Source organism: Sus scrofa, chromosome 6 (assembly GCF_000003025.6).
Source record: "Sus scrofa isolate TJ Tabasco breed Duroc chromosome 6, Sscrofa11.1, whole genome shotgun sequence".
Taxonomy (NCBI): Eukaryota; Metazoa; Chordata; class Mammalia; order Artiodactyla; family Suidae; genus Sus; species Sus scrofa.
Window position 1 is genome coordinate 129,319,541 of NC_010448.4, and position 288,358 is coordinate 129,607,898.

Genomic DNA, 288,358 nt, shown 5'->3' on the forward strand with positions numbered 1-288,358 from the left:
ATGGACAGCTCTTCTGACAAACCACTGGAACCATTCTGAAACTACAGGAAATGAAGAAACTGGTGAATAAAATAGATAGGATCTTGGGATTAAGTTAGGATGCCGCAGACCTAGGAAGCTGGTGGCTTCTTTACCTACAAAGGTTATGAGTGATCCTAGTTTAGGTGTCAGGTACACAAAGTACTTCCCTTAAAGCCAAAACAAATTATTAAATATTTATTGAACACCTGCCTGCCTAATATGCAGATGCAAAGTCCTGCTTTGTACCAAAGCACCACGTTCGCTTCAAGCAATGCAGCCTAGTAACCCTGATCAGAACACTTTTATTTAGCTAACACTGCCCTAAGAGATACAATAAATACTGAGGCTTACATTGTGTAAGAACTTTATGTATATTATTTTTCTTAATTTTCTCCATTTCACAGATGAGGCAGTCAAGACTTTGAAGGCTTAAATAAATTGCCTGAGGCTGCATGGAAAGCAGCAGAACTGGAATTTAAACCTCCAAACCTTGCTCTCATGAACACCTATTTGCTCTGCAAATAATGGCAGCAGCACCCTTTAGCCTACTTATTAATCTTTCTTTTTTATATTGTTATTTCCCCAATATGATTTTTTTCTACTGTACAGCATGGTGACCCATTTACACATATATACATACATTCTATTTTCTCACACTGTCATGCTCTATCATAAGTGGCTAGACATAGTTCCCAGTGCTACACAGCAGGATCTCATTGCTAATCCATTCCAAAAGCAATAGTTTGCATCTATTAATCCCAAGCTCCCAATCCACCCCACTCCCTCCCCCTCCCCCTTGGCAACCACAAGTCTGTTCTCCAAGTCCATGATTTTCTTTTCTGTGGAAAGGTTCCTTTGTGCTGTATATTAGATTCCAGGTATAAGTGATATCATATGGTATTTGTCTTTCTCTTTCTGACTTACTTCACTCAGTACGAGAGTCTCTAGTTCCATCCATGTTGCTGCAAATGGCATTATTTGGTTCTTTTTAATGGCTGAGTAGGATTCCATTGTGTATATATACCACATCTTCCTAATCCAATCATCTGTCAATGGACATTTGGGTTGTTTCCGTATCTTGGCTCTTGCAAAGTGTGCTGCAGTGAACATGCAGGTGCATGTGTCCTTTTTAAGGAAAGTTTTGTCCAGATATATGCCCAAGAGTGGGGTTGCTGGGTCATATGGTAGTTCTATGTATAGTTTTCTAAGGTACCTCCATACTGTTCTCCATAGTGGTTGTACCAGCTTACATTCCCATCAACAGTGCAGGAGGGTTCCCTTTTCTCCACCACCCGCTCCAGCACTTGCTATTTGTGGACTTATGAATGATGGCTATTCTGACTGGTGTGAGGTGGTATCTCACAGTAGTTTTGATTTGCATTTCTCTAATAATCAGGGATGTTAAGCGTTTTTTCATGTGCTTGTTGGCCATCTGTGTATCTTCCTTGGAGAAATGTCTCCTCAGGTCTTTTGCCCATCTTTCCATTGGGTTGTTGGCCTTTTTGCTGTTGAGTTGTATAAGTTGCTTGGATATTTTAGAGATTAAGCCCCTGTCAGTTGCATCATTTGAAACTATTTTCTCCCATTCTGTTAGTTGTCTTTTCCTTTTCTTTTTGGTTTCCTTTGCTGTGCAAAAGCTTGTCAGTTTGATTAGGTCCCATTGGTTTATTAATCTTGAATTGAAAGCATTTGCAAAGAATTCTCATGAATATTTGTAAGGCTTTTGCCTGCACCTTCTCTTCTCAGAGAATGTTTCTTTCACTCATTTCCTCTTGATTCCTCAAGTGTGAGATAAAGTAAAAAATGACTGGCTTTAATTTATTTATCTGTTTGTTACTGAGAAAACACTATCGCCATGGAGAAAGGGAACAATTGAAATAAATGACATTCTCAGTTCTTTTCCTCTGTTTACACCAATCTGTTAGATTGATTTCTTCACAGAATGCAATAGTTGTTAGAATGTGGTACAGACAGAAATTGCTTTTCTCTCAATCTCTGAATTAAGATTAACTAATACAGTTAATATTTATTGTTGTTCTGATAGTTTTAAATGGAAGGTGGGGAAATTATGTGTACTAAGCACTAAGTGTTTTATAGAAATTATCTTACTCCTGCTATTAGCATGCTTGTTTTTCATTTTAGAAAGCTGAAGGTCACACAGCTGGTAATTGCTCAAGATCAACAGAGCAAGCTTTCAAATTCCAACTGTGTGATTCTAGAACTGTTGCATTGTACTATGCCTCTTCGCAAACTCAAGTGGGCTCTCATACAGAATTCATTCAAGTAATTCTAATATGTTTGACAATTTCCTTCACAGAGGTTTGAAAAAATGGGGGAGGGGAGACAACAAAAACTAAGCTACATTAGAAATAAGTGAATCAAATGGAAAGAGAAGAAAAGAGACCAGTTATCAAGGAAGAAGAGTTCGGGGCATGAGGGAATCTTGATCTCTAAGCAGCACTGCCTAAGGCAGGGAGTTGTGTTGATGTTTTAAAGAAGATTTGGCAGAGAGTTATATGGCATGAGCTACTGCCTGTTGAGTGATGAAACACTTTAATTGTTTGGCTGGTGTATGGCTTCTAAAAGTCTTTTGTAAATAGATGTGTCAGAAAGAGTGGGAGGAATGAGACTGAAGGGATGGGTTTTTAAAGTGATTAATCAGAAAGGACTATATTCATTTGAATGTATAAGTGTTGGCAAGACGGTTAAGAAATCACTTTAATTCCTTTATCGTTCTGCCTCACAGAGGCCTGATCACATAAGGTTATAACAAGTGGTCTGAATGGAGCATGATTCTAATAAGGTCACAGTCATATAAGTCAGAGGTACTGTTTACAATAGAGGGCATATTTTCCACCTAACCATGCTTATCCAGCCACCTGAAGGATACTGGTGACAAAGGATTCTGGGTGAGAGAATATGTGAAATTCATTGCCATTCTTATATAAAGGCTTCTTGATATCTTGCCAGTGTTCAATAATAAGATCTGTTTATGATATTTAAACAAATATTTACTGAGCATCTGCTATATGTTGGTTTTCATTATGGAAATAACTATAGTTATTATTAATCTAGGCATGAAATCCTGGCAACTTTTTAAAGAACATGTCTCTCACATTGATATTTTCCTGTTTCACTTGTTACTCTCTTAGGTTAAGACCTTATATCTCACACCTGGATTATTATTAGAGCCTCCTAAAGTGGAATAGAATAGCAAAGAATAAACTGTGTTATACTTAAAGGGACATTGTTTAATTAAAATCAATTGCAAGGCCCATATTCTTATTTCTTTTAAAAATTTTTTACATTATAGTTGATTTACACTGTTCTGTCAATTTCTGCTGTACAGCAGAGTGACCCAGTCATACATCTATATACATTATCTTTCTCATGTATCTTTCATCATGTTCCATTGCAAGTTATTGGACACAGTTCCCTGTGCTATACACCAGGACCTCATTGTATATCCATTCTAAATATAACAGTTTGCATCTATTAACCCTGAACTCCCAGTCCCTCCCAGTCCTTCCCCCCTCCCCCTTGGCAAGCACAAGTCTACTGTCCATGTCTGTGAATCTGTTTATGTTCTGTAGAAAGGTTCATCTGTGCCATATTTTAGATTTCCACATGTAAGTTATATCATATGATATTTATATTTCTCTTTCTGACTTACCTCACTTAGTATGAGAATCTCTATGTGCTGCACATGGTATTATTTTGTTCTTTTTCATGGCTGAGTAGTATTCCATTGCATATATGTACCATACCTTAATCCATTCATCTGTTGATGGACATTTATTCCATGCCTTGGCTATTGTGAATAGTGCTGCAATGAACATAGGGGTTTGTGTATCTTTTTGAATGTAAGTTTTGTCTGGATATAAGCCCTGAAGTGGGATTGTTGGACCATGTGGTTAACTCCAGAGACTAACTTCTCTTAAATTATTGCCTTCATCCTGGTGCTCATCTATCTTTTCAAGACTACCCAGGGTTTCCTCATTGGGTTTAATTCATAGTTTGGCTTTAAGGTCCCATCTTACACTGTGGCCCTACTCTGCTGGTCCAGTTTCATTTCTCCCAAGTTCCCAAATCACATCCTCTCCTTTAGATGAGACTAACTCCTTACAGTTGTTTCCTCCTCATATGGTACTCAGGTCTGCATCCAAGACTGTGCTCATGCTATTCTTTTCTCCTAGAATATCTGTCCTTCCATTCCAGCTGTCTAAATTCCACCTATCGGAGTTCCCGTCATGGCGCAGTGGTTAACGAATCCGACTAGGAACTATGAGGTTGCGGGTTCGATCCCTGCCCTTGCTCAGTGGGTCAAGGTTCCGGCGTTGCCGTGAGCTGTGGTGTAGGTCGCAGATGCGAATCGGATCCTGCGTTGCTATGGCTCTGGAGTAGGCTGGCGGCTACAGCTCTGATTTGACCCCTTGCCCGGGAACCTCCATATGCCGTGGGAGCGGCCCAAGAAATGCCAAAAAGACAAAAAAAATAAAAAATAAAATAAAATAAAATATTAATAAATAAATAAATAAATAAATAAATTCCACCTATCTCTACCTCTTCAATGAAGATTTCTTGGCTGTTCCAGTCTTCATTTATCATCCCTCTCTGAACTGATAGTGAAATGATAATGCATCCCATAAATTCATACTTAATTATAATCCTTGAAAAGGACTTTCAGATCATCTAGTTATACTTCTCAATCTACATGTGAATCACCTCTATCACAGCCTTCCCAATGGGCTTTTGCTCTTTACTCAAACACATATCTCGTTACATCTTGCCATCTTTATGTTCATTGATTTATTCAACTGATATTCACTGAGCACCCAATGTTGAGGGATTGCACAAGGAACTTGTTTGACAGTTGAACAAGATGCAAAAATCCATGTACCATCATGAAGATAATATTGTAAAGTGATAAATGCTAAAATAAAATAGAGTGTTGCATTAGAGAGTGACTGGAAATGCTAACTTAGATAGGGTGACCAGAAAATTCCTTTTCCCTTAATGCTGAGGGCCATGGGGATGAGAAGAGACCAGCCATGTGTATATCTGGAGAAAAGATAGCAGAACCAGCACCTGCATGACTTTGAGGTGGGGTTGAATTTGGTGATTTTGAGGAATAGGAAGAATGGCAATATGTGAAGTGTATTGAGTAGGTGGGAGAGCAGTTGAACAGAGGCTGGAAAGGAAGCACTGGGTAGATTATGTAGAGCTCACTGGTATGGCAAAGATTTAGACAACATAGTTTGTACTTTTTTTTTTTTTTTTTTTTTGGGCTGCAAACACAACCTGTGAAAGTTCCTGGGCCAGGGATCAAACCTACACCACAGCAGAGACCCAAGCCACTGCAGTAACAACAACAGCTCCTTAACTCACTATAACACAAGAGAACTCCAATTTGTACTCAATTTGAGCTGAGTGTGTTCACTCTATTTTCCTTCTTTTCTTTTCTTTTTAGGGCTGTACCTGCAGCATATGGAGGTTCCCAGGCTAGGGGTCAAATTGGAGCTGTAGCTGCTGGCCCACACCACAACCATAGCAACGGGATCTGAGCCACATCTGTGACCTACATCACAGCTCACAGCAACGCCAGATCCTTAACCTACTGAGTGAGGCCAGGGTTCGAACCTGCATCCTCATGGATGCTGGTCAGATTAGTTAACCTCTGAGCCATGACAGGAACTCCTGTTCACTCTATTTTCTATTCCTTTATTCTACCTCTGCCTCTGGATGTCATGTAGAACAAGGAGGGTCTTGTGGACCCTCCTCCTTAGAATAGTCTTTTATATATTTGAAGATATGTATCCTGTCCCCAGTGAACCTTTTTTGTAATAGATGTTTCCATTTCTTTCTACTGTTCCCTATTCTCTCTCAGAAGCGATCTTTATTCTGGCCAATTTCTTCCATATATCCTCCACTCTAAAGATGTTACCTAGGCCACTAACATAAGATAGAGTATGCTTATTTCCTTACTCTTTCATATTAGAACATATATGTTCTATCCATAGATCTCAGTATTTTATCTTCTTTTTTTCTCTTTTTTTTCCAGCTGGTCACACTGTTTAGTCATACCGAGTTTTCTGCCAAAATCCCTGAATCATTTTCTACATCATCTACTATTAAATTATATTTCCCTTCAACCTATACTTCTATGATGGCCATTGGCAGGTTTTGTTGTTGTTGATTTTGGATTCAAGGGAAGATCCTTATGTTTATCTTTATTATATTTAGTATTTTTTAATTTTAATATATTATACCAGCCTTTCAAGATTCCTTGGGAAGAAATTTCATCATCTGCTAGGTCTACTTTATTTTATCTGCTTGTCATATACAAATTTAATAAATGTATTTTCTGGATACTCACCAAAGTAATCTAAAAATGTTTATGGAATAAGGCTAAGGACAGACTCAAGTATAAGATCTTTAAGGGCAGAGACTATCTGTCTTGTTCATTGAGTTCCTTTTGCCCATCACAGTGTCCAGTACAGAGTACATTTGATGGATTAAATTAGAAAAAGTGCTCAGGCTCTTTGGTATGATACCAAGAACCTCCTTTTACATTGGCACAAATCCACCTTGACCATCCTTTGAATAATGTATAAATTCTTTGGACTGTATTCACATTCACCCAATATTATCATCTTGACCATGGGGTATCAAGAGAGACCTTTGTTGTTACTGCCCAAAGATTCTCTACCTACTAGAATTTTATGACCCATCAGATCATAAAACTCTTGTTCTACTTGAACAAGAGTTATGATCTCATAACTCTTGTCCAAGTAGAACTAAGGCAGTCAGGGATGCTTGACTCATAGGAAACCTGGTTTGCCTCTGACACTCATGGTCATTTTCTAAGTGTTTACAGTTTGGGCCTTTAAAGGGTCATTCTAAGAGATTACATTTGAGATCATACCTTCCTTTCAGTTTTGGAAATGAAGATGATCCTGGTCTGTCTTCCATGTTTCCTCAAAGATCTCTGGTCTTGCAGTAATTTTTGCTGTCGTTTATTGGGCCTGGAAACATAAACTCATTGTAGAGAGCTGTGTTCTCTCTTAAAATTGCTTTGTAGAAGACTTGATTTAGTTATCCCTGACCATTTTACCCCTACCTTCTCAGTTTGAATACCATTTGTCTTCACTGAAAAGACAAATAAAATAGACAAAGGGGTTTTTTTTTGCATTTATTAACTTTTATGTTCTAATGTAATACTGATGCAATATAAGTATAAAACATTTTTTTGTTAAATTTAGCTTTTTCTTTTTCTTCTTTTTTTTTTTTTTTTTTGGCCACACATTGTGGCCACAAGGGAACTTCCAGTCTTAACCTCTTTTGCAACAAGTAGCCATTACTGTTTCATGTAAATCTGCATATGGATTGGTGCAATTCTTTTTTTTCTTCCTTGTTCATTGCCCTTTTTCTCCTATGTTTTGTATGAACCTGTTGAGAAAGCTAATTGTATAATTACACTGCTTTCTCTCTTTCTTCCTGATAGAGAAATCACATAGTCAGAGTATAGGTCTTTTGTCTCTTTAGGTAGGTTTATTCCTAGGTATTTTATTCTTTTGAAGCAGTGGTAAATGGGACTATTTCCCTAATTTCTTTTTCTGATCTTTCATTGTTGGTATATAGAAATGCAGTCATTTTCTGTGTATTAATTTTGTATCCTGTGTGCACCTTTCAAGAGTGGAATCTCTGTTTCCCCAGTCCTGTGGTGAGCCTGTGCACAAGCTCTGCTGGCCCTCAATGCTCTGGGGACTCCTCCTCCAATGCCAGATTCCCAGGCATGGGGACCTGATGTGGGGCTCAGAACTCTCATTACCATGGGTGAGTCTTTGTGATATAGTTACTTTCCAGTCTGTGGGCCGCCAACCTGGCAAGAATGGGGTAGCTTATAGTGAGATCACCCCTCCTACTGTCTCAATGTGTCTTCTCTGTCTTTTGGAGTAGAATATCTTTTTTGGTAGTTTCCAGCCTATTTCGTTGAAGGTTGTTCAGCAGTTGGTTGTAATTTTGTTGTTTTCATGAGAGAAGTTAAGCTCCAGTCCTTCCACTCCACCATCCTAATCTCCCTGATCTTCTTCATTTTTACAGTCAGAATTTCTTACTTTTATTTATTTATTTATTTATTTAGTCTTTTGTCTTTTTAGGGGTGCACCTGTGGCATATGGAGGTTCCCAGGCTCAGGGTCCAATCGGAGCTGTTGCTACTGGCCTATGTCAGAGCCACAGCAATGCCAGATCCGAGCTGCGTCTGTGACGTACACCACAGCTCACAATGACGCCAGATCCTTAACCCACTGAGCAAGGCCAGGGATCGAACCTGCCACCTCATGGTTCCTAGTTGGATTCATTTCCACTGCGCCGCAACAGGAACTCCAGAATTTCTTACTTTTAAATTTGTGTTATCTGATTTATTGGAATTATTTATTCTTAGATGCTCTCTGCAAGGCTAAAATGTATTTTTTCAAAACTGTATTTTCAAGCATGTAAGCTACTTTGTCTTGCTCCTGATAGGAAGACAAACAGCTTTTTCTCTATTTCCACTGAACCAGTGCCATTATGTCTCATGAATTTTGGTTGATTAAGACATCAAGATATGTATTATCCCATATCAGATAATTTTTAAAAACTTTTCTCTTGAAAAAGAAGTTAAGAGAATAGTCTTAGTTCTTACTGTTGTGCAATGGGTTAAGACTCTGACTGCAGTGGCTCAGGTTGCTCTGGAGGCTGGGTTCAATCTCAGGCGTGGGTTTGGTCTCCAGCCCATTACAGTGGGTAGAGGATTCAGCTTTGCTGCAGCTGCGGTCTAGTTCACTGCTGGAGCTCGGATTCAACCCCTGTCCCAGCAACTTCCATATGCCATGGGTGCAGCCATTAAAAAAATAAGAGAGCAAGCATAGACTTAGAGGTCAGATAGACCTCTGTAACACTGGACAGGTTATTGAAACTCTGTAGACCTAAGTCTCCTTGTCAGTAAAATAAGGATTATAACAGTTCCTGCTGTATAGCACTGTTGTGAAGATCAAGTAAGAAAATGTGGGTTGACTTTTCACTATGTAGTAAATGCTCAGTAGGTGCTAGCTTTAGTTATTTTTGTGATTACTTTTATTAGATTGTAAACTTCTTCAAATTAGGAGCCATAGTTCAAATTTTATGAAGCAATTAGTACTTACTACAAAGTTATTATTATTCATTTTATAGTAGTTATATTTGGTGATAAGAATTCCAGGAAGTGAAATGTACTGGAATTTAGACTATTGAGAGTTGATTCCTGTTCCTTTATGTTACACTTCTTTATTTTCCCCAAGTTGGTGTGTTATTTCTTTCTCCTAATCTGACTTAATTTCTCCTTTTTGAAAAATATTACTCACTTATAAAATTTCTTTTGTCTTTTCTCACTATGAATGGTGGGATTCAGATTCACAGTCCACCAGTATCTTTAAGTGTTACCTATATCAGGCTCTGTGCTAGGTGCTTGAATATACCTAGATTATATCTCCATTTCAAGTGAATGGCCCAAGATCATACAATCAGTAAGTAGTAGCTGCAAAAATGACCATTAGACTTAACCATAAACCACTGAAAACAACTCTAAGAGAAATATGACTAAGTAGTTTGATATACAGACAGAAATGGTTTTTTTCGGAGTTCCCGTCATGGCTCAGTGATTAACGAACCTGGTTAGTATTCATGAGAATGTGATTTTGATCCCTGGCCTTGCTCAGTGGGTTAAGGATATGGCGTTGCCATGAGCTGTGGTGTACGTCACAGACGAGGCTCAGATCCCGCGATGCTGTGGCTGTGGCGTAGGCCAGCAGCTACAGGTCTGATTCAACCCCTAGCTTGGGAACCTCCATATGCCATAGGTGCGGCCCTAAAAAGACAAAAGACAAATGGAAAAAAAGAAGGAAAGAAAGAAAGAAAGGAAGGAAGGAAGGAAGGAAGGAAGGAAGAAAGTAAGTTTTTTCTTCAAAAAGAGCTTAGGGATTCTTTGAGAAGATGAAATTAATCTAGGAGATGGCTAGTCAATCCATAAACAATTGAGAACTGACTAATCTGGAATAAAGTTTTTTCTCATTTAAGTTATATGTAATTGTTTATGTTTATGGCTCATAAATGCAAAGTAGGTAAATTGTCACTAACTTAAAGATAAAATAGCAAGCATGGGAGAAAAAGCATTTTATTTGATGATATGTGGACTATAAGTAAACTCACAGACTTTTAATGTGTAAGGAGTGGATCTAGTAGAAGAAGACCCATTATCAATGTTGAAAATGATAGCACATATGTCCTTTCACCAACCCGAGCTACAATTCTCATAATACAAAACTAATCCTTGAAATGCATGGTAAATATGCCGATTCTGGGTACAAATGAATCCTCCACTTCTGAAGGCTTGGTATGGGCTCCTATTTAGGTCTCCAATACATGTCCAGTGATTTTTGGTGCCCTTTTGGGAAATACACCATTTGGCATGATCCTGATAAGAACTGAAATAAGATTGTCTGGATATCTTAATTGCTTTGATATTGTAGACATGGTAAGGAAGGGAGCAGTTTGAAGGAAGCTCTTGTCTCTTTCGCTGCCAGGTTTCTGTTAGTAAGTGTGTCTTCAACCGTTGAGCCATCCAGGCTGCAAAGATGTCTAGAGTTTATAAAAGAGAAAAATAGTGAGGTTAGTATTTATTCTTAGATAAATCCCTGATAATGTTCCCAGGAATAGAATCATCATTCATCCCTGATATGTGAGTGTCACAAGCACAGTAATAACAACATGATGAGAGAGTGGATGGGAGAACATTCTGAAATGCAAAAAAAGTATCATTTTTACTAATATGATATTGGTATCTGAAAACCAAATTTGTCTTCTGTTCCACACAAACAAGCGAGCAATATATGTTTCTGTCTTAAAAAGACTTTTGGAAAGAATAAGGCTAGAGAAGTAACCAGAGACCTGCTTCTAGAGATCTTTATAAACCATGAAAAAGTGTTTGAATTTTCCTGAATTCGTGGGGGATTTTTAAAAGAGTGCTTGTTAGTGGGGAATTAACAGAAACTGATGTACGATCATAATATCAGTTGAGAGAAGCAATGTGCAGGATAAATTGGAGAGAGGGAAAACACAAGGTTGTCACAACAACTGTGATAAGAAACACGAGTGTAGACTACGGCCATGGCAGAAGGTTTAGAGAGGGTTAGATAAGGTAAGATGAATGTGAGAGTTATTAAGGACCTGGAACTGATTGTATTTGATGATTTGATAAGGGGGGTGATAAAAAAGAGGGATTGAGAATTCATAGGTGACTATGCAGAATATGAGAAATAGAGTAGACAAGTTAGGGGATAATGATGAGATGAGTGTGGCATGTTGAATTTTGTGTAGCTGTGCAAGTGTGAAATGCTCCACTTGCTGCTGAGTGCATCTGTTAGTACAGAGGTCTTGGGTAGAGATCTAGACTTGAGAAGCCCCTGAGGGCTTGCTGGAATTGCCAAGCATGAATATGTAAATGAGATAAGGATGAAGAGAGGACCACATGGTAACTTGGTCACATAAGGAGTATGCAGAGGAGAAGGACCTGGCGGAAGAGACTTATAGGAAATGGGAGGAAGACCAAAAGTCTGAATATACCCCCAAATCAGAGAGGGAATGTTTCAGAAAGGAAAGGGTTCTAACCATGCCAAATTCTGCAGAAGCTATTTCTGTTCTGTTAATTTTGGATCTCTAGTGCCTAACACAGAGCTTGGCAAGTAGTAGGCATTCAGTGAAATTTATTTAGTATTAAAGGAAGGAAGGAAGCAAGCAAGCAAGGAAGGAAAACGGCAAGGTCAATTAAGACAGGCATTGGTAACTGGGGTGAGATTGTAGTGTTTACAGACAGAGAAGCAAGACTAGTCAAGAAGCAGTGAGTAAGTAAAGACCCTGAAGAGTTTTCTAAAAATATCTTGAGAAGAAAAGCAAAAACAGAGATATAGGGAATCTAGAATTAAGGAGAGTTTTAAAGAATGTTTGTATTCTAAGGGGCTTGTATAGCTGAAGTAGAAGAGGGAGAACCGGTCTATTGAGTGACTGAATCAAAGTATTGAGGCGAGGATGTGCTCCAGGACACAGGGTGCACTGCTTCTGTTGGAATGAGAGGGCACTGGTAAAAAGGAATGAAAATAGATAAAGACTATTGAGGGTGGGTATGCTCTTGAAGTGGTTTCTTCCGGTGATCTCTATTCTCTCTGTGAAGGAAAATGTCAAAATCAGAGTGAGGAGGCAAGGTAATGTAAAGGACTTGAGAGTAAGGAAGGCTTAAGATAACAGCTTAGGGAATGAAAGAAAATGGAGATTGTTGTGGTTCTGTGCCCAATACGGGCTGCAGACTGTGAGTTTCACTGACTCCTGGCTGGATGGGTTTGAGATACTTTTGTGGTTGAATCAGCAACCCTTCCATTCAAGTGGAGCTGGTGAAAGTTTGAAGGGAGACCTCCCTTCTCCCTTTTCTTTCTTTGTCTTTCCTTCGTTTCTGCTTTGGTTCCCATGAATAATCAGAAGTTTTTCTCTTTGCAACCCAAAGGAGTCCAATAGCAGTGTTATAGCATATTGTTTGATGATGTTGCTCATACCATCAAGAAAAAAATCAGACTTTGCAAATGGAGGAAGTTTTGTCCCTGGGCTGACTGAAGTGTGGTAAAGTGCCGGCTGGGGATCTCTGATGATCTGACCTGGCACACAGCTGGGCATGTGAACCAGCTCCTGGTGAAAGGTGACTGGATGGAACAGCCATAAACGTTTGGGTTGCAGACCAAGAGCTGAGAACCTGAATCAAGAAACACGAAAGAAAAGTTGAGAATTAAAACACAAATGGAAATACTTATTGATATTTAGATCTTGTGAATTAAAAACCAAACCAAACAAAAAATAAAAATAAAAGTATTCCCTCTTTAAGCCAATAGCCTTCAAATAACTTCTGGTTAAAATAGTTGACACCTATTAAGCACGCCTTAACTTTCCAGACATTGTTACTTGGATTTACAATTTAATCCTAAGAATAACCTTACTATTAGATAAGTTCTTTATCTTGATCTTCATTTTATAGATGAAATTAATGGAGAATTTATGTCACATGCCCAGGTATAAAGTTTATAACTGATGGAGTTGGGATTCAAACCCAGCAGTCAGGCCTTGGAGGCCATGTACTTTTTCTCTCCTGTGTGTACATATACAAAGTAAAGTTCTCCCATGTACTGATCATCCAGTTCTAAGAATGATCAATCATCAGCATGCATACCTAATCTCTATGCTGTTAAGCCCTCTAGCATTACAGGGACTCAACTAGTTAGACCAGGGCTAATTGTGTGAGAGTCTCAGTAAGCCTTTCCTTAAGATGGACATTTGATGAAAAACATATGTGAAACCTCCTATATCCAGAGGTAAATCATTCTTCACTATTTAATAGCTTTCTCAGTAAAAGCAATTGGTAAAACAATCACTACTTCTCCACCCCCACCATAGTTTTCCAAATCCAAGTATTGTTGCCATTTGAGCTTGAGATCTTAAGGAAGATTATTTGGCTTATGCCTGAAAGTCATGCTGGAGGCCTATAGCATTGTGGTCTGCACAATTAAAAAAAATAAATAATATTGAGACCATATTTTAAAATTGGAAGTTATCTCTCTTTCTCCCTCCTTTTCTTCTCTAACATCTTCCCCTAGATTCTGCTTCTTCTAAAAAATATGGAGATGTAGGTCCGCATTCCCACAGAGGCACATGGGATGGAGCTGAAACTTTGAGGGAAACTAGGGGAAAGTAAACACGTCGGTTTCCAACTGTTCCCACTGCCCATGCGGTGTCCATCTGCTTCACCCGTTTCTGTTACCTGCCTGGTCCTTGGAGACATTTGAAAACTACTGCCTTGACCAAGTTCAAAGACTTCATTGGTTGATCAGAAACCAAGTCCAGTAGGTGAGTCTGCTCAAGACCTCACCATGGCAAGGCCAATATTAGAATCTAGGTATCAGGAGTTCCCGTCGTGGCGCAGTGTTAACGAATCCGACTAGGAACCATGAGGTTCGGGGTTCAGTCCCTGCCCTTGCTCAGTGGGTTAAGGATCCGGCGTTGCCGTGAGCTGTGGTGTAGGTTGCAGACGCGGCTCGGATCCCGCGTTGCTGTGGCTCTGTGTAGGCCAGTGGCTACAGCTCCGATTCAACCCCTAGCCTGGGAACTCCATATGCCGTGGGAGCGGCCCAAAGAAATAGCAAAAAAAAAAAGACAAAAAAAGAATCTAGGTATCGGATGGTTTATGAATAGGGAAGCAAATGAATGATAAATCATTAATACATTTCCCAAATCCCTCCTTCAATACCGCTCTCTCTCTCTCTTTTGTTTTTTTTAAACACACTCTGAAGTTACCTATTGCTTCATACTGGTTATACTTGAAAGTTATACAGATGCCAGTTTGTCCATTTCGTTTCCCTGTGGGTGGATAATCATAGCCTTCTTCAGGAATTGGAGGAAACTGGGGAATGGAATGAATCAGCCAGAATCCTGGACTCTATTCACAGCAGTAAACCTACCAAAGATATAGTTAAAACCAGTAAATTAGAAAAACTCCTTTAAAAAAAAGAGCTCAAAGCTATAACATTTAAGCCCTTTATACTCAGGCTAATGTTTATCAGGCTAATACCACGAGATCCTGCTTGTTTTTTCAAAGATTCAAAACCAGTGCAGTACACACCACATGCCCCATTACTGATATAGCCACACAGCAAAAGGGAGCCAGGGCAGCCACCCTGTGAAAATCAAGAGAAATTCATGTTGAAACTACAAGGAAAATTGTTTTGCAGAATCAATTGCTAATGGAATTTGACCCGTTAAATTATATAGTACCTGCAAGCTTCATAATGTCTTACTGCTAAGCAACTAAGCTATTTAAAAGGCAGCTGGAAAAAAGTTGAAAGAAAAATATCAAATGAAGATATGTACTTGCAGTATTGTGAAAACTGATGCTATTATGGCAAAAGTCACCCAATTCCAAAGCAGGAGAAAGAAGAAAGCCATGTTCTAAAGCATCCCAGTTAACTGTGTTTTGTAAAAATCTCTAGAGCAAAATAACATGAAAGCCAGAAAGGAAGAAAAAAGATTTTTCATCGTCTTGTGACATGGCACAAAGAACCCCACCCAACAGGCATCTATGACTATTTTCTGTGTTTATAATTATATCAGGATGGATTTTTGGTATGCTAACAACTTTCCCAGTTTGCATGTGACCATGCAGACATAAAGTTCAGTCATGTTTGCCTTAGTGTTAGAGTAGAAACCAAATGCGTGCCAGCTATTTCTTTTTTAAAGAACACACTTTAGAAAGCACACTATTGCTTCCTCAGTGGATATAGAATCAATATCTGTGATAAGATGGAAATATTCAAAGTTTCAGTTGCCTGACAGACTGGATATCTTCAGGGCTGTCTTCTACCCAGATGAGTATGCTGTTTGTCTGAAATCCTAACTTCCTGGTACAAATGCCAGAGAATGTCAGGCACCTGTTGGCAACCTCCCCATACTTCTGGTCCACTCCTTTCCAGTCTTTTTCCAAACCTTATATCAGCTAAACAGAGTGGAGTAGAATAGTGGGGAATTGGTGAAGGAGAGTTAGAGAATGTGGCATATTTAAATGTTGGGTTCCATGTAAATAGGACCATCAGGAAGGAGGGCAACTTAGCTAAACGAAAAGCTTTCTATGCTGATGACATTGGCAGCCATTACAAATATATTCTTAATCAGAGATGCAACTGACGGCAAATCTAGCCTGTAGATACATAACATGATGCTTGCAAGCATTTTAAAACTTTGAGGATTTCCATCATGGCTCAGTGGTTAATGAATCCAAATAGGAACTGTGAGGTTTCAGGTTCGATCCTGGCCTCGCTCAGTGGGTTAAGAATTCAGCATTGGCTGTGAACTGTGGTGTAGGCGCAGACGAGGTTACATCTGGCGTTGTGTGGCTCTGGTATAGGTGGCGGCATAGCTGATTAGACTCTAGTCGGGAACCTCCATAGCGCAGGTGCGGCCCTAGAAAAACAAAACAAAATAAATAAATAATAAAAACTTTGGATTCATTGCCAACACTTTAAATTGGGGAGATTTCCACAAACACTAGTTTTCAACATCTCCAAAAAATTGTATTCCATAGCAAGCTGATGGTGACTACTGCTCCTTTAGATCAAGGATACACTCCAGTTCTCTAGTTACTTCCAGTTCAGCCTCCTGGGCTTGCTGACATCACTTGCATGCCCCTGAAGGCATTGGGTTTGGAACATTCTGAAGAGACTAGTTGCCATGGAAATTATTCATGTATTAGTTGAAAAAAGTTTAAAATAGTCATTACAATATTTATAAAAAATTTCAAATATATATTACAGAAAAGTAGAGGATTCCCTGGGCCTAGCAGTTAAGGACTGGTATTGTCATTGCTGTTGCTGTTTGATCCCTGGCCCAGGAACTCCAATGCCACAGGTGTGGCAAAAAAAAAAAAGAAAAGAAAAGTAGAAGGTATAAGTGTGATTATTCATGAATATTAGGATTACAGATTTTTGAAATCATTGTGAATTTTTCAATGATACATGTACATGTATGTAGTTATAAATAGGAAAATACAAAATTACTGATAAAAAGTATATATTAATTAATAACAAAAATATTAGTATAAAATTTAAAATACTTTTTCAATGTTTATTTCAATGGAACTTTATACAAAAGAGAGTGAATTTTACTCTATGCAAAAAATCTCTATAAACTGACTAAAATGGGTGTACAAACACAACACACATACACACAATGCTGGCTGCTATTCCCAGTAATTAGACTTGGATTTCTGCTTTTTTTTTTTTCTTAGGGCTGCACCTGCAGCATATGAGCTCCAGGCTAGGGGTCAAATCAGAGCTGTAGCTCCCGGCCACAGCAACACAGGAATCTGAGCCGCATCTGTGACCTAATCATAGCTCACAGCATGCCAGATCCTTAACCCACTGAGCAAGGGTAAGGGATCTAACCTGCTCTCATGAATGCTAGTCAGATTTTAACCACCAAGCCATTGAGGGAACTCCTTGGATTCTGCTTTAAATATAAATTAAAAAAAACATTAAGAGATAAATAGAATTTGTGAAAGATATTGTGATTCATATTTATCATCATAACCTGTGATACAGAAATCACTCATCTGATAACTCAAACCATTAAAAGAAAATCTTAGTGTGGAATATTAAGACTATCAAGATGGAATGTTTAAGAAATCTTGATTCCAGTAGGAAGAATAAGAGCCTTTGTCATACCTTTGGTGTGTCCAACTTTCTGCTGTAATTCTTAGATTTAGGACTCCATAGTGATATTAGATAGGCTGTCGTTATTCTGCAAGAACACATTTTAGGTTATAATGGCAATAAATCTTTCCTCCTAATGGTCACAACATTTCTACCGCTCCAGCCTGCAATACAGAACTTTCATTTATACACATGAGAAGTCATTCATTTCCCTAATAGCAGCTTTCCCATTGAGATATATCTATGACATGCAAGACAGGGACAGGTAGTCCATTCTCAACTGCAATGGTTTTGTCTTATGTGACAGGAGCCCTATGATGTGATGTGATTGAGGGCAGTATTCCTATTCTCTCCATTGTTTTGGACCTGTGTTGTTGATTGGCAACTAGTGTATAATAAAGCAAGTACTTAAATATTTTGTTCAGAAATGAAGTAGGACAACCAGCCAAGGATTATACCTAGGTTTTTTTCCATTGATATTATAGGCACAATGTGGACCTGGCTGTCAGGGTCTGATTTCCTCTGCTACTCTGTGCTTGAACACTTGGTCACAGCTTCCTGTTAATCAGGATTCCTCATTCTTGCTTCTCTACCTCCCTAACGGGGAAGATTTATTCAATATATTCTCAGGGTCACTTCACCTTTCCAACTGGACATTTCCTACTTAGAAAAGGGTGGAAATTGAATGCGTGATATGGATTCCTTTGTAAGGCAAAATACCAGTAAATTCTCCAAACAGTTGGCCAAATCTCTGAGACAAATGAAGCTATTATTTGGATAGATCTCTTTGTCAGGTTTTGGAAACTTGCTTATATTTGTTCTCTGTCATTCCATTTCATTTGTCATATGATGCAGTGACTTTTATTGGAGCCAATAATGCGATATCAAAAAGTCTCAGTGACATAATTAAAAGCAGGATGGGAAACCCTATCTCCTTCAAAAGGGTTCTTGTTTTTCTCTCAGAAAAAAAGTATAACTGACTCTCTTATAGTTACTTCATTATTGATATAATCTAAAAATTTTTTTAAGGCAAATGTAGTCTGGTAGCTTTGGCTACAATGTTTCAGAATATTCAAGAAAGTAAGCTATTTCTTACCTGCATTTTCCACAATTGATCATGCTACATTGCCATTCCATATTTACTAGAGAAGTGACAGTTATTCTGTGAACCTGCAAGGAATGCAGTAACGAGGCCACTGTGTGCTTTGGGGTAAGTATAGGGCTCAGGGAAGATTTGGTAAGGAATTTTACTTTCTAATAGATAGTTTATCATTCTAACCAGAGGCTTGTAATGGCCAGCCAAGGTTAAATGGGATGAAGCTCTAGTGAAGAGCAGCTCTCTGGTAAAGGGGCAAGATCATGAACTTAAGAAGGCAGATGGGAGTTCCTGTAGCTGGCTCAGTAGTAATGAACCCAACTAGGATCCATGAGCAAGGGTTCAATCCCTGATCCCGCTCAGTGGGTTAAGGATCTGGCGTTGCCGTGAGCTGTGGTTGGTTGCAGATGTGGCTGGATCCGTGTTGCTGTGTCTGTGGTGTAGGCCTGCAACTACAGCTCTGATTCAACCTAGCCTGAGAACCTCCATATGCCACAGGTGCGCCCTAAAAATAATAATAATAATATATAATAAATAAATAAATAAAGAACAGGCAGATCTAAAGTTGTGCCTCTGGACATCTTTATTCCTTTAACACATATGCTTTATTATTTTAACTACTGGATGTTGACAAGAAGGGTACGGTCTCTCCCCCCTGTCCAGCAGGAATATAGTCAGGCAAGTATAGGCAACTGCAATAGTTTTAAAAGTGTTATTATGAAGCACATGGAGGTTCTTATTTACAAAGGCAAAGGAAGACAAATATTCCCAACATAATCCAGATATTGGCTTAACTTGAATCTGAGATTTAATCCAGTTGGTCTGATCTTGCATTCTACTCTTTGTTAGAAGTTCAATTCCAGGTAGAGATGAGGAGGTTATGTTCTCATGGCCACTTCTGGCACATAGTTCCAGCTTTCAAAGAACCTCTATTATTTGGATATCTATCACCCACTATTATTGTTCTTCTTTTGGCTCCAAGCCAGTCAGATGGAAAGCCACCCTTTTATTGTCATTTTCTTCCCAGAATCCATAACTCAAGGCATTGTGTGTGGCAGGTTTTACTTGAAGGTATGAAACATTGATGGTTTATATACCAGCTGAGCTGCCTCCAGTCTCCCTCTGTTTTGTACACTTTTTAACTCCTAGGTCCCATCTACACCTTTTTTATTTTTCAGGGCAGTTTAGCTCTCTTGCTCTCCTAGGCCCTGTGGCTACTTTGCACTTCCCAAAAATTGCTGTTATTATAGTCTGCCACGCTAAGACCCATCTTCTCCAACCAAGGGAAATGGCAGAGACTTTGCAGTGTTGCTCTTTCCTTTCTCTTCCTGGGCAGTCTGTAATGGGAAAGGAACAGTGTGTTATTTTCTCACTGATGGGTTATACCCCAGCTTTCCATCCCCAGCTTCAGAAAGCAGAAACAGCTGCAGGTACTTTTGATTTTACATAATAATCTATTAAATCAAAACAGGGCTGTTGCTGAGATTGAAGAATTTTTAAAAAGCCCTTAGGACAGTGTTCTGAACGTCACATGTAATCAAACAGCCTACAAATAAATTTTGACTTTGTAATGTGGCTCTGAAGGCCAGTCTTAATGGCAGGTGAAGAAAGTTAATATTAGCACACATGTGACCATGGTAAATACTCCATAGACATTTGCAGCAGTGCTAGAGTCTGAATCAGAATTTCTTGTGGATTAAGTTAGTTGACATGTAAGGCCCGGCACACTGTAAGTGCTGAGTTATTTTATATGTTTACTTCTCTACAAATTATTGTTAGGAAATACATACATGAGTATAACTGGATGTCAGTATTGTTCGACTTTATTTGTTACCCATGGTTAAAAAGCTGTATCTTGTCACTGAAAGCAGGTGGTGCCTGGAATGTTGGAAGACTGCCCACATTGAGCCCCAGGCCTACTATCTATGTTTCTTTGGCTGGTCAGCTCATCACCTGATAAAGTCCCAATAGTAGGTTAATCTCCATTCAGGCAGGTTAGTTCCAGGGCTTTGAGCTAGAACCTAGCTCTCAATCTACTGTTTTGAAAATGATTAATTAAAAGGAAGACAAAATGGAACCCTTACTTTTCCCCACTAAACTCATTACTACTATGCCATAATTATGGCACGTTGATCACACATATATATTGCATTATAGTAGGAGAGGTTCATCTCGTTATTTCATTAAAGGGTTAAGATAGCAAGTACTGACCAATTGGCAGAGTTTGGCAACCAAAAGACTTCCATACATATTAGTTCACACCTTGCATAGTGATGCTGGACATGGTGCCAATATATCAGTAATTTGGCATTTCTGTAGAATCTGTTGACATATTCCCTAAGGTCTGGGTTGGATTGTTTCAGATTATGAGCTAGCTTAGTTCTAGTTGCTAGGATTAGGGGTTGGGTAGGTGCACAGTCAAAATTTTTGGAAGCGTTGAGTCTGTTTTATGCATTTTATATGATTCAAATCAGTGGTTTATATGATTCAAATCAGTAACATACCTCCGAGGCACATGCTTCATATAGCTGTTGTAATGTCCTTCCCAAAACACTGCTGGTGGTATTCATTAGTTTCTTACTCCTCTTCCAGCCTCTAGTTGTAGAGTCTAGGTATAGGTACTCTAAGCCAGTCTCTCTACCTTCCTTGTCTTGCCTTTTAGTAACTTTAAAAGGTAAACCTAACAAAGAATAATTTGATTACCAACATTTATTGACTGTTTCCCTGATGGCAGCCACTGTGTTAGCACTTAAATAATTATTTCACTTATGTTTCCAGTCTCAAGTCTAAGGAAAGGATTTGTCAGCTCTCTGCCTCTTTTTCTCATTTAGGTTGCTCTTTCCAGGACGGAAATGTAAACGCTGGACATGTTTCAAAGGCTGCTCAGCTCAGCTTCTTTCTGACTGATATTGATATAATATGTTCATTTATTTGTGAAATAATTTTATTTATCACCTTTGGGCTACCAGTGAAAGTTTTGTGAACTATCATTAAACTAATGCTATTAAACATTTTTTTCTGGGGCCATCTCCATTATATTGAATTCTGAATCTATTTCTAGCCAGACTCTATGCGAGTCTCGATAAACCTAAATGCAAAGATATGTCAGATTCCACTCTGGTTTTCTGAACTAAGTTTGTAAATTTTGCTTCAGATCTACTCATCTCCTGCTACTGGGACACACCCACCAGAAACAAAGCCGCACCTGAGTCTTTTTAAATGCTCCTCTCCCTATACCCTCAGCCCATCTATCACAATCTTTAGGGTGTTATTCTCATATTTCCATATCTTTATCTTGTCCTTCTTTTGTCACCTAACTGTGCAGAGTCCTCCTGGTCTCCATACTCTAACTGGTCCCATCCAGCTGGCTTACATCATGCAGTGGCTTGCTAATAGCAAATATCTTTACCAAGCCCCCGCTTGAAGTCCTTCAGTAGCTCCCTTTCCAGTCAGCTGAGACTGCAGCTCAGCACATGACCCTTCATGAGCGGTTCCTCTGTCTCTCTAGTCAGCCCTGCATTCCTACTTCTTCGAAGCACCAACATGCTGCTTGCTTCCAACTCTCTCCATTGCTTCTTGCCTCTGGACCTCTGATTGCTTCCTCCTCTTCCACCACCTCCTCCTCCTCTTTCTTCCTTCTCCTTCTTCTTGATGTGTCTGTGGCATGCAGAAGTTCCAGGCTAGGATCGAATTTGTGTACAGCAGCAATTGAGCTGCAGGAGTGATAATGAGATCCTTAACCACTGCACCACAAGAGACTCCCTATTACTTTTTTTTGGCTGAGATGCCTTGCATCTACTCTTTTCTTTTTTTTTTTTTTTTTTTGTTTTTAGGGCCGCACCTGCAGCATATGGAATTCCCAGCTAGGGGTCCAATCGAGCTATGGCTGCTGGCCTAGCCAGCCACAGCAACAACAGATCTTATCACTGAGCGAGGCCAGGATTGACCCGCACCTCACATTTCCTAGTTGGATTTGTTATCGCTGAGCCATGACGGGAACTCCTAACTCATTCTTGTTCTCAGAACTACTTCCCAGGAAATCTTGGCTATGTCTTCCTATGCTCCAATACCTTCCATACACCTGACCTGAGGATAGAAACATTTTGTTCATATCTGTATTTTCAAATCAACAAGTCTGGTGAGCAGTAACTGCTGAGAAGATGTATCTGTGTTCTACTGAAGTTTATGCAAAGCTTGATGCCAACCATGAAACAACCTAAACAACCTAATAAAGAGTAAAAATTGATCAAAGCTTTAGGAGAATCCACGAGATAGTGCAAGTCGTGTTTCATCTTTTTGACACGTAGAATACCATGACCTTCACCCACTCCAAGAGCCACCTCGCTGCCTAGTAACAAGGTAACCAACAGTGCTGATACCATCAAGCTCTCTTTCTCTTTCTCGTAAAGATAAGCTTAGGGTCAGGAAAAGTAATTTACTTCTCTCCTTTGTCAGTCTCTGAAAGGATCTTGGATGGGTTCTGTTAGGAAAGCCATATGCAATTACAGGAAATTGCACTAAGAGAAGCCTACCAACCTCTGTGCCACTGGCCTGCTTTGTGGAGAGCGGACTCAGACCCATGAAAGGGCTGCTCAGCTCTCTCAGAGAAAAGAAGCCTACCCTATCTGATATGTGCCCCATTTATACACTTTAACTTCCTTTTTTAAAGGGGAAAAGTGGGGTGGAATTCTCCACAGAACTTCATGGTGACCCAGTTAGCTACCAGTACTCACTTTCTATTTGCATTCACAAGCTTTCCATTTCATTTACCTACCAATCCACAGCTTCACCTTCTTCATTTCTGCATGATATTTTTGCCGCCTCCAGGACCCAAAGAGGCCAAGAAGAGCAAAGCCACGGTTTTTTAGAAGTCTTGCTGTCATTTTCTGTCACTTTATTCCATGCACAGCAGGAACTTTCCATGGATTGTGGAGTCTGAGTTTCAGATCTCTCTCAGACCATGCTGGTTCTGACGTTTGATTCCATTTGCCTCCGCTGTTCGCTGTTCAGGGATTTTCAGAATGGGATGATCCATGTAATTGTGTGATTCTGTCACAACAGGCCAGCGTGACTCTGAATGCCTTTGTGCCAAATTGTTGACTGGCTTGCAAAATCATGAAAAATTCTGGAAAGAAAAAGGGTATATAGTTAACTCTTTGGGGTGAACATATGTAGTATGAGATTGAGAGGACAGGAGAACTCTGTATTGATAAATAGATGTTGAAATAAATCTATTTCATGTGTTTTCCCTTATAATTGTCTTGCTCTGAGTGAGAGCAAGTGTTTGTAGTTCACACATGAAACAGAAATGACAAAGCCTTCTGTTAGTAATAATTAGGATCTATCACTTACAATATTCTCTATCTTATATCACTTACTGTTTTCCTTAGGAAGCATTTCCTAAAGGGTACTTCAAAGCTTGCTTCAAAAAAATGAGCAAATTCAGTTGTATTTTACCAAAGATGTTTATATACCCTCTCCACCTCCTGGGTTTACCACTCAACGTGATGCTTTATTCACAGAGGCCTTGGTGTCCAATGGTTGCAATGCAATCAGGTAAACATATTGACCGCTCATGCCTCTGATCAAATAAAAAATGTTAAAAGCATCTGTTTTGCCCAAATTATCCTTTCTCATTCTTGAAACTGAATCTGAAGTTGAAGGCAAAGGGAAATGGCTCATTACCGTAATGACTACAAAAAGGTGAGACCATTCTCTTTTTGGAGGAGGGAAGGGGTAGATAGGTATATGAAAAACATTTCTTGGAGTTCCTGTCATGGTGCAGCAGAAACAAATCCAACTAGGAACCGTGAGGTTGCAGGTTTGATCCCTGGCCTCGCTCAGTGGGTTAAGGATCTGGCGTTGCCGTGAGCTGTGGTATAGGTCGCAGAAGCAGATCTGGTGCTGGTATGGCTGTGGTGTAGGCTGGACAGCTGCAGCTCTGATTCGACCCCTAGCCTGGGAACTTCCATATGCCACAGATGCAGCCCTAAAAGGCAAAAAAATATAAATAAATAAAATAAATAAATGTTAGCTAAGATTGTTTTTACTATGATGTTTTTACTACCTGAGCCTTTCCTGTGGGATATCTGTGTTAGGATGGTTTTGCTAAAGCCAACTTTATTTCAAGGTCTGGGAAAATGCAGTTAGGTTACATTTTCCTAGATGTCACTTTCAATAAGCTTTTCTATCTCCAGTTGTTGCTGACCTGATCATGCCAATTTTCAGTCAGCCACCTTCCTTATGCAATCACTAGGTGTCAAAGACGTACTGGACATTGAGGGGCTCCAGGGATTTCAGCATCACCCTAAATCCTAGATTCCAGTGTGTCTAGGGTTTTTACTAAAAACAGAGAGTAATGTAGAAAGAAGTACAATGAATTTGGTGGATGGAGAATATGCAAACTGGGCAGAATGTTTTTTACAATATTACCCACCTTTGAAGCCCAAGTAAGTAGTACAATATTATGAAAATATGACACTGCCTTTACATATGATTACCTCTAAAAGTAACAGAAATCTCCTCATTGTAACTTGGCCAAGCATAGTATACAAAGATAAGTTCTCTTGTAATAAGCTTTCTTATTTTATGGTTGAAGGTTTGCTTTCATTCATCTAGTAATTCTAGAAAATCTGTCTTGATTTCTTTGAATTTTACCTCTTCCACATTCTTGGTCATAGCTTTCTAGTATATGTCTCCTTTATATATTCTCTTTCCTGTGTGTCTCATTAGTCTCCGATTCTTTATTTGGATTGGTCTTCCAGTTCTCTAATTCTCTCTTTGGCAATGTTAATCTGTTACTTAATATCTCTTACAAATGACAAATTATTCTTAAATGTATTCAATCTGTTTCTTAATCCATTCATTGGGTTTGTAGAAGTTCTTTTGGTTCTTTTTCAAATTTTCGTGGTCTTTTTTATGGGTTCTTATTTCTTGCTCAAGAGAAGATACACTGTATCTCAAGAAGAAGCTACCTCAATCTTCTCTTTTATTTCTGTAAAAATATTAAACATATGATTTATATTTTATCCAATAATTCCAGCATCTGAAGTCTTTACAAGTCAGACTGTTAGACTTTATTTCAGTGACTCTCTCTTGTGATATCATGTGTACTTTTGATTTTTTGCTATGAGTTCATGTTCCCTGAAGCTTTATGTGTGAGAACTTGAGGTTGAGATAAAATGGAGTTTCTCCAGGCTGTGTCTATGCTGTTCATCAAAGTTAGTCATCCTGCAGGGGCTCCTGAGAGTTAGGCTACTGGTTTTGTTTGTTTATCTTTAAGAGCTCTTTGAGGTTTAAATGCCATGCAATTTTTACATTTAAGTTCAACTTTATTTTTGTTCAAACTGTTTCCAAACTGTTAATACTGACTAAAATCTAGAATGTGACAGAGAGAAAAAGCTGATGTGCTTGTCCTGTCATTATTTTGATGAAAAGGGATGAAACAAGCAAAATGACTCAGATATTTGTAAAATAAGGAATTGTTGGAGTTCCTGTTGTGGATCAGCAGGTTAAGAACCTAACTAGTATCCATGAGGATGCAGGTCCGATCCCTGGCCTTGCTTAGTGGGTTAAAAACTCAGTGTTGCTGCAAGCTGTAGTGTAGGCCACAGATGCAGCTTAGATTCAGTGTTGCTGTGGCTGTGGTGTAGGCCAGCAGCTGCAGCTCTGATTTGACCCCTAGCCACGAACTTCCATATGCCACAGGTACGGCTCTGAAAGGAAAGAGGGAGAAGGAAGAAGATAGAAAGGAAGGAAGGAAGGAAAAAGAGAAAGAAAGAAAAGAAAGAAAGAAAGAAAGAAAGAAAGAAAAAAAAGAAAAAAGAAAAGAAAGAAGAGAGAAGAGAAAAGAAAAGAAAAGAAAAAAGAAAAGAAAGAAAAGAAAAAAAAAAAAGAGAAGAAAAAAAATTTTTGATCCCAGGAGAACCAGGAGATCCAAAGGAAGCCTCTTCTTGGAGATGCTTCTCCAAGCTCACTGGATCTTATGCATTGCTCTTCTCTCTCCTCAGCTAGTGTTGTTATTCTGAAATTCCCATGTGCTGGCTCCCTACCATCCTACCCACAGCTCTCTGTCAGAGCCTGTGGCCCTGAAGAGAAAAAAAAATTGTTCATGTGAATAAATAGAACAAGTGAAAATGAGCGGAAGAGGGCCAGGCAATTTTATTTGTTTAGTCGCTACTTGTCACTCAAGGGACTTTGTGGATGCCAGTTCCTTCTGGAAGTCATCCTCCATCTCTCTCAATTTGGCTAAGTGTCCCTGAAATAGAGTCCCCAAACCACTGTATTTTTCAATTAGAGAGTAATTATCACAGTGTGTTCTAATTAATTTGTTGCTTTCTGAGGCTTCTAAATTTCAGAGGTCAGCAAACTCCTGTGGGTCAAATCTGGCCCACTGTTTGTTTCTGTAAATAAAGTTTATTGGAACACAGACACACCAATTACTTATGTTTTATGTATAGCTACTTTGTCTATAATAGCAGAACTAAGTAGTTGTAACAGAGACCATACAGCCTGAAAAACCCAAGATACTTTTTTGATTCTTTACAGAAAAGCTTGTTCTACTGTATAATCTCTACCAGGCAGAACAGAATCTGCCTTGTTTGCTGTTGTATCTCCAGCACTTCTATGTATTTGTCACCTAGAAGGAGCCAAATAAATAGAGGTGAATGTATGGGTTGAATGAAAAAGGTTTCAGAGACTTCTCTCTGGGGATTATGCAGATTTTAGAATGAATTAAATATAATCAAAGAAATAAATAGAACTGGGTATGTAGGTAAATCCCAATATAAAGAACTTCACTATAAGGTTATATCAGGGATGTAGCTGAGGATCATAAAAATAATCAGGCAGACCTGGGTTCCTCCCCTGGCCCTGCTCTCAGTAGCCATATAGTTTTGACCAAACTGTTTAACCTCATGAGTGTCAGCTTCCTTTTCTAAAGGTGGACTCATGATCAGTACCTTCATAGAAGGCTATCAGAATTCAATGAGAGGCTGTGTACATAGCCTCTGGCATATAACTTGTGCTCATTAAATGCTGATTCCTTCTCACTTTGTTTCCTTTCTATTATGATACGGTCATGTCTCTGTCTTTGCAAATGGACTATGAACAGTCCTTTGTGAGATGGTTCTAATGACCACAAATAAGCTCTATCACTCATATTTTCAATGGTCCTGATCCATATAAGTCAATGTCCAATTCAAACGTAGTGCCCTGTTGTTGAAGGCATGAAGCTGAATTTTCATCCTGCCTCAGAGGCCAGTCACCCTTCCCCCCCTTACAGTTGAAATATCACTACAATAAACACAGAATCCATCTGAGTTTAGAATTCCTTTGTAACTTAGAAAAATGACTGAAGTGCTAGAAAAAGTGATGGTTTGGGCCCAGGACACCTCTCAGTAGTAGTAGTGTACTGTAGGTAGAATAAGACTCTTCAGGAGTTCCCATTGTGGCTCCACAGGTTACAAACCTGACTAGTATCCATGAGGACATGGGTTCAATCCCTGGTGTCACTCAGTGGGTTAAGGATCTGGCGTTGCTGTTAGCTGTGGTATAGGTCACAGACGCGGCTTGGATCCTGTGTAGGCTGGCAGCTGCAGCTCCAATTCGACCCCTAGTGTGGGAACTTCCATATGCCATGGCTGCAGCCCTAAAAGGCAAAAAAAAAAAAAAAAAAAAAAAAAGACTCTTCAGTCTCAGCAGGGCCCTTTCCTCTATACCAGTCTGCTTGTCAGCTGTGTGACTTTGAAAACATCACTGATCTAGTTTGTTTTAAAATTCTTTCCACCAAATCACAGGGATTTTTGTGAGGAATAGAAAATGTTGGTCTTTAATGGATAGAATTTTTTTTTTTTTTTTTGTCTTTTCTAGGGCCGCTCCCATGGCATAAGGAGATTCCCAGGCTAGGGGTCTAATCGGAGCTATAGCTGCTGGCCTACACCAGAGCCACAGCAATGCTGGATCCGAGCCGCGTCTGCAACCTACACCACAGCTCAAGCAACGCTAGGTCCTTAACCCACTGAGCAAGGCCAGGGATCAAACCCACAACCTCATGGTTCCTAGTCGGATTCCTTAACCACTGAGCCATGACAGGAACTCCTGGATAGAAAAATTTTAAATGACATAACAATACAAGTTTTTGCAGTAACATGCTCATTTCCCTCCTTTTGTTGGGATGAGAATATTTCCTTTCTCTCCCTAATGAGTGAGGGGCTGCCATCAGGGAGGTGTAAGGAGTCCGATGTAGGGGGAAAGAACATGTCATTTGGGGCAAATGGGCTGTGTTATCCTCCTGCCTCTGTCACCCAGTAACTGTGTGACCCTCATAGTTTCCTAATCCTAGTGTCTTCCTTTGTCAGACTTGGATATGAATACCTACTTCATAGCGTTCTTTTAAAGATTAGAGGAAATTATATAATAAGCAGATTTTCCCTCACCAAATGGTTGCTACTATTATTTAATTTTTAATTTTTGTCTTTTTATGGCTGCACTTGCAGCAATGTGGAAGTTCCTCGGCTAGGGGTTGAATCAGAGCTGTAGCTGCCATCCTGCACCACAGCCACAGCAATGCCAGATCAAGCCACGTCTGAGACCACCGCTCATGGCACACCAGATCTTAACCCACTGATCAAGGCCAGGGATCAAGCCTCATCCTCATGGATACTAGTTGGGTTCACTGCTGCTGAGCTACAATGGGAACTCTGCTACTATTCTTTTTCTTTTCAAGACTTATACATTAGAAAAGAGAAATCTTTCAGTGCATGCATTTCAGTCAAATTTCCTTCCATCTGCATGTCTGGAGGTCTCCTTATATTCTTTGTTGTGCCCTCAATCCCAGAGACTCCTGTGGCCTTGTTCCAGTTGCCCACCCTCAGGCTGTTGGTGCTATGGAGAGTCTGGAAAGAAAATTAGCATTTCTCTTGGCATTTAGTGCAGAGTCTCTTTTCCTTTATAATAGGCAGAGATAACAAAAATAACCGAGCACCTGTAAATGGAGTCTTCATTAGGCAACAGGTCACCCTTTCTACCCTAATTATGCATGAGGCATTTTATTGTGCTTTAACAGCTGCGTGACAAATCCCTTCAGAGCCAGACTCTGAACATAACTCAAGGCATAACCCTCTGTGATAGTAAAAATAAGCCACTCTACAGCCTGAAGCATCATGACATTTTCTATCAGATATCAATATTTTTCCATCTGACATTTAGTAGATCTAGGCAGCCAAATATATATATATATATGTATATATATATATATACATATATATATATACACACTAGCTGCCTCTAAGGTCATTATTCATCATTATTGTGCTCATGGTTATGTATTATTAAATCCACCCAGCGATAGTTTAAGATTGTTCACAGGAGTGCTCCTTTTTCTCATGTGAATGCAGCATTCTTCTTGGAAGTCTTTTTGTTCACAGGTGCCCAAGAAAATAGCCTGGCAAAGGAGAACCCTAAGCAGAGAATTAGAAGAATCTCTAGCACGTTCCAAAGACACATCTCCTTGTGGAACTCTTCCATCTATCACTGCACTTTTCAACCGAGTCGATATTTATACATGTCCGATAGTCCTAAATAGCCAGCGCTTTTGTATTTCCCTCTGCTATGGAGGGTAGGCATATGCTTACTAAAGCTCTTCTAACACTTGAGAGAAAATTCTAGTCATTTTAAAATTCAAATTTATAAAAATTTTCCTTATCTTTCCCAGTGTTTTTCCACCTCACATCCATCCACTGGGTCTTATAGAGGTTAACAAGTCTCCACACTAGGAACACCTAGACCTGCAGTGATGGCCTACGTCACTTTCAGTATGATTTGGAAATAAGAGAACACTTATCTCTCATTGCAGAAGTGAGCATGCCTAGGATTCATTTAAAATCTCTGAGAGTTCTCTCCAATATTACTTGTAGGCGAGCAATGATTCTCTATTTCTTTATATTTCAAGACACGTCTAAGGAAAGGGAATTTTTCTTGTATAGAGCCAAGTATAGATTTATTCCTACTGATACTGTCCAGAGTATCATGCTAGGAAATTAAGTTTCCTTTTATAACTTTGTTCCCTCAAGCCATACAAGCCTGAGGAAAGACAACCAAGATATGAAGGCAGAAGTAGGCCTTAGCATTGGCAGTAGTCTGATTTTAGCCATCCTGGCTCTGAATTGGCGTGCAGTCTGACAGTCTCTAACAGTAAATGCAAGGACACTTTGGTGCAAAATATGACATGTAATTATTACTTATCAATGATAATTATAGCTAACATTTACTGAACACTTACTATCTGTTAGGTACTTTTCTAAGTGCTTTATGTTTTTGTCACGTAGTCCTCCCAGCACTACTTAGAGATGGGCACCACTATTATTCATTTTATAGGTGAAGAAATTTGCCTCCATTCACAGAGCTAATAGGCGGCAGAACAGAGATTCACACTTGGCCTGTCTCAGCTCTCTGTCCACCCTCCAGATGAGAGCAGCCCTCATGCTATACTTCACACTTACTGTTGGACATGGATCTCTGTCCCACACTGTGCATTATAACAATAGGGTTCTGGCACCTACCTCTGATTTCTCTGACTGCAGAACTGGAGAGACCTTACTGAGGAGAACAGCCTCAGGTGGCCGGGGCCATTAGCTATTCTGTCAGGTCCTGCTGAGAGACTCTTGGGTGTCTCACACCTTTCTTGTTCTATCTTGCTCCAGCCTCAGCTGGCCATGTTCTCTTTATCCTGACTCATTGCTCTATAAACATGATTACTCACACTTTGCTGGCTTACCAGGTCCTAGGTGGGAGCTTGCTAAGGAGTGCTGACTTATCTTGTGTGTGTCACCATGATCCCTGGGGTGGCTGTGTGGAGCTGGAGTACTCTGTCTTATTAGCAATGTGAACATTTGGTGCTGTGTCACTGACTCTGTTTGCCCTCAATTCTGCCCTTCCTGGTCCTCTCTTCTCCAGACAGCTGTTCCTGTGATCTCCAGGCTGTGCTCGTCGGAGGGCAAAAGTTGCCTTCCCCACTTTCCTAGGAAGAGGAACTTCCTGATTGAGGTCTCAGCTGAAGTAGCAATTCCCGTATTGAAATTTTTAGGGTATTTTCATGAACTATTCCATGTCATTACACAAGTGTACAGGTGGTAGTGCAGCATTCAGTCATTCACAATGCATTTATTAGGCTCCTATTTAGGTTCCAAGCACTCTGCTGAGCACAGGGGTTGCCATGGCAACCAAGATAGACATTGTTTCCGCTTTCATAGTTTACTGTTTTTAAACAAATCAGACACATGAAGAGGCAATTGTAATTTGATTTGATAAAGACTCAGATAAGACAGGAACAGAGTGTTTTGAGAGCACATAGAAGGGGTACCCACTCCAGATTTGAAGGGCTGGGCAGATTATCTAGTGACATCTGAGACATGAAGGAGTCTAGTCAGGAGATGTTAGGCAGATGAAGAGATTGGTGGTTGGATAGCGAAGAACAGAAGGAATACTCAAGAAAGAAGTAATAGCAAATTCAAAGGCCTAAAGGCAGAGAAAGCATGCAGAGCCAAGGCCAGCATGGTTAGCTCAGGATAGCTGGAGCAGAGTTTGAAATAGGGTGTGGCAAGATATGAAGCTGGAGAGGTGAGCAGGGTGGGGATATGAAGGGTAGCCGTCATTTAATCTTTCGCTGATTCTTCTAATAGGTACCTCTTGTTTTCAATAGACTAACCTACTTGGTATTTAGTGGCAGGGGATGGGACTGAGGAGTGACATTGTTGAGTCCTGCTATGCACTGAGGATGATGGAAGATCTCAGAGACCTTTGGTCCTGAACCCTAGCCTATACCATCCGGGGGCTTCAAGCCAGCCAACTGCCTCCCTCCCCCAGGTAGAATCCCTTGTGGTTCAAGACAGAGCAGAATCTTCTTTCTGCTGTTGCTAGCAGTGCTCCCCCCTCCAAAAACTAGAGCCCTTACTCAAGGTCCCCTCTGCTGTCTCTGCTGCTACTACGTCCACAGTTGGGCCTGACACAGGCACTCTTGCTGGGGTTGACCTCACTGCACCACCACCAGGCTGAGCCAGGCCTTGCACGTTCACCAGCAACTCTACTTTTAAGGACATTTATCTCCATTTATACAAAGAGGAAAACTGAGGCTCAGAGACATCAAATTATCTGTCACAAGCCACAAAGCTATAAGTGGCAAAGCAGAACTTAGACCTGGTCAGATTTCAAAGCCACTACAACCACACAAAAGTGCCTCTTTCCCTGTCAGAATTATAGTTCTTATTAGGATCCTTTAAGTCTGCTCTTTCTCTTTTCTTACTGATACTTTTCTGGAAGATGAGTCCCCTAAAGATTGAGTCAGAAGCTCCTGAGGGGCCTAAGAGTTGTCCCTAAATATGCCCCTCCTGTGGAGGAAGCAGTGAATTTCAGACACCACAGACTCTCAGGGAATGTTCAGTAACCCACAGCAGCATGCCCTAGCTCTATGCTCAAGATTCAAGATAGCCTTCCCTACCCCACCTCCATTAAGACTATGATGATTTCTAATGTTGGCTCCCAGGGGGTCCCAGGGTGATTTTTTTATGCAGGCAGGTATTTAGTAAGCCCTTGGCCTATCTGAGTGTATTGCCTACATGCGATTAGCAGGTGAGGTTTCTTCTTTGTGACCCTCCCCGGACTCCCACTGCATGTTGTTTTTGATTTACTTTTATTTTTGCTATTTTCTTTCATTACCATTTTAATGTTAATTTTCAAACTAAATAAAATAGATTTTTTTGTCACCCTGTTCCCTTTTGCCTCTTCTCTCAAATATCAATAAATCCCAAAGACGAGTCTTATAAGAGCCTAGCAGTGGAGACGTATGTATTTGTTAGTGACTGCTCCAGCTTCAGACAGAGGTACTAATGAATCAATCACCACGCTTTTATTAAGTGTCTCTTCACTAAAAGCATAGCTTTTCTTGCAGCCAGATGGCCCTGGCTCTGCACTGCTGAAGATAGTCTGGACCCTGTCACTAATTACTCTTCTTCCTGGCAGCAAGTACAAAAAGCAATTTTCAAATTGTTTTTATTGATCACAGGGCAGTTTTTCCAGAATACTACTCTATAAAAAAAGGGGATATAGTTGTTTCCAGTTAACATGATCAAAACATTTTTATAGAGGCATGCAGTTTACATGGTAGTCAGAAGTACACAGTTTGGAGACAATAGACCTGAGGGTGAATTCTTGGCTCTCTCCTAACTAGGGAAACTCACTTAAACTCTTTGAACCTCAGTTTCTCCCTCTGCAAGATGGGAATAATATTCCCAGAGCTTATATAAGAATTAACTTAGTAGAGATTAAATAAGACAGAGTAAATAGTTTGGCTCAGGAGCCACTGTTATTATTATTGTTGCTTATCATTATCAAGAAAGCCATCTGTTTGTCCAATATATTTTCAGGTCAATCTGCTACATTTTCCTCTGTTTCTTGTGATTCCCTTTTCTCCATACAAATTCTCATTCTTCTTCAAAAGTAGGGTATAATCTTGCTTTCATGAATACTGACTCTTACCTTTCATAATTATATGATAAAATTAAGGCTTGAAGAAATTGCAGTTGACTTCTTGTTTTCATTTAGCCTTCTTCAATAAGATGACTATGTTTTCATTGCAGAATGATGAGGTAGAGTTTGTCCGAACTGGCTATGGAAAGGATATGATAAAAGTTCTCCATATTCAGCGAGATGGAAAATATCACAGCATTAAAGAGGTGGCAACTTCAGTGCAACTGACTTTGAGCTCCAAAAAAGATTACCTGCATGGAGACAATTCAGATGTCATCCCTACAGACACCATCAAGAACACAGTTAATGTCCTGGCGAAGTTCAACGGCGTAAGTGTCGTTCTTCTTCTTGGATGCTGCCTGTCTGGATGCAGATTTCACTGTACTATAGTATGAGGATATTATTTGCTTATATTAAGTTCCTGTACTTTTTAATCCTATTTTTACATTTATGCCATTAAAAGAATTTCCTTTTCTACTCTAAAATTCTCAGCTTTACTGAAAATCTTTTTTTCTTTTCTTTTTTTTTTTTTAAAGAAAGCTCATTTCTTTGTTCTTTTTTTCCCCCCTTTATCCCTTTTCTTGTTTCTCAACTCATTACAATATCTTTTAGGTAGAGAATCCTATTTGACAAATTTATATTTTAGCTCTTAATTAGAATTGTTAATAAATTAAGACCCTGAGATGATTTCAGAATAGAATCTTATACATTTTTATCATGCATTTATTTGAGTTGTTATTTTTTTCTTTTAGAGCGGTGCACATATATAAAAGAAATTACCATTTCTCTTGCTATTACTATAGAAGAAAGTTGAATATAGGATACATTTTGAAATCTATTTGTCCAACTTTTAGTGCCCTCCTTATTTTCCCAATTCCATGACCACTCAGTGTCTATATGTGACCCAAAAGGGTCTTGGAACTGATAGAATCTGATTTTTAAAAGCATTTCTGGAGTTCCCGTCGTGGCGCAGTGGTTAACGAATCCGACTAGGAACCATGAGGTTGCGGGTTCGGTCCCTGCCCTTGCTCAGTGGGTTAACGATCCTGCGTTGCCGTGAGCTGTGGTGTAGGTTGCAGACGCGGCTCGGATCCTGAGTTGCTGTGGCTCTGGCGTAGGCCGGTGGCTACAGCTCCGATTCAACCCCTAGCCTGGGAACCTCCATATGCCGCGGGAGCGGCCCAAGAAATAGCAGCAATAACCACCACCACAACAACAACAAAAAAGACAAAAAGACAAAAAATAAAAATAAAAAAATAAAAGCATTTCTACCTCAGGTTTCTTCAAGTGTGATTGAAGCTGTGCTAGATGATGACCCGCAAATTTCTGGGCAATTCAAGATAATTTCTTTATTTGCTAAGAAGTCTAGAAAGGCAAGAAATGTAGACTGGAAAGCTTCTTTTCTCATACTTTTACATGAAATTTTTAGCCATAATGCATGAAATGAACAAACTAATTGAAATATTATTTCTGCAAGGCCTGTCTCCACCCTGAACCTTTCTATTCCTAGTCTGAATTGCCCAGCAAGCATAGGAGAAACGCATTGCTTTCTTTAAAAAAAAAAAAAATTGAAAATATGCTCCTACACTGTGCTATAGGTGAAGGCCAGGTAACATAAATTCTTATACTTTTGTACTCTGTGAGAAGTGCCAAAAAGTGAAGGAACAGACCTGAATGTTAAAAACAATTTAAATTCATTCATTGTAGATAGAGTGACCATGTAATTTCTTACCCAAACCAGGATACTTTTGAGAGTGAAAAAGGATGCTCATTAATAATTACTCTCATACAACTACAGATGTGATAAATTCATTTGAGTAATAAAAAAAAATTGCTCTCAGACAAGAGGTATAAAACAAAACTATCCTGGGGAAGCCTGTACAAATATTCTCCCTTAATTACAGGCAAAGCCATAAAGTCTGTCGACTGTACTCAGACCATAAAACATTGCCTAGAGATTAATATGAAGAATTTGTGTGAAAGCAGGGAGCTGCTTGATGAGGGTGGAGAGCTGGGGATGGTCAATAGAAGGCCTGTTTGCAAGGCAAGGAAGCTGAAGAGATCCTTCAGTAACATTTTTCCATGGGAAACTGGGAGGTCTCTTTGCCAGCCTCATAAAGGGAGCAGAGTGTTTTGGAGTATACTGCAGTACTTTAGCTGGCACAGGTGATGGCTGAGCTCACGGTGAGGAGGATCTGAAGGTTGTTACTTTCTGCTCATCCATCAATAGACACATCTTTTCCTGCAAACAGGTTTATTTATTTATTTATTTAGGGCCACACCTGCAGCACATGGAAGTTCCCGGGTTAGAGGCTGAATCAGAGCTGTCGCTGCCAGCCTATGACACAGCCACGGCAACGCTGGATCCAAGCTATCTGCGACCTATGCAGCAGCTTGGGGCAACGCTGGATCCTTAACCTACTGAATGAGGCCATGGATTGAACCCACATCCTCATGGATACTAATCGGGTTCTTACCCTCCTGAGCCACAGGGAAGTCCATATTTTAAAGGAGAATAGGGAGTTCCCGTCGTGGCGCAGTGGTTAACGAATCCGACTAGGAACCATGAGGTTGCGGGTTCGGTCCCTGCCCTTGCTCAGTGGGTTAACAATCCGGCGTTGCCGTGAGCTGTGGTGTAGGTTGCAGACTCGGCTCGGATCCTGAGTTGCTGTGGCTCTGACGTAGGCCGGTGGCTACAGCTCCGATTCAACCCCTAGCCTGGGAACTTCCATATGCCGCGGGAGCGGCCCAAGAAATAGCAACAACAACAGCAACAACAACAACAAAAAAAAGACAAAAATAAATAAATAAATAAAAATAAAAGAGAATAGTTGCACCTGGTGATGGTAGTCTGTCACACTTAAGATTCCTTGTGAAAAAAATGGAATAAGGACCAATTCATCTCAAAGATTCTTTCTAATTCTTTGTTTCTCTGATTCTAAAATACACTTGATCAGGAAGGAGAGCCCTATGGGTATTTGAAAATGATTTTTAAGTGGGTCAAGTATTTCTGGCCACTAGCATTTGTTTCTTTTTACAGATCAAAAGCATAGAAACTTTTGCTGTGACTATCTGTGAGCATTTCCTTTCTTCCTTCAAGCATGTCATCAGAGCTCAAGTCTATGTGGAAGAAGTTCCTTGGAAGCGTTTTGAAAAGGTTACCTCACTTATTTGTGCTTTCAGATTAATTAAAGAAATTGGCTTTGTGACATATGCTGAAATTTTACTGGGAATAATTTTTTTTTCTAATTTTCAGAATGGAGTTAAGCATGTCCATGCATTTATTTATACTCCTACTGGAACGCACTTCTGTGAGGTTGAACAGATAAGGAATGGTGAGAAAATGTTTTTCAAGTTTTGATTCTGCAATAGCAATTTCAGGCTTTTTTTTTTCCCCATCTAAACAATTCTGTTTATTAACACTGAGGAAGACTATAGAGAATTTTGATGTCTTTTAAATATGAGTTTGGAATGAGCATTGTGACCTTGGATTACATTAAAGAACTATTTACTTTTTATCTCAAAGATAAAAAATTGAAATAATGCCCTTTGCAACAAATTTGGAATTTGAGGGGGATAGATCGTTTTTATTGCCTGATGTTGAGGAGGCAATAGCTGGTCAGGAGGGGAGACCCTACTGACAAAAGATCAAATCTCTGAGTTTTCTGACCAGTACTTTTTGTATCATACCATGCTATGATTATAATAACCTTTATAGGAAAACCTAATAAATAACAATCACATTTCCTTGAAACTTTGTCATAATAAAAAACCACTGATATTATTATAATTATGATAAAATTAACCTCATTTACAAAAGCAGTGACAATTATATAATTCTTTGTATTTACCAGGAAATCTAAAAATTAACTATGGGAGTTCCCATTGTGGCTCAGTGGAAACAAATCTGACTAGTATCCATGAGAATGCAGGTTCAGTCCCTGGCCCTGCTCAGTGGATTAAGGATCCAGCTTTGCTGAGAGCTGTGGTGTAGGTCACAGACATGGCTCAGATCCTGCGTTGTTGTGGCTGTGGTGTAGACTTGTGGCTGTAGCTCTGATTTGATCCCTAGCCTGGGAACTTCCATATGCTGTAGATGCAGCCTTAAAAAGCAAAAATAAATAAATAATATAAAATTAACAAAAATTAAAATTAACTATGGAACATAATTACAGTAAAGACCTTATTAGTACTGATGATTGAACTTAGCAAATTTAAAACTCCTGAAGCTTGTCTTCCATTGATTTGTTGAGGTTGGCAGAGCTCAGTAATTAGCTAAGAATGAGATAAAAAGACCTCTAAGAACCATGGCTCCAGCAAGGTGGAAATGTCTCTATCCTAATAAAAAATAAACTTCACTAATCATCATAAATTGAGAGTGTGGGGAGTTCCCTTCATGGCTCAGTGGTTAATGAACCCAGCTAGGATCAATGAGGATTTGGGTTTGATCCCTGGCCCTGCTCAGTGGGTTAAGGATCAGGCATTGCCGTGAGCTGTGGTGCAGATTGCAGATGCAGGTCAGATCCTGCGTTGCTTTGGCGTAGGGCGGCAGCTGTAGCTCCGATTCGACCCCTAGCCTGGGAACTTATATATGCCGCAGGTACAACCCTAAAAAGCAAGGGAAAAAAAAAAGAAAGAAAGAAAGAGAGAAAAATAAATAAATTGAGAGTGTGGACTCTGAACTTTTCACTTTCTGTTTTTCTTTCCTTTTTTTCTTTTTTCTTCTCCTCTCCTTCCTTTTCCTGCTTGTTTCTTTCATTTCATTTCATTTCATTTCTATATATATCTCCTTCTTTCTTCTCTAGCCTCCCTTCGGTAAGAGTTGGAGGTGGCATCTCATAAACACCAGAAATATTAAAGAGTTAATAAAGTATAAGTCCCTTTCATGCCTATAGGCTAAAGCCTTCTTTTAGAAAGTCCCAGTGTTTCAGCAATCATTTAATATTTTTTCACTATCTGTATTAACTTCTATATATAGCCAGGGCCTTATCAGTGTTTGATTAACAGTTATGAAATTATTATTATATAAAGGAGACTGAATAACTAGTTAAGTTGGAAAGATAATGATTTTTGCAATCCCCCAAATGTGTAGTCATATGGTATATTAACTTGTTGACTGAGCTGTTAATTAAAATGTAACTTCCTTTCTTTCCTGCCTTCTTTCTTGTCTTATGTTATGTGACTGCAGAGGAGAGAGAGAAGGAAAGGGTTCCTGATTCCCCAGGCCAGTGCTTTCCTACCCAAACCACACTGACTATTCCCATAAAATTATAAGCACTGTTCACTGGCACTTCCCAGCAAAATATAATTCAAGCTACATGCGTAATTTTAAAATTTTCTAGTAATCACGTTAGAAAAGTAAAAAGAAATGAATTTTAATAATATATTTTATTTACCCAATTATATCTAAAATACCACTTAGGTACATGATACATATACAAATTATTAATGAAATATTTAACATTATTTTTTAAAAATTAAGTATTTGATGTTCTGTGTGGTTTTTTTTTTTGGTTTTGTTTTGTTTTTGTTTTTTTGTCTTTTCTAGGGCCACACCACGGCATGTGGAGGTTCCCAGGCTAGGGGTCTAATCGGAGCTGTAGCTGCCGGCCTACACCACAGCCACAGCCACACAGGATCTGAGCCACATCTTTGACTTACACCATAGCTCATGGCAACACTGGATCCTTAATCCATTGAGTGAGGCCAGGGATCAAACCTGAAACCTCATGGTTCCTAGTCGGATTCGTTAACCACTGAGCCACAACGGGAACTTCTCCATGTGTATTTTATATCTACAGGACATATAAATTTTTTTTTTGTTTCTTTGTTTGTTTTTTCCTCTTTATAGGGCCACACCTGAGGCATATGGAAGTTCCCAGGCTATGGGTTGAATCAGAGCTGCAGCTGCTGGCCTATGCCACAGCCACAGCTATGCAAGATCCAAGCTGCATCTGCAGTCTGCACCACAGCTCATGGCAATGCCAGATCCTTAACCCACTGAACGAGGCCAGGGATCAACCCTCATCCTCATGGATACTAGTCTGGTTCTTCACCCCTGAACCATGACAGGAACTCCAGGACATCTAAATTCTCATTTATCATATTCCAAGGGCTTAATAGCCACATGTGGCTAGTGGCCATCATATTGGCTAGCACAGTTCTAAACCATTTTGAGTGATTTTTACAATACTTAGCATGTTCCTCATTCATTCCACTTTTAATTATGTAAAATAACAGCAGGGGCTAGAACTAGATTTGAAGAGAATTAACTAAAAAATGAGACCCCGTATGAAATATATGTATGTCCATTATTGAAATATTATTTATTCAACAATGATTTTGAGGACTTGTTATGTATAAAGGGGGGGTCAATTCAGAGGTAAATAAGACATTCCTTGGCCCTAGTGAGTTCACAGTAGGTATATAATAGGAGATAGATGTAAATAGATTTATTGTAATATTAGGGGCTAAAGACCACTATGAAGGAATTAAAGTTATGTCATGGGGGCAAAGAGGTACAGGAAACTAATTCTTCCTTCGGCAGCCTGAAAAGCTTGATGGGGAGGAGGGAATATTTCAAGTGACTCGAAAAGTGATTCAGAATGTTCTGGGCAGAGAAAGGGGAAAGAGCATTATAGACAGAAGAAACAATGCATATCATTAGGAGTCATGAAGGAGTGGAAGAGGTGAAGCTAAAATATTCTGAACACCTGCATTCTGCCTTCCTAGGCAAGTAATTTTAGTGTTGCAAGGGAAAGTAATTGAGGACTTGTTGAAGGCTCCAGTTTTTAGAATATAAGGCATGAAGGTGAAGAGATTGGTTTGGGCCTCATGTACCATACTAACAAAATTGGTGGATCTTGAGGCAGTTGTGCATGGTAGTTAAGCCCATAGGTCTTGGAATTAGACTAAACTGTTTTTTAATTTGAACTCCACTACTTAATAACTTTGTGACTAATCAAGTTACATACACCATTTCATTTGTAGATGAGGATACCATTGTCTACCTCAACAGTTATGCAGAGAATTAAAGGAGAAAAATGTTAATGGAAAGCATTTAGCACATTACCTGGTACATAAGGTGCAGTCCTTGAGAAGTAGCTTAGATTCAGGGAAGGTCTTCATGTGTATATGTGGACTGTTTAGCAGTCTTGACCAAGGTTATGGTGAACTGGCTGGAAAAACAAGCAGTAGTAAGACATTTGAAGACATGCTGCAGAGATGAAGAAATGATGGGAGTCTAAACTAAGGCAGTAAAATAGAAATGGAGACACAGCAGAGTTGGGGGAGGGGCATTACATGCGGCATTTCTTACTTAATAGGTCCAAGTGGTTGTGTAGGGCAGTTAGAAGGAGGGGTTAAATTTACCCTAAAGTTGAGGGCCTGCTGGTGTAGACTAAGAATAATATACACAGAGAGGAAGTTTCCAGGGAAAGCTGGTGAGTTTGGGAATAAGGGATAGATTTGGAGGTTGATGGTTGGTAAAACTATGGGGAAGAAGGAACAACCCAGAAAAACATATAAAGTGAGACGAAGAAAGATGAGAGAGCCCCAGGGAAAATCCTCAATTTAAGACAGAAGACTGGTCAGAGAGACAGGAGAATTGGAGACAGTGGTGTCAAGGATGCAAAAGAAAAATCATTTCAAGAAATGAGGGATAGCTGGAGTTCCCGTCGTGGCTCAGCAGAAACAAATCTGACTAGCATCCATGAGGATGTAGGTTCGATCCCTGGCCTTGCTCAGTGGATTAAGGATCTGGCCTTGCCGTGAGCTGTGGTGCAGGTCGCAGACGTGGCTCGGATCCTGAGTTGCTGTGGCTGTGGTGTAGGCCGGCAGCTGAAGCAATCCCTAGCCTGGGAACCTCCATGTACTGAGGGTGCGGCCCTAAAAAGACAAAAAAAAAAAAAAATGAGGGCAACAGAATGCATAATAAGTAGACATATATAGTGGCTCCACACAGGAGGTTTATTGATTTTTGTAAAACTCCAGTTCAGTGTTTGTGTTGGGAGAAGGCTCTGGTCCATGAAGTTACTCAGGAATTAGGTTGATGCAACCAGACATTCTTAAAAAACCTACTTTTGGGATCACCTTCAGAGTAGATGCCCACACCAGATAACCAGGGAAGAAAGAGGTTGGAGGAGAAAAAGGAAGAGGCAAAATCCTTTAACCATAACTCGAGGTCTGAGAGTAGCACAGAGCACACCCCTGAAGAGGACCCAATCACACAGCCACACCTAACTGCAAGGGAGGCCAGGAAGTGGAGTCCAGCCAGGGATCCAGGAGAAAGAGGAGCTGCCAGCGCTCTCTGCCGCAGGAGGGTTAAGGAGTTTGGTTTAAAACAAGACTGAAGGGAGTGTGCGGTTTGGCAAATCATCATCATTGATGACCTCCCTCCACAAGCATATTTAGCAGAGCTCTGGAGGTGGAAGCAGAGTGGCCAAATATAGGGCTCAGCTGATCACAGGAAGAAGACAAGCAGGCTCTTCACACCCTTGTTCTTTCCAGGAATTACCAGGAGCTGTCAGCAGCCTGAATTCCAGTCACCTGGCTGCTGCAGGGTGGGAAAACTCATCATGAGAATCAGGCCAAAGCTGCTGCTTTCTGCAGAAAGCTTCGGGGTGTTGCAGTTACTGTGGCGGTGTTCCCAGAGCTCCAGTTTGACTCGTCTAGAGTCCAGCACCACCACCACCCCCTACTCCCATAGCATGCAGGGCTGGCAAGAATCTAGCATGGAGGCATCTGCTGCCTTGGGTGTGTGCGCTGCGTGTGCACATGTTCTTGAGCATATCTTCCTGTGGTGTCTATGTGAAGATGACATTCATACTCTAGCCCTCTGTGGAAAGTAGGGATCTATGCTTTTTTTTTTTTTTGTAACAACACTTAATTCTTAACATGCTTATTATCTAAGAGCTAAAATTGTAGATATTGTGAGGTGAGTCCGTATACAATCATTGTCATAAGAAATGCCCTTGCATAGGCTTAACTGAAGAAAATAATCATTATCTTATACACACACACACCCCCAATTCACATGCTGAAGGCAGTTGTTACAAACCTCTAAGTAGGTAAATAGGGCTTTTGGTGGGGGCTGGCTAGAACAATGAGAATTCTATCCTCTCAAATACATGTACTTAATCACACATTCAGCTTGCAACTTCCCCCAGCGGGATATGTAACTAGGTTTCTCCTGTGGACTGGATTCATTCTTATCAATTGAACAAACATTTATAGAAGAAATTCTACTGAATCTCAAGCACCCATTTTAGGCCGTGAGAATTACTGTAAAACTCCCATTACGCTATTTTTTTCCTAGTATATCTTTTAAAGCTATACCATTAAGTATCCTTGTAGCTGTTTCCAGGTCTGCTTGTTCCATGAGAGAATCTGGGAGAGAGGGAGAAATTTTTTCACCAAAGAGATGAGGGCTGTTGTTATGTTTTGATTTCCCCAGCTCTAGGAGGAGAACTTGGCCCTGCATGTGTGGTACAGGCTGCTGGTGTAGGTGTTATAGGGAACCTTGATCTTCCAAACTTTTTCGGTCATGTGTCTTTGTGACCTACAAGCTTAGTCAAGCCTAGAAGTCATTGGGATGGTTGAGTCAGTAATTTAAAGGAATTGGACTTAAGCAGAACATTCCCCCAACACACACACACACACACACACACACACACACACACACACACACACACATAATTTGAATTATAATTCACAGTTCTTTAAGCATTAAATTTATTCCAATCTGACACTCATTATAAAAATTCAATTGAAGCATAGCCAAATAGAGAAATGGAAGAGAGAGATTTTGAAGAAGAGATACTATCTTCTAGTGGTGAAAAAAAAGTCTGTTGACATGGAGACTAGTAGGGGTAGGAGGATGGTTGTAAGGAAGGGGTTGATGATGCTGAAATCCTGGAGGAGAAGAGATTTAAGAGGTGTCAAGCAGGGCAGACAGATAAATGAGAAGGGAAAGGGAAAGACTCAGGACGGAGATAGCCACTGCCAAAATAGCTGCTTATGAGCTTTTGATATCAACACTAAAGCCCTCTTCAGTTATTCCAAAAGAAAAGCTCCTGGCAAGCCCAAGATCTTTTAAAATCATCTTGAGCATCACCTAGTTGTACAAAAGCCCAGTTAACTCCCTGCCATATGGATGACATCATCTCTTCCCAGCCAGAATTGCACAGAGGGAGATTTCACTAGGACTCTCAAAAGCAAATGATATTTAATTGATCTTCACTTTTTTCTAGCGCTTTACAAGTGAGGTTTTCTACTAGAATGATTTAATATAGTTTTAAAATATCCTTTTAGCTATTTGTGTCCTTGTTGGAGGTGCTAAATGTGGAAGCAATTAGCCTCTTTGTGACAGGATTTTTTTCTTGGCTCAGTAAAGCTTTGTGCTTTGTGACACCTGATGCGTAGGTAAGGAATCAGGCTTATTTTCTGTTAATTCGCAGTGCATTTCTTTCCCTGAGAGAGCTAAAGGGGTAGGATGTATGCTTCTCTGAGAGATAAACCACAATCTGTTAAGTGTGTAGGAGGACCCAAAAAGCTAGAAAAGATTATGTTCTAGCAAACGTAAAATCTTCCTTTTGGATTACTCAATAACCATGTCATAAAGGCAAAAAAGAGCTAGCTGATTAGATGGTTTCCTGGGAAGTAACCTAGAAAAGGACAGTCTTTTTGGTTGAATTACTTCTTGTTAGTCTAAAGTAGATTTTTTTTAGAGCGTGTGAGGTATCGTATATTCAGTTGATGGGTCCATGAATTTGAAAGCCTCACGTTCCTACCACTGTTCAGGAAGTTGGGGCACTGCCAATGGAGAAGATAAAATAGGCTCCCAGATTTCATCCAGAGTGTCCAATGTGTGCCAAGAAAATTTATTTTTTCACATTCAGAGAGAATAGATTTTTGTTGTTGTTGTGCATAGAATGATGAACACAGTGGAGGAGACAGTTTGTGTTTTGCCTAAACTGTGGCAGTAGTGAATTGTCTTTGAGAACGTGAGATGTTTAATTCTGTGTGAAACTGAGGCCAGACGACATTAGAAAATTCAGCTGTTTTCTCCATTTCCAGATTTCAGCAAGAAAGTAGATTTGTCTAGGAGACTGACAGTCCCTGAAGGTCAGTAAATCTCATTCGGTCTGGAGGTGGATAGGGATGGCATGTCCAAAGTAGTTTTCCAAACCCAATGAGCCTTTGTGAAACATGGGAAATATTTACAAGTGGTTGAAGTCAGTAAGAAAAAGTCAATTATGCAAAAATCATAATTTTATTAAGTCCTTTTTATTGTGGGTTTTGTTTGTTTTGTTTTGTTTTTTCTTTTTAGGAACCCCGGCATATGGAGGTTCCCAGGATGGGGTCAAATCGGAGGTGTAGCCGCTGGCCTACACCACAGCCACAGCAACACTAGATCTGAGCTGTGTCTGTGACCCATACCACGGTTCATGGCAATGCCAGATCCATATCCCACTGAGGGAGCCCAGGGATTGAACCTACATCCTCATGGATGCCAATCAGATTTGTTTCCTCTGAGCCACAATGGGAATTCCTTTATTATGTATTATCTTAGATATCTATCCACTCTAGGAAATAGTTACAATTTTCATCTCCTAGCACATCAGGGTAGAGAGAGGTTAAGTAACTTTCTCAGGGAAATTTTCTCTCATAAATAGGGGAGGAGAGACATGGGGAACACTGAGATTGAATTCAAGGAATCTGAGTCCCAAGACTGTGGACTCAACCATATGCAATACTGCGTCCAGAAATCCTTTTATGGTTGAGACCATTGGAGGAGCCAAAGTCTGGTTGGCTTACATGGATGCTGGTGATCAAGGCCAGCTATTTAGGAAAAGTAGAAATAAAGTTTGCCTTTAGTTTCCTTCTTCCTCTCTTTATCCCCCTTCAAATGTTCCCACTATTTGTTCTAACTGCATCTTACTGCAAATCCAAGTTTTTTATCTGTAGGATTTTTTTTCCTGGAAGGTATTACTATTGGAAATAAATTATGATAGCAGTTTATAAAGTCTTAAGGAGTCACTCCTTTAAGGGGTCTTTGTATTTCAATAGGAAATTTTTTTTTTTTTTGTCTTTTTGTCTTTTCTAGGGCCACACCAGCAGCATATGAAGGTTCCCAGGCTAGGGGTCTAATCGGAGCTGTAGCTGCCAGCCTACCCCATAGCCATAGCAATGCAGGATCTGAGCTGCATCTGTGACCTACACCACAGCTCGTGGCAATGATGGATCCTTAACCCACTGAGCGAGGCCAGGGATCGAACCCGAAACCTCATGGTTCCTCGTCGGATTCGTTAACCACTGAGCCACGACAGGAACTCCAATAGGGAATTTTTAAATAATAAAATGTTTTCACATCGCGTGGGGCCATTTGTAAAAGTGATGCTTCAGTCATCATTTTGAGCCAGTGGAGATGTTATTTTTCCTGCTGGATGCTCTAAAACCCTTAAAGTAACATTGTGGAATGGAGGTGACAACTTCCTTATCTTTTGAAAAGTCCTAATCTAGTACAGAAATGAAGAGAGAGAGTAAAAGCAAGAACAAAACATGAGGATGGGGAGTGATCTAAAAAGGGGGGAGACAAGCATGAAATCTCATAATGGGTGATGAGTTCAAACTCCACATCTGCCAGAGTCTAGCCCAGTACAGAACCTGTGCTGACAGTCAGGACGCTCTCAGCCAGCGCTGATGCCCTCCCCCTTCCCCCTGCCACTGCGAGAGTTAAGGGGAGGAGGCTGATCAGGAAGGGACATGATAAAGATTGATGGAGGGGAAGTGTCTAGAAGGAAGAGACTAAGTTGTGAGGCTAAGTTGTTAGCGTGAATTAATTGTGTTGCACCCACTCGTTTAGCATACATTTATCGATTGCTCTGCAGTTCTCCTGTGTCTGAGACTTAAACTCACTCGGACGAGCTCTGCACTGTAGCAGAAATGCCGATTTTGCAGAATCATGTCTTTATATACTTAGAAGCTAATAAACCCAGCCAACTTAAGGCATTAAGTCATTGCTGGTACTTTCTCTTGATCCTTCTTTGGATAGAGCTGCCAAAGAGAACTTCAGAATGTTAAACAAATACCTATTCTTTCTTACCACATTACCCTAGAACACTCTGACCAGAACACCTTATTTAATCAGTACATATTTAATCAGCAGATCTACCACAACCATGGCCATTGCTGTCTCTGGTAGGTACACACATGTGGCTGGGAAAATATCAAGGCATAGTCATTATTTACCTACTTCTGAAACTCCACAGCTCTTAAATTAACCACAGCAATTGAAACCACACCAGTGATGTAAACCATTGGATTATTAAGATCTGCCTTGGATTTTAGTTGAGGATTGTGGGTTACATTCTTTTTTTAAATTTTATTATAGTTGATTTACAATGTTCTGTCAGTTTCTGCTGTATAGCAAGTTGACCCAGTTACACATATATATGTGTACACACACACACACACATATATATAAACATTCTTTTTTTTTCACATTATCTTCCATCATGTTCCATCACAGGTGATTAGATATAGTTCCTTGGGCTACACAGCAGAATCTCATTGCTTATCCATTCCAAATACAATAGTTTGCCTCTACTATCTGTGGGTTACATTCGTGTTCTCCAACTAAGATTGTGTACAACATAGTGAAGCCTGATGCCTTCAATCTGCCTTTTGAAGATTAAGCAGGTTAAAAAGGATATATATTAGTCTGGTCTAATTTCAGGACTGAAAAGAGGTGGCCTTAATCATCCTGTCTTGACTATACTATTGGGGGTTTGTACCAATTCCCCTTGAGTATCCTGTTCTTACCAGCCTCTACATAAAACTAAGGCTATGGTGATGTTAATTCCCAAATTTCCCTGGCCTTGTAGCTCTCTCATTACAAAGCTACTGTGACTCCCCAGCCAAACTCTTCCATTTTCTCCCAGCCTGGAGGGCTGTTTCACAGAGGCTCAAGGATAAGTTTGCACCCATTGGTACAGTTGCTGCCTTATTGGCTCTGCCCAGAATTTGCTCTGCCAGTCACCACTGCTCCTTGGAAAGAAGGCTGCTCTCCACAGACCTTGTGTCCTAGGCTTCCCAGTGTGTTACCTGGCGCCATGTCCTAGAGCTACAGTGTGTTCCACATAAAAAAAGAAAGTGCTGGAGCTACAGTGTGTTCCACATAAAAAAAGAAAGAGAGAATCTTGCCCTCCCATACTCTGTACTCCACCTGTCACCTGGGCCCTGAGCCAGAACCACCTGGCACAAGGAAGCAACTCTTTCAGGTTACACCCATCTCCCCTCCACCTCCCCAGTGCACCTCATGGGGGGATGTCAGAGACTGCAGGGGAGCCGTGTCCTCTCCTCCATTGTTTTCAGAACAACTCTCTCTCCCCAAGGCCCTCATGATCCAATGTGCCCCTTCTTAGTTCAACCAAAACACGGATCCTTTTCGGGTATCCACGTAGGCAATCTATACCTCATGGGTCACTGGCCTCATCTTCCCAGTCTCCATTTAGGCACATCCAGGCCTCCGCTGTTACCCATCTATGAAACTGTCTGGTTTTGCTGAGTTCACAAACATAAGAGAACTGAGGGTCTGGTGGTGATCGAAGCCATCAGCAGTGTAGACAATCCACACGAGGACTACCCCTAGTAAAGGGCATCACAGCGGTGGACATAGGAACTGTTTTTGAGGAGTGCATTATTAACTCATTCCAGTGTGATTGCCTGCCGAATGAGATGGAGCTCAAAATGTGGAAGGTAGTTTGGCTTAGAAGACACTCCTACACATAATTGAGAAAAGGCATTTGTTCCAGTGGACTTCAACACAGCATGGAGGTTTCATTTCTGACCCTCAGTTTTCCTAGGGTAGGAGAAAGGCAGGGAGTTGTGGAATTAGGTAGAGGGGAAATGCACACCATCTTCACCACTTGGACTTCAGAGAAGACGGGGAAACAGAAAACATGAGCAGTGATGGAGCTTTTTGAGCAAACAGTGTGCCGTGTTTTAATGACCAGCATGCTCAGGGCTAGGCAGGAAGAAGCCACTGTTTCCTTTATGACCTCCTTCCCTCTTACCTTTTGACTGAAAACAGGACCTCCAGTTATTCATTCTGGAATCAAAGACCTAAAAGTCTTGAAAACAACCCAGTCTGGCTTTGAAGGATTCATCAAGGACCAGTTCACCACCCTCCCTGAGGTGAAGGACCGGTGCTTTGCCACCCAAGTGTACTGCAAATGGCGCTACCACCAGGGCAGAGATGTGGACTTTGAGGCCACCTGGTATGGTATGAATGAGTGCTAGGGCCTGGCTCTGGTGCCAGTAGTGTCTGCCCTTTTTCCCAGGAGCCCAGAGCTCATGGGGTCTTCCAGCCTTCCCAGAATAAGTCCTTTCTGATGGATAACAGAAAGAACACTGCTTGCTCTTTGAATTGGTAAATCTGCACTTGTATCTCAGATGCTACAATGACCTTGATTGGATTACCTGAATTCCCTGACCCTCTGCTTTTTAATTGACTGAAACAGTAATACTCAAACATGCTTGTATATCAGAGTCACCTGGAAGGTTTGTTCTACTGCAGTTCCCTTAGCTCACCCCCAGAGGCTCTGACTCTGTGGCTTGGAATGGGGCATGAGAACTTGGATTTCTAACAAACTCCCAGGTGATACTCATGCTGCTGGACCGGGGACCACCCCTTAAGAACCAGTGGATCAAATGAGGATAATGGTATTTGGCTTTGCTACTTCACAGCAGATGCAGAGAGAGCTAAACCAGGCAAACCGACTCATCCCAGTCTGCCAAGGGCTTTCCCAGTTTAAACATTGCAAGGCCCATGTTCCAGGAACCCCCCTGGTCCCAGGCAAACTGGGACAGTTGGCCACCCTAGGCTAAACTCAACAAGAGATGACAGTTAGAGAAGTACTTAATAAATGATAAATGCTTTAAAACTATGACTCTTACTTTAACATCCTTGACAAGCAGTGATTACTTTTAACATCCTTGACAAGCTTTGAATTCCCAGAGTTTGCTTTTTGACCAACTATTTCATTCCTTTGCTGAAGCTCTAATTGTTAGAAATTTCTACCCTGTGATGAGCTGGAATCTCCCCCCTGGTAGCTTCTTCCACTGGTAGAGTTTTTCTCTGCTTCTTTTATTATGTGATAGGTTGGAAATGCTTGAAGAGAAACTCATCTCGATCTTTTTTCCACCCATTTTCAAGTGTTCCCTATGGGCAGCAGTCTGGTGTATTCATGTTGAAAAGAGCATGAAATTGAGCCATTCAGGGTACCAGTTAGGCCTCCCACTAAAGAGAGGGACTTGGAGTGGATCATTTAACTTTTAAGCTGAGAATCCTCGTCTCTAACTTGGGGATAAATAATAGCACCTGTGGCAGGTACATTGAGAGAATTTAATGAAGTAATCACATAAAATACTGAGCACAGAGCCTGGCACAGTAAAACCCCTGGAATTGCAGCAATTTATGGAACTGGCCCAGCTGAGCAGTAGGGAGGTTAGAGTACTAGGTGGTCCTCTTCATGTATTCTTCAAACATGGGGGAAACTTACCTTGTAACGCCCACTGGGCCCTGGTGCCAGATTATGGTGCCTAGTTATGCTCCATATGTCTGTTGAATGGGGTGGGGGGGGGCAGGGGGGTGATGGATAGTGAGGATTTTTTTTCCTTTTTGGTGTTACAAGATATTAATACCCTCTAAAACTAGCAATCAAATTGTTTTCTGGGGGGCAGACAGGTCACTGCTTCCTGACTTCATACTGCATTCCCAGAACACTGCCCTGTGAGAGCCCTCAGTTCTCCTTTTTTGTGTTTTAGGGACACTGTTAGGAGCATTGTCCTGCAGAAATTTGCTGGGCCCTATGACAAAGGCGAGTACTCGCCCTCTGTCCAGAAGACACTCTATGACATCCAGGTGCTCACCCTGGGCCAGGTTCCTGAGGTATGTTTGTTACTTGTCATTCCAGGCACAGAGAGAACTTGTGCCTCCCCTCAGCTCTGAGAAAGGGTTGAGAGTTAAAATCAGAAAGCGGAAGACACAAGAAAAATGACATCCGTCATTGCTCAAAAGCTTGTTATAGCAAGTGAGAAGGGGAAAAAATGGAAAAATCTGTCCAACCGGAAAACACAGGCCACTGCTATAGTTCTTTAGTTTTGTTGAAAATTCTGAGTCTCTTTAACTTGCCACAATTTCAGTCTCATATTTAGGATACTTGAATGCCTTGAAAGAGAGGTCTTCATCTCAAGGGTCTGTGTTTCAGGAGAGTCAGAGAATGAAAGATAGACACAGAAAGATTTCATCCTTCCATCCATTTGATATTACTGAATGGTTAATATGAGGAAATAAGAAATAAATTAGATATGGCCTCTACCCTCAAAGTGTTCATCATTCAGTGAAAGAAGGAAATAAGTAAACTAACAATTTAGTAGAGAAGAGAATATTATGGAAACTCAGAGGAAGGCACCTACCTCCAGTATAGGGGTTAGGACCAGCCAGGCTTTCTGGAGGGAAAGGTATTTGAGTTGAGTCTTAAGGGACAAGTAGGGGTTATCTGAATTCATACTCAAGGGTGAGGGAGGGGGTAGGTATGGAGATAGGGAGTCAGCATGGAAATTTTATTGTCGTAGGTCTGCCATGTATGAAGTTCTAGGAGTGAAAGTCTTTCCATGTGCCCAGAGATGAGGGGGGAAACAGATCAGGAGGACATTTGTGGCCTTCTTTATAGGGTCTGTATTTTATCATGAAGACTCATAGGAGCCACCGAAAGGTCTAAGCAATGTGTGGCATTTTCAGATTTGCACTCTAAAAAGATGACTCTGAAAGGTGTATGGGCCATGGACGAGGAGACCTGTCAGCAGGCTGTTGCCGAAAACTGGCAAAGAGGGCCTGGATTAAGGCCATGATGGGGTGGAAAAGAAGTGTGCCATCCAGAGACCTGGGCAAGAGGGCTCCTCTTACGGCCCAGAGGCCCGCTTCAGGCCTTCCTCTAGCTATGCTTCTCTCCACTGGAGGAGGGGTCAGTGGGCCCAAGGCAACAAACACTTCAGGAGCTCAAGATTCCCCTTCTAGACCATTCTCTGGATATTTGCATCCCAGAATTTCCTGCCCAAATAACCCTGAGATTACTTCCAGAACCTATGCAAGCCTCTTCCCCAGATTGATTCCCTGAAGGGCAGATCATGCCATCAGTGTACCCCTAAGCCTGAGAGAGAGCAGAGGGGCAGATGTTTGCTGGAGGTATGAATTGGACTTGATGCGAAAGCTGGAGTGTCCACCCATGTGAGTTCAAGAGAGGAGATGGGATTGGCAGGGTCTGGGGCCTGGCTCTTCCTATGCTGCCATGCCCTGGCATAACGCTACAAGGAGTCAGAGAATTTTAAATTAGATCCTGGCCTTGTTGTGAAGAAATGTTTGTCAAGTTAGAGAGATAGAACATATTTCACTTGAAAGTATTTTTGCTTGATTCATAACTTTTAAATGTTTAAATATCTGGTATAGGGCACTCCAATTATGTTTGGTTTGCAAATCATAGGGACAGGCCTGGCGAGGAGGGAATGGACTGAGGGGGAATTTGGAGAGGTTGACGAGCCAGCACCAGGAGGCCAGTTGGATGCTAAAGGTCGCCTAGGTTTCTGACCCAAGGTGTTGGGTCCATCATTTAACAGCAGTACTAGCAGGAGATAACAGTGTCAAGCAGTAGGGAAATCCCAGGGTACATCTCAGAGACAGAAGTGGGGTGACAGACAGATTTATTTGCCCAATGTGATACATGTTGTTGTGGATTCCAGATAGAAGATATGGAAATCAGCCTGCCAAATATTCACTACTTAAACATAGACATGTCCAAAATGGGACTGATCAACAAGGAAGAGGTAAGAGACCTTTAGAAGTATTTAAAGCACATCTCCCTCCGCCTCCCTTACCCTCTTTAAAAATAAACTTGGGATGATAATGTCACCTACCACAACTCTTAACAGCTGTGACTTTTGGAATATTTAGAGCTGCCACTGTTGAGAGCCCTCTTAGACTCTGGCCTTTCGATATCTGAGGCTGGAGAGTCCTAGAAGTGCATGAATACTTAGAGAGGAGGGTTGGATGTTGCGGAGAACACAAGACAAAGAAAGAACAGAATGTGCCCAAAGAAACAGCTCTGAGTTCTGCTTCTCTGAAAAATGCTACAAAAGGTTACAGCTTCATTATTCCTCCATCATGAGGTGATGAAGAGAAAAAAGGTTCTATTTTCATTTTCTTCTAGCATCCCTAACTTTTAAGTAGTCATTTTAAGGAGCACACAGTATACACACAAAAATGAAGATATTTGTGTTTCCAGTTGCAATTACAGAAGGCAAGATGAGGAAGTTCATTTTTTGAAAGGAAACTTTGCCTTGGAAAAATCACTTACCCTGACTTGTTTTTAGCCAAGGCAGAAGGTTAAAGAAACTCAATATGTCTTACTAGACAGCCTGAAGGCCCAACAGCTAGCCTGTTGTGGTCAATCCTGGGGGATCAGAACTGTCCTGCCCACAATGGCAGGATTCCTCTACTTGATCCATCCTCCCACAAGCTTCTAGAATGGTTAAAAAAAAAATCACCACCATTTTTTGGCTGCTTTTAGTGTGTAGGGGAGTGAGATAGGAAGGGGCCATCTATTACTATGGCTCTGCCATCATAGAATCATATCCTTTGGTGGACAAAGGCCAGTGAAGGGTGTCCAGATGGTCCTGCCTTCTGGGCTTGCTAACACAGGAGCCTTTTGAGTCACACACCTCTGGCCAGGTACCTTGTTTCTGTTCTGCAAATTTGTTGATGGCTCCATCAGACTCTATACAGCTGTGTGTGGAGGCTGAGGAGCAGCACTGGCTAACTAAGGTTATGCTTTAATGCCTGTTGTAGCTAGTCCAGGGCCCTGTGCTACAGAGGAAGGCAATCTTTTTTTTTTTTTTTTCCCCGCTTTTTAGGGCCACATCTGCAGCATATGGAAGTTCCCAGGCTAGGGGTCCAGTAGGAGCTCTAGCTGCCAACCTACACCACAGCCACAGCAATGCAGGATCTAGGATCTGAGCCATGTCTGTGACCTACACCACAGCTCACAGCAGTGCTGGATCCTTAACCCACTGCATGAGGCCAGGGATTGAACCTGCATCTTCGTGGATACTTGTCGGATTTGTTTCTGCTGCACTACAATGGGAACTCTGAGGAGGGCAATCTTAAGCCCACTCACTGTCCATTTATCTGAAAGGAGGGCAGCACTGCTTACTTCAGAGGAAGGAAGGATTTTTGATTCCCAGTAGACCATTAATTATAATATAAAGACTTTTTTGAATGATCCCTTCCCAAAGGGCAGTAAAAGGACCTGGCCATGTTCAACAGAGGTGAAACAAATGGGCCCCAAACAGACAAAGGGTCAAGTGTCCTGACTAGAGCAGTGCCTATTAGCTCAGGACCCCTGATAGAGAGAGGAGGGTCTCCCGATGCCCCTGATACCTTAGGCCTGCTCTTGTCCTAGATCAAAGATGTACCAGTAGACTGAGGTCATGGTGTTTTTTGCTCTAAGCAATCATACTTGAAACTTCCTTCTAGAGCCCAGCAGAGACCTGGAGACAAGAAGGCCTGAGTTCCTTTGGGCCAGGGCTCCACACAAATGGCACCTCAGTGGCTGAACAGGCTGTCCCCATGTCTGTGTCTGCACTTTGGGGATGGCTGGAGCCACTCTCAGGCCCTCACTCAGCAGGTGTGTACAGAGTGAGGGCAACAGATGAGAAGTAGGGAATCAGGGCACACTGAAACATCAGAGAAGTGACAAATGACAAGGGGGGGGACAGAAGAATGGTAAATGCACAGCTCTCTGGAGCCATTTTGCATTGGGCTAAGAGCCTTGAGGACCTCAAGTGTTCCTGAGGGCAGGGCAGTATTGCAGCACTGGACAGAGATTGATGTTCAAAGAGAATCATCAAGAAAAGGTCAAATTATGTTCACTACTGTCTGTTTAATACATAATGCATTTGAGAAACATAACCCAATGATTAAATTTTTTCAAAAAAAGTTAATTTGCTGGAAAATCACTTCATCTCTCAACTATTGCCAAAGATATAAAGTTATTACCTTGCTCGAAATAACTACTGTAGGGCCTATACATTTTTTTTTCTTTAGCAAGTTGATTTTGTTGTTGATTTAATGTTGGTTTGTAGCAAAAAGGAGAGGTTCATTTCAATGCCTCTGAAGTTACTGTGTGGTTTTTCTACAGGTCTTGCTACCTTTAGACAATCCATATGGCAGGATTACTGGTACAGTCAAGAGGAAGCTGACTTCAAGGCTGTGATGTTATGGCCCCCAGTGGAAGTCCGTGCTCAGTTGAGGCATTCCTTAAGCCACTTGTGATGCTGGGAATCAGTGTGTAGCCATGCAAATTGTCAACCTAGTATGTTGATTTGTAGTGTTCATTTTCCTCCCACATGAAAGAATTCTCCTATACCTAGCTCAGCAAAGTGTCTGTGATGAGTAATTATAACCTGCTTTGTGAGTACAGTTTACCTCACAAATGCTGAGCAGTATTAGAATAATCATAAACCAGTACTTCATTTTAGTGGTCCTGTACCATCCTATCTTAGAGAAGCTTTATAATCCATTCATTAAGAAGATACTCATAAATCAGTGGAGGTATGATATCAGTTAATTTGTGCACAAGTTGAAGAAAGCAGCATTGTTTTCATCCTACTGCTACTAAAACTTGCTCCTTGGTAATGCAGAAAAATGTAATGATAAAATCACATTTTGAGAAATACCATAGTTATGACTTAAATTAGATTGAATGCTTGAGTTCTTGAGAATGCTCTAGCATATGTAGCATTGGGAGTTTATTTCTACTCTAAAAGTACTTTTTATAATGGTAACGTATTTGTTTTATGACTTTTACAACCCTTAAAGAATATTGAGTACACATTGAGGCACTGAAAATAAAGTGTAAATTGTTTTTCTTTGAATAATGCATCATTTTGGCACAAAGAGCCACATTTAATAAATGGTAAGTCAATGCTCAGATGGATAAATACACATATAGGAGGAAAACCAGAGACTCTATCTATGAAAATGTCAGCAATGATGATTTCTGAATGGTGGTATGTTGAGTAATTTTTATTTTTTGTCATTTGATTTTCTGTATCTTCCAGGTACGAGCATTTATTACTTTTATTATCAGAGAAATAAATATGATTGATGATTTAAAGATGTATGCAGATTTGAGTGGTGACTATATCAGCACTATTGTTAAATATAAACCATAAAGCTTCAAAAATCATAGTTTTAGAAACCCATGATGAAAACTTGTCTACATGAACATTCTAGATAACATTCTGCCCCTTAAAAACTCTATTTGATTGATTGATTGATTGTCTTTTTAGGGCTCCACCTGCAGGCATAAGGAGTTTCCCAGACTAGTGGTCAAATCGGAGCTGCAGCCACTGGCTTACTCCAGAGCCACAGCAACACAGGATTCAAGCCATGCCTGTGACCTACACCACAGCTCTTGGCAATGCTGGATCCTTAACCCACTGATCTAGGCCAGGGATTGAACCTGTGTCCTCATGGATGCTAGTCAGATTCATTTCCTGAGCCACTATTCCACTGAACTCCCCCTCCATTTATTTAAATTTTTCTCTCCATCTTTTATAAATGCTTACCTATGAGTGCTTAGTATTATTTGATAATTCTGCATTCACCTTTATAATACTGCTACTTAAGGTGGCATGGTGCTATGTTTGCAGAGAGTCATTAAATCCTGGCCCCATCTCTTACTAGCTCTGTAAAGTGGAGGTGAAAATAGAACCTACCTCATAGGATTTTTTCAGGATTAAATGGATTAATGTTTGTAAAGAGCTATGGTGGTATTTATGCCTAACACACAGAAATTTCTGTATGTGGGGGGAGGGAGGTTAATGACTGCACCCACAACATATGGAGGTTCCCAGGGCTGGGGGATTGAATCTAAGCTGCAACTGTGGCAACGCCAGATCCTTTAACTCACTGCACCCGACTGGGGACCAAACCCGAGTCTCCACAGCAACCTGAGCTGCTGCAGTCAAGTTCTTAACCCACTGTGCCACAGCAGAGACTCCTGTATGTGTTTGTTTAGTGAAATACCCTGCCTTCTTTTTATTTATTATTAGACCTAAGTGAAAGGTCATCATTGTATTTTGTGGGTGAGATGTGAGTTTTGAGGGCAGCAAAGCCAGGAAGGTACTACAGGCTATTCACCAGCTGCTGCCTGCTTGCAGAGAACATGAGATAAGAAGGATGAAGGACAGTGATAAGGATAGTTTTGTGCTATATTAGATACTCGTGTTCCAGAATGTGCTTCTACATCATGTAACTTGCATGGCCAAATGGCTGGCACATTTTATTCCTCTGCTGATTTGATAATTCTGTACAAAGAGAAATTTAGCTTTTAACATGATTTTTCCTTAAAAAAAAAAGCAAACAAGAAAAACAAAAAACTTAATTAGGTCCTTTTTACTTGATATTCTTTTGGTGATGTAAATCTTAGAAACACTATTTGTTTCAGAGAAGAAGAGCAGAATTTAGAAATTGTGGTTTATCTTATATGCATTTTGCTTTTCCTGAGCTCTTAAAACATTTATTGTAACAAGTTGTAAATGAGCTATTGGATGTTATATCCCAAGTGTATGGCAGGAAAGTCTGTAGCCTGTGAAAATTTCAAGGACCATATTCCTGTCTGTGAAGAATGTTGTAGGGTCAGGCCACTCAAGATGGCTATTCTCTTGGTCTCTGTTCATCTGCTTGAGCAGGCCCTGCCTTACTCATATGACTATCCAATCCTCTTAATTATAGGGCTTAATCAATAATTGCCTATGTACTTGCCCCCTGCCCCAGCTGCTGGTTTCCCTGGTAACTGATAAGCCAACCTGATGTTAATTCCCCCTATAAATGGGAGCAAACTTTCTCCCCCAGTAGCAAAGTTTGTTGCTATGTCTTGCCTGCTGTCTGTTGGGCACAGTGGGGGTGCAGCTCAAGGACCCTTTATTTTAGATGTGTGAGATCCCCTATCCAGTAAGCCATCAATGTCTTGCATCACTGTCTCCAGGCTGGGCAACAACAAGACTTACAAGCCTGCAGGGTGCAGCCCAACAATTGGTGAGCCAGCCAGGAGGCCAAGGAAACTCCTGTGAGCTCTGAGATATCAGGAAATAAGGACAGGGGATGGAGAGTTGAGGGGTAGCCCCAAGGTGGCTGTCCACTAGCAATGTGGAGCCCTGTGTCAGCTGACTACCTTGAGAGAAGCCTGTCTCTTCCATTATATTGACGGTATTCCACTAACCTCAGAGTCTCTTTCCAGTTTAAAAGTAGTGCCCGTGTGCTCATGCCTCATCTGACCACATGGGGATGGCCGGGGAATACAAGACAAAATGCAAGGACCTATATTATCAACTACTTGGGTGTTACCTGGTTGGGTAAGCCAAGCACACCCCCAACCCACCACCCTTAAACAATGAACTATTGATACAGGCTTTAGGGATATGAACTCAGGGACAGGCTTGTGACTTGAACATGGCCAATTACCTGAAGTGTTGGTTGGGGCCTTTGGTAACAGCAAGATACCAGAGTACTCTTGGGCTTCTGGTCCCAGTTATGGAAGAAGCAGAGCAATAATGTAGTGTGAGAGAACACCAGCTATCTGTGGCCTACAGTGCCTCATAACAAGTAGAAGACATTAAGAAGGCTATCCAAGTCGTCTGGTAATGCAGAAGACCACAGCTCAGGGTCAGGACAGCCCAGCACAACATACAGGATGCCTATGGGTATCAACAGTGATCAAGGAACCTACTTTACTAGCCATAGAGTTCAGGGACAGGCCAGTAAAAATGACATACACTGGCACCTCCACCTGACTTACAGTCCCACTGCTGATGGGCTAATCGAAGAATGAATGGGATACTTCAATAGCTGAGATTCTCAACATGCGGACACATCCCAGGAGCAATCGTCCTGGTGCCTACACCATCGTAACCCAGAGGTACCCAGTCCACACCATCTGAGTTCAACTGTCCGCCACTAAGGAAGGACTGTTGCCAACTACCAGTCAGGACAATAACCCGCTTTTGCCTGGGTCGCGGGATCTACCCCCAGGGGAACACGTTATCAAATGGTCCTGGGACTGGCAGGTGAGTTCTCCGTGCTTTGGGTTTGCCTCCTTGAGGGGAATAGGATTAGAAAGTGACTTGGAGATTTCACCTGTCTTCTACCAACCCCACCCAAGCCTACTAAGGTAATTAATTAACCCTGTGGTCTGTTGTTACACTGCCCTTCTAGTATTCAGCACAGGCTGTGGGCACTGAGGGTAGACAGGTGGTGTGGTCCTGCAGGCCAGGACACAAATCATAGGCAGGGGTGGTATTACCTCTGAAAGCCATTACTTCCCATCTTTTACTTAACCGTCACGATCTTCCATGCGTTGTGCCTGTTAAACATCTTACATCACCTCCCTAGTCTGAATGGAGGATCCGTGTGTTCCAACTGGACAAAACAAGTAAGCGCCCTCACTGCAAAACAAGTCTGATTGCTGGGTGGGTAGTGAGGTGCCTTTGTTGTCCTCTGGATGTCCATGGAAAACTGGCACGATAAGTGCCTGGCTTCCTTTTGTTACTCTTTAGCTGTTGGTGTCTAGATTGCATTTGTTGTATGTGGTTGCAGTGCTCCTCTGCACATCTGCTCCAGGGATGCCACAGAAGAGGGGTGGACTAAGATTGTCAGGGTCATGCAGGGTATATAGGCGTGGTCGGTCGGGTCAGGCCACTCAAGATGGCCGTTCTCGTGTTCTCTGTTCATCTCCTGCTCAACCAAGCCCTGCCCCCCTCACATGACTATCCATTCCTCTTAATCGTAGGGCTTAATCAGTAACTGCTTACATGCTTGCCCCCTGCCCCAGCTGCTGGTTTCCCTGGTAACTAAGGAGCCAACCTGATGTCATTTCCCCCATAAATGGGAGTGAAGATTATTGCCATGTCCTGCCTGCCGTCTGCCGGACCCAGTGGGGTGTCGCTCCAGGACTCTTTCCTTTGGCCATGCAATGATCTCCTAGCCAATAAGCCATTGATGTTTCTGTCACTGTCTCTTTACTCTCGAGCCTGGGCAACTACAAGGCTTGCAGGCCTGTGGGGTGCAGCCCAAGAGATGTTTTCTTGTGTTTGGAACTGTAAACTATATGCTGAAAACCAGACTTCCTGTTTCACCTGCACCTTTCTGCACTGGCAGAGGAGCAGGCTGGCCTGAACTGTAAACACCTGTGCAGTAATTAGTATCAAGACACTGTAATTTTGTTATGGAAGGTCACATGGACAGTATTCCAAATAATTTTCTCAGGAGCAAAGCTGCTTTCATGGCATCTTTCCCTCTTTATCTCCCTGTTTTTACCCCAACCCCTCGAATACTTGCATAGGGAGTACGAAAGGGATTCTGGCCCATTTGCTACCTGGGAGGCACTCTACATGGTACCCAGTCCATGTAGCAGCTGTCATGTGGGGCTTGTGGTCTTGGCAGCCAAGATTCTGGCGAAGACTTGTTCCAAATCCTCTCACTCTTGATAACTTTTCATAGAGACAGGCTCAGAAAATGTCCTGTTCCTTTCATTTTTGCAGTCAGACTTAAGTTCTTTACTTTTCGTAACCTGCTTTTTGTCCCTTTTTGCTCCTCAGTATAATAGAAATAACTCTTGAGACACCATTTTACTTTGTCACCAAAACGGAATATTTCTTTTTCGATCACCTACAAGATGTAACTACAGAAACCTAAACTTCTCTCTCATCTCCAGCTCTCTCTCCAGAAAAAGCATTCATTCCCTTTCCTTCAGACTTGGGGCTGTCTGGGCTTGGCATTTTTAGAGTCTCCTTTGTAAAACTTTTAACTTCTTCTTCCTCACTTTCCTACTTCCTGCATGAGGAAACCAAAGCTTATTTCTAAACACGTGAATTTCCAGTCTCCTAACCAGACACACTGGGTTCTTCCTGCTTCCAAATATTAGAAACTTTATCTCTTCATTTTTTTTTTCACAATCTTTGTTCTTCTCTTAGAGCTCAAATATTTCTCATTCTTCCATTTGCTCAACTCTTTCTCAAATTCTTCAAGTTTTTTGGATCCTATGAAGACCCTAAATATAATGACTATGGACTTTCTTCCCAGGAAAGTATACATTCACATCTCTACAGATGCTCAACATCTTAGGAAGCAGTTCACACACACTCTATTCTTATGCTATAAAGGATTCCATTAGAAATTTACCACATAACCAATATATCCAATCAAATATAAAAGAAAGTCATACTGATGACCTTTTTATGAGAAAGGGAAATAAGTGTACTTAGACTGTAAGGGATCCTGGGCAGTTCCTGCTGTTGCACAACGGATCAGTGGTGTCTTTGCAGTTCTGGGATGCAGATTCGATACCTGGTCCAGCACAGTGGGTCAAGGATTCTGTGTTGTTGCAGCAGTGGTATAGGTTGCCATTGTGACTTGGCGGCTCTGATCCCTGGCCCAGGAACTCCATATGCCACAGAGAGCCAAAAAAGGAAAAGGAAAAAAAAAAAGGATCCCGGGTATGTCAGTTCCCTGAAGCTGCTATAACAAAGTAACACAAAATCAGTGGTGTATAACAATAGAAATTTATTCCCTCATTGTTCTGGAGTCCAGGAAGTCCAAAATCAAAGTATTGGCAGAGTTGTGCTCTTTAAAGGCGCTAGAGGAGATTCTGCCCTTCCTCTTTCATCTTTGGGTACCTTCAGATTTCCTTGGCTTGTGGGTGCATCATCTCAAGCTCTCCCTCTTCTGTCTGTCTGTCTGTCTCTGCTGTATGAGGCTTATAAGGACATTTGTCATTGGATTTAGGGCCCACAGGAATAGCTCCAGGTGATCTCATCATCTCCAGATCCTTAATGATGACTACAAAGACCTTTTTTCCACATGAGACATTTACAGTCCTGGTAATAAGATGTGGACATAGGGTTTTCACGTCACCACCCAGGGAACAGTGAGCTTCTTGAGGGTAGCTCTCCTGACCCATATTGGATCTTTAGCTACATATAGGCTGCTATTCTTTTCAGATCTGGGGATGTCACATCTCCCTTCCCAGTTTGATCATGTAGATTTTTTTGAGGGGGGCAAGCCCAGGGCATGCGTAAGTTCCCAGGCCAGGGATCAAACCCACACCACAGTTATTATCATAGCCACATCAGTGACAATGCCAGATCCTTAACCCCTGAGCTATGAGGGAACCCCTTTTTTGACATAGGTTTTTTTTTTTTTTTAAGGTTAAAGAGCATGGAATTTGGATCTAGATAGGGTGACATTTTAGATTGGGCTCCACCAATTTCTAGCTGTATGATCATGGGCAAGTTACCCTAAACTTTAATTCTCTAATTGTGAAATGGAAATAATATTTCAGAATAACTGAGCATCAGTGCACATGTGGGTTAGAATGCTTTTGGTTGCAAGCAGCTGAATACCTTAAGAGTGTCTCAAACTGAAAGGCCATCTTATTCAACTTAAAAAGGCTAGAGAGAGGTTATCCCAGGATTGATCTAACTCAGTGATGCACCAAAGACTCAGGCTCATGCCATCCTTTGCTCTGCTATCTTCAGTGTGTAGTAAGTTTCCTTCATGGACACAGAAGGGGTGGTAAAACTCCTATTCAAGATGCTATGGTGTATAACCCATCCAGATCTCCCTTGGGACCAAAGCACTCAGGTACCAGAAGTGTTGGCCTCTGATGGCTCAGAGTTGGGTCCCGCTGTGGGAATTGTCCTTGGCTGCAGGACACTGTCTCACCCAAGCTTACACCCAGTTCCTGGGAGCAGCTCATATCCGGTGCTAATCCATGTAGGAGATACAAAGTCCTGAGTTTGAGCAAGCCTCCAGGAGCATTCCTGCTTCAGAGCTCCTGACTGGCTGAGGCCTCTGTTGCAACTGCATCACAGTTCAAATTCTTCCCCTGCTAATCCTGCTTCCCTCACTGCTCACAGGCATTGTTCCAGAGAGCACGCCTTACTCAACCTCCTGCATGAAAATCTCAAGGTCTCACTATGTGTTTCAACACAAATAGGCAAGACAATCTGTGATACCAGGAATAGTTACAGGGAGGGGACTTTAAAGTGGGATTTTTAAAGAGCTGGATCACCCACTGGCCAGCTGGCAATGAGTCCCTGGAATGTTGTAGTTTCGCAATTGTTAAAATTTTACCGGAGATGAATTGGGACAGGATACTAGAGGAAGGGACTATACTGGCAGGGGCAATATTTCAAATGCTTGAGAGATTTGGGGAAAATAATGTAAGGATAATGGAATCTGGATGGGTGTTGCTGGGGACCATTAATATACTAAGAGACAATGAAAAGCCGAGAATGAATAACAACCAATATGAGGCAAAGTGTGAAAGCAAGAAGGACTCCATGGCATAAAGAGACTCTACAGCCAGATGGCAGAAAAAGTTAGGATTGGGCCCAGGACTTGATTAAGAAAGCAGAGCTCCAAGAAAGACTGCATTTTTTCAGTGCTGACAGGTCTGCCACACCAAAGTTAGGGTCCTAAATGATGCACCTGAAATCTTAAATCCTCAGATTTCTCTGAGTTCACTAGGCCTGCATATGTGGCCTATTTCCCCCTGTTAAAAGCTAGCACTTCTCCTGTTTGTTTGGAGACAATGCAGTGACTTCAATGCGGTGACTTCTGCCTGGCAAGGAAACTCATGCCCCCTTGGCATCTATCGCCACTTCCCCTCCCTGCCACCAGACCTATAAATAGAATCAAGTCATATGGCAAGCCAGCCAGAGACTTGCTAGGCCTGCTAAGGGAGGAAAGGGACTGCAGGCCAAACGAGTGGCAGACTCGGTCAGTGTATACAGAGCCAGAGGGTTATACATGGGACTGGACCCTGAGGGATAAAACCCAGCAGGCTATCAATTCAAGGAGGAAAAGAAGCAGTTTCTATTCACATGGGGTGGATTGTTGTATATAGTTATGGTTTTGCCCCAGGACTACATTACCTCTCTTGCCATTTATGACTTGGACCATCTGGATATTCCACAGAACATTATGTTGGTCCCTTGTAGCCATGGGACCAATTAATTGGACTGGAATGATAACCATTAATTGGACTGGAATATTAAGTGATGTTGATTCTCTGTTGACAGTAAGGAGACCCACCAGGGGCTCACCTATGGGTGAAGTTTTTAGGAGTTTTATGGTCTAGGACAAAATCTGTCCCACCACCTGTTTTGGTAAATACAATTTTATTAGAACACAGCCATGCCCATTTGTTTATGTGCTGTTTATGACTGCTTTCATGCTATGATGGCAGAGTTCAGTGATCACAACAGAGATTATTTGACCCACAAGGCCTACAATATTTACTTTCTGGCCCTATGTAGAAAATGCTTGATCCCTAGTCAAGGGCATTCTAGCATATCCCTTCCAAAATAATTCACATTACTGCATCTCAAACTTACTACCACTAAGAAGAAAAACCCAATGCCTAGTAATCTCTTCGTGTTTTGGAGGCATCATATTCCATGGGATATCTCATTTCCAGTGTGATAAGGAAGGCTTTCAGCCTTCTGTGGGGCTCAGAGCAGGAAAAGACCCTGCAGCAGGTCCACACTGGGTACAAACATTCCTGAGATTAGCACACAATACAGTCAACATGGCTAAGGTTATCCCAAGAAACCAAAGGGCAAGAGATCTGCTTATGCCTTCTTTGTGCAGACATGCAGAAAAGAACAAAAGAACAACAACAACAAAAACCCTGAGGTCCCTGTCAATTTTGCGGAATTTTCCAAAAAGTGCTAAGAGGTGGAAGATCATATCTGGGAAAGAGAAGTCTCAATCTGATGAAATGGCAAAGCCAGATAAAGTGCACTGTGATTGGGAAATGAAGGCTTATGGACCCTCTAAGGGAGACAAGAAGAAGAATGCCCCCCAAAAAGCCTAATTCCCCCAAAGGCCACCATCTGGATTCTTCCTGTTCTGCTCAAAATTCTGCCACAAGATCAAAGGTATCTACCCTGGCATCTTCATCTGAGATGTGGCAAAGCAGCTGGGTGCAATGTGGTGTAACTTAAGTGACAGCAACAAGCACCTGTGCATCAACAAGGCAGAGAAGCTGAAGGAGAAATATGAGAAGGATGTCCCAGATCATTAAGCCTAAAGGGACGTTTGATGGTGCCAAGGGGCCTGCCAAAGTTGCCTGGAAAAATGTGGAAGAGGAAGATGAGATGATGAGGAGGAAGTGGAGGAGGAGGAGGATGAATAAAAAAAACTGTCCCTCTGTCTCCTTGTGAATACCTTAGAGTAGGGAGCGCCTTGGTGGACACACTTCTTACCCAAGCCTGTCTTTTGCCCTTGTTAAGTTTAATTACCCAATTGGATCATGATCATATTGTGGTCTCAAAGTGCTCTAGAAATTGTGGTTTACCTGAAATGGCCATGGGTGTCTGGAGCACACAGAACCTGTATCAAAGTTGTACATATTTCCAAACATTTTTAAAACAAAAGGCTCTCATAGTCTCCTCACTCTGTGCGCTTTGCTGTAGGTGTGACAAGGCATTTAAAGATGTTCATAGCATTTTTTTTTTTTTTTTAATTTGTAAGGTAGTGTTAACAACCTGGTTATTGCCTGGAAATCCTGAGTTATCAACTCTACATATCTATCGTTTGTAAAAAGAACAAAGCAACCAAGACACAACACTGATGCTCCTTGCTTGGCGTGGAGGCTGTGGGGGAGGTGCCTTTCTAAGGGGCCTTAGCTCAGGGTGCACTGAGGCTGGACCTGTGGACACTGCATTGGGCATCCACGTAGCTTCAGTATATAGTGGCATAGCATTCTACTCCATTCTTGGCTGTGGACAAGGTGGTGGAGGGGTGAGCTGGCGTGAGAAATGTTTGGGATCTTTTTTCAGTTGAAGCGCAGTAGTCTGAAATTGTTTTTAAGCAAACTGCAGAGCTCTTCATTGTCAGCAAAGAGCCACTGCCTCAATGAAAGTTCATGAACCTTCTGTACAGAAACACAATTTGTGACATTCTGTTTCTTTTTTTTTCCTTTTTTTTTTTTTTGTATGTTCAGAATTGTGAAATGTTTTGGAAGTTAAATAAACAGTATTACATTTTAAAAATTGTTCTCTACAACAACAGTCTAAGTTTCTGATTCACAGCAGTCTGAGCAGTAAGACAAGCCACTCCGTTGCATTTGGTGACTAGCCTCCCGATCAATCTGGTAATTGCTCTTTTACTTACTCTAGCCAGCTTGCTGAGGACAGAGATGAAGAGGGCTACTTGAAGCTACTGTATGATTTTGTTTGTGTCTGAGAGGCATTAAGATGAAGTCTGAACTGTTGAATGTAGGTGTGAAGGCACAGGTGAGGTTTAGCAGAAGGCACAGGAAGGTGGGTGTTTAGGACTGAACCTGACTACTATGTGGGTTTTTTTCTTTCCATGCTTCCTCCTCCCCCAACATACTGTGGGGCCAAACACATTGCTAAGCAGCAAAAAAAAAAAAAAAAAAAAAAAAAAAAAAAAAAAAAAAAAAAAAAAATTCAGGCTTTATTTTTCCTTTCACCCCTGTCCCACCCAGTACATGTAAACCTTATTTGTTCTACTCAACAAATAATGGACCTCAATGAGGGTTGTGTGGAGTAGGGAACAGTGTCCTTTTTTCCCCCCTTCAAGAAACTAAACACTGCAAAGAAGATGACAGGGTCCTGTCGTAGATGCCATCGTGGAGCACCTGGGCTGCAGGGCAGACTGATGGCATGGACCTTCCTCACTTGGTGATGGTCTGCCCATGGTTTGAGCTCATTCACTGGGAACATAAGATTGTTGCTAAAATGTTCTTAAAATCAGAAGAAGCTTGGTTTATGTGGTTATTTGCCATTGGCAGAAGGTGTAGCATTTTGTCCAGATGAGGGGTGATGGCCACAGAAACAAATGGTGATAGTAAATGTCCTTCTGAGGGTTCCCATGTACATGCATTGTAACTGTTGGCAGTAAAAAAGGGTACTTTGTTGTGGGTGGATATTGCTATTGCCTGGCCTTGATCCATGTAAGTTTGATTCTGTGAAGGACTCAGGAGTGTTACAATGACACTAAAGAGAAAGAAGTTTTCTTAAAATTCACTATTTAGAAGCCTGCGTGTCTTTGGGCAGTGTCCTCCCTACCCTCTCAGGGTCATGGTCACTGGCCCAATCTCTAATCAGTATTCATAGCTTTCCTCCTCACATCACAACTGTTTGTTCGAAATGTGTTTTTCTAGTTCTAGAAAATGACCACTAATTTTAAAACCCTTGGTCCTGAGGTCTTCCTGCCTCAGCTGTGCCCTTGTCACTTCCCTCTAGCCATTGGTATTGCAGGCTGAAGCCTCTGACACCTGACACACAGGATTTGGGTGCCGTGATCAACCTTGTCAAATACAGAAGAGAAGCTTAATTCGTAGTCACAAAGGAGTGATTTCTTGCTAAGTGGTGCCCTGCTATCTGGTAGTAACTAGACAAACCAACTGTGGAAGCACAAAGACTAGAAGGGATCTTGGATTAAGCAGAAATTTAGTTGGAAAGAGACTCAACACCACTTGGCCCATTAGCTAGAGGACTCAAGATTTTCCACTCTTTCCACTTGCTCCTCGTAATGGAATGATGCCTTGTAGCTTCTCTGAGATGCTACAAGTGGCAGGGTGTCGCCCTCCACCCAAGGCTTCAGCTTGACTTCTGGGCCCACAGTATTTGTTCCTGAAACACCAACCTGTTATGTTTTATTAATTTTTGCTTTTTAAGGCCACACCTGCGGCATATGGAAGTTCCCAGGCTAGGGGTCGCATCAGAGCTGCAGTTGCCAGCCTACTTCACAGCCACAGCAACTCGGGATATAAGCCATGTCTGCGACCTACACCACAGCTCACAGCAATGCACTGAGCAAGGCCAGAGATCAATCCAGGGATCGAATCCACATCCCCATGGATACTAGTAGGGTTTGTTACAGCTGAGCCACAATAGGAATTCGCTGTTTATTATTCTTTAATCAAGAGGACAGTACCTGCCTTCTCCAACCACCTCTCTATCTACTAACACCCTCACCCTGTTCCTGAATGATGTTTTTATCCTTTGGAAAGAACAAGGCTCTGATGCAGCAACTTTTGTTTGTGTTTCCTGTGTGTCTCTTGTCACAAGTGTATTTGAGGACATTGGATGCATTCATTTTCTGTAATAAAGTTTCTAAATCAATCTTCCAAAAAAGTAAAAAGAAAAAAAGAAAACAAAAACAAAACAGAAAACAAAAAAACAAAAACATTCCTGCTACTTGGGACATATGTATCAGCAGACCCTTTGCTATTAGAGGTATCTCTAATTGGGGAAGATACTGAGTGGAACTTACAGAAAGCCCCAGTAGGAAATAACAACACAGACTCCTAGGATTCTAGAGAAAGGTCATGCAATCTCTAGATTATTCACTATTTGAAAAATAGCTCTCACTGTGTTATTGGGTCTTGGTAAAGACAAATGTCTGACTGTGGGATATCAAGGGACTCTGTGGCTACAGCTGCTCATTATGAGCTGGTTTTCATCAAACCCATCCAAAACTTGGGTCTGGCAGGCTCAAGAGCAGTCCATTGCAAGATGGAAATGATAGATCCAGGATTAGGCAGAAGTAGGGTTAGAGGACATAAGAAAGGTACATGGCCCTGAGCCCCATGTCATCACCTCTGTTTTTTCACCACCACGCATGGCCGTAAGAAGAGGGTGGCTCTTGTGACAGTGGTGAAGGGAAGTCCTCCTAATGTGTAAAGCTTTGGGAAGTGTACAAAAGGGTCATTGACTATGTGTGTGGTGGGAAAGTGGCTTTATGTAAGGCTATATATTAACTCATGGGTGGTGGCAGATAGCTTGACTGGCTGGCTAGGATTCTGGAGAGAGAAGGATTGAAAGGCTGGGGAGAAGAAACAAGCTTGTGAATGGATCTATGTGTATTAAACATGCTTTTTATTTTCTATATCTCATGTGCTGAAATCTTGGGTAGACTTATACTCCCAGGGACAGACCTCCCTCCCACAGGTAGCCAATAGCTAAAGACAGAAAACTTAGGGAGTTTGACTTTCACATGCAAGCCAACCACCTCCTTACCAGAACTTTCATTACACCAAACAAGTATTTCCTCTGCCCTAAGTCAACCCAAGGGCATGAACCAGACAGCTAAAGATAGCCTTTATGCCCCAAGGCCAGCTGAAATGATTCAAACCAGCCAAAGTATTTACTCTGCCCTGTCTTGCCTTTCCTGTGGGTATCCCAACAGAACCTAGACTTCCCCAGTTTCTGCTCCCTGATCAAAACTTGATGCTTCTCTTGTGGCCCTATGTTTCCTGGGAAATGTAGGTAACAAATTCTTTTTTCGATGGCATTGACCTCTTCGTTTTGTCACTCGGTAATGGTTATAAGTTAAAATCTGGGCACAAGTCTCGGTGAGAGTGGTTGTTAAATGTGGCTATGTTTGTATCTCATAATATCTACCAAAGGGCATTAGCCATGGAAGAGTCACTGACCAGTCAAGTAGACAGAATGACTTGGCCAGCTGATGTCACTTGGCCTCTGTCATTTGTTTTTTGGGTTTTTTTTTTTTTTTTTTTTTTGTCTTTTTGCCTTTTCTAGAGCCACTCTTGGCGGCATATGGAGGTTCCCAGGCTAGGGATGGAATTGGAGCTGTAGCCATTGGCCTATGCCAGAGCCATGGCAACACGGGATCCGAGCTGCGTCTGCGACCTACACCACAGCTCACGGCAACGCCGGATAGTTAACCCACTGAGCAAGGGCAGGGACGGAACCCGTAAACTCTTGGTTCCTAGTCGGATTTGTTAACCACTGCGCCATGAGGGGAACTCCTGGCCTCTGTCATTTGTAATCCCAGTGCTGGCACAGTGAGTTTATGAGTAGAGCAGTCATGGTGCCAGGGATGGAGGTTACAAACTGAGCCCAAAAGCATGGGACAGTTATTTAAAGTGAAAGCTATGGGGCTATACAATAAGCTAGCTTGACAATTCTCAAGAAGAGCAGCTGTTCCCAGCCCACTACACGGCCAAGAGAGAATCACAGTCAGACTGAAATCATAGGACATTTATGAAGGGGAAATGACCTTGTAAAACGTGACAGTGTTGTGAGTTTTAATTGAATGGTGGAGAGAAACAGTGACACATATAAATCAAATTATTTGTTTCTTAGAAAATCAAAGATATTGAGGGCTGAGATAAATTTCTAGTTAGACTGATTTACATGGGAGGCAGTTGAAGCACGTGAGGTTGTACGCAGTCTTTAAGTCAGTCATGGATCTAAGAATAGAACCCAGGTCTCCTGACCCCCTAGACCAGTGTTCCCTTTCTCCTCCATGGTGGGTTCGCAACTCCAGTTTTCCTTTTTACCTCTGCATGGATTAGGCCAATGTTAACTTACTCTGCATTCTACGTGCACACATGCAGAAGGCTGATGAATAACCTATAGATATTCTGGTGCTGGGAGAAGTCACCTTAGCATTAAAAATTCATTATAAATTCAGCCCAAAGAGACAATTAAACAGACTGATGTCAACCTAATTGGCTCAGATTAATGAATGCAGAAACTGAGATTTTTAATATTTTATTTTATTTTTGCTGTTTGTTATTGGCCCACACGTCTTCATTAAAATCGCAAAGGTATCAGAAGTCTTCCTTTCACTAGTCTCACAAAAATATTTTGAATATCATTGAATGTTCATTTTAGATTAGGAACAGGACGTACTTAGAAAGCACCGAATACCTCAAACTAACTTGTTTAGGTCTTTGGGGACCAATAAAATGCACTTTGCTCAGCATATTTCCCTTAACTCAGCAAAACAATTTCTCATGGACCTTAATAATGCAAGTTTTTTTTTATGTGCCCTTATGAAGATAAAGCATCTAGAATCATCCATTATCCAAGGACCTAAGGAAGAAATTATTTTATCTTTTTTTGAGCAATAGTAGGGTACATCAAATGAGTGGTGGTTAATTCTGAGACTCGGCTTGAATGGAGAGATCATAGTAATAAAACTATATTTTAATGTACTTGTAACACTAACAACTGTGCAGTGTACTCATTCAATCCTTCATCAATTTTATGAGATTGTGATTATGGAAGGATTGTTAGCTTCCCCCCAGTAGCCATCCTCCTGTTCTTGTTCTGCTGAATACTTGCTGCTGGAAAGAAAAACTAGAGTTCCCACCCTCCCTTGCAGCTAGCTATGGTCAGATGACTAAGTTCTAGTTAAAGAGATGCAAGTGGAAATGCTGTATGCAACTTCTCCTTCTTTCCTCCTTCTCCTTCTTGGCTAGAATACAACTGTGATACCAAATCTTAAGCAGCCATCTGGGACCACATAGGAAGCTAGTCTTGAGGATGGTGGAGCCAAATGCTAGGAGGAGAATGGGACCCAGTGATTATGGAGTGGCCATACTGACTCTGATCTGTTTACCTTCAGACCTCACACATACGGTAGAGAAATTTCTGTCTTCTCTTAAGCCACTGTTACTTGGGTTTGCAACTGAAGCTAATCCTAGCTGATACACTTTAGCATCTGTCCTGAGATGTGCTGTAAGTGTAAAACACACAGTGGATTTTGAAGACATGAAGAAAAATTTGTAAAGTATGTCATTAATAATTTTATATTACATATGAGAAATGATAATATTTTGGCTGTACTGTATTAAATACATTCTCCTGTTTCCTTTCACTTTTCAAAATGTGGCTACCAGAAAATGTTCTATTACACGTTTGGCTCACATTATATTTTTATTGGACAATACCAGGCTGGTGATGTTTTGCTCTGCGTCTGTATTTGTGCCAGAGTATAGAAGAGGTACCTGAGGCTCAGAGGAGCCATGCAACTCACCCACGTTCCAATCTCAAGTCAATGGTGGAGCTGGATCAAGTTCAGGACTATAGCAGTCCCAGGACACCCACCCACTACATCACAGTGCTTCTCAACTGGTGTCACAGGAAAGAGGATACTGTCCCAAACATTAATTCTTAAAGTCAGGAACTGCTGGTTGCTTGAAGAGTTTCACTGAGTTTTCCTCAAAATACACCTATCATCTGATAAATTAATAGTCTTATTTTTGAATTTTTATATATCACAGTATTTAAAAATAGGTATAATCAACTGAAAAATATAAAAGGAAATGAAATACAGTTTATTGAGGGATTCTGCTGTCTTTAATTCAGAAAGAAGACATTGAACTTGAAGACGTTGCCCTAAATACATCCCCCAGATGATAGAGCTGGGGGCCCTCATGTCAGATCTTTCCTTGATGCTTTCCCTGACTTTACTGGAAGCTTAAGGCCATTAACCTCTGTGACCTAAGATGCCCATTGGTGCCTAGGTGACAGTGTTGCTATGGTACGGTGCATGTTCCCTTATCTTCTTTTTTTGTAGATCTGGCTGCCCGGACTCTGGCCTGTTCCACAGGTGATAAGTACATTCTTTACGGCTTTACTCACTGACCTGTTTCCCACCTCTGCTATGTTAAAGTGGGAGGTCTGCCTATGTACTTAGTCTGTGGAAGAGGGACATATTTTCTATTTGCAGACTGCCTGGCACCCTCAGCATTTTTGATTTCTCCCTAAAGACAACTGTAGTAGGCAGGAATACCCAGCCCCCCTGAGGTAACACCTAGCTCTCTCCTGTGGGTAGCTAAAGACCTCTCCAGCTTTACTCACAGGGTCCTCCATCACTCTGCCCCAGTGTTAGGCTAGACACAACTCTTTTCTTGAGGTTCACAAAAACACGGCAGCCACAGACACCAAATAAGCCTGGATGTGATCATTTTAATCTCTCTCTCTCCCTCTATGGAACTGCCACTATTGGCCAGAAATGGTACACAAGATACTTAATTGCCTGCAGAGCTCCAGCTGAAGCTCACAACCTGCTCATTAATGCGCCCATTGCTCACTCTGTCCTTCCTGTAGCGTCTGTTCCTGGTTTAGGAGCAGAATTAACAAGTTTTTTTCTAAGAAGCCTATCAGTCCTATAGCAGTCAGCTCTTTGAACATTTAACTTTATCTTCCAAATCATTACAGAAAACACTTAATGGCTCTGCGCCCAGACCTGACCCCTGCAGATCCCATTTGTAATGGCCATCGGAGACAGATGGATCACCAAAATACATTTTTGCATTCAGCTTCTAAACATGGGAGTGGTTGGGCAACTCTGGGTCATTAGACTTTTCCCAATTAAATTCCTTCAAAGATATAGTGCACTAATGCAATGGAAGGACAGTGTGGGCCCCTGACAGTGTGTGTTAAACTCAGAGGGACAGGATTACATGCTCAAGTGGGATATTTGTTGAGGACAAAATGAAGAGACTGCTACTGATTGATCTCTTTTTCTTCACAGTCATCATGTCTCCTAGGTACTGCTGCTCAAATCCACTGCTCATTCTAATGTGATATGCCAGCTTGTTTTCAACTAAATCTGCTTGCAATCTCTATTTCCTGAATTAAGTTACTCTAAGGCTTTCTGTGTGTTCTTCACTTTAGATCAGGGCTCTAAATTTCATATACCTTCAGGGTCCAGACAGTTAATGTAAAAGTGTGCAGCTGCTGGTTGCCGGATATTAGGGAATTAAAGAGATTGTAAATAAATACAATAAATAAATAAATTGAAACTTTTAGCCTCACCTAGAACACAAATGTAGTCATAAAAACATACTTACACTATAATGGCTAAAGGAAAATGTATCATCTTAGATTCTGCTGAAAAGTGACCAGTTTATGACCTTGCCTTTAAATCAATTCATTAAATGTCCTTTGTAGATTCTGAATCTGAGGTTCAAATGTGGAAAGCGAGGTGGCATGGCAATTACTTTTTAAAATTCTTCATGATTCTGAGATCCTGTCTGCCCCTCTGGCTGAGAATGATTAAATTCAACATTAAGCAGTTCTCACATAAAATATATTGACATCAAGGCATGCTCATTCCTACTTATACTCGCAAGGTGCTTTCTTACATAGCACGTGTATTTGCCACTACCTGCAGACTCAGATCACAATAAGAGAAATCCGGTGTGATCTGAAAAGGAATCAGACATCTCTGATTTTATAACTGTCTGGAGACAAAGGCTGCCTACCTGCTGAATTTCAAGTACTTCCAGACTCTCTATGGCCTATTTTGATCACACCGCTTTTCCCCCGGATGGAGTGGGGGAGGGGAAAAGCTGAATGCACCTTCGGTTATTGCCAAGGTACTCAGGCCTGTCTGTCATAGCCCTTTATTCTGGGTATAAGAAAGGCAGACTATCTTTAATTTGTTAATTTTGACTGAAAGCTGTCCACAGACACTGAGCAATAACTTGCTTTTTTTCCAGTTTGCTTTTTTTTTTTTTCAATTTTTTTATTTTCCCATTGTACAGCAAGGGGGTCAGGTTTGCTTTTTAATGAAGATATTTTCCTTCCCTGTTTCCTTTCCCGCTCCCTACAGGCATTTACAGAGTGGTCTGGTTCCAGAGCTTAGTTGAGTCAGGTTGGGGGTAGTGAACAAGTCTTCCAGTAGCTGTGAAGGTGATTGTGATAAAAATATCCAGATACTGAAGGGAGTGTGAGCCCCAAGTTCAAATCTAGGGAAAAATGCAACTAAATACACACTTTAGCGTCATTTGCTCTGAGTATTCAACAGCCAGCTGACAGTGGTAACAGGAAGTTGCCCCCGAATATCCCTTTTCCCTTGCCTACAAAACAACGGGGCTTTTGAATTTTAGTTGGGCCCATAGGTCTAAGAAAAATAATTATTTCAAGCCTCCCTTGCAGCTTAGGCATAGGCAAAATATAAGAGGAAGTGATAACTACTTCCTATTATAATTTTTTGGAAGTGTCTTTAAAGAAAGAAGGTGTATTTCTTTTCCCCCTTTTTTCTCTCTACTAGTTGGAATTCAAGTGGTGGTGGTGAGAACTGGAGTGGCCACCGTGGCAAGTGAAGAGATTCTGGGAATGAATAGCATGCATAATGGAGCAAAAAGATAGGAGGAACTTATGACCCTAACGTCACGGAGGGCCTTACCACCCCTAGTCCCTCCGTTCTGACATTTAGATAGAGAAAAGCAAGCTTCTGTTTGTTTACATTACCTGGCAGCGGGGTGGGGGTGAGGGAAGCAATTTTTTTTTTTAATCACTCACACGCAAATCTTTTCTAAACAAATATAGAAGGAATCAGGTAGAGGCACAGAAGCAGGGCTCTGGGGTTCCTCAGGCTAACCTTTTGAAGTAGAGAGGGTTCAAACCTCATCACTATTTCGCTTGTGGGAAACTCCTTCAGAGAGGTTAATTAAGCTCTTCCTTCTATCTCTCTCCTGTCCCTTCTTCCTAACCCAGGTCTCCTGCAGGTGCCATCCTCACCTTTTATCACTACCGCACCTCACAGTACTTAACTATATTTGGCCTCTAGGTCCTATGCGGTCTGTAGGCTGTGAAAACTTGGGGGTGGAAAATGTCTCTTTTATAAACCCTTCTCCTACTTGGCATGCAAAACAAAAAAGTACTTAAGTTTCAGTCACACCAGGAACACAAGTTAATTGAATTAACTCGAAATACATTTTTGAACCCCACTCACTATACCATTTCCTATGTTTTTTTCCACTCTCATCTTTAGACTCTCTGCTCTTTAAAGACAATATCTCCAATATTTTAGAGGGAGTTTTACAACACTCTAAAATAAGGACTCAACGTGAGGGGAAAAAGGGAACTTTAGGGAGTCCATCAACTCTGCAAAGTTTTGTATGTGGGAATGTGAGCTTTCGTCTGAAGGGAAGGTCCAAAGCCTTCATCAGAATTTCAATAAAATAAAATAATCATGACACCCTTGTCCCAACTGGTCTACAGCAAAACAAACAAACAAACAAACAAACAAAAAACCAACTCTTCAGCTAAAAAGACACCTAAAATTGATTGTTGGATGGGGTAAGGAATAAGGTCTACTAGGACACTTCAGTTTATAAAGAAGATAAAGCTACAGATAGATCTACAGGTTGTCTATATCTAAAGTTTACTTTTTTAAAGAAGGCTTAAGTTTTATCTCCATGATTTCAAGGAGTGACCTTAATCCTTAATCCCGAGCCAAGAGGCAACCAATTGAAAAGCTCAAAACTACAGTGGGAATAAACTGAAGCAATGCTTTATTGTGACCACAGAGAACCAATTCACCGAGGCATTGACACACAGAGATTGAACAAATGTCTCTTTGAACAGAGATGTAGCAAGCCCACTTTTTCAAGTTCTTAAAAACAAGTACTCAAATCAAACAAAGCATTGGAGCAATTAAAAAAATATTACACCATCATGAAGAAATATATATAAAAATATTCTGTACTAGTAACAATGCTTTTTGATCTATAACTCTTGGCAAAGTTCTTCAGAAACAAATTATTATAAATACAAACTATAAAGTGAAAAAAATGCTTTCTTCAGAAACAAAGAACCAATTTCAAAGCAGAAAATACCGTTACCCCCGTGAAAGCTAGCTGAACGTGGATGGATATGCCCCAATACACAACAGAGCTTCTCTTTGCAGAGCTACAGTTCTGCTCATGAAGGGGCCATGATGCATGTCCATTTCAAACATCGCAGCATATCCCAGTGAAACCTTAATAAGGTCAAGTGGAGGACCCTCTATAAAAAAGGGTGTCAGCAATTCCATCCAAATAACACAAGCTCGAAGGAGCAGAGGAATTCAAGGGCGGCACAACCTCTCTCTCTTTTGTCCCCCTCCCCAAGTATTCTTCATCTTCCCTCATCTGTAACTGAAAGATGCTCATTCCTTTTGGTTCTCTTTTTTTTTTTTTTTTTTTTTTTCAGGAATTTGGGAAAGCAATCTATGAAGAAAATCCTCTTTGTGGGGAGGGGTCTCTAATCTCATCAAAGATTATTCTATTTGACAAACTCTACCAGGTAAACCATCCTGTCCACATGTTGTACTTGCTCCTCCTGGCTGAGTTCAGGTCAGCCGATGGATTGCCTAGTCTATCCAATAGGATAACGTTTCATTTGATTGAAATTCTTTACATATACACATGTATGTATTCTGTTTACAAAGTTTCATCACATGAAACTAAATTATGTTATTATGTATTTTTTGAGGTTCAAGACCTCAACTGGACTGTACTATGAAGAGTTGTTCTTTAAATGCTTTGTCTGCAGAGGTTTTACGTGATACTCGTAGATTTTCAGAGCAGGCCCCAATTTTAACTGAAGTCCTGTCAGCACATCATTTCTTGTCATCAATAGCAGGGATTTTCCATCAATTTCCTATAATGGAAGCATAAAAGCCAACATGTAAGTCCAAAAGCTCAAGTATAATGAATGAAAAAAAAAACAAAGGTAAAAGTCATATTGATTGTCTCCAGGCTAAAAAACATTACTATTCTTACTAGAGCCAAAATGGGAAAAAAAAAAAAAAAATGGAAACTTCTATTTTTATCTTCCATCCTCTATTTCAAGGTTAAATACAATCTATAACTGGTCTTTTTTTTTAGGAGCACATCACAAATGTCACACCTTAAAACACTGATGGGGGAGCTCCTATTGTGGCTCAGTGGGTTAAGAACCCAACTAGTATCCATGAGGATGAGGGTTCTTTCCCTGGCCTTGCTCAGTGGGTTAAGGATCTGGTGTTGCCATGAGCTGTGGGTGTAGGTCAAAGATGTGGTTCGGATCTGGCGTTGCTGTGGCTATGGAATAGGCTGGCAGCTGCAGCTCTGATTTGACCCCTAGCCTGGGAACTTCCATATGCTGCGGGTGCGGCCCTAAAACAAACAAACAAACAAACAAACAAACAAAAAATCCTGACAGCAAGCTTGGAGTATGCACCCTGAAGGATTGAAGATGCTGATTCTGAAAGGAATAACGACACTTTCCATTTATAAGGTATATTGAAGTTTCTGTGGAATTTTTATTTAATTCCAAGCACAAATCCGTAAGTTAGGACAGGCAGGGATGATGATCTTAATTTTATAGGCAAACCAAGGATCAAAGCAATAAGGTAGTCTGCCCAAGAAGTTAGGAAGGAGCAGCACAGAATTTGAACTCCTTTATGCCTACACCCAAAAGCCGATATATTTCATAACTAGTTTGTTTCTCTTGACACTTAGAAGTGTTGTCTACATGGACTGATGGAGACCAGAGTTTCAGGTTTTCTGGAACATTTTCCATCATAAGGATGGGCATTGGGAAATTGACTCACTCTTTGTGAATTTCTGACCTTTAAAAGGAGAACCATCCTGCCTCAACCTGGACATCAACTCTCATGCTACAACACTTCCTCTCAATGGATCCTCAAGATTCCATATAAGGTAGCGAGGGGAGAGCTCCACCCACCAGAGATTCCCTCCCCTGTCCTCTTCAGAGTCCACTCCCCACTCTGCTCAGGTCCACAGCCAGCTGCCCTGGAGACATCAAAGCTTTGGGGTGAAACAGAAATGGGTTTCTCATGAAAGACATGAGGGCCCCAAACATAGAAAGTAGTTTGAAACCTTTGGAAAGGAAGCAGTGAGAAGAATGCTGAATGCCCCCTTCTTTTTGTTATTGTTTATTGTATGGAGAAACTGAGCTGGTTCTTAGAAGACCAGAGTTCAAGTGATGGACCAGTGGTGCATGCTCAATAAACACACCCATTCGTGATTTTACCCAAATTACCCAAATATGCCAGTACCCGCCTCCCCCGACAGGTAGATTAGGAGACGTGTGTCAACTATATAAACCTGTGCCTGTTTGCTGCACTATCCCCAAGAGGGCCATTCCTCCAAACTCTTGTGGATTTGGCCAGGCTGTGAGGACAATGTGTTTTGAAGGTCTGAGTGTATGAGAGAAATAGTGCTGGGCTAGGGGGCTGAAGATATAGCCACTTTGTGACCTTAGGCAAGTCTCCTCCTCCTCTGTCTTCTCGACTGATAATATGGGACCTGGGCTCTGACAGGATCACATGAGGTACCCCTCTTGAAGTGGGCTGAGTTATACAGTCAGGGGTCAGTATTTCTCGACAGACCACAGCCTTCGTTTCACTCGTCAACCATCTACCATGAACAAAAGTAGAAGAACAAGGAATGACTTCTAACTGGTTTATGGTGTTTTGGAACCTTTATGTTGTTGAATACCAGAAAACAAAATGTCTCACCTTCACTTGTGCAAGACAACTTTTCAAAACCAGAGCACATAAAAATGCAGTTGGTTGACTGGGTGAGTGTAGATAATTATTTAAGAACATAGGAATTGATGTTCCAATGCTAAAGGATTTTTTTTCTACTTAGGCAGCTGGTAATCCCAAGGAGAATTTATCAGTAGAAGCTGCACATATGAGAGCTGGCAGAGAAGCTCTGATACCTGGAAACCATAGCAGCGGCTCTGAAAGCATTGTGAGGTCACAGAAATCTGAGTCACAGGTTACTTCAAAGCTCATGCTCTATTGTACACACTGAGATGAGTAGTGACTCACTTGAGATGCTTCAAAACCCAACAAGGCCCTTCCTGCTCTCCATCTTTCCTTTGCTATTGTCTGCTCATATTTAACTAACTACATATTTTACATCGGCACCAGGAAGAAATGACACTGACTTTATTTCTATATAATAAGCAAACTTCCTCAACAAACTGAAAATGAATTTTTTAAAAATATATTTGTTGGCAAAGAGTCCTTCCATAACTCAGCATTTCTGTCAAAAGGCAAGTATGTCTGTGAAAAATGCTAAAATTTGGATTTTAAGACAAAATGGAAAATCATGCCTCATGCTCCAATTTGATTTTCCTTTGTTTGATAGCCATGCTGCTGTTCACCTCAGACTGGGGTTGGTGCAAGAAAGCTCCATCTGGAAATTCTCATTTAAAAACTTTTTTGAAGTGGGGAGTTCCCTTTGTGGCTCAGCAGTTAATGAACCCAACTAAGGTCCATGAGGATGCAGGTTCGATCCCTGGCCTCGCTCAGTGGGTTAAAGATCCAGTGTTGCCATGAGTTGTGGTATAGGTCGCAGACACGGCTTGGATCCCATGTTGTTGTGGCTGTGGTGTAGGCCGGCAGCTGTAGTTCCAATTCGACCCCTAGCCTGGGAACTTCCGTATGCTATAAGTGCAACCCTAAAAAGGAAAAAAAAAAAAAAAAAAAAAAAAATTGAAGTGAATATAATTTATAACTACAACAGAAACTTTCCTCTTAAACCATGATCATAGCAGCTCAGGTGATGGGGAGTGGAGAGGGCCTGATGGAAATGAGAGCTTCCAGGTGGAACAAACTGCAGCCTGAACCTTGTGTCCACAACTTACTGTGTAGCCCTTACTTAACCTCCTTGAGCCTCAGTTTCTATGCTTGTAAAATAGAAATAAACCCCTGAAGAATTCTGGAGGTTAGAAATGACTCATTCATGTAAGGCACCAAGCAAGGTGCCTGACATGTAGGAGGTGCTCAATGACTACCAGGTGAAAATGTATAGGCTTTGAAAGAAATGGGATGCATTCTGATTCCAAGTCCATCCTCTGCTTCCTTTCTGGAAGTATGCTCCCTGCCTGAAAGCTACCTTTTGCCAGAGGGATACAGACATATTCCTATTCAAGTTCAGAAAATTCACTGAGATCAAACAAGTTCAAAGACTACATAAAACTGTGTCTTCTAAAAATCACAAACACGGGAAAGTTCCTTGATTAAGAAAGCTAATCATTTGTTACATAGCTTCTATAAAAAACTGCAATGCAAATGAAATCCAAATTTTGCCAGTCAGCATGGCATACTAGAATGAGCATGAGTCTGGAAGTTGGAAGACAAAGGTTCTAACGCAGATTCCATCAGTAACTTTCCACAGGAAGCCACTCCTCTGGAGCCTGGTCTGTTTATTAGCATAAATCAAGCCATTAGACTGTGACCAGTTCTAGTTAAACAAACAACAACAATAAAGAATCCCATGATTTTGCATTAACAATCCAAAATCCAAAACAAAAATATAATTCACATCTTGGGGTTCTGTTGACATTTCTATGTTAAACGACAATCATTTGTTAGTTTCAGCGAAACTTTTTACATTGCTTCTATCTTTGCGTTGGAATAACCAGTGCCTGTTGGGTAGTAATACTCAAAATGCTTGCATATTTACGTTCCAGCAAGTACTCATGCATGGAAGTAAGGTTTAGAGATGACTAGTATAAATTTCCATCGAGGGCAAGACCCTAGATCTAAAAATAAATGAGTAGAACCCATAGATATTACAGCTCAGTAGATAAGCACTTTTTTTTTTTTTTAGAGTAGGACATTGTTTTATTGATTCTTAGGTGGGGCCTGGGGCAAGTTACTTAATCTCTCTAAGCTTCATTTCCTTATCTATAGGATGGGGGTAAATGTAGCTACTATATTTCACTGCTGAAAAGATTTCTGGGATAACATATGTAAAGTAGATTTCCTGACTTCTATTGAGCCCTCAAATCCTATTGTAAAGAGCATATTTAAAAAATCTTATCCCGTTTACTTTTCACTCTTTCTCTGACAACATTCATCTACATGTAGGTGACTCTTTCAACAAAGCCTAATTGTGATATGGTTCACTGGAAGTGTATGGGGAGACAGAAAATGAGGTGGGAAGAGAAACAGCAAAGAGAAAGGTCAGGAAGAGAACAAGAGGGCCATCAGGAAAGAAGCAATGCATAACAGCAAGGAAAGGCAGACAAAAGAAGTCAGTGGGATTTATGACGGTAGGGTCCTGCAAATATCTCAGAAGGCCATATCTCTGGTGGTTGCTGTCTCAGAAGCTAGTGTGCAGGCGGAAAGAGAGCTCAATTTAGACTTGGGCCGGAGGCCAGACCCTGCTGCTTCCTAGTTCTTTGTGTAGCATCTGGTCCATGATTTACTTCTGTGAATGAAAGGCTAGACTAAGCCGATTCCTGTCCATTCCAATTCAACACATTCTCAGATTCCAACTCTGTCTTTGATAAGTATCGGACTCATCAGCCTCACAGCAAAGTCTCCCTATGACAGAATACATTGGCAACTCCTCACTAGTGGCATGAAGGGATCTGGTGACACCGGCATTAGTTTCCTACATCAGTCTTCCAACTCACATTTTCTAGAACTTTCTTTACAACAACTCTCTTGCCATTCATTATCTGGCTACAAGTGGTGACCAATTTGAAGTTTCCCATCCCACTGCTTACAAAAGGAACAAATGCCACAGAGGAAGGGGAATTTGGTCCAGACCCTAGGGATACAAAAGTGGAAAATCCTGTGTCCAATATGGGAGTCACCTCAAAGAAGGAGGAGTGGAATCGCTTGGCCCTATCCACACTGCCAGTGGAAAAACTATCTCCCGAGAAAAGGTCCTTATCTTCAACTTCTTCCTTTAAATTGTCCTTGTCCCTGCTGTCTCTTCTGTTTTCCCTTCTGATGAAGTTCCTTCTTGACTTGTCATAGTTGTTGCGTTTCTTGGCATCAGACAAGACTGCATAAGCCACTGCCATTTGTTTGAACTTCTCCTCAGCTGCTTCCTGGTCTCCTGGGTTCTTGTCTGAATGTACCTGAAGAGCTAACTTGTGGTAAGCCTTCTTAATATCAGAGGAGGAAGCATTTTGAGGAACCCCTAGTACTTTATAGTAATTCGCCATGTTTCTTTAGAGGACTTTTGTGCACCAAGACACAGAGTTTATTTTCTGAAGAATTTTCATATAACTTTGGAAAGGAAGATGGTGAACCAGCTGAGTCTACATCAAGAGCTTTTGAATCTTATCACGTGGTTCTCAGGACAAGGTCTCCTCTGGGGGAGGAATTTCTCTTTGGGATTGGTATCCTCTATAATACCCCACCCTCTCTGTGCCCTCTGCAGCTCAGTGTGGACAGAGTGACTATGACCTCAATATGATCAGCCAATAACTATCAGCTGATGCTGTGCATGCCTTGCATTCCTATTGGTGGAAAATTTGGGATAAATAATATACATATTAGAGCTATTTCACCTAGTTTAAAAAAAAACACTGAATATCTTGTTTACAGACAGGAACTATTTGCATTTACTCAAAAAGAAGTCTTTATTTCATTTGTTAAAATAAGAGTCAGAAGCAACATGGGTCTTGCATTTAAGTCAGACACAAAATTCATTTTGGCTGCTTATGAGGCCTAATGCCTTCAGTAATGTAATGAGTGTCTCCCTGTGGATATTTGCTACTGGCACAAAGTAGGTGATAAAGGGGCTCTATTCCAAAAAAAAAAAAAAAAAAAAAAATCATGTACACATTTCTGATGAGGGAAAAAGAATGAGACTCACATTATCAAATGAGGAAACTGGTTTACAGAGATTTCTGCCTTGATAAGAAAGAAGAGATTTAAGGAACAGAGTTAGGTGTGAAGGCTTCCCATCCTTGGTCAGATCAGGCGTCATCACTTCAGTTGCTCTTTTAAATTAGCCTTTTTGAAATTTATCTCTGGTCTTAAAAACAAAACTAAATAGCAGTATTGCAACAGCCAATGGTTGAAAGAATGGCTTTAAAGTTCAACTGCAGCAAGAGCTGCTCTTTTTCTAGGACACATAACTACATATCTTCCAGACTTCCTTGCAGTTCAGTATGGCCATGTGACCACATTCTGGCCAATGATCTGTGAAGGGATGACGTGCACCTCTTTCCAGCCTGGCCCATAAAACCACCCTCATGCACTCCTCCTTGCTCTTTATCCTTACACCAACTGGATATAATCAGTGCCCAATGATCTAGACAGCTTCTAGTGGAAGATGACAGAGCTCATCAGCCTGAGACCCTGAATTGCACTGGAGCAGAACATTCCCACCCACCATCTTGGACTATTCATATGAGAAAGAAACTTCTACTATACTTAAGCCATTATACCTATTTTCATCTGCCTGTGACAGCAGTAGATAGCAGATGTCTACAGTAATACACCAATCATTCCCACAATTTTATCTTCAATTTTGGAACTTACTCCTATAATGCCATCAACCAGAAGAGTCCCACCTCTGCAACACTGAAAGCCCAGTTGTAGTCTCTTTCTCGCCCTCCTGCCCATTATACCCACTTTTTCATTTTGGCTCATCTTTCTCCAGGGTAATGAGTCCCCCACAGACTCCTCTTTTGTGCCAAGTCTGTATCCCCTGGTTGGCCCTGGAAACCATTCTTTCACATGCCCTTTTGAATCCTCCTCTCAAGCTCTTAGCCTTCCATTGTGCCCATGCCACAAATGCTCCATCTGCGAACAGTCTAGCAATCCAAGTTCTGACTCCTCTATCTGGTGCAGAGGGGGAAAAAAAATCAAGAAACCATGGACCATGAACACTAAACGTGTGCAGTGCACCAATCTCAGCCGGGGGAATAGAATACCTCAAGAGTTCTTTTACCTATCCTTGGTCAGCTCCCTCTCCCATTCTCATTGGTGGTCATTCTTAAGCCTCACTGCTGTCCCCTAGTTCCTTATTAAACCTCTATCCATCCTGTCCACTCCAGGCAGAGGAGCTTGCTTCTTGGTTGGCAAAGGAAATAGAAACTGTCACAAACTCCCCGAATGTCCCAGAGGACAGAGGTGATCTCTGTACCTGCACACATCCTGCCCTCACTCCCAGAGCTCAGGAGCATCAGAGGAAGGTAGCCCTGCCTTCTCAGAATCAATCCTTTCACATTCTTTTTTTTTTTTAATAAAATAGTTGAATATTTCATTGATCATGTTGAATCTTCATGTATATTACCCAACATCACATTTTATTGCAGTAAAATATGTATAACATGAAATAGGCCATTTTAATTATTTTTAAGTGTACAATTCAGGGGTATTAATTATATTCACAATGTTGTACAATCACTGCCACTATTTTTAAACACTTCCATCCCCAAACAGAAACCCCATTAAGTGATAATTCATTCCTCCCCACTAGCCCTTGATAACATCTACTGTGCTTTGTAGAATCACACAATATTTGACTGGCTTATTTCACTGAGCATAATGTTCTCAAGGTTCATCCACCGAACTTCATTCCTTCTTACGGCTGAATAACATTCCATTGTATGTTTGTACCATGATGTGTTTATCCATTCATCTGTTCATGGACACTTGGGTTGTTTCCACCTTTTGGTTACTGTGAATAATGCTGCAATGGCCATTTGTATACAAATATCTGTCTGAGTCCCTCTTTTCAATTCTTTTATGTGCAACTGCTCAGTCATATGATAATTTAATGATTGACTTTTTGAAGAACTGCCAAACTGTTTTCTGTAGAAGCTGCATCATTTTATATTCCCATCAGCAATGCATGAGGGTTCAAATTTCTCCATTTCCTTACTCCTCCACACTCTTTTGATCTCATCCCTTCCCTTATCCTCAGGGAGTCTGCTTCATTGAATTGTCCTCCATTTCATTCAATTTTTATCTGTCCAATTCGTTTTTTTTTTGTTTTTTTTTTTTGTTTTTTTTGCTTTTTAGGACCACACCTGTGGCATATGGAAGTTCCCAGGCTAGGGGTCAAATCAGAGCTGCAGCTGCCAGCCTACACCGCAGCCACAGCAACAAGGGATCCAAGCCATGTCTGTGACCTGCACCACAGCTCATGGCAATGCTGGATCCTTAACCTACTGAGTGAGGCAAGGGATCGAACCCACAACCTCATGGATACTAGTCAGGTTCGTAACCTGCAGAGACACAACAGGAACTCCTGCCCAATTCTTTTGGCTACTTTTCCTGCATGTAAACAAGTTTGAGCATTTCCTTTCTTAGGAAGGAGCCCTCACACTTACATGACCCTCCAGCTGCTGGTTCTCCCTCTACTTGCCTCCAAGTCAGTCTCCAGCTTGAAGGAGAGGGTCCTCCACTCCCCACACTGTTACTCATGCTCCTCTACTTTCATCTGCAGACCCCACTGGGCTTCACCTTTTTGAGGTTTACCTTACTGATCCTTTTACTTTTTGTTAGTCTCTTCCCCTCATTGGTCTCTGGACAACCTTTGACTGGTTCTCTCCCCAATTCTCTGAGCGTTCTTTCTCAAATGCTTTTGCCAGTTGCCTTTCTTCTTCCAATAATTAAAACGGTGGTGCCTTCAAGGGTGCTGTCCTTGGATTTTCTTCTTTCCCTTTTTAAATGTTTTGTCTCATCCTCACCCCTTCCTATGACTGCTGAGGGCTCCCATATCTTTGTTGCTTCGCCTTACTCTTCCCTGAGCTGTCTGCTAGATATAGCCACTTAGATGTCGTATAGGCCCTCAAATTGACTGTGCCCCAAACTGTGCTCATTATATCCCCACTCTTTTTTTGTCTTTTTATGGCTGCAGGTGCAGCATATAGAGAGAGGTTCCCAGGCTAAGGGTCAAATCAGAGCTGTAGCTGTCAGCCTAAACCACAGCGAGAGCAACACCAGATCTGAGCCACATCTGTGACCTACACCACAGCTCACAGCAATGCTGCATCTTTAACCCACTGAGTGAGGCCGGAGATCAAACCCACATTCTCATGGATAATAGTTGGGTTCATTACCGCTGAGTCACAACAGGAACTCCCTCATTACTTTCCTTACAAAGCTGACTTCTCACAAACATCCCAGTTAGTAGCACTATTCTGCAACCAACGGATCTAGAATCATGACAGTCATCACCCAAGCTGCCCCCCTCTCCCACCCTGAGCAGTGAGCTCAGTCTGGGGACTAAGGCAGGACAGATCTTCACTCTTCATTGCCAATGATCTACTGAGTTCTCTGGACCATCTTCCCCAGACTTGCTAATGCATCTCTTCCTTTCCATTCCTAGTGGAATGATTACATTAGGTCTCCTGCCCTCTGTCTCCTGGTCTTCAAAGCCACTCTCCGCATTGCTGCCAGAACGATCTTTCAAAAACACAAATCTCATCAGGGCACTCCCCACAAAACATCCTTCAGTGGTTTCCCAGGGCCTGTCAGGTGGACAGACTATTATCTGGACTCTTCTGTACCTTTTGGCTTTCTCCTTAGCTGTTCCATGCTCTATACCTCCTACTCCAAGGTCATGGGAATCCTCAGGATAAATCATGTTTTTTCATGTCCTTATGCTTTTGTATCTAATCCTTCTTCTGCTCAGAATCTTCTATGCTTCCTTCAAATGGCTCTCATACCTACAGTGGTTTCAGGTAGCTTTATTATAGTAAAGTAATACTTAAACTAATGACCACTATTTTACTTTAATAGTCATATTTATTAACATAAGTGTTAGAAAAAGCTATGGAAACAATTGAACAAGTGAATAAACCAAAGAAGCACCATGTGCCTGGCAATCTGATAATGTCTTTAACTTGTCATTTCAAATGAATGATCTGAACAAACATTTGGGGCTTGGGTTTATAGAAATCTATTTCTATCGAAAAAATTCAAAAGGTTCTTATCAGTTTTGCTTTCCATTCTCTTGGCTATTTTCTTATTGTTAGCATTACCCATTAGCCTTGTTTTTTTATTTTAAACTATAGTTGATTTACAATGTTCTGTCAATTTCTGCTGTATAGAAAAGTGACCCAGTTTTATACACACACACACACACACACACACACACACACACACACTCTTTCTCATATTATCTTCCATCATGTTCGGGAAAACAGTGTGGAGGTTCCTCAGAAAACTAATTATAGAACTACCATATGATTCAGCAATCCCACGCCTGGGCATATATCTGGACGAAACAGCAATTCAAAAAGATACATGTACCTGTATGTTCATAGCAGCACTATTCACAATAGCCACGACATGGAAACAACCTAAATGTCTATTGACGGATCAATGGATTAAGATGTGTACATATACACCATGGAATATTAATCAGCCACGAAAAAGAGTAAAATAATGCCACTTGCAGCAACACGGATGCAAATAGAGATTCTCATATTAAGTGGAGTAAGTCAGAAAGAGAAAGACAGATACCATATGATATCACTTATATGTAGAATCTAAAATGAACCCATTTGCTTTTTGCCTCTTCTCTAAACTGGGCTGAAAGAACACATCAGTAGAGTCTAGGATGCTACTTCCCTTGTTAGTTATACCACAAAATATTCTGACCATTTTAGAAGCCTTCAATTGTTAAGAAATATCAGGTGTTGGGAGTTCCCACTGTGGTGCAGTGGTTAACGAATCTGACTAGGAGAGGTTGTGGGTTTGATCCCTGCCCTTGCTCAGTGGGTTAAGGATCCGGCGTTGCCATGAACTGTGGTGTAGGTCACAGACATGGCTTGGATCCCGAGTTGCTGTGGCTGTGGCGTAGGCCGGTGGCTACAGCTCTGATTAGACCCCTAGCCTGGGAACTTCCATATGCCATAGGAGTGGCCCTAGAAAAAGCAAAAAGACAAAAATAAATAAATAAATAAAAGAGAAATATCAGGTGTCAAAGCACCTTGACTATTCTCAGTACTTAGTATCATAATATATAGTATTGTAATAAGTAATACAAGTTATTTCCAAATTTAACTGGGATTTTAACTGGTCTGATTCAGAGTTGGATTTACCATGAAGTTAATGAAGCTTAAATTTTGCCTGAGTAATTTCGTATTCATAATTTTGTACTTTTATTCCAAAGAAAGTGTTTTAGAATTGTATAATCTTTTTAAAATAAATTTTATTGGAGTATAGTTGACTCACAAAGTTGTGTTAGTTTCAGGTGTACAGCAAAGTAAATGGGTTATACATATACATATATCTATTGCTTTTCAGAATTCTTTTCCCATATAGGTTATCACACAGTATTGAGTAGATTACCCTGTGCTACACAGTAGGTCCTTGTTACCCATCCATCCTATATATAGTAGTGTCAGTTCCCTCCCCCCAATTTATCCTTCTCCCCTTTCATGCTTCCCCTTTGGTAACCATAAATTTGGCTTCAAAACTTTGAGTCTGTTTCTGTTTCGTAAGTTCTTTTGTATTATTTTTTATTAGACTCCACATATTAGTGATCTCATATGATATCTGCCTTTCTCTATTTGACTTACTTCACTTGGTATGATAATTTCTAGGTCTATCTATGTTGCTGCAAATGGCATAATTTTATTTGTTTTTTTATGGCTAATAGAACTGCATAATCTTAACTCCCCCTTCCACCTGTCCCCACCTCTGCAAGCCTGGATTTGTCCTGGGTCTAATGAGAAGTATCCATCTAGAATCACCACAGTCAAAGTCCCTTGGGCCGTGATTTAGGATCCAGGCTCTGGGTTGCTCTGTTTGGTCACCCCAATTTACTACTCCATTTGAGGAAGTTAGTTGTTACTTGGCAATTTGCAGCAATAAAATATTCTATTTATAGTTATGAAGTCAGCAGCCTCAGAAATGTATCAAAAATTAGCAATAAGCCAGCTGAAAAGAAATGCCAGACTTGGAGTTTCTAGTAAACTACTTAATTTCAGAGTATAAAATTGTTCTTCTTCATGTGGTTTGGGGAAAGTGAGGAGGTAATGGAGTAAAATAATTTATCACCATGAGTTGCATATTATTGTGTCATGATACTCTGGAAAAAATGATCTCAGTGATACATCTTGTTTTAGAAACATATTCACTGATGTCCCTCACTTGTCAGTTTGAGGAATCTGAACAATAATATGAATTATGTGACATTGATTGAATGGCAGCTTTCCACGTCCATCTTCTTCATGTACATTCTGTGTGTGTGAGCCATGTATGTAAAGACGGAAAAAAAAGTGACTGCCCTGCAACAGGCACACTGTCTTTGTGACCTGAAGTTAGGGTCCAGTTTGAGTGGTGAAGTGGCTGTGATGAGCTTAGCTGGCAAGTGAGATCACTGTCGATACAGATGCCTTTACAGATAGCCTTCAGAGTTTAACAGAATATCCTAAATGTTCTGTGAGGGAAGAGAGGCTTTTGGATGAGGTTAGTGAAAATATTCTTTTTTCAAAACTAAAGCTCTCAGGAAAGTAAAATTCCTGAGGCACCTTTGACCCTTGAAAACCAGGCAACCCACAATCCCTGGGCAAGTGCCAATTTTCTATCATCTAATTGTAAAAATTCAACTATATATACATACACAATTACAACTATCTATATACATAATATCTCAAGGGCTTTTTTTGCCCTGTGTTGTGCATCGAAAGCATACTTCCCGAGGGCCAGTTACAAGGTAGCACTTGACTCCTAAAGCAGGAGCTTAGGCAATATTTTGATTCTTTTTTTTTTTTTTTTTTTTTTTTTTTGTCTTTTTTGCCATTTCTTGGGCTGCTCCCTCAGCATATGGAGGTTCCCAGGCTAGGGGTCGAATCGGAGCAGTAGCTGCTGGCCTATGCCAGAGCCACAGCAACGCGGGATCCAAGCCATGTCTGCAACCTACACCAAAGCTCACAGCAACACCGGATCCTTACCCCACTGAGCAAGGTCAGGGATTGAACCCGCAACCTCATGGTTCCTAGTCAGATTCATTAACCACTGAGCCACGATGGGAACTCCAGCAATATTTCGATTCTTAACATTCACTTCATAAACACTGGAGTCCTAGAAAGGCAAAGTCTGCAGGTCATTTGATGACCACAAGTCAACCAGGAGGAAAGAAACCAGGAGTCATGATCTCACTCACGCCCTTCACCAGAGCCTAAGGAAGGGGTCTGTCTGAGGGAAGACACCTGGGGAAACAACTACCACACCCTTGTGTCCATGGGAGAGAGAGAGAATTCTGACAATGCTATAATCACTGACTTCTCTAGGGTGGGATCCCACTGCCTTCTGCTCTTAGGGGCCAGTGAGTCCTCTGGAGTTCATGTTAATGAGGCCAGTGGGATGCAGAAGAATGACATCCTTGGTCATGAAAGGGGAATGGCTGGAACAGTAATACAGCCCCAAATACACAAATCATTGACACTGGGTCGTTGGTGCAAGGGTGGGGAGGTAGCTGTGCAGGGGCCTGGGTCTTCCTTCATGAAAATTCTTTGGGTCTGTACCTATAGCTCACACAGAGGCTCAAAAGAGGTTTGTCAGAAGAAAAACTGATGGAGGTAATTGTTCTGTGTCAGTGCCTTCACAGAGAAAAGGAGGCTACACAAAGATCGCCAGGTTGATCCACAGGAACACAGGACACCACTCCAGCAGTTAGGACAAATCTCGCTTAATGGCCTGACATCTTCCATGGGAAAATGCTTCTAGAAAGCCATCTTGGAGTCTGGTTGCAACAAAAACAGAATATCTAGTGATGTACTATGAACCTGTACCAGTAATGTCTGTGAGACAGACACTCTCCTGAAAGTGGACGTCAGTGGACATGTCTAGTGTCTGTGTCAGTGTTCAGTCATCGAGGCTGCTATCACAGACACCATGGATTAGATGGCTTAAACATCAGAAATTTATTCCTTACAGTCTGGAGGCTGAAAGTCCAAAGAGCCAATGCAGTCAGGCTACCGATGAGGGCCCTCTTCCTATCTTACTGATGGCTGCGCTCTTACTGGACTCTCATATGGCACAGAGGGAAACAGCAAGCTCTCTGGTCCCCTCCATTCAGGGCACTAATCCCATCATGAGGGTTCCGGCCTCATGACTTCATCTAAATCTATCTCCCAAAGGCCCCACCTCCAAATACTATCACATTGGGAGTAAGGCTTCAATATGAATTTTTGGTGGGACACAAATACTCCATCCATAAGAGCCATTAAACTAAGCACTCACGTCCACTGAGACGTGCTACCTTTGGCAGCTGTGCTTCCCTTTCTGGGGTGGTTTAGGGGATGTTCGCATCCCTGTTTCCATCAAATGGCAGGGCAAAGCCTACGCTAAGGAGATTTAAGGATGCAGCCATTCTTACTATTTCTCAGTTGCTGTGACCTAGAAGTGCCTGAAAGGGTCATGTGTTTGGGCTTCAGGTGGCCTGCAGTCCACCCACCTGAGGTGGACTTGGTGAGTGACTGGTGACTGCTTGAGGTTCATTGCCAGGAATATCGTTGGAGCTGAAACACTGAAGGCCTGTGAAGCATGGTGATGGAAAAGGCAAGTTAACATAGGAGAGGGTCCTGATCCTTAGTCCTCATGGAGATCACAGCAGCTGCTTGTCTTATCAGCCTGAGCCAGGCCAGTGGGTCCCACCTTGCCCTCTACCTCCTTTAATGACAAGAGGAAAGACAATGAGAATGTCCAAAAAAAAGAGTTGAAGCACTTCTGGAGAATAATTTAAGGCAGCCTTCTTCCCACACAATTACCTTTCCATAAGAATGAAGGAACTCAAGCTTTAAGACCATGCTTGCAAATCTCCAGCCCCCTGGGAATTCATCTCAGGCTTCAGAGTTGCAGAAGCAAGATGGCACTCCTTTCCTCCAATGAAGGATGTCTGAATAAGATGCTTCAGCTCCTTCTGCCTGCCAGTGTCGGTGGTGCTCACGTGATGCCATCCCTGGGAGGAAAGGCCTCCTCCTAAGCCAAGCTCAGGCTGGCCAGTTCTATTTCAGAGGTCCTGTGCAGAATCTGGAAGGCCCAGAGGACACCCCATCCCCAATCTGGGACACCTGCCCCACAGGAGTCTAAGCAAAAGCTCAATCTGAAAAATGCTTTGGGGCAGCTGGGAATCTGGCCAAGAGACCTTTTAGCTAAGTCCTTTTTTTTTTGGTTAACATTTCACAATATTATTTAAATTTAATTTTAGAAATGAGTTACTCAACTGCAGTGACACAAATGGACCTTATATAATTAAGCCAAAATAAAATGTTTCACCTGATCAGCCTTCAACTTTCCAACCTCAGCTATTTCTCCTCACAATTTTATTACAAAAGTTTTCAAACATAAAATTGCAAGGATATTAGAGTGAAACCCACATTCACACCACCCAGAGTCTACAATTCACATCTTCCTTCCTTCCTTTTTTTTTTTTTTTTTTTTCCCCAAATTTATGGCTGCACCTGCAGCATATGTAAGTTCCCAAGCCAGGGATCGAATCTAAGGCACAGCTGCTGCACTGGGCCAGGAATCAAACCTGCACCTCTGCATCGGATAGAGCTGCTTTGGTAGGATTCTTAACCCAATGCACCACAGCAGAAACTCTATTCCTTCCTTATTTTATCATCTGTCTATCCATCTACTCATCCCTCTACCCATCTCTCAATTCATACTTTTTGATGCATTTCAAAGTAAGCTGTATATATCAGTATGCTTCTTCCGTAAACACTTCAATTTGCCTACCATTAATTGGTTTGTTTTTTAGAGTTCTTTTCCTTTTGAAGTCAAATTTATTTCCTATGTAATACACAAATCCAGATCATTTGCGTATACCTGTGCATATGCAGTGACCAGTGTGGATACCCATAACCCAAACTGTTATCAAGACACAAAACACTACCATCACTCAGAAAGTTCCCTCATGCTCCTTCACAGTCACTCCCCACTCCCACAGATCCAGAAGCAACTATTCTTCTCCTTGCCCTGGGCCATTTTCCTTTTCTCATCCTTAATCTAAATGTAATTGCTATGCTCTGAGTGTTTCTCTCCCCCAGATCTGTATGTTGAAACCTAACCACCAAGGGGCCGTAGGGGTATTAGAAATGGTATTAAGAGGTGGGTCCTTTGGGGGCAAATTAGTCCATGAGGGACGAGCCCTCAGGAGTATTTGTGCTTTTATAAAATAGGCCCCAGAAGGGCTCCTGATCCCTTTTTCCACGTGAGGACAGAATGAAATGTGGGCTGCCTAGGAAATGGGGGCCTTCACCAGAAAGGCCTGCTAGCATCTTAATTTTAGGCTTGCTACCTGGAGAATCATGAAAAAATAAATGTTTGCTGTTTCTAAGCCACTCAGTTAATGGTATTTTTGCTATAGCAGCCTGCATGGACTAAAGACAGGAACCATTCCGAATGAGCGCTTTTACATAAGGCTTTTCTCACTCAGCACAGTGTTTTGAGACTCACCCAAGTGGTTGTAAATGTCAGGACTTCCCTTTTCTTTATTTCTGGCTAGTATTCCATTGCACAACCATGCCATAGTTTGTGTAGTCACTCTCCTATTGATGGATAATTAGGCTTCCAATTTGGGACTATTACCAATAAAGCTAGCAAGAACAATTTTGCACAAATCTTTGGTGGACATATGCCTTCATTTCCCTTGGGTAAATACTCAGGAATGAAGCTGCTGGATCCTGGGGTAGGCATATGAGTATTTATTTTACACTTCCGCCAGCAACGTAGGAGAGTGTGGTTGCTCTATGTCCTCACGAGCATTTGGAATCAATCTTTATAATTTTAGCTCTTCTGTGGGTGTAAAGTGATTTCAGCTGTTATTGTGGCAAATTTTCAAATTAACCAAAAATTCATATGCAGAGGGATCAGGTTGAAGGGACTATTGGGTGAAGGAAATCCAGAGATTGGAACACATGATATTAGAAAAGTGCCAAGAAATAGCAAAAATACAAAAAAACAAAAAACAAAAACAAACAAACAAACAAAAACAACAAAAAAACAAACAAACAAAAAAAAGGAGTTCCCGGCGTGGCGCAGTGGTTAACGAATCCAACTAGAAACCATGAGGTTGCAGGTTTGGTCCCTGCCCTTGCTCAGTGGGTTAACGATCCGGTGTTGCCATGAGCTGCATGCGGTGTAGGTTGCAGAAGCGGCTCGGTTCCCGCGTTGCTGTGGCTCTGGCGTAGGCCGGTGGCCACAGCTCCGACTGGACCCCTGGCCTGGGAATCTCCATATGCCACGGGAGCGGCCCAAGAAATAGCAAAAAGACAAAAAAAAAAAACAAAAAACAAAAAAAACAACCAAAAAAACAAACAAAAAAAAGAAAACTACACTTATCCAAACCCAGCTTGAGAGAGGAAGACCTGGCTGAAGAGATGTGGCAGAAGCAGCCAAACACATTGTTCAGCTTATAATTCTTTCAATTATGTTACAATATGAGAAAAGAAAAGTTAAGGCTTAGAAAACTGAAGATTTCATTGATAGGGAAATGGGAACACTGTGTTTCCCTACAGAGCTGGTCTGGTGTGGACCACGTGTACCCCAATTTGCTTCCTCACAGTCCAAGCCCTTTGAGCACCATCCCTACAAAGTTGGCCCAGCCTGGAAAATGGAATCAGGACTTACCCAGATAACTGGGGGCGGGAGGGGGGGACCACTGCTCCTCCCTTTGACTCTCCAGCACCAACCCCGGGCCTGAGGGAGGGAGTTAACATTTGGGGGGCATCCACACTGGGCCAGCACCTATCCTGGGCACTGTGCCTTCACTGTCCTTCAATCCTCACAGCACCACCCGCACCCCATATTAGGCATTGAGAGCCTCACATTACAGATGTGAAATCAAGACTCAGAGAGTTGTAGACACCTTCCTGAGGTCACACAGAGTCAGAACCAGGATTTGAGTCTAAATCCTGTGCTCTTTCATCTTTGCTCAGTACTCAGAAACTGGAGGAGGCTTAATTAACAGCTTGGGGTGCTGAGGCCAGCAGCAGACAGGGCTGTGTGTCTCAGCCAGATTTGTCCCTCCTTTTTCTCTCTTTTCTGCTTTCTAGCATTTCAGTGTTGAAGGTAGATGCAGATGTACGTTGTGGGGAGGGACAAACTGGGAGGCTGGGATGGCATGTACATACTACTATATATGCAATGGATGAGTAAGCAACAAGGGCCTACTGTACAACACAGGGAAATTACTCAATACTGTGTAATAACCTATATGGGAAAAGAATGGAGATATATATATGTGCATGTGTGTGTATATATAAGGTACAATATATGTATATTTTATATATATGTAATTGATTCACTTTGCTGTACATCTGAAACTAGCATTATAAGCCAACAATACTTCCAATAAAATTTTTAAGGAAATTTTTTAAAAAAGAAGATGCAGATGTAGAGGAATCTTAACCCTCCTCTCTGCAGCTGCAGCCAAGTTTTAAGCTTGAGTTTTTCTCATGCAGAAAGGAATCCTTAGCGTGTCACTTCCGTGCCCGCCCCAACCCTCAGTTCCATGGGGCCTAGTAGGATCAGGACTTGCCCTGGAGGACACGCAGAGAGACTCACTGACCCCTAACTGCCCTCTACCCCCCTTTCTCCTTACTTCCTTCTGCCCACTGAGTAGAAGGGAGGTGATTCTGTTCATCGTGCGTTTCTCTAGACTGAGTTACCTGTTCCTGAAATGCATTGGCTTGCTCCTCAAATCCTGCTGTTCGGAAATAATTGACGACATCCATCACGGCCCAGTCAGCAGGATCAGGTGGCCTCCCATTCTCCACGGAACTGCAAAATACGAATTCAGACAGCAGTCAGGGCAGAGCAATGCAAGTGTGTGGGCCTGGGCTCTACCCATGTCCCAAGGGCAGGCCTGACCAGTTCACTGCAACCAGAGGCCCAGACCCCATGGGACCTGCCTCAGGTGCATGATGATCTTGTGTTTCTTGGGCTCAGAAGATTGTTACTCTCATTGGCTCAGTCACTGCTTTCTTTATAAATCTCTAAAGTATTTCCTGGAGTACTGTTTTTTAATCCATGGATATTAAGAGTGGTCCAGTGATTTCTGGTGGCCCACAGATAATATTCATACCCCTGATTTAGGAATACCAGGCCCTTTACAATATGGCCCCAACACATCATCTTTTTTCCCCATTCCCACCCCTTCGCATCCAGGGCTAAAGCTTGTCCACATGCTGTTCCAGTCACTGAATGACCCCTCTCATTTGTCTCCGATGAAATCCTACCTGCTCTGTGAAAGGAGTATATAGAGCCAAGGGAGCCCGGAGATGACATTGAGGATCGTGCATTTTTGTCTCTGAGTGACAGGGACTTGTTAAACGGTCTGATGTCATGGGGCAGGGGCGCTGATCTGACTTACATTTTTAAAAAGATAGCCTTGGAGAAGAGCCAGAAGGAAAGAAGAGACCAAGTAAGAGAGCATGGTGACCGAGACTAGAGTAGAAAAGGACAGCAGCATGTCCTTTTTCGGTTAAAAATATTTAACCAACATAATCAGCATGACTTAGTAATGGACTAGACATGAGAACAGAGAAACGGAAGTGTGCTGGAACTGGATGGATGGAGGTGACTGCACTTAACCGGCACCCTTAGGTTTAGCTGGACATGTTGAATGTGGGGTACCATCTATATCCAAGTGGAGATTTAATGTGAAATACGGGTCTAGAGCTCAGAGCAGATGAGTGGGCTAGAGGTACACATTCAGGAGCCAGAAGCCATTTGAAACCTTGGGAGAGGATGACAAGAGAACTGGGCCAAGAACCAAGCTTGGGAAGGTTCAACATTTAATGCACTTTGAAAAGATTCATGTTAGTTTTAATGGAAATGAAACTGCCCAGACTTTGGGGATTTCTGAAAATCTTGTCTTTTTTTGTTGTTGTTGCCATTTCTAGGGCCGCTCCCTTGGCATATGGAGGTTCCCAGGCTAGGGGTCTAATTGGAGCTGTAGCCACTGGCCTATACCAGAGCCACAGCATCGGGGGATCCGAGCTGTGTCTGCAACCTACACCACAGCTCACGGCAACGCTTGATCCTTAACCCACTGAGCAAAGCCAGGGCTGGAACCCCCAGCCTCATGGTTCCTAGTTGGATTCGTTAACCACTGAGCCACAACGGGAACTCCAGGGATTTCTGAAAATCTTTAAATATCCAAAAGTCAAGGGTCAAGCTATATCTCTGCCTCACTCCCAGGATAGGTTTTTCTCATGGTGGGAACTTAGTGCTATTTGATTAAAAAAGCAAACTTCTCCCCTAGTGAAAGAAAAGAATCTCTAATCAATGGCACAGGTGATCAATGACATATCAACAAAGTCCTTAATTTGAAAACATTTTGAGCCGGATTCCTGTCATGGCTCAGCAGGTTAAGGACCCCACATAACCTCTATGAGGATGTGGTTTAATCCCTAGCCTGGCTTAGTGGAGTAAGGATCCGGTGTTGCTGTGAGGTACGGCATAGATCGCAGATATGGCTCAGATCCTGTGTTGCTGTGGCTGTGCAGCTCTGATTGGATCTCCAACTTGGGAATTTCCATATACTGCAGGTGTGGCAGTAAAAAGAAAAAAAAAAAAAAGAAAAGAAAAAGAAAACATTTAGAGTCAATGCTCACTAGTAAAAAATAATTTCCCTTTGGGGCGTAGAGATGGTGAATTTACAAATGCTGCCCGTGTACATATGCACTCATGTACATGCTCACTCACATGCATTCACACATGTGCCCTCTCCCCCTCACACCTTCCTACAATTTAACAGGCAATGTACATGCGTAAAAACTTTTTTCCACCCTGACATTGTTAAACATTAACATGTATTTTCAAATCAAAGCTAAGTGGGTTTTTAAAAAAATTATCCACATGCTGGCATTTTCCCTCCTCCCATTAACACAAGCAATCACGTGGTGACACTGGGGATTATTTTTTAGGTACCATTTTCCTTCCCTCTCTTACTTAAGTTGGGCTTGAAAAATGTTTGGAAAGGAGTTCATTGTTCTAGTAAGTCTTTTAAGTTTTCTAATCAGCTCGCTTCTAACAGTAAGCAGAGTCCCATCGCATACACTTTTAAGTGCCCCAGAAAACATCTGAATTCACTCTCCCTGTGGCTGACTTCAATTAGTTGCCTTTCTTCATAAAGAATAGTTATCTAATTGTGATAACAAAGTCTGCCACGTTGTAATTTTGGGATGGGAGGCTTTCCTGATTCTTATTCTGCTGGGATGTGACATCATCACTTCCTCAGTTCTGAAATATTCTTGAGAACTAGCAATGCAGCGGAGAACAAAGACTTTGCAAAACCGCTGGCAGTGTACCATGAAGAGCAGACATAATGAGGAATCTCTCATACTTGGGGTGTGGGGATCCACACAGGAGCAACAAGAAGTTAGAAACCAACCGATGCATCTAACGTCTGATCTGCCTGTTTCAGCCTCATAGCCCAGAAGACAAAATCACGTAAAATCGCAATGTTAGACCATTCACATCCCGAGAGGAGAAACTGTCTCCATCTCTGCAGCTCTCCAGCACTTGGCACAGGTTTGACTGCTGTATATGGATGATACATAGCAAAGATCGGTTAAGTGAACAGACTAACAGCCAGAGAGCACTTCTTGTCTACAATATGCTCTTCACACACCACCTATTATCAGCCTGCCAGCTCCTCATGAACTGGCTACTGTAACCAGTTTTTAGGAAATGAAGGCTCAGATAGGTTAAGAAATTCAACCCAACTCACACAGTACATAAAGGCAGGGTTGGATTCTATATGTGCTTGCCTCCAAATCTATGATTTTTCTACTCCATACTCATTGATACAACAAATACTTACTAAAAGCTGACTGTCTTCTCAGTACTCTGCTAGAGGCAGGATTACAAGGATAGGAAGGCACAGTGTTTGCCTTCAAGGAGCTGGCAACTTGGTGAAGGAAGGCAGACATGTAAACAGCATACAGGGAGTGATCTGGTACTACTGAAGACGCCTGTACTGGAGGGCCTGGGGAGTTCTGCCTGACTAGGACATTTGAAGATTTTTAATGCAATTTGAAAGGTAGTGACTGCTTCAAACATATCCTAAGTTCCACCCTAAGATGGCTTGCAGAAGCAAATATATGCGGGCACACATTGTCACTTCTAGGTTGTTTCTGTTAAAGAATGATGGATGATTTTTCTGGACCTGTCCCGTGGTTTCGGCAATAGAGTTTTAAGGAGAAACCTGGAGATGATCCAAGGCAAGATGATGGTATGGGCTGGGAGGCCAGAGGGTCAAGGCCAGATAAAATTATGAGAATATTTCAGAGAATGGATATAAGCATCACCTTTTCCCACTGGGAAAGCCATACGCCTTCTCAAGGACTGTTATTTGTGGCCAGAGATACTTTGTTCTCTTTTAAATAGACCATTCTTTGCAATCTTTCCTTATAACTTGTGCATGTTAACTTCCAGGAGGAATTTAAATGGTGCTGTTTAAAACACCTCCCAGATGATGGGTCCCATTGTGGCTGCTAATTGTGCACTGATGAAATGAGATGGCAGATATAAAAGTTCCATTGTCATTTGATATTTATTATTCATTATCATCATAGCAGAATATTTCCTAGACTATAATGTATAAAGATGATATTGTATAATGTATAAAGATGAACATTTTTCTAGGCATGGAGACTTTAAATATATACATAAATATACATTTATATATATTATATAAATAAATATATACATAAATATACATTTATATATATTATATAAATAAATATATACATAAATATACATTTATATATATTATATAAATAAATATATACATAAATATACATTTATATATATTATATAAATAAATATATACATAAATATACATTTATATATATTATATAAATAAATATATACATAAATATACATTTATATATATTATATAAATAAATATATACATAAATATACATTTATATATATTATATAAATAAATATATACATATATGCATTTTACCTTATTAACAAAACTAGCAAGAAATGAAGGGGAGAATTTGTCTCCAATCCCATCACTTAATCAATCATTGTTTCCATTTAACTTAGTCACCTTTTAGTACCTGTGCGTATGGTTGGGTACATCGTGTATTGATAAAAATTACATCATGTGTGAATAATTCACACTGGGAACTGATTATTCCTTAATTAAACAATCACCTCACTTTTAGAGAGAGCTAAAGACACACAATTACGAGTACAGAAATGCAATAAATAACAAATTTGGCAGATACATGCAGATCGAGACCTTATTATAAACGTTTTCAAGTTAGCACATTATGATTTTAAGTGCTGCCAGCAAAAGTCTCCGTTTCCCCTTTATATATTAATGGAGGCAGGTGCGTAACAGTTGAAACTTTTTCTTGGAATTTAGCATGTGTGTATTTTACGGTACTTATGATATTATAGATTCTGTGGGTTGATCAAACCAAAACGGAACTCTGGATAAATACAGTCCATATGTGATTGCAAAACTCCATTATACTTATGAATTGCATTTCTGCTTTAACATTTAAAGCAAAAGTTACTTTATACTAGTTAATACATGACAGTGATATGTTTATCATGCTACTCCTTTTATAAAGCTAATTCTCAATGTTACTTATGTTTCCACGCAGAAATGCACTTTACCTTTGTACTGCCTTGATCTTTATAACTTATTTTCAAAATTAAATTAACCTACTCTTTGCCCAGATCTTAAAACAGCCTTTGGCTAAAAGGCATATAATTCTGATTGTAATAAATGAACATTGATCTCTTTGGCTATGACATAGCTAAGAATGAAGCAACCAAATGAGCTCTAGTTTTATCTCCATTTTTTTCTCCTGCTTCCTTCACCCTAACAAGCAGGGCTCTGGCTGAAAGATAGGCCAAAAAAGAGAAAGCCTCATTCAAAGTTTCTTGACAGGACATTTTTCATTTTTTAATATCCATCTGAATAAGGGTTGACTGAGTTCAGCTGTAGCATACCCAACCAAAGAAATTATTTAAAAAAAGCAAATAACTCTTCTGTATATTCCAAATTCTTTAGCTTGGCATTCTGGGATTTAACTCAAACATAACTTTCCAGGCTTCTTTCCAACCCCAAGTATATACTGAAATTCAGCTGGTCAACATCCTGGACTTTCCCATATCCACAGCTTTAGTTTCGCTACTCAAAGCTCTGTCTGTTCAACTCAACTTCCAAGAATTAGAACCCTACTCATTTTTAAGTGATCCTGGTTAAATGCTTCCTTCCTAATAACCCCAACCAATCTACCATTGCAATCATCAATTAATTAATTTTAATCTGCCTACAATGAGCCAGGCCCTTGAATGTTTCATACCCTAATTTTAATACTAAAGACAACTGCATACAGGCACCCTGAAGCCCTTTCTGCCTCCACCCATTCTGAGCCATGGCACAGTGGTCACCATTTCAAAGGACTTAGTGTGACTTTAATGCTTAGGCAAACTCAGAGGTTTGGTATTGCTATCAGTAGCAAGCCAGAAGCTAAGTAGAAAATAGCAATGCTTCAAAGCTGCTAATGTATAAAAGACATATAATGTATGTTTGTGAATTCTGCTGCCTTTGAATCCTGTTGTTTTCATGCTTAAAATACGATGACATGCTTGGCTGACTCTATGGTTCTATGCATTTGATTCTTTTGAAATGTACACTTCTTCTTTTTTTTTTTTTTGTCTTTTTGTCTTTTGTTGTTGTTGTTGCTATTTCTTGGGCCGCTCCCGCGGCATATGGAGGTTCCCAGGCTAGGGGTCGAATCGGAGCTGTAGCCACCGGCCTACGCCAGAGCCACAGCAACGCGGGATCCGAGCCGCGTCTGCAACCTACACCACAGCTCACGGCAACGCCGGATCGTTAACCCACTGAGCAAGGGCAGGGACCGAACCCGCAACCTCATGGTTCCTAGTCGGATTCGTTAACCACTGCGCCACGACGGGAACTCCTGAAATGTACACTTCTTTAAGGCAGTTATTTGCAATGGACAAAAATGGTACAAATCAAAAAAGCGAACAGGCTCGATTCTTAACCCAAGTTGTCATTTAAGGAAGTAATCAAACATTTATCATATGACCATATAAGACTGAATTGTGTTTCTCCCACTCCCAAAACTCATATTTTTAAGTCCTATTCCTCGACATGATTGTATTTGGGGCTAGGGCTTTTAGGAGATAGAGAAATTATGGTTACATGAGGTCATAAGGGGTCCTAATCCAATAAGATTGGTGGCCTTATAAGATCTGCATGCATGCAGCGAAGAAAGCCCTTTTGGAGACCAAGATGGGAGCTCTTTCCAGGAAATGAATTGGCCAGTGTCTTGATCTTGGGCTTCCCAGCCTCCAGAAGTGTGAGAAATAAATTTCTGCTATTTATGCCACCCAGTCTATGGGTGTTTTGTTAGGGCAGCTGAGTGAACTAATATACCATATACCAGAATGAGCAGACAGCCATAAAATACTAAGGAATGAATTTTACCTTCACTAAGAAAAATAAAACTGTATCAGTTACATCACTATTAACTACCATATATTATCTGTATTCAAGAATCCGTATGTGCCACACTCAAACTTATCCCGCTAAATGTACTTGCAGAAGGGTGAAAACATAAGATCCTGATTGGAAAGGTCATTTTCCAGGCTTGAATTAGTGGCTCAGTTTATCCTCCTTCCCTCCCCACCTTTTCTTTTCTCTCTTTTTTTCCTTCCTTCCTCCCTCCTTCCTAACAAACTATCTGTTAAGAGGTGTTTGGTATTTAGCCACTTTAAAGGTCTTGGGAGTTTTATTTTTTTCCCCATGCTTTTAGTATAGTGACATGTTACATCACAATCACTCCCTGTTTCAGACTGCTATTCCCTGGAAAGAATACCATACCAGGAGCCATTATTCACCATGTTTAGGTAGCACTGGGTGGTGTGGTTACAAGGTCTGGGAAAGCAGAATGAAACAGAATACTCAAGAACTACCTAGAAAGTTGGATACAACCTACTCATTGCATTCAAGAAACACAAAGCTAAGGACTGCTGATTATTTATTTGACAACACAAAAGGAAGGAATAGGAGTAAATGAACAAAAGCGGAAGCCAGTGATCAGACATACAATAACTTTTAATAGTTTCCTCTTCCTTCTTCCCTGAGGAGCCTGGCAGGACTTCTAGGCAAATAACCAAATATTCTCTGAGGTTATTTGTTTAACCTTGCATGAGACTGCTTCCCTTAAACACCTGACTGATGAGTGGATTGCTGTACTTGTAAATACTGTTGGATTTTTTTATGAGATAATAGCAAACATTGCTGTTTTTGTTATATGAAAAGTCTGTGATAATTCAACAGTGAAGTATAGTTTTGAATTCTAGCAATACCAATAGTAATTTCTAACTCTACTCTAATATTTTACTTCTATCATTTACCTCCTAATCCTCTAATTCAGATGGGGAAAAAATGACAACTTCTTTAAATTAATAATTAACTCAATATTTAATAGTTAACAGCCTTCAGAGAGGGCTATTTCAGAAGTTAGTATTAATGCATATATAGGATTAATTTGTGACCATATATACAACAGGGAAAGGATATTCTCTTCAATAAATGGTGTTGGAATAATGGGAGAGCCATGTGCAAAAGAATGAGACTGGACTACTCTCTTATATACACAAGAATGAGACTTTAATTTCACAAAAAATTAAAATTAACTCAAAGTGGATCAAAGATTGCAGTGTAAGACCTAAAACCATAAAACTTGTAGAAGAAAATCTAGGTGGTAATCTCTTCGACATGTCTTGATTTTTTTGGATCCAACTCCAAAAGCAACAGTGACAACAGCAAAAATAAACAAATGCGACTAAATCAAACTAAAAATCTTCTGCACAGCAAAGGAAATCATCAACAAAATGAAAAGCAACCAACTGAATAAGAGAGAATATTTGCTAATCCAAAAGATATAAAGAACACATATAACTCAAAAGCAAAAATACCAAACAATATAGTTTAAAAATGGGCAGAAGATTCAAACAGACATTTTTCCAGAGAAGACATGCAGATGGCCAAGAGGCACATGAAAAGATGCTCTACACCATTAATCATCAGGGAAATACAAACCAAAACCACAATGAGATATCATTTCATGTCCTTTAGAATGGCTATTATCAAAAAGACAAGAAATAACAGGCTGACAAGGATGTGGGAAAAAAGGAAACACTGAAGTTCCCATCATGGTACAGCGGAAACAAATCTGACTAGGAACCATGAGGTTGCGGATTCGATCACTGGCCTCACCCAGTGGGTTAAGGATCTGGCATTTTGGTGAGCTGTAGTGTAGGTTGCAGATGCGGCTTGGATCTGGCATTGCTGTGGCTTTGGTGTAGGCCGGCAGCAACAGCTCAGATTAGATCCCTAGCCTGGAAGCCTTTGTGCACTATTGGTAGAGAATGTAAATTGGTGAAGCCAGTATGCAAAACAATAGGGAGGGTCCTAAAAAAATTAAAAATAGAACTACTATATAATGTAGCAATTCCACCCCTGGGTATCTATTTGAAGGAAACAAAAATACTAAATTGAAAAGATATATGGACAGCCCCTTTCGACATTTGTTGCAGCATTATTTATAGTAGTCAAGACATGAAAGCAACTTGCGTGTCCATCAATGCATAAATGGATTAAACGTGATATATATGCACACATACAATGGAATAGTATTCAGCCATAAAAAGGAAGGAAACCTTATTTTTGACAACATGAATGGACATTGAGGGCATTATGCAATGTGAAATAAGTCAAAGACAAATACAAACCCTCACGTACAAGTGGAATGTAAAAACAAAATTTTTTCTTTGTCTTTTTTTGCTATTTCTTGGGCCCCTCCTGCGGCATATGGAGGTTCCCAGGCTACGGGTCGAATTGGAGCTGTAGCCACCTGCCTATGCCAGAGCCACAGCAACTCGGGATCCCAGCCGCGTCTGCAACCTACACCACAGCTCACGGCAATGCCGGATCGCCGGATCGTTAACCCACTAAGCAAGGGCAGGGACCGAACCCGCAACCTCATGATTCCTAGTCGGATTGATTAACCACTGCGCCACGACGGGAACTCCCCAAATTTTTTTTAGGAAACTTAAAAAAAGAGATACAGAGAACAGATTGGCGGTTGCCAGAAGAAGGGGGTGAGGGCGCACAAAATAGGTGAAAGTGGTCAAGAGATACTGACTTCGAATTATAAAATAAATAAGTCGTGGGGATATAACATACAGCATGGTGACTGTAGTTAATAATACTGTATTGATACTACATTTGAAAGTTGCTAAGACAGTAGATCTTAAAAGTTCACATCACAAGAAAAAAAAATTATACTCTGTATGGCAATGGATGTTAACTAGACTTACTGGGGTGAACATTTCACAATACGTAGAAATAATGAATCACTGCGTTGCACATATGAAACTAATACGTTACATGTGAACTGTATCTCAATATAAAAAGTTAGTACTTTAATATTAAAGTGAGTTTAAAATGTTGTAACAGTCATTACTAAGAAAGTATCATTTTACTAATTTATAAAATAAATGTTAGTTCCGAAATTTAAAAAATCTGAACACGAAGAGGAAGATTGTAAAATACACGTGCAAGAAAAGGCGAGGTATTGATAAGAAATAGCTTCCTTTGAAAGTCCTTGTTAAATTTTGTTGCTGTAAACTTTCTTTCTTTTTTTTTTTTTCTGTCTTTGTTTTTTTAGGGTCGCGCTCACGACATATGGAGGTTCCCAGGCTAGGGGTCTAATTGGAGCTGTTGCTGCTGGCCTATACCACAGTCAAATCCGAGCCGCTTCTGTGACCTACACCACAGTTCAGGGCAATGCTGGAACCTTAACCCACTGAGCAAGGCCAGGGACTGAACCCACAACCTCATGGTTCCTAGTTGGATTCGTTTCCACTGCACCAAGACGGGAACTCCTGTTGCTGTAAACTTTCTATGCAATGGAGCACCTCCACAGTGGGGTGAGGGCATGGTGGTGGTGGAGAGATAGACCACTTGTTTCTGAAAAGCTGTTAACTTATTATAAGCATCTATTGTTTGGGAACTTTGGTTCCTTCTCTATCCTAGGAGAGAAGGGAAGAAGGGGAAAAAAACCAACTGTTGGAAAAGAGAATAAGACTAAGTGAATGGGAAAAGAAATTCCCACTGTATATTTATGAGTTGTACAGATATGCATATACCTGTGAAATACTTATAATTTTGTGTAGAACTTATTGAAAATCTAACATGGATTTAACATGGTTAAACATAGATCATTGATGAGTGTCATGTGTGATGGTTATGATTAATCCAAAATATGTGCATCTGAAATCCATAAAAAGAAAATCCTATGATTCTATTTGTTCAAGAAAAGCTTATGTGTTCTTTACATACATAATATGTATATGGACAAAGAGAGTATCTGTACATGGAGGTTCCCAGGCTAGGGGTCGAATCCGAGCTGTAACCACTGGTCTATGCCAGAGCCACAGAAACGGAAGTGTGCTGGAACTGGATGGATGGAGGTGACTGCACTTAACTGGCACCCTTAGGTTTAGCTGGACATGTTGAATGTGGGGTACCATCTATATCCAAGTGGAGATTTAATGTGAAATACGGGTCTAGAGCTCAGAGCAGATGAGTGGGCTAGAGGTACACATTCAGGAGCCAGAAGCCATTTGAAACCTTGGGAGAGGATGACAAGAGAACTGGGCCAAGAACCAAGCTTGGGAAAGTTCAACATTTAATGCGCTTTGAAAAGATTCATGTTAGTTTTAATGGAAATGAAACTGCCCAGACTTTGGGGATTTCTGAAAATCTTGTCTTTTTTTTTGTTGTTGTTGCCATTTCTAGGGCCGCTCCCTTGGCATATGGAGGTTCCCAGGCTAGGGGTCTAATTGGAGCTGTAGCCACTGGCCTATTCCAGAGCCACAGCATCGGGGGATCCGAGCTGTGTCTGCAACCTACACCACAGCTCACGGCAACGCTTGATCCTTAACCCACTGAGCAAGGCCAGGGATGGAACCCCCAGCCTCATGGTTCCTAGTTGGATTCGTTAACCACTGAGCCATGATGGGAACTTCGATAAAAACTATAGTCTTTAACTGAGTCACTTTGCTTTACAGCAGAAATTGGCACAACATTGTAAATCAATTATACTTTTTTTTTTAATTTAAAAGCAAAAAAAGAATGAACTGTTGTTTTAAGAGAAACAAAACAAAACAACAACTAAACTATAGTCTTGACAATAATTATGCCTCTCCCAGCCCTGCATCTCTGACCCTAGGTAATCATCATCCTCAAGTTCAAATCCAGTTAACCTTTCTCTGATGCATGTGTGCAAGAACTGCTCTTGGCAACATGGTAGTTTCTAATCACATGTGGCTACTGAGCATTGAAAATTTGACTATGAAACTGTATTTTTAGCTTTCTTTAATTTTACTCAGTTTACATTTAAATTTAAAAACTTGACTGGTATAAAATATGTTTCTGATAAACACAATCTTGTTGTTTTGGTGTGACAACATTTCACTTTAACTGTTGTATCACCTAGGACACTACTGTTGAGTTGAAGTTCTATCAGATGCATGTCTCTAGTATTATACATAAACACACGGCCAATCTAGTTGGTATCCACAGACTGACTCCAGTCAAATGATCTTTTCTGTGCACCCATGTAACATTGTAATGTGTTTGATATAGATTGCACAAGTAATGGGAATTTCTTCATATGTTATAATTGGTAATTAAGTTGTCTTACTATTTTAATTGTGATATAATTAAATATTTTTACTTAAAAAATAAGTGCGGATGAATTTTAAAATTTAAAAAGGAGGCCTACTACTGATGCAGATTCAAAGGAGATACAGAAATTAACATTAGAACCAGACAGTAAAGGAAAAGAAGCCCAGCTGAATGTATATTGGGAATTTCATGAAGAACAGCAATTGCAATTTGTTGGAGCAGAGCGAAAGGAAAAAAGCTGCTTGTTTGTTGTGTTAAAAAATGGACAATGTTAAGAGATGATTTTAGCAAAGACATAATGAATTTGGTAACTTGCTTCTCAAAGATCAAAAAGAATTAATATCATTAGTCACCTGTCATCAAAATTACACATCCAACAAAACATTTTGAAGTGATTTTAAACAGAATCTGAGCTTATAAACTTGTCCAGTTGTAAATGGCTTGGATTCTTGCACAAAAAAGAAAAACAATTTTTTCAATAGATATGTGGTTATGTTCAGTTTTATTAGAATATTATGACAAAATACTAAAGAATCCGTTCACTGAAAGAAAATTTTCAATCAAACCATCAGACAATTGCCTGAAGAATATAAGATCTTTTTAACAATATCTAAGGTTGGAGTTCTGGTCGTGGCTCAGCAGTTAACGAACCTGCTTAGTTCCATGGGGATGCGGGTTTGATCCCTGGCCTTGTTCACTGGGTTAAGGATCTGGCCTTGCCCTGAACTGTGGTGTAGCTTTCAGACGTGGGTCAGATCCAGCGTTGCTGTGGCTTTGGCATATGCCAGCAGCTGTAGCTCTGACTGGACCCCTAGCCTTGGAACCTCCATATATCACAGGTGTGGCCCTAAAATGCAAAAAAAAATTACACTAAACCCAGGTTTTTTAACCTAATGTGGCAGAAGTACCATCCATCAGGATAGGAGTTACTTTTTCCAAATCTAGCTGAATTTTTTCTTTGACAGATATAAAATATTTTAAAATATTAAAACTATGAGTTTAATTTTTCAGGCTATAAATTGACAATATTTGTTCATAAATTTGGAGGTCTTTTGAGACAAAGCAGACCAGAAGTATTAACTGGGCAGTGTCTTTGATATTCCACTACTCAACTGAAGCTAAAGAAAAGTAGTTGTGTTTTCCCAAATTTGAATCAATTGATCTTAGATACTGCCTTTTTTTTGGCTTTTTGGCCACACCCACAGCATATGGAATTTCCCAGGCTAGGGGTCCAATCAGAGCTACAGCTACCAGTCTACGCCATAGCCACAGCAACGCCAGATCTGAGCTGAGTCTGCGACCTACACCACAGCTCACCCCATCAGCCGGATTATTTTTGGCTTTTGCCATTTCTTGGGCAGCTCCCGTGTCATATGGAGATTCCCAGGCTAGGGGTCGAATAGGAGCTACAGCCATAGCAATGCTGGATCCGAGCCGTGTCTGCAACCTACACCACAGCTCATGGCAACGCCGGATCCTTAACCCACTGAGCAAGGCCAGGGATTGAACCTGCAACCTCATGGTTGTATTCATTAATCACTGAACCACGAGGGGAACTCCCGTAACACCGGATTTTTAACCCACTGAGAGAGGCCAGGGATCAAATCCTTATGGTTCCTAGTTGGATTCATTTCCACTGTGCCACAACTGGAACTCCTAATGTAAGTTTAAAATAAGAGATACACTTTTCTCATCACTTCATTCTACTGTATATTCATGTTCAGTTTTCTTAAGCAGGTTCCTGAAAAGTGTCATGGATACTATTGTTAAATCATTCAGTAAATATTTGCAAATGCTATGGATCAATGCCAGACAATGGAACTCTTAAAAGAAATTACACAATAAATTTAATGATCCATGTTCTTTGCCAATACGTGTTGTTTAAGTCGTGGAAAAAAATATACAAAGATGTATTGTTAAGTCCAATTCTAGATTTCACTAAAACCAAAAAAAAATGCTTTCCATAATGCTTTTTTGACACAAAAAGGCAAAATAATTTATATTTTCTCATTGATATGAGGTTACATGTAAATGAGCTTAATTTGAAGCTCCTATAAAAAAAGGAAATGCTGATTTGTAACCTAGCTAAACAAGCACAAAATTTTGTGTTGAAATCGAAACTTTTCAGAGTGTGATACAATAAAAATAACTTTTTTTCTAATGTAAGTCAGTTTTAAGAAGAATTTGAGGAATGATTTACTGACATTGATAAATTTAGTTGTTTATAAAAATATGCGATACTCCTTTGAATTCAATATTAACAATATGACTTTAGTATCAGTAAATTTATTTGACTTGGACAGACATAATTTTGAAACTGATATGCATTGCTTCAAAGTCAAATCAAATCTTCTAAAAAAGAAGAACCAGTTATGTCAATGCATATAGTAAAATAAATACTTTTTTTGGTATTCGATTCGTTTATTGGGAATTTTAAGTACGTTTGGAATTATTAGGGTATGTAATTCTACCTTTTCAGTTGTAAATTTTATGAAATTTAATAGAGATGGAGAATTTATAATAAAAATTTTGCATCTTAATTGAGATATACTCTATAAAACACAGTTGGTTTATAAAATTCAGCATACAAAATGCAAACTATCTCATTGATAATATGCTGTATGGATTACATATTAAAATGATAACATCTTGAATGTTTTTAGTCAAATATGGAATATATTAAATTAATTTCATTTGTTCAATTATGACCACTAGAAAATTTAAAATTACATATGTGGCTCAACTGTCATTTTTACTGGGCAGCACTGGCATATATAGTATATATCCAGAAATAGATCTGTTGGGTTATAAAGTATTTGACTGTTCAATACTTGAAGATAATTCCAAACTGGACATTGGCATCAACATCACCAGAAAATACATTAAAATGCAAGTTCCCAGGCCCTTGAGAACACTGAATCAGAAACTCTGGAGGTGTGGCCCAACCTTCTGTATTTTAACATGCTCTCCAAGTAATACAAACTCAAATTTGAGAGATCACTGGCCTAGTGTACTTAGACTTTATTCTGTACTTAAGAAAGTAAGCCATTTTAGAAAGGGAAGTCCTATTTTTGGTAAATTATAGTCATTGAATATTTTCCTCCATCTATGAGTCTTAGAGACAAAGATAAATACAGGCTTCTATAACCTCATGGTCATGAGAGCCATGCCTGTGGTAAAAGTGACTGAAAGCCACCTTTGACAATCTAGTTACCCCAGTGCAGAAGGATGGACTAAGGCATCAGAGCCAAACTTAAATCTGAATACTAATGCCAGCATTTATTAGCTGTTAATTCTTAAAAAGTCTTTAAACTCCAGAAGCTTTGGTTTTCTCCATTTGCTATAAAATGGGAATTGTAGCACATACCTCAAAATATGGTTGTGAGGATTAACAAGACTCACACAGAGTGCCAGACATATAGAAGGGACTCCATAAATAGTAACCTTGCATAACTAAAGCTCTGATCAGGAGCAGTGGCCAGTGAATAAGAGCCATTATCCTAGGCTGCTTTGGCAATGATGCTTAGTGAAGTGCATTTCCTGTAAAGCAACTATATTTGCTAAATCTGGAAAACAAAATGGAAGCACTATAAGCCCCAATTTGGGCAGATCTCAGAAAGAGCCTTAAGACTATGTTTTAGGGATTCTGAATTATAATCAAACTCTACCCTGCCCAATAGGTAAGCCAACAGCCACTTGGAACTTAACTATTTCTGGTCAAAATGAAGAAACGAACCCAGATTGACCCTTTTGCCCAAAACAACTAAAAAAATAGACAAGATATATGAGAGTAACACTCAAGACACTGGGCACAGACAATAAAGAACAGTGATCCCTGAGGGATGGGAAACAGGCAAAGTAAGCCCTATCCACTTACTGCCTGGAAAGAGATTTTAGGCTGTGTGCAGGGCATAGTTCTAGATAGGAAAGAGCTGCACAGACAGAACTCTGGAGATCTGCAGAGGCTTCCCTTCATGTGCTTAGCAGAGTACTGATTATCACAAACATGTGAGGAAACAGGCTGGGAAAAGAGCAACAGGAAAGAATTAGCAACAGCAATCCTTACAGATCATACACAGATAGGAACATTGTTTCCATCTGCCAGTTAGTGAAATCTCATAATTCAGGAGCATTGGTTAGAGTATAAAGATGGGTCTTACCTCAATAAAAGGGGGAAAGTACCCTTAGATTAAATACAGCTCTGGTCTTGTCTTACAATACTTAAAAATAAGGCTTAAAAGGATCAAATCACTTATTTCCAAGTAATTTACACACATCCTAGGGCAAGGATCAACAATATTTATAGGAATACAAAAATATCCAACAAGATAAAATGTATAATGCCTGACATTCAATCAAAAATTACCAGACATGCAAAGAAACAGAAAAATGTGACCCATAACGAAAACTCAAACTCAACTGACTAAGAAATGCCAGAATTAGCAGATAAGGATGTTGAAATAGTTATTGTGATTCAATTTCATATGTTCAGAAGGTAGAGGGAAGAATATGCTAAGATATGGCAGACAAAAAAGACCAAATTGAACTTCTAGAGATGAAAACTACATTTTCTGAAATGAAAAAAGCACTGGGTGGGATTAACAAGAGATTACAAGAGATTACACGATTTCAGAAGAAAATATTAATGAACTTGAAGGAAAAGTAATAGCAACTATCCAAAATGAAACACAGAAAAAAGACTGAAGACAAAAATTAACAGGGCATCTGTGAATTGCAGGATAATATCAAATGATCAGATAAATGCATAGTTGGAGCTTCCAAAGGAGTAGAGGGGACCAAAAAATATCTGAAAAAAAATGGCTGAAAATTTCCTAACTTGATGAAAAATAAGCCCAAAAAGCCAAAAAACAAAAAAAACTTCAAGTAAAGAAAGATGAAGAAAACTACAATGTTTCATAATCAAATTGCTTAAAAATCAATGATAAAGGGAAAACTGTAAAAGTAGACAGAAAAAAGACATTGCATACAGAAGAACAAAGACAAGAAGAGAGTAAATGTTTTCTCTTAAGATCAGGAACAGGAGTTCCTGCCAAGGCACAATGGGTTAAGAATCCAACTGCAGAGGCACATGTTCCATCCTGGGCCGGTGCAGTGGGTTAAAGGATCCTGCGTTGCCATAGCTGCAGCTCAAATTCGATCCATGGCCCAGGAACTTCCATATGCCACCAGTGCAGCCATAAACAAAACAAGTGGGGACACATTATATACCCATACAATAAAATATACTCAGTAATAGGAGTTCCCATCGTGGCGCAGTGGTTAACAATCCGACTGGGAACCATGAGGTTGCGGGTTCGGTCCCTGCCCTTGCTCAGTGGGTTAAGGATCCGGCATTGCCGTGAGCTGTGGTGTAGGTTGCAGACGCGGCTCAGATCCCGAGTTGCTGTGGCTCTGGCGTAGGCCAGTGGCTACAGCTCCAATTAGACCCCTAGCCTGGGAACCTCCATATGCCGCGGGAGCGGACCAAGAAATAGCAAAAAGACAAAAAAAAAAAAAAAAAAAAAAAAAAAAAATATATATATATATATATATATATATATACACACATATATATTACTCAGTAATAAAAAGCAATGAACTATTGATATATGCTAGAACATGAATGAATCCCAAATTAATGATCCTGAGTGAAAGAAGCCAGATCCCCCTTCCTCCCCCTCCATTCTGAATAATTCCATTTATATAAAAATCTAGAAAATGATTTTTACAGTGACAGATAGCATATCAGTGATTGCCTGGGGAGATGGAGGCAAGGAAGGGCAGGAAGGTGAGATTACCAAGGTTTATGAGAAACCTTTGGGTGTGATGGATATGTTTGTTATCTTAATTTTGGTAATGGTTCCATGGGTGTATAAAAATGTCAAAACTTATCAAACTTTATACTTTAAACACATGCAGTTTACTGTATGTCATTTATATTTCAATAAAGCTGTTAACTTTTAAAATTGATTTAAATTGAGTAAAATTAAAAGCTTAGTTCATCAGTTATGCTAGTCAAATTTCAAGTTTTTAAGAGTCACATGCAGCTTGTGGCTACCACTGTGGACGGTACAAGTGTAGGACATTTTCTTTTTTTTCTTTTTTTTTTTTTTGTCTTTTCTAGGGCCACTCCCTCAGCATATGGAGGTTCCCAGGCTAGGGGTCGAATCGGAGCTGTAGTCACAGGCTTACGCCAGAGCCACAGCAATGCGGGATCCTTAACCCACTGAGCAAGGCCAGGGATCGAACCTGCAACCTCATGGTTCCTAGTCAGATTCGTTAATCACTGCGCCACGACGGGAACTCCGTGTAGGACATTTTCATCACTGCTCAGAGTGCTATGGAAGCAGATTACCTAACACATTAAAAAAAAAAAAATGTTTCTTTCATTCCTCCTCCATTTACCTACCCCAAACTTAAAAAATGGGGATACACATGACAGCATGGCACTAATATATAAATTACAGGAGAATTTTTAAAAGCAGATTCTATTAAGGTTAATGTGACATTAATGTAAAATACACCATCTATTCATAAACATATATAGCACACTATTACCTCATTTAGATATCACAGCTTCTATGAATTACATTTAATTAGTTTCTTCCAAAGCTCAAGTGGAAGGCAATTTTAAATTAAATGACATGGAAAAAATGAAACAGACAACACTGTCTTGGAACTTACTTTTTCCTTGTAAGCAAAGTGGTTATAGCTTAAATATAACTTCTAGAAGATAATACACATTTTTATATACTCACAGATATCTTATGGGTTAGTTTGAAATAGGTAGCATGTTTCAGAACATGCCACATAAATGTGACTAAATTTTCCGATTTAGAAGAATCAAGCATGTAACTCACAACAAATATAATCACAAGTTTCAGGGTAAGAACAGATGTAAAAAGAGAACACTGTGGTATACAGTATGTTTCACATCCAAGGAACAGTTCATAACCTTAGAGAAGTTGTTAACCTTAGTATTTTTACTGATGCTCTCTTCCCTCCCTATAGCTTTCAGTTTTGAGAGGGGTGATTTATTTAAAAAGATTTGAACTCTCTTTTCTTCCTCTCCGCAACCCACCCCCCATTCCCTTGTAGCCTATGGACTAGGGAAGGCAGAGCCTATGTTTGCTTCTTTTTGTTTCAATATACAGAATGCAGGATTGGAATCTTCAACAGTCCCTGTTCCAAAGCCTGATACACTAACCTTTTATGCACAGTGTGCTGTCTGAATCATCTCTGTCTTAGAAATGGAATACAGAAAAATGCAACGGGGGCTGGGGGTGGAGAGGGGAGGCTGGTGGCCAGTGCAGACCAGTCAACCAAGACAACCCCCAAACAGTGTATTAGCATAGATAAGAAGTATAAAAATAGAACCAAGTCCCTCTGTTGTTTGCAGAAGCAGAACTCACAAGCCAGTTTCACTTACTTTTTTACACCGACAGAGCCATTTTCCTTGTTTTCCATGTCAACAGATAGCATGGGGAGGTTGCAGGGTTCCTTTACTTCAGCAACTAATCAATAAGGGAGAAAAGCTTGTGTTTAATTCTTAGAAAGTGAGAGAAGAATATCTATTCTGAATCGGAAACATAATGGTCCCTTTTACAGCCTCACACCAGTTCACGTATGTTTGCTTAAATCTCCAGTTCCCTCAGTGATTGGAGAGATGTGATTAAACCTAAAGAATTGGAGGAGACTTTCATCTGTACTGGCACTCCCCGCCTTGACAATGAGCATTTGCAAATGAAATTGAATCCTCTTTCAAAACAAGTGCTGTGTGAACTGGCATAGCTTCCTCCGGTGCCAAGCTCTCACTTAAGACATTGCAACTCATAAAGGAGTCAAAGTCGAGAAAAACAATCCCCCTTTTCCTCCCCTGCCCACCATGGGCTGTGATTTCTTTTTTCCTACTGCATTTGTCTTTTTGGTCCACTCCCAACGCTCCTATATTTTTTCATCGAGATGCAAAAGAGCACTTAAAGCTTTTGTCAGCAAGTACTCCCCTACCTCACATTCTCAATGAAAACCTCAAAAACCTGTCTGTGAGATGGCCATGCTGTGGTACAGCTGGAAGCTCACAAAAATGTCAGATAGCCCTCAGTACAGAAAGGGGGTGCTGGAGTGTGTGTGTGTGTGTGTGTGTGTGTGTGTGTGTGTGTAAGAGAGGGTGGGCAGCTCCTTCGATTTAAGGAAAAATCATCACAACATTCAAGGAGATATAGTAGCGTCCATCACTTTGTCTTTTTGTTTAGTAGGATGAGGACTGAAGAAATAAAAGCCCTCCACAATTAATATGCAGTTAGCAAGAAGAAAAAGCCATGAACAAAACTGCTTAAAAAAAAAAAAAAAAAAAAAAACTAGTTCTGAACCATGCTTCTTCTTCTATAGCTGAAGCCATAAATTAAATACATTTTCTCTCAAATCACTTTCTACTTCGGCACTCCTCCTCTAGGGATTACTCTGACATGACAAGTGCATCATTTAGTATATTCACAAGATTCTATCAGTTAGAGAAGTAGATGATTAACAAATAATACTTGTAAGTGTGGGATAATCGTCACTGCTGATACACAGGCGCACACACACACAAACTTCCAGTTACTAAACCACTTAGATCGTTCATAGAGAAATCAAACATTTAATATACATACAGAAAATAACATACATCCACACACCGTTACAGAGTAGATAGAAGATAGTACTGCTTGCTCCACACCAAAAGAATGATTTCACTTCAGTTGGAAACTGTTACAACATTCACCATTTTCTAAGCATCTCAGAAACAAAACAAAACAAAACACTCACAATGATACCCTGCAACACCACACTACATTGTCTTATTATTATTACTATTTTCTTTTTTTGTGGAAGAGTAAAAAGAAAACCTACCTAGAAGCAACTAAAACATGTCATTTTTTATAGGCTTATCAAGAACAGCCAAAGAAACCCCAATGTTTTCTTTCACAAAGTAGGCTGGCAAAGGAATTCAATAAGGAGGTACAATTTGACACAGTGAAATAAAACCAGGCTGGCTCTCAGCCAACATGACGTTAGGAATCACACACAAGCTGCACCAACTGCCTTCTGGTTCATGGCTGACTTTTTAAAGCTACAGTGTGCCTGTTCACTTTTGCTAACTACCTTCAGCACAGTTAGTGAAAGTGAATGAACCACGCATCCCCAAAAGGCAGAATTCTCCCTGCACCTGTCTTGTTCAAGGCAAAACAGGCTCTTAGCAATAGCCTCTTATTTTCTCCCTCCCCTTTGTTGTTTCTGCATCCTATGTCTTCGCTGTTGTTTGAAGGATGAATGTCATGTCTCAAACTCTTTCTTTTTCTCCCATGAGGGAGAAAAAAAAATAAAAGTCGGTGCTCATGCTCACAGCTATCCCCTGTGAACACCCAGAAATGTGCAGTGCTGTGTTACATTTTCCTCCTAGTAGAGACTCGCAGACAAAGTTCCCAGGGCTGGCTTTTAAGTAATCTCTTTGAGAGAATGAGGAAAGCACTGCCCAGCAGAAAATGCCTTTACTTCATTATGCAGGAAGTAACATATTTCAGAGAAGATGCGAAGTAGAGGACCAGATCTCCCTGTCATGCCCACATTCTTTAATTCTGGCTGTCCTCCTCCCAGATGAAGTTGGCAAAACTCCAAAATAAAACAAAACCTTAATCTACAAAACAAAAACAATTAGTCTGGGAGGTTTAATTTTAACTTTGTATCCCAGTGGCATATAAAGAGCACAATTCAACAAATTCGACACTAATTTTCTAGGAGCACCTGATACTATATATTAATTACCTACCAAAAAAGATCTTGTGCTAATGCCCAGATTCATAATATCTTCCACCACCATCCTGACTCCCAATTCAAAAAGTGACCGGAATCAATTTTGAGTAATTTACCCTGGTCCATCTCACTTGTTCTCTTGCTTGACTGGGAACTGCTGCTCAATGGAAACATTCCCATTGCACAAAAATGCTATACATCCACAAGAAACATAAATGTTCATCATTGAAATAAACATCAATCAATATTTATGCATTTTTAGGTCAAGATGTCAACAAAACCTCTCAAGGTAGGGCAGAGAACAAGTGTCCCAAGAAGGATCCTAGAAATGTCATCTGCTGCTGTATACTTAGTAGACTTCAAGCTGAACTGAGGAGCAAGCTACTGGTCTCTTTTTTCTTTAGTAATTCTAAGGGCACTAGAAGATCAGCAGCTATGATCTAAACTTGCAACCTGAATTTCAAAGCCAAAGTTTTTCCCCTTACGTATCCCAGAAATGGTATTAGAATTTTTCAACTTCTTGAAAGATCATCACTGAGGAAGATGTTAGTGCTCTCTCTGCCCATCTTTGCCACTGCTCCCTTGAAAGAGCAAACAAGAATAATTTAGGACAGAATTTTAAATGTTTCTATATTGAATACTGTTTTTTGAGCATGGGTTAAATAGGTGGGGTTTTTTTGTTTGTTTGTTTTGTTTATCACCAGTGATCAAAATGATGAGTGCTCTTTCACCAACAGATTCCATAATGCTTCTGGATTTGACCTTAAGTTTCTAAACTGTTTTCCAACTAAATTCAAATGGAAGGGGGCTGAGGTTCCCGTTGTAGCTCAGTGGAAATGAATCTGACTAGCATCCATGAGGACACAGGTTCGATCCCTGGCCCTGCTTAGTGGGTTAAGGATCTGGCATTGCCCTGAGCTGTGGTTTTGGTTGCAGATGCGGCTCAGATTTGGCATTGCTGGGGTGGGGGTGGGGTTGCACACAAAGGATGAGTATCTTGTCTTGATGGCATTGTCATGCCACTGCTCAGAACAAGATAAGATGTAAAGAAATTACAGTTAATATCAACTCTTCCTTAGATATATTCACAGGAGGAAGGATTCTGTGAAGTTTCTCCAAGAATTACTTCCTCCACATAGAAAAGGACATCCCTTCCTGTACTGCCTGCTATGATCAAGATTGCCTGTTAGACAAGGGTATGGGTTTCAGAAAGTGAAAAATCAATCCCATTAAAAAAAAAAAAAAAATGAGCCACAAATTCTGATAAGAGAAGTTTTCACTTAGCTAGTTTCCAACTTTGGAATAAACTGACATTTGTGGGTTTAAGTATATATACAAGTACTCAACCACTTCCTCTTCACTCCCTCCAACAAACTGATATCAACCTTCTTCTCTGCTAATAGAAATTATGTGTATTTGTGTGTACTGTGGTGTCTATGTTTGTGCAGTGCAGCAGCATAAAGGCAGTGTGTGCTGTGTTAATATGAGTGGGTGTTGTATGTGCAGAGTATGTGTGGTGTGTGTAGTGGGTTGGCATTCGTGTATTTGCAGAATGTGTAGTGCCCACTGTGTGTGTGTGTGTGTGTGTGTGTGTGTGGTGTGTACAAGCAGGGTGAAAGACGGAGGTGCAAACCAACAAGACCTTCTAATCAAGGGTATCATGGGATGTGCTAAAATAACTTCAGAGATCCTCTTGCTGCTGGGATTCTGGAGCAGAACTTTAGGGGACACTTGGGAATGGGCTCAGGAGGGGAGCTGGGTCGGAAAGGACGGGAAACTGGTGCCTCAATCAGCTCCTTTTACTGATCTGCATTTATTTCCCCAAGAGCCAGTGTTCTCCCAGAGGAACCACCTTGCCTCTGGGGATCGGCCCGCAGGCGGATCCGGCCGGCCAAGCAGAGAGCAACCCTGGCTGCTAAAGTAATCTGGAGAAGTCGCCCGAGGGCAAGGCCAAACTCAACGTGTCCCCAAAAGCGTCTCAAGGGAAAGTGAGGAGGGGCCTGGAGAGGGGGCGGTGCGGGAGAGGGCAGGGGGTAGGAGAGGGGACTGCCAGAGATTCTCTTGGACTAGCAGTCCCATCTGAGAGCCACTGTGGACTGAGGGGAAAGTTTCTGGCTACGACTTTCAAGAAGCAAGTGTTCGCCTTTGAGATTGGGAGACCCCGGGGGAGCCCGTCTTTGGAAAGGGAGTGTGGGGGTGTGGCACTCGCTGTGCGCCCAGCCGAGCCGTGCCACCACCCGGTCCCATCCTGCGAGCTCTGCCCCGCAGCCCCTGGGGGCTCTCCGCTGGGCAGGGCTCGCTTCTGCACCTAATTCCACTCCAGGGTGACAGATTCCACGCTCGTGGGTGCAACAAGCTGCAGTAGCACCGGACACACAGAGACGAGGGAGGGCAGGGCAGTTTTTCTTGCGGCTTTCTTCGTTTCCTTCCATCCTGGAGAGGGACAGGGCGGGCGCATTCCCACTGCCTTCGCAGCACGAGCGGATCACTTACCTCCCCGCATGGCCGGCGCCGGGAGGCTCTCCCCCGCGCGGAGCTCGGCAGCAGCCACGCGCCCAGCCCCAGTGCAGCCGGCCGGGCGCGCAGGGCACGCCGGGACTTGTAGTCTCCGCGGGCCAGGAGGGGGTTGGAGGGCTGGGGCCGTTAGGGAGCTGGGAGGCCGGGAAGGGGCCTTGAGCATGCAAAGGAGGACGTTTGCAAGAGCTAAAACCTCCTGGGAAAAGAGGGTGGGAAACACTCCTAGAAATAATTTAAACTGGGGTTTTTCAGGCTAATACTGTTTTCTTCCTGTCTTACTAACACGTGGCAACTCTGACGAAGTTTTTTTTTAAGCTGTGTTTTGGCAGTAATGACGCGGAGATTGTTCCCGGGCCAAGTCCATATTATTTAGGGCCTACTCTCCCTTCATCCTGAACACACATCTGCTATTCTGTTGCTTACTCAGTTGAAGCCTTGGGCATGCAAAGAGAGAGCGAATGATTGCACTTTATCATTTGTAGCTCACTCTACAGTTTACAAAGCATATTTTACTTACTTAATTCATTATATTAAAACCATAAAGCATCCCTGAGTTATGCAGAGAAAAACTCAAGATGCAGGGAGTTTTTGGTGTTTATACCTGCGGAGGTTGGCGCCTCTGCACGATTCCTTTCCTCTCCACCGCTTCCCTTAGCACTTGGAAGTGGGAAGAAGGAGGGCTATGCCAGATGTGGTGGGTAAAGATCTATTATCAGCTACTGCAAGAAAGTGCTTCAGAGCAGGAAAGAGGGGAGCCTGCTCTGAAGGACTTTCTTTCAATAGCTGATAATAGATCTTTACTAAATATGGACATAAGTAAAGACAAAAGAAGAACCTACAGGTTGGAAGAATGGAGTGGGAAGGCAGAAAGGACAGATATATAGAGGTTGATGAGAAGGTTGTGATTAGGCTAGAGACAATGTGAGAAAATTGTATCCAAAAAATTAAAAAACAAAAATAAAGCAAAAACAGGGACTTGGGAAGCCCAATAGAACTAGAATTCTGGTGTTGCCATGTTGGAGCTAGTTCTGGGGTAAGTAAATTCAAAGAAAGGAGAAGCATTTAGTATAGCGTCTGACATATAGTGAACACACAAATGTTACAATTAAACATTGTAATTGAGTGCTTATTAAATGCCAGGCACTATGCTAAGAGCAAATAATATCATTTCTAAAAACTAATAAGTATTACTAATATCTGCTGAAACTCCTTTTGTGGAAGTTTCAAAAGATAAATTGAAGTAAAAGTACCAGTTAGGAGGCTATGACAATATTCCAAGTTATAGGTCATGATAGTTTGAACCAGTGATAAAAAGGAAGCAGGAGTTCCCGTCGTGGCGCAGTGGTTAACGAATCCGACTAGGAACCATGAGGTTGCGGTTCGGTCCCTGCCCTTGCTCAGTGGGTTAACGATCCGGCGTTGCCGTGAGCTGTGGTGTAGGTGGCAGACGCGGCTGGGATCCCGCGTTGCTGTGGCTCTGGCGTAGGCCGGTGGCTACAGCTCCGATTCAACCCCTAGCCTGGGAACCTCCATATGCCGCGGGAGCGGCCCAAGAAATAGCAACAACAGCAACAACAACAACAACAGACAAAAAAAGACAAAAGACAAAAAAAAAAAAAAAAAAAAAAAGGAAGCAGATATGAGACACTTGATGGGGCAAATGGACAGAGCAGTACAATCAATTGGATGTGGAAGTGAGGAATAGGGATGCAAGATGGTTGTCATTTCTAGATTAAGGGGATGCTGTCATTCACATAAATAGGTAAAACTGACAGAATAAGAGATTTTGGAAAATGACTGATTTTGGAATACTTAACCTGAGGCTTTCCATGTGTGAAAGACAAAGTGGCAGTTGGAAGTGTGGATTTGGATAGCATGTGTAGAAGTAGAACCTGAGAGACAATGAAAGGTTGGGAAAGGTTGTTGAAGATAAAGTGGAGAGAAAAAAGGAAGGGCAGCAGAGATGAGCAGGGGGAGGTGAGGAGTTAGACAATGACACCAGGCTGGAATTGGGGGAGGGGGAACGAAGAGCTGCAGGGTAGGGCCAAGGGAGGAAAGAGAAGCGAGGAGGAGCTTGTCAACAAGTCCAGATGCCATAGGGAGGTAGCTAGTGACAACAGAAAAGAGGCCGATGGATTTACAGATCAAGATCTCTTGGGATGGAAATGCCCCCCAGGAGTTGGTTTGGAAATTTACTAGTGTGATTTTAGTTGTCCCAGTGACTATGAACAGGGAACTACTGGAATGTAATTGATGGGGCCAAAGATACTAGACATCTGTCAATGCCCAGACAGTTCTGCCCAGTGAAGAACTGTCCCACATCCTGTGTGACTTGACTGTCCCACTGCTCATTCATGTAGGTGAAAAATCTGTTGTATTTACCTGAGCCTAGAATCTATTTTACATATAAACATAAAGTGTTTTGCATACAGTAAAATGGCAATGCCGTTCTTGGAATTTGAATCCCCAGTACAGTCCATTTTGTGCTGTCCATTCCATGGAGATTCTACAGATGGATTCAACATCTGACCACTTCATTGTGTCTTTGTGTGTTTAGGCATGCCTGAGTGGTTCCATGTTGAATCAGACATTTACGTTCTCCTTTATATTACAGCGAATGCATTGCCTTGAATTAAAAAAAATACATGTACAGGCAGCTTGTGACCTTCCCTTCACAATGTTAAAGAGGATATTACCCTGTATCTGCTATTAAAAGGGGAATTGGGTTTGACAGGGCTACAAACAATGTATTCAGACAACAAATATCATTTGAGTACCTACTGTTTACTAGGCACCATTCTAGATAGTTGAGATACATCAATAAATAAAACAGAAAGCGTGCATTGCCCTTATGGAGCTTACATTCTAATGTGTGAATGTGAGAGAGGAGACAATAAATAATGAACTAAATGAGTAAATTCTATATATTAGAAAGTGGCAAATGTTATGATAAAATAAAGCAAGATAAAGGAGATTGGGAATGCAGGAGAGACTGTGGGTTGAAATGTTAAGTATAGTGATTTTTTTTTTTTTTTTGAGAAGGTGGCATTCAAGGAAAGATCAGGAGTTGCTAAAAGTGTGGTCTTGGGGACTTATAAGGGAAGAATATTTCAAGGGAGAGAGAAGAGTTAGGCATAGGTCACAGGGTAAGTGTATACCTGGAGTTTTCAAGAAACAGCCAGGATGCCAGTGTGGCTGGTTTGGAGAGAACTGGGGTGAGAAGCAGGAGGAATGAGAAGAACAGGCTTGGAACAGGGGAGGCAGGGCTTAGAGGGTTTTATGCCCAATGAAACGGGTGGCTGCTGGAGAGTTTTGAGCAGAGTATTAACGTGGTCAGGTGTATTAATTTTTTTTCCTTTTTTAAAGTTTTATTATAGTTGTTTTACAAGGTTATGATAATTTCTGCTGTACAACAAAGTGATTCAGTTATACATGAACACACATCCATTCTCTTTCAGATTCTTTTCCCACATAGATGCTCAAGAATATTGAGGAGAATTCTCTGTCCTATACCGCAGGTCCCCAGTGGCCAGGGGTTCCATATACTTCAATGTGCATATGGTCAGGCATATTTATAAAGGATTATTCTGGCTGCTCTCTCTAGGATATATCATGCAGAAGAGTGATGGAAGCCAAATAGGCTAGAAGCTATTGCAGTAATTGAGGCAAGAAATAACAGTGGCTTGAACTAAAGTGGGCAATGAAAAGTGATGTGGAAGAGGACTGGTGAATTCCGGAGGGAACCATTGAAGTGTTTAAGGGTTGGGGAAGCTAGAAGGTGAAGACAGATTAGGGGATATTGGAGCCTTGTGGGAAAAATATTTCAGATGGGACCTGGGAGTCCGGGGCTTCTTGTGGTGACCTGCATAGACAGGGATAAGGGGAATGTTGAGATCGGTCCCCAAGCAGTCAAAAAATAAAGTGATGGGAAGGCTATGAGTACAGAGACTAGTAATGAGTGTTTGGGCTCCTTGACTCTGGATGGAGGCAAAGAGGTCTGAGAACTATGTGGACTCTTGATCCATGTTGGTGGAATGTTGAAGCCCTTGGTAGGGGAAGGCTCAGCCCTGGACTGTGTCCACACATGGCTCTTGCCAGAGAAGCTCTGACTTACTTAGAGGGCACAATTTTCTCTCCCTCTGCCCTTGATCTTCTTGATGGAGTTAACCCTTATTGGAGTTGAGGCTTTTGGGGAAAGAATGGTAATTACTCTAACACAAAGCCTCGTAAATAATATTGATTCAATAAAATATATGTCTAGAAGAGATTGATTTGTAATTGCAGAAAGGGAGGATGCGGGAGGAAATTTTGGCAAAGAAGACCAGGAGGAAGTGGGGCCCTTAATGTAAAGCATTGCTCTGGGATTGGGGACAAGAGACAGCTATGTTTATAGTGTGAAGTGAAGAAGCCATTAGAAGCAGAAACATGGAAGTTTAAAACAGAGGGGATAATTGATGGAATAACATTGCAGAGAAGATGAAACTTTGAGTTGTTTATTCTTGGAAGGAAGATGAAACAGTTCTTCCCACAAGAAAGGGAAGAAAGATAATGGAATTATTCAGGGACATTCTAAAGAGGAGAAGGAACATTTTTTTGGAGCCACGCCCTCAGGATGTGGAATTTCCCGGACCAGAGATAGAACCTGCACCACAGCAATGACCTAGGCCACTGCAATGAAAATGCTAGATGCTTAACCTGTAACGCAAAAAGAGAACTCCAAGAAGCAACTTTTAAAAATTTTATTTATTTATTATGAAAACAAATGACGCATGTAGTAAAAAATTAAAGCAATTAGAAGTAAGTAATAGAAAGTAAAAAATAAATAAATCTATTCCCAGAATAATTCCTATTAAATGTTTGGTCTGTATTGTCTGTATTTTTTCTCCTGTGCATAGGATTCTCTTTGTAACTGTTACATGAATATCTAAAATATTGGTATTTTTTCTTTGCAAACTATTGAACTTACAAGTATTTATCATCTTTCATATAGCAGATATTATCATCAATCTTTTGATCATGTTATTCACATCCTTTATATCTACACATATTTTTTCTTGATTTTTCAAGATTTTAAAAAATTCTCTGAAATCTAACATTTCATTTTGTTCTTTTATCTTTTGAAGTTTTGCTTTATGCATTTTAATGCTGTTATTTGATATGGGAAAATTCTGGGATTGGGGACAATTTTGAGCTGTATCCTTTGCTATTATAAAGTGACTTACTATTTTTCAAAATAGTTTATCCATTTGAAATTAGTTTAATTAGATATGTTTAATCTTATCTGTTGTCCGGTTAATATTTTGAATCCTTATTGTTTCTTTGTTTTTGCTTTATGATCCATGTTTTTGTTTTTATTTTTATCTTCCTCTGTGTATTAGTTATCTATCCCCAAACTAAACAACTTAAAACAACAAGCTTTTTTTTTTTTTTTTTTTTTTTTTTTTAAATCTTGGACTTTCTGTGGGTCAGGAAGCCTGGTATGGCTTAAGCAGGAGTCCTCTGCTTCAGGGTTTTCACTACTTCAATTTTCACAGATGTTTATCTGAGCTTCATTCTGAAGGCTTGACATGGGGTGGATCTGCTTTCAAGCTGACCCTTGAGGTTGTTGATAGGATGAGTTCTTTATGGGCCCTTGACAGCATCCGTTTCCTGCCGTGTGGCTTCTCCATAGGGCAGTTCACAACATGGCAGCCAGTTTTATCAAAGCACTTATGTGAGAAGAATCAGAGAAAGGCTGCAAGTAAGACAGAAGTTTTTTATAGCCTAATTTCAAAATTACTGAATGAATTCATCATTTTGCCACATTTTTTTGTTACTGGCAAGTCATTACATCCAGTCTTCATATGGGCATGAATACCAAGAGGTGAGGACCACTGGGAGCCCCTTTAGAAGGTCACCTACCACACTCTGGCAATTAGTAGTGGTAAGGTGTATTAAATAACATGCTAGATTTATATTGCTCAATTTACCTTAGAAATGAGGTGGTGATGAAAGACAAAATTAATTCTCTTAGGCTGTCTTCTTCTCTTTCATTTTTCTTTAGTTTGGAGAGCAAATATGATTATTGTTTCATCCTGTTATCATCAAAATATTCTTTGCATTATGTAATTTTTGTTTTGAGCATTATAACAATATTTAATTTTTATGACTTAGAATCCTGATTATTTAAACATAATTTATGCATAAATAGATTCAGACATTTTGTACCCCATGACTTTCTCATTCATGGATTCATTACTGTTACTCATCTATTCATTGTCTTGAAGTTTTTTCCTGATATATTTTTCAAAAGTGCATAAATGTTATATTTCTTGAATTCTTACATATTTGGGAATTTTTACACATGAAAGGTGGTTAGACCAGGTATAGAATATTTTTCCCTTTCATATTCATTAACCGCTGTTCCATTTTCTTCTAGCATCTAACAGTGCTTGGAATATGTCTAATTTCTTTGTTTCTGAAGATGACCTTTTCCCCTCTGCCTAGATGACTGTAGGTTTTTTTTCCCCAATCCTTGAAGTTCTAGGAAAAAGCTCTTATTAAATTTTCTTGGAATGAGGTAAGCTCTTTTGATGTGTAATTTTAAAATCTGCTTTATTTCAGAAAATTCTATTATGTAAATGTTTTCAGTTCCATTTATCCAGTCACATCTTCAAAGACAGCAGTTGTTCATAGGTCACTTCTCCATTGTCTGTTGTCCATGTCTTTCATCTTCTCTGTGATCACCTTCATTCTCTGTCATGCTCTGCTAAATTCTGTGGCATTTTTTTCAATAGGTTGTCCTCCATGTTGAATTTTCTTCCACTTAAGTTCTACTCCTTGGTGCTCTTAGTGTGATTTTCGGTGATTTATTTTTCTTTTCCTTGTTTATTTCCTCAGCTTTTCCAGATTTCTTTTCCCTTTTACTGTTGTGTGGGTCCCATGCTATTGGGGTGGGAGTGGGGCTTCTTTTTTTAATCTTTGAAAGAAGTCACTGAGATCTAACTGATTTGCTTGGGCATAAAGTGAATTATTGTTGGAGTTCCCGTCGTGGCGCAGTGGTTAACGAATCTGACTAGGAACCATGAGGTTGCGGGTTTGATCCCTGGCCTTGCTCAGTGGGTTAAGGATCTAGCATTGCCATGAGCTGTGGTGTTGGTTGTAGATGCGGCTTGGATCTCGCCTTGCTGAGGTTCTGGCACAGGCCAGTGGCTATAGCTCTGATTCAACCCCTAGCCTGGGAACCTCCATATGCCGTGGGAGTGGCTCAAGAAAAGACAAAATAAATAAATAAATAAATAAATAAATAAAGTCATTGTCTTGCCGCCCCCTCCCTGTTTACCTGGGTACTGTTTGAATCATTTGCTTAAAATGTAAACTGGAGTATAGAATGTTGATGGCTCATAATCATGGGTCAGTCATTCAGTGATGGATAAGCTGGGACAAGAGGAAAATCTGCTGTGAATGAAAAAGAGAGAAAGAAAGTGAGAGAGACAGAGGGAGAGAGATGGAGATTTATTTATTTCTTTTTTTTTCTACCTGTTACCTCCATTTGTTGTGAGCCACATGGGAAGTCTGCTATTACTTACATTTTTTTAACAAAGTACTCAAGTGACTTTAATAATATAAGAAGCAATGTTAAAAATTATTTAACATCCAAATAAAAACAAAATATGAATACTAGAGGAGAAATAAAATTACAGATATGTAGCTGCAGTATCCTACAAAATTATTACAATTGAGTTTTGGCTGAATTTTTGAGCTTCCTGGCAACCGAAACGAGAAAAAAAAAACAAACCCACATAATCAGATATATGGTTCTCATTGACTCTAAGCAAAAATCTATAAGTTAGTCAGAGGGACATTTTTTGTAACACTGAGTTCTAAAAAAAAGAATCAAATGGGGCAAAGTTCTTAATGAATTTTATTAGTAAATACATTTTTGGCACTCATTAAGCTATTTCTCCTAGCACTGCTTAATGAAAAGTGAAAAGCATGAGTTCCCATTGTGGTGCAGCAGAAACAAATCCAACTAGTGTCCATGAGGATGCAGGTTTGCTTCCTGGCCTCACTCAGTGGGTTAAGGATCTGGCATTGCTATGGCTGTGGTGTAGGCCGGCAGCTGTAGCCTTGATTAGGCCCCTAGCCTGGGAACTTCCGTATGCCATAGGTGCAGCCCTAAAAAGAAAAAAAGAAAAAAAAAAAAAAAAAAGTGAAAAGCTAGCATCCAAAGCAGTCCAGAAAAAACAGATTCCTGTGGTTCTAAGACAGTATGATCTAAGCCCCCTTTTGGAAGATAAACTCCTCTCTTTGGAGAAATAAATGCGGTTATTGGGTTGAACTGTATCCCCACAAAAGACATGTTGAAGCCCTAATCTGAGTACCTTAGAATGCAACTTAAATGGAAACAGAATTGGCACAGGTGTCAGTTAGCACAAGTTTGTGTGCACAGTGAGTATGCACAGCACAGTGAGGCCAAACAAACAAATCATCAGAGTTTGGAGCAGAGAAAGGTTTATTGCAGGGCCAAGCAAGGAAGTGGGTGGCTCGTGCCCCCGCAAAAGCCCAAACTCCCCAAACCAAAATCGTAAACCATTTTTAGAATTTTATTTATTTATTTATTATTTATTTATTTTGCTTTTTAGGGCCACACCTGTGGCATATGGAAGTTCCCAGGCTAGGAGTTGAATCAGAGCTGCAGCTGCTGGCCTATACCATAGCCACAGCAACACGAGATCCCTGACCCCCTGAGCGAGGCCTCACAGATATTGGTCTGGTTCGTTACCACTGAGCCACAATGGGATCTCCCACCTTTAAAAATTTTTTTAAGTTTTATTGAAGTAGAGTTGATTTACAAGGTTGTGATAATTTCTGCTGTACAATAGTGATTCATCTATACATATGCCTATATCCATTCTCGTTTGGATTCTTTGTCCACATAGATTACCACATAAAAAGCATTTTTAAAAGCGAAGTGAGGGAGGTAAGAGTGCACAATTCTCTGATTGGCTGATGGCGAGGCAGCAGTCCTTAGGCTCCAGGAGGCCTGAGTGCTCTGTGCTGTAGGTCTTCAAGCAGTTAAAAAATCTTCCATGGGGGGAGGAGCAGATTTTCACATTTGTGAAACAGCTCAGGAAGTGTGCATCACAAACTGTTAGCATCAGAGACTGTTATCTAGATACTTCAGAGAGGAGCTAAAGCAGAGGGTATGGGGGAAGGGCTGCCCCAGGAGGGCCCCATAGGGTCCTGCTGGGTTACAGGAAGAGGGAGGTGTAGGCTGGAGTTGTGCTGCTTCAAGCCACGAACACCTGGGGCCACATGCAGCTTCAAGAGGCAAGGAAGACACACCAGATGAAACTTGGCTCTGCCAACGCTTGATTTCAGTCTTCTGGCCTCTAGATTATAAGGGAATACATTTCTGTTGTTTTAATAGTGTGTGGTACTTTAATATGGCAGCCTTAAGAAACTAATACAGATACACTGCATTTCTTTCAACAATGTTTTGTAACTGTTAGTTTTCTCAATCAAGATTTGCTATGGGTAAGTGTAGTGTCAGGTCCCCCAAGATGGCTTTTCTCTTGCTCTCTGTATGTCCCCACTTCTACGCTACTCACCTGACTGAACTTCCCTCTTAATCAGAGCCTAATCAGTAAAAGCCTATGAACTTGCCGCCTGCCCCAGCAAGAGATTGTTCTACCTTTAGATTAGAACTGTCTCTCCACTGTGATAGTTTATCAAAGGGGTGGTGATGGGTGGGGCTGCTCCTCTGCTGGTTTCCCTGGTAACTGATGAGCCAACCTATAACCAGTAACCTCCCTCTCCCTGCAGCCTTCCACCACACACAGTGGGGTGTCGCTCTAGGACCTGGCTTAAGATATGGAAGATTATCTATCCATTAAACCATGGGTGTCTTTGTTGCTGACTCCAGGCTCTCTCTTCAAGGCTGGGCAAGTACAGGACTTGCAGGCCTGTGGGCTGCAATCCAACAGTTGGACAGTAGAAAGTTTGATAAGAGACTAATGTAAGTTTGATGTGCGGATACTGAAGACACATCCATATCTTTAAATGAAAACTTGTAACTATTGGTAAAGTAAACATTCCTTTCGAACATTGCTGTACCTGAGATTCATACCCCCCGTACTGTTGGCCATCACACCTATAGGAAGTGCCAAGTGTATACCTGAAAACAAATCTAGGGTTTTTTTGTTTGTTTGTTTTTAAAATCATGGGATCTGTTTTGTCACATGAAATGAACACTGCTGCAATGATCTAGTCTAGAGAGTTTGCAAGAGTGGTGGTGTCTTTTACTGATACCTGATTATAAGCCATAAATCAGTTAGAAAATGCACGATAATATTAACATAGTTGATAAGCCAGGATTTATAACAATAAGTAGATAAAAGCTCTACAATCTGTTTAAACTGCCCCTAATCATTGAAAACTCATCATTGGAATACAAGATACCTGCCCTCACGTTCTCTAGAGGGGGATGTACATATACACCAATTTCCCAAAACTTATCTTCATCCTTCCTTTATTTCTTCCCATCCAGAGATTTTTATTCCCAGGCAGATGGTATTAAGAAGCAGAAGTTTGTACAGTCTCATCCCCTTATCCAAAGGTCAGACTTTTGGACATTCTCCAAAACACAGCAGCTGTCCAGAGATATGAAAAGGAGAAGGTAAGTCTCCAAGAGTTAGAAATAATTGTAGACCACCAAGTAAAATTCATGACGTTTTCTGTAGAAATATGGCCCATTAGAGGTAAACTCAGCAGCAGGAGAAAAACTGTAAATAGCAGCCATAGGGTGATACCAGTTTATCTGCAATAATGGATCTTGAATAGTAAAAGCTGTACCCATAATGAAACTGAATGCAGGGTCAGACACCTAGGGCAAGGGAGCATCCAGTGGTAAGTTTCTTGTATCCTAATATTTAAGCAATGAGAAGCAATAAAAATATTAAGTTAAAATATACAGAGGACTGGGAATTCCCATTGTGGAGCAGTGGAAATGAATCTGACTGGTATCATAAGGATGCAGGTTTGATCCCTGGCCTCCAGTGTTGCCGTGAGCTGTGGTGTAGTTCGCAGATGTGGCTCCGATCTCGAGTTGCTGTGACCATGGCATAGGCCTGTAGCTGTAGCTCCAATTTGACCCCTAGCCTGGGAACTTCCATATACTGTGGGTACAGCCCTAAAAAGCAACAAACAAAGAAACAAACAAACAAAAAAACAAATACAGAGGACTCCTCTGAAGTGCTTAACATGAGTGATAAAATATGTGTCACCTTTCAAATGCTTGGATGAATTTAAAAGTAAACAAGTGTATTTAACATGTTAAAGAAAAATGTGAGCAAGGAGAAAGAGGCTATTTAAAAATATTAAGAATTTTAGGAAAAACAAAATAAAAATTTTAGACGTGAAAAAGGAGATGATTGAAATTAAAAACCCAGTGGAAGAATTAACAGCAGAGGATCCTGTAGCCGAGGAGAGAAGTGGGGAGTCATAAGCTTAAATGGAGGACCTTACACAAAACATAGTTCAGAGAAAGAATTGCTGGAAAACATGGTACAGAGATTAAGAGTTACGGAGGACAGAATGAGACGATTCAATATGCCTCCCACTAGAATTTCAAAAGAACACGATAGGGGAGGAGTTAAAGCAATATTTGAAGAGACAATGAGTGAGACGTTTTTAGAATTATGAAAGATAGCAACCTCAGATTCTAAAACCCAAAGGATCCCCAGTGAGGTAAATGTAAACTGACGCACACCCCCCTAAACACACGGTTGTAAAACTTCAGAATGCCAAAGACAAAGAAAAGATATTAAAATTAGCCAAAGAAAAAAATAGAGGTTACTGGCAAAAGGATGACAATGAGACAGTTGAATTCTCAGCAACAAAAATGGAAGACAAAAGATTGTGTGAGAATATTTTTAATGTGTCAAAGGATAGTAACCCTCACATAGAATTTTTTACCTCTCATATTATGCATCCAGTAAAGCTCGGTGGATTCTCTGTTCCACACACTCACTCAGGCTCTCAGGCTGAAAAGTGGCTCTGCTCTGCAGCAGCATTACTCAGAGCTGTAGGAGCTATGAGATCATTCATTTCAGGAGAGACAGAGACATTGAGAAGCACATGCTCTAACTGCCTTTGTCTGGAAGTGAAACATGTCACTTCCAGGCAGTCCTTTGGTCAGAATGAGTCACAAAGTCCTAAGCTAACTGCAAAAGAGATTGAGAAATGAAGAGAACCATGTGGCTATTTGATAAATACATTCTCTGCCACAACTATTTTTCAAAATGGGGACAAAATGGAGGTAGTTTAGATAAACACTTGAACAAGTTGAATATATGGAAGTTCCCGGGACAGGGATTGAATCCGAGCCACAGCTTCATTCTATGATGCAGCTACAGCAATGCTGGATCCTTTATGCAATTGTGTCAGGTGGGGATTGAACCTGCACCTTCAAACATGAGCCGCTTCAGTCAGAGTCTTAACCCACTGCTCCATGGCGACAACTCCTCGATAAACTCTTTGTTTGTTTGTTTGTCTTTTTAGGACTGCACCCTCGGCATATGGAGGTTCCCAGGCAGGGGTTGAATCAGAGCTGTAGCTGTCTGCCTATGCCACAGCCACAGTAATGCCAGATCTGAACCACCTCTGTGAGCTACACCACAGCTCACTGTAATGCCAGATCCTTAACCCACTGAGCCATGCCAGGGATCGAACCTGCATACTCATGGATGCTAGTCAGATTTGTTTCTGCTGAGCCACAATGGGAACTCCCTCAATAAACTCTTCATAAAGGAATTTCTATGGATAGCATCAAGAAGGAAAGTGATCTGAGAAAGAAAATCTGAGCACAAAAAAACCCCAAAATAATTCTAAAGTTGAGTAGGAAAAAAGCAAACTTTGGGTAAATATAAATGATGAGTAATAGCTAAGGTACCCTGAAAGAAGACCAAAGGTAGTAGAAATTTGTCTTATCAAACGGTGAGATGTATTACAAAGGTATTCTACTGAGCACACTATGAAACTGGCATAGGGAGAGATAAATGGGCCGAAAGAATATAACAGCAAGCCCTGAATATGAAGCTTGGCATATGAAGGAACTTAATATATGATGGAAATGGCATTACGGATAAATATCCTTGACACTGGGACAATTGGTTATCCTCATGGGAGAAAAATACAATGCAATTGGATCTTTGCCTTAATTATGCCAAAAATCATCTACTTCAGGTAGATTAAAGTCATAACTATGTTTTTTTGTTTGTTTGTCTTTTTCTTTTTTGGCCACCCCGTCACATATGGAGTTCAAAGGTCAGGGATCAGATTCAATCTACAGCTGTAACCTACTCCCCAGCTGCAGCAACACCAGCTCCTTTAAACCACTGTGTGAGCTGGGGATTGAACCTACTTTCTGGTGCTCCAGAGACACTGCCGATTTGGTTGTGCCACAGCGGGAACTCCTAAAGTCTAACTATGAAAGGAAAAACTTTATAAAGTTTTGCACGAAGATACAGGAGACTTTCTTTCTTTTTTTTTTTTTTTGTCTTTTTGCCATTTCTTGGGCCGCTCCTGCGGCATATGGAGGTTCCCAGGCTAGGGGTTGAATCGGAGCTGTAGCCACCGGCCTACGCCAGAGCCACAGCAATGCAGGATCCGAGCCGCGTCTGCAACCTACACCACAGCTCACGGCAACACCGGATCGTTAACCCATTGAGCAAGAGCAGGGACTGAACCCGCGACCTCATGGTTCCTAGTCGGATTCGTTAACCACTGCACCACGACGGGAACTCCAGGAGACTTTCTTTATGACAACAAGATCAGAAAGAATTTTCTAAATAAGACACAAGAGGAGTTCCTGTTGTGGCTCAGTGGTTAATGAATCTGACTAGGAACCATAAGGTTGTGGGTTCGATCCCTGGCCTCACTCAGTGGGTTAAGGATCCGGCATTGCTGTGAGCTGTTATGTAGGTTGCAGACGTGGTTTGGATCCTGAGTTGCTGTGGCTCTGGTGTAGGCGGGCGGCTGCAGCTCTGATTGTACCCCTAGCCTGGGAACCTCCATATGGCACAGACGAGGCCCTAGAAAAGGCAAAAAGACCAAAAAAAAAAAAAAAAAAAAAAGCAAGAATGTAATTGGTAAAGAAAAATATTGAAGAAATTTGAGCACAATAATATTAGAAACTTTCATCAGAACACACCACAAATAAAGGTATTTGTTGCACATTTAACTGACAAAATATTAACATCTGGAAAAATAAAGAATCTCTACAAACTTCAGGAAAAAAGCTTGCAACCAAATGGAAAAGCAGGCATTTCACAGAAAAAGGAACCCATATGGCCAAACCAACATGTTAAAATATTCAGGCTCAATATTAGGAAAATAGAAATTAAAACTCTGAGATACAGTTTTTACACCCACCAGATTGACAAAATTTTAATAGTCTGAGCAGGATGTGTTGGTGAGGGGTGGAGCAATCAGAACTCTTATTTTGTTGGTGTGAGTATAAATTAGTATGATTATTTTGGAAGATAAGTCAACATTATCATATCAAGTTGAAGCTCTACATACTCTATTATTCAGCAGTTGCACAGTTAGGTTTATACTGTGATAGACAGACTAATACCTGCTACTGCAGGATATCCATCTATGACCTGATCCCCAGAACCTGTGCATATGTTAGGTTACATGGCAAAGGAGAATTATGTTTGCAGGTACATTTCAGGTTGCCAATCAGTTCATCATAAAATGAGGAGCATATCCTAGATTATCCAGGTGGGCCCAATAATTGCAATGAACCGTGACAGCAGAAGATGGAGGCAGGAGAGGCAAAACCATAGAGATAACACATAAGAAAGATGTTACCAGCCATGGTTGGCTTTGGAGATTGAAGAGACTACAAACCAAAGAATGCAGGCATTCTCTAGAAGTTAGAAAAGGGGAGAAAACAATGCTCCCCTAGAGCTTCCAGAAAGGAACATGACCCCACCAACGCCCTGATTTTATCACAGTGAGACCCATTCCAGACTTCTGACCTCCAGATCTTTTAAGGTAATACATTTCTGTTGTTCTAAGCCACTGAAATGTCTAATTTTGAGGTGATGTTTTACAACAGCAATAGAAAACTTATATAATACACTAGAGAAACACTTGCATAATAGCAGCGTTGTTCAAAGTCACATACACACACACAACCCTGAAAATAACCCAAATCCTCATGGTACTGCAGAATAATATCTATCAGTGAAATGAACAAACCACAGGCACATGGATCAACATGATATTGAGTGAGAAAGCAAGTGGCAGACAAATTCATACATTGCAAATCATTATTTATTTCAAAAATAAATTTCAATGGAGTCAAGTTGACTTAGAAAGTTGTGTTAGTTTCGGGTGTACAGTAAAGTAAATCAGTTACACACATACATATATCCATGCCTTTTCAACTTCTTATGTAGGTTATTACACAGTACTGAGTATGGAATGTTATTGATATAAAATTCAAAAAAATTAAAAGTCCAATATGATGCTTAAAGATGCATAATAATAACATATAAATAAAAGCAAAGGAACAATAAGCACAATTCAGCCTTGTTGTTGCCTCTGGTGGGGAGGGTGAGACATGCAGATTAACAAGGCTCACTGGCTTAGATATTTGGGCTGCTATAACAAAGTACCTTATAAACAACATACATTTATTTCTCACAGTTCTGGATGTTGGAAGTCCATAATCAATGTGCTGGCAGATTTGGTGTCTGGTAAGAGCTCATTCCTGGTTCTTTTCAATATGTCCTCACATGACAGAAGGGTCTTTATAAAGACCCTAATCCCTTTCGAGAAGGTTCCACTTTCATGACCTAATCACCTCCCAAATAGCATCACTTTGGGCGTTAGGAGTTCCACATACAAATTTAGGGGGGGGGGGCACAAACATTCGGACCATAGCAAGCCCAGTGGTACTGGCTATGCTCCAGAAGAGTGATTTCATGGGTCTGACACCATACTTTGCATACGTATTGCATATGTTATTTTGCAAGCACTGAATGTCTTATATTTTAAGAAATGGATGGGAATAAAAAAGAAAAAAAAAACCCTAAGTATGACAGAATATAGATTTGGCCCATGGTGCTTAAAATAATTGTGCTGTTTGTGGCTTAACAATCGACCTTGATGCTCAAGTGAGTATTGCAAATGCTATTTTTACATAAACTGAGTAACTGGGAGTGATTGTGACTTAATTGTGGCTTAACTGACAGCTGATCCTTGTCCATAGGGTCAGAGCCAAGAAGTCAGTGAAGGTGACCATCTCATGGAGAGTGACTTGGAAGCCAAACGGCCTTCCCATACCAACTGCACCCTTAATTACTGGTCACTACTAACGAGTGCTTACTCTGTCCAGTCACTGTTCTTTTTTTTTTGTCTTTTTTATTCTTTAGAGCCACACCCATGACATAATGTAGTTCCCAGGCTAGGGGTCGAACTGGAGCTGCAGCTGCCGGCTCACACCACAGCCATAGCAACGCCAGATCCGAGCCATGTCTTCGACCTACACCACAGCTCACAGCAATGCTGGATCCTTAAACCACTTATCGAGTGGAGGAACTGAACCTGTGTCCTGAGCCACCACGGGATCTCCCCAGGCACTAAACAATCCTCACAGCTTCTATTTGAGGCAGGGACTATTATTATTCCTATTTTACAGATGGGCAAACTGAGGCCCACAGTGGTTAAATACTTTGCCCAAGATCACTTGGCTGGGAAGTGGCAGGAACTTGTTTCAAACATGGACAGTTTGAGTCCAGAGCCCGTACTCTTATTACTCAAAATTGTTCCTCAAATTATTCTTCACATTTACTCTGAAGAAGATTTATACTGAGGCACTAAATTTTAAAATGCAGGTTCTTATGACATCATTGCTCTGAAGCAGGTCTTTAAATGAGCCCTGGAATTCACATTGTCAGCTGGCACTTAAGCATTTGCCACTAGTTTGACTTCTAGCCAACTTACTAACTGTCCAATTTACTTCTGTCCTAACACTAATACATCGTACTTTTCTACGTAAAATTCTCCTTGTCTCTCCCCAGCATCAAGACTGTGAGTTCAACCCTCTTGGGTTAGCACACAGGCCCTTCATGCTCTGGCCCCCGAGCATCCCTCTGTGTCATGGCCATCCATTCGCACCATCTATTCCCCTTAACCCCTCCTTTATTTCCATTATATGGACCTTCTTCCAAAATCGTGCTTGATGGCATTTCATGCCTCCATGCCTTGGTACATGCTGCTTTCCTGCCCAGAAACACGCTGCTTACCTTTTCACCTAGTTAACACCTACCTATCCTTCAAAGTTCTGAAACTTCACTTTGTTTATTTATTATTATATATATATTTTTGTCTTTTTACTATTTCTTTGGGCCACTCCTGCGGCATATGGTGGTTCCCAGGCTAGGGGTCAAATTGGAGCTGCAGCCGCTGGCCTACGCCAGAGCCACAGCAACGCGGGATCCGAGCCGTGTCTGCGACCTACACCACAGCTCACGGCAACGCCGGATCCTTAACCCACTGAGCAAGGGCAGGGACTGAACCCGCAACCTCATGGTTCCTAGTCAGATTCGTTAACCACTGCGCCACGAGGGGAACTCCTGAAACTTCACTTTGCATCTTCACCCAGTGTTGGTTTAGAAGCCTCCCCTCTGCTCTTTCATAACACCCCCTGTTTTTTTATATTAGAGTGCTAATAGCACTACACTGTAAACTTCAGTGTATTCAGGTATACTGAGTAACTCCTTTTTTTAATTACCCTTGTTCTATTTATTTATTTTTATTAAAAAATTTTTTTATTATTTCCCCAATAAAATTTTTTTTCTACTGTACAGCATGATGACCCAGTTACACATATATGAATACATTGTTTTTTCTCCCATTATCATGCTCCATCATAAGTGACTAGACATAGTTCTCAGTGCTACACAGCAGGATCTCATTGCTAATCCATTCCAAAAGCAATTGTTTGCATCTATTAACCCCAAGCTCCCAATCCATCCCACTCTCTCCCCCACCCCTTAGGCAACCACAAGTCTATTCTCCAAGTCCATGATTTTCTTTTCTGTGGAGAGGTTCATTTGTGCTGGATATTAGATTCCAGATATAAGTGATATCATATGGTATTTGTCTTTTTCTGACTCATTTCACTCAGGATGAGAGTCTCTAGTTCCATCCATGTTGCTGCAAATGGCATTATTTTGTTCTTTTTAATGGCTGAGTAGTATTCCATTGTGTCTATATACCACATCTTCCTAATCCAATCATCTGTTGATGGACATTTGGGTTGTTTCCATGTCTTGGCTATTGTGAATAGTGCTGCAATGAACATGCGGGTGCATGTGTCCTTTTTAAGGAAAATTTTGCCCAAGAGTGGGATTGCTGGGTCATCTGAGTAACTCCTTTAACAGTCTCTAATAATGGTAATAAATATCACTTATGGAGCTTTTTTTTTGCTATTTCTTGGGCCACTCCCGCAGCATATGGAGGCTCCCAGGCTAGGGGTCCAATCGGAGCTGTAGCCACCGGTCTATGCCAGAGCCACAGCTACGCGGGATCCGAGCCGCGTCTGCAACCTGCGCCACCGGTCACGGCAATGCTGAGTCGTTAACCCACTGAGCAAGGGCAGGGACCGAACCCGCAACCTCATGGTTCCTAGTCGGATTCGTTAACCACTGTGCCACGACGGGAACTCCTCACTTATGGAGCTTTTGTAGGTAATTTACATATTATTTCTAATTCCCCATATAACTCTAAAAGGTACCTAGCTTCAGCTGCATTTTAAAGTTGAGGACACTGAGGTTTAGAGAGTGAGGTATCAAGTTCATGGTTCTACCATTATAGTGGCAGCACTACACTCACATCTGTTTCATCAATGTCTTGGACACTTTCTACCCAGCACATGGCATTAGTGCTGACACTTTCTGCTTAGACGAATGTGGATGGATGGATGGCCAGGGTTGCCATGGATCCAGGTTTAGAAGAAAGAAAAACAAAGCCAAATTTGAAGTCAGAGAGTGAAGGCTCTTGCTTGGGTTATGCCTCTGCCTCCACTGAGCCAAGTTAGGAGAGTTCTCGAATGATGAGCACCTCCAGAGGCAATTAGTATGGCAAGCAGGCTTCTGGCTGGGAAAGAATTTAGCATTAGAGGCTGCAGATCAACAAGGAGGACAGAAAGCGTCTCAATCCAGAGGCAGAGTGCCCACTGGTGCAAGTTTTCTTTGTGGAAGAACTATGGTGTCATGCAGTCTTTATCTTAGTTCCTCAGATGGGGAAGGAGCGATTTACTATCTCTGAGTGCAGCTGTGACCAGAGATTGATGTGGGCTTGGTCTCAGGACCAATGCCTGCACACTGCCTGCCTTTTGGTTTGTATCCAAGGCTGCTGTTTTCTGAAAATAGAAGATGATAGTGCCTCTGACTCAGTCCTTTCACCTCATGTTCCTTCTGGTACATTTGTCCTCAAAGTATTAATCCATCTCTGATTCCTTGCTACATTCTAGATTTGCAAAATTTGCGAGGTATTAGTGAGAGATTTAAACTGTTTTATTAATCCCTGTAAGTTGGTGCCATGCGAATCAGAGGAAATATATTTCTTTCTTATGTTACCTCTTTAATGATAAACAAGGTCATGGGGCTCCGTTTATGCTCCTTTGAATAAGGTAACAGAGTTTATCAAAGTGGTTCCTTTGGGGTCCATCCCACCACAGTCAGCGGGGAGTGAGGTTCTGCCTCTGGATTAGCCTCCTTAACTCACTGTGGCTTGCTGACCCTCTCTTAACCCCCTCTTCAAGGCTTCCTCTCCACCTTCTCTCCTTCATTTTTTCTTTTGTTTGTTGGTAGAGGCATGTCGCAGCTTGAAGTGAGATCTCAGTTCCCAGACCAGGGACTGAATCCAGGCAGTAGGAGTGAAAGCACCTAGTCCTATAGGCCACCAGGAAGCACCCAACCCTCTCTCCTTTAATGACTTCCCTTTCATGGACTGCTTAAGGAGGCCTTCTTGGGGCCCACGTGACTGGAAGTGGTAATGCCACGTGTTCTCAGCAACTGCACAGGCTCCCTCTGCATCCCTGCCCCCTCCATTCTGCAGCTCTGCAGAGAGGTCCTGAGTAGGATTTTGCTTCCCCATCCCCCATCTCCTTCCTCCCCACCAGAGTGTGACACTTAATCAGAAATGAGTGCCTTCAGCTTTTTTTCATTTCAATTGATTAGACTCTGCGCATTTAATTCCCTGTGACACAAACTCTCTTAGTTGTGTGGAACTAAGCCTATTTCTCCCTGATGCTTTGAGGCTTGCATCATCCCTGATCTACCAATCCTCTGGTTGGGTAACCCTGAGCCCATCACCCTGCCTCTTTAAATTGAAGCTCTGTCCTATAGGTAGAGGTCCTTGCTCACTCTCCTCAGCTTCTCCTGGTGGTCCCCAGAATCATGCCAGGTGTGAAAGCTGGGAGTCCAAGAAGCAAAGATTCCCACTGCTCCAATGCAGGTCCCTGCAGGTGCAGAAGGTGGTACTCCTCCTGGAAGAGGAGCAAGAGCTCATCCTTGGAGGCCACCTGAAGGCAGCATCTTGGAGTCTATCTCCTCTTACCTGGGCCTGGTCTTAGGAAGCCAATGCTGGGCCTTCATTTTACTGGATAGCAGAAGAGCTACCCAGACTATATAAATCCTTGATGGAGTGTCTCTCTCCGCTACAAACAGCTCAGAAATTCTGTGGCTGAGGCTGCTCTTCCTACCAGAATTGTCTCATTATTTCAAAATTATGGTTCAGAAACCATTCCACAGGTGGAGTTTTCTTAAAATAAAGATTCCTGGGCCCTCTGCCTGAGACTGAATCAGTAGATCTAGGGTGAGGCCCAAGAATCTATCCATTTAAAGAGCAACACATCTGATTTTATGACCAAACAGATTTGGGAAGAACAAACATAAAACTCTTCTTGCGTAATTCTCTTTGTATAATGTTACGTTTCCAAAGAGTGTCAGCTGGGCAGGGTCAGCTCCTTTTCTGCAGCATAAATGACCAGCCCTCTCCAGGTGTGCTTAACAGACAGGTGTGTCAAATTCTCTCCCCCAAAGTCAGTTATTTTTATTCCAAAGAGAGGTCTACGATGAAATTGTCTTCCTAAATACAGGGAGATCTAGCTTTGGTTGGTCCTAAAGTTTGTGCAATTTGAAGAGTCCCTCTTTAAGGAAAGGAAAATCAAAGTACAAATACAAAATTAAATATAGAGCCTTAGAAGAGGCTTACACATGTGAAAAACCCAAAAGCTTAAACTTCATCACCTGAACAGCAGTTCTGCCTCTAAACAGCTTTCTCCTTCTGGAGCAAATTGAAAGAACACCCTTGCGAACATTGTCTATGCCTTCCATGTATGTCAGATGGAATGAGAAGGGGAAAAACCCCATAGAAAATAGACTATTTTGACCTAGAAGAGACTGGAGCTGAGCTTTTAACCACAACACAGTGGCATAGGCTTGGTTGGTGAGTTTGTTATGCCCTATATTCTCCGAAATTGGAGAAAGAGCAACATGGTACCTACCTTACTTTGTGACTCAGCTCCCATTTCTTCCTTCCTCCCTCCCTCCCTCCCTGTCTTTCTTTCTTTCTTTTTATTATTTTTGGATTTTTTAGGGCCACAGGTGTGGCACATGGATGTTCCATCCACCTTGTTTTAAATAGCAGAATTTCATTCTTTTTATGTCAGAGTAATATTCCATTGTCACATTCTATGTATGTGGCTCCCTTACTATTCTTTGAACATAGATGCATACCAGGCATCCTCCTGCCTCAGGACCTTTGCACTTTCTGTTTCCACTCCTAGAAAACTTTCCCTCCAATTATTTGGATGATTTGTTCTTTAGCCTTCTATGGACTTATTCAAACTTCACCTTTCCAACAAAGCTTTCTCTGACCACCCTGCTAAAATTAAATTCCTCATCCACCTCCAATCCTATGTTCGCTGAATCCCTTTCCTTATTTATTTTCCTTCAAGGCATTTGCCACCACACAACATACTATGTATTTTTGCATTTACTTTATTTATTGTCTAGCTTCCCCTTTAGAATCCATGAGGGCAGGGAATTTTGTTTAAAGCTATGTTCTCAACATCTAGAACTATACTTGGAATGTAGTAAGTGCTCAATAAATATTTGTTAAATGAAATACTGAATGAACTTTAATCAACCACTTAACCATACATAAAAAAACTGAGAATAAGTGGCTTTTTCTGGGTCTCATGGAGAGTTAAGGGCAGAGTGGAGGCAATCTCTGTAGATCAAATGCTAATGACCAGAAATGCAGGTGCTACCCCCTAGATCCCAGCTCTTTACTTACATTTGAGTTACTTCATTGGCCTCTGCCCACAGTTTCATACCTCTTTTAGGACTAGCACTTAAAGAAAGAAGGATCTACTGCAGAAATATATACCACCTCAGTCATCACACCTGAGGGAAAACCTCTGACATTCAATTTTGCTCCAAGAATAAACCTTTGAGAATTTTATTCTATACAGAATTATATTCCTGTCTGGACCTATGAAAATTAATGGCTTTTTACCAGGAAAACAAAATTGCTTGAAGGAAGACATTACATTTAATTACACAGTTGGCTTTTGTATCCACAAATGAGAAATCTATGGATACGGAGGGCGACTATATTGCACCATTTTATATAAGGGACTTGAACATCTGAGGACTTTGATATCTGCAAGGGTCCTGCAACCAATCCTCTGCTGAGGGGTGACTATATAGTGGAATATTTGAGTTATAACCTAAAAAGTTTAAACTAGTTCATTTATTTGACTAACCAACACATATTTATTGAGTGTTAATGTGTGGCAGGCATTGTTTTAGGTCCTGAGAACAGATTAATGTGACATGATCTTCAAGGAATTGACTGTCTAGTGTAATGTGGTGGGTGGGGATGGGATAAATACAGGATGTATTCGTTTTCTATAGCTGCTGTAACAAATGACCACAAATTCAGTGGCTTAAAATAATATACATTTGTACATTTGTGCTTTTATAGTTCTGGAGACCAGAAATCCAAAATGGATCTTATTTGTCTAAAATCAAGGTGTCAGGAGGCCACATGCTTCTGGAGCCTCTAGAGAAGTATCTGTTTTTTTGCCTTTTTTTTTTTTTTTTAGCTTTTAGTGGCTGTCTGTATTCTTGGCTTGTGTCCCCCTCCTCCATCTTCAGGATACATCACTCCAGTGTCTGCTTCCAAGACCATGTCACCCTCTCCCCTTACTCTGTCTTCTACTGGGTCCCTCTTACATGGGGCTCTATGATGATCGGCTCACCCAGACAATCCAGGAAAACTCCCCATCTCAAGATTCTTAACTTAATCCACTTACAAAGTCCATTTTTTCCCATGTAAGGTAACATTGCTATGTTCTGGACATTAACATCTTTGGGGGACCATTATTCGGACTACCATAGAGGGAAGTGTGACATGTGCCACAGTGGCATTAAGTACCAGGTGTTATGTGAACACAAATGACAGAGCAGGAAGGGTGGGGAGGAGGAGTAGCTTTCTTAAGTGACTCTTTAAGCTGAGGCTTGCATGGTGGCAATGGACAAGCAGGTACCACGTATAAAGGAATGTACAAGAGAAAGATGTTTTTCCTATTAATTATCTATTGCTGCATAACAAATTACTCTGAAACAGCCGCTTACAGTAATAAATGTCTGAGATCTCACATAGTTTCTGAACATCATGGATCTGGGAGAGTCTTCACTGGATGGTTCTGCCTCATGGTGCCTCATGAAATTGTTCTCAAGTGTTTTCTTGGATTGCAGTCATCTGAAGGGGTGGGAGAAGCAATATCCAAGCTCACTCTTGTGACTAGCAGGATGTTTCACTTCCTCACCATACCTCTCCATAGGGTTACTTACATGACATGGCAGCTGGCTTCCTGGAGGGCGAGTAATTCAAGAGAAAGGGAGACAGTCCCAGATAGAAGCCTTAGTCATTTATAACCTAATCTCAGAAGTGACTATGTTATTATCATTCTGTTGGTCACCCAGACCAACCCTGGTACAATGTGGGAGAAGCCTGCCAAAGGCCATGACCATCAGGAGGTGGGGATCACAGTGGACCATCTTGGAGTCTGGCTCCCACAATATTCTTGAGATGACAGGAGTTTCTCATCATTGGGTTAGAGTGTTGAGAACCTGTACTCCTGGCCTGGGAGTTTAGAGATAATCCATTTATTGATAGGGAGTACCTTGCAAGGCTTAGTCAGAGAAGTGACGTAATCAAATTGCTTCTTAGAATGATGAGAGAGTGGTAAGAATGTCTGGAGGGTGGAGCAGAGAGTAAAAGATCAGAGAGTAAGGGTGCTAGGAGGTGATGGCAATAGTGCAGGGGAGAGGGGGTGAGGCTTTGGATAAGGCAATGGTGGCCAGGAAGTTCTGAGGTGAAGGATTCAGGGCATATTCAGGAGATGAAATATTAGGGAGGCAGAGAGTGGGGGAAGGCCTCAGGGTGACTCTCAGGCTGCTGGCTTATAGGACACATAGGCAACATCAAAATACACAGCAAAGAGGACATGGTGATGTGAGAGTCAAAAAGATGCCTAAATTTGAATATATCAAGTCTGAGCTGCCTGTTATTGGACTTAAAAGGTGTAAAGATAACTAGTGGGCAGTTAGAGCAGGAAAAACTTAGTTTAGACTAACTGCAGCAAGACCTTTTTAAGCATTTTTCAAAAGGTCCTGCATTCTGGCCAGAGGAGAATGCTTCACGATCTGTGCTGGTGTTATGTCCCAACCTAAACTGAATGTCATTTTCAAGGTGCCATCCTCATATGGTTATCATCCTCGTAACTACCATTTTTTAAATGCCCTCTAGGTGTATGCACCTTAGTTCTTTATTTACTCTTCACGATAATCCAGGGAGATACATAATGGTATCATTTTATAGATGAGGAAACTGCAGTAGGCACGGCTGTTAGTCCATTTTTCAGATAAGGAATCAGGCTTAGCTGGTGTAATTAATGCTGCTTGAGGTTATATATTGAGTACATGATGGACACGGATCCCACTTCCAGATCTTTCCCCTGCAGACTCCATGCCTTTAACTGAATAGCCACCTACAATATGCTTTATAGTTTTCTTTCTTTCTTCTTCTTTTTTTTTTTTTAGGGCCCAACCTGTAGCATGTTGAGGTTCCCAGGTTAGGGGTCTAATCGGAGTTACAGCTGCCAGCCTACACCACAGCTTACTGTAACACCGGATCGTTTACCCACTGAGGGAGGCAAGGGATCTAACCCACAATCTCATGGTTCCTAGTCAGATTTGTTTCTGCTATGCCACGAGAACTCCTATATTTTGATTTCTATTTATTTATCTTGGCTGGACCTGCAGCATGTGGAAGATTCCAGGCCAGGGATTGAACCTGAGCCACAGCAGCAACCTGAGCTGCTGAAGTGACAATGCCAGATCCTTAACCTGCTGCATCACAAGGGAACTCCCTCCCAGTGTGTTTTATAAAGTTGGGGACACTTTTCCAGCAGGATCAGAGTGCAGTGGGGTGGTGATTTACAACTTGATGTGCCATAGACAGCAAATAAAGAAAGTAGGAGTGAGGTCAGAAATCCACGCACGCAGTGGAGTGGAGAAAAGGTCAAATGACCTCTTCCTGTTAAAGATGTAGAGACTTTGACCTGTTGACAATGTTTGCTAGCTCTTTCCTGGGTCTCTCTCCCAGGTTTTTTTTTTTTTTTTTCATAAATGAAAAAAATGTGAGGAATTGTTTTCATTCACTTAAAAAAAATTGTTCATTTTCTGGTTATAGGAAAGTACAGCCTCCTGCATTAGTCAGATGGCCTTTGGAGCCTGAGATAGATGCAGAGGGAGTTTCACCACAGCTCATTTTTCATTAGAAAAGAGAAAAGGGAGTGAGGGAGTGGGTGGATGAAGGATGTTAGACAGATCATGTCTTATCCTTAAAGAGTGTTCCCATAACAGCAGATAAGTTGGTCTGGAAATAGCTACCGAAACATTTCTTTATAAAAAAGTCAAATTTTTAAAAAGAGAAAAAAATGTTCCCATACCTAACATCATACTGTGGAATTAAAGAGGAGATAAAGGGGGAGTTCCTCTGGTGGTGGCTCAGTGGTAACAAACCCGGCTAGTATCCATGAGGACGCAGGTTCAATTCCTGGCCCTGCTCAGCAGGTTAAGGATCCAGCATTGCCGTGAGCTGTGGTGTAGGTCTCAAATGCAGCTCGGATCTGGTGTTGCTGTGGCTGTGGTGTAGGCCCGAAGCTATAACTCTGAGTAGACCCCTAGCCTGGGAACTTCCATATGCCACGGGTGCGGCCCTAAAAAGACCAAATAAATAAATAAATAAATGAGATAAACGGACTGGCTGTCACACCCAACTTTGTAAATGGCTTCTAGACTCTTCCTTGTCCTGGAGAAGAGCCAACCTCTGGACCTGCTTCCTGTAGATCCGAGTGTGGGAGCACAGAGTCCCACCGGCAGGCCCAAGAAAGCTCACTGCTTCTCTGCAGCTGTCTGCAATTTCCCAGAGAAGGCAAAGATAAGTCTAAACATAGACTTTCACCTTGAAATGCCATAAAGGTAATAAAACAGGGCATGGTGGGTTATGACAGGTTGCTTTGCAGTGCTCCCACTTCACGTTCTATTTGAGTTTCTAAGCAACAAGATTATTGAAACTAGAGAAGTGGGGAAGTGAGAGATGAGGGCTCCACCGTGGAGGGGCCCAGTCAGCTCTAGACATCAGAGAATGGTTTTTCTCATCTCCCTGCCCTGATATGCTCAGAACCTGGTGAGATGCCAGCCTTCAGGGATACCTGACCATATGCCACATTTTTCTGTATTATCTAGCAAGCATCGATGTTAGTAGGAAAATAGGCTCCATCCCAATTTGTTTTGATATTTATTAATTAAGTAGAGCAGCTCAGTATTTGGGGGAACCCGAAGTTGTTATTTAACTTCTGGGACACAACTTTCCCTATTGCTCATATGCCTTAGAATTTCACTGGTTCCATTTTTTTGTTTGTTTGTTGTCTTTTTAGGGCCACACCTGAGGCGTGTGGAAGTTCCCAGGCTAGGGGCCACACCTGAGGCGTGTGGAAGTTCCCAGGCTAGGGGCCGAATTGGAGCTACAGCTTACAACACAGCTCATGGCAATGCCAGATCCTTAACCCACTGAACGAGGCCAGGGATCGAACTCGAGTCCTCATGGGTACTAGTTGGATTCGTTACCACCGACCCACAGCAGGATGCCCCTGGTTCCAGTTTTGGATTTCAAAATATTAGTACTTAAGTACATTTAATTTAACTAAAACTTTTAAAATTGTAACACAATGTTTTTTACTTCTAACTTTTTCTGTACAATGGAATGTATATTCAATAAAAGGAAGAAAATGATGTAACTTCTCTGGTCTGGGTTAACAATTAATATGATGCTTAGATGCCTATCGAGATACTTTTTTTGTATTAATGTGGGAAAAATGCACAACTTCTTACAAATGAGCTACGGAAAGCAAAAACTACGTCAAGACTGCCTATCAGGAAATGAATCCACATCCCAGGAGACCGACAATAATAAAGTCAGTGCTGAATATATGAAGATTTATTTGACATGTTAACACATTACTACCACAAATTATATTACTAAGTCAGTCATGGGAAATCAGCTCAGGGCCACAAGTCAGTCAATCCACAAACAGATTCAGCCTTTAGTCTGAAACTCTTCCATCCACCACGATCACAGAAACCTTGCAGGTGTTGGATGGTCTGCCCCTTATTGGACATTAAGTTTAGACATTAGTGAATGTTAGCTGTGTAAGTCCTTAGTAACAATTTTCTGTTTGTACAACCTTCCAAGTTTTCTATGATTGTCTTTCTAATTCTATGATTATAAACTGTGCCTTTTGAAGAAATCATTTTATGACATTACTAAAATGGTCCCTGTCTGAGAGGTTTCCAGAGAACTGGAATTCCATAAGTGTGTTTCCGGTGGCCTCTGATATGTTTTGCATTTTCCCCTTTTACGGGGACACTTATAACCATCTCTTGGGAGAGGAACAACCCTAAGCCCATGTGTGGCAGGAATACTCAGGCTGGGGCTCTGTGCTTCTTAGATATGAATGGAATCCTCCATAGATGCCTCAGAACATTACTTGGACTCTAGTTTAACTCTTATTTCTCCCCCCAAATTTAGCAACTCTAAATTACAAATAATGATTCCAATCCAGTAACTCTGTTTCAATTGATGCACTTCCTTCTTCTTCCTTCTTCCAAATCCTCTGTCTGTTTTGTTTCCTTTTCTTTGATCTGATGCTTGTTTCAAATGCCGTCGTCATGGTAACTGACCTCTGCTACTCAGCCCAGAACCACCCCCACAACATGCCCCTGGGGGCACTGCCCAGTGGGCCGCTGGCCCTGCCCCCATGAGGCCTACCTCAGTATATCAGGGAGGCCTTGGCCAGCTCCTGGGTTTCTTTAAAAGCTTTTTTTTTTTTAGGAGTTCCTGTCATGGCTCAGTGGTTAACAAATCCAACTAGGAACCATGAGGTTGGGGGTTTGATCCCTGGCCTCACTCAGTGGGTTAAGGATCTGTCGTTGCCATGAGGTGTGGTGTAGGTCACAGACGTGGCTCGGATCTGGTGGTGTTGTGGCTCTGTCATAGGCTGGCAGCTACAGCTCTTATTAGACCCCTAGCCTGGGAACCTCCATATGATACAAGTGCAGCCCTAGAAAATACAAAAAAAAAGTTTGTTTTTTTTTTAGTTTTTGGTTCACACTAAAATTGAGGAGGTACAGAGATTTACCAGATACCTTCCTTCCCCCACATGTGCACAGCCTCGACTATCACCAACATCCCCCAGCAGAGGGGTACATTTGTTACAACTGGTAAACCTGCATTGACATATCCTGACTGATCAAAGTCCATGGTTTCCACTCTTGGTGTTATATATTCTATGGCTTCAGACATATATCATGACAGGTATCATACAGTGTTCTTTATTGCCCTAAAAATCCTCTGTCATTCCTCTATGCATCCCTCTCTTTTCACTAACCCTGGCAAGCACCAGAGCCATAGTTTTGCTATTTCAAAACATTATGTAGTTGGAATCATATAGTTTGTATCCTTCTCAGATTGGCTTCTTTCACTTAGTGATAGGTATTTAAGTTTCCTCCTTGTCTTTTTATGCCTTGATAGTTCATTTCTTTCAGTGTTGAGTAATATTCCATTGTCTGGATGTACTTCAGCTTGCCTTTCTTATCCACCCACTGAAACAACATTTTGGTTGTTTCAAGTTTTGGTAATTATGAGAAAATCTGCCATAAACTTCCATGTGTAGGTTTTCATGTGTATGTAAGTTTTTGATTTCTTTGGGTAAAAACCAGGAAACACAATTGCTGGATCATGTGCTAAAAGTATATTTAGTTTCTTAAGAAACTGCCAAACTATGTTCCAAAGTGGCTATACATTTTACATTCCCACCAGCAATGTATTCCAGTTGTCTACAACCTCACCAGCACTTGTCGTCAGTGTTATGGATTTTGGCCAATCAACTGAGTGTGCAGTGGGAATCTCACTGTGCTCTTAATTTGCATTTCCCTGATGACATTTTTTTTTTTTTTGTCTCTTTATGATCGCACCTGTGGCATATAGAAGTTCCCGGGCTAGGGGCTGAATTGGAGCTACAGCTGAGGTCTATGGCGCAGCGTTGGCAACACCAGATCAGAGCTGCATCTTTGACCTATGCCGCAGCTCATGGCAAGGCAAGATCCTTAGCCACTGAGTGAGCTAGGGATCGAACCTGCATCTTCAAGCATACTATGTCAGGTTCTTAGCCTGCTGAGTCACAATGATAATTCCTCTGATGTGGAATATCTTTTCTTTTCACTACAGTGTTTCTGCTGCATCTTTAAAATATCACAAACTGGTCTTAGGAATCATCCAGTATCTTGCTTGGGTAGCTGGACATCTTAGAACTTATTCAGCAGCTTGATGAATTGTTTCTTCAGAGACATAGATATCACCTAGAAATTTTCTGATAACCTTGTTTTTAAATGTTGTGGCTTGCTGAATCAAAACAGCTGAATTTGATATAATTTCACCATCATTTCCCTCAAGAATTAAGTCATTTTTCTGCACTTGGGATACTGAACAAGTAACTCCTGGCTTCATCCAAACACTTTTGAGATATTTTTCACCCAAGAAATTTTGGATTTCAGCAAGGGACCCATTCTCCTGAATAACATCATTGACAGGGGAGTGAGCATGCACAGAATCTCATCTTGCGGTGGAAGCCAGGGTGACACTCTTGATGGCGTGCTGTACATGACTACAGAAAGGGTAAGCCAGTCCCTTTCTATTTCCCTACCATTTTGTCAGCCCGGAGCATCTTCTTTCCAATGAAATAGAGTTCTGCATTGATGGGACCTTCTGCAAGTTTCCTCTGGGTCCCTTCGTAATAACGTGTCCCTTTGGAGTGATGTCAAGATTTTTCTGGAATGTGGACAGTCTACTGAGAACAATCTCATTCTATTTTTATGGCCATACCTGGAGAATGTAGAAGTTCCTGGGCCAGGGATCGAACCTGTACCACAGCAGCAACCCAAGTCACTGTAGTGAAAATGCCCATTTTACCCAAGGTCATCTAGATTTTCTCCTCTGTTATCCTCTAGGAGTCTTATAGTTTTGTGTTTTAGACCCAAATGATTTATGATGCATTTTAAGTTAATTTTTGTGAAAGACCCAAAGTCTGGGTCAAGATTAATTCCCATGTAGTATAAGTACCTTATAATAAAAAAAAAATCCTAATTTTCCCCTCCCTTTTCTTGTGTCATTGCTGTCGTTCATTTTACTTATATATCAACATACATAAGTACATGTGTGTGTGTACACACACACACAAAAGATATATACAGGAGTTACCGTCATGGCACAGTGGTTAACGAATCCGACTAGGAACCTCGAGGTTGTGGGTTCGATCCCTGGACTTGCTCAGTGGGTTAAGGATCTGGCGTTGCTGTGAGATGTGGTGTAGCTTGCAGATGCGGCTCGGATCCTGAGTTGCTGTGGCTGTGGCATAGGCCGGTAGCTACAGCTCCAATTAGACCCCTAGCCGGGGAAACTCCATATGCTGCAGGAGTGGCTCAAGAAAAGACAGAAAGACAAAAAAAAAAAAAAAAAAAAAAAAAAAAAGGAAGATATATACATAAGCATACATAATCAAATACATTTTTGCTTTTATTATTTTGAACAAACGTCTGCTGGATGAGTTAAGAATAAGAAAAACAGAGGGTTTTATTTTCCTTTTTCCTTTTTTTTTTTTTTTTTTTGGTCTTTTCTAGGGCCGCACCCATGGCATATGGAGGTTCCCAGGCTAGGGGTCTAATTGGAGCTGCAGCCACTGGCCTATGCCAGAGCCACAGCAATGTGGGATCTGAGCCTCGTCTGTGACCTACACCACAGCTCATGACAACGCCAGATCCTTAACCCACTGAGCAAGGCCAGGGATCGAACCCACAACCTCATGGTTTCTAGTTGGATTTGTTAACCACTGAGCCACAACAGGAACTCCTTTTTGTTTGTTTTGTTTTTTTGTTTGTTTGTTTGTTTTAAATTTAATTTTGCTTGGTGTTCTTGAGTTTCCTGGATCTGTGGTTTGGCATCTGATATCTTGGGGAATTCTTAGTCATTATTGTTTCAAATATTTCTTTTCTTTCTTAGTTGCTTCTCCTTTGGACAACCCCATTACACATATTTTACACCTTTTTTAGTTATCCCACACTTCTCAGATATTTTCTTTTTTCTTTTTTTTTTTTTTTTTGGCTTCATTCTTTTTCACTTTTGGAAGTTTCTGTTGTGTCCTCAGCTGAATCCAGTCTACTATTAAGCTCATCAAAGGCATCTCCATTTCTGTTGTTTGTTTGACCTCTAGCATTTCTTTTTTTTTTTCCTTAGGATTTCCATCTCTGTTTACATTGTCCATCTGTCTTTGCTGTCTGCTTTATCCATTAGATCCCTTAGCATATTGATCATAGTTGTTTTAAATTCCTGGTTTGATAATTCCAATATCTTTGCCGCATCTGTTTCTTATGTTCCTTCATAAAAAAGGTGGGTTTTGTGTTTGTGTGTGTGTCTTTTTAGTATGCCCTGTAATTTTTTCTAGGTAACTGGACATGATATACCAGGTAAAGCATCTTCTGTAAGTAGGCCTTTGGCGGTGTGGTGGTGCAGCTTGGGAAGACAGGGGAGTGCTGTAGTTCTCTCTTTAGGACTCAGTCTCTGGTTGAACCTATGCCTCTGGACTTTTAACCTCACACATATTTTTCTCCCCCCCTTAGGTAGGAAGAATGGGCTGGAGCTGAGTATTTCCCTCCACCTGGGCCAGCGAGGCTCTGATAACACCTCAGCAGGTTAGCTCTGGTTAACTAGTTTCCCCTAGGGAAAAGCCTTATTAAGAAGGACAGCTGTGCTCTGACCTATTTCAAGATGGTTCCTCTTGCTCCTCCCTTGCTGGAAGCCTTGAGATTATTCTCAGATGTTCAGTGTGAGAACCTAGTCAAGTTCCTGGAGCTAAAGCTCACAAAAGTTTGGGGGTTCCCCTAAGACTGGATCCGCATTAGTTTTTACTCTCGGACTCATCCACATGGAGCATTTAATTCATTAATTGCAGTTCGGTTTCACCTACCCTGGCACTGGTTCCCATAGTAATTCTGCTCAAGAATCTCTGCTCAGGTAAGCTGTGACCCCCTGTATTTGCCTGTCTTGCCAGTATTATGGGCAGTGGTTTGCCTGGTGTCCTCCTTTCTCTTATGAATCCTAGATGAGTTGCTTATGTTTCAGTCTGTTCAGCTTTTTATTTGTTGTTAGGACAGCATGGCAATTTTCCAAGATTGTTATATGCAGAACTGAAAATGGTGTTGCTGAGTTTCTTGCTCTGACTGGAGGAGTTTATGTATCTCCAGGTTACTTGGGTCCAAGCTGAGACATACTAAGTGCTATAAGTGGTCTTCTGCCTGGTCAGCCAGGCTCAGGAAAATCACTCACATACAGGAAAGTCTTTACTGCTCAGAAAATGTGATGGGGTCCAGCCTGAGATGAGACCTGTGTATATACAGTGGTCTCTCTGTGGGGGATTAGTTCCAGGACCTCCAGCAAATGCCAAAATCTGAGAATACATAAGTCCTGTATATAAAATTATACCATATTTGCCTATGACATACACACACATTCTCTGGTATACTTTAAATCATCTCTAGATTACTTATAATGACTAATATACTGAAAATGCTATGTAAATCATGGCTGGAGTATGGCTCATTCAAGTTTGGCTTTTGGGAACTTTCTGGAATTAAAAAAAAAATATTTTAATCCACAATTGGTTGAATTTGTGGGGTGGAACCCATGGATACAGGGCTGACAGTACAGTGTGATCCAGACAATGAGTGGTGACTGGCCAGGTAAGTAATCTTATGAGCCTCAAAAAAGAAATTCACGTTCCCAGAAATAACACCTGAAGTCCTCAGACTTTGTTATTTATATCCTCTTTACTGCATAGGTCCTTCTAATCTTAATCCTTTTGAAATTTCACTGCTTGTGGGCTACTTGGCTGGCATGGTGATCTATTGCATGGATGTGAGCTTCATGTGAACCCCTGTTCAGACGCCTCCTTTATTGTCATGAATATGCTGACCAAGAAAATGAGGGCCCAGTATCACTACCTATTCTTATTCTATTTTTTTTTTTTAGGGAATAAATTGGAGAATGGTTATTTATTTATTGTGGTCGTGTATATACATGATGTAAAAGTTACCATTTTAACCATTTACATGTATAGTTCAGAGGCATTCCCATACCCATTAAACTGTAAATCCTCATTCCTCCCACCTTCAGCCCCTGGCCACCACCATTCCACTTTCTGTCTCTATGCATTTGCTACTGTAGGTAACTCATATGGATGGAATAATATCATTACTTGTCTTTTGGTGACTGGCTTATTTCTCTGAGCATAATGTCTTCAAGGTTCATCCATGTTGTAACATGCGTCAAGATTTCCTTCCTTCTAAAGGCTAAATACTCATTGCATAGATGGACCACATTTTTTTAATCCATTCATCATTCATTGGACATTTGAGTTGCTTCCACTTTTAGCTATTGTGGATAAAGCACTAGAAACATGGATGTACAATTACCTGAGTCCTTGCTTTCAATTATTTTCAATATATCCCCAGGATTGTAGTTACTGGATGATAATTTTATTTTAAAAATTTTTTGAGGAATTGCTGTGCTGCTTTCCTCAATAACTATCCTATTTTACATTGCCTGGAAATGCATAAGGGTCCCAGTATCTCTACATTGTATCAACACTTGTTATTTCCTTTTCTTCCTAAATGGTAGTATCCATCCTAATGGTTGTAAGATGCTATCTCACTGTGGTTTTGACTTGCATTTCCCTCATGACTAGTGATATCATGCATCTTTTCATGTGTTTATTGGCCATTTGTATACCTTTGGAGAAATATCTACTCAAGTCTTTTGTTCCTTTTCTAATCAGCTTGTTGGTTTTTGAGTTGGGTCAGATATCTGCTTTTGTTGTTGTTGTTTTTTTCAGGGCCACGCCTGCAGCACATGGAAGTTCCCAGGCCAAGGATTGAATTGGAGCTGCAGCTGTGGGCCTATACCACAGCCACAGCAATGGGGATCTGAGCCTTGTCTCCGACTTACACCACAGCTCTCAGCAATGCTGAATCCTTAACCCACTGAGTAAGGCCAGGGATTGAACCCACGTCCTCATGAATACTAGCTGGGTTTCTTACCACTGAGCCACAAGAGGAAGTCTCAGAAATCTGATTTTTTAAAATGGTCTTAACAAAATGTTAAATAGTGGTTACTAGAGAATTTTTTTTTTTTTTTTTAGGGCTGCACCTGCGGCATATGGAAGTTCCCAGGCTAGGGGTCCAAATAGAGCTATAGCCGCAGGCCTACACCACAGCACACTGCAGTGCCATATCCTTAACCCACTGAGTGAGGCCAGGGATCAAACCCGCATCCTCACGGATACTAATCAGGTTCATTATGGCTGAGCTACAATGGGAACTCCTAGATAAATATATTTTTTTTAAATACTGTGAAAAAACCTGCAGAGATTAAATCCCATCAACCAGGTTGCTCTGGCCCAAGTGTTGCCAGTTCACTGCCTCTGCCTTAAGACGGGTATGAATGGCTCTGAGGGGCGTTGTCCAGAAAACAAAGCATGGTGGGAAGGACCAAACAAAGGCATTCTCTGTTTAACACACAGTGCTTTTTATTACCAAAGTCCCATTTTCTTCCTTTTTATTACCAAAGCCAAAATCCATATGCCTTACCTGTGCTCACCATGGCAATGAAAGCAAATGACAGACTTGACGTTAAGGGAGAGGCCTCACCTGGTGAGGAGTAAGAGAAAATTTCCTGTCAACTGAATGTGAAGCATGGAAGACCTTTGTCCCATTGTACAACTTTCCACAGAAGACTAGTCTTTGAAAAACACCTGTCGATTCACTGCTTGTTTACAGGAGGAGAAAATGGCACATTGATACAAAATATATAAACTACATAACTTGAGGAGACAGAAGCTGACCCCCACGCTAATCTCTTCAGGCACTGCCTGCTGTGGAGGGGGGGTTAGGGAAGGTGCTGCAAGGGGGGCTGGTGGGAAACATGTCTGTACCCCACTCCCCCACTGTCTTGCTGTGTGACCTGACTTCTGTTTTCTTCCACTATAACATGAGCTTAATAACATCTCCTTGGAGGGGCTTTTGGAAGGAGTAAGTCTTTTGAGTTGTAACATTCTGTGCAGTGCTAACCTTCAAGCTGTCCTTCTTCCAAGTCTCCCTCGTCCTGGCAAAAAGTGTGGAGATGGTTGACATTTAACCTGGAGTGCAGTCTGGGCTTCCTTGAGTGTCATCCTTGAGTACCAAGCTCCCTGGACCTTGCCTTTCTAAGGTCAATCAAGTTTTTTTGCTGCTGTAATCATTATTGTCCTTAACACTTCGACTTCTCAGCTTGCATGCCTCCTCCTGGCTTGCTGGGAGGCCACAGCCATCCCTCTCTAAGATGTCCCTGGCAAATGCCCTGCTCTGGTCAGCCAGGGTGGCCCTGATCCACACCAGGAAAGCTTAGCACTTGTCCCTGAAGCTCCTGCCCACACCCACTCAGGGCTCAGTGGTACCTCTCCACAAGGGAGTACAGTCCTCCAGGTCAAAGGCTCTGAAGGTCAAGCAAAGTACAGGCTCTTTTTTTTTGGTCTTTTTTTTTTTGCCTTTAGGGCCACTCCCTCAGCATATGGAGGCTCCCAGGCTAGGGGTCTAATTGGAGCTGTAGCCGCCAGCCTACGCCACAGCCACAGCAATGTGGGATCCGCACCGTGTCTACAACCAACACCATAGCTCATGGCAACACCGGCTCGTTAACCCACTGAGCAAGGCTGGGGATCAAACCCGCAATGTCATGGTTCCTAGTCGGATTCGTTAACCACTGTGCCATGACGGGAACTCCAAAGTACAGGCTCTTTAAAGACAGGATATATTCTCTCACAGATCCTGAGAATACGTGTGAGGACCTCCAGGAATCTTTGGATCCCACTATAGCGAGCAGTGTTCTTGGACACCCAGTGACAGAAAACAGGAGGACAGAAAAAGGCATGGCCTTACACATTCACCCCAGACCCTCTCCCAGCTGTACTAGGAGAGAACTGCCAGCTATTTCACCTTGGGCAAGTTAATCAGCATCTTGGCTTTCAATATCCTTCTGTAAAATTAGAGTCATAATATCCATCTTATTTGTGTGTGTGTGTGTGTGTGTGTGTGTGTGTGTGTGTGTGTGTGTTTTAGGGCCATATCCACAGCATATGGAAGTTCCTGGGCTAGGGGTCAAATTGGAGCTGCAGCCACCATTCTATGCCACAGCTACAGCAACTCTGGATCCTTAACCCACTGAGCAAGGCCAGGGATGGAACCTGTGTCCTCATGAATACTAGTCAGATTTGTTTCCATGGAGCCAGTTGGAGCCACTGAGCCAATATCCACCTTATCAATATGACAAGAGGGCTAAATGAGATATTAAAGTGCCTGGTGTTCAGGGATGTGGAGGAGAGTACTAGGGGCAGGGCTGGTACCAGGCAGAGGAGCAGCCTGCATGTTCTTCATCTCCAAGGAGCCAGGGTCCAAGCACTGGGCATCCTCATGCCCCCTAGTGAGTTTCCTTTTCTTGGTGGGTGGTTTCCTGAGGCATGGGAAGGTTGTGTCACCTAGAGTCAGTGTCCTCCAGCCCCCCTGACTGTCCTTTTACCTTCTCTCCCTTGTCCAAGTACAGCTCCTGGGGGTCAGCCTAATAGCCAATATTTGTCCCAGAATGGATAGCAAGATTGGGCTTCTTGCTGTGCCTTTCTCTACAAATGGCCAAAGTTATCATTATTCAGGGCTGAGCCTGTGGAGAAGATCGTGTAGCTGTGCAGATTAGGGCCATGACAAATTCATGGTTTTCAAAATCAGTTAACCCTTAATGATCCTTTTGTCACAGGCCAGCTTCTTCTCCTGTTTCCCTCAGCTGCTCTTCCAAGCCTAAAACCTTGTCCACAAGTCTCCTAACTTACCTTTGCTCCCACCCTCTGTGCACAGGCACTAGTCTCTGCTTTTCCAGGAAAACCAGTGTGTTAGGCGCCAACCTTCCTGTTCTCACCCTGTATCTTCAAAGCTGTCCACTTGGCAGCAATCACTCGCTCCTCTCCTCCAGTCTGAAGAGTCGGGAGGCCTTTCCTTCTATTCGAAGCCGTCTTTCTGTAGTGATCTCCTGTTCCTTTTGCCTCTTCTGTGTCCCTTCTCCTGGCCAAGAAGACCAATAGCCTTTTTGATTTGTGTGTGTGTGTGTGTGTGTGTGTGTGTGTGCTTTTTAGGGCCACACCTGCAGCATATGGAAGTTCCCAGGCTAGGGGTCCAATTGGAGCTATAGCTGCCAGCCTATACCACAGCCACAGCAATGCAGGATCTAGGATCTGAGCCATGTGTGCGACCTACACCACAGCTCACAGCAATGCCAGATCTTTAACTCACTGAACGAGGCCAGGGATCGAACCTGCATCCTGCTGAGCCATGATGGGAACTCCACAATTGCTTTTTTGGAATCATTCTTTTTCCTTCTTGGTCCATGTGATTGAGTTGAGTTTGACCCCACCCCAGCTCTTGCTCCAGAGAGAGCATGGGACCAGTTTGAGGCAATCAAAACACTTTCAACTTCCTGGCCATAGAAATAGGGCAGAAGTGAGCGTGTAATTGAGATCCAAGTCACTCAGAATCGGTCTAGAGACTCTTGTATGAGCCATTGAAATGTGGTTTATTTATTGTACTGAGTCCACTGGCCTTTTGGGCCATATAATGATGGAGATGGGGACACCATGTTTGCTCATGGGTGCAGGCAGCTTGAGAAAGTGGAACTAAGTGGAGGGAGAAGGAAAGACAGATGCTTGACAACATTTTGTTGAGCCTTTGGAGTCAGCCATGCATGGATTTTTTCAGTTACATGAGTTAGTTCTCTTTTTCTCTCTCTTTTTTTTTTACCGGGTATGAAACCATTTAATAAAGTGATTCTTTATAAAGAGTGCACACATGTCATAGCGCCTGCCCTTAAGAAACTTCTAAACTTTTAAGGGGTCTGAACACATGCACTTATAACTCCAGTGGGAGGGAATTTAAAAGCAGTATCTGTGCCTTTTATTTATTCTTTTTTTTTTTTCTTTTTATGGACAAACCTGCTGCATATGGAATTTCCCAGCTTAGGGGTCAGATCGGCTGTGGCTGCTGGTATATACCACAGCCACGGCAACACGAGATCCAAACCATGTCTGTGATCTACACCACAGCTCACAGCAATGCTGGATCCTTAACCCACTGAGCAAGGCCAGGGATTGAACCAGTGTCCTCATGGATACTAGTCAGTTTCCTTACTGCCAAGCCACAACACAAACTCCTTTATTCATTTATTAAAAACCCGAGTTCTCCTTTTGTACTAAGCACCATGTTACTTTGTACCAGGCACATCTGGTGGTACAGCAGTGGACAAGTCAGATCTTGTCACTGCCCTCATGGAACTTACTATAATCTATTGTGGAAACAGGTATTGCAATCTGGTGAGGTCATCAGGAGATGTGCTGACTTCTGGCTTCCAGTATTTTTCCTCCTCTCTGACCTTGCCCAGTGCCCAGCACTCAGTGCCTCAACCTCGGTGGGCTCTCATCAAGCCCATGTTCAGTGAGACCCTTGAATTCAGAATAGCCATTTCCTGGGCTGAGATGGATGGATATAACTTTGTAGAGCAAACAGTAGTGGAGATGGGAATCTGTGCCTGGATGAGGTGAGAGGTTCCTATAGCAGAGGAAAGGGAGATAAGGGTGAAAAAAAGAGGCTGAGCAAGGCAGGAGAGGTAAAACCCTAATGTGAAAGCAAGAAGGAGCTGGTCAAATCACATTTAATTTATTTATTTAATTTGGCCATGCAGGAGGCGTGCAGAAATTCCAGGGCCAGGGTCAAACCCATGCCACAGTAGCGACCTGAGCCACAGCAGTTACAATGCCAGATCCTTAACCCACTGAGCCACCAGGAAGTTATATTTTAGAAATACAGCTCTAGATGTGGTATAGGGCATGGGCTTGCGTCAGTAAAAAAAGAAGCAGGGAGACCTGTTAGAAAAACAGATACAAAGATATAGTGAGGTCTGAATCAAGGCTGTGCTATGGGGATGCAATGAAGGGGTTAATGCAGGAGATACCATTCTTAGAAAAGGGACAATGAGGAGGAGGATGACAGGAGGGAGACAGATGGAAAAGGGGTGATTTGAACACGAGCCTTCAGACTAGATCTCCTGTTGAATATTTTTCCTTCTTGGCAGTTTTCATAATCTTAATTAAATAATTATTTGTGCAATTATCTTTTAGTTTTCTTTTTCTCTTAGGCAAGTTAGGTTACTGGCGTTCCCAGCTAAAGAGGCCTGAGGAAAAATACACTCTTGGGAGCTCCCTGGTGGCTCAGTTGGTTAAGGACCTGGCATTGTAACTGCTGTGGCGCAAGTTCAATCTATGGCCTAGGAAATTCCGCATGCCTTTGGCAAAGGACCCCCCCTCCCCCGCCGAAACAAACAAACAAAAAAAAAACCCACACACTTGTACACCATAAATGTCCCTGGGAAAAGACTATGTCTGTGTCTGTGTTGTTCATTCCAGTACTTAGGACAGCGACTGTCACATAGTAAGTGCGGATTAACATTTATTAACTAACTGTACCTGTGACTGGCATTGATATCATCGCTTCACTTCACCTCCATCTTTGTTTCTTTCTTTCCCTTTTTTTTTTTTTTTTTTTTTTTTTTGCCTTTTTAGGGCCACACCCCCAGTATATGGAAGTTCCCAGGCTATGAGTAGAATCTGAGCTGTAGCTGCCTACGCCACTGCAGAAGCAACTCTGGATCTGAGCCACATCTATGACCTACACCACAGCTCATGGCAATGCCAGATCCTTAAGCCACTGAGCAAGGTCAGGGATCAAACCTTATGGATACTAGTTGTTTTTGTTACTGCTGAGCCACAATGGGAACTCCTATTTTTGTTTCTTTATAATTTTCTTTCCTAGGATTTAAGCCTCTCCCTTCCTCGGTGTATATGATCAAGTCTCTGTAATCCTAAAAATGGAAATGAGCTTATAATAACAAAACAAAAATCTTCCTTCCTTATGGTGTTTCTTTTTAGCACCCTGATCTACTTTCCCATCTCATCTGAGCTTTTCAAAAGCATAATCTTAACCCCCTGCAACCTGGCTTCTGTCCCAACTATTTCAACAGTGTCACATTCATCACTGACATGAAGGCACCTAATTAGCACTCTCTGCCAGCCACGCAATACTCTGCATGGGCAATGGCTCCCTCTTCTTCCCTAGGAGGCTGGAAGCCCCTCAGAATCCTAAACTCCACCTACTGGATCTCAGCTCAAGGCTCGTCCTTATTCTTGAAGTTCTGCCTAAAGTCTAGCCTTCCTCTAGCAGAGCATCGAGAATTTTCTTGAATTGGAATTTTCCTGAATTGGAGCCTCAGCAGCAAAACACTCTTTCTCCTTGGCCTCTGCATTTTGTCCCGGGGTGGCAACATAGGGCAGGCATCTGTTATCTGGTATGTCCTGGGCCCACATTGATGTCACATTTTGCCCTTCAGAGTTACACTAAGTGGAGGCTGGCCACTGTTGCTCAGCCTTTCCTCATGGTTCAATCATTTTCAGAGGCCAGTCTTCTAGGTCAACCCTTTAGGTATTGAACACGGACAATTCTGTGCTCCCTCCAGGGTTAGGTTAGAGATGGATATCATTTTTTTTTGAGTTATTGTACCATTACTAAAGACCATTTCGAGAATGTGGCTATTAAAGGGGGTACCTCATCAAACTGATCTAGGAGCCCCTCTGAAGATTAATCCTGCTTGGTTCTTTTGACACAACAAGTAGTGGAGAATCCAGGCATCTCAGTAGAATATTATGATTTTATCTATGTAACAAGTGAACGTGTACAAATAGCCTGAATTATTTACTTTATAGAAGCTTAAGAGATAAATGATCTTGGTTCATCCTGTTAGCTTTGGAAAACAACAGAGTTCTCCAGTGGCTCTATGCTTTTCATTTATCCATTTAGCAAACATTTGGCAAGCACCTACCACCTGCAAGGAGTTTATTATCCACATAGGGACAAAAATAATGCAGATAAACGGTTTTAATAAAACGTACCATTAAATTTCAAATAAGTTTTCTTCTGTTAAAGGCCACATGGAGCCATCAGAGTTAAGTCAACAAGTATGAGGTACATTTAATGTGGTAAAAAAACAGAATTAAACTTGGCTCCATATCAGAGTCTAGAACAGTAGCCTAGGGTGGACCCTGGGAACTAGTATTTCTGACAGTGATTCTGATGTGCCCCAAAGTTTGGACGTCATGGATCCATTTCACCCTTTGCCTTCAGACCTGGACTTGCCTTTTCAGTGTCATTTGATGGTACCTCCTTCCTAAAAATGGGTTGTCTCTTGATTCTCTAACTGCATTCCCTCTTGTTTTCTCCTATCCCTTTGGTTTTTCTGAGCCTGTGTCCCTGACTACTTCTTTTCTACCAGCCACACGTTCGTTTTCTACTGCTGCTACAACCTCAAACTTGGTTAGTTGAAATAACACACATTTGGGAGTTCCTGTTGTGGCTCAGTGGTAATGAACCCAACTAGTATCCATGAGCATGTGGGTTTGATCCCTGGCCTCGTTCAATGGGTAGGATCTGGCATTGCTGTGAGCTGTGGTGTAGGTTGCAGATGCAGCTCTGGTCCAGCGTTGCTGTGGCTGTGGCATAGCCCTGTGACTATAGCTCCAATTCAACCTCTACCTAGCCTATGAACTTCCATATGCCACGAGTGCAACCCTCAAAAAAAATTAAGAAAAATAATATATATTTGTCGTTTAATACTCTATAGGTTAGAAGTCCAACCTGGCTCTCACTGGGCTAAAACCAAGGTGTCAGCAGGGCTGAATTCTTTTCTGGAGACTTTAGGGGAGGATCCACCTCTTTGCCTTTTCCAGCTTTTAGTAGCTCTTGGCCTCCCTCCATCTTCAAAGCTGGAGTTTTTCTCTAGCATGACTGGTGGAGTTTTTCTCCTGCTGCTTTGTCCTGACCAGGCTTCCGTAGTCACATCTCTTTCCCTGACTCTCCTCCCTCCTTCCTCTTCCGCTTTTAGGGTCTCATCCCTTCCAACATCTTCAAAGCCAGTGGTGTTGAGCTGAGTCCTCATGCTGTGTCACTCTGACCTCCTCTTCTGTCTCTTGCGTTCACTTTGAAAGATTTTCATGATGAAATTGGGCCCGCTTGGGTAAGCCACAGAACTCTCCCTATTTTAGGGTCAGTGGGTGAGCAACCTTGTGGGGGATTTGGATGAGGATGTCTTTGGAGAGAGCATCCTTCTTCTGCCTCAAGCCCCTGGTTGTTGTTTTCTAGCCCTCTCTCTGCAAACTTCAGGGACCAAATAGGCCGTGTAAGTGAGTGAAGCTGGATGGAGAGATGGAGTGGTGGACTGGATGCCCCTCTTAAATGGGCAGTGGCTGATCTACTCTGGCTATTTGTTGCTATGTGAGAATGTGGTCCCAGCATTGCCAGATCTTTTGATTTTTCAAATAAGCCAGAATTTGAGATTTCCTTTCTTTGTTATATCCCCCTTCTTTTAAAGGTTGGCAAGGGATGGAAATGCTTAAAAGCATCACAGAAGCCAAACCAAGCACATCTATGGAAATATTTGACCTTGAGATGTCCATCTAACCTCTGCTCTATACATCCCCTGGAAACAATCTCATTATGCTAAGGATTCAACCACTCCCCATGCTGTGTGGGATGAATCCCAAAACTGGATTGTAACACTCTTTTTTTTTTTCTTGTCTTTTTTAGGGCTGCATCTGTGGCATTTGGAAGTTCCCAGGCCAAGGGACGAATCAGAACTGTAGCCATAGGCCTATACCATAACCACAGCAACGTGGGATCCAAGCCACATCCGTGACCTACACCACAGCTTATGGCAATGCTGGATCCTTAACCCACTGAGTGAGGCCAGGGATCAAACCTACATCCTCATGGATACTAGTCAGGTTCTTAACCCACTGAGCCACAATGGGAACTCCATTATGATAACACTCTTTATATTCATCCGTTAGGATCCATTCTTTGTCCTGACCTGATTCCAGCCTAAGCTCTAAATTGCAACACAGGGCATATCATCTTTCTCTTCTAAACATCCTTCAGTGGTTTCTAGTCACCCACAGGTTGAAGTCTAATGTCTCAGGATGGTCCTCCATGCTTCTGATGATGGGAGCTGCATCACCTCTCCAACCTCATTTCTTACTGCTTTCTCATTGCTGTCTGGGATTCCAGTATTACAGATCTGTAATTGCAGTACCCTGCATACGTGATGTGGTTTAACACCTGCCCTTCCCTTTGACTAGAAGGCTTGTCTTCTTTGATATACCTGGAGATCTATTCACCCTTAAACCAAATCTCAGGTCTCACTCTATGAGATGTTTCCCGACTCCTTCCCCTCTGCCTTTCTGTAGCCTTCCTCACTGTGGCTCTCACTGTGCTTTGCTCATGAATTTTTCATTGGACCTGTTTCACTTGACTTCAACTATTCATTCACATATATGTCTCCTATCTCTGTGTTTTATTATCTTTGGGACATGAGTACTTAATACATGGCCCTTAAAACAGACATGCCTAATAATATTTCTGAATGAACAAATGAATGGGTGAAGGAACTAAGCTAGACAGATGGCATCTGTCCTATTTATGGCCCAAATTACCCCAAAGAGTTGTAATTCTTTGATGACTTTTTCATTCCTCCCTTCAAATAAGTTTCTATCTCCCACCAGCTGCAGAACTCTTTGAATGATTTAAAATGGAGAATTCAAAATTGACTGCCAAGAAAGGCTACTTCATTTCCTTGCTAGAATAATGTGATTTTTCCCCATGACCCAGACAAAACAACCCTCCTTGACTAATGTTTCATTTCAAGGGGATTTTTTCAGGGCATAAAAGGGTTAAGCAGATTGGCTTGGATTTTAGCTTTTCTCATTTCCTCTGTCTCCCCTGGCTGTTCCTGTCCATGTGTGCAGGATCTTTACTGTCTAGATGCACAGGGGAAAGCCACTCCACATCAGGCTTTTAATCTCAGGGTGATGCCACCTCAGGAAGTGCCAGGACCTTGTGAGCCTCACAGGCTTCTGTAATACAGTCACAGATGTGGGCAAGAATGACAATTTGCAGGGCGTTTCAAACATGGAGCAGATTAGTCATCTTTCTAAAAATGGAAGGAGCCAGCACAAAGGGGCACTTGTCTTCTCAGGGAGCCTGCCAAGCAAAGCCTGTAGACTGACTGGAAGAGCTGGGCTGAATATCAGCCTCAAGGCCAATCTCATGCTCACTAACAACTGACCCAAGTGTGGCAGGACAGATGCCAGAGGCAAAAAAGGCAACCCAGCTCCTGGACCCACATTGCTTTTCAGTTATTTACCAGGCAGCATTCACCTTTTTGATGTCCAAGACTTTTCTTTTCTCCTGTTTTCCTGGTAGACCAGCTCCTCCTGCTCCTTGAGGGAAGAGGAAGAGGGGAAAAAGAACTAACATCCACTGTCCAACTCACATTTCTGTCCACCAGAAAGTTCATTAGATTCTTTAGAGGTTTCTCTTTCTTTCTTTCTTTTTTTTTAAATACTTTAAATTTATTTGCATTCTTATATCTCCATTTTACAAGTAAGGAGACAAGTCAGTGGGACCAAGCAACTTGCTTGATTCTACACAACCAGGAAATGGCAGGGCCGAGGTGTTATTCCAGGGAGGAGTTCTTTTAAAGCCCAAGTTCATCCCATTTGTGATGGTGTTGGTACAGGATAATAGTTGTCAAATCTCATTTTTTGTGCTTATGCACCAGAATCAACAGCGTATGTTAGCTCATCCAGTTTATGGTCTTATTGGGCTAACATACCCTGCGTATTCTCAGGCCACCGTTGGGACAATCAATCAACACACATCCTGTGAAGAGGCTACTGGATTGATCCAAAGAGGTGTAAGACTCAGCCCTGGGCTGCCAGGCCCATGGGCTGTCTGGTGAGATGAGGAAAGCAAGGAGTAACACGAGAGCACTCTAATAGCAAAGGAGTTCAACAAGTAAGCATGTCAGCACCTCTGGACGTTTCTACCATGACACCCATGATGGTGATGATCTCATGTGTGACACATTCCCCTGGGTGTTTGTGAGGCCATGGCTGTCACGTCTCCCCTTTTACCCACTAAAGAAATTGTGTTGGAATTCCCTGGTGGCTCGTGGGTTAAGGATCTTGTGTTGTCACTGCCATGGCTTGGGTCAGTGCTGTGGTACAAGTTTGATCCCTGGTCTGGGAACTTCTGCATACCTCCAGCACAGCAAAAAAAAAAAAAAATATATATATATATATGTATATAAAAATATATAAATATATGTATATATATGTATATATATGTATATAAAATATATAAATATATGTATATATATACATATACATATATATATATATATACACATATACATATATATATATATCAGGTGCAATCACAACAGGTGGCAGTACCTCTGAGTGTTTCTTTGTCTGAGAATCGTTGTGGGAGGCAGCAAGGTATCTCACGTGGACAGAAAGTGCTGTGAGCTGAGAGCCTGGGGACCTCGATGGGGCTGGGGCAGACTAGCATGTCTTGCAGAAAAGAACAGATGATGCAGACTCATGTCTAGCATCTTGCCGGACATTAGCAAAAAAAACTGAAGAATGAGGACACACAATGCCCAAGACCTACAGATGCTGGCCAGTCACACCCAAGGTTTAGCACAAGGCAGGGCCCCCTTTTCCCAATGCAATGAAGACACACAGGTAGGAGTTCTCCTGTGGTGCAGTGGGTTAAAGATCTGGTGTTGTCACTGTAGTGGCTTGCGTCGCTGCTGTGGCATGGGTTTCATCTCTTGCCTGGGAATTTCTGCATGCACAGGCATAGCCCCCCGAAAAAAGACACACAGGTAAACCCTCCCCTTATCCCCTCCCTGCAGATAAGTGACCTCAGGTAGACAATCGGGCAAGGGGGCCACCTCTCAGAGACTGAATTTTCTAAAGAAACTGCTTGATTTATCAGACTGGATTATGTTTTAAATTGAATAACATGAAAACTATTTCCTCCTTTAGCCAGAAAGTTAGGAGCTGGGTTGGGTGGGTGGGGGGATCGGATTAAGAACGGATAAATTAAAGGAACTACACATTCTCTGCCATAAGTGGAATGTGAAATAAATTTTGTGACTATATAATATTTATATTGCTATTTGCTGGTTTTTTAATGTTAGGTATTCTCTGATACCACTCCATGGCATTTTCTCTCTTTTCATCGTAAATTTCTTTCTTTCTTTCTTTTTTTTTGTCTTTTTGCCTTTTCTAGGGCCGCTTCCCATGGCATATGGAAGTTCCCAGGCCAGGGGCCTAATCAGAGCTGTAGCCAGAGCCACAGCAACTTGGGATCCGAGCCGCATCTGCCGACCTACACCACAGCTCATGGCAACGCCGGATCCTTAACCCACTGAGCAAGGCCAGGGGTCAAGCCCGCAACCTCATCCTTCCTATTCAGATTCGTTAACCTCTGTGCCACGATGGGAACGCCTCATCTCAATTTTTGATAGTTAATAACACTATCTTTAGCTCTTCTCTTGGTATCTTTGGGTGACTTAAAATTATATACTTAAATCTCCCTTTCTTGTCCCATCAGCTTTCAGTGATGTCCCCAATTTCCCATCATATAAGATAAAGTCACTTTTCTATCCACTATACCTCCCACCTTCTAATCTCTCATTTGGATAATTAATGTTTTTCTTCTCCGTTGCTATATTTGAGTCTTATCTTATGTTATATATAGGTTGATTTGAAATGTTTAAGAATTAGAACTAAATTTATGCTATTTCAAGTATGAAATACTTTTCACTCAAGGCCAACAGGTCAAGGCCAGGACCCGGGCACCCCCAGGAGTGCATTAGTACCCAGCTGCTGCTCTAAACATAGTGCCCACTATACAACATGGTTGCTGAATGGCTTACTATAACAACACAGATAGTTTGGAAGTCAGAAGTCCTCCAGGAGTCTCACTGGGCTAAAACCAAAGTGTCAGCAAGACTGGTTTCTTCTGGAGGCTCTAGGAAGAGGATCTGTTTCCCTGCCTTTTCCAGTGACAACAGGTCACATGCATTCTCTGGCTTGTGTCACCTTCCTCCATTTTCAAAGTGGGTACCATTGCATTTCTCTGATCCTTCTTCCCTCATCATATTTCTCTCCGACGATGGCCCAGGAAAGTTCTGTTATTAAGAACTCATAGGATTAGATTGGGTCTACCTGGCTAATCCAGGATAATCTCCCCATTTTAGATTCCACAATCCTAATCACATCTGAAAGTCACTTTGCTGCATAAGGGAACATGTGCACAGGTTCCAAGGATTAGGGTATGGACACCATTGAGGATTCATTATTCTGCCCACGAAGCAAAATAAAATGTTCCTTGTCTTGACAAAAAATGGACTCTACATTTTAGGTTCCATCAACTGCTCAAAATCCACACCACATTTAAATGTGCTTCAATTTTGGATGACAATTTTCTTTTTTCTTTTTTCCTTCTTTGCTTTTTAGGGTCTCACCTGAGGAATATGGAGGTTCCCAGGCTAAGGGTCTAATCGGAGCTACAGCTGCCAGCCTACGCCATAGCAATGCCATATTCAACTTACACTACAGCTCATGGCAATGCCAGATCCTTAACCCACTGAGCGAGGCCAGGGATGGAACCCACAACCTTATGGCTCCTAGTTGGATTCATTTCCTCTGTGCCGCAACGGGAACACTGACAATTTTCTTACTTAGTTTTTATTAATTGTCTTTAGTGGAACCTTTGTTTTTCTTTATTTTTTGTTAGAAGAAGTACATTTTCTCTTCACCAAATCCTAAATATCTACCTGCTTTTATTTTTCCCCCATCCTATATATCATTAATACCATCTAAGTCTCTCTCTTTTTTGTTTTTTTTTTTAAGAGATTGAGGTATAGTTGTGTCTTGTTTTTAAAGCTGATTTTTTTGTAGCTCACCCAATTCTTGCTCTTGTTTGGACCAATTTTTCTCTAGGCCTACTGTACTGTCTTCACTTTGGGTTTCTCATCCTTGAACTCTTGATACAAGCCCATCATTTCTTATATTCTATATCTTTATATTTGTTGTTTTTCCTTTCAATACCCAAGCAAATTCTCCTGAAGCAAAGATAAGCTAAGTTCTTATATGTGAAAAAATAACCTCGCCTAATATCTTGCATTGCTTTGTCATTTTGTATTCATTTGTATTACCTTAATTCTGATTCCTAAGTTGATTTGGCTTTCTAAAGAAATTTTTCAATTTATATTTTTTCTGTGAATTATTCATATTCTTATTTTCCAAATTTTAACTGGATTATCTTTTGTTACAGCTATTATATATGTACTGAAAAAATCAACCTTTGTAGTACATACTGAAAAATTTTTTTCCAGAATAAAATTTATTTTTAAAAAATTTTAGCTCAGCGGTAAGAAACCCGACTAGTATCCATGAGGATTCATGTTTGATCCCTGGCCTTGCTCAGTGGGTTAAATGATTTGGCATTGCTATGGCTGTGGTGTAGGCCAGCGGCTACAGCTCTGATTCGACCCCTATCCCGGGAACTTCCATATGCTGCGGTTGCAGCCCTAAAAAGACAAAATAGTAATAATAATAATAAATTTTTTATTTCATGTATTTTGAATTTATGGTATAAATGTATACTATTCAGTTTTTGATGCCTTCAGGGTTTTGGGTTTTGTTTATGAAGACATAATTTAAGTTGCACAAATATTACTCTAACCTTTCCTAATAAATGTGTACTTTTTTTTTTTTTTTTTTTTTTTGGTCTTTCTGCCTTTTCTAGGGCCGCTCCATCGGCAGCGGAGCTGTAGCTTCGGCCTATGCCACAGCCACAGCAATGCGGGATCCAAGCCGCATCTGCAACCTACACCACAGCTCCCAGCAACGCCAGGTCCTTAACCCACTGAGCGAGGCCAGGGATTGATCCCTCAACCTCATGGTTCCTTGTCGGATTCGTTAAGAACTGAGCCACAATGGGAACCCCTATAAGTGCGTACTTTTATTTTTTATTTTAGGTCTGTACCTGTGGCATATGGAAGTTCTTGGGCTAGGGGTCGAATCAGACCTGCAGCTGCTGATCTACATGACAGCCACAGCAATGCTAGATCCAAGCCACAACTGGGACCTACACCACAGCTCACAGCAACACCATATCCTTAACCCACTGAGCAGGGCCAAGGATTGAACCCATGTCTTCATGGATTCATTACCACTGAGCCATTATGGGAACTCCTTTTGTGTGTGTGTGTATGTGGTTTATTTTATTTTTTTGCAAGCTTATTTTATTTTTATTTTTATTTTTTATTACTCAAATGAATACATCACATCTGTAGTTATATAATGATCATAACAATCCAATTTCACAGGATTTCCATCCCATAACCCAAGCACATTCCCCCAAACCCCCAAACTGTCTCCTCCGGAGACCATAAGTTTTTCAATGTCTGTGAGTCAGCATCTCTTCTGAAAAGAAGTTCAGTCTGTCCTTTTTTCAGATTCCACATGTCAGTGAAAGCATTTGATGTTGGTGTCTCATTGTATGGCTGACTTCACTTAGCATGATAATTTCTAGGTCCATCCATGTTGCTAAAAATGCTGATATTTCATTCCTTTTAATGGCTGAGTAACATTCCATTGTGTATATGTACCACCTCTTCTTCATCTACTCCTCTGTCGATGGACATTTAGGTTGTTTCCATGTCTTGGCTATTGCAAATAGTGCTGCAGTGAATATCAGAGTACATGTGTCTTTGCGAGTCATGGTTTTCTCTGGATAGACGCCCAGGAGTGGGATTGCTGGATCAAGTGGTAGTTCTATTTTTAGTTTTCTGAGGAATCTCCATACTTCTTTTCATAGTGGTTGCACCAATTTACAATTCCACCAACAGCAGAATAGGGTTCCTTTTTCTCCACACCCTCTCTAGCACTTATTGTTTGTAGACATTTTGATGATGGCCATTCTGGCTGATGTAAGGTGGTACTTCATAGTGGTTTTGATTTGCGTTTCTCTAATAATGAGTGATGTTGAACATCTTTTCATGTGTTTTTTTGGCCATCTGTATGTCTTTGGAGAACTGCCTGTTTAGATCTTCTGCTCATTTTTGGATGGGGTTGTTTGTTTTGTTGGTATGGAGCTGCAGAAGGTGTTTATAAATTTTGGAGATTAATCCCTTGTCAGTCGAATCACTTGCAAAGATTTTCTCCCATTCTGTGGGCTGTCTTTTCATTTTTTTTAGGGTTTCCTTTGCTGTGCAGAAACTTTTAAGTTTAATTAGGTCCCATTTGTTTATTTTTGTTTTTATTGTCAATATTCTAAGAGGTGGATCTGAGAAGATGTTGCTGTCATTTATGTCAGAGAGTGTTTGGCCTATGTTTTCCTCTAAAAGTTTTATAGTGTCTGGTCTTATATCTAGGTTTTTAATCCATTTTGAGTTTATTTTTGTGTATGGTGTTAGGGAGTGTTCTAATTTCATTCTTTTCCATGGCTGTCCAGTTTTCCCAGCACCACTTATTGAACAAGCTGTCCTTTCTCCATTGTATATTCTTGCCTCCTTTGTCATAGATTAGTTGGCTATAGGTGCATGGGTGTAATTCTGGGCTTTCTATCCTGTTCCACTGATCTATATTTCTATCTTTGTGCCTGTACCATACAGTTTTGATGATTGTTGCTTCATAGTTTGGTCTGAAGTGAGGGAGCCTTATGCCTCCAGCTCCATGTTTCTTTTTCAGGATGTCTTTGGCTATTCTGGGTTTTTTTGTGCTTCCAAACATACTTTAAAATATTTTGTTGGAGTTCTGTGAAAAATGTCCTTGGTAATTTGATAGGGATTGCATTGAATCTGTAGATTGCCTTGGGTAGTAGAGTCATTTTGATAATATTAACTCTTCCATCTATTTTGATAATATATGAGCATGGTATGTCTTTCCATCTATTTGTGTCATTTTTGATTTCTTTCATCAGTGTCTTATAGTTTTCAGAGTACAGGTCTTTTTCTCTTTAGGAAGGTTTACTCCTAGGTATTCTATTCTTTTGGATGCGATGGTAAACAGGATTGCTTCCCTAATTTCTCTTTCTGATCTTTCATTGTTAGTGTATAGAAATGCTGTTGATTTCTGTGTATTAATTTTGTATCCTGCGACTTTGCCAAATTCATGGATGAGCTCTAACAGTTTTCTGGTAGAGTCTTTAGGGTTCTCTAGGTATAGGATCATGTCATCTGCAAATAGTGATAGTTTTACTTCTTCCTTTCCAATTTGGATTCCTTTTATTTCTTTTACTTCTCTGATTGCTGTGGCCAGGGCTTCCAAAGCTATGTTGAAGAGTGGTCATAAGAGTGGACATCCTTGTCTTGTTCCTGATTTCAGGGGGGAATTCTTTCAGCTTTTCACCATTGAGAATGATGTTCACTGTGGGTTTGTCATATATGGCCTTTATCATGTTGAGGTAGGTTCCCGTTATGCTCACTTTCTGAAGGGTTTTTATCAGAAATGGGTGTTGGATTTTGTCAAAGGCTTTTTCTGCATCTCTTGAGAGGATCATACGGTTTTTATTCTTCAGTTTGTTAATGTGGCATATCACACTGATGCATTTGTGGATATTGAAGAACCCTTGCATCCCTGGGATAAATCCCACTTGATCATGATGTACAATCCTTTTAATGTATTGTTGGATGCGGTTTGCTAGTATTTTGTTGAGGCTTTTTGCATCAATGTTCATCAGTGAAATTGGCCTGTAGTTTTCTTTTTTTGTGGTATCTTTGTCTGGTTTTGGTATTGGGTGTTGGTGGCCTCATAGAATGAGTTTGGGAGTATCCCTTCCTCTGCAATTTTTTGAAATAGTTCAAAGGATAGGTGTTAGTTCTCTAAATGTTTGATAGAATTCGCCTGTGAAACCATCTGGTCCTGGACTTTTGTTTCTTGGAAGTTTTTAAATCACAGTTTCAATTTCAGTTCTTGTGATGGGTCCATTCATCTTTTCTATTTCATCTTGGTTTAGTCTGGGAAGATTGTACTTTTCTAAGAATTTGTCCATTTCTTCTAAGTTTTCTATTTTCTGGGCATGTAGTTGCATATAGTAGTCTCTTATGATCCTATGTATTTCTATGATGTCTGTTGTTACTTCTCCTTTTTCATTTCTAATTTTATTGATTAGAGTCCTCGCTCTTTTTTTCTTCATAAGTCTGGCTAAGGATTTATCGATTTCGTTGATCTCTTCAAAGAACCAGCTTTTCTTTTCATTGATCTTTTCTATGGTTTTCTTTGTTTCTATTTCATTGATCTCTGCTCTGATCTTTATGATTTCTTTCCTTCTACTGACTTTAGCTCTTTTCTGTTCTCTCTCAAGCTGCTTTAGATGTAAAGTTAGCTTGTTTATTTGAGCTTTTTCTTGTTTCCTGAGGTGGGCTTGTATTGCTATCAACTTTCCTCTCAGAACGGCTTTTCCTGCATCCCATTGGTTTTGGAGTGTCATATCTTTGTTGTCATTTGCTGCTAGGATTTTTTAATTTCCTCTTTGATTTCTTCAGTGATCCATTGGTTGTTTAGCAACATGTTGTTTATTCTCCACGTGTTTGTTTTTTTGCAGTTTTTTCTTGTTGTTGATTTCCAGTCATATAGCGTTGTGATCGGAAAAGATGCTTGATATGATTTCACTTTTCTTAAAGTTACCGAGGTTGGAATTTTAGCCCAGGATGTGATCAACCTTAAGGAATGTTCCATGTGCACTTGAGAAGAATGTGTATTCTGTTGCTTTGGATGGAATGTCGTATAAATATCTTTAAGTCCATCTGGTTTAATGCTTCATTCAGGGCCTGTGTTTCCTTATGATTTTCTGTCTGGATGATCTGTCCATTGCTGTAAGTGGGGTGTTAAAGTCCCCCACTATTATTATGCTATTGTTGATATGTCCTTTTAAAGTTGTTAGCATTTGCCTTATATATTGTGGTGAACCTATGTTGGGTGCATAGATATTTAAAATTGCTATATCTTCTTCTTGGATTGATCCTTTGATCATTATGTAATGACCTTCTTTGTCCCTGAAAATATTCTTCATTTTAAAGTCTATTTTGTCTGATATGAGTATTGCTACTCCAGCTTTCTTTTGATCCCTGTTTGCATGAAATATTTTCTTCCATCCTCTCACTTTCAATTTTTGTGTTTCCCTAGAAGTGAAGTGGGTCTCTTGAAGATAGCATATATATGGGTCTTGTTTTTGTATCCATTCATCCAGTCTATGTCTTTTGGTTGGGGCGTTTAGTCCATTCACATTTAAGATAATTATTGATATGTATGTTCTTATTGCCATTTTATTAATTGCTTTGGGTTTGTTTTTGCTGCTCTTTTTTCTTTCCTTCTTCTCTTGTTCTTTTCTGCCTAGAGAAGTTCCTTTAGTATTTGTTGTAAGGCTGGTTTAGTGTTGCTGAATTCTCTCAGCTTTTGCTTACCTGTGAAGCTTTTGATTTCTCCTTCAAATCTGAATGAGAGCTTTGCTGGGTAGAGTAATCTTGGTTGGAGGTTTTTTCCTTCCATCACGTGAAGTATATCATGCCACTTCCTTCTGGCCTGCAGAGTTTCTGCTGAACAATCTGCCGATAACCTTATTGGAGTTCCCTTGTATGTTATTTGTTTCTTTTCCCTAGCTGCTTTCAAGATTTCCTCTTTGTCTTAAATTTTGGTCAGTTGGATTAATATTTGTCTTGGGGTGTTCCTCCTTGGGTTTATTTTATATGGTACTCGTTGTGCTTCCTGGATTTGAGTGAGTGATTCCTTCCCCATATTAGGGAAGTTTTCTGGAATATTTTTTTCTGTCTCTTTCTCTCTCTCTTCTCCTTCTGGCACCCCTATAATACGGATGTTGGTGCCTTTCACGTTGTCCCAGAGTTCTCTGAGACTCTCTTCATTTGTTTTCAATCTTTTTTCTCTTTTCTGTTCTGCATCCGTAATTTCCACGAATCTGTCCTCCACCTCGCTTATTCATTCTTCTGCCTCCTGTATTCTGCTGTTAGCTGCCTCTAGTGAATTTTTTTTATTTCAGTTATTGTATTTTGCATCTCTTCTTGTTTAAGTTTTATATCTTGTATCTCTTTGGTCAGTGTTTCCTGTAAGTTATCCATTTTTGCCTCCAGTTTATTTCCAATGTCTTGCATCAACTTTATCATCAGCAATCTAAAGTCTTTTTCCTGGAGGCTAAGGATCTCCTGATCACTTAGCTGATTTTCTGGGGGTTTCCCTTTCTCCTTCATCTGAGTTATAGTTCTCTGTCTTTTCATTTTTATAGGTTTTTGGTGTGGTGACCTTTTTACAGATGATAGAGTTGTAGCCTCTCTTACTTCTGATGTCTGTCCCCCTTGTGGCTGAAGTTTGTATGGGGGGCTTGCTGTAGGCTTCCTGATGGGATGGGAAGCCCACTGGTATGTGGAGCTGATTCTAATCACTCTGATGAGTGGGGCTTAGTCTCTGGATGGGATCAGAGGCAGCTGTGTGCCTGAGGGGTCTTTAGGTAGCCTGTTTACTAAGGGGTGGGGCTGTGATCCCACCTGGATTGTTATTTACCCTGGGGCTTCTCAGCACTGACTGATGTGTGTGGGGCCAGATTTTCCCAAAATGGCCACCTCCAGAGAAAGGCGCACTGCTGTATATTCCCAAGAGCTTTGCTTTCAATGTCCTTCCCTCACAACAAGCCACATTCACCCCTGCCTTCCCAGGATGTCCTCCAAGAACTGCAATCAGGTTTGACCCAGATTCCTATGGAGACTTTGCTCTGCCCTGGGACCCAGTGCACACGAAAATCTGTGTGTGCCTTTTAAGAATGGGGTCTCCATTTCCCCCAGTCCTGTGGAGCTTCTATGCACAAGCCCCACTGGCCTTCAATGCCAGATGCACCAGGGGCTCTTTCTCCTAGTGCCAGATCCTCGCACATGAGAGTTTGATGTGGGGCTCAGAGCTCTCACTCCTGTAGATGAGTCTCTGTGAACCAGTTAGTTTCCAGTCTTTGGAGCTTCCCACCCAGCAGGTATGGGGTTGCTTACATTGTATAATCACCCCACCTACCTCTCGATGTGGCCTCCTCTTTTTTTTCTGGAGTAGGTGGGATATCTTTTTTAAGGTTTCTGATACATTTGGGTGAAGATTGCTCAGACTTTAGTTGTGAATTTCGTTCTTTTTAGGAGAGAAGTTGTGCTCCAATCCTTCTATTCTGCCATCTTAATCCCATCTGTGTATGTTGTTTTAATTGCAATAGTTAAAATTGGATAGTTTACCTCTCCTTGTTATTTTAGTGAATAATCTTTTAGAATTTTTTATGTATTCTCAAGAGCTCTTGAGAACAACGTTGATAAACTCTATAAAAATTCTCTAGGATTTTTATTAGATAACATTGTATTTATAGATTAACTTGAAGAGACTTCACAATAGTGACTCTTGTTAAAGAAAAAAATTATTCAGACACTTGTTAAAATGGTAATAAGGCTTTATGAAAACTGCTGCAATAGGTGTCAAGACAAGCACAGTAGGGGAGAGAGATCAGGTTCAATTCTGAGTATGACAAAGGCAAGTGGAGATTTATAGCCGGTGAGCAGAGTGACGGGTGTCAGTGCACAAAAAATTATTAAGAGGAGACATTAAGGGAATGGAGATTCTTGTAAGCCAACTTAACAGGATTCTTGCTGAAGGAAGGCAATACTGATAAGATATGGGGGGATTCTCCCCAAACTGACTTAGTGAGATTTTTCTAAAATTGGGCTAGGCAGGAAGAAGACAGGGCCCATGGAGGGAAAAGGGGGACTCAAAAGCACCTGTCAAAAATTTGATCAAAGGGAGTTTTGTCACTCTATCTATCCAGAAACATAATGGTTCTCTATATTATTCAAATTATATCCTATGTTCTTCTAAAAAGATTTATAGTTTTCCTTACTTAGAACTTAGTCCTTTTTTTTGTTACATTTATTCTTTAGTAGATACAGTTTTCATTGATACTGTGAGTTAGGCTTTAAAAATTACATTTCTAATTTTTTATCTGAGTCATATGGGAAAAGTTGATTTTTGTAGGTTGATTCTGTGTTTAGCCATCTTAATCTTCTGTCTTATTAAGTTCAGTCATTGTTCAATTCCATTGTCTTAGATTTTAAATGTAGTCATGTTTTGCCCTGTTAGTGCCAATATTTAGACCTCTGTTTATTTTTCTAATGTTATTGTGTTATGGTCTCAAGAAAAGTTTGACTAATAATGGTGTGTTGTTCTTCTCTTACATGTGAGTGCTTCGACTATTTCACTGTGAAGTAAATGTTTGTGCTAGGTTTCTATTCCCCTTTTCAACTTTCAAATTCTTCTTTCTGCAGTGTATAGATTACTATGCAATGGTCTTCTATTCCTCTCCTCAATGTCTACATATATATTTTTTAATGAAACTTTTTCTCTATTGTGGTAGAGTTGATGTATAATATTATATAAGCTACAGCTTTGCAATATAGCGATTCGCAATTTTTCAAGTTTATATTCCATTTATATATTTTATTATAAAATATTCCCTATGTTGTACAATATATCCTTGAGGCTTATTTATTTTATACAGTACAGTTTGTACTTCTTAATCCGTTATCCTTATTGTGCCCTCACCTCCTCCCATCTTACCACTGGTAACTATTTTGTTCTCATACCTGAGAGGTTTTTTTTTGTTGTTATATTCACTACTATGTTTTAATGTTTAGATTCCACATATAAGTGATATCTCACAGTATTTGTCTTTGACTTATTTCTCTTAACATAATACCCTCCACTGTTTTCCATAGTGGCTGCACCAATTTACATTCTCACCAACAGTATACAAGAGTTCCCTTTTCTCCACACTCTCGCTGGCATTTATTTGTAGACTTTTTGAGGCTAGCCATTCTAACTGGTGTGAGGTGATACCATGTTGTGGTTCTGAGTTGCATTTCTCTAATAATTAGTGATATTGAGTATTTTTTTCACATACCTGTTGGCCATCTATGTGCCTTCTTTAGAAAAATGTCTATTTAGGTCTTCTGTACATTTTCTGATTAACACATTTTTTATATTGAATTATATTAAGCTGTTTGTTTATTTTGGATGTTAACTCTTTGATGGTTGCATCATTTGCAAATATTTTCTCCCATCCTGTAGGTTGACTTTTCATTTGTGTGTGTGTGTGTGTGTGTGTGTGTGTGTGTGTGTGTGTGTGTGTGTGTGTGTGTGGTGTTTTCCTGTGCTGTGCAAAAGCTTTTAAGTTTCATTAGGTCCTATTGGTAATTTTTTTATTTCTTTTGCCTTGGGAGACTGATTTAAAAAATACTGCTATGATTTGTTTCAGATAATGTTTTTGCCTATAGTCTCTTCTAGGAGTTTTATGGTGTCATGCCTTATATCGAAGTCTTTAAACCATTTTGAGTTTATTTTTGTATATGGTGTGAAGACGTATTCTAATTTCATTTATTTACATGACACTTTCCAGCTTCCCCAACACCACTTGTTATTAAGAGATTGTCTTTTCTCCACTGTATATTCTTACCTCCTATGTCAGAGATTGTCTGTAATGCATAGGTTTATTTCTGGGCTCTCTATTCTGTTCCATTTATCTATATGTCTGTTTTGGTGCCAATACCACCCTTTTTGATGATTTCAGCTTTGTAGTATAGTGTAAAGTCTGGAAGGCTTATAATTCCATCTTTGATTTTTTCCCTCAGAATTACTTTTGCAATTATGGATCTTTTGTGGTTCCACATAAATTTTAGGATTATTTTTTTCTAGTTGTATGAAAAATATCATTGGTATTTTGATAGGTATTGCATTAAATCTGTAGATTGTTTTGGGTGTTATGGCCATTTTAACAATATTAATTTTTCAAATCCAAGAGCATGGGATAACTTTCCATTTCTTTGAATCATCTTCAGTTTCCTCTATCAGTTTTTAACAGTTTCCAGTATAGATCTCTCATCTCTTTGGCTTAGTTTTTTCCTAGGGTTTTTTTTTTTTTTTTGACATGATTTTAAATGGGATTAAAATGTTTTTTCTCTTTCTGATATTTCATTATTAATGTATAAAGAAATACAACAAATTTCTGCATATTATCTTATATCCTGATACCTTGTTGGATTCATTTATTAGTTCAGGGTTTTCTATATAGATTACACTTGCAAATAGTCACAGCTTTACGTCTTCCCTTCCAATTTGGATGATTTTATTTCTTTTTCTTGTCAGATTGCTGTGGCTAGGACTTCCAATAATATGTTTAATAGATGTGGTGAGAGTGGGCATCCTTGTCTTGTTCCTGAATTTAGCAAGAAGGCTTTCGGCTTTTGACTATTGAGTACATTATTGGCTGTGGGTTTTTCAAAAATGGCTTTTATTATATTCAGAGATGCTCCCTTTCTACCCACTTGGTAAGAATTTTTATCATGAATGGATATTAAGTTTTCTCATGCTTTTCCTATATCCATTAAGATGATTGTGTGGTTTCCTTTTGTTAATATGTTATATCACATTGAATGATTTGTAAACGTTGAACCATCCTTGTGGCCCTGGAATAAATTCAGCTTGATCATAGTGTATGATCATTTTTGTGTATTATTGTTGGATTTAGTTTGCTAATATATTGTGGAGGAATTCTATAGCTATCTTCATAAAAATGTTAGCCTATAATCTTCTTCTTTTGTGGTGTCTTTGTCTGGTTTTGTTATCACGGTGATGGTGGCCTCATAGAATGAATTTGGGAGGGTTTCTGCTTATTCAGTTTTATGGAATAGTTTGAGAAAGATAGATATACGTACTTCTTTGTATATTTGCTAGAATTCCCCAGTGAAGCCATCAGTCCTAGACTTTAGTTTGCAAGGTAATATTTTTTATTATTATTATAGATTCTATTTCTTTTCTAGTAATTGATCTGTTCAAATTATCTGTTTCTTCTTCATTCAGTTTTGGCAGGCTTATGTTTCTAGAAACATTCATTTCTTCGAGGTTGTCCAATTGGTTGGCATATAAGGGTTCATAGTATTATTATTTTATTTATTTATTTTTGGTATGTCTGTGGTGTGAGCTGTTCTTTCTCCTTTTTCATTTCTCATTTTGCTTATTTGAGTCTACTTTCTTCTTGATGAGTCTGGCTAGAGGTGTCTCAACTATGTTTATTTTTTAAAATTCTCTTGGTTTTATTGAAAATTTCTATTGTTTTTTTCTTAAATCTCTATTTACTTTCTGATCTTTATTATTTCTTTTCTTCTGCTGACTTTGGGGTTTTTTTTCCTTCTTTTTCTAATTCTTATGTTAGGTTTTTATTTGAGATTTTTCTTATTTCTTGAGGAAGGCCTGTATCAATATGAATTTCTCTTTTAGAACTGCTTTTGCTGCATCTCACAGATTTTGTAAGATTGTCTTTTTATTTTTGTCTCAGTATTTTCTAATTTCTTCTTTGATTTCATTGTTTACCCATTTGTTTTTTAGTAGCATGTTGTTTAGCCTTCATGTGTTCAGTCTTTCCCCATTTTTCTTTCTGTAGTTGATTTCTAATGTCATAAATTGTGATCAGATAAGATGCTTGAAATAATTTTTCTTAAATTTGTTGAGGCTTGTTTTGTAACCTATTTTATGGTCTATCCTAGAGAATGTTCCATGTGTCCTGGAAAAGAATGTGTATTCTGTAGGTCTGTCTGTCTGTCTTTCTGTCTGTCTGTCTGTCTGTCTGTCTGTCTTTCTTTCTTTCTTTCTTCCTTCCTTCCTTCCTTCCTTTCTCTCTCTCTCTCTCTCTTCCTTCTTTCCTTCCTTCCTTCCTTCCTTCCTTCCTTCCTTCCTTTCTTCTTTCCTTCCTTCCTTTCTTCTTTTTGGATGTAGAGTTTTATAGACATCAATTAAGTCCAACTGGTTGTGGTGTAATATAGGACCTCAGTTGCATAATTGATTTTCTGTCTGGATGATCTGTCCACTGATGTCAATAGAGGGTTAAATTCTACCATTATCATATTACTGTCCGTTTATCTCTTTATGTCTCTTAGTATTTATTTTACATATTTGGATGCTCCTACATTGTGTGTATATATTTTGAGTATAATATCCTCTTTTCATATTGATTCCTTTATCATAAAATAATGCCCTTTTTTTAAAGATTTTGTCTTAAAGTCTATTTTGCCTGATATGAGGTTTTTCTTTTTTCCCCATTATACCTGGTTTACAGTGTTCTGTCAATTTCCTACTGTACAGCAATGTGACCCAGTCACACATACATATATACATTCTTTTTTCTCACATTATCATGCTCCATCATAAGTGACTAGACATAGTTCTCAGTGCTATACAGCAGGATCTCATTTCTTATCCATTCCAAAGGCAATAGTTTGCATCTATTAACACCAAATTCCCAGTCCATCCCACTCCCTCGCCCTCCCCCTTCCCCTTGGCAACCACAAGTCTATTCTCCAAGTCCATTATTTTATTTTCTATGGAAAGTTTCATTTATGCCATATATTAGATTCCAGATATAAGTGATATCATATGGTATTTGTCTTTCTCTTTCTGACCTTACTCAGTGTGAGAGTCTCTAGTTCCATCCATGTTGCTGCAAATGGTATTATTTTGTTCTTTTTAATGGCTGAGTAGTAGTCCATTGTGTCTATATACCACATCTTCCTAATCAAATCATCTGTTGATGGACATTTGGGTTTTTTCCATATCTTGGCTGTTGTGAATAGTGCTGCAATGAACATGCAGGTGGTATGTCTTTTTTAAGGAAAGTTTTGTCTAGATATATGCCCAAGAGTGGGATTGCTGTGTCATATGGTGGTTCTATATGTAGTTTTCTAAGGTACCTCCATACTGTTTTGCATAATGGTTGTACCAATTTACATTCTCACTAAAGGTGTAGGAGGGTTCCCTTTTTTCCACACCCTCTCCAGCATTTGTTATTTGTGGACCTATTAATGATGCCATTCTCACTGGTGTGAGGTGGTACCTCGTAGTAGTTTTGATTTTCATTTCTGTAATAATCAGGGATGTCGAGCATTTTTTCATGTGCTTGTTGGCCATCTATATATCTTCTTTGGAGAAATGTCTATTCAGATTTTTTGCCATTTTTCAATTGGGTTGTGGGCTTTTCTGCTATTGAGTTGTATAAGTAGTTTGCATATTTTAGAGATTAGACCCTTGTCAGTTGCATCATTTGAAACTATTTTCTCCCATTCTGTAAGTTGTCTTTTTTTGGTTTCCTTTGCACTGCAAAAGCTTGTCAGTTTGATTAGGTCCCATTGGTTGATTTTTGCTTTTATTTCTATTGCCTTGGGAGACTGACCTGAGAAAACATTTTTAAGGTTGATGTCAGAGAATGTTTTGCCTATGTTCTCTTCTAGGAGTGTGATGGTGTCTCGTCTTATGTTTAAGACTTTAAGCCATTTTGAGTTTATTTTTGTGCATGGTGTGAGGGTGTGTTCCAGTTTCATTGAATTACTTGCAGCTCTCCAGTTTTCCCAGCACCACTTACTTGCTGAAAAGACTTTTTCCCATTTTATATTCTTGCCTCCTTTGTTGAAGATTAATTGACCATAGGTATCTGAGTTTATTTCTGGGTTCTCTATTCTGTTCCGTTGGTCTGTATGTCTGTTTTGGTACCAGTACCACACGGTCTTGATTACTGTGGCTTTGTAGTATTGCCTGAAGTCTGGGAGAGTGATGCCACCTGCTTGGTTTTTGTTCCTCAGGATTGCTTTGGCGATTCTGGGTCTTTTATTGTTCCATATAAATTTTTGGATTGTTTATTCTAGTTCTGTGAAAAATGTCATGGGTAATTTGTTAGGGATTGTACTGAATCTGTAGATTGCTTTGGGTAGTGTGGCCATTTTTATGATATTAATTCTTCCAAAGCAGGAGCATGGAATATCTTTCCATTTCTTTGAATCTTCTTTAATTTCCTTGATGAAAAAGGAAATTATATAGTTATAATTATATAGTTCTCAGCATATAAATCTTTCACCTCCTTGGTCAGGTTTATTCCAGGTATTTGATTTTTTTTTTTGGTTGCAATTTTAAAAGTTATTGGATTTTTGTATTCCTTTTCTAATATTCCATTGTTAGTATAGAGAAATGCAACTGATTTCTAAATGTTAATCTTATATCTTGCTATTTTGCTGAATTTGTTGATCAGTTTGAGTCATTTTTAGGTTGAGTCCTTAGGGTTTTCTATATATATATCATGTCATCTGCATACAGTGACAGTTTTACCTCTTCTCTTCCAATTTGGATACCTTTTATTTCTTTTGTTTTTCTGATTGCTGTGGCTAGTACTTCCAACACTATGTTGAATGAAAGTGGTGAGAGTGGGCATCCTTGTCTTGTTCTAGATTTTAGTGGCAAGGCTTTCAGATTTTCTCTATTGAGTATTATATTTGCTGTGTGTTTGTCATAAATGACTTTTATTACGTTAAGTTGTGTTCCCTCTATACCAACTTTGTTAAGAGTTTTTATCATGAATGGATGTTGGACTTTGTTAAATGCTTTTTATGCATCTATTGAGATGATCATGTGGTTTTTCACTTTTGTTAATGTGGTGTATGACATTGATTGATTTGCATATGTTGAACCATCTTTGCGAACCTGGGATGAGTCCTACATGGTCGTGGTGTATGATCTTTTTTTATATGTTGTTGGATTAAGCTGGCTAAAATTTTGAGAATTTTTGCATCTATATTCATTAAAGTTTTTTTTTTTTCTTTTATGGTTGCCCCGTGTATATGGAATTTCTAGGCCAGGGATCAGATCCAAAACTGCAGTTGCTAACTACACTGCAGCTGTAGCAAACATTAGATCCTTAACCCACCATGCTAGGCCAGGGTGAACTTGTGTCCCAGCGCTCCAGAGATAGCTGATCCCATTTCACCATAGTGGAAACTCCTGATATGAATATTTTTGCCCCCATTTTCTTGTTTCCATTTGCAAGAAATATCTTTTTCCATCCCCTCACTTTTGGTCTGTGTGTGTCTTTAGACTTTAAGTGAATCTCTTGTAGACAGCATATTGTAGGTTCTTGTTTTTAATCCAGTGTGTCTTATTTTGATCACAGAATTTTGGCCATTTATGTTTAAAGTCATTATTGATAGGTATGTACTTATGGCCATTTTATCCATGTTTTTCAGTTATTTTTGACGTTTTTCTTGGTTAATTTATTTTTTTCCCCGTTTGTGGTTCGATTATTTTTTGTAGTATATTTGAATTCCTTTCTGTTTTTTTGTGAATCTGTTGTATGTTTCTTATTTGTAGTTACCATGAATTTAAGAATGTTCATCCATAACCACATCTACTTACTTTAAACTGATAGTCATTCTCATCTAATGAGAATAGTCATTCTCGTCTAATGAGAATACATTCTGAAAGATCTACAATTTTATACATTCTCCCCCATGTTTTGTGATTTTGATGTACTATTTTATATCCTCAGGCTTATCCTTTACTGTTAGTTGTAGTTAAAATAGGTTTTATAGTTTTTTTATTGTTTTTTTTTAATCTGTGTACTGGTTTATTTAAGTGATCTTCAATCATTTTCTATATTTTACTTTCCTATTGTGATTTTCTTTTTTCTACAGATTCTTTTCTGTTTAAATAAGACCTTTTAATATTTCTTTTAGTGCTGGTTTAATATTGATGTCTTTTTATAGTTTTTGCTTTTCTGAGAAATTCCTTCTTTCTCCTTCTATTTTAAATGATAACCTTGCTGGGTAAAGTATCCAAGGTTGAAAGCATTAATATAACATGCTTGTGGCCTGCAATGTTTCTGCAGAGAAAGTTTCTGCTGATAGCCTTGGGGGTGGAGGGATTCCCTTGTCACTGACAGTTTTTGTCTTTTTGCTTTTGCAATCTTCTCTTTAACTTTTGCCATTTTGATAATGATACTTCTTGGTGTGAATCTGTTTGGGTTCACCTTGTTTGAGACCTTCTTGCTGGGTCAGATACCTGGATATCTGTTTTCTTCTTTAGGTTTTGGGAAGTTTTCAGCCATAATTTTTTCAAATATATTTTCAATCCCATGTTCTTTCTCTCCTCCTTATGGAACTCTTATTCTGTGTAGATTTGTATGCTTTGTATTATTCCTTAAGTCTCATATGTTGTTCTCATTTTTTTCATTTTTCCTTCTATCTGCTGTCTTGATTGCATGATTTCTATTATTTTCTCTTCCAGATCACTTATTCGTTCTTCTGTGTTGTTTGGTCTCCTATTCATTACTTCTAGATTTGTTTTTATATTAGCAATTAAGTTGTCTAATTTGTTAGTTCATATTTATAGTTTCTAATTTCTTGTTATAGTGAGCTGAATTTCTCTCAATAATCTTTTTAATTTCCTTTAGCGTTTTTTTTTGATCCTTTGTCCTTTTTTAGGGCTATACCCACAGCATATGGAGGTTTCCAGGCTAGGAGTCTAATTGGAGCTATTGCTGCCGGCCTAAGCCACAGTCACAGCAATACCAGATCTGAGCCACATATGCAACCTACACCAGAGCTCAGGGCAATTTGGGATCCTTAACCCACTGAGCAAGGCCAGGGATCAATCTTGCAACCTCATGGTTCCTAGTTGGATTTGTTTCTGCTGCACCACAATGGGAACTCCCTCCTTTAGCATTTCTGTTACCTTCTTTGTGAACTTGAGGTCTGGTAGGCTGGTGAGATCTATTTCATTATTTGTTCTTTCAGGGGATTTCACTTGTTTTTTTCAATTGGGAATAGTTCCTCTGCCTTTTCATTTTACTTAACACTCTCTGTCTTTATTAACTTAGGAGAAACAGTTATCTTCTGTGATCTTGAAAGGGTGTTTTATATGTGGGAGGGTTACTTTGTAGACTGTGTATGTCTGGTGATTTTGGTGCAAGGGCTAGTTTCAGAATGGATGACAACAATTTTTCCTCAGGATGTACTGGCCCTTATCCTCTTCATAGGGGGTGTAGTTGGCCTTTGTTGGATGTGAGGTGGGGCTTTATCTTTGCCCTGTGGCTGTCACTGCCTTGTTAAGGGTGGGATCTTCTCCCCAATTGTAGGATTAGAAGCCTAGGGCTTGAGATTGATCAGTCTCCATTTCCCTTAAATATATGCCCTGCACCAAAGAGGTGATCACTGAAGCAGGGGAGGCCCATGTGATAACAGTGGACCTATGTTCTACCTGTGTTTCACTCAGAAGCAGCCCAAGTTTGCATCCCATTCACCTTTGTGTTCATCCCAGATCTAGTGCAAGGCTATGGTGTAGAGTAGGCTGGGGCTGGAAGTCAGAACTTTGTGACTATAGGAATTGGTATGGCAGCACTGCCACCTGAGATCTGGGCTTCTTCTGCGGCAGTCTTCTCCCAGGACCTGTCTTCTTCAGATCTAGCACGAAGTTGCAATATGAAATGGGTGGAGCTGGGGTACTCTCACTGGGAGATGAACCTCTGCATATTCCTGAACCTGCTGACAATGGCCTCTGCTCTTCCACCTGGATCACAACCCAGGCCCTTCATGCTGTCTCTGCATAGCTAGATCAAATCTACTCCCAGGGATTATCTGACCCAGATTCAGTGCTTAGCTGCTGCCATGCTCTCGTGGAGACACCCCATGAATGAACTAATAATACCTGCTGCATATCCACCCAGATCTTACCCTAGGCACCCTGATCTGTGTCTGCATAGCAATATCAAATCTTTTCCCAGATCTTACACCAGGCTGTGTTGTGGAGTGAGTTGGGCTGGGGTATTCTCACCTTTGTTTTGGGAACTATGGTGAGGTGGCAACAGCCAGTGCAACTCTCCCTTCACCCTAATTGTTGGCAAGCCAGCATGCATGCGCTCCTTTCAAGTAGAGTCTAGGCTTTTCCAGCCCTTTGGTCTGCTTGGTGGATTTCCCAGCAGGCAAGGAGGCTTGTCTCCTTCCACACAGGACACAAGGATTTGTATGCCCAGATTGTGGTTCAATCTGCTTACTCCCCAGGTTGAGGTTCCACTTGTGCAGATCTTCTCTTTCTTACAGAACCCTTCTAGGGGTGTAAGTTCTGACCCAATGCTGTTTTTATTTGTCCTTCCCAGTTACATGGAGCTCATCCTTGCAGTTTTGGTTGTGTAGAAGTTCTGCCAGTTTCTATTTACTTTTCCATGAGAATTGTTACACATGTAGATGCATATTGTTACACATGTAGATCCCTGGGTCAGGGATAAAACCCACGCCACAGCAGCTACCTGAGCTGCTGCAGTGACAATGCTAGATCTTAACCTGCTGCATCACAAGTAAACTCTGTAGATTTTTTTTTTTTGATGTGTTTGTTGGAGGAGATGAGCTCCATGTCCTCCTATTCCACCATCTTAATTTCCCATCCCTCTATCATTGTGACTTTAGTTTGCATTTATCTGATTAAAAATATTGAGTATCTGTTCATGTGCCTGTTGGCCATCTCTATGTTTTCTTTAGGAAAATGCCTATTCAAGTCTTATGCTCATTTTTAATCAGGTTTTTTTTTTCCCCGATGCCTAATTATATGAACTCTTTATATATTTGGATACTAATCTCTTGTTGATCAGATTTTTTGCAAATATTTTGTCCCATTGAGTAGGCTGGATTTTTTTTCTGTCAATGGTTTCCTTTGCTGTGTGGCTTTCAAGTTCAAGTTTAATTTGGTCCAATTTGTTTATTTTTGCTTTTATTTTCTTTGCTTTAGGTGACAAATCAAAAAATAATTGCTCTGATTTAGGTCAAAGAATGTTCTGCCCAAGTTTTCTCCTAGAAGTTTTACAATTTGCAGTTTTGCATTTAAGTCTTTAATCCATTTTGAATTACTTTTGTACATAGTGTTAGAGATTGTTCTAATTTCATTCTTTTATGTGGGGCTTTCCAATTTTCGCAACACTGCTTATTGACGAGACTGTCTTTTCTCCATTGTCTATTCTTGCCTCCATTGTTACAGATTAATTCACCATAGGTATGTGGGTTTATTTCTGGGCTCTCTATTCTGTTCCACTGATCTATGTGTTTGTTGTTGTGCCAGTACCATACTGTTTTGATTACTGTAGCTTTGTAGTATACTCTGGAATCAGGGAACATGATTCCTTCAGGGAACATGATTCCTTCCTCTGTTCTTTTTCAAGACTTTTTGGTATTTGGGGTCTTTTTTGTTTTCATACAAAATTTTAAATTATTTGTTCTAGTTATTGAAAATGCAGTTGATATTTTGATAGGGAATGCATTGGATCTATAGATTGCTTTGAATAGTATAGTTATTTTAAAATTTTTACTTCTTCCAGTCTATGAACATGATATATCTTTCCACTTGTTTGTGTCATCTTCAATTTATTTTTGTCTTATGGTTTTTGGAGTACACTCCTTTCACCTTCTTAGGTAGGTTTACATTCCTAGGTATTTTATTCCTTTTGATGCAATGATCAGTGGAATTGTCTCCTTAAGATCTCTTTCTGATGTTTCATTGTTAGTGTATAGAAATGCAACAGATTTCTCTGTATTAATTTTGTATCCTATAAATTTAGCAAATTCATCGATGAGCTCTAGTAGTATTCTGGTGTCATCTTTAGGATTTTCTATGTGCAGTGTTATGTCATCTGCAAACCATGGTTGATTTTCTTATTTCCCAAATTAGATTCCTTTTATTTCATTTCTTTCTCTTCTCTGATTGCTGTGGCTAGGATTTCCAAAAACTATGGTGAGGGTGGATAGCCTCGTCTTGTTCCTAATCTTAGCAGAAATGCTTTTAGGTTTTCACCATTGAGAATGATTAGTAGCTGTAGGTTTGTCATATATGGCATTTATATGTTCAGTAATAACATACTGTTCCTTTTATGCCCACTTTCTTTAGAAGTTTTATCATGTAGTAATGTTGATATTTGTCAAAAACTTTTTCTGCATCTGTTAAGACAATCGTATGGTTTTTCTTTTTTTTTTCTTTTCTTTTCTTTTTATCTTTTAATGCTCTGAGCATTCCTACATGGCTAGGTTTTCTTTTCTTTCTTTTTTAAAACTCAATTAATTTTTTTATATTTATAGTTGTATAACTATCATCAAAACTCAATTTTACAACATTTCCATTCCAAACCCCCAACCTACCCCTCTCCTTGCAACCTGACTACTTTGGTAACCATAACTTTTTCAATGTCTGTGAGTCAGTTTTGGTTCTGCAAAGAAGTTCATTTTATCCTTTTTTTGATTCCACATATAAGTGATAGGACATGAAGTGTGTGTGTATCTCACTGTCTGACTAACTTCACATGGCATGATAATTTCTTGGTCCATGGCTATAAATGCCATTATTTCATTTCTTTTTATGGCTGAGTAATATTCCATTGTGTATATGTACCAGTTCTTCTTTATCCAATCCTCTGTTGATGCACATTTAGGTTAATTCCATGTTGTGGCTGTTGTATATAGTGATGCAATGAATATTGGGGTACATATATATTTTCAAGTCATGGTTTTCTCTGGATAGATGCCCAGGAATGGGGTTGCTGGATCAAATGGTAATTCTATTTTTAGGTTTTTTTTTTTTTTTGTCTTTTTGCCTTTTCTAGGGCCACTCCCACAGCATATGGAGGTTCCCAGGCTAGGGGTCTAATCGGAGCGGTAGCTGCTGGCCTATGCCAGAGCCATAGCGAAGCAGGATCTGAGCCTCGTTTGTGACCTACACCACAGCTCAAGGCAATGCCAGATCCTTAACCCACTGAGAAAGGCCAGGGATTGAACTCACAACCTTATGGTTCTTAATTGGATTCATTAACCAGTGAGCCAGGACAGGAACTCCGTAGATTTTTTTTTTTTTTTTTTTTGAGGACTCTCCATACTATTTTCCATAGTGGTTGAACAAATTTACATTCCCACCAGTAGTGCAAGAGGGTTCTTTTTTCTCCACACCCTCTCCAGCATTTATTGTTTGTAGACTTTTTGATGGCCATTCTGGCTGGTATAAGGTGGTATTTCAGAGTAGTTTTAATTTGCATTTCACTAATAACTATGATGTTTAACATCTTTTTGTGTGTTTTTTGGCCACCTATAACTCTACTTTGGAGAATTGTCTGTTTACATATTCTGCCGACTTTTTGATGGTTTTTTTTGTTTGTTTTTTGGGAATTGAGCTGTGGGCAGTGTTTATAAATTTTAGAGATTAATCCCTTGTCAGTCTCTTCATTTGCAAATATTTATTTTCTCCCATTCTGTGAGTTGTCTTTTCATTTTGCTTAGGGTTTCCTTTGCTGTGAAAAAACTTTTAAGTGTAATCAGAGCCCATGTGTTTATTTTTGTTTTTATTGTTATTACTCTAGGAGGTGGATTGGAAAAGATGCTTAATATGATTTAAATTTTCTTAAATTTACCAAGGCTGATTTGTGGCCCACAATGTAATCTATTCTAGAGAATGTTCCATGTGCACTTGGGAAGAATGTGTATTCTGCTTCTTTTGGGTGCAATATTCTATAAATATTAAGTCCATCTGGTCTAATGCATCATTTAAAGTCCATGTTTCCTTGTTAATTTTCTGCCTGGATGATCTGTCCATTTCTACAAGTGGGGTGTTATTATTGTGTTATTGTCAATTTCTCCTTTTAAGCTTGTTTGCAGTAGGCTTATATATTGAGATGATCCTATGTTGGGTGCATATATATTTACAAATGTTATATCTTTTTGGATTGACCCTTTGATAGTTATGTAATGCCCTTCTTTGTCTCTTATAATATTCTTTATTTTAAGGCCAATTTTGTCTGATATGAGTATTACTACTCCAGCTTTCTTTCGATTCCTGTTTGCAATATTTTCTTCCATCCTCTCACTTTCAATATGTATGTGTCCCTAGAAGTGAAGTGGGTCTCTTGAAGACAGCATATATATGGGTCTTGTTTTTGTAACCATTCATCCAGTCTATGTCTTTTGGTTGGGGCATTTAGTCCATTTCCATTCAAGGCAATTATTGATATGTGTGTTCTTATTGCTATTTTATTAGCTGTTTTGGATTTGTTTTTGTTGGTCTTTTTCTTTTCTTTTGTCTCCTGTTCTTTTCCTTGTGGATTGATGACTATGTTTACTGTTGTATTTGGGTTGCTTTTTCTTATTTGTGTGTGTATTTATTGTAGATTTTTGGTTTAGAGTTACAAAGTTTTGATAAAAGAGTCTATATTGTTTTAAGACAAGATTGTTTTAATTTGTTGGTCTCTTAATTGCAAGTGCATTTTTAGCATCCTGCATTTGTACCCTCCTCTCCTCATAATTTCTGGGTTTTGTAGTATATTTGTGTGTGGATGATTGCCTACCTTTACTATAAGTGTGCCTTTACTGGTGAGCCTTGTCATTTGTAATGTTTTTGTTTCTAGTTGTGGCCTTTTCTTTTCTACGTAGAGAAGTTCCTTTAAGTTTTAGATCTGTATTTATTTGCTCAGTGCTTTTTAAAATTATCAATATTTGCCTCCAGTTTATTTCCAGTGTCTTGCATCATCTTCAGTATCATCAGTCTAAAGTCTTCTTCCTGGAGGCTGAAAATCTCCAGATCACGTATCTGTTTTTCTGGGTTTTTTCTTTCTTCCTTATCTGAGTTATAGTTCTCTGACTTTTCATTTTTATAGGTTTTTGGTGTGGTGTCCTTTTTGCATACAATAGAGTTGTAGTCTTACTTCTGATGTCTGCCCCCCTTGTGGCTGAAATTGGTATGGGGGCTTGCTGTTGATTTGCTGATGGGAGGGACTGGTGCCTGCCCACTGGTAGATGGGGCTCTTTTCTAGTACCCTGGTGGGTGGTTCTTTGTCTCTGGGTGAGATCAGAAGTGGCTGTGTGCCTGGGGGGTCTTTAAGTAGCCTGCTTACTGATGGGTGGGGCTGTGATCCCACCTGGATTATTATTTGGCCTAAAGTTTCTCAGCATTGATTGGTAGGGCCAGATTTTCCCCAAATGGCCACCTCTGGAGAAACACATGCTGATGAATATTCCAGAGAGCTTTCCCTCCAATGTCCTTCCCCCACAATGAGCCACAGTCACCCCGTGTTCCCAGGAGATCCTCCAAGAACTGCAGTCATGTCTGACCCAGACTCCTATGGAACCTCTACTTTGCCCTGGGACCCAGTGCACATGGTCTGTGTTCGCCTTTCAAGAATGGGGTCTCCATTTCCCCCAGTCCTATGGAGTTCCTTCACACAAGCCCCACTGGCCTCTAGGGCCAGATGCTCCAGAGGCTCTTTCTCCCAATGCAAGATCCCCAGGCGTGGGGATTTGATGTGGGACTCAGAACTCTCACTCCTGCCGGTGAGTCTCTGTGATACAGTTACTTTCTAGTCTGTGGGCTTCCCACTTGGGAGGTATGGTGTTTCTTATATTGAGTAATCACCCCTCCTACCTCTTGATGTGTCCTCTTCTTCTGGATTAGGATATCTTTTTGAAAGTTTCTAGTCCATTTGGTTGAAGGTTTTTCAGCATTTTGTTGTAATTTTTTTTTTTTTTGATTTTATGAGGGAAGTTGAGCTCTAGTCCGCAAGAAATATTTTTTAAATGTGTCTCCTCTTGGACATTTTAGTTTCTCTAGGCTGTGTTATATGAGTGAAACTGATGGTCACAGAACATGTACATAGGCAATTTTATTAAATTTTGCTTTCCAAAATGTTTGAACAGTTCACATTTGCCAAGCTATATATGTTGCACCTGCAGCATATTGAGCTTCCCAGGCTAAGGGTCATATCAGAGCTGTAGCCTCTGGCCTATGCCACAGCCACAGCAATGTGAGATCTGAGCTGCATCTGTGACCTACCCCACAGCTCACAGCAATGCTGGTCCTTAACCCACTGAGTAAGGCCAGGGATTGAACCTGTGCCCTCATGGATACTAGTCAGGCTCATTAACCATTGAGCTACTATGGGAACTCTGCCACAACTATATTTTAATCTTTCTAGTTTTTGCCCAGCTGATATACATGCGATAGAGTCTAATTATGGTTTTAACCATTGTCCATGTCCCCAGGGTGAGCTTCACTTGCTTCTGACCTCTCTAAGAGACTCTCCAGGTGTGGTTTTAACCATTATATTCTTGGCACTTTGTGAAGGATGCCTGCTCCAGTGATCTCTTGCTGCATAACAAAATTTACCCCCAAATTTAATCTCTTAAAATAATCAGTTTGTTAAATTCAAATGTTTCATAGTTCACAAATTAAAACAGGTAGGAGTGGAAATGGATTGTCTCAGCATCAGGATGTCTTGCACCTCAGCTGAGAACACCACACAGCTGAGTGACTCCGTGGAGGGGGCTGGTACTGTCTGAAAGCATCTTTATTGGGAGGGGACATAGACCTCACTTCTTAAAGGGAAGGACAGCAAAGAATTTGTGAACATGTTTAGAATGGCCATCATGCCCTACAAGTGCTCTTTGGTCATTTTCTCTAAAATAACTTAGGTAACAGGGTGTGCTTTGTTTTCAGTAGCACTTTACGTGTTGTTAAATTTCATGTTTTTCCAGAAAGGTATTAAGATCTCCAAAGAGTTCACTGAAGCATGAAAGAAGTAATGGAAATAAAAAAATAAATACTTTACCTCATAATAATTTTAATATCTCAAATATTAAAGTAGATTCCAGTGAGGATATTAATTGTGAATATACATTTTGGAACAAATAAATCTCTCAGTTTGATAATTTCCCACTAGTGAAAGAAAAATTAAAAAGTGAAGAGGGAAGAAACTGAAATCACTGAAATGGAATTTTGTAGAATTGGTCAGTCATTTGTCTCCAGTCCATGATGTTGTTTATTAGAATAATTTCCTAATAAGTGATATGGTACCAGTGAAGTTTTTACACTTATTATTCTGGTAAACTCATAAAGTATTTTCAGAATACAAAGATAATTGTTTTCCATCCAAAATTGTTGGATTTTGTGGGTGAAGCTGTAGGAGAGATTTTAGTGAGCATCATCTTTTCCTCCTTTCTGACCTGCACGCCTTTCTTTGGAGAACTACCCGTCCCCCAATCCATGTATTGTGAGGATGCTGTCCTCACGTATAACCCCTTACCCAGGCACAGAAGTAGGCTTTGACTCAGGCTGGACCAGCAGAGTCCCCTTAGGGGGTTGACATAGTGCACAAAAGACCTCATTTTCCTTCATCAGGGACCATGAACTCTTTTGAAAGTACAAGCCTGGAGTGGCTGTTGGTTTTCTTTTCTGCCCCATGGAGCATGCCTATTGAGGCTAAGTCAATTCTGAGGATACTGGGCTAAAAGGTGGAGAGTCAGGAAGTGTTCTGATGATATAATTTGATCTTTCAGAACTTACTGTGACGAAAGGCCACCCTTGGACTTCCTGGTTATGCGAGTCCCCTGCTTCCTTTTTTTACAAACGTTACTTTGTGTTTTGTGGTCCGTCAGTTGCTACTGAGAGATCCTTGACTGATATCAGTTCCAAAAGTACGAAAGAATGATTCAAAGTCTTCCTCCTTACAGCAAAAATCATGCTAAACATACTAAATTAAAAACTGTGAAAAACCAGACCCAAATTAATGACAAGCATGTATGGAGGGAAGTTCAAATGAGAAAAAAAAATTGGTGCCATATTATTTGGAACCATATAGGTAAGACCACTGATGAGTAGTCAAATGTTTCATAGTTCAAAAATTCAAACAGTTTTTGGTGTTGAATATATGTGAAGAAGTGCTTGGCAGCTTTTTAAAATTTGTTTATCACAGGAAGAAAGCTTTTGGTTAGTGATTATTATCCACAGATCAGCAAGTGACCAAGAAGGACACTGTTAATTGAATGAAAGAGGCTTTTTTCTGGGTGTCAGTAACCACATGATTTATTCACGAAGAACAGTCTGCCCCTAACTCAGCTATGTGCTTCCTGACAGTATTACAGAAAATAGTGAAACAAGTTGGTTGTGATCACGGAGTATGAGTTTTTAGCATACTGTGTGAAGAAATGGGCAGCAAAGCCAAGAGTCTCCTCTCTACATGACGATGGGCTTAGCTGTTAAAAGGAAGAGTACTCATGAAGTGGGAAAATGAAGAATGAGGTGAAATCATTTCTTCAAGGCAATGATAATGAGGCCACTTCAGTGACATTGGGTAGCTTGTTTAAAAGTATTGTCATTTTTCATTTTCAATCTTGAAAGGACCCGGATTTCTTAAGAAAAATGAATGCTGATGAAAATGGCTTAATTGCTAAGAGTAAATCTCATAATATTTAATTATTTTTTTAAAAAGGTAAAAGATATTAATGCTCTCTTATGGGGGATATTTATTTTTGATTAATTACTCTATCATTATAAAGAATGCAGGCAATTCAGCAAAGTACAAAGAAGAAGTTATAAAATAACGCCAAATTCCATGCTATCTGTACCATGTTAGGCTTCCTTTTATGCATAAATAGAAACAGGCTGGTGAGACACAGAGATACTAACTAGATAGCACTCATTTTATAAAAATTATAATTCTTAATAGAAAGTTTCTGATTTAATTTACTTATATTATAAAATCCAATTTACCAGAAGAAACTGAAATGAAAATAAGGGTAACTGAACTCAACACAAGAAAAAGAAGTTTCAGTGAAAACGAAAACTGCTGATAAATGGTCCTTCCCCACAAAAGAATTACAAAATTATAAAAAATCATGGAGAAGTTAGTTATCTTATTTAGCCACATGTGCTAATTTTAGATTCCATTAGTTGACTTCCTGCCATAAAAGATAAGGAAACTAACAGTCTCACTTCCTTTTCTTACCTTCCAATTTTGTTATCTTATTCTAATTTTGCCAACTTTGAAACATTTACATTTGGTTTTATACTTGTAATTAGCATCGGTGTTTATGTCACTGGTGTTCAGATGTTCATTGTGTTTCACCATGGGCTTTTTGTCACAGTTCCCTCACTACTGAGTTCTTCAATTGAATGTGAAGGGGGCTCTAAGTTTTCTTTCTTTTGATTATTCAAAGAGACATTTCTTGTGCCTTTAAGTTAAATGCAGCTTGACTGGGTAGCATACTCTTGGCTTACACTGTCTTTCCCTTAGACGTCTATACCATTTCTTAATTGTCTTTTGGTTCCAAGTAATATTGTGGGGATGTGTGAGGCCAGCCTGATTCTGCCATCACCTTGGAGGTGACCTGATCTTATGCATAAAATTTCATCCTTGAAGTTCAGAACCTTCACTAGGATATGGTTTGGTGTGGAAAGCTCTGTCAAATTTTTCTGAAAATAGTGTTTTGTTTTTTTTTTTTAAACATACAATTTGTTTTTCCCCTTCATTTTAGTGAAAAGTTTATGATTACTTTTTCTATTTCATCCATAGTTTCTTAATTCAATGATGCAATAAGATTATCTTTGTTTTCAATATCCATTATCAACTCAGAATTTTCTTTTCTTTTGCATTTACTACAATTATCTCACTATAATAAATTTTTTTTTCTGTATATTAGTAAACCTGTGACTTCAGACCCCACTTACCACTTGCATTTTCATCCTTTCTAATCTGTGGAGATGGTTATCTTGTTTTGAGTCCTATCCATGTCCTTAAAGATACTTGAAAATATATTCTACCATTTCTTTGTGTTTGAGGAGAGACGGTGGGAGGAGAAATGGAGGGGTTGGGTGTCTTTTAACTTCCAGCCTGATGAAAATTCTAATTTTTAAAAGCTTTTCTGTGTCTATCTCATTTCTTATTCCTAATGATGTTTATTTTTTTTTTTTCCTTTCCTTTAAACTTCCAGAAGCAATTTCTTCTTTCTGGGAACATTTTCCTTTTTCTTGAAATGCATTTTTAGAAGTTCCTTCCTTAGAGAGTACCTGTTGATAGAAAATTTTCACAATTTATTTTAATAGGAATGGTCTTTATTTTGCCATTGCTATTTCATCTCTTAGAGTGATGGCTGGGATCACCTTCATTCTTTCTATGCTGTGGCTAGGATCCTTCAGCATGATGTATAGCAGCAGTGGTAATAATGGGAACATCGATCAGGCTCCAGTCAGGAACGCAGGATCCATTCTAGGTATTTCCACAGAGGAGATTTAATTGAAGGAATTGGTTACATGGATAATGGGAGACTAGAGCATCAAACAGAACAAAAAAAGTAGTGGTCATGTTATTACTGAGAAGTTTATAAAAAGCAACCAAAAATAAAGACAAATATTAAAATGGTGAAGTTATCCAAAGATGCACAACAGCAGGGAGCCCTATCAGCCCTAGACTGGAAGGAAAAGGAGGCAGGGCTCACAGGGCTTAGGAACCAGGGCTGCCTGGTGAACATGGAACCATGACAGTGAGCAGAGCTGGAACAATGAAGACTCAGGAAATGGTACAGAATCACAGAGGGTGATGGGGAGCGAAACACTCTTGATTATACTTGTTTGACATCCTCTAGCCTTTTACCATCACTTCCTACTGGCCAGACCTATCTAGGTGCCAGAGGGCTAAGGTGCCTAGGAACTAGGTCCCCCCTTTACAGTGAAATAATTGTTTGCTGAGTTACATAATTCTAGGTAAAATAATCATTCAGAACTTTGAAGACTTTACTTGCCTATTTCTGTCTCTTCCTTTCAGGAATTTCAGACAATTATTATCTCTCTTGAAGCTAACTTCTCATATTTTAACTTTTTTCTCATATTTTTCTGTCTTCATCTTTGAATGTGAATTCTGAGACTTCCTTGACTATATTTTCCAGATCACTGACCTTCTAACCATATCTACTCTAAAATTTATTTTCTCTCCATAATTCTTAAAATCATCTTTACTAAGATGCACTCATTTTAAAGTTTGTTGAATTTTGACCAATGCATACAACCAAAATTCATTTTAGATGCATTCATGTTGTTGCTTTTATCAGTACCTAGCTTCTTTTCATTGGAGTTCATTCAATTATCATTGGTTCATTGATTTCATTTTCAATGGAATATCCATACATTGGTCTTCCATTGCATGGATATACCACTATCTGTTGATCCACTTGTTTGGGACTGCTATAAAGTTGCTGTGAACATTCATGTCTTTGTGTGGACATATGTTTTCATTTTCTCGGGTAAATACATAGAGGCAGAAAGGCTAGTCATGACATACGAATATTAACTTTATAGTGAATGGCCAAACTGCTTTCCAAAGTGGTCATACCATTTTCATGATTGACATTTCCTCTTGCTCTATACCCTCACCACTTAGTATTCTTAGTGTTCATAGTCATTCTATATTTTGTTGATGTGTTGTCATATCTACTTGTGGTTTTAATTTTCAACTTGCTGAAGAATAGTGATGTTGAGTATCCTTCAAGGTAGAACTGATATTGCTACTCAATTAGGTATTCAATGTACTTGAATATTCATTGCATGCTAAGCCCTATGCTTCAGGAAAATCTCAGTTTAAGCTTTTGCTCTTTTTGAATTGTGAAAGGTTATCTGTATTCCCATCTTTCATATAATCATATTTTCCACCTAAAATGATATTAAATGTGGTAAATAATGTCTCCCTCACACTCCCTGTGCCCCAAAGATGGCCATGTCTAAATCCGTGGAACCTGTGAATGTGTCAGGCTATATGGCAAAGAATTAAGGTTGATCATCAGCTGATCTTAAAATGAGGACTGTATCCTGGATTAGCTAGGTGGGCTCAATCACAAGGGTCTTTGAAAATGCAAGAGAGAGGCAGAAAAGGATGTCAGAGGGATGTAGTGTAAAGATTCGGCCCAGTTTTGCTGACTTTGAAGATGGAGGAATGAAGTCACAAGTCAGGAAATTGAGCATCCTCTAGAAGGTGGAAAAGGCAAGGAAACAAATTCTCCCCTACAGCCTCTAGAAAGGAGAGCAGGCCCACTGATGCTTTGACTTTAACCAGTGAGACTCATTTCAGGAGTCAGAATTTCAGAGCTGTAAGATAATAAGGTTGCGTCATTTAAACCACTAATTTTGTGGTACTTTGTCACAGTGGCCATAGAAAACCAACACATTAAGGTAAACATTTGCTGTGAGCATCACTATCCCCTCAACAATCAGACAACGGACCAGCAGGGGTTCCCTTACCAGTCCCTTATCCCCATTCATGCCTTCCTTTAGGCCATTTTGTTAACATCACCATCAGGAGATGGGCAGAGACTGAGTCTGGTGTGTTCAGTTTTTTTGTTTGTTTTTTTTTGGTTTTGTTTTAATTTTATTGGAGTATAGTTGACTGACAATGTTGTATTAGTTTCAGGTGTACAGCAAAGTAACTCAGTTATACACACACACACACACACAGCATGTTCACTTTTATGCTGTATTATAAAGAGGATGGCCTGATGCCAAGGGCAAGTCTGACCAGGAGTTAGGAGTGCTTTCAGTTCCTGTGCTTTCCCTCCTCTTGTTAGCTGTTTCCTGCTAGTGCTCCAGGAAAGGAAACAGGCAGCAGATGTCTATGACCACACTTTTTTTTGGAGGTGGGGGTGGCTTATGGTAAATTACTTCAGTATTAGCCAAGTATGTAGCACTTGAAGATGAATGCCAGACTTTCACCATGGGAGTACACTCGGTGGGTGTACTATTTGTTAGGGCTGCCATTACAAAGTACCACAAGCTGGGTGGCTAAAACAGCAGAGGTTTGTTTTCTCAGAGTTTTGGAGGCTAGAAGTCCAAGGTCAAGGTATCAGTAGGGCTGGTTTCTTTTGAGGCCTTTTTCCTTGGCTGGCAGATGGCTGTGTTCCTCTTATGTTCTCACATGGTCACCCCTTATTTGGTGAGTTTTCTGTGTCCTAATCTCCTCTAATCAAGACACAGGTCTTAATGGATTAAGGCCCATCCATATGACCTAATTTTACCTTAATTATTTCTTTAAAGGCCCTACCTTCAAATACAGTCAAATGCTGAGGTAGTGGGGTTAGACCTTCAACACAGGAATTTTAGTGGGACACAACAGCCCTTATTAGAGGGTACAAAGGTTATTAAGTAAGGCATATAGAAAATGTTCAGGAAAGCTAAAATCAAAGTATTTACTTCACATCCAATATATGTGTGTCAGAGAAAAGTTAAATTAATTTAAAATAATGATAGTTCTATAGTAATGATACGCCCAGATTTTGATAATTTGTTACCTAAAGAAAGGAGGAAACTATAATTTATATTGTCTTAACAGTGGTAAGATGAAGCAATCTTATCATTACTTATAAAAACATTAAAATTGTTATAAAATGCATCAATATTTACAAATGTGTGCAGTGAGGATCACAGAAATAAAAAATAAAAAAAACCAATTACCTAAAAATGTATTTCTTGAGGTAAAGGATAAGTATAGAAACACACAATAATCAACTTAGCTAAAACCGTAAAAGGTTATAGCTCAAAAGCACTTCTGAAGAAAAAAGTATAAATTCATGTTCATTATCACAATATAAGTAAGTACGAGGGCTCTTGCATTGTCAATCCTTTAAATACAAATATTTTCAGTATTTTAATAGTAATTTAGACTAGAAGCATGAGGAAAAGGTAGGAACACTTTAAAAACTATGGAATAAATCTAGCAGTTTCTCAGTAAATACCCAGGCAGACTAGACTGGTGGACATTTAACCTCCTATTGCTCTGTTCTTACCCAAACACATTAAAAACTAGGAATCCGTAAGCATCCATAGTATGCACAGAAAATAAATCAGGAAACAAGGGTACTAAATTGATCTAAGACTCAATAAATTCTTTTATCCTTTGAAGATACTTTAATTTTGCAGTTACTGATTAATTAAAAAACACAGTTGTTTTCAGCATTTCCTAGCTACAGAGGCGCATAGGAAATTCCATTCTAAACAAAGGAGTAATTAATGAAATAACAACACCTTAACACTTTACATTGATAGGCTACAATTTACAAGGTGCTTTCACATACAGTATTTCATTTGATTCTTCAACAAGCAGAAGAAACAGTAGGAAAGAGAAAAATGATTTTTTTTTTTAGGCTTACAATGAGTATTTTCAGGCCAATGGGCAGTCACTACAAGAACATATCAAAACAAGACAGCAATGCCCACAAGCCACAATATCTTTTTTGGTAGGTTGACAGTTTGATATCAATTGGATATTTCGCATCAGTGAAAGAGGAAGGAATCAGAACAAACACAAGGTTCTCATGATGTTCAGAGAACTGTAAGAACACTGTAAGAGTAAGGAGAAGAAAGACGTTCTAAGGTATCCCCTTACTGAGACTTACTTCAAAGCATGTTATCCCTTCAGAACGTCAAATAAAAAGATCTCATCACAACTTGTTAAAGTTAGAAGGGACCTTAGAAACTGGCTAATGGAACTTTCAATTTAACAGGTAAGAGTACTGAGGCCAAGGTCATGCTGATAGTGACAGAGGCCTGACATTCAGCTGCCTTGACTTTCAGCCTAGGGCTCCTTCCTCTACATGCTGTCTCATTATTTACTAAGTGAAAATGTGATTTCTTTTGTTTGAAAAAATGTAATCTGAGATTAAATACTGATTCATTCCACTTCTTTTTCAAGTTTTTACCTTATTTTTGGCTAAACTGTGGCTGAAACTGGGACTTTTATATAATTCGAAGATATTCTAATTCAGTGTACATCAGTGGTCAGAAATAGACTCCCCTGATGTATTTGAAGGCTTGCTGATGCCCTTTGTGTGGAGAGTTAAACGCAATGGGTAAATAGCCATCAAAACCAATGTATGCCCAGGGGTCATCTACCTAGGTAGATTCTACAGCAAATTGTGCTGGGCGGTTGTAATTTCATAAATTTTTTTTTTTTAGAATTCATAGAAATCCTTTTAGTTTAGCTGAAAACTAAAAATGTAATCATCAAATTGTCACCCCCATGATTTATTAAAATTTTTATGTAATAATTTTACAATAATATACAACAAAGGTACCATAGCATCTATAGCATACATACAGAATACATGATCAGCATGTTCTTGGGTCTAAATGAAATACAAAAAAACTAATTAAAATATTTTACACAAATGATGTTTTAGATTTATTAACATGATATATTTTTGTTACATAAAAACTTGCTACAGCAAAGTATTTCATATTTTTCTTGCACATTTTAAATATAGGTGGACTGACAAATCAGTATCAGCTTCTAAGTGACATGACCGTGCATAAACACTTGACAACCAAAAGATGTACAGATTGATGCAGGGAACAGCTCAGACAGGTTTTTTCAGTGTCTTCAAAGGCTTTACAAGGGTGCAGTATGGATGAAAAGGAGTAGTCAGTGACCTACCTGCACCGGTAATGAAGCATATAGAGTGCTTATATACATTAAAATCCATTTGATTAAACACAACTCATATGCATGTTAGTTGATCATAAAAAAATGAACACAGTTTATTTTCAGCTATTTTGGTGTGTTGTTTTAAGATAGGTCACTGACGCACAGAGATAAAACTAGACAGGAAATGTAAAGGCGGAGAAAAAATATTTAAAAAACCGAGTTAAGCCATGTTTTCTCAACAAACGGTGAACAAAATGTGCAAAAGTGCTTGAAATTTCCACATGACAGCAATATTGTTAAGTCAGTCGGCAAAAAAGTATATATAAAAAACTAAACCCAAACACTAAAATTGTATCTGCATGATCACAATTCTGTTTACTGAAAGAAGATAGAAAGTCTGACATATCCAAAATTACCACACCTCAAAATTAAAATACAATTGTGGCAGCTTTATAAACTTTGCCCCCTTTCTTCATTGATGAGGCATAGGATGAAAGCCGAAGTTGCAACAGTGCCTCTATTTCAGGCTGACAAGTATAGTACACCAGCATAATCACCTGGCAACAACTTTTGTTCTTGACTCTGACAAGACAAAGCAAAGCAAAACACACAAAAAACTTCTCTATTTAAACAAAAGTGCCTCTATGTTGTTTACAATAATCAAGCCATTTGTTTGACTTAGCAAAGTGTTCACCTTCTTTTTTTTTAGTTCATTCCTCTTCTTGTAAAAAGTTACTATGAGGACTATTTGAGAAACTTAAAAATCTGTCACTTTCATTAGTCATATTCTAATAAAATACTGGCTAAAACCCTTATGGAAAGTTAAGGTTTAGAAATCCTTAGAATTCTTCTCTGATAACCTACATAAATGCTGGTACCAAATGAGAGAATCTGGGTGACGATGATCCATATCAGTAGCCTTTCCTGCAAATGAGACCCATCTGTCACCCTGCACAGGCTGGTCACCGAGTTACTCCAGGGAGGATGACAGAAAAGGCGATAAAGGGAAATAAAGTCTCTGATCTGCAGGAATCCAAATTGCTGGGTCCAGCTAGTCTGTATTAGTGAGTTCTAAGAAAGTTTGTTTTATTTGTATAAATATCCTTGGTGAAAAGACATTCTATCTTTAAAAACTGTCAAGAGTTTTGGCAAAACTGAGTATGAGCTACTCAAGTAAAAATAATTATTAGAAAGTGTATCCTCAAGCAACTGACCAGCAAAAATACTGGTAAGAACTACCAAAGCAACACTTATCCTTCCCTTCCAATGTCACAGAGGCATAACACTGCCCGTCTGCAAGACCTACAAAATAAAATGAAGCACTATTTGCAGAAAAACTAGTGAAAATGAAAAAGGAAGAAATGGACATAGGAGGAGAGGAGAAAGACAAATCAAAGAGAAGCAGGAGAGTGTCTAGGTCTGTGTTAACGGCACAGACAATGCTTGCTTAGCAGTGCCTTGTTACATAGGTGGATGCAGAGTGCACACACGGATGACGGCAATAAAGACCTCACTCAGTCGCTGGAATGAAGGAACTAGGTAACTGCTTCGACAAGGACGGTCTCAGCTCTACCTTATCTCTTAGCAGAGTGCAAAGACTGAGTGCGAGCTCTGATGTCATCTTCTTGCTCATCTCTAAAATTCGCAAAACTCTTTTCCACATTTTTCTGTTATAGAGACACGGATATCTTCTTCTTCATAGTCATCAAAGTTGCTGGTATCTCCAGAGCCTCTGAACTTTGGTATGAACGGAGCTTCGACCTGTAATGGAGACAGAGAGAAACATAAGTGTAATATTGTGATTTATAGTAAGAAATATATATTTGGTCTTTGTGCCTGTTTTTGGCACAAAGCTCCTAAATACCCTTGGGTTTCATAAGAACTAAGAGTGGTAAAGGTATCTTTTGTTATGTTTAATGAGGTGTCTTTAGGAAAGTCCCAAACAGCCCTGTGATTAGAGGGTTGGAATTTTCCTCCCATCCCCTGACCTTCTGGGAAGGGAGAAGGGCTGGACTTTGAGTTCAGTTACCGACAGACGATGGTTAAATCACTCATGCTTATTTAGAGAAGCCTCCATAAAACTCAAAAAGAAAAAGGTTTTGGTGTCAGAGAGAGACCTTGGTCAACAGTTGTGGGGAGAGTGGCATGCCTGGAGAAAGAAGAAAGCTCTGAGTGCCTTCCCACATACCTTGCCCTTTCCATCTCTTCCAACTGGCTATTCCTGAGTTATACCCCTTTATAATTAACTGGTAACTAACTAGCAAGTAATGTTTCTCAGTTGTGTAAGCCACTGCAGCATATTAACTCTCAGGGATTTGTGGGACTCTTGAGGTTAATCAGAAGCACAAAGTGGACTTGCAATTGGTATCTCCAAACAGACAGTGTCAGAAGTGAGTTAACTGCTTGGTGGTATGAAAAAAGTGGAAAAACAAATACCTGAGAATTTCTAAACGCTAAGGAAAATAAATTGACTATTATTACACAGTGGCAATTTTTAAATGCCTTTATGTCCCTAAATGATAACAGCATTAAAAGAAGAAGCAAACTGTAGGTTTGTCATTGATCTCAATATTTTCATTCAATGAATGGTACAGACCAACATAATAATTAACTGCTGGCATCAAAATGCAGGCACTTAAGATTACAGAACTCCAGTTTTTCTTTTATCAGCTCCTTATTTCTAAAGTCTATTTTCTATCCCTTTTCCCTTAATTCCTTCTTCCTGAGGTTACAGATAACTCAGACTTACTTTTAATCTTCTTTCCTTTTGAATTCCCCAGTTTATTTTGTTTAAAATATCTGGCTATCCAACATTTCTGGGGAATTAGAAAAAAAACTTTTAGAATTACAAAATTGATAAATTCTGAATATTTTTCTCCTTTGATCCTAAAAACAAAATGTCTTTCCATTATTTAAACTGTGATCTTGGAGTTCCTGTTGTGGCTCAGCAGTAATAAACCCGACTAGTATCCATGAGGTCGTGGCCTTGCTCAGTAGGTTAACAGATCTGGTGTTGCTGTGAGCTGTGGTGTAGGTCGCAGACACGGCTTGGATCCTGTGTTGCTGTGGCTGTGCTGTGTAGGCTGGCAACTACAGCTCCCATTCGACCCCTAGCCTGGGAACTTCCATATGCTACATGTGAGGCCCTAAAAAGACAAAAAAAAGAAAAAAAAAAAAGCATAAAATATGGTCTTTATAATGCGATGTACTGAATATACTTGAGGAAAATATTTTAAAAGCTGAAAAAAATAATACAATTTACACAGCATCTATAATGTTTATAAACAACTATATGCACACTGTTTTATTTCTTCCTCAACAGAACACTGTGAAAGAGAGAGGGCAGGTGGTCTTATTTGCATTTTACAGATCATAAAACAGAAAGTTGATGAAATTTGTGTGACTAATAAGTGGCTAAATAAAACAGGTTTCAAATTCATAATTCTCCAAGTCCAGTCCAGAGCTGTTCCTAATGTCATACCAAAGTTCTTTCATTTGTATGACTTTTAGTAAAACACATTTGAATATATATCACCGTATAGTTATTTATAACTTATTTACACACCTAATTAAACTATTAAAAGATAGACACAGACAAGACATCTAAAAAGAATGAAGTAAAAAAAAAGTAGGAAAAGAAAGTCTAGTATCTTATTGTTTGCCAGCTGGCTGCCTTATGCACCCTGCTTCGGGGCCAGCAGTTCTGTACCATGCAGCAGAAAGAGCTACGCAGTTTCCTCATGTCTAACCAGGCAGAAATTTAGGATTATACCTATTCAGACAATCATCTCTAGAGAATGACTGCACAGTTTGAATTGTCCAGGCCATTTTCTCCCATTTCTTGTCTTGCTGCCAGATGCCTCTGGCTATTTTGCTGTTCATGAGCAGTTGGTCAGAGAATTAAAAAAAAAAGACTATGAAAACTATTCAAATTTACTGTAATTTTTGTACTTCTGCACATTCTATAATTGAGATGATATTAAAACAAATGGCTACATTAAAGTACTAAATTATTTCTATTTATAAATTATCCAGGGATCTCCAAGTCCTTTCTATTGATCATCAAGATCTGCTATTGATCAATTTGCCCAACACATATAACTTGCTTTTTATAGTGTGCTTCTTTTTGGCAGATAAGCTGTTTACTACCTGAGATAAATCAAGCCCGTTGGAAAGCACATGAATGCTAAGTAAGCAGTAGCAGTTCAGTTCTACCCATTTTGAGAATAATTATTTAAAATACATGATATGGATATATTAGCAAATGTTAGCTAAGTAACAGCAGAAATTTTTACTTCTGACTATAATTCTAAAAATATTCAAAATACATCATAAATCTTTAAAATACTAATAAAAAGAACATGCGTCAAGAAAATCTAATCGATCCATCTAAATATAATAACAATAATATGATAAAGATAATACAAATGGTGATAATTACAAAGGGAGATAAACAATTTTATAGGAAAATGTAAGTCTAAAATTGACTCAAGAGGCAAAAATTTGATGAGACCAAGAACCACAGAAGAATTAGTTAAAATTTCCAAGGTATAAATACAAGATAATTCCTATGTTCCTTAAATTTACCTAAGAATAAGAAACATGGAAAATTTCCAAACTTATTTTATGAATCCACATAATCAACTCCAAAAAAAAAATAACTACAGGGCAACAAAACTTATGACTATGCATGTAAAAATTCTAAATAAAATTTTAGCAAACTGACTTAAGGCAGGTATTAAAATAATAATACCCTATGATTCAATAATGTTCACTTCAGGAATGTTGGATATCTCACCAATATAACTCCTTATACTAATATGTCAAGAAAAAAATACAGTATACTAGTAATCAAGTATATTTCCTTAATCTGATAAAGAATACTTATCCAAGTAAATAGCTAATTTCATAGTAGGTAGTAAAGCAGGAAAGGCATTCACACTCAAAAGAGGAACAGGACAAGACAGCTCAACAGGCCCACTGTTTTAAAATATTATTCTAGACATTTAGCATATATAGTAAAACAAAATGGAAATAAAAGATACAAATACTGAAGAAGAGGTAAATGACACCTCTGCCCACTATGATTATCTGTCAATATAATCCAAGGGAATCACTGAAAAACCCATGGAAATCAATAACAGAATGTACTTAGCAAAATGGCCAATTATAAACACAGAAACTTTTTTTATTACTCTTATGATGGGAAAGAAACATATTCACAATAGCAATCAAAACATGAATTTAAGGAATAACTTTGAGAAAGAAATTGGGCATATATGAGAGTGGGGATCTCTTAAACTTTACTGAATGACAGAAAATATCTGAATAATTGCAGAAATATAACATGTTCATTGCGGAGAATTCTCAAAATTTTGGTTCTCCTCTGTAGTATACTGTATACTGTAATCCCAATTAAGATCCTCAAATACAACGTAAATATTTGGATAGACAAAATAGGAGTTATTGTACAACAGGTAGAGTTTCAGTTTTGCAAGATGAAAAAAATTCTAGAGATGGATGGTAGTGATGGTTGTGCAATAGTATGAATGTATTTACCACCACCAACTGTGCATTTACATTTGGTTAAGCTATTAGATTTTACATTATGTGTACTTTACTACAATAAAACTGGAGAAAACTGAATTATGTATTTTTCATAAATATTTATAAGGATTCCACACATTAAATATATGTTTTAAAATGAAATAAAAAACACACATTATAAAGCTATATAAAATGGTGTGGCGCACAGCACAAGACCAGGCAAAAAGAGCTCATAAAAATGAAGTTCAGATACAAGACTGAAGTATATGATAATTCAGTATTGGGAAGGGTAGAGTTTCAAATAAAGGGCCAGATAAGTGTTCAAAATACACTGAGAGGATAATTTGACAATTATTAAACAAGAACAACAAAAACAAGTTAGATCAAAAAGCACTAAGAGAAAATGTAGATTAGATAAGTCACCCAAAAGAATTTTGTAGTAGGTGGAAATTGTGATGTAATGGTCTGAAGCTGAGGGGGCAGTGCAGGGTTGGAGGAAATAGATCTTAGGTGGTCACTGAAGTCATGGGAATGGACTGTAGTGATGAAGAGCACAGAAAAAAAGTAAATATGTCAAATGTCAACAGAGGTGCTGTTGGGATGATGGGATTATGATGATTTCAAATCTATTTACTTAACAAATTACCTGATTCTAAGTATGCGAAACACATCTCCACCAGAAAGAAAACCAGAGCCTAGACCAATCTATTTAATATTTCTCTTCAAACTCTTCTTCATTTTGCATTCTCCACCTTAACCCATATTTTAAAGATGAGAAATCTGGTGGTTAAATTATTTGCCTGCAATTTCAACCGCTAATGCTTGGCTGATCTGGGATTCAGACCAAGAGTTCATGCTCTTTCTTTGCTGCCTTCTGAGGCAGAGTCTTCCTACTCCCGAAATGCTCAAAGCATAAGAGTTAGGCAGATAATAGGAATCTATGAATATCTTATGAAACAATGTAATGTTCAGTGTTTGAGAGCTTCATTTTTAATAACCATGTTAAAAGATCTTTAAAGGGGTAATATGATCCTGGAATTGGGAAGCTGAAAAAGCCAGAATCAAATACAGGCATTATTTAGCAGCTGTATGATTGTTTAAAGTAGTTAACCTTTCTGAGCCAAATTTCTTATCAGTAAAATGGGGAAAATGATACCATCTATCTCACAGGATTACTTCAAAGATTAAAATGAGAGGTTATAGAACGGCTTTTATTAATTACAAAGTACTACACTGGTGCTGGGAAATTTAGAAAAAATATGAAAATATGAAATTATTTATTTACTAGATCTAACATCTACTTTAAATTGCTTTGGTTCTTGTTCTTGACTACCTAACATATCCATCCAGTTGAGATAATGATGCTAACAGCCATGTTTCATGAATTTAATGGTTAGAGAGTTTTGAGACACTCTTTGAGATGCAAAAGCCTATACTGCACTCACATTGTTTTGGTCTTGCTCTATTTTCTATTTGCTGGATTTAAAAATCATTTTAATGTTTTTTAAAAAATCTTTATAAAAATATAAATTAGAAAAAATGTGCTGTTAATAATTAGAGCATTTACATTTTTTCCCCTAAGGAAATTCACTCATGTGGCTGCACGGTATTATTAAATGTGGCAAATTTCCAAAACATTACGTTTTGGTTTATGAAAAAAAGAAAGAAATATATTCAAGATGAAAACACTTTATTCATACAAATTACTTTTAATTCGGCATTTAAGATGCAAAAGGAGAGATAAAGGTATTTCAGCATAGCAAAATCTTTTCTTAAATGTCTCAATTTATTACAAAGGTGAAGTAATACTGACCAAAAATATCTAATGAATCCAGCAACTAAAAGTTATTAAATCTGTGCCAATTCTAGGTAGGAGAATATATTTGTTTACATATGATCCTACTAATGTGACTTCACATCAGTTTTGAAGTGCAAACCCTTACGATACTGTCTAATATGTAATTACCACGGTATTATGAAGAGTTAAGAGGCATGGGTAGGAAAAATTTAACAACGAAAACTTTTCCAATTGATGGTCAAAATACAATATATACTTTCCTTTCTCTCAACGAGAAAACTCATTTTTAAGTTGTAGGCTATAAAGGTTCTTTAAATCCTGTAAAAGATTAATTCAAATGTATAAAACTAAAACTGGAGTTCCTACTCTGGCACAATGGGTTAAGAATTCAACTGCAGCACAGGTGCAGATTTGATCCATGGCAGTGGGTTAAAGGATCCAGTGTTGCTGCAGCCGTAGTGCAGGTCACAAATGTGGCTCAGACTCAATCCTTGGCCCGGGAACTTACCATATGCTGTGGATGCAGCCATTAAAAAAAAAAAAATTAAAACCATATGTTAGGTTGAACATACCACTACTATATAATTTAAGCAGCAAATTTTGAAAGCTTTTAATTAAGGAAAGGAAAGGCTCACCTTCCTCTGGTAAATAGCAATCCAATCTGTTGTGGCAAACCACTTGTGAGTTTTTATATCACTCACACCATTCTTTAGATTCCCAAACCGCTTCGTCAAATCCACCTGCAGTAGGTTCCTTAGAAGGTCCTTGAGATCTGAGCTGAAATGCGATGGGAATCGGACCTGCAAAACAGACCATATGGTAAACACACATTCTTAGACTCAAGATATTTTGTTTTGACTTCAGAAAGGTTTTATTTATTTATTTTTAATGAGAGGACATATAAACTAAAATATGTAGTGATGACCTTCAAATACTTTTAACGACATACTTTAGTCTCCATAGACGTCTTTAAAAAAGATAATTATTTGAGTGAATGAACTGAAACCGTCTTCTTGGAACCTTATTTTGGTCATGAACCCTCTTTAAGAACATGGACCCGTCTCCAGAAAAATGTGCATAAGTACAGAACTTTTCTAGCAATAGCAGAAGGTTTACACATCTTCAAGAGAGACCCCCCCGCCTTGGACCCCACATTATAAAACTTTGTCTTAGAGACATACAAATTTAAACTTGCAATTCAAATAGAAATAGCAGCATATAAAAGAGATCAGTATGCAGTTTTGAAAAATGATCAAAAAGGAAGTCTAAAAATGATGACTAAAAACCCACACTGAATTTCCTAGCATAGGAAACCACGTTTACTCGTGAGTGACTTTTAAGCATAATTCTATTTGCAGTAGCACAAAAATGACTTAGATTGATTTAAAAGCATTGCCAACCTTTTAAATTGTAAAGACCTTACAAATAGTTGACTGGCCCCAGTCTTAAAAACAAAACCCCAAATAACTGAAGATATTCATTTATCTATATGTGTGTGAGCACATGCACTTTCATTTAATCCCATTTTCCTATCGTGGACAACTAGGCCCCATTTCGGGTTCCTACCTTCCCTAAAGACAAACACTATTCTCTAGAGTAACTTCAAACTGACCACAGGTCTCTGAAGAAATGCTTTAAAGGGTTAACACATCCGTTTCTGAACTTGTTGCATTCTTTCTTTGGTTCTGTACAAGTGCCACCATCACCTTATAACTTGCACTGTGCATACTACATTATCTCAGGTGATCTTTACAACGCATTATTCATTTAACTATTTGTGCATGTCTGTCTTGCTTAACCTGTGAGCTTCTGGAGGGAAGGCACTGCCATTTTGGGGTTTTTATTCCCAGGATTTATTAGATCACTTCAAATAATGTGGTTCATCCATCCATCTGACAATTATTTACAGAGCATCTACTATGTACTGGGCACTATTACAGGTGCTGTATATACATATATATATATATTTTATTCACTGATATGTATATCAGTGAATAAAAATAGACAGTTTCTGATATTTTGGTACTTACATCCTAGTTGGATATGACATAGTTGCTGAATATGGTATTAACTCTGTTCTAAAGCTGGAGAAAGATTCAGAAACATTACATACCTTATTGAGTCATATTATAAAGTGGCAGAGCTGAGGCTAGAAATCTAGTTTTATAATTCCTAGCCTCATGAATTTTGCTCTTTATTATACTGTTTCCAAACATACAGAACTTCTTAATTTATATTCTGACTTTGGAAAAGTTCACATACTTGACATACATTCTCACGGGTCTCAAAGTAAAAGTTAAATCATTAACATGCAGGAGTTCCCATTGTGGCTCAGTGGTAATGAGCCTAACTAGTATCCATGAGGATGTGGGTTTGATCCCTGGCCTCACTCAGTGGGTAAAGGATCCAGTGTTGCCATGAACTGTGGTGTAGGTCACAGAAGTGGCTTAAATCCCACGTTTCTGTGGCATAGGCTGGGAGCTGCAGCTCTGATTTGACCCCTAGCCTAGGAACTTCCATATGCCCTATGGGTGTGGCCATAAAAAGCAAACAAACAAACAAACAACCCCCCCCCCAAAACCAACAAAAAACAAAAAACCATTAGCATGCAAAGCTGGAAATCTATAGTAATGCCAGGTTCATAACCATAGTCTTCTGACTGCCACTCTCATGCTATTCTGTAAATAAATATTTCTCAAAGGGTCAGCCTAAGGACTGCTTTCATTGAAATCAACAGGGAAGCAGAGGATAAAGATGCAGATTCCTGGGGCTGAATTCAGATAATAATGGCATTGGGCCTGAAAATCTGAGCTTCTATCTGCAAGTGATTCATCTCAACATGAAAGCTTGAGAAGCACTATTTGCAACTCTGTGTACTACTTGATGCAGAAGTTTTATTTTTTCTGCTAGGGACACGCCAAAAAACAATTTTAGTGTAAGTAATAAATGAAAATCACCATCATGCCAGAGTAAAACAAACACTTGTGTTAAGCAACCAAAGACCATTTGAAAGTTTAAGCTAATGAATGACCAAGTTTGGGGGTTAACTCATATAAATTAGTAACTAAAAACCTCATTTTGCCAAGCCTGTATTATTATAGATTATGAGGTTTTATGTTCTTAGGAAAAAAAAAAAGTGAACTACCACCCTCTCTAGTTTTTGCTTTTGACACAATGGCTTATGAGAAATTAGGCACTGTGCTAAACAGTTTACATGCACTGGTTCATAAAATCCAAAACAACACCAACCTAAGTATGATCATTATCCCCATTTTATAGGCTATGGAATTGAGACCTACAGAGATTAAGTAATCTGCCCAAGATTACAGAGCTAATAAGTGGTAGAGCTATCATTCCAAACCAGATATTCTGACTCTAGGGTGTATACTCTTAACTTCAGGAACCTTTAAAAAGACTGAAATTTTCACCTTAAAAATATTTGCTACACATCTCCTCATTTACCCTACTTTGAATAAACACTAGAGAACATAGGGTATTCTAAGGCACACTATCTACTTTAAAAATACCATGATTTTTTATACAATGGTTATGTTCATTGTTTAGAATTCAAAGAAATAACTTATTTGAAGCAGACTTATCTTCATTTAGAATAGAGTCTGCATTAACTGCTCAATATAATGTGTCAGTTATTCTCCCCTTCACGATGTTCAGATTGGTAGTAGGGTGGTACATATAAATTATCCATGGCAGTGCATGGATAAAGATTATATGTGCATAAAGTAGTTCTTTATTTTGGAATGCAGAGAAAGTGATGGACTTGAATTACTTAATGAGTGTGTTTATCTGTTTAATCCTCAGAACTATGATTCTCAAATGGTGAGTGGTGGTAGATGATTATAATGGTAGCTATCAGAATCATCTGGGAATGTTTTCAAATTCTAGACATGTTCTCCTCACCTCCACATCTTCCCCTGAGACCATCATAGGTCACCCACAACCTCATAGTAAGCCATGTTAATGATGGAAATCTGTCATATCCTTAAAGTATATGGGAGAAGAAATAATGAGAATCACTGTGAAAGTATTTTTTTTCCTGCTGAGTAGCATTGAGAATTATGTCTAGATGCTCATGTTGCAACAGAACAAAGGGTGGGGAAAAAAAGTAATTGTAATGTATACATGTAAGGATAACTTGATCCCCTTGCTGTACAGTGGGAAAATAAAAGCAAGCAAACAAACAACCAACCAAAAAAGAAAAACCAAAAATCACATGTAAGCAAGCACTTAGAAACAGTTGCTGTGCTCTAACTAGGAGCAGCCATCAAAAGCAATAGTTAAAGCTACAAAACCATTTGGCTTTTATTTTCTCAGGACAAAGAAGGTTACATATAAAATGTAATGAATAGTGATTTATATTTCCTAATAAATAAACTAATTTTTCCACCACAAAAAAAGAAAGTATTTTTTTCACGACTGTTCTGAAATATAATCAGAACTGCAGTTTCTTTACTGACTGAACTTTCCAAAGAGCTGTGTTGATTTATTAACTGAGATTAGCAAAAAACAGAAAATAACTTAAACAAAATTACATTTTAAGTGCAAGATCTTTATAGTATGCTAACCTGAAAATACCAAAGACTTACATAATGTGAAAAATTAACTTTTCCTTCAAAACTGTATCAAGTTTTGATACTGTATTGTTCCTATCACTATTATCAATTATTGCTTCTGTAAATGTAAAAAGTAAAATCAGAATTCTAGCATACTGCAGCTAAAACACTAAGCTCTAGAGGGAGCTTAACTTAGTCTAAACCTTCATTTTAAATATAAGAACCTTTTTAAAAAATATATACATATGTTTTAAATATACATATATGTATATATATGTATGTATGTGTGTGTGTGTGTGTGTGTGTGTGTGTGTGTGTGTGTGTATGGAACCTAAGCTCCAGTGAGACAACCACCTCAGTCGGCTTCATAGTTGAGAAAACAACTCAATTATCCAAACTCCTACATTTTTATGCAGTCCATAATAGGGTGAAAAAAAAAAAAAGTGAAAGAAGATGTAAAAAGCTAGATGTGGAAAAGAGGAAAAGAAACCATCTAACTCCATTAAATCAGTAGATCTGAGTGATAAGGTTATTGGAAACAGGCATTATTTACCATGAAAGGGGTGTTTGGGCAATACATACTCCCTAGAGTGTTTATTGGTTCTTTTCCCCCCTAATATTTCCTGTTTAGGATTCTTTTTCACCTTTAGAGACCTAGTTACTCTGAGTTTCCTAATGATGTATTCTTGAGAATAAATCTATTTCTACATTGAGTTACAGACACACACAACTAGCTTTCAACACATGTGTATTAAAATCATCTGTAATAATTTAAAAAATACAGATGTTTGGAATACACAGAAGACCAACTGAATCAGTAGCTCTGAGAGTGGGCATCTATTTCATGAAAGCAGAGGCCACATCTGATTTGCTTTATCTCTTCATGAAGGCAGAGACTACAAATGATTTGCTATATCCAGTGCTGGTCTGTCATATACCATGAGCTTAATAAATACTTAATGAATGCATGAATTTAAATTTAACAAACACCGGTTAAATACCATCTGTGTTCCAGACACCGATATGCTTAGGATATAATAGTAAGCCAAAATGAGATGAAGATTCCTGACTCCGGTGTTTATATCCTATCAAGAAAGAATAAACAATAACTTAGCAACAAAAGTGACCCTTTTAAAATGCTGTCATCCCATTCCTCACAAAATTTTGCATTGTAAAGACTTTAATTTTTCACTCTTTAGAAAATGGGGAATCACTGTAAGGTTCTGAGAGGAATAACAGGATCTGATAATGTTTTTTAAAGCTCTACTCTAGTGACTCAGAAGAGAGTATCAGTGAGGTGGTAAGAAGTGGCTAAATTCCACATATGTTCTAAAGATAGAGCCAAAAACTTGTGCATCAACTATGGAGTGAGGCCTCCAGGGTGTTTTGGCTTGAGTAACCAAAAAGATGACGTTGCCATCAATTGAAATGAGAAAGATAGTAGGAGGAACAGATGTGCTAAGGAAAACAAAAAGCTGTCAGTTTTACGCTGAATCTGAGATATTTATTAGACATCTGAGTGGAGACATCAGGGAGGAAGTTGGATACAAAGGCCTGCAATTCATGAGTCATGTATGGATAGAAAAAACTAATTTGAGAATTGTCAGCTAGCATTAAAATTCCCAAGACTGAATAAGACCACCAATGGAGGAAAGAAAGGAAATAGGACCAAGCCAAAGAGATTTAAAAGGAAAGATTGGTAATTCAAGAATAAAAATAAGATAATCACTGAAGCCAAGTGGAGGAGAAATGAATGAACCACAGAACTAGATTCTATTTCTTATTTTGCCACAAACTCACTTTTGTCTTTGGGCATAAGGATAAGGAAGTTAAACTAAAAATGAACATTCTTGTCATCTCGAAAATTCTACTAAGCTATTTCTTTAGTAAAAAAAGTACCTGGTTCCAATCCCAACTCCACTTACATAGATGCTCTATGCTTTAGGGCAAACTCTTTCACTTTTCTGAGTTTCACTTGCCTCATCTGTAAAATGATAAGAATACACTTCACTGGGCAGGTATGAAAAGAAATTAGGTAGCTTTTATGAAATTGCCTTGCATATTTGCTAGTATCTTGTAGGTACTAATTCAATACATTTCATTTTTTCAATCTTTTCATTAGAATAGCATTTTAATGATCTGAAGTTGAATTTTTGAATCAAAGTAGGAATTAGGATGTCAGCATTATCTATCATTATGTTTCCAGACTACCCAAGGATACTGTGTGTTGGAAAAGTCACTGGAGAGCATAAGAATTTCTTCTTCTCTTGTCTCATGCTGCACCTGTTAAATTTGTAAAACACACATTTTTTTTTCCTTAAGGTACTTAAATTTGATAGAGTAAGGAGAAAATTGGACAACTATAACCCTGTTTTATAAGGACAGAATATAAATATGGTTGATACCTTAAATAATTTTATCAAATTACATTATGTAATATGTTAAAACAACTCTGAAATTCACTCTGAACTGAGCAAACTCAATAGAATATTTGTTCTGTCTTCAGCACCAGTTATAATATCTTGTACATTCTGGTTTTAGGAGTAACCGCCACTTTCTAAAAACTTAAGAACTTATATCCCAAAAGCATACTAGTGCATGTTGTTATACTATCCATACCAGGTGATTTAAATTCATGAACTAGGAGGTCCTGTTGTGGCTTAGCACAAATGAATCTGACTAGCATCCATGAGGATGCAGGCTCAATCCCTGGCCTTGCTCAGTGGGTTAAGGATCCAGCATTGCTGTGAGCTGTGGTGTAGGTCCAGACATGGCTCGGATCTTGCTTTGCTGTGGCTGTGGTGTAGGCCAGCGACTACAGCTCCAATTTGACCCCTAGCCTGGGAACTCCCACATGCCGAGGGTGTGGCCCAAAAAAGCCAAAAAAAGAAAAAAAAAAGAAGACCTAACAAACAACTTTTCATACATTTGGCTTTTTTTTTTTTTTTTTTTTTTTTTTGCTTTTTAGGGTCACACCCATGGCATATAGAAGTTCCTAGGCTAGGGGTCAAATTGGAGCCATAGCTGCTGGCCTATGCCACATCCACAGCAACGCCAGATCTGAGCCGCGTCTATGACCTACACCACAGCTCACGGCAACGCCAGATCGCTGACCCACTGAGTGAGGCCAGGAATTGAACCCGCATCCTCAGGGATACTAGTCGGATTCGTTTCCACCGCGCCACGATGGAAACTCTACATTTGGCTTTCTAATAGATATGGTACTAAGCTCCACACCATCTCTTAGGACCTGGGGAAACTAATCAACATGGATCCTACATATTGAAAGAAACATCTGCATCATTAAAAGCATAAATATTAGTACTGTGATTGTGGGCTCTGTGATCTGTTCTCTTACCTATGCAGAAACAGTGAGTAGATGATAATGAATCAAGAGGTCTGCAGAAGGCATTATCCACCCCATCCTTATTCCATGCCTTGCAAAACAAGTTGCAACTATTTGCCCACAGGACCCCTAGAGTAAGGACTGTTACAATGCAGGTATTAAGAAGAATTTTAAATGTCCATAGCAAGGCATTAAAAAGTGGCCCTGAATATTACTCAAATGGTGTAACTGCTTTTCTATTTTATGAAAATAACAATTGAATACTCTAATTCTCTTTAACCACAGCCATAGCCAAATAGAAAATGGCATTTCAATTTCTCAAAAAGTATTAATAATGGTATCTTTTATAATGGTATCTTTTTATTAATAATAATTAATAAATGGTATCTTTTTATTAACAATAATTAATAAAAAGTGTACTGGTGTTATCTGCATATGTGTGTGTTATTTAGGAGTATACAGAAGAGAGATAATATAGCAGGCCTGTGACTACTACCCTTAAGGAAGGCCTGCCTGCACATTTGGCTCTTGGCAGGTATCTGGAAACTTGAATGATAACAATTCTAGACATTGAAAAGAAACTTCTCTAAATGACATGAGTTGCTCACTGAAGCTACCCTGTTGATATAAACAACATGGTTTTATGCTGAACATCTGCTTTTGTTCTGGGAGTCTTGGATTTTGGCATGTGCTAGGTAGAGAGTGCATATGCGATCTGAATAAAATCCTTGGGCACTGAGTCTTTACCATGTTTCCCTGGTAGACAACATTTCATCCATGTTAAATTTTTTTTTGCTGGAGGAATAAAGTGTGTCCCTTGTGATTCCTTTGGGAGAGTACGTTTTCTTTTTTAAGTAACTTGCTTTCTTTTTTTTTTTTTATTAAACCATTTTAAAAATTGAACTAGAGTTAATTTACAATGTTGTGTAGTTTCAGGTGTATAATGCAGAGTGATTTAGTCACATGTACTTGTATATATCTATCTTTTTCAGATGTGTTTCCATTATAAGTTATTACAAGATATTAACTATAGTTCTCTGTGGTATACAGTAGGTTCTTGTTATTTATTTTATATGTAATAGTCTGTATACGTTAATCTCAAACTCCTAATTTATCTCTCCTTTCCCCTGCTATCCCCTTTGGTAACCATAAATTCGTTCTCTGTCTGTGAGTCAATTTCTGTTTTGTAAGTAAGTTCATTTGTATCATTTTTTTAAGATTCCACATATAATTGATACTATATGTTATCTGTCTTTCTCTGACTTCATATAATAATCTCTAGGTCCACCGATGTTGCTGCAAATGGCATTATTTCATTCCTTTTTATGGCTAAGTAATATTCCACTCTGCACACGCACATGTGTGTACACACATACTGCATCTTCTTTATCCATTCACCTACTGATGGACATTTAGACTGCATTCATGTCTTTGCTGCTTTAAACAGTGCTGCCATGAACACTGCGGTGCATGTATCTTTTCAAGTTACAGTTTTCTCCAGATATATGTACAGGAGTGGGATTGCAGGGTCATATGGTAACTCTGTTTTTAGTTTTTTAAGGTATCTCCATACTGCTCTCCACAGTGTCTGTGTCAATTTATATTCCCACCAACAGCATGGTAGGGTTCCTTTTTCTCCACACCCTCTCCAGCATTTATTATTTTTAAACTTTTTAATGATGGCCATTAATGACTGGTATGATGTGATACTGTATTGTAGTTTTGATTTGAGGTACTCTTGAGAGCTTGTCCCAGTTTCCTCTGGACATTGCCCCCATGTTCCTTTCCCTTGCTGATTTTGCTCTATTCTTTTCTTGTAAGTACATTACAATGAAGGTACCTGTCACAACGTAAGGCATTTGTTTCTTGAGTATCATTATATGTTGAATTTTTTGAGTCTTCCCAGTGAATCACCTAATCTGGGAATGGTTCTGGGGACTCTGGACATAGAATGTAATAGCTGCTAATCAACTACCCTTCATGTGAATGTGGACTGCCCTTCAGGAAGAAATTAACCAACTCTTTGATCAGTCTATACACATACATTTACAACTTGTTTTATATAGTGTCTCCTTGTACATTTTTGGTGCTCCTTAGAAATAGGAATGATATTTACTTCATATATAATGCAGCCAAGAATTTTTTAAATTATACAAATCAAAAATTCTAAGGTTTCAACACAGCTGTTACTTGCCTGTCACCTTATCTGCAAATATCATTTTTGAACACAAGGTTAACTTTGTATCTCCAAGAGTAATGCAGCCAGATAGAGTTGCTGAAAACCATAACTGATTCTTAGCATAGAGTATATAGTCCTAAAGTATGAAATTTAAAGACTATATACAGAAACTAGGCAAATGCATTGCTAGGATGAGGCATAGTTAATGCAGGAATTACAAGACTTTTCTGTCAACTATGCATTTCTAAACCTGAACCTTAATACTGCATGAATAATTTGACATTTAAACACCACCTCCTCTGTTTTTTAAAGGCAAATATGTGTAGGAGAGACTCTAACAAGCTGATTGATCATCTTTCTGTGCATTTAAAAAATACTAGAGTTAAAATATTGTAAATCGAGAAAGAATGTAACCATCTAATGTTCAAATATACATGTTTAAGTGAATTAATCACTTCATAATACATTTAATTTTAACTTTGATAAGTTAATCTTTAAAACATGGTTTCAGAAAATATAATCAACATAAAATAGTGTTTCATAAAATAGCATGCTTTTTAAAAAAATCAGAAAAACAATTCTCAATGAAAAGTATATTTTTAAATCTTATTTGGTATCATTAAAACCATTAAAATTTTAAATATAGGCTCCATTAGCCCAAAACTAGATTTTCAATGACTTGAATAATTAAAAAATTTAAAATCAAAATAGTCTTCAATTTGACTTTTAGCTCTTAACCAGAGAGACAATGAAACTTCGTAATATGGACGGAGATAACCTTCTAGTTTAGACTTGAGTGCTGAAACAGATGGCTTTATTGGGAAATGATGAATATGATTTTATGATTTTTAGGACCGCACCCACGGCACATGGAGGTTCCCAGGCTAGGGGTCGAATCCGAGGTATAGCTGCCAGCCTATGCCACCGTATAGCCACAGCAATGTCAGATCTAAACCGTGTCTGCGACCTATACCACCGCTCATGGCAACACCGGATCCTTAACCCACTGAAGTGAGGACAGGGATTGAACCTGTAATCTCATGGTTCCTAGTTAGATTCGTTTCCACTGAGCCACAATGGGAACTGCGAATATGATTTTGTATTCACATAATACGGATCCTAGAGGTCACAATGATAATATTTTGCTTTCAAGAGTTCTACTGTAAAGCAATAAAGAGAACAAGGAATGAAAATAACTTTACTTCTAATACAGAGAGAGAGAATTTTTCATCTATAGCTAAAAACATCTTTAGTGAAAAACAATTGTTTAGTTAAAAATGATTTCTAAATAAATTAAAAAATATCAGATACTGTGATATGATAAAATTTTGTTGCTACTCTTCTAAGGTGGCTAGGATTTAAACAGTTATAATATTAGAATAGATGTAGGTTTAAATTTTAAGCATCCTAAATGGATCCTAAATGTTAAAGTTTGATATGAAATGAAAACTTATTCATAAACAGCTAAAAAAACTTTTATACAATATAAAACGACTGGCAAACAGAGGCCGGTTCATACAAATGATGATATATTAATTTTAACTACAGCAATTTTTCAAAGTAAATAAAATTTAATTATGATAGCATCCTTGTCAGAAAATTTGATTCCTCCTATGAAGTTAAGTATAAATTAAAGTAATAGAGTAATGATTCAGGAACTTTGTAATTGCCTGTAATTAAATTATTCAGAACTATTACTATAATTTATATATTTTTAGTCTTTGTATTAGTAAAATGTGCTTCTCCCATTAAGTGATTTAAAAGTATTTCAGTTTTCTCATCATTCTTCATATGACCTCTGGTTCTTATTTTTTCAGGATTTTACGTAATCACTTCTCGAATTCCTAAAAAATAAATCACTTCCTTCTCTATTAATTTTTCTTGATTTTTTGTTTTGTTCATCTCAAAAGTTCTTTAACTGTGACCTTAATATTCTGCTGGGTGAAAACAATTACAAAGATAAGAAAACTGCAAGGGCAGTAATACTTAATTACCTAAATACTGCTAAATACTTCATTCTGTCTTTCTGTATTATCTTAGTAAAAATCTTTAAAAACCTAGCTTAGGTGTCTGGAAGAGGTATTTATTTTTTGCCTTTGACATGGTTGAAGTATATGTTCTTTAGTTTAGTCCCCTAGTTGTAAATACCATAAAATGCAGTAAAATATAACTGAAAATAGTGATCCCTGTAGACTGCATAAGCACTATGAGATATGGAAAAATAACATGCTGAGATGTAGATTCTAGGTAGCTGGACAGACTTATTCTATTGGTATCTTGCTCCTATAGCCCAGCCATGCAGCATCCATAATTTAAATTTAGGTCTTGGTAAAAAAGATAATTTACTACATTACGGATATTCAGGCTACCTTGCGAAGAGCTGAAACTATAAATTTCAAGTTCAAATGCTAAGGCTTAGCTTTCATACTAAATGCAGAGCATAAATCTGGTTGAGATACAAATAGATAGATTTTTTTCCCCTATCTCCTTTCTTTAGGTTGAGTAGGCTTATGTCTTAGAAGGCTACAAAATACATAAATGTCAACTACATCACATTTTAGGGTAAGGTCATGTCAATATTGATGTTATGTGATCCCTCCCCCCAAAAAAAGACAAACTAATAGAGGGTACAACATGCAGGAATGGGACAAAGAAAAAATAAGGAAAATATCCCTTCCCATGAACTTTGTCATAAATGTATAGAAGGCCTTCCACACATTTTTGAAAGTCTACTGTTTCTCTCCTATGTGGTAAGCAGAATCAGGCTCATCTCTATTAAAATTGTAGCATTTTAAAAATGCATCTGAGGCATGAGTTAAGGCAAGAGTGAATGGTCAACTTTATTTTTAAAATTTTTATTTTTTAGTTTTTTTGCTATTTATTTATTTTTGCTTTTTAGGGCTGTACCCACAGCATATGGAAGTTCCCAGGCTAGGAGTGGAATCAGAGTTGCAGCTGCCAGCCTATGCCACAGACATAGAAATGCCAGATCTGAGCCATGTCTGTGACCTATACCACAGCTCACAGCAACGCTGGATTCTTAACCTAGCCAGGGATTGAACCTGTGTCCTTAAGGATACTAGTTGGGTTGTTACCACTGAGCCACAATGGAACTCTAAATGGTTAATTTTAAACAAAATATTCTTGGAAACAAAATTAGAGATTATAAATGCAAAAGAAGGAAGCTTCGTGGAGTAATTACAAAATGTAAAGTACTCTGACATAGTAAATCTACTCAAATTTAAGAAAATTAATGTTATTCCCATATTTACTAAAGATCGATTGCAATTATAATCACATTAAATGAACAACTGTTTACATCATTTCTATGAATTCCCATCTTAAAAAGGTTTATCTATTCTATATTTACTTCCAATTTCATGCTGTTTGACATAATTTAAACAATAAGTCTAAAAAAGCCAGGACATATAAAAACAGCCCCAAAACCTCTCTACGTAGATTTCCACATGAAATAACTAACAATTTTTATTTGTTTGAAGAAATATGGAAGAGTTAGGGCTATGATTTTGTGTTTTATAAGGATAAAAATGCTAAAAATGGAAATTGCTTTATTATTTTGCTAACATGTTTGTAAAACTGCCCTTTTTTACATAAGAGACTTCAATGATTTGGTATTTATGCTGTTATCTTCCATAAGTATTAGAAAAAAGGGCAGCAACTATGGGTATTTCTGTATTATTCCCAATTTAGGACAATATTCTGATGATATCAAATGGATTCAATGTACAAAGCTTAAAATTCATGTATAGAAATAATGAATAATCAAGAAATAATAAATTGTATTACTTACTTTTCCAGAAACAATCTTTTCATAGATCTGAATGGGTTGGTCTGCAAAGAATGGGGGGTAGCCAGCTGCCATCTCATAGATTAATACTCCTAATGCCCACCAATCCACTGCCTTATTGTAGCCCTAAAGTAAACCAACACAAACGTCTGTTATTACTTAACTCACTCAGAAGAGAATGAATATCATAAATTATTTCAAAATAATCTTCAAACACATGAAATTTTAAAAATAGGTTCTGAGTAGTTATGCAGGATGAAATAAAAAACACAATGTATCAGGTCAGATTTGAATTAAACAAAGGGGAGAACTTCCAGATACTGAGATTAGATAGTAGGAAAATATTATTAAATTTTTTCCTAAAAATAATTAAGAATATTATAGACAATAAAATATGCCCTTTTAACTGGGATAGCAGTGTTGTTCAACAATAGGAAGGGAGTTGGACCAAATTACCTCTTATAGCCCATTCTAGTTCCATAATCTTATGAATCAGGTTTTCTAGAAAATACTTAGAAAGGTCAAATGTTCTGAAATGAAAGAGTTGATGTACTTCATAATAAATAGTGGAATTAACTTCAAAATACTCTACATATTTGTAATTAGGAGGGTGAACATCCTGTGAAGTGAATTCCATCCTCTTTATAGGACCTTATGGAAGCTAAACATTTAATGTGGAAGCGAACACATGTAAATCTTTAAGTATACTTTATTGTTTTGTTTCTCATCTCTAAAAAGTATATAGGAAAGATGATTAATTCAGGGGGTTCTGTGAGGACTTTATCAAATAAAGGAAATAATATGTACAAAGAGAATGCTGCAAATCAAGGGTATATAATTCTAAGGCTATTCTTAACTGGATTTGTTTTTTTCATATTAAGCTTACTAACATTAAGATCTAGAAGTATTTATAAGAAAATAAATAAGAATAAGGTATTAACATATTTATATAAAGTTTGTTATCAACTACAATCAATGTCAACTGGCACAAAAGATTATGGAAAAAACCCAGTTTGATCATGGAAGGAAATGAGCTGAGTTCTTGCCAGATCTTTTGATCTGCCCTCAGGTATATTCTTTAATTACCTTTACCACTCCCCATATTCCAACCTTTTGTCAAAATTTTAGCTTTTTAAGCTATTTAATTTTCAAACTACTGGCTAAAATATAATACTGTGATATGGAGATTTCTTTTTTCTTTCCTGTTTCTGTATGTTTTTAAAAAGAGACTAGTATAATTGGAATAGCACTTTGTTTAGCTTATAGAAATGGGCATCAACCGTGCTTTAATTCTTTAAACTCAACTCCCTAGTAATGTAATTACAACATTTTTTGCTATAATGAAAACATGTAATGTTCAAACAGATCCTTTTACTAAATTTTGGTTTTATGTTTCAGATTGTGTGCTACTGTTTATAATAAGTATGTTAGATGCTTTTAATACCCTAGGTATAAAAAATTAAAACAAATCAATAAGAAAAACAATTATAATAGATAAATGGGCTAAGGACATGAACTAATAATTCATACACATTCATAAATACCAAATGGCTATAAAGCATTAAAAAAGCTAATAATAAAAGACATGAGACTTAAAATAATCAGATGTTGTTTACTGCCTATCAAATTAGTAATGCTTTTTAAAATAAAGAATACCCAATGCTGCAGAAAGTTTGATATAGGCACTCTCAAACACTGCTGAGGAGTGTAAAATGTTACAAGCTTTTTGGAAAGCCCTTTGGCGATATGTATTGAAACCCTTAAAAATGTTCATACCCTCTGACTTAGTAATTCCACTTCTAGGAATCTAACCTTAAAAAATAATTTAAAACACAGAAAAGGCTTTATGCACAAAGATGTTTCTCATAGTTATTTATAATAGAAAAAAACAAAATAACCTGAATATTCAACGACAAGAGAAGAGTGGCAAAATACAATATGGTACATTTTCAAATAAGCCATTAGAATTATATTTTCAGGCTTGTTATCATTCAGGTGAAAAAAGATGAATACAAAATTGTACATTCGATATAACATGCATAAGAAAATATATTAAGATGTTTTTAAAAAGGCTACCTCTGGGTGGTGAGACTATAGCTTTCTTGATTATTTTTATTTTTCTGTATTTTCCTGATTCCATACAATGAATATTTCTTCATACATATAAACACATTTTTTAAAGTTTTGGTGCTTATGACAAACACCTTATTTGTTAAATGCACTTGAAGAAGAAATATGTTATTAGCAATGAAATTTAGATTATAAAAGACAAAGTTATAGATGATTTAAAAAGGTGAAAGATTTATATGATCTGGAGAGAAACCAGAGTATAGTTATAGATGATTTAAATCATGAAAGATAATGAGAATAAAGCTGAAATAATTCTTTTATTTTATTCTAACACTTCTATAGGTTAGCCAAATTTGAATTATTCAGAAGGTAGTTATTGAGTGTCTAAGTATTGAGGCAGGTTCTCTTTCTCTTTCCTGGTTCCTGTCTATGCCCAATTATCAGTTTTTCTTTTCTGGCTTTCTCCACCAAAGGATGGCAGAAGAAAGGAAAACAGAGGTTAAAACATCATTTCAGATATGATTAAAAATTTCTCATCACATTTTCTCTGTTTAGAAAAGTAGAACTGTCTTAAGATTATATTCATTTGCTATAATACTATTTTTAAACTAAAGTTTAAAAAAATAATTCACATATAGTTCTTTCATTTAAGTGGTAAAGTTGAAACAAAGGAAGAAGTGACAACTAGTACACGTTATCTTTAGTTTGCCTCTTGGTGTATATAATGCAGAGCAAGGCTTCCCTCCCCTCTTCTTATTAGAAGTAATTATGAAAAGGCTATGCTTTTGGCTTCAAAACATGGATCTAGAGGTCAGATTTAGTCCTACTAATTCTCTCAGATCCAGAGTTAAAACTGACAGCTTCTAGGATTAGTGGTAGACTCTAAATAATTACTTTTTAGTAATTATGCACAGATAAAATTCATAATTTAGATTAAATAAACATAAAATTTGATCAGTAAACTGTTTTTTAAAATAAAAATCCACAGTGATGCATGCCTTATATTTATTTTTTCTTTTTTCGTTTTCTTAAGTATAGTTGATTTACAATATTATGGTAATTTATGCTGTACAACAAAGTGATTCAGTTATACATATACACACACCCATCCTTTTCCAGATTCTTTCCCCACATAGACCATCATAGAATACTGGATAGCATATGCCTTATATTTCTACTTCTTACATAACAACATTATAAATATACCTTGCTGAGAATTATTTCTGGAGCCAAATATTCTGGAGTGCCACATAATGTCCAGGTTCTGCCTTTAACTCTTTTGGCAAACCCAAAGTCTGTGACCTATAAAAGAAAAAAAACCCAAATACTTGTGAACATTTATTATTTACTGTACCTAAGTTGAAAGTTAAAAATCAGTGTTAAACTTAATACTATGAAAAAAAATTAAGTCAGAGCAACTGAGACTAGTCCAAGAAGGCCACTATTTAGTGAATGAAGTGTTAAAGCAACCTATACTTTAACCTTCTTGACTCAAAGAAAGAAACAAATGAACCAAAAAAAAAAAAAAAAGGTTTTAATAAAAATGAAGCAATGATAGGAGTGTTCCTTAAGTCTAGCATGTCCTCTGCCGTTAAATACAGCATCAGAAGTGCAAAAGCATCATTGGGAGAATCTATTGATAACTGTGTAAAAAGGAGTGCCATTCTATTAACAGCAGAAATGGAAAGAAAAACACTGCTACCAGTTCAATATTGGTAGCTGGGGTTCCTTTGGCAGCTGTACCATAGCTTTACAAAGCACGGATTCTTGAGACACACTGTCTGGGTTCAAATTCTAACTCTACCTGTGTTTCCTTGCTGTGCCCTAATTTCATTAACCTTAAAATGAAGATAATAGTAGTAGTTATACTTCATTGTCTTATCAGAATTAATAGAGATGATGTAAGTAAGACACTTAAAATAATGCCTGGCACTAAATGAGTACTCACAAATTTAGCTATTACTTCTTTAGGCAGGAGCCTGTGCTCAGCTCACAGCTATAGAATCTGGGGGATAAAAACAGATTTTATCTTCAATGGAACTCTTAGTTTTCTGTAATAGTGACAGAACTATGAGCTAGATTTAAGCTATTAGGAAGAACTGTCTACCCCAAAGGGGAAAAAAAAAAATCCAGTATTGGTAGGTGTGGTTAAATACAGACAACTTATTACCTAGTATTTTCTCAAATACATTATACATAATGTGTTCACGTCATACCTGGATATAACCTTGGTGGTCAATTAAGAGATTTTCAGGTTTTAGATCTCTGTAGATGAGGTCTAGTGAATGGAGGTACTCGAATGTTAGCACTATCTGAGCTGCATAGAACCGTGCATGGGGTTCACTATAAAGAAAAAAAACATTGACTTTTGGTAAAATGGTTTAACATATAGCAGTTAGTAGATTATACAAAAAAATAACATGAGGTAATAGTGTTTTGGGAGCAAAACTTGTTTTTTTTTTTTTTTTCCTTTTAAACATGTCAAGAATCTCGTTAGTTTCCAAATATTTATTAAATCTATAAATCATCTTTAAATAATACTTTGATCTGCTTAGTAGACAGCAAATGTTGAAAAATGTAACTCTCAGATTTTCACTGTATTTTCAATTATTGCTGACCATATTAGAAGTTACTGGTGTCTTTATAATTATATCTGACCTTGAGAATGATTGAAAAGTACCAGTTAGACTGTCAGGCCATTGCTGCTGTTGATAGGTTCCATCTACCTACCTTTCTCATACATTTCAAATACTTAAAGAATTTCATTTCACAGAAATCTCTAACTGCATTAATCTGCAGATTTATGCCATTTTTACCCAGGCTGTTCCCATTACAAAAGTGATACATGCTCATTATAGGAAAAAAAAAATTAATGAAGAATAAGGATACCAATAATCTCATTCAGAAACCACAGATTCAATCTTGGTATCTGAATTTCCAAATCTTTTACTATGCATGTTTGCTAAAACACAGGAATAATCTGTTTATTTGTGTAAATACACACAGTTCTTGATGCATAGATTCAACTAACTGATGGATTAGTGTAATTTTGATGCCATATTCTGAGTATTACTCCAAAAGGATGTACTGATTTTCTAGTGTGTTTCTAGTTCATCTTCTATTGTATACACTGAATTCTGTTAATCTCCCTGATCAAATGCAATGACTTTCAGATTTGTGTCCTCAGTGAACAACTTCAACTATGAATAGAATTTCCCTCAAGATGGTTGGCATGAGTGTGATCTGGTAGCAGCAGAAATAGGAATTCTAAAAAAAGACTGTATATGCTGTTCCTTTTGCTTGTCATTCACTGTATTTCCAAGGTCACATCCTGATATATACCAAGTGCTTAGCAAATATCTGCTGAATGAATAATGTGAAGAAACACACTTCTTTTGTGGCAATATTTTATAATACCCTTTCAGTTCCAGCCCCATCCCAACATTAACAAGCTATGCCTATGACAAGGAATGAGAACACTATAAAGGGAGATTGGAAGAATCACCCTGGTCACTGAAACATTTATCCCTAATTCTGGAAACATTTGACCTGGGAGGTCCCCTCCTATTTTCTCCATACATCTGTTAATGAAAGATGCACTTGGAGTTCCCGTCGTGGCGCAGACGAAATCAATCTGACTAGTATCCATGAGGATTCAGGTTTGATCCGTGGCCTCACTCAGTGGGTTAAGGATCCAGTGTTGCCATGAGCTGTGGTGTAGGTCACAGATGCAGCTGGGATCTGGTGTTGCTATGGCTGTGGTGTAGGCCAGCAGCTGCAGCGCAGATTAAACCCCTAGCCTGGGAAGCTCCACATGCCGCAGGTGTGGCAAAAAGTTGCGCTTATTATCATATGCTTATCATCACAAATATTAAGATTCACTCAGCATTTTATATTTATCTCCATACTGGTGTTTGACTGGAAGTACACAAACATTACATAGATGCATAGTCAAATTGTTGTAGTTGAAAGCAAATAGTCTATAGGAACATTTAATGCTGTAGCAGTTTTAAGTCTAGACAGTTATTATTTAAGTAGAGATTCATAATGACTCTGAAGATTCTGATTAGAGACATATACAACAATAACTCAGTCTTCTCACTGCCCCAGAGTCTGAAAGATGGAAGTTAGCAATCTTTCAAGTGTATACACAGTATGTGTAAAATGTTAGAAAAGACAGTGTCTCTGTGTGAATTATGTCAATCAACTTGCTTTTCTCTTAGTGTCAAATATTAAATAATTAAGGGTGTGGGGAATTGTAAAGGAAAGAAATTAGTAATTACAGAAAATGGATAAAATATTTTTTGAGGACAGATTTGGGTATGGTACTCTGGTATAAAACTTTAAATTATCATAGGGCAATATGAGGATTCTGGACCTGCTTGGGTAAGGGGTGAAAGAGAGCATAACAGGAGGTGAAAAAAATTCATTTAAGATAAACAGAAGTGGCTCTGCATTAACACAGTGCCTGATACATATTAATTAGGTCAATAAATGAATTTCAGCTTAGGTCTTAGGTAACTAAAATAACTCTCATGTTGGCCCATTACTGAATCGATCTCATGGAAATCAGAGTCTACCATCCTTTTATGAATTGAGTTGTCATCTTCAACTTGTTTGAATTCATACTGATATTTTATTTTTTTATTTTATTTACTTTTTTTGTCTTTTTAGGGCCACACCTGAAGCACATGCAGGTTCCCAGGCTAGGGGTCTAATCGGAGCTACAGCCTGCTGGCCTAGGCCAGAGCCATGGCAACACCAGATCTGAGCCGCGCCTGCGACCTACACCAGAGCTCACAGCAACACCAGATCCTCAAGCCACTGAGCAAGGCCAGGGATCGAACCTGCAACCTCATGGTTCCTAGTCGCATTCGTTTCCACCATGCCACGACGGGAACTCCCATACTGATATTTTAAATTATGCCAATATATAATGTATTGAATGAAGGTAGACCTGCTCTTGGTTTCAGCTTCATTTTAATAGTGATTATTAATGAATAATAGTAGCTTATAAACTGTTAATACAATCTTTAAACTATTTTAATAATGGTGTGACCTTATTAGTAATAACCTAATGATTAGGTACAAAGTCTTTTTATTTTATTATTATTATTGTTATTTTGATAGGCAAGAAGTAGATTTATTAGGATAGGATGCTTGTGAGAGATGCAAGCAGGCAGGCACAGAAGCACTGCCCCAAGGATCCAGTTGGCTACAGTTTTATCCTCCAAGGGGAGTGGGGGTTGGAAAGCCCGCCTCTTCCTTTCTGGGAGTACTAGCTCCTCCTAGGTATCCAGTAAGGTGTGTATTAAAATCAGCAGAAGGGCAGTCCTCAAACTCTTGCCTGCAGTTCTTGCACTTCCACTAGTCAAGCAAGCCTGCCTTGTTCTGATGGCTTTTTTGAGCAATTTATTAACTTACAGTGATTCCCCAATGTTCCCTAAGTTTCTCTCGTTATTTGTGGTCCTTTACTGGGATTTCTAAAACTACCTGTGCCTACTCCATCCCTATCATTCCCCCCTCCAGGTGTTTTACCCTTTTATGCTTAAAGGGGATAATGGGGGATGGCCCTTCAGTAACTACTTCCTGCTGAGAGAGGGCGTAGACCTGCCTAGGGAAGGAGCAAAACACCTGGCAAACTGTCCCTTTTCAATGTTGCTCTGGTTAATATTATTTTCCCAGCCACCTTAGAGATTAAACAGCGTATGGTGAAATCAGTAACATCAGGAGGACCAGCTCTTCTATGAGCACCTTTGGGTCCAGAAGCACCAATAGTACCAATGGGGCCAGGAGGACCAGCATCGTCTTAAGCACCAAGTTGGCCATCATCCAGCAGGGCCAGGGGGATCAGGCTCACCATGTTTGCTGGGAAAACCTCTCTCACTTGCTGCTCCAGAGGGGCCGGGAGCACCAAGTTCTCCAGGAATGCTCTGTTCAGTGGGTTTGCCTAGAGAGGAGCTAGTAAGTCCAGGGGGTCCCTGACTTCCAGCTTCTCTATTACGAACTCTTTTAAATTATATACATATGTTTAAAACTCAACTTGGCCACAACAATAAGAAGAATTAAATTTGTACATAACTTTCATAATTCTATCATTATGATACCCTGATTATCTTTTCTATATATTCTTTTTATCTTTATCCTTACACAAATCTCTTCCTCAAAGATACATTATTATTTGTTCAATAAATACTGATTTAAATTCAATTAATTTTCGCAGTATCTGGAAATTCTTCAAATAATGGAGTCTCATAATAACTACCAATGGTAGAATATTTAAACTGCAATCATCGTGCTTTTATTTAATTCTTAAAACTCAGTATGGTGTGGCCTCTTATTAACGTTTCCAGGTAATTCCTCATATAGCTAAAATATTACTAAGTTAAATAAATTTTAGGCACAGCAAAAACTTAAAATTTTGGTTTAAAACAAATACACAGTAATATAAAAATTTGAGAAATATAAAGCATTAGTTACCTGAACCTTCCAATTCTTCTTAGATGTGAAAACATTTCACCGCCAGGGACATATTCCATAACCATGTATAAATTAGAATTATCCTATGAACAAATAAAAAGGATAAATAAATCAAAATTATGAAACCTAGATTATTTCTCAAGAATATATTTTAAGATAATTCCATGTTCAATAGAAAAATACAAAGTTAATAATGTATCTAATAGGTCACTAACATTGGGAAATAGATAATAAATGGAAAATGCTCTAACTTTTCTCAGTAGGACACTTATTTTTTTTTTTCCCCTGGTACTCTTGCCACAGATCAGCCTGGGATTTTTGCTATTCCTACTCTTACAGGGAACACTTAACTTTTGAACAACTAAACACTGTGTCAATGACTTAATGCTATAGTGTAAACAAAAGTTAAAAATTTGAAAAAGTAAGAATATTTACATTTTATGTTCTAAATTAAGTCAGATTAATGATTTTTACCATCACCCTAAATACACTGGTTTCATTTGATTTACAGAATAAAGGAGGAAAAAGAAAAAAGGTTAAAATGTTTCACATTAATCAATTGGTGGAGATGCCAAGTATCATTTAAAAAAGCTGAAAAGCTGCCAACCTCAAGAATAAATCTTTTTTTAATAATGAAGTCCCTCTTTTTTATTAAAAAAATTTCCTGTTGTTTTCTATTCAATTTGAATTAATATGTTCTTCTATACATTGTTTCTTTTTTTTATTAGAGTATGGTTGATTTATAGTGTTGTGTCAATTTCTGCTGTGAGAGCAAGAATAAATCTTGTGCAACTTTATGAGTCACTTAAGCAGAGGACCAAAGACTACTTTGCTTCAAATAAATGAAAAGGCTAGAATAAGAAGATGATAAGGTTGCAGCATAAAAGTTTCAAGAGAAGAAAGTATGTGGTGTACTCACTTGCATCGGTGTAAGAGCTGCATAAAAAGATATTACTATGAATTTTGATAAACTGAAACACTTGATTTTATAACACTATCTCATGAAAAATTATGCATTACCTTTAACAATTTCCTCAAAGAGAACCAAAACCTTTTCAAATGCCATCTATGTTTTTAAGCACAAGATTTAATTACATAAAATCTGTTACTTTTTTGTTTATTCATCTGCAGGGCTATCATCTAGATTAGAATCCTATTATTGCTTCATACTTTAAAAAAATGAGGTTGAAGATATTTTATTTGGATATAAATAAAATTTACCTTAAAAGAATACTCCAGTCGAACAAGAAAAGGAAAATTCACTGCCTGTAATATTCTTTTCTCATTCAAAGTATGCTCTATTTGCTTCAGCTTAACAACCTGTAATCGAGAGAAAAAAATATTTAATATGTTTGAATAAAATTTAAAAGTTACTGTAATTTTAAAATGAAAAAAGTGGCTTATCAGGTTCAAATGAAAAATCTAACAGAAGTTTAAAACTTGGTCTTAAGAAGGTCAAGTATAATTTTCAGCTAAGAAACAAGAGCTAAGGGAATTCCCGTTGTGGCTCTGCAGTAAGAAACACAACTAGTATTCATGAGGATGTAGATTTGATCCCTGGCCTTGCTCAGTGGGTTAAGGTTCCAGCATTACCTTGAGCTGAGGTGTAGGTCCCAGAATGGCTCAGATCCTGTGTTGCTGTGGCTGTGGCCAGCAGCTACAGCTTGAATTTGACCCCTTGCCTGGGAACTTCTATAAGACACAGGTGGAGCCCCCCTAAAAAAAGAGAGAGAGAGATGAGAGAGAGAGAGAAAAAGACACAAGAGCTAAGAAAAAAGAGACTCATAATAAATGACTTAAAAAGTATGTAAAAATATTTAGCTCCTAATGCTTTATAGTCCACTAAGAGTTGTCAGAAATTACTGTAATAAGCATGTATTGATTTTAAATCTTAAAAAGATAAGCAAGGAAACTAAAGATTGATGAAAAGTCAATAAGGAAAAAACAGTGGATAAAAAAGGAACCAAAGGATTTAGTGCCTTTGTGAAGAGAATCCATTTGCATGCCAAATCCGGTTTCTCCACTGGGTAGAACACGTTGGGAGTGTGGTTCAAGCTAGGGAATTTCCCTGCAAAACACCAGAGCCCAGAGATCTTTGGTGAGAATAGGGCCTCACTTGCCCTAGGTCAAGGTGAGGCCTAAGTGGGCAAAAGGCAAGGGTGGCTTGTTGGAGCCCAGACGCCTCAGGTCTGGTGCTCCTTCTCTGAATTCAATACATATGGGAAGGAGGAAGCTCACATCATCTGTTTCTGTGGAGTGCGTGATATCTAAGTGCATAATACCTAAGTAAATGCAGGAACAAATCCTAAAAATTCAGTTTGCATAGCTACAAAATTTCGACAATAATACATTTAAGTCATATAGGATTAACCAAGCTTCCAATCGATTGTCTAATCAATCAGGTACAAAGCAGGGAAAGTAAGTTATCTTGACTTCATGAAGACAATGGTTCTATCCCACATGTGATTCTATTCCGGATTTAAGGAAAAAAGTTGACCTTAAGGAAACATAGATTGTCTTGTATATGTGTAAATCATTGGAGATGGCATTTTTTTCTGGATAGAGGCTTATTGTCAGTGTGAGGCAGTCACAGAACTCAAGAAGTTAAACATGAATAAGGTAATTAAAGATAACATCCATTATTAGGATATAAAATTATAGTATAAAAATAATTCTGAGTAAAGAAAAAAATTTGGTATTTTGTATCTATGAAGTAATGGATATTACTTCTAAAATTATTATGGTAATCATTTCATGATGTTATATAAATCAAATCATTACTTATACCATGCTATAAATCAATTATATATTAATAAATCTGAAGGAAAAAAAGGTAAGTCTGATCACTAAGTCCATTTGGTTATAACTTAGGCCAATGCTTCTCAAAATTTGGTAATTAAGTATACCAAAATAGCAGAGAAAAGTTAACAAGTACCCTAGGGAATATAGTCCACATTTTATTTTCAAAGTTCAAATAAAATTCATATTTACTTCTGAATATTTATCGTTAATTTATAGTTAAAAGCATTTATAAATGATAACTGACCTTTTTTTAGCCAAACACCCGAGAAGTTACTAATATGGATGACAGTTAATATATCATCACATACTACCCTGCATCACCCAGTATAGCACCCAAATACTCCCGTGAGTCAAGTTTCAGTCAGAGAAGTAGAGAATAGAGGACATGGAGGGAAATAGTGTGAAGTAAGACTGTAGAAGAGTTTGGAAGAAAATTATAAAGTGTTCCAGAGTAGGCTGCGGAATTCTGACTTCATTTAATAAACACCAGGAAGCTTTTTCAGTAAGTGAAATGATATGACATGGTAAGAAAATTTCATTGGCAATGAGGAAGGTGAATTAGTACAAGGGGAAAAGTCTGGGGTTGTGGAAATAAATTAAGACGCTATTTTGGAAGTCTAGTTAACATTATAGTGAGGGACCAAACTACATGGTGGTAGAATCTTAGAATATATATAACGAATATACTTCAAAGGAAAAATTAAAAAGGAATAGAGTTATAGAAATCAGACAAACCTTGTTCAAATTTCTAGTTAGCTGTTTGACTTTGACTTTGGCAAAATTACTTAAATAGGTTATGGGCTTAAAGGGGAATTTAATGTCATATAAAACTGCTGATAAGATTCACTGATAAAGTACCTATCTATGCTAGACATACAGTATAGAATAAAAAAGTGTGATTTGACTTCTACATTGGTTTTCTCCCTTTTGCTCCATACATTCACTGTAAGACAGAAGACCAAAGAGTTAAAGATTTGTGGTTTTATTAACAGAAAAGTTATTATGGAATATTATTTTATTACTTATCAAATTATAATAAACAAACTTGAAAGAAATTCAGAACATAAAGATTCTACCTAATTATGAATAGATCCAGAACATCGCTATAGCAGAAATGACTTAAAATGCCAGCTATTCTCTTGGGAAATGCTGTCTCACCAAGATTCAGCCAATGAGGTAGCCTTCTCAGTACCTTACTTAACAAGTTATCTTTATCAAAAAGTATTTAAAACTCCTCTAAATACTACAAAGCATAAAAATGGTATATTTTATAATTCTTTTAATGTTTATCACTACAATATTCTATTAACTCCTTAAGAAACAAATATAAAATATTAGGGAATATACAGGTAGTAACATTTTAATAATAGCTCTAATAAAAATATATTAAATTTCATATAGTATCATGTCATTTGCCAATAGTGGCAGTTGTACTTTTTCCTTTCTAATTTGGATTCCCTTTGTTTCTTTTTTTTGTCTGTTTGCTGTGACTGGCACTTCCAACACTATATTGAATAAAGTGGAGAGAGTGGGCATCCTTGTCTTGTTCCTGATCTTAGAGGAAATGCTTTCAGTTCACCAGCAAAGGATGAATGTTGGCTGTAGGCTTGTCATTTTTCGCTTGTACTTTGTTAAGGTTCTCTCTATACACACTTTGTTGAGGATTTTTGTCATATATGAATGCTGACTTTTGTCAAAATTTTTTTCTGCATCTGAGATGATCTTATGATTTTTATTCTTCAATTTGTTAATGTGGTATGTCACATTGATTTTGAGGATGATGAACCATCCTTGCATTCCTGGGATAAATCCAACTTGATCATGGTGTATGATCGTTTTAACATATCCTTTTAATATACCGAATTTGGTTTGCTAATATTCTGTTGAGGATTTTTGCATCTGTGTTCATCAGTGATACTGGCCTATAATTTTCTTTTCTTTATGGTATCTTTTTCTGGTTTTGGTAACAGGGTGATGCTGGCCTCAGTGAATGATTATGGAAGCATTCCTACCTCTTGAAACTTTTTGGAACAGTTCGAGAAAGACAGATGTAAACTCTTTTTTAAATGTTTGGTAGAATTAATCTGGTCTGAACTTTTGCTTGTTGGGAGTTTTTTTTTTTTTATTACCAATTCAATTTCATTACTGGTAATCTGTCTGTTCATATTTTGTATTTCTTCCTGATTCATTCTTGAGAGAGTTTATGTTTCTTGGAATTTATTAATTTCTTCTAGGTTGTACATTTTATTGGCATACAACTGTTCATAGTAAACTCTCATGATCCTTTGTATTTCTGTGATGTCAATTGTAACTTCTTTTATGTTTCTGATTTTATTTACTTGGGCTGAGTCTGGCTAAAGCTTTTTTAAAAAATTAATTTGGGGAGTTCCCATCATGTCTCAGTGGTTAACGAATCCGACTAGGAACCATGAGGTTGCAGGTTCAATCCCTGGCCTTGCTCAGTGGGTTAAGGATCTGGTGTTGCCGTGAGCTGTGGTGTAGGTTGCAGATGTGGCTCGGATCTGGCATTGATGTGGCTCTGGCATAGGCCAGCGGCTATAGCTCCAATTAGACTCCTAGCCTGGGAACCTCCATATGCCATAGGGGCAGCCCTAGAAAAGGCAGAAAGACAAAAAAAAAAAAAAAAAATTAATTTTGTGTAAGAATCAGGTTTTATTTTATTTTTTATAGGTAAGAATCAGATTTATTAAGATAGGATGCTTGTGAGAGATCCAAGCAGGCAGGCAAGGAGGCTCTTCTAAGAATCAGGTTTTAGTTTCATTGATCTTTTATATATATATAAATATATATATGTATATATTTTGTGAGTCTCTATTTCATTTATTTCTGCTCTGATCTTTATGATTTCTTTCCTTCTACTAACTTTGGGTTTTGTTTATTCTTCCTTTTCTAGTTCCTTTACATGTAAGATTAGGTTATTCGACAATTTTCTTGTTACCTGAGGTAGACTAGTATCACTATTATCTTCCCTCTTAGAAATGCTTTTGCTGAGTCCTTTCCACGGATTTTGGATCACTGTGTTTCATTTTCGTTTGTCTCCAGACATTTTCTGATTTCCACTTTTTTTCAGTAATCCAATGACTACTTAGTAGCACACGGTTTAGCTTCCACGGATTTGTGGTTTTGTAGGGTTTTTTTTTTTTTTTTTTGTAGTTGAGTTCTAGTTTCACATAATTGTAATAAAAAAAGATGCTTGATATAATTTTAATCTTCTTAAATTTATTAAGACTTGGTTTGTAGCATGGCATTGATCTATCCTGGAGAATTTCCATGTGCACTTGAAAAGAATGTGTATTCTATGCTTTGGGATGGAATTTTCTATATACATCTATCAAGTCAATCTGATCTAATGTGTCAGCTAAGGGCAGTGTTTCTTTATTGATTTTCTATCTCAATCTGTCCACTGATTTAGGTGGGAAATTAAAGTCCCCTACTGTTAATATGTTACCTTCGATTTCTTCCTTTGTTAATATTTGCCATACACACTTAGCTGCTCCTATGGTAGGTGCATACATATTTACAATTTTTATTACTTCTTGGGGATTGACTCCTTTGTCATCATGTAATGTCCTTTTTTGTTTCCTGTTACAGTCTTTGTTTTAAAGTCTATTTTGTCTGATATAAATATTGCCATCTAAGCTTTCTTTTTATTTCCATTTGCATGGAATATCTTCTTCCATCCCCTCACTGTCAGTGTGTGTGTGTCTTTAGATCTGAAGTGAGTCTCTTGTAGGCAGCATATATATGGGTCTTTTTCTTTTTTCCATTTGCCACTCTATATTGATTGGACTATTCGGTCCATTTATGTTTAAAAGAATTATTGATAGGTATGTACTTATTTGCTATTAGGTTAACTTTTTTTTTAAATAGCTTTTTGTTCTTTTCTTCTTTTGCTCTCTTCCCTTGTGATTTGATGACTACCTTTATTGTTATATTTGGATTCTTTCCTCTTTTTTTGGTGTGTGTTTAGTATAGATTCTTGGTTTGTGGCTACAAGGAAATTTGTGTTATATATAAGAACCTAAACATATACATGGTTATTTTAAGTTGATGATCTCTTAAGTTTGAATGCATTTTAACAACCCATTTTAACAACCCTGCACTTTTACTTCCCCCTGCTAAACATTTAATATTTTTAGATGCCAGGAAAACTATTAGAACTTACAAATTATTTCAGTGATGTTTCAGGACACAAAATTAATATACAGAAATCATTTGCGTTTAGATATGCTAACAACAAAGTATCAGAGAAATTAAAACATCCCCATTCACAACTGCATCAAAAAAGAATAAAACACCTAGACATAAATCTAACCGAGGAGGTAAAAACCTATCCTTGGACAACTAAAACACACTAATGACATCAATTAAAGATAGATAAAAGACACAAATAAATGGAAAGATACACTGTGCTCATGATTTGGAAAACTTAATATTGTTAAAAATCGCCAAATTACCCATGTCAATCTACAGATTCAGCACAATCCCTATCAAAATATCAATGGCATTTTTCACAGAACCAGACCAAATAATTCTAAAATTTACATGGAAAACATGAACCTGATAGCCAAAACAATCTTAAGAAAGAAAAACAAAGCTGGAGGCATTATATTTCCTGATTTCAAAGTATACTACAAAGCTACAGTAATCAAAACAGGTATGGTACTGGTATAAAAATAGACACATAGAAAACCAGGAACAAAACCTCACCCTTATATGGTCAATTAATCTACAAGAAAGAAGGCAAAAAATATACAATGGGAAAAAGACAGTCTCTTCAATAAATGGTATTGGGAAAATTAAACAGTATACACAAAAGAAACAAGCTGGATTTATTTTTCTCACACCATATACAAGAATAAATTCAAAGTGGATTAAGGACTTAAAGGTAAGTTCTGAAACTATAAAACTCCTAGAAGGAACCATAGGTAGTATGCTCTTTGACATCGGTCTTAGCAAAGTTTTTTGGGATATGTCTCTTCAGACAAGGGAAACAAAACCAAAACTAAACAAATGGGACTGCATCAAATTAAAAAGCTTCTCAAAGTGAAGGGATCTATGAAAAAACAAAAAGGCAGCACTGAATGGGAGAAGATATCTGCCATCAGATATCTGAGAAGAGTTAATATCCAAAATATACCAAAAACTCATATAACTCAACATCAAAGAAAGAGCATGACTGAAAATGGGCAGAAGACCTGAGTAGACATTTTTTCAAAGAAAACAGACAGATAGTCAACGGGCATGTGAAAAAATGCTCAATATCACTAATCATCAGGGAAATACAAATCAAAACTACAATGAGATATCACCTCAAGTCTTTCAGAATGCTATTATCAAAAAGTCACAACTAGTGTTGATAAGCATGTGAAGAAAAAGGAATCCTCATGCACTACTGGTGTGAGTAAGTTGGTACAGTCACTATGGAAAACAGCATGGAGGTTCCTCAAAAAATTAAAAGTAGAACTCCCATTCAATCCAGCAGTTCTACTTCTGAGTATTTTTCCAAAGAACACAAAAACACTAATTCAAAAAGATATATACACCCTTATATTCACTGCAGCACTATTTATAATAGCCAAAATATGGAAACAACCTAAGTGTCTATTAATAGATGGATGGATAAAGAACATGGACTATAAATGGAATATAAAATGGAATATACTCAACCATAAAAATGAAGGAAATCTTGCCAGTTGAGACAACATAGGATGGACCTAGAGGGCATGAGGGTAACATGCTAAGTAAAATAAGTCAAGAGAAACAAAGAGAAATACCATTTGATTTCACTTATATGTAGAATTAAAAAAACAAAAGCACAAACAAAGCAGAAGCAGATTCATAGATACAGAGAACTCGGAGGGGATGCTGGGGGATGAATGATATAGGTAAGGGAGAATTAAAGGATACAGACTTTAGGAGTTTAAGAAAAAAAGTTATAAAATAAATGAGTCACAGGTATAAAATGCACTGCATAGGGATTATGATCAACAATATGATAACTTTGTGTAGTGACAGATGGTTACGACTTAGCATGGTGATCATTTTGTAACATACAGAATTATCAAATCACTACTTGGGCACCTGTAAATAGTTTTATAAGTCAACTGTGTTTCAAACAAAGAAACAAACAAATAAATAAATTTGAATATTTTGTTGTTATACTAGCAATACAAGTATACTAGTCACTTACCCTCTCTGAGATCCAATTACCTCATCAAGACAATCAGGGTAAGAACTAGCTGATCTCTAAGAGCTCCGTGCTCAGATTGTACAAATTAGGAGTGCAGAGTTCAAGGATGAATTGAAGCTTGGATAAGAGTACAAAGGGAGAAGGTATAGAAAAAGAAAACAGGAATGGTGGATACTATGGAGATTGAGATTAGCAATCTTTAAAGAGAAGACAGAAGGAAAAAATAGAACAGGAAAAGGCACATGAACAAGAAGAGTCCAGAAAGGAAAGAGTATAATCAGAAGAGCATGGGGTTCCAAAAGTCCAGGAACAAGACATTTTCAAGGCAGCAGTCAGTACAGTCATAGGCTCTAAAAAAGTCACATAGGATGCACAAAGAGTTCACTAGATTTGGGGTAGGTCACTGGATTGGTGATGCATGGAAGTACCATTTCAGTAGAGTAGCAAGAGGTAGAAGTTAATAAGGAGACAGCTGAATTGTTGTGGGTTGAAGAATTAAAAGGAAGTTAGATAGAATTCAAAAGAAGAATTAAAAGAATTCAAAGGAAGAATTCAAAGGGAGTTAGTGATTAAATGAGTTTTTTAAGAAGAGGTTAGAAAAGATGTGAAAGAGGGAAGTTGTCAAAGATGCGCAAATGTTTGTATGGGTGTATTTAATTTTAGAGAGACTTAAGCCTCCATCTCACATAAGAGGTTAGTCTTTTTTGTTTTTTTCCTTTTTACGGCTGTACCTGGCTGCACCTGTGGCATATGGAAGTTCCCAGGACAGGGGTCGAATCAAAGCTGGGGCCTACGACACAGCCATAGCAACACTCCATCTTAGCCATATCTGTGACCTACACCATGGCTTATGGAGACTTTAGATTCTTAACCCACTGAGTGGACCTGCATTATCACGCAGAAATATGTCAGGTCCTTAATATGCTGAGCCATGATGGCAACTCCTTAGAGGTTAGTTTCATTCTTTGTTTTAAAGTAGGGGTCGGACAGAAACCTGAGACCAGTCCAATCCTATGCTGTCCAATATAGCAGCCATTAGCCACATGTGGTTATCGAAACGTGGCTAATTTGAACGGAGATATATTTGAAGTATAAAACATACATCAGATTTCAAAAACTTGGTATTAAAGAATATGAAACATCTCAGCAATTTTTATATTAGTCATATATTACAATATTTTAGATAACATTGGGATAAATAAATCTATTATGATTAATTTCAACTACTTTCTATTTTTTAAATATAGGTACCAACAAACTTTAAATGACATATATGACTCATTATATGTCTATTGGCTAGCATTAGTTTACCCACTATCTGTAACTCTGACTACTAGTTCAGTACTTTCCGTCCATATTTTCCTATCTATATTTCAGCAAACCAAAATATCATTCTTAGGAACATAATATCTATAAGATAACAAATCAAGATTTGCCACTTTTTTTTTATTTTTCCCTCAATTGTGATTACTAGACAAATAGAAGCTTAATATTTAAAGCATGAATAACCCAGTTAACACCAATACACAAAAAAATGTTTAACATTTATTTTTGAATTAATTTCCTTTAGATATAACTGACACATAACATTATTAGTTTCAGGTTTTACAATGTAATGATTTGATATTTATTATAGCGTGAAGGTTTTCAATTTCTTTCTGCTTTAACTTACATTCTAAATTAAACTCAATCGCCTTCAACAATAGGGCTTTGACTATCAAAATAAGTCATACAATAAAATCACTCAGTTTCTGTTACTTCGATCTAAGGATCAAGTAATTGATCCCCGCATTTTTCCACAAAGCAGAATGTAGTAGAGATGCCTGATCTTTACATATAGAATTCAATATTGTTAGCAAACATACATATACACATACTATTATGTATAAATACTTATTGAAATGATAATATAATCCATACACTAAAATTATTAACTATATATATAGTTACAATAGATAGGAATGAAAATTAAATGCGACAATAACATTACCTGAAGGTGTTAATGGTTAAGTCATTCTATTGCATGTTAACAGTCTAGCTGACAAAACGGAAATTTACCATTCAGGTAAATAACAATGAATACACTAACCTTCTGCTTATCTAAGATCTTCATTGCATAATACTGTTCAGTGGCTTTATGTTTCACCAACATGACTCTTCCAAATGAACCTGTGCCAAGGGTTTTTTTCCTCTCAAAATCCTCCAGCCCGGCATTATTCTACATATACATGAAAAAATAAACTTTAAAATTAGAAATTTTCATAAGAATACTATGATAACTATAATATATTTAGTGGTATATTATCAGAATAATTTATAACTATTTAAAAACAATACAAAGAAAAAATAAAAACAATACAAAGAGACTATGAAATTCTAGGTTATTGGTTCTATTTTTCCTTTTGAATAAGACAGGATCTAATATTTGAGAAGAGACTTACATGGCACAACAAAGTACAACAGTTACATGAGGAAATAAGAACCTCAGCTTATTATGATTATATAATCAGCTTGTTTCATGTTTGCGTAATATTGGACTTCTGGTAAATTAGTTCCGTGTTTTAGTAACTACAATTGACCAGAAGTATACAATCATGGAAGCCACATAGTCTTAGTGTGCTTGCAAAGAATTGTAATAAATAGGTAAGCTGAGGATTAGAGTCCTTTTACTAGAGTTACTGCTGAAGAAAGCACTGTCTTACTTCATTTCTATCCTTATATAAGCTTATAGAACTACATAATAACAGCATGAGAGATTCTAATGGCTTTCTCTCTCTGATTTGATAATAACCCAGTATTACCTAAAAAAGTTACAATAAGGTAAAAAGAGTTCCTCACTCCCACAAAGATAACCAAAAATCAGAGTTCTAGAACAATAATCAGTCTTTTTCTCTCCTTGAATAGATGCTTTGTTATAAGCAAACATCTTTGTTTGGCTTCAACTACAACACAGAAGCAAAGAACTGGAGGCATCAATCTATTGAATTTGTTGCTGCCACAACAAAATGAAAATTACTAGGAACAAATTATGTGCTAAATAGCACCAAGTATTGTTGACCCATTTGTTTAATAGGTTTTCATTAAAAAGGTCTCTATGGAAATCTCAGAAAAAATATTTCCAAAGGGCAGTCTGTACAGTGTTAAGCTTGGGAAAAATGTGATGCAATATGATTCTTTTATAAGTGAGGAATTTGGATAGTTACTGGAATTCACCATAGTTGGACTTAATCTCTTGCAAATCAAACTTTGCCTTTGGAGACACATCATAGCTTCTCATTTTTTTCTTTCTTTCCTTCTTTCTTTTTTTTTTTAGGGCCACATCCATGGCATATGGAAGTTCCCAGGCTAGAGGTCAAATTGGAGCTACAACTGCCAGCCTACCCCACAGCCACAGCAATGCAGGATCTGAGCCGGCCTGCGACCCACCCCACAGCTCATGGCAATGCCAGATCCTTAACCCACTGAGCGAGGCCAGGGATCGAACCTGCAATCTCATGGCTCCTAGTCAGATTCGTTTCTGTTGTGCCACAATGGGAACTCCTATAGCTTCTTATTGAATCACAGAGAAAGCGAATAACTCTAAGTTTTTACTTATAAAACTTTTCATTATACTTTAATTCCTTTACCTAATAATTTTATATCGCCATGCGATTCTAGACCAATACAGAAAGAAAAACTCCTTATAATTCTGATTAAGGGGTTAATAGTTAATTTTTGTTTTTATCAACATTAATGGATTGAAGTGTTTAATATAGTTCCCAACTAAATAATGTAAATAAACTTCATTAGTAGACAAGAGAATATCTTTCTGTTAGCCATTGCTTTTCATATAAATATGCCATCTTTTTCCGCCTCCCATAATGTTTCATGTTAGATAATATCTAACTTTTTGTATTCACTGGAGTAACTGTGTTTTCAATTACAGGTCATGCTCTGAATCTTGGTAGTGATGGACTCTTCATAAAACAACATTTTATTTAGGAATAAATTTTTTTAGTGAAAAAATATCTGGAATAGGATTTCTGTACTAGGAAAAAAGATTTTCAAAATTTAATATATTAAAGTTTATTAATTATTTATAAAAATAGGTTCAAAAAGAGTTGTGGTTTTTTTTGGCAAGTAGATGGTTCTTTTTATATACAGCAGTTTCTAGGTCTTGTTTTAACATCTGAAGTAGGACTCAAATTCTCATGTTAAGCTTATATTCATTCATGCTCTTTGAAAACCAAACTTTCTGAAGTAGAAAATTACTTAGGCAAGAATCATAGTTTTATTTAAAGCCAGACTTTTAAATTATAGACAATTTTAATGTTCCTTACCGGAGCAGGATTCTCCCATTTTTTTAAAAAGTCTTCTTTGGCTTTGGCTAGAAACTCTTTCACTGAAAATATATTAAAAAACAAGAATGAATTTCAACTTGTAAGAATATTTGTATTACGTATATAAACATATAACACAGACTTAATTAAGGTTGCCATGAAATGTGTATTCACAACTGTGATAGACTACAGAGCTATTTAGTTTCTCTAAAGAATCAGCAAACATTTTCTCAAGTTTCTAAGAATATCTAATACTGTTCTATATGGAGATCATTTTGATAATTTCAAATCTAGTAATAAAAATACTGTTCCTGAAAACACACCTGAAAGTGATGAAGAAGCAAATCAATCTAGGTCAAAATACTGACTGTAAATAAATAAATAAGCTAGCGGTGATAATATCAGAGCCTTTAAACATAAGAACTGAAAACATCTGGATAATGTGAATTTGTTGATTTGTGGAGTTCAAATATAATTGATTTTGATAAAAGACTGTTTTCAGGTATAAGGATTTATATTATTAGATTTGTGTCCTTTCTACTAAAAACAGAGAAGGGAAAAACCACACACTAACACAAAGAGTAGCCACAAAGACTTAAAAACAAAACAGAACAAGCCACAACCAAAAAACCCAAGCAGCTTAAACATCTCATTCTAAATCTGGAGCAAAACTAAATGCCTGAATGCCTAATTTAAAAAGTAAACTAAAGTAATTCAAAACCAAATATTTATATAGTGATCAATAATAGCCACATAATTTTATAGAGCTGTGGTTTGAAGCTTTAGTTTTGCTAAATATTGAACCATTTAAAAGGATTCCTCCTTTTTATTGTCTTCCCACAAAGTTATTAACAATGACTTCTATTTACAAAACAGCTTTAGGATTTTAAAAACTAATAGGAAAAAAAATTCCAGGGAGATAAAATGGCATTAGCAAAATGCTTGTTACTATAATTAGGTATGAGAGCAAAACCTAACTATACAAGAAGTAATTATTTTGGTTTTTCTTTTTGTTGGGAAAGTTTCCAACATTTCTCTGATATCTGAATCTATAAATAAAGAAGAAAATAGCAGAAAAAAGATTTAAGTAGTGTTGAAATAGTAAAAGGCTAAACAAATGGCACAATGGCATTTACTTCAGAAATAATAATATTGATAAAAAGACAATATTAAAAGTAGAAGTGAGGGGTTCACAGATAAGATCATCTAATGATATAGTAGTACTAAACTGGGGTGGTTTAAAATATACATTTTAATTTCCTCCTTTATCCCCACTGATGTACCTTTAGCAAAACACTCTTAAATGAGAAAGCTGTTGGGATTCTAAATGCCTTGATATTTCAAAATGGTCATGACAAGCACCAGTAGCAAACATTAGTTTTTATGTAACAGGAGTGTGCATTTCTGAAGATACTATTTTACTACTTTATATAAACTGTCACTTGTATTTTGCTGTAAAATACTCTCAAAATATCCATTTTAGAAAATTTGAGAAAAATAATTTTTAAAATTAGAATCTTACCATTGTATGACAGTCTCATTCACCAAAACAATGAATCAAATAATTGCACCTAATTATGCAAATATGATCTAATTCCTCCTAGAGGTGGTTTGGGGGTGGAAAATTATTACATTTTCTTTGAGTTTAGAATGGTTCAAGTCATCCCAATTTTCTAAAAGTTAATGTACTAGTTACAACTAAAGAAGAGTGGTTTTATAAGTAAGATTTGCCTTTGCCTTTTCTTTTTGCATAGAGCAGACATATCTGCACATGGTGCTGACTGCAAATGACAGCTATAAAATAATTAAAAACATAATATATTACTAAATACAAATGCGGCTTTTAAGAAACAACTTGTGATTCCCAAAATATACCTCTGATTTCTTTTGAAAAAATATTTTTAGTTATCTTCTATTTATAGAACTTGCACATCAAGTTGCAGTATAAATTCTCCAGATGCCTGCATGAGTATTGATACTTTGGAGACATGAAAGTGAATCAGGAAAAGAAAAAAAATCCCTAATATCCTATTTCAGCTTCTCTTGTCACTTCCTTCTAGTTGGATCTTGAGTGAAGAAAAAAAGTAACTAGTCAAAGGAAGGACTGGCAGTATCTGCCTGAGATGATAAGTTGAAAGAAAATTTCCTTTTTCCTGCTTGGCGAATGAGCTAAAGGGAAAATTTGAGGTACGACTTAATTTCATGCACTAGTAGGATATTCAGGAAAATATTTGAAATACTCTTTGTACAAATAAATATTCTGAGTTTACTGTTAAGTAAAACTGTAGAAAGTAAATAACAGTTCTCATAAAGGTTTTACATGAAAATTCTCTGAAATGGTATTAAAGATGTTAAATTTTGTAAATTATTTCAACAAATAAAGAGATTCCCTTTTTGAGTAAGGATAAACATTAATTACAAGGTCATTAAACAGTTCCATGAAGAAAACTCTGTTCCTGAAACACTTTTTATCACTGAAGTATATATATATATATACACACACACACATGACATCTCCAGTTTATATATGTACTATTTAGATGCAAAGATGAACAAAACCCTTTGTAAAAATATTAATTAACCAAAGTATATACCTTATTAATGTAAACACCAAAAATAAAATATTCCACAACATGCTGGATTATGAATAACTCTAAAACAATAGGCAATCCAGAACCACATGTAATTTGCTTTTAATTTTACTATTTTTACACAGTGGTGAATTTAACTTTCTAAATGCTTTTCTCTGGCTATTTAAAAAATTTATATCCACTGATGAAAGGTGATGGCAAATAATTAATAAAATGAGTGGTGGCAGAGAGCTGAATTCAAACATTGCAGCACATTTAATCCAGAGTTCTCTATAAAGCATATACTTGAAGTTCTCATTTTTTTTTCTTGTTGTGTCTAGTATATAAGCCATTGCTTAAATATCTATATTTAAACAAGTTAAACCACTGTGATATGCTGCAACAGCCACAGACTTTGGAGCTTGGCACATGTGAATTATAATACTGGTTCTAATACTTCTTAGTAATCATCAGTAGCTATCTAAAAAGAATCTAACAGTGATGAGTAACAAGAATCTAACTGATTAGTAGAAGGAAAATATATCTCAACAAAAGATTTTTCTGCAACTATATTTTGTTCTGTGCTGGTCAATAATGGAGCAAACCAGGTACCAAAAGAAATGAGAAGGACACACCAAAAATTAACTTAATTTCTTCCCAGAATTATAACTTCAATTATATTTATTTTCCAAATAAATTTTCTCTTCAGTTTAAGAAATGAGGATACCAAAGGAATCTATATGTTTACTCAGGGTTGGTTTGTATGAATGAATACCTATCCAGATTCATGAGATAAAGAAAGAAGAATAAAGGGATAATTTTTATGCATCTCCACAAGTACATTAAAAAAAACTTAATTCTTACCACCCTCAAAATATTTTTGAATATATTTATATATAAGATATAGTTAAAAATTAGATTACAGAGTTCATTTTAAACATTAGGAAATTTTATTAAAAATTCAAGAATAGAATATGTTATTCAGATAACTCTAAAATGCGTCACTAATTACAGATAGTAAATTTATTTATCGGGTATTTTTCGGTTCTATGTTAAACTAGATTGCTGCATATTATGAAAAAAGCATGTTGTTAATTACGGTATGCCATTATACAATGCTTGAAGGACTTTATCATTCATGTTTTATAAGAAGAGTTTAGAAATCTATTACTATACAGATTAAAACTATTCCAGGTGTTGAATTATCCAGTTTTCTCTGTAATGAGGTAAATGTCACCTCCCTCTTTCACACCTCTTTTACAATAAAAGCACAATTTTATTTAACTTTCATTGAATGGATATCAGAAAACAGGACAGAAACAAACAGAAAATAGAACAAAATAGAATATAAACTTCCTAGGGTAAATATGCAACTAAAATATTAGCTGTTTTATACAAAATTTACAACAGTGTATTTTTCTCTCAAAAACCTTTCGTTAACCTGGGTTATCGAATTTAAATGGTGTGTACTAATATTTTCTGCTACCCTGTACAATTCCCACTACTTCACAGCACTGTATTTGTTGTTTCTAAAATATCAAACAAGAAATGCAATATAAATCATTTCTATAGATAAAACTCAACATTAAACTAATCATTTCCTCCATCAACTAAAATATTTTACTAACAAAATAATTTATAAAAATAAATTTATGACGATCATAACAACTTATAAACAACTAAATAACAAGTTTTAAAGGTAATATTTGTTTTATTAAAAGTAGTTGCCTACCAGAAACTTCTGAAGAGGAGCAAGCTTGTATTCAAAAAATAAACAATAATTAAATGACACTCACAGAAACAATATATTAGCATGAAACCACCTATGTACATTTTCTAAGAAAATTATGTACAGAATAAAACATTAATGTAGAAAAATTATTTAACTGAGCATATTAAGATACAGTATTTTAAAATTACATGATAAGGAAATAAAATCAATAATTACTATTTAGTGTCGAAATAAATACCATTCTAATTTTCCTTAAAACAAAAACTTTAACTCCTCATAGTGATAGCACTAATTTTATATATATATATTTTCATATATATACGTATATATAAATATACATCCTATAACTATTGCGATGCCATTTCTGGACTTCTGTTCTTTATTCAAAACTCTACTGAGGAAAGACATTCTGAATTATAATACTTCAGTGTAATACTTCATTAACACTCTTCTGAGAGACAACTTTCAGTATTTTTACTTCTTTGGTGGTGTTTTACTTCTCAACATTTACGGAGCACTGTTCAACAGAACCATAAACTGAGCTAGACTCCAGGAACACAACAATGAATAAACATATCTGCACTATTAAGGAGATGAGAAGCTAAAGGGGAGAGAGATGAACCATTATGATGGAATGTGACAAGGACTACAACCAGGTAACTATAAAGTACTACTGTAGCTCAAAAGAGGAAATTATCGGGTAGTAAGGTAAGGCATAAAAAATGACGCAGCATTTGTGCTGAGCCCTGAAGGACAGAGTTCCTCTGTCAGATAAGGTTAAGAATGAAGATAGGCTGGGATGATCTTGAATACAGGGAATGGAGGAAAGAGCATGGTTTACTCAAGAAATGGCAACAGACCTGAAATAGCTGCAGCATAGGGTATTAGGTGTGCAGCAGCAGTAGGAGGTGAAGGATATAGGCAAGCAAATGCACCATCAGGGATGTAACTGTTTGCCATGGCAATGCTTTTCAATGTGTGGAAAGGAATGGGAGTAGATTGAGTCATTCACAATTGCTATACTCTATTTCTTCTGGGAAGTAAATGGCAAAATTACTTGCTAAAGAAAGAGGGGAGCCAGATAGAGTAAGGAGGGATAGCAGTGGGGGTTAGAGGTCTGAATATTTTAAATCTTGATGGCTATTCACTTAGGAAATAGAGAGGAGGCTGTTCCTTTAAAATTTTCTATTAGGGAAAGAGCAAGTATAAAGCACTATAAGCAATTGTTTCTTAATAACATCTTTTCTGTAAAAAGCTCAAAAAATTTTTCTTTTTTGTCCTCCCTGAGGCTTATGAAGTTCCTGGGCCAGGGCTCAGATCTGAGCCACGGCTGTGACCTATGCCAAAGTTGACAAAGTGGCGGCAATGCCAGATCCTTAACCCATTGTACTAGGCTGGGAATCAAACCTGTGTCCCAGCACTCCAGAGACACCACTAATCCCATTGTGCCATAGCAGGAGTTTCTAAAAAAAATTTTTTTAACAGCAGATTATAATTCATGGGCTCCCAAATCTCTTTGTAATTAATTTCATTTTCATTCTTTACTTAAATGAAAGCATTATTCTATTTAAGTTATTTAGTGTGTATTAGAAAGCCCAAAACAGGATGAGCATGAAAGTAAACTACTATGAAAATACCAAGTTCTATCAACAAATAACTGTACAATCCCTTCCAAAAGCTTTAGGAAGTATAAATCTAGTAGATTGTAAATGTCTGTCTTCTGCCACCTCTACTTCAAACATCCACCTCTTTACAGCTCTGTATTTGTTATTTCTAACTCTCGGGTTAGAAATGTATGTGGTATAACCCCCCCCCATACATGTTTTTCATACGAATATTTTCAGTAAACCAATATGAAATATTCTAGTTGCCTCAAAATACCTCATAAAAACCCAACTTATAGCAACAAAGCAACAAAATTATTCTTAAAAAGTGGTTTCCTACCAGATGCTTCTGATGATTTGCGTGCTTGATCAAAAATAAATGAAACAGATTAAATAACACATAAAGTAACATACACACATCAACTTATTGATCTATATATCTTCATTAAATAGTCACACATAGGAATATAATGAAAAACATATTCAAAAGTGTTTTAATTAATGATTATAATTAACTCTTTGTATACATATTTTTTAAATTAGACAAAATCCTACTCTGGAAATGTGCTAATGACATAAATTCTATCCCTTTAATTTGACAAGCAACAGTGTTCACTTTGCTGAAGAGACACTTCATTTGTTTCACCATATTCAGACATGTTCAGTCAAAGCAAATTCACTGTAACCTTTAAAACGATAGTGGGTTAAAAAAAAAAAACTTCAATTACTACAACTGTATTTGTGCAGTTCAGTGGATGGGACCATGCCTACTTTTGTTTTCCAAGATATTAATTAGGCTTGCACAAAGTCACACATGAATGAGTGGTTGGGAATTTAACAGGCAATAAAGGCTACACTTCCTATTACTGTAAGACTACTTTTACTCTTCTTTCCTCTCATGATTTTTTTTATTAATTCTGTATTATATATCTTGGTTACAAGTGAACAATATAATTGACTTTCACTACACTGTAAAAAAATTTAAAACTTTTGGTGAGACATATATATGTAAATGGTCAAATTATAGAAAGAAATATTAATTTATTTGACAAGTATTTACATGGACAGATGGATACACCGTGAATCCACATAGTGTAACTCATTCACAACTAATCATACATACATGCTTTCTCTTCCACTGGCTCTCTCAGGATGCTACGGACTTTTAGGCCATCCGAGCCATGTTTGATTAAAGATGTTCCCTATAGAGTTTTGTAATAAAACTTAAACTAAATTTATAGTCATAAAACTAATGAACCAGGTGATTTTTTAAACACTCTTTGAAATGCACTTTACTTCCTAAATTGCTAAGGGTTTTACTCAGAGGAATATTACCACAATCATATGCTAAAAATTTTCAATCAGTTCTGAATTCAAATATTGTCTTGTTGCCAGACAGTATAGAGCTAGAAGTGGATCCATAGATAACAGGGTATGCACGTTTTCAACTTAACTAGATAGTAAGTGGCTCAATAAATGGTTGAGCCAGTTTACACTATCACCATATCCTTCATGACCCATATACTCAGTAAAATGTTACTGTTTAATTTTTACTTTCTAATTTTTGATAATCTAATAAATATAAATTATATCTTCTTGTTAAAGATTAAGCAAATATTTCTCAGTAGAATTCTATAATTTTTTCTTTTACAGGTCTAATTACTCTTTTATTATATTTATTCCTAGGTTCTTTAGAGCTTTGCTTGCTATTGTAAAAGGGAGATTTAAAAAAAAAAATGACCATTTGTTGCTGATAGCACATATTTGATATTTACATACTGATCTTACACGGCAGACTCTCTTATTAATTCTAAAATAACATTGGTAGATTCTTTTGAATTTTCTATGTAGACAATCACATATCTGTGAATAATAACAATTTTGTTCCTTCCAACTTTTTCCTGTCTTATGTTGCAGGTTATGACCAACAGCACAATGCTGTATAGACACAGAAATGAGTATCCTATTCCTGTTCCTAACTTCATGGAACATGTTTAACTATTCCTTCCCATACTTTATTTGTAAAGCTAGACTAGAATAAATTAAGGAAATTAAGAACACCTCTTAAATTCTTTGATTTTGTACAAGATTAAAATTTTTGTTCTTTCTGAACTTGATTGCAAAACTGTCTAGTCCTAATTTTGTTATGTTCTGAATAAAGGTTTTAATTACACTTAAATTTTAAATAGATATAATTCTAATCAGTTCTTTGAAAAGTCTTCTCCATGACTAACCTTTGGCTCTGAGGGTTTTTCATTTTCTGTTTCACTGATTTTTGCTTATGTTTCTAATCATTTTCTTCTTCTTTTGATCAACTATGAGGTACTTTCTCTAACTTTTTTACTTGAATACTTACATCATAAAATGTCTTCTACTTTTCCTAATAAAAGCATTTAAAAATTTGTCTCTAGGAGTTCCCATTGTGGCTCAGAGGCAACAAACCTGACTAGTATCCTTTGTTCTGCTCAGTTGGGTAAGGATCTGGCTTTGCTGTTAGTTGCAGGGTAGGTTGGAGATGGTGTAGGTCCCAGACACAGCTTGGATCTGGTGTTGCTGTGGCACAGGCAGCCAGCTGTAGCTCAGATTCGATCCCTAGCATGGGAACTTCCATATGCCCTGGGTGTGCCCCTAAAATGCAAATAAATAAAAATGAAAATTTGTTTCTAAATCTACTGTTAGCTATACCCCACAAGTTTGGACACATAATTGAATTTTAAATGAGTTATTTGTGTTACCTAATTTTTTTTTTAAATCCTCAAATACGACATTTGGGTTTATTTGTTTAATTAGTCTTTTATTACTGAAAGTAAACTTAATTGCTTTGTGGTTGGAGATCACAGCCCTTATATCAATTCTTTTAAAATATTTTGAATATGGGTTCACATAATCAATTTTGTAAGTGTTCTATATACCCTGTATATTCTCCAATTACTGGGTGAGAATTCTTTACATCCACCTATAAATCTTATACAGTTATAATTTTTCCTTTTGAACAGGTTCATTTTGTTTTATATACTTTGAGGCTCTGTGAGAGATGCATACAATTATTTTTCTTATATTTCTTTTTTATATGATTATTAATTTTAAATGGTAGTTTGTATGTGAAAATTCTACTCTCTGACATTCTTGGTGGGGGTCTAATCCTGTTGTATCTGCTGAACACCATTTGTTGCAGGGGTGTGTGCATGTATGTGTGTGTTGGGTATCTATTTTGATTTTGGATTGTGAACTCAAAGTTCAGTGGGGCTTTATCTGTGAGAAATCTGTAGGATTTGATTTGAGGATATGTTTTGTATTAGCTTCTGCCTGGCACCTGGTAGATATTGCTAGCCTGAAACTGTTACTATAAGGTATTTTATTTTATTGGTGATTCTTAGACCACACAATTAATACATATTAAAATGTGAAATCTATTGAAGGCAAAGCAATAGATTACAAACTCTCAGGAGAAGCATCCTGCACATATGCACATAAACTCCTCCCCCTTCCCCAGGAATCCCAGCCAAGAAATACAAGCTTCTTTATTCTTTCTGTGTCAGTGGAGATGTTTTATATTTTAATCTATGTTTTCACTGAGGTTATGATCCTCTGAAGATCCTGACTTTATATAGGGGTCTACGAAATATCAAATTGAATAGATCAAAATGAAAGCCCTTTGGTCACCAAGGTATGAAAATTTCCTCAGGGTAGTCAAAGTGTGCTCCTCCTAAAAGCTCTAGTTTTCACTTACCACTTGACTTTTTGCACACTGGGGATTTCTATTATATTCTTTTTTTTTTTTTTTGTCTTTTTATATTCTTGTAAGTTCAGTTATTCGTTTAAAGGGATGCTTGCTATATTTTATTCAGTATTTCTACGTGCTATTTTGTCTTTGTTAACTTTTGGTCTAGAAGGATTTTCAAATTACCCAGTCTCCAAGTTTTGGATTTTTTTTTTTTTCTTTATAAGACAAACTCTATATCAAGCTATACGATGCAAAGAGACCTGAATGTCTTTGGAATTCATTTTTTTTCATCCTAGTAATTCAAAACTTCCATCAGGATATATTTAGGTACCACTGTTTTTGTTAATCTTTGTCAAAACACAATTAGCTCTTTCAATATACACATTTAAGTTTTTCTTCAACTAAGTTTCCCTGAATCATATTTTTTATTATTGCTTCTGTTCTATTAGTCACTGTCTACTCTGAGAGAATGCTATTCATCCAATTTGTAGAGTTTCCTACTTTTATCTAACATAGCTTTTACCTCTTTTTACCCTTGTCCATTTTCTCTATATCCCAGTAGGTTTTATCAAGCTACTTCTTTATATCATTAACTTACATTACTGCAGTGATTAGCTTTCTTTTCATGCTAGTCTCTTGTTCTATCTTCCTATGTTTCATATCTTATTTTGGATAGTTCATATTCACTCAAAGTTTTTAGAGAATTCTACAGAGATGCTATCCATAATTTCTTATTATAAACCCTCCCCTACAAATATTTTCTAAATATAAGGTGATTATCTTCCTCTTGAAGGCTGTGAGCTTATTCTTCAGCATAATCTCTTTTACAGGCTCCACATTGTTGCTTTTCTTGTTTATCCATTCATGAACAATGAGAAGCCTTTCAAAACTTTACAAATGCTCCCCCCTTGCCAAATAAAGTAGATCCTCCCACCTCCTATTTGGGTATGTCAGAATCAAAAATGAGAATGGAGCCAGGACTACAGGGCTCCTTACTGGTAGTGAGCCCACCACAAGAGGAAAGGGCCTTGTATATCTAGAAGAAGAAAAGCCACTTTCTCAGCCTGATTAGACTAACAAGTTCCTGGTTTTCCCACTATCAACTGTTTTAGAATAAGAGTAATCATCAGTGTTGGATCTTCCACTCATCTCTCCCATGGTCTTTCTTAAAACCTCAACTATCAAAGTTAGTAGGGGTAAACTATTTTTATTTCTTTTCCATGAAGCCAAACTACTCAAAATAAAACAGTTAAATTTTGGCATCTGATCTTCAAACTGATACTGTATATTTCTAGGCAGGTACCCTTCCTTAATTCCAGAACTGATATATTGTTTCCCAAATTTTGAGTTCTTAAATTTTCAGTCTAGAAAAAACAGATCTAGGAAGGGGAATTAATCAAATACTTTTGCTCAAGTCTGTAACTTTCCTGTAACTCAAAGCATGGCAAATCTCCAGAGATCTGCCCTAACTACAGCTAGATCAATCAGAGGTTTTGTTTGGGATTTTGATATAATGATGCTCATTATGTACCGATAAGCATATGAAAGAAAAGGAAAGAAAATCAAAATATACAACAAATGAAAGAAAAATGTTCAAATATGTAAAAAATGGATATGTTTTAATCATTCATCTATTCCATAAGAACTTATGAGCTCATTACGATGGGGCACCAGGGAAACTGCTAGAAATATACAGATGAACAAGGTACTATCTTTGACTTAAGGAGTTCAAAGGTTGGAGACTGGAAACTGACATGCAAACACATAATTTCAGTATAATACAAATAATTGTCTAATTCCTAAGTTTGTTTTGGGAGTACAGAGGAATCATCTAATTCTACAGAGTCAATGATGAAGGCACTGAAAAGTATAGCTGGTTTTCAGAGTTTTATGATAAAAGATATAAATATGGAAAGGTAGCAAGGGATAATACATAGTTCAATATGTCTAGATCAGAATTTTATGAAAGTGATGCAGATAAAACCAGAAAAGCAGGTCACTGATCCTGTATGTTCCACTACGGAGTTTAACCTTTATCTTAGAGACAATAAGAAGTAACTGAAAGTTTTCATATTGAGTTGCAGTTTTAAAATGGCAGCATGGAAAACAGTCTGCACTGATACAAAACTGAAAGCTGAGACCAGTGAAGCCGTTGCTGCAGTAGGATTGAAAAAAATAATACAGAATGATTGATCTAAAAGCATTCTCAAGCGCCAGTGAGAACGGAGAAAATTAAGTGATTTTTTGAGATGTTTAATATAAAATCAATAGAATTCTAATTAATGCCTGAGTGAATGTCTGGGGAGTAATAAGTTAGGAATGACTACAAGGTTTCTGTTATAAGTTCCTGCATTGAGAGTGGGATCATTAACAGTAATCAGAATGAAGGAAAAAGGAATATATTTGATAGGGAAAGAGAAAATTTACTTTTGCACTGAATATTCAGGTGACAACTGAAGATGGAGGCATGGATGAGATCATTCAGAGATAATGCAGTATTAAAAAAGGACCAAAGATAGATTCTCTGAGAAAACTATTCCAGAAAAAGCTAATATTTAACAGGCAAGGAAGGAGAAAATAAACACTAAATAGCTTTTTAACTAGAAAAGTACCACATACACATAAATCTCACATGTATAGCTATAAACTTAGATTAAAAGGTCTAGTGTTTGCTTAAATTTTTACAAATGAAACCACACTTCATTTGAAATTTTCCACATTTTGAAATGGCTATGGCATTTAACCACTTATGAGTAAAATTAGTTGAAATTAGACAATCCTGAAAAAGTCAGAATGTTTACGCTGACTCTATAATTAATTCCTGTGGTAGAAAAAGCAAGGGCAGACCAATATGATCAAGTACATCAAATAATATGTGAATAATCCATGGCTTTCTTGAAAGGAAAAAAAAGGTAATAGAGAAGCAGTAACAATTTTCTTCTGCTAAATCCAGCACATCCAATTGTAAAACCTCTAGAACACATTCGAAGAGAAAAAAAAAAAAAAACTGTCTGGATTCAGACAATCCAATATTTTAAGTGTAATAATGAAGTATATTCAGTTTTGAAATCCAAGAAATCCTAAGAAATATTAAAATGTTGATTTTGTAATATTAGCCCAAATTTAAAACACTAGACTGGAAAGATCTAATAGAAAAGTAATAGAATATTAACAATAACAATTCTTAACGTATTGCATGTAAAAATGTTCTTTTAACGTCTAATATTGTTCCATAAGCAAACACTTAACAGTGTTGAAGAGGCTTATGTTATACAGTGGCAGGATAAAAAATGTTTATTGGCAATAATGAGATGATATTCAATTACGGAAGAAAAGGTTCATCTGTTTTGAATCCTATCACTATACAGCAAAAATCCAACTCTCAGGTTCTGAATTCCAATTCCAAATCTTTTAAGTATACATGATAGACTGTTATAAGAGAAAAACCATATAACACTTCTCTTAAATATGTACTTGATTCAAAGGTTAACTTGTAAACATCCTCTTTTTCAGTTAAGCAAAAAGATGCAAATGAATTATGCTCTAAGCAAATATTTCTCGCTCTAACAACAGGATATCTATTTTTAGCTGCAGGTTTGGCTTAAAAGTGAACAGCTTTTATCCTATGATAAACTGCAGTATATACTGTAGTATATTTTCTCAAAAAATTTTTTAGAAATTTTAGAAAAATAAATCACATTACAAAAACAAAAAGGAAACTAATAATTACAAAAGTACTTATTCTAACAAATTATTTCCCAAAAAAAATTTCTGCAAAATTTTAGCAAAGCCTCCAAAACCAAAATGTGTATGTTTATTTCATCATTAAACCTCTATTTCTCAATGAATTGTAGTTAAAAGAAGCCAATAAATCAACAAAATTTTGGCAACCTCTTATTCAGGATTGAGCATTTTTTTTACATAACCAAAAAGAATCTAACAAACGTTAGTATTTGAATGACAAAGCCAATAAAAGGAAAGGTTAATTATCTTCAGGATCAGAATCACAAAAATTCCTCTTTTACCACAATGGGTCTTTTGCTCAGTAATTTATAACACAATTAATAACAATGTGTCTAATGAATAAAATACATCAAACCATAAAATAGATTAGAAACATTATTGGTATTGACTGTTAATAATGGTATTAATTGTTCACAGTTCTTAATGGATTTAAAAAGCAAATTACTAAAATCCTTAAATACAAAAGCATCAACAGAAAATGTAATTCATTGTAGCTCTGCCTTTACAACTGCTGCTTTAAAAACATTTTTTCCTGTTATAGTTAAATATTTTAAAAAAATATAAAGCTCAGAGTCTCAGAGAGCATACTCACCACTCATGATGAAAATCAACCTTTCCAAAACATATTGCTCAAAACAACAATCCAACAGCAAAGGGAGTTATGCTAATCTCTAGAGGTAGAAGAACCGATGGTGTAAACACATACACTAGAGCATGCAGCACACAAAAAATGAAGAGCTTTCTTTGTTTTAAAAAGAAAAGCCCCTAGAAGCAAAGCATAACTACACAGTGTGAGATATCACTAGTAAACATCAGATTAACGCCAAAGACGTATATAACCAGATTTAATTTCTTTCAAGCAAGTTATCCTAGCCTCCTTCATATACCACTAGAACAACTCAAAATGGCAGGGAGAAAATTTCGAACCAGGATGTATAAGATGTTCTCAATTATATCAGCATGAGTTGTTACCACGGCAACATTAGACCAGAATTATCCGTTCACTTGTAACCAAGGAGTAGCTTTTCTAAAGCTTTAATCAACCAAGACAAAAAAACTGGCTTTTTATTTTAGAGCCACATGATTTTAAGATCACCACATCCCTTAAATATAAGCACTTATCTAACCTTCTTACATCTTTCAAAGATATAAAAGAAAATGCTGTTTTCTTCAAATACTCACACAATCCCATGTTGAACCTGGCAAGGAACAAACAGCAGAATGATTGCGCCTAAACGTCTTTCAATTACACCAGCTCTTACTGCTAGCTGTGGACCTCACTGATATTAAAATGCTGTGTGCTGTTGCTAGTGACTATTGGCGATGAATCTTATTGCCCAGATCGCTGATAGCTTTCATTTTTCATGAGCCAGAAAGCTATACTGCAGCACAAATGTTAACCATTTAAACATTCTGTATTATGGAAGAGACAAAATATACTATATATATGTGTGCGTGTGTATATATATCTTCATTTATAAAGGAGAATTGTAAAACAATTTATAAACTTTCATTAAATTCAGTATTACAGCATCAGATGCCACTTATGTGGTATTCAAAAGAGGGGAGTACACAAAAAAGTTACAATTATTGCTGAAGTATAAAATTCCTTTCATTAAATAGGGTGAAGATGACAGATTGTATAGCAAGGTGGGCAGACTGGATGGTATGGTGAACAACTGTTCTGGTTCCCACAGACCCCAAATTCATGCCAAAATGGTACAAAGAATTTATAGAATTGTTCCTTGTTAAGTGGAACTTAAATCAAATGAATACGCCATTTTTAAAGCTGCCAGGTAAGATAGGACTTCCAGTGATGGGAGAATGAGTAAGTCCGTAAATCTTCTCTCCAAGAAACAACCATAAAGCTGGACAAAATTATCAGAAACAATGACTTCACAGTTCTGAAAATCTAGTAATTATAAACAACAAAGTGAGAGGAACTTGTTCATGAAAATCTGCTGAACTCTGCATGAGAAACAGTGGTGTCCATGGTGTTCTTGTTTGGTGCTGTTCCTGTTTCCCTACAGCTCAGTCAGTACAGTACATCAGAGTGGGGATGGCCATGACAACCAGAAGCTTTATTGCCAGAGAGGCCAAAACACCCCACACAAATGATACTGTCCATTATACAAGAAAACTGTAGGAAATGGGTAGGAAAAGCAGCCAGCACTGCTAGTCTAAAGTTGCAGCCTTAGTAGAGGTGAGTAGTAGACTAATGGTCTCACAAAAAATTAATACAGAAAATGGAAATGAGAGAGTCAGGGCCTAGATAAGCTCTCCGCCTATTCTGGGTTGATAAGGAAGATATTTCCAAGAGGGCTGAATGGAAAGTTAAAGCTGGTACATGGTTGAAAGTTGCCTGAACATTTAATATGCTCCCCAACCCACAAACAGCTCTAATAGCACAGATCAGCTCAAAGGGTCTGAGCACAACCTTTGATTAATTACTGAATAACAAGTAAGCAGACAGATAACACAGGGGATACAGTCCATAGATTAAAGCCAAGGAAGTTTTTGAAACAAAACAAAATGTAAATAAAAATAATCTTCAGGGAAAAAAAATAATCAGAATGTAGAATTACTACAAAATATTATATAGGAGTTCCTGTTGTGGCTCAGACACCTACAAACCTGACTAGTATTCATGAGGATGTGGGTTCAACCCATGGCCTCGCTCAGTGGGTTAAGGATGGGGCGTTGTCATAGTGTAGGTTGTAGATGCAGCTTGGATCTGGCATTGCTGTGGCTGTGGCCTAGGCCTGCAGTTGCAGGTTCAATTTGACCCCTAGCCTGGGAAGGACAAAAACATTTTGTAATCTATAATGAGGAAAAAGACAGAATATATCTCTGAATAGGCCCGGATATAGGATTTAGCCAACGAAGGACTTCAAAACAGCTATTATATCAAGAGAATAAAAAGAGATTGTATTTAAAGAATTAAACAAAAATATGATGGCAGTGCTACAACAAAGAGAATTTCAATATAGAAACAATTCACAATACAAAAATTAGAGACTTGACAAGTACAATAACCCAAACTCTAAAATTCGTTACATAGACCCAACAGTAGATTGGAAGAGGGCAGAAGATTCAATCAGTGAACTTGAAAATAGATCATTAGAAATCATCCAGTCTGAAGAATACACAGAACAAAAGATAGGAGAAAAACAAACAGAGCCTCAGAAACCTCCAGGATATCAAGGGTATCAACTTATGCGTGATGGGAACTGTAGACAGAGAGAAGAGAGACAAAGGGCAAAAAAAAAAAGGTTTGAAGAAATAATGACTGAAATTGCCCCATTTGATGAAAAGCATTAACTTGCATTTCAAAAAGTTCAACCAATGTCAAGTATGATAAGCATAAAGAGACTCATGTTCAAGTTGTTAAAAGACAAAGAAAAAATTTTGAAAGCAGTAAGAGAAAATGGCTAATCATGTACAGGGGGAAAGCAATATGATTAATGATGACTTCTTAATAAAAATAGGAGAGGCCAGAAGGCAGTGGAATAATATATTCAAAGTGCTAAAAGAAAAAATTTTTCACAATTTTCTATCTGGTAACACTATCCTCCAATAACAAAGGCGAAATAAAGAAATCCCTGGATAGACAACAAATAAGGATATGTGTTACAAGCAGAAATACTTAAAGAAGGTATTCCAGATGAAAGGAAATAACTGTACAATATTGAAATTGATAGAGTATTAGAAATGGTAAATATATAAGAAAAAGACTATACAAACAAATATTTATCTGTTTTCTTAATTTCTAAAGAACTTAAAATTGTCTGAAGCAATCACCGTAACACTGAGATTCTGGATTTATGTAAATATAAATGTAACATGAAGATAATAACACAAAGCTGGAGAAGAAATGGAGCTATATTGGATCAAAATAACTATATTTTACTAAAATTAAATCAATCTACACTGGGGTAGATTGTGATAAGATAAAATGCACATTTTAATCTCTAAGTAACTATTAAGAAAATGTCTTTAAAATGTAGTTTAAAAATCAAAGAGAAATGAAAATGACATCCTACAAATATCTGTTTAACACAAAAGAAGAGAGGAACAACAATATAAAAACTCCAAGACATAGAAAATAATAAACAACACAATGGAAGATGTAAATCCAATCGTATCAATAATTACACTGTATGTGAATACAACATACAGACCAAAAGGCAGAAATCATCAAACAGGATATAAAAGCAAGGTCCAACTATATGCTGTCTACAAGGGCCACACTTTAGATTTTAAGATAAAAATAGGTTACACATAAAAGGAGAGAAAAAGATATAGCATATAAACAGTAACCATAAGACAAGTGGGGCACTCATATCAATAGTAGACAAAATAGACTTAAGAAATATTACTAAAGTAAAAAAGGACATTTCATAATGATAAAAAAGGCCAAAAAGGGAGATTTAACAATTAGAAATGCATATGCACTGAAGAGAAGTTTCTCTAAAACAAAAATAATGGAAGGAGTTAATAAATAATTTAATAACTATAGTTGAGAATTTCAATACTCTTCTTTCAATAATTCAAAGAAAAACTAGACCAGAAATCAGTAGGATACAGAATACTTGAGTAATACCATTAAAATTACATTTATAAAACAGCATCTAATATCAGCAGAACACATTCTTTTCAAGCACACATGGGAATTCTTCATATTAACCATATACTAAGCAATGTAACAAATCTCAAATTAATTTGAAAGGATTGAAAATTCATTCAAAATATAATCTCTGATCACAGCAGAATTAAATTAGGAATCAACAACAGAAGAGAAAGTTTGGGAATCCCAGTATCTGGATTTGGGTTACAAAGAAGTGCCAAGAGAAATTACAAATATTTTGAACTGAATGGAAAAAACTTATAAGAAACTGACATTTATGGGATATAGATAATGCATAGCTTAGAGGGAAATTCATGACCATAAACATCCATATTAGAAAAAAAGAAAGGTCTCAAACCAATAATTTAAGCTTCCATTTTAGGGAATTCAGAATGAAGAACAAATTAAACCAAAATCAAAAGATCATAGCAAAATTCAATGCAATGGAAAATAAAAACAAAAGAGAAAATGAATGAGGCCAGAAGTCTTACTGATCAACCCAACCTTTTAGCTGATGACCAAAGTTAAGACAAAACAAGACAAAATAAAACAGAGTAGGTAATAATTACCAAAATCAAGAATAAAAAGATGACATCACCACTAATGCTAGAAAAAGCAGAAGGATTATAAGAGAATACTATAAACAACTTTATGCAAAATATATAACCTAGATGAAATGGGCAAATTCATAGAAAGACACAAATTACCAAAAGTAACTCATCAATCCGAAGAGGCCTATAAACAATGAAAATACTACATTATTAATTAAAACTCTTCCCAAGAAAAGCTCATCAGGACTAGATGGCTTCATTGGGGAATTGTATGAAACATTCAAAATATAATACTCACCCTACACAAACATTTTTAGAATACAGAGGAGGAGGATATAAAACTTCCCAGCATATTCTGTGAGACCTGATGCCCAAACTAGTCAAATATTAAAAGAAAATTACACATTAATATCCATTACAATGCAAAAATCTTTCTCAAAATATTAGCAAACCAAATGCAGTAGTATATTAAAAAGATTATACACCAGGACCAGGTAGGCTTTATCCCAGGAAGGCGAGATTTTGTTCAACACTGAACAACAATGACTGAAATACACCATATTAATAGAATAAAAGACAAAACCATATAAACATCTCAATATTTGTACCAGGAGCATTCATTCCACAAAATCTAACACCTGTGATAAAACCTTTAAACAAACTAGGATTGAAGGGAACTTCCTTAAGCTGATAAAGGGCATGTGGTTGTATTAAAATTACAAACTTCTGCTCTTCAAGGACATCATTCAAGAAGATAAACAACAGATAAGGAGAAAATATTTGCAAATTAATTATTTGTTAAAGAACTTGTATTCAGAATATGTAGAGAACTATGTGTAACTTTATATACGAACAATATATAGTGGTCTAATATTAAGGCCTAATAAGAAAAAATTCTCAGTTTTTAATGTGGGCAACAGATTTGAACACATATTTCTCTGAAGTAGATACATAAATGGTTTTATAAGAACATGAAAATATACTCAATGTCATCAATCACAGGGAAAGACAAACTGATAAATAGGAGGTCCCATTGTGGCTCAGCGGTAATGAACCCAACTAGTATCCATGAGGACCCGGGATCTGTCTCTGGCCTCTCTCAGTGGGTTGGGGATCCGGCATGCATTGAGCTGTGGTGTAGGTTGCAGATGTGGCTCAGATCTGGTATTGCTGTGGCTGTGGTGTAGGCCAGCAGCTACAGCTCCAATTGGATCCTTGGCCTGGGAACTTGCATTTGCCACAGGTGTTGCCCTAAAAAGACAAAAAAACTGGGAAAAAAAATTGAAAAAAACAAAAAACAATGCACATGCACCAGAATGTCTAAAATCAAAAAGACTGATGATACCAAGTATTAACGAGAATGTGAAGAAAGTATAACCCTTCCACACTGCTAATGGGAATGTAAAATAGTAAAGCCACTTAGGAAAACAATTTGGAAATTTGTTTTCCAAATTGAGAAACATAATTTGGAAAATCAGATAAACGTAAACTTAACCATATGACCCAGCAATTCTACCCCTTGATATCAACTCAAGAGAAATGAAAGCATATGTCTATCTAGTCTTACATGCAAATAATTATAGCAATATTATCCAAATAAAACAAAAACCGGAAACAATCCTTAATATTCATCAATTGCTGAATGGATAAACAAAATGTGCTATATCTATACAACATAGTATAATTCAGTAATAAAAAGAACCAGCTATTGATATGTTCTATAACATGGATAAACCTCAAACACATTACTCTTAGTTCAAGAAGCCATAAACATTACATATTATATAATTCCATTTACATAAAACATCCAGAGAAGGAACTGTAGGGATAGAAAACAGATCAGTGTTTGCCTGAGGTTGAGCTGAAAATGGGGACTGAATGCAAAAGAGTTCAAAAAAAATGTTGGGAGTAATGAAAATGTTCTAAAACTGCGTTGTGATGACTGCACAACTCTTTAGGTTTATTTTTTAATTTTTTAATTTTTATTATTTTTTTTATTAGGTTTATTAATAAACACTGAGTTGTACACTTATAATGAGCTAGCCTTATGGCATGTACATTATATTTTTATTTTTTAAAAAGTTGTCAAGTACTTCTTTATATATGTAGAGATAATGTGCAGCAGATCTTATTTGCTGTGGGAAGAATCACTTCCGTGGATAACTTAATTGTGTAAATTTAAGGCTAGGAGACATCCATTATCTTGGGGGAATGATCTAAAGAAACTCTTTTTGTCTTTTTAGGGCCGCACCCACAGCATATGGAGGTTCCCAGGCTAGGGGTCTAAGAGGAGCTGTAGCTGCCGGCCTACGACACAGCCACAGCAACGGCGGATCTGAGCCTTGTCTGCGACCTACACCACAGCTCAGGGCAATGCTGGATCCTTAACCCACTGAGCGGGGCCAGGGATCCAACATGCATTCTCATGGATACTAGTTAGATTTGTTTCTGCTGAGCCACGACAGGAACTCCATGAAACACTTTGGAACTTGGTAAAGGTTGTTCCTTCTTAATAACCTATGGTAAAGAGAACTAATGAAAGGGAAGGAAGGAAGTAGATCTGTGTGAGGTCCTGCTCACAGCACAGGGAACTATATTCAAATGTGTGATGGAACATGATGGAAGACAATATGAGTCAAAGAATATATATGTATACCTGATAATATATATCATTTTTCTATATAGCAGAAATTGACAGAACATTGTAACTCAACTATAATAAAAAATTTAAAAAATAAAGCAGGAATTTAAAGGGAGGGATCAAAACTTAGACCCTAGTCTTTCCAAGGTTCAGAATTACCTGAACTTCTTTCCTCAATTTTAGTGATAGTATAGGTGGCCCATGAGTAGGAAGGCACACTAAATAAGCTTTATCAAAGAAGAAAGGAGAATGTGGTGATGCAGGCTCATGCTGGAGGCTCTGCAGGCCAAATTCAAGTGCATACAGAAGACAGGTAGGTAAAACAACAGAAGTAGTAAAGTAGTGAAAGCTAGAGCAAGTCAGACAGTATAAATCCTAAGGAGAATAGTTATTCAGTGCTGCCTATTTGTTCTCATATGGGAATAAGAGGCCACTGTTTTCAAATGGTTCAAGAATATGGAAATCCAGATATTAATATGAAATATCTTGTTTTAAACCCATTGTATTTTATATTTATATATAAATAATGGTATCAGATTCAATTATTTAAAAATATCATGAGGAGTAACCAAATCATATCTGCGAACTACACTGGGTCACAGACAACCAGTTGCTATCCCTAGAAAGATGTTCAAGAAAGGAAGGCTGATTTTGGTACAGTGTAGGGATGGGTTGAAAGCCCACATTCAACCTGGCATGAAGGTAGGATAACTAATCATATAAGTATAAATTAAGGAAACTAACTCTTGATATAAACCTTGAATGAGTATTAACACTTGAAAAGGGTAGATCATCTTCCCATTAAGAATCAGTGTCTCCACAAGGAGACACCCTCCCATTAAGAATCAGGTCTCCATAAGTATCAGTGGCATCAAGAGCAAGGATATGTCAAATTCTTTGGGACCAGTTTAAACCATGAAACTATGTAGCAGTGGCAAAGTCAATAGGAGCCGAAAATGAGATTACCAGCTTATATACTAATCAAAATACCCATCTCTTTCTTCATCCAACCTTTGGAAAGATTAGCCTCTCTGGAATGAGTAAACTCCCAAAAGTTTAGCAATACTTGAAAGGAGCTGGAAGAAGATACTAAGAAAAGAGCTACTTAGAAGTCCTGCTAATTTAAGTAGATGGGTACAAGTAAGTGATTAATATCAAAGATGAGACCTAATTTGTATCCCAAGTGGACTATACTTGTTACCCAACCATAATCAGACCCCAGAGCCATTGTTTTTAGGACATGCGAGTAATATTCACTTCTTCGGAAAACGCGTCATTCTTCCATTTTTGACTTATTACCTCTTTTTGGATGACATTTTATTTTCAAAGTTCTTTGACCAGACTATTGATCTTCTGGGTACTCGAATATGCACTATGTATCTGCAACTAACACAAGCCTCAGACACAAATCTTTGCTATAGGACCCAGAGACCTGTTTTTCTTACACACATATAGAACAATTTCAAGAGTGGTGATTAAAAGCATGGGCTTTGGAGCTAGACTGCCTGGGTTCAAATTTTATCTATTGTTTTTGTTACCATAGAGAAATTACTTTAACTCAATGTGTTCCAGTTGCTTCATATGTAAGAATAATGTGAATAATAACAGTACCTATTTTACTGTTTTTTAAAAGGATTATATAAACTAATATATGCAATGTGCTTAGAACAATGCCTGACAGATAGTAAATAAAAGTTTCATGTGATAATTTTTATGACAATATTCCACCCAGGAAATGTGGGAGTGAAGTGGTATGAGTCACTGCTATACTGCACAATCAGAATTAGAAGATGTACTTTATAATATGACTGAATCTCCAACCTGAGTAGATTATACTGTGTGACAACCAAAGATGATGAATGTTCTATTCAGCAACTAAAAATGTCTCTCAGGCCATTTGCCACTAATAGCTGACAATTTTGAAAAGTGGAAGAAATCTCATAAACATCAATAATAAATAAAAGTAAAGCCCTAAAATGGTTTTGACATTTCTTTAAATTTGTCTTAAAAATATAAAAATAATGATATGCACAAAGACTTAACCACAAGGATGTTTATCACAGCATTTTTAAATAATAGTAAGAAATTAAAAACAATCTAGATGGCTAGTGATTGTTTAAATAAATTGTGATGCATCCTTAGGACTGAATACAAAACAGCCATCTTAAAGATACTATAGAACAATTTTTATGATAAGGAAAAATGTTATGAAACACTATACTGAGAGATCCAAGTTTAAGAGCAGGTGGAAATGTGTACGTATGCACAAAATAAATTATGTAGATAAAGTTAATGGTGATTATCTTTTGGTGGGAATTATGTATGATTTTTACTTTTTTCTTTGTTCTTTTGAATGGTTTGCAAATTTTCTCCAATGAAGACATCCCCACATACTATTTGGTAATTAGATTAAAATGTTATTAGGAAAAAAGTATTTCTCAAGCTTTAATGTGCATACGAATCAGGTGGGTAATCTTGTTAAAATGTAGATTCTGACTCAGTAGGTCACTTCACACCTGTCAGAATGGCCATCACCAAAAAAATAGACAAATAACAAATGTTGGAGGGATGTGGGGAAAAGGGCACTGTGGTAATCTGTTGGTGGGAATGTAAATTGGTGCAGCCACTATGGAAAGCAGTATAGAAGTTCCTCTAAAAACCAAAAATAGAACCACCGTATGATCCAGCAAGTTCACTCCTGGGTATGTATTTAGAAAAAACAAAAATACTAATTCTAAAAGACATATGCACTCCAATGTTCATACTAGCACTATTTACAATAGCCAAGACATGGAAGCAACCCCAATGCCCATCAACAGACAACTGGATTAAGAATATGCAGTACGCATGCACGCATGCACGCGCACGCAATGAAATAATACTTGGCCATAAAAGCCAAGCAACACGTGCAGCAACATGGATGGACCTAGAGAATACTAGGCTTAGTGAAATAGAGCAAGAAAAATACTAGGTGACATCACTTATATGTGGAACCTAAAAAATAATACAAATGAATGTATATACAAAACAGAAACAGACTTGTGGTTACTAGAGGGACAAAAAAGGGGGTGGGGGACAAATTAGGAATATGGGATTAACATATACCAACTACTATATATGATAAGCAACAAGGATTTACTATATAGCACAGAGAATTATACCCATTATCTTGTAATAACCTATAACGGAACAGAATCTGCAAAAATACTGAATCACTATGCTATACACCTGAAATTAAAACAACACTGTATTTCAACTATACTTCAATTAAAAAAAAAAAAGCTACTGAAAAAAAGTATTAGTTCTAATTAAGTGCCCAGCTCCAATAGAAAATGTATAGCAGCTACTACCTTTCTGTGTAGTAGAATAAGCACATTAACCTTTCCTGCATTGTGCTAGTTAAAATTCTTTAGGCTCTTTTAACAAAGACCACATTATACATTATTTCTCATTTTAAAAAACTGCACTGATTCCCCATTAATTATTAGAATGTAGTCCAAAATTCTGAATATGTAACAAAGCTTTCAGAGATCAAATCCACATTCTACCTTTTCAGATAGTATCTCATTATATCTTTTAAGTAAATCCTAAATATCCATATTTTCATATATATGTGTGTGTTATACTCTTATAATAAAATAACCTGTTTCTCCTCCTCTGAGTCTCAAAACTTCAATTCTTTCTTCAATATACTTGAAGGCCCCATCTTCTCTTTAGTGCTAATTTCTTCTTACACTAAGCTCCCACAGTAAGCTACTTAAATATTTTTAAGCAACCATTTCCCTATTCCTTGAATATTATGTTATCTGTATGTTTACTCTTCCTACTGTTTTTCAGGGCAAGAACTAGATCTTATGTCTTTCCAGAGCCTTCTTGATAGTCTACAATATTGTAAATCCTCAAAAATGTTTGCTGAGTAAAAACTGATGACTACCAAGATGCTTACAGAATAGTTAAAGATGAAAAAAGTAGATAAAAAGATGTGACAGGTCTTTTAGCTTTGAAGTCATAATGATACAGATTTAGTGGAGGATAATTTGAGAAAAAGAATGTGTGTGTGTGTGTGTGTGTGTGTGTGTGTGTGTGTGTGTGTGTGTGTGTGTGTGAGTGACTGGGTCACTTTGCTGTACAGTAGAAAACTGATGGAACACTGTAAACCAGCCATGACGTAAGAAATACAAATCATTAAAAAACAAGAAATAAGCATGGAAGTGAATTATCTTAAAGACAGTGTAAGCTTTGGAAAGGTAAAACTGACTAGATAAAGTAGTCTATTATAACCTGTTTAGCTTTGATTTTACCTGAAGAAATCCATATACAAAATTACTTATTTGTTCAATATACTATTTAACTCTAAGCTTCACTAATATGGATTTGTATCTGTTGGAGAAATAGCCTGTCAATTCACGGGAAAGGAGAATAGGTAAAGCGTTTGATGGTATTCATCTATTCAGTCCTTCAAATATGGTAATTAGACATTTACTAAATGTCTAATGTCCAAGATTTAAAATGTGCAAAATTTCCATCAATTTCAGCATTGTGTAATTCTACACACCATTTATGATCAAAGGAATATTTAAAAGCCAACCATAATAAATTTTTTTTGCTAGAAAAAAAACTCGAATGTCAATATTCCCATCTCCACGATGAGAATAAAAAGCAGAATTCCTTCGTGTTTTTGTTTTGAATTTCATGTATTTATGTGTGTACGGAATCAGCTGTTAAATATTTATGTTCTCAAATAGGATTTTCTGTTACTTAATTTAATAGTAAAAGATAAAATGCATGTAAGGCACCTGGAAACCACTATGTGGCCTTTTTTCTGTATTTCTTCCTCTATTTCATGTCACCACAGAAGAAACTTGGATTAAATTTATTAAATTTCACACATTCCTAAATTGGTAATTAATCTTTACTCAATAGTTCACAAACCTAATTTTTTATAAAATTGCATGTAGTTTCTGTATTTAGTTGATTTCTTAAATAGTACTTTTTGAACAAGCATAATCAGAGAGCTTATTATCAGGAGATAATACATTCCTTTTTCTTGTCAAACAAGTCAATGAAAGCAAACTGCTTTAAGTAGCTTTCAAGAATGTGGCTTGTACGAAAACTTCATATGGTCATAACTTCTTCCATAATTCACACTACGAATGAATAAAAACTTGTGTTTTCACCACAAAAACTAACCTTGGAATTTTGAAACAAAAGGATTCCTCTGTTTCTGTTGTATCTGTTTTTTCCTTTGTATCAACACATTCCATAGAAGGAAACTAGAACTTCATGCTTACCATACTTATCACTAGATATATAAAGTTATTGTGTCTGTTTTGATATTTTAGGATATGAAAGAGAATGTGGAAGAATGCTTGATTAATAAGCATTCAGTTACTCTAAGAATTCCCTATATCATGACTATTATTTGAATGGCTATCAGGTTTGAACCTAATTTCACTGTGTACAATGATCCTATTTATTTTATTTTGAGACATCACAATAAAGAAAAATGTTAACAGCTTTTATCAGTCTGTTTTTTGGTCAAAAGAAATTCTAGCTCATATTTTTAATTGCTGGATTTTAAAACATGTCTCAGAAAATGTGATAAGCCCCCACACATTTTAAAAATGGTGATAGTATAGTTCAAACATAATTTTTAATCAAAAAGTTCATGATGTTCATTTGAGATACATTTATTAAACACCCAATATTTGTAAGAACAGACATTAGCGAAACAGAAACTAATTTAGTACTGTCCTCATTCCTCATTGAATGTTCAATTAAAAGGTCCTTGAAATGCATAAAAATGTTTTCCAACAGGCCTTAGGAGGCAATTTAACAAAACAGGCAAGCAGAATGAATAGCAAATTTTTGTTGCATGATAAACTTTAATAATGTACTACTGTTTCAATATTCAACAGTTCATTATTTTGAAGATATTTGAGATTCCTTATCCAACAACTTGCAGTAGAGTAAGGATAATTATAATCAAAACCTCTAGAGTAAAAAAAAAATTGTACAAATATATATTCATTACTTTCTCCCTAAAATAGCTTGAAAAAGATGAAAAAATTCTGATGCAGTAAAAAAAAAAAAAAATTCAAATAAGTTTCTGTGGAACTATGAAGGTACTATATAAACCAAGGAGTCAATTTTGTAAGCCATTCTTGGTTTTTTGCTGCTTTTTTTAAACTGAGTTTTCTTCCTTAATTGCAGTGGACTATATATATAAACAGAAAGAAGCAAAACCTAGTTCTATCTGGTGATCGAATACACTAAAAAGGGCAAGAAATATTTTCTTTAATCAGAGTAACAAAAATACCTTGGGGAGGGTTCAAGGTGAAATGTGGAATGGTGGCACTGGTATTGTTTACATGTGAAATTTATCCTTTAAAGTACATGTCACAAAAAATTATTACATATCACTATTTCAGCAAAGCAGTAAGTTCAAACATTTTAACATGCCTGGAAAGAATGTGATGCATGCATAAACAACTTCCCCCATATGAAAACTTTTGATATTTATAATGTTATAAATATCAGATATTTATAAAAGATATTTATAACATTATAAGTACCAAAAAATCATGCTACCCATGCTTTCATATTAGAAATAATGTTTATAAAACTGAAGTTACTTTTCCACATGCATTTAAAAATAAAAAATGGCACTCACGATAAATTTTTAATTATTATTTCAAGAATTTTTTCCTTTTTGAATTTTAAGACATAAATCCAAGATATTTTAGAATAAACTGAAAATTTTTTCTTAAATGTAGGTATTTCACTTGTACATAAGAACAAAAACAAAAAAATCCCAAACAGCAACATACACTAGATATGATGTAAGAATTTTGTAGAAAAATTTCCCACTGATATTCAACTTAAATAGTCATATTTAAAAGGAAACAATGAACTATGTGATTCAGCTCAACCTAGAATCAAGTTTTTGTGGATTTTTTCAACTTCATCTTGCAAAATATCCTTGTACAAATCACAAAAAGGCAAAAAAAACAAAAAAAAAACAAAACCCAAAGTTCTCCATTTGAATCTAAAACTCCAATTAGTATTTTAGCTTCTACTTACAATGTACCATGAAAACAAAACAAAACAAAACTTACTTGATCTGTCCCATAAGACAGTATGTTCAGAGAAATGAAGGCTGTCATTTTCCAGAGTTGTTTTCTGATCATGTGCAGTACCTTTGGAGTGTCTATGAAATAATCGGCTGGCAAAACCTTCCAATTTTTGAAGTGCAGTTGTACCTGTATACTGGTTACAGGGTAGTTCTCTATAAGCTGCCATTCATGTGCATTTACACTTAACTTAAAGTAACTGAAAATATTCTCAGGAGGAGCTCAACAACTTCTTACACAGAAGCTAAGAGCTATGCATGTGTCAAACTTCCTGTTTGCAGGGTATTCAAACCACTACTGCTGTTCTGTTTCCTGTTAATATAAAACAGCACATTACCGAGCCTCTCAGCAAAACTCCTCATCTCAACTGAGCTGAAGATTTTAAAGACCTGAAATATCATCCTAAAAGGCTCTACGTTTAAGAGTGTTTTATATTAATACACAGTTACTGAGACTATTAAATATAAAGTTTTATTATAGATAGTAAACTAAATATTTTTTTTAAAAAAAGAACACTAGTTAAACATGTATTACAACTCTGTAAACATCTGAAGGCCAAATCACTCTCCAAATATATGTTACAAATGTTTTTTTTTTTTTCTTTCCAAGAAATCGGCTATAGATTTTATGAATCCTTATAAGTAGTTAACTTTCCACTGAAAACTGGTATGGAATGGATATTATAAAACACTTGCAAAACAAATTTATAACATAACTTTCAAGTTAAAAAATCTGAACTAGCACTTAAAAAAAGAACTCAATGTTGCTAATCCACTGACTTAAATCTAATATATACAGGAACTACAAAAACTTAGTATGTCATTATTATTCATCAAACATAATCTGACAGGTGCCTATCAGCAGTACACTTTAAAACATTGTAAAATTTTTTTAAAAAAGATTAAAATTATATAAAATCAGCCACAGTAAGAAATTTCAATTAAGAGGAAAAAAAATCCTTCTAATTGTCTGAGACATGTTAATTTTTAAGTTTAACACTAAGGACTACTGCTCACCCATCCCCTGATTTAGAGAGTTTTACTTGGAAAAAGCTGTTTTGGTTAAAGCAAATTGTCCATTTATAGGAAAAAAGTAACATGTGACATTTAACAATGATTTGGAGTACCTGCCTTCTCACACTAATTAAAGGATAAGAAATTTCTCTTTGGAAGCTTTAAATAAGGGAAAGAAGGATGGCTGGATGGATGGAAAGAAGGAAGGAAGGTACGGAGGGAGAGAGGGATTTAAAAAAATCTATCTAGAAAAATCTTGGTCTAGATTTCCTGCCTACTGCTTAAAAAATAAAATAAATATAAGCATTAACAATAAATACAATAAATAGGAATAACAATGTAATCAAATAGGACACACAACACACATGCACCTAGGAAACACTGACTAATGAATTTTGTCAAATAACAGCTCATTTGTGTATTTTTTTTTGTGTAATAAAATTAGCATCAATCTAAACAAAGAGGCAACTGTACCTGTAAGATCAAACTTCTTAAATTTGTGGTTTTCTGATAAATGTGTTATATAATAACAATTTATTAACATCTGACTTTGCACCAGACACTGAACAGGTGTCTACAATCTTTAGTAAACATCTGCAGAGTATGAACTGACTCTGTATGAGCATAAGTAGATAAAATTCCTGAATTCTTTGACTTGCTCTCTTGGAAGAAATTCTATTCATCCTTAAGGCTCATCTCTTCAATGACGTTTCCCACATACTTCCTAGAAAAATAAACTGCTCTCTCTCCTTTTTCCAATGATCTTATAATTTTATGTTAAAATCTGCTGCTTATAAATTTGTCTCAAATTGTGAGTTACTTGAATTCATAAATACAATGAATGTATTACATACTCAACATACAGTGAAGTATTCATTCATTTTTAATAAATCAAAGGTCTAAGTAGAATCAAACATTTGAAAATGTTTTAATTTTGAGAGGACCATATTTGTAAATTACCCAACAATCACCTAGTTGTTCATATACAGAGTTAACAGCAATAAAAGTGATGCCATTTAACTTTTTTCTCCATATTCAGTCAGCTACTAAATTTTACTCAGTCTTTGAGAATTTCATTTTTATTAGTGCAAATGTGGATTTCTAAAATAACTTGTCTTCTCTACTTCTAGCTAATCCTTTCAGTCGTCTCTGACATATTAACCTCCCCCAAATATCACACTCATATATTCCTTTGCCAAAAGCACAAAACTAATCTCATATTTCAGGCCCATTATTCATTTTTAACATGTCTAGACTTACATTCAGTGTTACTTGACTTAGTACAGATATTCCAGATTTCTAATTAGAACACTAAGATTAATTTATTTAAATCAATGTATAATAAGCCTTATAAAAATTAGTAGAGCAGGAGTTCCCGTCGTGGCGCAGTGGTTAACGAATCCGACTAGGAACCATGAGGTTGCGGGTTCGGTCCCTGCCCTTGCTCAGTGGGTTAACGATCTGGCGTTGCCTTAGCTGTGGTGTAGGTTGCAGACACGGCTCGGATCCTGCGTTGCTGTGGCTCTGGCGTAGGCCAATGGCTACAGCTCCGATTGGAACCCTAGCCTGGGAACCTCCATATGCCGTGGGAGCGGCCCAAAGAAATAGCAAAAAGACAAAAAAAAAAAAAAAAAAAATTAGTAGAGCAAAAAAAAAAAAGGAGATGGAGGGGAGGAGGATAAATTAAGCTTCACTAGATGAGAATCTAGAAAAAACTACACTTGAAATTTGTATATTTTCTTCAATAAAACAGGTTTTTATTTGTTACAAAATCCTTATAGAAAGTAGAATCTCATCTTTACAGCAATATTTCTATATATGATGTGACCAGAAGCTGTTGCTATGAAAGTACTTAGGCAGTTTGATTTTCATTAAAAAGAACTCTACTGGCATCTACTGCTAGAAAGAAACACTACATCTTTAACTATTACAGAATTCCTTCTTAATTCAAGTTAATCTTAAGAAGCACATAGCTTGTTAATCTTCCTGATGATATTTTCAGAAATTTAATCTGTACTAAGATGTTTAGCCTTGTACCCAATATTTGCCATAAACATCTTATATTCTGATAGTTTACATAATGAATGATAATAAAACTAGAGTAATTTTGAAGTTATAGAGTCCTTACTATTCACTCAGCATTGAATGTAGAAATAACAATTTTCAGAGTTGAACTTCCTTTGATTGCAATAAGTATTACAAAATATTGGTTTCTTTCTTATGTTTAATAATTGTAATGATACCTTACATTAACAAGCAATTTACAATATGGTTTCCATTGGCTCATCAGATCTTCACAAATGAAAAGCAGGACAGGTATTACTATCTCTATTTTAAGATGTGAAAACAAACTTATAAATATTAAGTGACTTCCCCAAATTCACCTACATCTTATACCTCCTACATCAAGGCTCCTTTGAACTGAACAATAATTACTGCCAGTAAAGATGTTTTCAAATCCAATATTGTTCAAACAAGGTTGGGGAAGTATGGGTAAAAGGACAGTAGGTGGTGGGACTAGTTCTTGGATATACTGTCCAGGGTCTGAGAAATCGTTCGGAGGATGTTTTCACTTAGATAGTCACCTTATATCTACGTAATTTCACTGTCAACATTTATGTTTACAATTATGTTGGGGCCAAGTAGAACTAAGTATTTTAGAGTTTGAAGGTTAAAGAAAAAAAAACATGGAAGCATTTGATATGTAAATAATGTATTTGCTCCATGTGGAGGGCAAATGATATGACCATGACTCCTGCTATTCAAATAAAAGTTTTAGATTTGGGATTAACACACTACTGTACATAAAACAGTCAACAAATACCTATTTTATAGCACAGGGAACTCTAAATATTCTGTAGTGACCAACATGGGAAAAGAATCTGAAAAAGAATGGATACCTGTATATGTATAACTGAATCACTTTGCTGTATATCTGAAACTAACATAGCATTGTAAATAAACTATACTCCGATATAAAATAAAAATTAAATTTAAAAATTAAACAAAAAATAGTTTTGTCTTTCCCAAAATGTTATAAATGGATTCATTTAAGGCTTGGCTCTTTCATTTAGCACAGCATAAAAATTGAGGTTTATTTATGCTATGTTTCAACAGTTTACTAATTTTTATTGAATAGTATTCAACTATAAGTGTGGATTTACCATAATTTATAAATCCATTTACAACTGCTTTTGCACCTTTGACAAAAATCAATTAACCATTATTTGTGTGGGTCTATTCTGGACATTCTATTTTGTTTTACTGATCTATGTGTCAAGTCTTTCATCAATACCATATTGTGTTGGTTTCTATAGCTTTTCAGTAAGTATTAAAATCTGATTATGTAAATCTTCCAACACTTTTTTCTTGTTTTGGTTATTATACTTTAACTTTTCCACATAATTGTTAAAAGTTTATACAAAAAATAATCTTGCTAGCACTTCACTGAGAATGGGTTTATTGAGAGAAATAACCATATTGAGTCTTTCAATCCACAATGACGTATCTTTTACTTATTCTGGTCTTTGATTTCTTTTATTACCATCTTATAGTTTTCAGCATACAGATCTTAAACATTTTGTTAGACTTACACCTTATACTTAAGTATTATTTTGTTAAATTGGTACTGTAAATGGTACCTGAAAAATGTTTACAATTGTTCATTTTAGTAGTTTAGTATATAGAAATATGACTTATTTTTATATACTAAACTTGTATACTGCAACCTTCCTAAATTCATTTATTAACTGTAGGAGTCTTTTTCTTTTTGTAGATTTCTTGGGCTTTTCTATGTAGGCAATCATGTCTTTGAAGAGATACAGTTTTTGTTTTTCCTTTTTTAATCCCTATGTCTTTTATTTTTCCTGCCATATTGTGGTGGTCAGGCTTCCAGTAATATGTTAAAGCAGTGGTGAGAGGGGATACCCCTGCCTTATTCCCAATCTTGGGAAGAAAGTGTACAATTATTCATCACTAATTATGGTGTTAGCTATAGATATGTTTTTGTAGATGCCCCCTACCAAGATGAAGTTTCCATGTATTCCCAGTTAGTGGAATGTTTTTATCTTAAGAGATGCTGAATTTTATCTAATACCTTTTCAGCATCTGTTGATATGATCATATGGTTTTACTTCTTTAGTCTGCTAATATGGCAGATTATAGTTATTAATTTTCAAATATTAAAAAAATATTGAATTCCCAGGATAAACACCTCTTGGTCTCTGTGTACTTTTCTTTTTATATATTGCTGGATTCAATTTACTAACATTTTATTGAAAATCTGTATATATTTACAAGATATACTGTCTTGAAGTTTTATTTTTATGGACTATCCTGGTATGATTTTGGTATCAGGTTAAGGATGGCCTTATAAGTTGGGAAGTATTCCATCTTTTAGTTTCTGGAAGAGATTGCAGGTAACTGGTATCATTCCTGAAATGTTTGGTAGAATTTGTCAGGAAAATTATTTGGGCCAGTAGTTCTTTTTCGGAAGGCCACAAATACTAATTCAATTTCTGCAATAGATATAGTACTACTCAGTTACCTAATTCATTTTCATTGCATATTGGTAGCATCAGTCTTTCCAAAAATGGTCTATTTCAACTAGGTGTCAAAGTCATGAGAAAAGAACTGTTACAGATATCCTCTTACTACACTTTTAATGCCTGTGGCATATGTAGTTAAGAGTTCCTCTCTCATTCCTTATGCTGGTAATTTGCATTTTCTCTTTATCTTGGTCAGTCCGGCTAGAGGATTCTAAGTTTCATTTAATTTTTCAAAGGACCATCTTTTTTTTGTAATTAATTTTCTCTATCATTTTTTCTGTTTTCAATTTCATTAATTCCTGCTCTTATCTTTTCCCATTCCCACTACTTTCTTTGGGTTACTCCGGCTCTTTTTCTAGTTTCATAATATGGAAGTTTAGATTATATCATTTTTTCCGAGTTCCCGTCGTGGCGCAGTGGTTAACAAATCTGACTAGGTACCATGAGGTTGCAGGTTTGATCCCTGGCCTTGCTCAGTGGGTTAATGATCTGGCATTGCCCTGAGCTGTGGTGTAGGTTGCAGACGCGGCTTGGATCCCACGTTGCTGTGGCCCTGGTGCAGGCCGGTGGCTACAGCTCCAATTAGACCCCTAGCCTGGGAACTTCCATATGCCGTGGGAGCGGGCCTAGAAAAGGCATAAAAGCCAAAAAAAAAAAAAAAAAAAGAATTTTAAATTTTTTTTAAATATATAAGCTCATATCTATGTATTTCTCTCTGAATAATGATTTAGTACATCTGTCAAATTTTTACACATTGTATTTATATTTTCATGCAGTCCAAAAATATTTTCTAATTTCCTTTAAGACTTTATCTTTGACCCTGGACTGATTATTTATTTATTTTTAATTCAATGAATTTCATTACATTTATAGTTGTACAACCATCATCACAATGTAATTTTATATTTCCAAATCACAGCCCATCACCCCCTCCAACCTGTTTCCTTTGGTAACCATAAGTTTTTCAAAGTCTGTGAGTCAGTTTCTGTTCTGCCAAGAAGTTCATTGTATCATTTTTTTAGATCCCACATATAAGTGACAGCATATCATGTTTGTGTCTCACTGTCTAACTTCACTTAGCTTGATAATTTCTAGGTCCATCCACGTTGCTGCAAATGCCATTATTTCATTCCTTTGGCTGAGTAATATTCCATTGTGTATATGTACCACATTTTCTTTCTTTTTTTTTTTTTTTGTCTTTTGTCTTTTTTGTTGTTGTTTTTGTTGTTGTTGCTATTTCTTGGGCCGCTCCTGCGGCATATGGAGGTTCCCAGGCTAGGGGTCGAATCAGAGCTATTGCCACCGGCCTATGCCAGAGCCACAGCAACGCGGGATCCGAGCCGCGTCTGCAACCTACACCACAGCTCACGGCAACGCCGGATCGTTAACCCACTGAGCAAGGCCAGGGACCAAACCCGCAACCTCATGGTTCCTAGTCGGATTCGTTAACCACTGCGCCACGACGGGAACTCCTGTACCACATTTTCTTTATCCCCTCCTTTGTCAATGGACATTTAGGTTAATTCCATGTCTTGGCTATTGCACATAGTGCTGTAACAAACATTGGGGTACACATATCTTTTTGAGTCTTGGTTTTCTCTGGATAGATGCCCGGGAATAGGATTGCCAGATCATATGGTAATTCTATTTTTAGTTTTTTGAGGAATCTCCATACTGTTTTCACTAGTAGTTGCACCAATATACCTTCCCACCAACAGTGTAAGAAGGTTCCCTTTTTCTCTACACTCTCTCCAGCATTTATTGTTTGTAGATTTCTTGATGATGGCCATTCTGGCTGGTGTAAGGTGGTACCTCAGGGTAGTTTTAATTTGCATTTCTCTAATAATTAGTGATGCTGAACATCTTCTTATTTTTTTTTTTTTTTTTTTTTTTTTGGGCCATCTGTATGTCTTCTTGGGAGAACTGTCTTTTTAGATCTTCTGCCCATTTTTTGATGGAGTTGTTTTTGTTATTGAGCCAGGGGGGAGGTGTTTATATATTGTCAGTAGCTTCATTTGCAAATATTTTTTCCTATTCTGAGAATTTTCTTTTCCTTTTGCTTAGGGTCTCCTTTGCTGCGCAAAAACTTTTAAGTTTAATCAGGTCCCACTTGTTTATTTTTGTTTTTAATTGTCATTACTCTAGGAGGTGGATTTGAGAAGATATTGCTGTGTTTTATGCCAGAGGGTATTCAGATTATGATTTCCTCTAAGAGTTTTATACTATCAGGCCTTATATTCAGGTCTTTAATCCATTTTGAGTTTAGTTTCATGTATGGTGTTAGGAAGTGTTCTAATTTCATTCTTTTATTTGTAGCTGTCCAGTTTCCCAGAACCACTTACTGAAGGGACTGTCTTTGATTCACTGTATTTTCTTGCCTCCTTTGTCACAGATTAGTTGAATTTAGGTGCATAGGTTTAATTCTGGGCTTTCCAACTTGTTCCACTGATGTATATTTCTGTTTTTGTGCCAGTATTGTACGTGTTGATGACTGTAGCTTTGTAGTATACTCTGATGTTAGGGGACCTGATGCATCCAGTTCCATTTTTCTTTCTCAGGATTGCTTTGGCTATTCTGGGTCTTTTGTGCTTCCAAAAAAAAAAAAAACTTAAAATATTTTGTTCTAGTTCTGTGATAAATGCCATTGGGAATTTGATAGGAATTGCACTGAATCTGTAGACTGCCTTGGGTAGTATAGTTATTTTGACCATACTGATTCTTCCCATGCAAGAGTATGTTTCCACCTGTTTGTGTTATCTTTGATTTTTTTCATCAGCATCTTATAGTTTTCAAAGCATAGATCTTTCATCTCTTTAGCTAGGTTTATTCCTACGTATTTTATTCTTTTTGATGTGATGATAAATGGAATTGTTTCCCTAATTTCTCTTTCTGATCTTTATTGTTTTTTTTTTTATTTTTTGTCTTTTGTCTTTTTAGGGCCGCACCCACGGCATATGGAGGTTCCCAGGCTAGGGGTCTGATCGGAGCTGTAGCCACCGGCCTACGCCAGAGCCACAGCAACGCCAGATCTGAGCTATGTCTGTGATCTACACCAGCTCACAGCAATGCCAGATCCTTAACTCACTAAGCGAGGCCAGGGATCGAATCTGCAACCTCATGTTTCCTGGTCGGATTCATTTCCACTGTGCCAGGACGGGAACTCCTGATCTTTATTGTTAATACATAGAAATACAGTTGATTTCTGTGTATTAATTTGGTATCCTGCAACTTTACCAAATTCACTGGTGATCTCTAACAGTTTTCTGGAGCATCTTTAGGATTTTCTAGGTATAGTATCATGACATCCTCAAACAGTGATAGTTTTACATCTTCCTCTCCAATTTGGATTCCTTTTCTTTCTTTTTCTTCTCTGATTGCTGTGGCTAGCACTTCCAAAACTGTTGAATAGCAGTGGTGAGAGTGCATATCCCTGTCTTTTTCCTGATCTTAGTGAGAATTCTTTCTTTTCACCATTGAGAATGATGTTATTAGCTGTGAATTTCTCACATATGGACTTTATTATGTTGAGGTAGATTCCCTCTATGCTCACTTTCTGGAGGGTTTTTATCAGAAAGGAATGTTGGATTTTTTCAAAAGCTTTTTCTTCATCTACTCAGAGAATCATACGGTTTTATTCTTCAGTTTGTTAATGTGGTGTATCACACTGAATGATCTGTGGATACTGAAGAATCCCTGCATCCCTGGGATAAATCCCGCCTGATCATGCTATACAATCCTTTTAACTTATTGCTGGGTTTGGTTTGCTAGTACTGTTGAGGATTTTTGCATCTATGTTCATCAGTGATATTGGCCTCTAATTTTCTTTTTTTGTGGTATCTTTGTCTGATTTTGGTATCTGATACCACACAGAATGAGTTTGGCATTGTTCCTTCCTCTGCAATTCTTTGGAATAGTTTCAGAAGGACAGGTGTTACAACTCTTCTCTAAATTTTTGATAGAATTCACCTATGAAGCCATCTGGTTCTGGACTTTTGTTTGTTGGAAGTTTTTTTTATCAGTTTCCATTTCAGTACCATTGATTGGTCTGCTCATCTTTTCTATGTCATCTTGGTTTAGTCTTGGAACACTGTACTTTTATAAGGATTTGTCCATTTTTTCTAGGTTGTCCATTTTATTGGCATACAGTTGCTTGTAGTAGTCTCTTATGACCCTTTGTATTTCTGTTGATGTATATTGTAACTTCTCCTTTTTCATTTCTAATTTTATTGACTCAACTCCTCTCCTTGGTGAGTCTGGCTAAGGGTTTATAAATTTTATTGATTTTTTTCTGTTGTTTTCTTTGTTTCTATTGCATTTATTTCTGCTCTGATCTTTATGATTTCTTTCCTTCTACTCACTCTGAATTTTGTTTGCTCTTTCTCTAGTTGATTTAGGGGTAAGGTTACATTTTTGAGTTTGTGTTATTTCCTGAATTAGGCTGCTATTGCTATAAACATTGCTTAGAACTGCTTTTGCTGCACCCCCTTGGGTTTTGGATTGTTGTGTCCTTGTTTTCATTTGCTTCTGGGTATTTTTTAATTTACTCTTTGATTTTTTCAGCGATCCACTGGTTGTTAGGGAGCATGTTGTTTAAACTCCAGGTGTTTTTTTTTTTTTTTTGCTGTTTTTTTCTTCTTGTTGATTTCTACTCTTATAGTGCTGTGATCAGAAAAGATGCTTGATATGATTTCAATTTTCTTAAATTTGCTGAGGCTTGAAATCCAGACTGTGATCTATCCTAGAGAAAGTTCTGTGTGCAATTAGAAGAATGTGTATTCTGCTGCTTTTGCATGGAATATTCTATAAATACCTATTAAGTCCATCTGGTCTAATGCATCATTTAAGGCCTGTGCTTCCTTGTTGATTTTCTGTATGGATGATCTGTCCATTGATGTTAAGAGGGGTGCTAAAGTCCCCCGCTATTATTATGTTATTGTCAATTTCTCCTTTTAAGATTGTTAGCGGTTGCTTTTTTTTCCTTTTTGCCTTTTCTAGGGCTGCTTCCCGTGGCATATGGAGGTTCCCAAGCTAGGGGTCCAATTGGAGCTGTAGCCACTGGCCTATACCAGAGCCACAGTAACGTGGGATCCAAGCTGCATCTGCAACCTGCACCACAGCTCATGGCAATGCCAGATCCTTAACCCACTGAGCAAGGGCAGGGATCGAACCTGCAACCTCATGTTCCTAGTTGGATTCGTTAACCACTGCACCACGACAGGAACTCCAGCAGTTGCCTTATATATAAAGTGATCCCATGTTGGGTGCATGTATATTTAACAATTGTTATATCTTCTTGGATTGATTCTTTGATCATTATGTAATGTCCTTCTTTGTCACTTACATCATTCTTCGTTTTAAGGCCTATTTTGTCTTGTAATGAAAATTGCTCCTCCAGCTTTTTTTTATTTCCATTTGCATGGAATATTTTTTTTCATCCTCTCACTTTCAATTTGTATGTGTCCCTAGAACTGAAGTAAGTCTCTTGAAGACAGTATACATATGGGTCTTTTTTTGTATCCATTCAGCCAGTCTACGTCTTCTGGTTGGGGCAGTTAGTCTACTTACATTCAATTTAATAATTGATATGTATGTTCTTATTGCCATTTTATTAATTGTTTTGAATTTGTTGTTGGTCTTTTTTCTTTCCTTCTTCTCTTGGTCTCTTCTCTTGTGGTTTTGATGACTATCTTTAGTGTTGTATTTAGATTGCTTTTTCTTATTTGTATGTGTATCTATTGTAGATTTCTGGTTTAGAGTTACCATGAAGTTTTGATATAGGCGTCTATACATATACAAGATTGTTATAAGCTATTGGTTTCTTAACTGCAAATGCATCTCCAGCATCCTGCATTTGTACTCTTCTCATGATTTTTGGGTTTGGTAGCATATTTGTGTGAGGATGGTTTCCTACTTTACTGTATGTATGCCTTTACTGGTGAGCCTTGTCATTTGTAATATTTTTGTTTGTAGTTGTGGCCTTTTCTTTTCCACCTAGATAAGTTATTTTAGTATTTGCTGTGAAGTTGGTTTAGTGGTGCTGAATTCTCTTAGCTTTTGTCTGTAAAGCTTTTGATTTCTCCTTCAAAACTGAATGAGAATCTTGCTGGGTAGAGGAATCTTGGCTGGAGGTTTTATCCTTTCATCACTTTAATGTTTAAGCATATCATGCCACTCTCTTCTGGCCTGCAGAGTTTCTGCTAAAAATCAGCCAGTAACCTTACTGGGGTTCCCCTGTATGTTTCTTTTTCCTAGCTGCTTTCAATACTTTGCCTTTAATTTTGGTCAGTTTGATTAGTATGTGTCTTGTGGTGTTCTTCCTTGGGTTTATTTTATATGGTATTTGTTGTGCTTCCTAGGTTTGAGTGAGTGATTCCTTCCCCATGTTAGGCATGTTTCCAGCTACTGTTTCTTCAAATATTTTCTCTGGCCCTTTCTCTCTCTTTTCCCTCTGGCACCCCTATATACAAATGTTGATGCATTTAACATTTCAGGAGTTCTCTCAGACCGTCTTCATTTCTTTTCAATCTTTTTTCTCTTCACTGTTCCACATCTGTGACTTCCACCAGTCTGTCTTCCACCTTGCTTATTCATTCTTCTGCGTCCTGTATTCTGCTGCTGGTTCCCTCTAGTGAATTTTTTATTTCAGTTATTGTATTTTACATCTCTGTTTGCTTAATTTTTACATCTTTTATTTCTCTGTTCAATGTTTCTTGTAATTTATCAATCTTCACCTCCAGTTTATTTCCAAGATCTTGAATCATCTTTACTGTCATTAGTCTAGTTTTTTTCATGGAGGTTGGTAATCTCCAGATCACTTAGCTGTTTGCTTTTTTTTTTTTTTTGATCCTTTATCTGAATCATAATTCTCTGCCTTTTCATTCTGTATAGATTTTTTACTGTAGTCTCCTTTTTGCAGACAATAGGGTTATAGCCATCTTGCTTCTGATATCCACCACCCTTGTGGCTGAAGCTGGTATAGGGGCTTGCTGTAGGCTTCCTGATGGGAGACACTGGTGCCCGGCCACTGGCAGGTGGAGCTGATTCTTTATCCCAGTGGTTGGTGGGGCATTATCTCTGGGTGAGATTAGAGGCAGCAGTGTGCCTGGGGGTTCTTTTTGCAGACTTTTTGTTCATGGGTGGGGCTGTGTTCCCATCTGGTTTATTGTTTGGCCTGGGGCTTCTCAGCCCTGGTGGGTGGGGCCAGATTTTTCCAAAATGGCCACCTCTTGAGGAGTTCACACTGATTATTCCTGTGACCTCTGAATCCAATGTCCTTCCCCCACAATGAGCCACAGTCACCCTCTGTTTTCCCAGGAACTCCTCCAAGAACTACAGGCAGGTCTGACCCAGATTTCCATGGAATCTCTGCCTTGCCCTGGGACGCACTGCACATAACTTTTCTCAGTTGTGTCCATTCTACTGATGACCACACCAAAAAACTTTATTTCTGTTACAGTGTTTGGTACTTGTAGCATTTCCTTTTGATTTGATCATAAGAGTTTCTCTCCGCTCACACTACTCATGTGTTCTTGTATATTGCCTGCTTTTCCTATTACAGTCCTAACATATTAACCACAGTCATTTTAAATTCCCCATCTGCTAGCTGCAAAATATGCAATATCTGAGTCTGGTTCTGATACCTGATTTATCTCTTCAGACCTTTTTCTTGCCTTTAGGCATGCCTTCTACTTTTCTGTTGAAAGTTTACCATGTAGCACTGAGTAATAAGCACAGAGATAAACAGGCATTTACTGTGCAGATTTATTAATCTGGCCAGGAGATGGACTGCATTTAATGTTTGCTATAGGTGTCAGAAGCTTCAAGTTCCTCTAGTGTCCTTGTTTTGACTCAAGGCTTCCCTCAGTATTCTTCAGAGAGAGTCCATGCCTTGCACCTATTCAGCTGTAATCCACTGTTCTTATTCTGGAGTCCTGTTATATATCTGCATATTTGAACAAATAGCCGAGGGTTTTTGTTGTTGTTGTTGTTTTTGGTGTTGGTATGAGAATAAGGTGTAGGGGAGGAAAAGCATTCTATAATTTTAGGATTAAATCTCAAAGTTTTACTTAATCCACTTCTCTGGGATGTGACCTTCATAGGTGTTTCTCCAGTGGTACAGCTTTTCCTCCACTTAAATTGAGATAGAAAAGCTAGAGGGAGCTGGAGCAGGAAGAATACTCTCCTCAAACTAGAATATGGCTCTAGTAATATCTTTTGTACCAGAGAGTAGATCTTTTGTGGAGAATGCTCTGGGCATATTTCACAATGACTACTCTTCTCTCCTGCTGTAAGATCTTCATCTTGAGAACCTGATGGGGTTCCTGTAAGTAAAACTCATGAGAGTATGAGGGCCTCCCTAAGACTGCTGCTCCCAGGAGTTTCACACTCTCATGCAAGTCCATACTCAACCTATAGCAACTTGTCAAAAGTATCATTTAAAGATTCCTAACAATTTATGACTCCAATGTCTTCTGCTCTATTGGTAAGCAGGTCTCTGCTGCAACTCTCTGGATTTGCCTTTCTCCAGATTTTAGGTTGGTGGTTGCTCTTGTAAGAACAGGAGTGATGATTTCTATGTTTGTCATACGTCAGAGCTGAAACCAGAAGTCTCTTTCCTTCTTTTTTTCACTTCTGTTTCTTAATTCCTATGTTCTTTTGGATTACCTGAATATCTGCATATTTGTTAGCTGTTTTTTTTTTTTTCCATTTTTGGTGTTGCTCAAGAGATTACATAATTTACTTAATTACAATATACATAATTTACTTTTCATAGTCTATTTAAGAATTAAAATTTTACCACTTCAAGTGAAATTTATAAACCTTATAAACATTTGGTTCCCTTTAAACTCTTCCCCGTTTATACTAAAGTTGTCATGTGTACATCTACATACACCAGAAATGCCAAAGACAATGTTATAATTTTTTATTTCAACCATCATACAT

The 288,358-nt window shown here is 38.5% G+C and overlaps 4 protein-coding genes and 3 pseudogenes across 14 annotated transcripts in view; 2 read left to right on the plus strand and 5 right to left on the minus strand.

Moving 5' to 3' along the window:
- DNASE2B (deoxyribonuclease 2 beta) lies at nucleotides 10,197-23,463 on the minus strand. The gene is given in 8 exon segments (XM_021097612.1): nucleotides 10,197-10,676; nucleotides 12,641-12,667; nucleotides 12,670-12,834; nucleotides 14,427-14,568; nucleotides 20,933-21,102; nucleotides 23,195-23,257; nucleotides 23,260-23,314; nucleotides 23,419-23,463. Coding segments are annotated over 8 exon segments (1,017 nt in total). The 3' UTR covers nucleotides 10,197-10,326.
- Nucleotides 24,092-55,293, plus strand: UOX (urate oxidase). The gene is given in 8 exon segments (NM_214270.1): nucleotides 24,092-24,131; nucleotides 34,061-34,279; nucleotides 36,991-37,107; nucleotides 37,207-37,285; nucleotides 49,045-49,231; nucleotides 50,781-50,904; nucleotides 52,752-52,835; nucleotides 55,208-55,293. Coding segments are annotated over 8 exon segments (915 nt in total). The 5' UTR covers nucleotides 24,092-24,101; the 3' UTR covers nucleotides 55,283-55,293.
- Nucleotides 59,776-65,558, plus strand: LOC100620728 (annotated as a pseudogene).
- SAMD13 (sterile alpha motif domain containing 13) lies at nucleotides 76,144-120,522 on the minus strand. 3 transcript variants are annotated; one of them, XM_021096359.1, is made up of 4 exons: nucleotides 120,431-120,522; nucleotides 115,578-115,662; nucleotides 96,051-96,162; nucleotides 76,144-77,300 (listed from the first exon to the last, which is right to left on the minus strand). In XM_021096359.1, exons 1-4 carry the CDS (start codon nucleotides 120,438-120,440, stop codon nucleotides 77,157-77,159), a joined length of 351 nt encoding a protein of 116 aa, XP_020952018.1. In that variant the 5' UTR covers nucleotides 120,441-120,522; the 3' UTR covers nucleotides 76,144-77,156. The 3 variants fall into 3 exon arrangements, with proteins under 3 accessions (XP_020952018.1, XP_020952019.1, XP_020952017.1); XM_021096360.1 differs by lacking the exon at nucleotides 120,431-120,522 and adding an exon at nucleotides 117,038-117,288; XM_021096358.1 differs by lacking the exon at nucleotides 76,144-77,300 and adding an exon at nucleotides 90,373-92,335.
- LOC110261203 lies at nucleotides 81,256-85,460 on the minus strand (annotated as a pseudogene).
- On the minus strand, nucleotides 150,470-163,321 carry LOC110261399 (annotated as a pseudogene).
- The window catches only part of PRKACB (protein kinase cAMP-activated catalytic subunit beta), a 115,811-nt gene continuing 28,309 nt past the window's right edge, over nucleotides 200,857-288,358 (minus strand). The window contains exons 1-12 of one of the 9 annotated variants that reach the window (XM_021096364.1): nucleotides 260,086-261,417; nucleotides 251,776-251,799; nucleotides 249,832-249,855; nucleotides 245,530-245,591; nucleotides 243,300-243,428; nucleotides 233,416-233,514; nucleotides 232,195-232,277; nucleotides 227,931-228,057; nucleotides 226,921-227,016; nucleotides 223,648-223,770; nucleotides 210,376-210,540; nucleotides 200,857-204,156 (exon numbers count right to left, since the gene is read on the minus strand). In XM_021096364.1, coding sequence (XP_020952023.1) covers nucleotides 204,031-204,156; nucleotides 210,376-210,540; nucleotides 223,648-223,770; nucleotides 226,921-227,016; nucleotides 227,931-228,057; nucleotides 232,195-232,277; nucleotides 233,416-233,514; nucleotides 243,300-243,428; nucleotides 245,530-245,591; nucleotides 249,832-249,855; nucleotides 251,776-251,799; nucleotides 260,086-260,095 — 1,068 coding nt within the window. In that variant the 5' untranslated portion in view covers nucleotides 260,096-261,417 and the 3' untranslated portion in view covers nucleotides 200,857-204,030. Of the gene's footprint in view, nucleotides 204,157-210,375; nucleotides 210,541-223,647; nucleotides 223,771-226,920; nucleotides 227,017-227,930; nucleotides 228,058-232,194; nucleotides 232,278-233,415; nucleotides 233,515-243,299; nucleotides 243,429-245,529; nucleotides 245,592-249,831; nucleotides 249,856-251,775; nucleotides 251,800-259,495; nucleotides 260,018-260,085; nucleotides 261,418-273,840; nucleotides 274,156-288,358 lie in introns of those variants that run through there. The other 8 variants (XM_021096365.1, XM_021096366.1, XM_021096367.1 and 5 more) reach the window with 8 other exon arrangements.

Coding starts and splice junctions, on each gene's coding strand:
- SAMD13 (XM_021096358.1), bottom strand. Junction 96,163..115,577: donor GGCTCTGTCGGTGTAAAAAA/GTAAGTGAAACT, acceptor CGTATTTTGCAG/TTCCGTGGAGAATGGGAGGC. Junction 92,336..96,050: donor CCAATGCATTTCAGGAACAG/GTAACTCAGTCT, acceptor CTTTCCTCCCAG/GGATGGCATCACGTGAGCAC.